The 275,550-nt window shown below is 43.4% G+C and overlaps 1 protein-coding gene across 1 annotated transcript; it reads left to right on the top strand.

The window, feature by feature from the left end:
- Window positions 1-50,994: 50,994 nt before the first annotated feature.
- LOC309569091 (uncharacterized protein) lies at window positions 50,995-170,983 on the top strand (the record flags this gene model as incomplete). The annotated part of the gene is made up of 7 exons (XM_082274855.1): window positions 50,995-51,056; window positions 152,042-152,130; window positions 154,700-155,017; window positions 158,438-158,749; window positions 163,015-163,341; window positions 170,563-170,853; window positions 170,937-170,983. The coding sequence occupies 7 exons, from the start codon at window positions 50,995-50,997 to the stop codon at window positions 170,981-170,983; spliced, it is 1,446 nt and encodes a 481-aa protein (XP_082130981.1).
- Window positions 170,984-275,550: the final 104,567 nt, after the last annotated feature.

The following is a 275,550-nucleotide window of genomic DNA, read 5'->3' on the forward strand; positions in this document are numbered from 1 at the left end:
TCAAATCTTCAGAAGTATGAGATGAACCCCAAAAACTTGGAAAGGTGGATCTCTCTCACACGTACCAACACAGACTATCCCCCAATTTAACTGATCCCCAAAGGTTTTTGATTAAATAGCGGAATAGAAAATATGATCAAAAAAAGTGTATGTATATCACACGTACACAACCACACTGGGCCCCAATTACTATTGTTTGTACCCCTAAAAGGCTGGATGAGGAGTAGGGGGGAGTATGGAACAGGCAGCACCCTCAAATCTTCAGAAGTATGAGATGAACCCCAAAAACTTGGAAAGGTGGATCTCTCTCACACATAGCAACACAGACTATCCCCCAATTTAACTGATCCCCAAAGGTTTTTGATTAAATAGCGGAATAGAAAATATGATCAAAAAAAGTGTATGTATATCACACATACACAACCACACTAGGCCCCAATTACTATTGTTTGTACCCCTAAAAGGCTGGATGAGGAGTTGGGGGGAGTATGGAACAGGCAGCACCCTCAAATCTTCAGAAGTATGAGATGAATCCCAAAAACTTGGAAAGGTGGATCTCTCTCACACGTACCAACACAGACTATTCCCCAATTTAATTGATCCCCAAAGGTTTTTATTGAATAGCGGAATAGGAAATATGATCAAAAAAAGTGTATGTATATCACACGTACACAACCACACTAGGCCCCAATTACTATTGTTTGTACCGCTAAAGGCAGGATGAGGAGTAGGAGGAGTATGGAACAGGCAGCACCCTCAAATCTTCAGAAGTATGAGATGAACCCCAAAAACTTGGAAAGGTGGATCTCTCTCACACGTACCAACACAGACTATCCCGCAATTTAACTGATCCCCAAAGGTTTTTGATTAAATAGCGGAATAGAAAATATGATCAAAAAAAGTGTATGTATATCACACGTACACAACCACACTAGGCCCCAATTACTATTGTTTGTACCCCTAAAAGGCTGGATGAGGAGTAGGGGGGAGTATGGAACAGGCAGCACCCTCAAATCTTCAGAAGTATGAGATGAACCCCAAAAACTTGGAAAGGTGGATCTCTCTCACACGTACCAACACAGACTATCCCCCAATTTAACTGATCCCCAAAGGTTTTTGATTAAATAGCGGAATAGAAAATATGATCAAAAAAAGTGTATGTATATCACACGTACACAACCACACTAGGCCCCAATTACTATTGTTTGTACCCCTAAAAGGCTGGATGAGGAGTAGGGGGGAGTATGGAACAGGCAGCACCCTCAAATCTTCAGAAGTATGAGATGAACCCCAAAAACTTGGAAAGGTGGATCTCTCTCACACATACCAACACAGACTATCCCCCAATTTAACTGATCCCCAAAGGTTTTTGATTAAATAGCGGAATAGAAAATATGATCAAAAAAAGTGTATGTATATCACACATACACAACCACACTAGGCCCCAATTACTATTGTTTGTACCCCTAAAAGGCTGGATGAGGAGTAGGGGGGAGTATGGAACAGGCAGCACCCTCAAATCTTCAGAAGTATGAGATGAATCCCAAAAACTTGGAAAGGTGGATCTCTCTCACACGTACCAACACAGACTATCCCCCAATTTAATTGATCCCCAAAGGTTTTTATCGAATAGCGGAATAGGAAATATGATCAAAAAAAGTGTATGTATCTCACACGTACACAACCACACTAGGCCCCAATTACTATTGTTTGTACCGCTAAAGGCAGGATGAGGAGTAGGAGGAGTATGGAACAGGCAGCACCCTCAAATCTTCAGAAGTATGAGATGAACCCCAAAAACTTGGAAAGGTGGATCTCTCTCACACGTACCAACACAGACTATCCCGCAATTTAACTGATCCCCAAAGGTTTTTGATTAAATAGCGGAATAGAAAATATGATCAAAAAAAGTGTATGTATATCACACGTACACAACCACACTAGGCCCCAATTACTATTGTTTGTACCCCTAAAAGGCTGGATGAGGAGTAGGGGGGAGTATGGAACAGGCAGCACCCTCAAATCTTCAGAAGTATGAGATGAACCCCAAAAACTTGGAAAGGTGGATCTCTCTCACACGTACCAACACAGACTATCCCCCAATTTAACTGATCCCCAAAGGTTTTTGATTAAATAGCGGAATAGAAAATATGATCAAAAAAAGTGTATGTATATCACACGTACACAACCACACTAGGCCCCAATTACTATTGTTTGTACCCCTAAAAGGCTGGATGAGGAGTAGGGGGGAGTATGGAACAGGCAGCACCCTCAAATCTTCAGAAGTATGAGATGAATCCCAAAAACTTGGAAAGGTGGATCTCTCTCACACGTACCAACACAGACTATCCCCCAATTTAATTGATCCCCAAAGGTTTTTATTGAATAGCGGAATAGGAAATATGATCAAAAAAAGTGTATGTATCTCACACGTACACAACCACACTAGGCCCCAATTACTATTGTTTGTACCGCTAAAGGCAGGATGAGGAGTAGGAGGAGTATGGAACAGGCAGCACCCTCAAATCTTCAGAAGTATGAGATGAACCCCAAAAACTTGGAAAGGTGGATCTCTCTCACACGTACCAACACAGACTATCCCGCAATTTAACTGATCCCCAAAGGTTTTTGATTAAATAGCGGAATAGAAAATATGATCAAAAAAAGTGTATGTATATCACACGTACACAACCACACTAGGCCCCAATTACTATTGTTTGTACCCCTAAAAGGCTGGATGAGGAGTAGGGGGGAGTATGGAACAGGCAGCACCCTCAAATCTTCAGAAGTATGAGATGAACCCCAAAAACTTGGAAAGGTGGATCTCTCTCACACGTACCAACACAGACTATCCCCCAATTTAACTGATCCCCAAAGGTTTTTGATTAAATAGCGGAATAGAAAATATGATCAAAAAAAGTGTATGTATATCACACGTACACAACCACACTAGGCCCCAATTACTATTGTTTGTACCCCTAAAAGGCTGGATGAGGAGTAGGGGGGAGTATGGAACAGGCAGCACCCTCAAATCTTCAGAAGTATGAGATGAACCCCAAAAACTTGGAAAGGTGGATCTCTCTCACACATACCAACACAGACTATCCCCCAATTTAACTGATCCCCAAAGGTTTTTGATTAAATAGCGGAATAGAAAATATGATCAAAAAAAGTGTATGTATATCACACATACACAACCACACTAGGCCCCAATTACTATTGTTTGTACCCCTAAAAGGCTGGATGAGGAGTAGGGGGGAGTATGGAACAGGCAGCACCCTCAAATCTTCAGAAGTATGAGATGAATCCCAAAAACTTGGAAAGGTGGATCTCTCTCACACGTACCAACACAGACTATCCCCCAATTTAATTGATCCCCAAAGGTTTTTATCGAATAGCGGAATAGGAAATATGATCAAAAAAAGTGTATGTATCTCACACGTACACAACCACACTAGGCCCCAATTACTATTGTTTGTACCGCTAAAGGCAGGATGAGGAGTAGGAGGAGTATGGAACAGGCAGCACCCTCAAATCTTCAGAAGTATGAGATGAACCCCAAAAACTTGGAAAGGTGGATCTCTCTCACACGTACCAACACAGACTATCCCGCAATTTAACTGATCCCCAAAGGTTTTTGATTAAATAGCGGAATAGAAAATATGATCAAAAAAAGTGTATGTATATCACACGTACACAACCACACTAGGCCCCAATTACTATTGTTTGTACCCCTAAAAGGCTGGATGAGGAGTAGGGGGGAGTATGGAACAGGCAGCACCCTCAAATCTTCAGAAGTATGAGATGAACCCCAAAAACTTGGAAAGGTGGATCTCTCTCACACGTACCAACACAGACTATCCCCCAATTTAACTGATCCCCAAAGGTTTTTGATTAAATAGCGGAATAGAAAATATGATCAAAAAAAGTGTATGTATATCACACGTACACAACCACACTAGGCCCCAATTACTATTGTTTGTACCCCTAAAAGGCTGGATGAGGAGTAGGGGGGAGTATGGAACAGGCAGCACCCTCAAATCTTCAGAAGTATGAGATGAACCCCAAAAACTTGGAAAGGTGGATCTCTCTCACACATACCAACACAGACTATCCCCCAATTTAACTGATCCCCAAAGGTTTTTGATTAAATAGCGGAATAGAAAATATGATCAAAAAAAGTGTATGTATATCACACATACACAACCACACTAGGCCCCAATTACTATTGTTTGTACCCCTAAAAGGCTGGATGAGGAGTAGGGGGGAGTATGGAACAGGCAGCACCCTCAAATCTTCAGAAGTATGAGATGAATCCCAAAAACTTGGAAAGGTGGATCTCTCTCACACGTACCAACACAGACTATCCCCCAATTTAATTGATCCCCAAAGGTTTTTATCGAATAGCGGAATAGGAAATATGATCAAAAAAAGTGTATGTATCTCACACGTACACAACCACACTAGGCCCCAATTACTATTGTTTGTACCGCTAAAGGCAGGATGAGGAGTAGGAGGAGTATGGAACAGGCAGCACCCTCAAATCTTCAGAAGTATGAGATGAACCCCAAAAACTTGGAAAGGTGGATCTCTCTCACACGTACCAACACAGACTATCCCGCAATTTAACTGATCCCCAAAGGTTTTTGATTAAATAGCGGAATAGAAAATATGATCAAAAAAAGTGTATGTATATCACACGTACACAACCACACTAGGCCCCAATTACTATTGTTTGTACCCCTAAAAGGCTGGATGAGGAGTAGGGGGGAGTATGGAACAGGCAGCACCCTCAAATCTTCAGAAGTATGAGATGAACCCCAAAAACTTGGAAAGGTGGATCTCTCTCACACGTACCAACACAGACTATCCCCCAATTTAACTGATCCCCAAAGGTTTTTGATTAAATAGCGGAATAGAAAATATGATCAAAAAAAGTGTATGTATATCACACGTACACAACCACACTAGGCCCCAATTACTATTGTTTGTACCCCTAAAAGGCTGGATGAGGAGTAGGGGGGAGTATGGAACAGGCAGCACCCTCAAATCTTCAGAAGTATGAGATGAATCCCAAAAACTTGGAAAGGTGGATCTCTCTCACACGTACCAACACAGACTATCCCCCAATTTAATTGATCCCCAAAGGTTTTTATTGAATAGCGGAATAGGAAATATGATCAAAAAAAGTGTATGTATCTCACACGTACACAACCACACTAGGCCCCAATTACTATTGTTTGTACCGCTAAAGGCAGGATGAGGAGTAGGAGGAGTATGGAACAGGCAGCACCCTCAAATCTTCAGAAGTATGAGATGAACCCCAAAAACTTGGAAAGGTGGATCTCTCTCACACGTACCAACACAGACTATCCCGCAATTTAACTGATCCCCAAAGGTTTTTGATTAAATAGCGGAATAGAAAATATGATCAAAAAAAGTGTATGTATATCACACGTACACAACCACACTAGGCCCCAATTACTATTGTTTGTACCCCTAAAAGGCTGGATGAGGAGTAGGGGGGAGTATGGAACAGGCAGCACCCTCAAATCTTCAGAAGTATGAGATGAACCCCAAAAACTTGGAAAGGTGGATCTCTCTCACACGTACCAACACAGACTATCCCCCAATTTAACTGATCCCCAAAGGTTTTTGATTAAATAGCGGAATAGAAAATATGATCAAAAAAAGTGTATGTATATCACACGTACACAACCACACTAGGCCCCAATTACTATTGTTTGTACCCCTAAAAGGCTGGATGAGGAGTAGGGGGGAGTATGGAACAGGCAGCACCCTCAAATCTTCAGAAGTATGAGATGAACCCCAAAAACTTGGAAAGGTGGATCTCTCTCACACATACCAACACAGACTATCCCCCAATTTAACTGATCCCCAAAGGTTTTTGATTAAATAGCGGAATAGAAAATATGATCAAAAAAAGTGTATGTATATCACACATACACAACCACACTAGGCCCCAATTACTATTGTTTGTACCCCTAAAAGGCTGGATGAGGAGTAGGGGGGAGTATGGAACAGGCAGCACCCTCAAATCTTCAGAAGTATGAGATGAATCCCAAAAACTTGGAAAGGTGGATCTCTCTCACACGTACCAACACAGACTATCCCCCAATTTAATTGATCCCCAAAGGTTTTTATCGAATAGCGGAATAGGAAATATGATCAAAAAAAGTGTATGTATCTCACACGTACACAACCACACTAGGCCCCAATTACTATTGTTTGTACCGCTAAAGGCAGGATGAGGAGTAGGAGGAGTATGGAACAGGCAGCACCCTCAAATCTTCAGAAGTATGAGATGAACCCCAAAAACTTGGAAAGGTGGATCTCTCTCACACGTACCAACACAGACTATCCCGCAATTTAACTGATCCCCAAAGGTTTTTGATTAAATAGCGGAATAGAAAATATGATCAAAAAAAGTGTATGTATATCACACGTACACAACCACACTAGGCCCCAATTACTATTGTTTGTACCCCTAAAAGGCTGGATGAGGAGTAGGGGGGAGTATGGAACAGGCAGCACCCTCAAATCTTCAGAAGTATGAGATGAACCCCAAAAACTTGGAAAGGTGGATCTCTCTCACACGTACCAACACAGACTATCCCCCAATTTAACTGATCCCCAAAGGTTTTTGATTAAATAGCGGAATAGAAAATATGATCAAAAAAAGTGTATGTATATCACACGTACACAACCACACTAGGCCCCAATTACTATTGTTTGTACCCCTAAAAGGCTGGATGAGGAGTAGGGGGGAGTATGGAACAGGCAGCACCCTCAAATCTTCAGAAGTATGAGATGAATCCCAAAAACTTGGAAAGGTGGATCTCTCTCACACGTACCAACACAGACTATCCCCCAATTTAATTGATCCCCAAAGGTTTTTATTGAATAGCGGAATAGGAAATATGATCAAAAAAAGTGTATGTATCTCACACGTACACAACCACACTAGGCCCCAATTACTATTGTTTGTACCGCTAAAGGCAGGATGAGGAGTAGGAGGAGTATGGAACAGGCAGCACCCTCAAATCTTCAGAAGTATGAGATGAACCCCAAAAACTTGGAAAGGTGGATCTCTCTCACACGTACCAACACAGACTATCCCGCAATTTAACTGATCCCCAAAGGTTTTTGATTAAATAGCGGAATAGAAAATATGATCAAAAAAAGTGTATGTATATCACACGTACACAACCACACTAGGCCTTAATTACTATTGTTTGTACCCCTAAAAGGCTGGATGAGGAGTAGGGGGGAGTATGGAACAGGCAGCACCCTCAAATCTTCAGAAGTATGAGATGAACCCCAAAAACTTGGAAAGGTGGATCTCTCTCACACGTACCAACACAAACTATCCCCCAATTTAACTGATCCCCAAAGGTTTTTGATTAAATAGCGGAATAGAAAATATGATCAAAAAAAGTGTATGTATATCACACGTACACAACCACACTAGGCCCCAATTACTATTGTTTGTACCCCTAAAAGGCTGGATGAAGAGTAGGGGGGAGTATGGAACAGGCAGCACCCTCAAATCTTCAGAAGTATGAGATGAATCCCAAAAACTTGGAAAGGTGGATCTCTCTCACACGTACCAACACAGACTATCCCCCAATTTAATTGATCCCCAAAGGTTTTTATTGAATAGCGGAATAGGAAATATGATCAAAAAAAGTGTATGTATCTCACACGTACACAACCACACTAGGCCCCAATTACTATTGTTTGTACCGCTAAAGGCAGGATGAGGAGTAGGAGGAGTATGGAACAGGCAGCACCCTCAAATCTTCAGAAGTATGAGATGAACCCCAAAAACTTGGAAAGGTGGATCTCTCTCACACGTACCAACACAGACTATCCCCCAATTTAACTGATCCCCAAAGGTTTTTGATTAAATAGCGGAATAGAAAATATGATCAAAAAAAGTGTATGTATATCACACGTACACAACCACACTAGGCCCCAATTACTATTGTTTGTACCCCTAAAAGGCTGGATGAGGAGTAGGGGGGAGAATGGAACAGGCAGCACCCTCAAATCTTCAGAAGTATGAGATGAACCCCAAAAACTTGGAAAGGTGGATCTCTCTCACACGTACCAACACAGACTATCCCCCAATTTAACTGATCCTCAAAGGTTTTTGATTAAATAGCGGAATAGAAAATATGATCAAAAAAAGTGTATGTATATCACACGTACACAACCACACTAGGCCCCAATTACTATTGTTTGTACCCCTAAAAGGCTGGATGAGGAGTAGGGGGGAGTATGGAACAGGCAGCACCCTCAAATCTTCAGAAGTATGAGATGAATCCCAAAAACTTGGAAAGGTGGATCTCTCTCACACGTACCAACACAGACTATCCCCCAATTTAATTGATTCCCCAAAGGTTTTTATTGAATAGCGGAATAGGAAATATGATCAAAAAAAGTGTATGTATCTCACACGTACACAACCACACTAGGCCCCAATTACTATTGTTTGTACCGCTAAAGGCAGGATGAGGAGTAGGAGGAGTATGGAACAGGCAGCACCCTCAAATCTTCAGAAGTATGAGATGAACCCCAAAAACTTGGAAAGGTGGATCTCTCTCACACGTACCAACACAGACTATCCCCCAATTTAACTGATCCCCAAAGGTTTTTGATTAAATAGCGGAATAGAAAATATGATCAAAAAAAGTGTATGTATATCACACGTACACAACCACACTAGGCCCCAATTACTATTGTTTGTACCCCTAAAAGGCTGGATGAGGAGTAGGGGGGAGTATGGAACAGGTAGCACCCTCAAATCTTCAGAAGTATGAGATGAACCCCAAAAACTTGGAAAGGTGGATCTCTCTCACACATACCAACACAGACTATCCCCCAATTTAACTGATCCCCAAAGGTTTTTGATTAAATAGCGGAATAGAAAATATGATCCAAAAAAGTGTATGTATATCACACATACACAACCACACTAGGCCCCAATTACTATTGTTTGTACCCCTAAAAGGCTGGATGAGGAGTAGGGGGGAGTATGGAACAGGCAGCACCCTCAAATCTTCAGAAGTATGAGATGAATCCCAAAAACTTGGAAAGGTGGATCTCTCTCACACGTACCAACACAGACTATCCCCCAATTTAATTGATCCCCAAAGGTTTTTATTGAATAGCGGAATAGGAAATATGATCAAAAAAAGTGTATGTATCTCACACGTACACAACCACACTAGGCCCCAATTACTATTGTTTGTACCGCTAAAGGCAGGATGAGGAGTAGGAGGAGTATGGAACAGGCAGCACCCTCAAATCTTCAGAAGTATGAGATGAACCCCAAAAACTTGGAAAGGTGGATCTCTCTCACACGTACCAACACAGACTATCCCCCAATTTAACTGATCCCCAAAGGTTTTTGATTAAATAGCGGAATAGAAAATATGATCAAAAAAAGTGTATGTATATCACACGTACACAACCACACTAGGCCCCAATTACTATTGTTTGTACCCCTAAAAGGCTGGATGAGGAGTAGGGGGGAGAATGGAACAGGCAGCACCCTCAAATCTTCAGAAGTATGAGATGAACCCCAAAAACTTGGAAAGGTGGATCTCTCTCACACGTACCAACACAGACTATCCCCCAATTTAACTGATCCTCAAAGGTTTTTGATTAAATAGCGGAATAGAAAATATGATCAAAAAAAGTGTATGTATATCACACGTACACAACCACACTAGGCCCCAATTACTATTGTTTGTACCCCTAAAAGGCTGGATGAGGAGTAGGGGGGAGTATGGAACAGGCAGCACCCTCAAATCTTCAGAAGTATGAGATGAATCCCAAAAACTTGGAAAGGTGGATCTCTCTCACACGTACCAACACAGACTATCCCCCAATTTAATTGATTCCCCAAAGGTTTTTATTGAATAGCGGAATAGGAAATATGATCAAAAAAAGTGTATGTATCTCACACGTACACAACCACACTAGGCCCCAATTACTATTGTTTGTACCGCTAAAGGCAGGATGAGGAGTAGGAGGAGTATGGAACAGGCAGCACCCTCAAATCTTCAGAAGTATGAGATGAACCCCAAAAACTTGGAAAGGTGGATCTCTCTCACACGTACCAACACAGACTATCCCCCAATTTAACTGATCCCCAAAGGTTTTTGATTAAATAGCGGAATAGAAAATATGATCAAAAAAAGTGTATGTATATCACACGTACACAACCACACTAGGCCCCAATTACTATTGTTTGTACCCCTAAAAGGCTGGATGAGGAGTAGGGGGGAGTATGGAACAGGCAGCACCCTCAAATCTTCAGAAGTATGAGATGAACCCCAAAAACTTGGAAAGGTGGATCTCTCTCACACGTACCAACACAGACTATCCCCCAATTTAACTGATCCCCAAAGGTTTTTGATTAAATAGCGGAATAGAAAATATGATCAAAAAAAGTGTATGTATATCACACGTACACAACCACACTAGGCCCCAATTACTATTGTTTGTACCCCTAAAAGGCTGGATGAGGAGTAGGGGGGAGTATGGAACAGGCAGCACCCTCAAATCTTCAGAAGTATGAGATGAATCCCAAAAACTTGGAAAGGTGGATCTCTCTCACACGTACCAACACAGACTATCCCCCAATTTAATTGATCCCCAAAGGTTTTTATTGAATAGCGGAATAGGAAATATGATCAAAAAAAGTGTATGTATCTCACACGTACACAACCACACTAGGCCCCAATTACTATTGTTTGTACCGCTAAAGGCAGGATGAGGAGTAGGAGGAGTATGGAACAGGCAGCACCCTCAAATCTTCAGAAGTATGAGATGAACCCCAAAAACTTGGAAAGGTGGATCTCTCTCACACGTACCAACACAGACTATCCCCCAATTTAACTGATCCCCAAAGGTTTTTGATTAAATAGCGGAATAGAAAATATGATCAAAAAAAGTGTATGTATATCACACGTACACAACCACACTAGGCCCCAATTACTATTGTTTGTACCCCTAAAAGGATGGTTGAGCAGTAGGAGGAGGAGTATGGAACAGGCAGCACCCTCAAATCTTCAGAAGTATGAGATGAACCCCAAAAACTTGGAAAGGTGGATCTCTCTCACACGTACCAACACAGACAATCCCGCAATTTAATTGATCCCCAAAGGTTTTTATTGAATAGCGGAATAGGAAATATGATCAAAAAAAGTGTATGTATCTCACACGTACACAACCACACTAGGCCCCAATTACTATTGTTTGTACCCCTAAAGGCAGGATGAGGAGTAGGGGGGGAGTATGGAACAGGCAGCACCCTCAAATCTTCAGAAGTATGACATGAACCCCAAAAACTTGGAAAGGTGGATCTCTCTCACACGTACCAACACAGACTATCCCGCAATTTAATTGATCCCCAAAGGTTTATATTGAATAGCGGAATAGGAAATATGATCAAAAAAAGTGTATGTATCTCACACGTACACAACCACACTAGGCCCCAATTACTATTGTTTGTACCGCTAAAGGCAGGATGAGGAGTAGGAGGAGTATGGAACAGGCAGCACCCTCAAATCTTCAGAAGTATGAGATGAACCCCAAAAACTTGGAAAGGTGGATCTCTCTCACACGTACCAACACAGACTATCCCGCAATTTAACTGATCCCCAAAGGTTTTTGATTAAATAGCGGAATAGAAAATATGATCAAAAAAAGTGTATGTATATCACACGTACACAACCACACTAGGCCCCAATTACTATTGTTTGTACCCCTAAAAGGCTGGATGAGGAGTAGGGGGGAGTATGGAACAGGCAGCACCCTCAAATCTTCAGAAGTATGAGATGAACCCCAAAAACTTGGAAAGGTGGATCTCTCTCACACGTACCAACACAGACTATCCCCCAATTTAACTGATCCCCAAAGGTTTTTGATTAAATAGCGGAATAGAAAATATGATCAAAAAAAGTGTATGTATATCACACGTACACAACCACACTGGGCCCCAATTACTATTGTTTGTACCCCTAAAAGGCTGGATGAGGAGTAGGGGGGAGTATGGAACAGGCAGCACCCTCAAATCTTCAGAAGTATGAGATGAACCCCAAAAACTTGGAAAGGTGGATCTCTCTCACACATAGCAACACAGACTATCCCCCAATTTAACTGATCCCCAAAGGTTTTTGATTAAATAGCGGAATAGAAAATATGATCAAAAAAAGTGTATGTATATCACACATACACAACCACACTAGGCCCCAATTACTATTGTTTGTACCCCTAAAAGGCTGGATGAGGAGTTGGGGGGAGTATGGAACAGGCAGCACCCTCAAATCTTCAGAAGTATGAGATGAACCCCAAAAACTTGGAAAGGTGGATCTCTCTCACACGTACCAACACAGACTATCCCCCAATTTAACTGATCCCCAAAGGTTTTTGATTAAATAGCGGAATAGAAAATATGATCAAAAAAAGTGTATGTATATCACACGTACACAACCACACTAGGCCCCAATTACTATTGTTTGTACCCCTAAAAGGCTGGATGAGGAGTAGGGGGGAGTATGGAACAGGCAGCACCCTCAAATCTTCAGAAGTATGAGATGAACCCCAAAAACTTGGAAAGGTGGATCTCTCTCACACATACCAACACAGACTATCCCCCAATTTAACTGATCCCCAAAGGTTTTTGATTAAATAGCGGAATAGAAAATATGATCCAAAAAAGTGTATGTATATCACACATACACAACCACACTAGGCCCCAATTACTATTGTTTGTACCCCTAAAAGGCTGGATGAGAAGTAGGGGGGAGTATGGAACAGGCAGCACCCTCAAATCTTCAGAAGTATGAGATGAATCCCAAAAACTTGGAAAGGTGGATCTCTCTCACACGTACCAACACAGACTATCCCCCAATTTAATTGATCCCCAAAGGTTTTTATTGAATAGCGGAATAGGAAATATGATCAAAAAAAGTGTATGTATCTCACACGTACACAACCACACTAGGCCCCAATTACTATTGTTTGTACCGCTAAAGGCAGGATGAGGAGTAGGAGGAGTATGGAACAGGCAGCACCCTCAAATCTTCAGAAGTATGAGATGAACCCCAAAAACTTGGAAAGGTGGATCTCTCTCACACGTACCAACACAGACTATCCCCCAATTTAACTGATCCCCAAAGGTTTTTGATTAAATAGCGGAATAGAAAATATGATCAAAAAAAGTGTATGTATATCACACGTACACAACCACACTAGGCCCCAATTACTATTGTTTGTACCCCTAAAAGGCTGGATGAGGAGTAGGGGGGAGAATGGAACAGGCAGCACCCTCAAATCTTCAGAAGTATGAGATGAACCCCAAAAACTTGGAAAGGTGGATCTCTCTCACACGTACCAACACAGACTATCCCCCAATTTAACTGATCCTCAAAGGTTTTTGATTAAATAGCGGAATAGAAAATATGATCAAAAAAAGTGTATGTATATCACACGTACACAACCACACTAGGCCCCAATTACTATTGTTTGTACCCCTAAAAGGCTGGATGAGGAGTAGGGGGGAGTATGGAACAGGCAGCACCCTCAAATCTTCAGAAGTATGAGATGAATCCCAAAAACTTGGAAAGGTGGATCTCTCTCACACGTACCAACACAGACTATCCCCCAATTTAATTGATTCCCCAAAGGTTTTTATTGAATAGCGGAATAGGAAATATGATCAAAAAAAGTGTATGTATCTCACACGTACACAACCACACTAGGCCCCAATTACTATTGTTTGTACCGCTAAAGGCAGGATGAGGAGTAGGAGGAGTATGGAACAGGCAGCACCCTCAAATCTTCAGAAGTATGAGATGAACCCCAAAAACTTGGAAAGGTGGATCTCTCTCACACGTACCAACACAGACTATCCCCCAATTTAACTGATCCCCAAAGGTTTTTGATTAAATAGCGGAATAGAAAATATGATCAAAAAAAGTGTATGTATATCACACGTACACAACCACACTAGGCCCCAATTACTATTGTTTGTACCCCTAAAAGGCTGGATGAGGAGTAGGGGGGAGTATGGAACAGGCAGCACCCTCAAATCTTCAGAAGTATGAGATGAACCCCAAAAACTTGGAAAGGTGGATCTCTCTCACACGTACCAACACAGACTATCCCCCAATTTAACTGATCCCCAAAGGTTTTTGATTAAATAGCGGAATAGAAAATATGATCAAAAAAAGTGTATGTATATCACACGTACACAACCACACTAGGCCCCAATTACTATTGTTTGTACCCCTAAAAGGCTGGATGAGGAGTAGGGGGGAGTATGGAACAGGCAGCACCCTCAAATCTTCAGAAGTATGAGATGAATCCCAAAAACTTGGAAAGGTGGATCTCTCTCACACGTACCAACACAGACTATCCCCCAATTTAATTGATCCCCAAAGGTTTTTATTGAATAGCGGAATAGGAAATATGATCAAAAAAAGTGTATGTATCTCACACGTACACAACCACACTAGGCCCCAATTACTATTGTTTGTACCGCTAAAGGCAGGATGAGGAGTAGGAGGAGTATGGAACAGGCAGCACCCTCAAATCTTCAGAAGTATGAGATGAACCCCAAAAACTTGGAAAGGTGGATCTCTCTCACACGTACCAACACAGACTATCCCCCAATTTAACTGATCCCCAAAGGTTTTTGATTAAATAGCGGAATAGAAAATATGATCAAAAAAAGTGTATGTATATCACACGTACACAACCACACTAGGCCCCAATTACTATTGTTTGTACCCCTAAAAGGATGGTTGAGCAGTAGGAGGAGGAGTATGGAACAGGCAGCACCCTCAAATCTTCAGAAGTATGAGATGAACCCCAAAAACTTGGAAAGGTGGATCTCTCTCACACGTACCAACACAGACAATCCCGCAATTTAATTGATCCCCAAAGGTTTTTATTGAATAGCGGAATAGGAAATATGATCAAAAAAAGTGTATGTATCTCACACGTACACAACCACACTAGGCCCCAATTACTATTGTTTGTACCCCTAAAGGCAGGATGAGGAGTAGGGGGGGAGTATGGAACAGGCAGCACCCTCAAATCTTCAGAAGTATGACATGAACCCCAAAAACTTGGAAAGGTGGATCTCTCTCACACGTACCAACACAGACTATCCCGCAATTTAATTGATCCCCAAAGGTTTATATTGAATAGCGGAATAGGAAATATGATCAAAAAAAGTGTATGTATCTCACACGTACACAACCACACTAGGCCCCAATTACTATTGTTTGTACCGCTAAAGGCAGGATGAGGAGTAGGAGGAGTATGGAACAGGCAGCACCCTCAAATCTTCAGAAGTATGAGATGAACCCCAAAAACTTGGAAAGGTGGATCTCTCTCACACGTACCAACACAGACTATCCCGCAATTTAACTGATCCCCAAAGGTTTTTGATTAAATAGCGGAATAGAAAATATGATCAAAAAAAGTGTATGTATATCACACGTACACAACCACACTAGGCCCCAATTACTATTGTTTGTACCCCTAAAAGGCTGGATGAGGAGTAGGGGGGAGTATGGAACAGGCAGCACCCTCAAATCTTCAGAAGTATGAGATGAACCCCAAAAACTTGGAAAGGTGGATCTCTCTCACACGTACCAACACAGACTATCCCCCAATTTAACTGATCCCCAAAGGTTTTTGATTAAATAGCGGAATAGAAAATATGATCAAAAAAAGTGTATGTATATCACACGTACACAACCACACTGGGCCCCAATTACTATTGTTTGTACCCCTAAAAGGCTGGATGAGGAGTAGGGGGGAGTATGGAACAGGCAGCACCCTCAAATCTTCAGAAGTATGAGATGAACCCCAAAAACTTGGAAAGGTGGATCTCTCTCACACATAGCAACACAGACTATCCCCCAATTTAACTGATCCCCAAAGGTTTTTGATTAAATAGCGGAATAGAAAATATGATCAAAAAAAGTGTATGTATATCACACATACACAACCACACTAGGCCCCAATTACTATTGTTTGTACCCCTAAAAGGCTGGATGAGGAGTTGGGGGGAGTATGGAACAGGCAGCACCCTCAAATCTTCAGAAGTATGAGATGAATCCCAAAAACTTGGAAAGGTGGATCTCTCTCACACGTACCAACACAGACTATTCCCCAATTTAATTGATCCCCAAAGGTTTTTATTGAATAGCGGAATAGGAAATATGATCAAAAAAAGTGTATGTATCTCACACGTACACAACCACACTAGGCCCCAATTACTATTGTTTGTACCGCTAAAGGCAGGATGAGGAGTAGGAGGAGTATGGAACAGGCAGCACCCTCAAATCTTCAGAAGTATGAGATGAACCCCAAAAACTTGGAAAGGTGGATCTCTCTCACACGTACCAACACAGACTATCCCGCAATTTAACTGATCCCCAAAGGTTTTTGATTAAATAGCGGAATAGAAAATATGATCAAAAAAAGTGTATGTATATCACACGTACACAACCACACTAGGCCCCAATTACTATTGTTTGTACCCCTAAAAGGCTGGATGAGGAGTAGGGGGGAGTATGGAACAGGCAGCACCCTCAAATCTTCAGAAGTATGAGATGAACCCCAAAAACTTGGAAAGGTGGATCTCTCTCACACGTACCAACACAGACTATCCCCCAATTTAACTGATCCCCAAAGGTTTTTGATTAAATAGCGGAATAGAAAATATGATCAAAAAAAGTGTATGTATATCACACGTACACAACCACACTAGGCCCCAATTACTATTGTTTGTACCCCTAAAAGGCTGGATGAGGAGTAGGGGGGAGTATGGAACAGGCAGCACCCTCAAATCTTCAGAAGTATGAGATGAACCCCAAAAACTTGGAAAGGTGGATCTCTCTCACACATACCAACACAGACTATCCCCCAATTTAACTGATCCCCAAAGGTTTTTGATTAAATAGCGGAATAGAAAATATGATCAAAAAAAGTGTATGTATATCACACATACACAACCACACTAGGCCCCAATTACTATTGTTTGTACCCCTAAAAGGCTGGATGAGGAGTAGGGGGGAGTATGGAACAGGCAGCACCCTCAAATCTTCAGAAGTATGAGATGAATCCCAAAAACTTGGAAAGGTGGATCTCTCTCACACGTACCAACACAGACTATCCCGCAATTTAACTGATCCCCAAAGGTTTTTGATTAAATAGCGGAATAGAAAATATGATCAAAAAAAGTGTATGTATATCACACGTACACAACCACACTAGGCCCCAATTACTATTGTTTGTACCCCTAAAAGGCTGGATGAGGAGTAGGGGGGAGTATGGAACAGGCAGCACCCTCAAATCTTCAGAAGTATGAGATGAACACCAAAAACTTGGAAAGGTGGATCTCTCTCACACGTACCAACACAGACTATCCCCCAATTTAACTGATCCCCAAAGGTTTTTGATTAAATAGCGGAATAGAAAATATGATCAAAAAAAGTGTATGTATATCACACGTACACAACCACACTAGGCCCCAATTACTATTGTTTGTACCCCTAAAAGGCTGGATGAGGAGTAGGGGGGAGTATGGAACAGGCAGCACCCTCAAATCTTCAGAAGTATGAGATGAATCCCAAAAACTTGGAAAGGTGGATCTCTCTCACACGTACCAACACAGACTATCCCCCAATTTAATTGATCCCCAAAGGTTTTTATTGAATAGCGGAATAGGAAATATGATCAAAAAAAGTGTATGTATCTCACACGTACACAACCACACTAGGCCCCAATTACTATTGTTTGTACCGCTAAAGGCAGGATGAGGAGTAGGAGGAGTATGGAACAGGCAGCACCCTCAAATCTTCAGAAGTATGAGATGAACCCCAAAAACTTGGAAAGGTGGATCTCTCTCACACGTACCAACACAGACTATCCCGCAATTTAACTGATCCCCAAAGGTTTTTGATTAAATAGCGGAATAGAAAATATGATCAAAAAAAGTGTATGTATATCACACGTACACAACCACACTAGGCCCCAATTACTATTGTTTGTACCCCTAAAAGGCTGGATGAGGAGTAGGGGGGAGTATGGAACAGGCAGCACCCTCAAATCTTCAGAAGTATGAGATGAACCCCAAAAACTTGGAAAGGTGGATCTCTCTCACACGTACCAACACAGACTATCCCCCAATTTAACTGATCCCCAAAGGTTTTTGGTTAAATAGCGGAATAGAAAATATGATCAAAAAAAGTGTATGTATATCACACGTACACAACCACACTAGGCCCCAATTACTATTGTTTGTACCCCTAAAAGGCTGGATGAGGAGTAGGGGGGAGTATGGAACAGGCAGCACCCTCAAATCTTCAGAAGTATGAGATGAACCCCAAAAACTTGGAAAGGTGGATCTCTCTCACACATACCAACACAGACTATCCCCCAATTTAACTGATCCCCAAAGGTTTTTGATTAAATAGCGGAATAGAAAATATGATCAAAAAAAGTGTATGTATATCACACATACACAACCACACTAGGCCCCAATTACTATTGTTTGTACCCCTAAAAGGCTGGATGAGGAGTAGGGGGGAGTATGGAACAGGCAGCACCCTCAAATCTTCAGAAGTATGAGATGAACCCCAAAAACTTGGAAAGGTGGATCTCTCTCACACATACCAACACAGACTATCCCCCAATTTAACTGATCCCCAAAGGTTTTTGATTAAATAGCGGAATAGAAAATATGATCCAAAAAAGTGTATGTATATCACACATACACAACCACACTAGGCCCCAATTACTATTGTTTGTACCCCTAAAAGGCTGGATGAGGAGTAGGGGGGAGTATGGAACAGGCAGCACCCTCAAATCTTCAGAAGTATGAGATGAATCCCAAAAACTTGGAAAGGTGGATCTCTCTCACACGTACCAACACAGACTATCCCCCAATTTAATTGATCCCCAAAGGTTTTTATTGAATAGCGGAATAGGAAATATGATCAAAAAAAGTGTATGTATCTCACACGTACACAACCACACTAGGCCCCAATTACTATTGTTTGTACCGCTAAAGGCAGGATGAGGAGTAGGAGGAGTATGGAACAGGCAGCACCCTCAAATCTTCAGAAGTATGAGATGAACCCCAAAAACTTGGAAAGGTGGATCTCTCTCACACGTACCAACACAGACTATCCCCCAATTTAACTGATCCCCAAAGGTTTTTGATTAAATAGCGGAATAGAAAATATGATCAAAAAAAGTGTATGTATATCACACGTACACAACCACACTAGGCCCCAATTACTATTGTTTGTACCCCTAAAAGGCTGGATGAGGAGTAGGGGGGAGAATGGAACAGGCAGCACCCTCAAATCTTCAGAAGTATGAGATGAACCCCAAAAACTTGGAAAGGTGGATCTCTCTCACACGTACCAACACAGACTATCCCCCAATTTAACTGATCCTCAAAGGTTTTTGATTAAATAGCGGAATAGAAAATATGATCAAAAAAAGTGTATGTATATCACACGTACACAACCACACTAGGCCCCAATTACTATTGTTTGTACCCCTAAAAGGCTGGATGAGGAGTAGGGGGGAGTATGGAACAGGCAGCACCCTCAAATCTTCAGAAGTATGAGATGAATCCCAAAAACTTGGAAAGGTGGATCTCTCTCACACGTACCAACACAGACTATCCCCCAATTTAATTGATTCCCCAAAGGTTTTTATTGAATAGCGGAATAGGAAATATGATCAAAAAAAGTGTATGTATCTCACACGTACACAACCACACTAGGCCCCAATTACTATTGTTTGTACCGCTAAAGGCAGGATGAGGAGTAGGAGGAGTATGGAACAGGCAGCACCCTCAAATCTTCAGAAGTATGAGATGAACCCCAAAAACTTGGAAAGGTGGATCTCTCTCACACGTACCAACACAGACTATCCCCCAATTTAACTGATCCCCAAAGGTTTTTGATTAAATAGCGGAATAGAAAATATGATCAAAAAAAGTGTATGTATATCACACGTACACAACCACACTAGGCCCCAATTACTATTGTTTGTACCCCTAAAAGGCTGGATGAGGAGTAGGGGGGAGTATGGAACAGGCAGCACCCTCAAATCTTCAGAAGTATGAGATGAACCCCAAAAACTTGGAAAGGTGGATCTCTCTCACACGTACCAACACAGACTATCCCCCAATTTAACTGATCCCCAAAGGTTTTTGATTAAATAGCGGAATAGAAAATATGATCAAAAAAAGTGTATGTATATCACACGTACACAACCACACTAGGCCCCAATTACTATTGTTTGTACCCCTAAAAGGCTGGATGAGGAGTAGGGGGGAGTATGGAACAGGCAGCACCCTCAAATCTTCAGAAGTATGAGATGAATCCCAAAAACTTGGAAAGGTGGATCTCTCTCACACGTACCAACACAGACTATCCCCCAATTTAATTGATCCCCAAAGGTTTTTATTGAATAGCGGAATAGGAAATATGATCAAAAAAAGTGTATGTATCTCACACGTACACAACCACACTAGGCCCCAATTACTATTGTTTGTACCGCTAAAGGCAGGATGAGGAGTAGGAGGAGTATGGAACAGGCAGCACCCTCAAATCTTCAGAAGTATGAGATGAACCCCAAAAACTTGGAAAGGTGGATCTCTCTCACACGTACCAACACAGACTATCCCCCAATTTAACTGATCCCCAAAGGTTTTTGATTAAATAGCGGAATAGAAAATATGATCAAAAAAAGTGTATGTATATCACACGTACACAACCACACTAGGCCCCAATTACTATTGTTTGTACCCCTAAAAGGATGGTTGAGCAGTAGGAGGAGGAGTATGGAACAGGCAGCACCCTCAAATCTTCAGAAGTATGAGATGAACCCCAAAAACTTGGAAAGGTGGATCTCTCTCACACGTACCAACACAGACAATCCCGCAATTTAATTGATCCCCAAAGGTTTTTATTGAATAGCGGAATAGGAAATATGATCAAAAAAAGTGTATGTATCTCACACGTACACAACCACACTAGGCCCCAATTACTATTGTTTGTACTCCTAAAGGCAGGATGAGGAGTAGGGGGGGAGTATGGAACAGGCAGCACCCTCAAATCTTCAGAAGTATGACATGAACCCCAAAAACTTGGAAAGGTGGATCTCTCTCACACGTACCAACACAGACTATCCCGCAATTTAATTGATCCCCAAAGGTTTATATTGAATAGCGGAATAGGAAATATGATCAAAAAAAGTGTATGTATCTCACACGTACACAACCACACTAGGCCCCAATTACTATTGTTTGTACCGCTAAAGGCAGGATGAGGAGTAGGAGGAGTATGGAACAGGCAGCACCCTCAAATCTTCAGAAGTATGAGATGAACCCCAAAAACTTGGAAAGGTGGATCTCTCTCACACGTACCAACACAGACTATCCCGCAATTTAACTGATCCCCAAAGGTTTTTGATTAAATAGCGGAATAGAAAATATGATCAAAAAAAGTGTATGTATATCACACGTACACAACCACACTAGGCCCCAATTACTATTGTTTGTACCCCTAAAAGGCTGGATGAGGAGTAGGGGGGAGTATGGAACAGGCAGCACCCTCAAATCTTCAGAAGTATGAGATGAACCCCAAAAACTTGGAAAGGTGGATCTCTCTCACACGTACCAACACAGACTATCCCCCAATTTAACTGATCCCCAAAGGTTTTTGATTAAATAGCGGAATAGAAAATATGATCAAAAAAAGTGTATGTATATCACACGTACACAACCACACTGGGCCCCAATTACTATTGTTTGTACCCCTAAAAGGCTGGATGAGGAGTAGGGGGGAGTATGGAACAGGCAGCACCCTCAAATCTTCAGAAGTATGAGATGAACCCCAAAAACTTGGAAAGGTGGATCTCTCTCACACATAGCAACACAGACTATCCCCCAATTTAACTGATCCCCAAAGGTTTTTGATTAAATAGCGGAATAGAAAATATGATCAAAAAAAGTGTATGTATATCACACATACACAACCACACTAGGCCCCAATTACTATTGTTTGTACCCCTAAAAGGCTGGATGAGGAGTTGGGGGGAGTATGGAACAGGCAGCACCCTCAAATCTTCAGAAGTATGAGATGAATCCCAAAAACTTGGAAAGGTGGATCTCTCTCACACGTACCAACACAGACTATTCCCAAATTTAATTGATCCCCAAAGGTTTTTATTGAATAGCGGAATAGGAAATATGATCAAAAAAAGTGTATGTATCTCACACGTACACAACCACACTAGGCCCCAATTACTATTGTTTGTACCGCTAAAGGCAGGATGAGGAGTAGGAGGAGTATGGAACAGGCAGCACCCTCAAATCTTCAGAAGTATGAGATGAACCCCAAAAACTTGGAAAGGTGGATCTCTCTCACACGTACCAACACAGACTATCCCGCAATTTAACTGATCCCCAAAGGTTTTTGATTAAATAGCGGAATAGAAAATATGATCAAAAAAAGTGTATGTATATCACACGTACACAACCACACTAGGCCCCAATTACTATTGTTTGTACCCCTAAAAGGCTGGATGAGGAGTAGGGGGGAGTATGGAACAGGCAGCACCCTCAAATCTTCAGAAGTATGAGATGAACCCCAAAAACTTGGAAAGGTGGATCTCTCTCACACGTACCAACACAGACTATCCCCCAATTTAACTGATCCCCAAAGGTTTTTGATTAAATAGCGGAATAGAAAATATGATCAAAAAAAGTGTATGTATATCACACGTACACAACCACACTAGGCCCCAATTACTATTGTTTGTACCCCTAAAAGGCTGGATGAGGAGTAGGGGGGAGTATGGAACAGGCAGCACCCTCAAATCTTCAGAAGTATGAGATGAACCCCAAAAACTTGGAAAGGTGGATCTCTCTCACACATACCAACACAGACTATCCCCCAATTTAACTGATCCCCAAAGGTTTTTGATTAAATAGCGGAATAGAAAATATGATCAAAAAAAGTGTATGTATATCACACATACACAACCACACTAGGCCCCAATTACTATTGTTTGTACCCCTAAAAGGCTGGATGAGGAGTAGGGGGGAGTATGGAACAGGCAGCACCCTCAAATCTTCAGAAGTATGAGATGAATCCCAAAAACTTGGAAAGGTGGATCTCTCTCACACGTACCAACACAGACTATCCCCCAATTTAATTGATCCCCAAAGGTTTTTATCGAATAGCGGAATAGGAAATATGATCAAAAAAAGTGTATGTATCTCACACGTACACAACCACACTAGGCCCCAATTACTATTGTTTGTACCGCTAAAGGCAGGATGAGGAGTAGGAGGAGTATGGAACAGGCAGCACCCTCAAATCTTCAGAAGTATGAGATGAACCCCAAAAACTTGGAAAGGTGGATCTCTCTCACACGTACCAACACAGACTATCCCGCAATTTAACTGATCCCCAAAGGTTTTTGATTAAATAGCGGAATAGAAAATATGATCAAAAAAAGTGTATGTATATCACACGTACACAACCACACTAGGCCCCAATTACTATTGTTTGTACCCCTAAAAGGCTGGATGAGGAGTAGGGGGGAGTATGGAACAGGCAGCACCCTCAAATCTTCAGAAGTATGAGATGAACCCCAAAAACTTGGAAAGGTGGATCTCTCTCACACGTACCAACACAGACTATCCCCCAATTTAACTGATCCCCAAAGGTTTTTGATTAAATAGCGGAATAGAAAATATGATCAAAAAAAGTGTATGTATATCACACGTACACAACCACACTAGGCCCCAATTACTATTGTTTGTACCCCTAAAAGGGTGGATGAGGAGTAGGGGGGAGTATGGAACAGGCAGCACCCTCAAATCTTCAGAAGTATGAGATGAATCCCAAAAACTTGGAAAGGTGGATCTCTCTCACACGTACCAACACAGACTATCCCCCAATTTAATTGATTCCCAAAGGTTTTTATTGAATAGCGGAATAGGAAATATGATCAAAAAAAGTGTATGTATCTCACACGTACACAACCACACTAGGCCCCAATTACTATTGTTTGTACCGCTAAAGGCAGGATGAGGAGTAGGAGGAGTATGGAACAGGCAGCACCCTCAAATCTTCAGAAGTATGAGATGAACCCCAAAAACTTGGAAAGGTGGATCTCTCTCACACGTACCAACACAGACTATCCCGCAATTTAACTGATCCCCAAAGGTTTTTGATTAAATAGCGGAATAGAAAATATGATCAAAAAAAGTGTATGTATATCACACGTACACAACCACACTAGGCCCCAATTACTATTGTTTGTACCCCTAAAAGGCTGGATGAGGAGTAGGGGGGAGTATGGAACAGGCAGCACCCTCAAATCTTCAGAAGTATGAGATGAACCCCAAAAACTTGGAAAGGTGGATCTCTCTCACACGTACCAACACAGACTATCCCCCAATTTAACTGATCCCCAAAGGTTTTTGGTTAAATAGCGGAATAGAAAATATGATCAAAAAAAGTGTATGTATATCACACGTACACAACCACACTAGGCCCCAATTACTATTGTTTGTACCCCTAAAAGGCTGGATGAGGAGTAGGGGGGAGTATGGAACAGGCAGCACCCTCAAATCTTCAGAAGTATGAGATGAACCCCAAAAACTTGGAAAGGTGGATCTCTCTCACACATACCAACACAGACTATCCCCCAATTTAACTGATCCCCAAAGGTTTTTGATTAAATAGCGGAATAGAAAATATGATCAAAAAAAGTGTATGTATATCACACATACACAACCACACTAGGCCCCAATTACTATTGTTTGTACCCCTAAAAGGCTGGATGAGGAGTAGGGGGGAGTATGGAACAGGCAGCACCCTCAAATCTTCAGAAGTATGAGATGAATCCCAAAAACTTGGAAAGGTGGATCTCTCTCACACGTACCAACACAGACTATCCCCCAATTTAATTGATCCCCAAAGGTTTTTATCGAATAGCGGAATAGGAAATATGATCAAAAAAAGTGTATGTATCTCACACGTACACAACCACACTAGGCCCCAATTACTATTGTTTGTACCGCTAAAGGCAGGATGAGGAGTAGGAGGAGTATGGAACAGGCAGCACCCTCAAATCTTCAGAAGTATGAGATGAACCCCAAAAACTTGGAAAGGTGGATCTCTCTCACACGTACCAACACAGACTATCCCGCAATTTAACTGATCCCCAAAGGTTTTTGATTAAATAGCGGAATAGAAAATATGATCAAAAAAAGTGTATGTATATCACACGTACACAACCACACTAGGCCCCAATTACTATTGTTTGTACCCCTAAAAGGCTGGATGAGGAGTAGGGGGGAGTATGGAACAGGCAGCACCCTCAAATCTTCAGAAGTATGAGATGAACCCCAAAAACTTGGAAAGGTGGATCTCTCTCACACGTACCAACACAGACTATCCCCCAATTTAACTGATCCCCAAAGGTTTTTGATTAAATAGCGGAATAGAAAATATGATCAAAAAAAGTGTATGTATATCACACGTACACAACCACACTAGGCCCCAATTACTATTGTTTGTACCCCTAAAAGGCTGGATGAGGAGTAGGGGGGAGTATGGAACAGGCAGCACCCTCAAATCTTCAGAAGTATGAGATGAATCCCAAAAACTTGGAAAGGTGGATCTCTCTCACACGTACCAACACAGACTATCCCCCAATTTAATTGATCCCCAAAGGTTTTTATTGAATAGCGGAATAGGAAATATGATCAACAAAAGTGTATGTATCTCACACGTACACAACCACACTAGGCCCCAATTACTATTGTTTGTACCGCTAAAGGCAGGATGAGGAGTAGGAGGAGTATGGAACAGGCAGCACCCTCAAATCTTCAGAAGTATGAGATGAACCCCAAAAACTTGGAAAGGTGGATCTCTCTCACACGTACCAACACAGACTATCCCCCAATTTAACTGATCCCCAAAGGTTTTTGATTAAATAGCGGAATAGAAAATATGATCAAAAAAAGTGTATGTATATCACACGTACACAACCACACTAGGCCCCAATTGCTATTGTTTGTACCCCTAAAAGGCTGGATGAGGAGTAGGGGGGAGTATGGAACAGGCAGCACCCTCAAATCTTCAGAAGTATGAGATGAATCCCAAAAACTTGGAAAGGTGGATCTCTCTCACACGTACCAACACAGACTATCCCCCAATTTAATTGATCCCCAAAGGTTTTTATTGAATAGCGGAATAGGAAATATGATCAAAAAAAGTGTATGTATCTCACACGTACACAACCACACTAGGCCCCAATTACTATTGTTTGTACCGCTAAAGGCAGGATGAGGAGTAGGAGGAGTATGGAACAGGCAGCACCCTCAAATCTTCAGAAGTATGAGATGAACCCCAAAAACTTGGAAAGGTGGATCTCTCTCACACGTACCAACACAGACTATCCCGCAATTTAACTGATCCCCAAAGGTTTTTGATTAAATAGCGGAATAGAAAATATGATCAAAAAAAGTGTATGTATATCACACGTACACAACCACACTAGGCCCCAATTACTATTGTTTGTACCCCTAAAAGGCTGGATGAGGAGTAGGGGGGACTATGGAACAGGCAGCACCCTCAAATCTTCAGAAGTATGAGATGAACCCCAAAAACTTGGAAAGGTGGATCTCTCTCACACGTACCAACACAGACTATCCCCCAATTTAACTGATCCCCAAAGGTTTTTGATTAAATAGCGGAATAGAAAATATGATCAAAAAAAGTGTATGTATATCACACGTACACAACCACACTAGGCCCCAATTACTATTGTTTGTACCCCTAAAAGGCTGGATGAGGAGTAGGGGGGAGTATGGAACAGGCAGCACCCTCAAATCTTCAGAAGTATGAGATGAATCCCAAAAACTTGGAAAGGTGGATCTCTCTCACACGTACCAACACAGACTATCCCCCAATTTAACTGATCCCCAAAGGTTTTTGATTAAATAGCGGAATAGAAAATATGTTCAAAAAAAGTGTATGTATATCACACGTACACAACCACACTAGGCCCCAATTACTATTGTTTGTACCCCTAAAAGGCTGGATGAGGAGTAGGGGGGAGTATGGAACAGGCAGCACCCTCAAATCTTCAGAAGTATGAGATGAACCCCAAAAACTTGGAAAGGTGGATCTCTCTCACACGTACCAACACAGACTATCCCGCAATTTAACTAATCCCCAAAGGTTTTTGATTAAATAGCGGAATAGAAAATATGATCAAAAAAAGTGTATGTATATCACATGTACACAACCACACTAGGCCCCAATTACTATTGTTTGTACCCCTAAAAGGCTGGATGAGGAGTAGGGGGGGAGTATGGAACAGGCAGCACCCTTAAATCTTCAGAAGTATGAGATGAACCCCAAAAACTTGGAAAGGTGGATCTCTCTCACACGTACCAACACAGACTATCCCCCAGTTTAACTGATCCCCAAAGGTTTTTGATTAAATAGCGGAATAGAAAATATGATCAAAAAAAGTGTATGTATATCACACGTACACAACCACACTAGGCCCCAATTACTATTGTTTGTACCCCTAAAAGGCTGGATGAGGAGTAGGGGGGAGTATGGAACAGGCAGCACCCTCAAATCTTCAGAAGTATGAGATGAACCCCAAAAACTTGGAAAGGTGGATCTCTCTCACACGTACCAACACAGACTATCCCCCAATTTAACTGATCCCCAAAGGTTTTTGATTAAATAACGGAATAGAAAATATGATCAAAAAAAGTGTATGTATATCACACGTACACAACCACACTAGGCCCCAATTACTATTGTTTGTACCCCTAAAAGGCTGGATGAGGAGTAGGGGGGAGTATGGAACAGGCAGCACCCTCAAATCTTCAGAAGTATGAGATGAATCCCAAAAACTTGGAAAGGTGGATCTCTCTCACACGTACCAACACAGACTATCCCCCAATTTAATTGATCCCCAAAGGTTTTTATTGAATAGCGGAATAGGAAATATGATCAAAAAAAGTGTATGTATCTCACACGTACACAACCACACTAGGCCCCAATTACTATTGTTTGTACCGCTAGAGGCAGGATGAGGAGTAGAAGGAGTATGGAACAGGCAGCACCCTCAAATCTTCAGAAGTATGAGATGAACCCCAAAAACTTGGAAAGGTGGATCTCTCTCACACGTACCAACACAGACTATCCCCCAATTTAACTGATCCCCAAAGGTTTTTGATTAAATAGCGGAATAGAAAATATGATCAAAAAAAGTGTATGTATATCACACGTACACAACCACACTAGGCCCCAATTACTATTGTTTGTACCCCTAAAAGGCTGGATGAGGAGTAGGGGGGAGTATGGAACAGGAAGCACCCTCAAATCTTCAGAAGTATGAGATGAATCCCAAAAACTTGGAAAGGTGGATCTCTCTCACACGTACCAACACAGACTATCCCCCAATTTAATTGATCCCCAAAGGTTTTTATTGAATAGCGGAATAGGAAATATGATCAAAAAAAGTGTATGTATCTCACACGTACACAACCACACTAGGCCCCAATTACTATTGTTTGTACCGCTAAAGGCAGGATGAGGAGTAGGAGGAGTATGGAACAGGCAGCACCCTCAAATCTTCAGAAGTATGAGATGAACCCCAAAAACTTGGAAAGGTGGATCTCTCTCACACGTACCAACACAGACTATCCCGCAATTTAACTGATCCCCAAAGGTTTTTGATTAAATAGCGGAATAGAAAATATGATCAAAAAAAGTGTATGTATATCACACGTACACAACCACACTAGGCCCCAATTACTATTGTTTGTACCGCTAAAGGCAGGATGAGGAGTAGGAGGAGTATGGAACAGGCAGCACCCTCAAATCTTCAGAAGTATGAGATGAACCCCAAAAACTTGGAAAGGTGGATCTCTCTCACACGTACCAACACAGACTATCCCGCAATTTAACTGATCCCCAAAGGTTTTTGATTAAATAGCGGAATAGAAAATATGATCAAAAAAAGTGTATGTATATCACACGTACACAACCACACTAGGCCCCAATTACTATTGTTTGTACCCCTAAAAGGCTGGATGAGGAGTAGGGGGGAGTATGGAACAGGCAGCACCCTCAAATCTTCAGAAGTATGAGATGAACCCCAAAAACTTGGAAAGGTGGATCGCTCTCACACGTACCAACACAGACTATCCCCCAATTTAACTGATCCCCAAAGGTTTTTGATTAAATAGCGGAATAGAAAATATGATCAAAAAAAGTGTATGTATATCACACGTACACAACCACACTAGGCCCCAATTACTATTGTTTGTACCCCTAAAAGGCTGGATGAGGAGTAGGGGGGAGTATGGAACAGGCAGCACCCTCAAATCTTCAGAAGTATGAGATGAACCCCAAAAACTTGGAAAGGTGGATCTCTCTCACACGTACCAACACAGACTATCCCCCAATTTAACTGATCCCCAAAGGTTTTTGATTAAATAGCGGAATAGAAAATATGATCAAAAAAAGTGTATGTATATCACACGTACACAACCACACTAGGCCCCAATTACTATTGTTTGCACCCCTAAAAGGCTGGATGAGGAGTAGGGGGGAGTATGGAACAGGCAGCACCCTCAAATCTTCAGAAGTATGAGATGAATCCCAAAAACTTGGAAAGGTGGATCTCTCTCACACGTACCAACACAGACTATCCCCCAATTTAACTGATCCCCAAAGGTTTTTGATTAAATAGCGGAATAGAAAATATGTTCAAAAAAAGTGTATGTATATCACACGTACACAACCACACTAGGCCCCAATTACTATTGTTTGTACCCCTAAAAGGCTGGATGAGGAGTAGGGGGGAGTATGGAACAGGCAGCACCCTCAAATCTTCAGAAGTATGAGATGAACCCCAAAAACTTGGAAAGGTGGATCTCTCTCACACGTACCAACACAGACTATCCCCCAATTTAACTGATCCCCAACGGTTTTTGATTAAATAGCGGAATAGAAAATATGATCAAAAAAAGTGTATGTATATCACACGTACACAACCACACTAGGCCCCAATTACTATTGTTTGTACCCCTAAAAGGCTGGATGAGGAGTAGGGGGGGGGGGTATGGAACAGGCAGCACCCTTAAATCTTCAGAAGTATGAGATGAACCCCAAAAACTTGGAAAGGTGGATCTCTCTCACACATACCAACACAGACTATCCCCCAATTTAACTGATCCCCAAAGGTTTTTGATTAAATAGCGGAATAGAAAATATGATCAAAAAAAGTGTATGTATATCACACGTACACAACCACACTAGGCCCCAATTACTATTGTTTGTACCCCTAAAAGGCTGGATGAGGAGTAGGGGGGAGTATGGAACAGGCAGCACCCTCAAATCTTCAGAAGTATGAGATGAACCCCAAAAACTTGGAAAGGTGGATCTCTCTCACACGTACCAACACAGACTATCCCCCAATTTAACTGATCCCCAAAGGTTTTTGATTAAATAACGGAATAGAAAATATGATCAAAAAAAGTGTATGTATATCACACGTACACAACCACACTAGGCCCCAATTACTATTGTTTGTACCCCTAAAAGGCTGGATGAGGAGTAGGGGGGAGTATGGAACAGGCAGCACCCTCAAATCTTCAGAAGTATGAGATGAACCCCAAAAACTTGGAAAGGGGGATCTCTCTCACACGTACCAACACAGACTATCCCCCAATTTAACTGATCCCCAAAGGTTTTTGATTAAATAGCGGAATAGAAAATATGATCAAAAAAAGTGTATGTATATTACACGTACACAACCACACTAGGCCCCAATTACTATTGTTTGTACCCCTAAAAGGCTGGATGAGGAGTAGGGGGGGAGTATGGAACAGGCAGCACCCTCAAATCTTCAGAAGTATGAAATGAACCCCAAAAACTTGGAAAGCTGGATCTCTCTCACACGTACCAACACAGACTATCCCCCAATTTAACTGATCCCCAAAGGTTTTTGATTAAATAGCAGAATAGAAAATATGATCAAAAAAAGTGTATGTATATCACACGTACACAACCACACTAGGCCCCAATTACTATTGTTTGTACCCCTAAAAGGCTGGATGAGGAGTAGGGGGGAGTATGGAACAGGCAGCACCCTCAAATCTTCAGAAGTATGAGATGAACCCCAAAAACTTGGAAAGGTGGATCTCTCTCACACGTACCAACACAGACTATCCCCCAATTTAACTGATCCCAAAGGTTTTTGATTAAATAGCGGAATAGAAAATATGATCAAAAAAAGTGTATGTATATCACACGTACACAACCACACTAGGCCCCAATTACTATTGTTTGTACCCCTAAAAGGCTGGATGAGGAGTAGGGGGGAGTATGGAACAGGCAGCACCCTCAAATCTTCAGAAGTATGAGATGAACCCCAAAAACTTGGAAAGGTGGATCTCTCTCACACGTACCAACACAGACTATCCCCCAATTTAACTGATCCCCAAAGGTTTTTGATTAAATAGCGGAATAGAAAATATGATCAAAAAAAGTGTATGTATATCACACGTACACAACCACACTAGGCCCCAATTACTATTGTTTGTACCCCTAAAAGGCTGGATGAGGAGTAGGGGGAGTATGGAACAGTCAGCACCCTCAAATCTTCAGAAGTATGAGATGAACCCCAAAAACCCCAAATATCATTCAGCTCTGCTGCAGGCCACAACTTAATTTTTTTTTTTAACCCAAGGCTGTATATTGAATAGTGGAATAGAAAAAAAGTGTATGATTTTTGAAACCACTCAATATTAGCACATGTGAACTGAACACAGCAGTGTATGATCAGTCACTCAGCACAGCACAGCTGAAGGAAAAAGGCTGCACACAGTGCCTGATAGAAAAATACTTTTCTCCCTCCTCCTCAGTGGGCAAAAAAGATTGTGTTCACTGCACCCCAAAAAGATTGTGTTCACTGTATCCCAAAAAGACTGCGTTCACTGCACCCCAAAAAGATTGTGTTCACTGCACCCCAAAAAGATTGCGTTCACTGCACCCCAAAAAGATTGTGTTCACTGCACCCCAAAAATATTGTGTTCACTGCAGCCCAAAAAGATTGTGTTCTACAGCCCACACAGAGCAAAATGGATGTGGACCACTGACACCTGCCTATCTCCTATCCCACACCACACAGCAATATGGATTGTAGTTTGTAGAACACACTTTCCCTAAAAATCAGCAGACTCTATCCCTAACAGGATTGATAAGATCGTAGATCGGGTGACTGCAAACCCCACCCCACACTGCAATATGGATTGTAGTTTGTAGAACACACTTTCCCTAAAAATCAGCAGACTCTATCCCTAACAGGATTGATAAGATCGTAGATCGGGTGACTGCAAACCCCACCCCACACAGCAATATCGATTGTAGTTTGTAGAACACACTTTCCCTAAAAATCAGCAGACTCTATCCCTAACAGGATTGATAAGATCGTAGATCGGGTGACTGCAAACCCCACCCCACACAGCAATGTCGATTGTAGTTTGTAGAACGCACTGTCCCTAAAATCAGCAGACTCTATCCCTAAAATGCCTACAACTCGCCCTGCCTAACACACTCCGACCTGTCCCTCAATTCTATCCGGACACAAATGGTTTTTTTTTCCTGTCTGTCCCTAATCAGCAGGCAGCACGTTGATGTGTGCTCTCTCCCTGAACTAAACAGCAGAATGACGCCGCTGCGGCGCTGCCTCGAACTCATAAAGACTTGGTCACATGCTTCAGACGGCCAATCACAGCTACTGATACATTTGCAGGCATGGCTGGGATGGCTTAGGCACACCAGTCAAACACTTGTTGATTGGTTGTTGAAAGCCCGCCATGAAAAGCGCGCCAAAGCATGCAAAACCCGGAAATAAAACGACCGAACACGGATTTTTACCCGAATATACAGTAAAGTGTTCGGGTAAAAAAAATCCAATTATTCGGTACGAACACGAATAATACAGTCCGTGTTCGCTCAACCCTACTATGGACACTTTATATTTAGGGTTTGCTTTCTGATAAACCCCACTTTTCTGTTTTTTTTTTTTGTGATTTTTACCTGCACGTATCTGAATTATAATTTTTGAGTGTATTCCTCATTCATATATTTTCATGCACTTTTGCTATGTGGGATGATTTTTCTGTCACTTGACACTATCACTGATTCTCAATTTCTATGCACTTTATTTAGATGTGTTTACTTGTTATTATGCGATTCGTGATTATATACATTTAGACATATCTCAGTTTTTTTATCACGCACTATTTTATTTTGCTTCAATAAATTTTTATTGATTTTCAAGGATAAAATAATATGAGAACAAAAACCTCCAACGTGGAGGATAACATAGAAAGGTTACAATAACAAGGGAAGGGAATACAAGGGTACAAAGGTGTATCCAGTTCAAGTTTCAAAGGCAATAAGGTACAGTTAGTATGTTTGCAAAATTATAGTATTGAAGGTAGAGGTTAGAGGAAGGGACTGCTCTCCCTAACCCAGAACCCGCAGGGATCTATGTCTCCGGGTCAGGGAGAGCTGCCCCCCCCCCCCCCACTCCAACCCTAGTTGTAATTAGGACAATTTAATATCAGGTGTAAGATATGGCCAAGATGCCCATGCAGTTTGGAATTTGTTATAAGATAGGTTGTTAATTGATAGTGCTTTCTCAAGTACAAAGTTCTCGTTTACTAGATGTATAACTTCAGAAAGGTTAGGAATGGTTGTAGATTTCCAGTTCCTGAGTATCAGGTTTCTAGCAGCCAATAGGACATGGGTTATTATTTTTCTATACATGAGGGGATAAGTGTCGATGTTGAGATTAAGGAGGGCTAGTTCAATTCTCGGGTTCCTCAGTATGCCAGTGCAGGCAGCAATGCACTGGAATACTGAATTCCAATAGCTTTTTAAGGATGGACATTCCCATAGTATGTGTGATAGGGTGCCAGTCATCCCACATTCGCGCCAGCAAAGGGGTGAGAAGTTTGAAATCATTTTGGACAATCTGTACGGGGTGTAATACCATCTATTAATAATCTTAGACATCATTTCCCAGTGATTTGTGCAATGGGAGAATCTATATGTGGCTTTGATTGCTTTTTGCCATTGGGTCACCGTGAATGATTGGTTTAGAGATATTTCCCATTTAAGCATGTGCTGTGATTTCTGGGTTAGTGAGTCTGCTGTCAGAGTAGAGTATGCTAGGGATATTCCTTTGTGTTCTGGTTCTTTTGCTGTAATGAAGTTCCACACCTGGGGGTTAGTGTGAGTCTTCTGTAGTGGATGTTTGGACAGTAATAGTAGTATTTTGGAAAAGGAAATTGAAGTTTCTGGAGTCATATTGAATTCTTTTGTAATCTCTTCCTTATTTTTGAGGGTGTGGTTGTTGTAGAATTGTTTTAGGTGGCTAATGCCTAGTTTATCATAAGATCTTATGTCAAGTTTTTGTATTTTGGATGTTAATATTTCTATTGGGAGAGGGTCACTATGTTCTAAGTTTAAGGTGGGTTGGGATTTAGAGATACATCTCCATGCTTGGAGGGATGCTTTGATTGTTGGTGGTAGTTTTTTCCAGTTCCAGGGAATCCATACATCGCTTAAAAGCAACCATTTAAGATTTTTGGTTGGGGTTAGGTATTCTTCTATAGATGCCCACAGTGGGGAGTCGGGTTTGATAACCTAATGTTTAAGTTGGTCTATGCGTGTAGCCCAATAGTAGGCAGGTAGGTTCGGTAAGCCTGTGCCTCCCATAGATTTATGCGTTGTAAGAGTAATATACGCTATTCTTGCTTTTTTTCCGGCCCAGATGTATTTGCGTAGAATAGTCGAGAGGGCTTCGATCTGTGTTTTGGGAATGGGGATTGGTAATGTCCTGAATGTATAAAGTATTTGTGGGAGGATACACATTTTAATTGTTGCCATTCTGGCACCCCATGATAAGTCTACCTTTTCAAATCTTTTAAGATCTTCTGTGATTTTCTTTTTGAGTTGTTTGAAGTTGGATGGGAGTAGTTCGGAGATACGCGTTTCGTCACAATGACGTCAACTGGAGAGGCCGCTCCAGTTGACGTCATTGTGACGAAACACGTAGGGCGGAGTCTCCCACGTCAAACGTCACTTCCAGTTGTCGGCTGTGGAACGCAGAAGCATCCCGGCACGCACTGATTTTTCTGATTCTGATCTTCTGAACGAGTGAGTTTACTACGCCTTTTGTTTATGACTGTATGACTCATTTATTCACCATGGGGCCTTCTTCTTCTCATGTGAGCACTTAGGGCATCCGCCGCCGACTCGTGACTGCTCGCCCACTACGAAGAGGAATCCCCCCATATACCATCATACAGGTTGCACTATCATAAACGCCACCCAGTGGCCACTTGTGGACTTCACTTATCCACATTTCTTCACCATTTTCAACACAGTGTATGTGGCACATATATCAGTTAATCTGCAACTTGTTTACACACTTGTGGTTGCGGGTTAATTTTTTCACGGTATCAGTTTACTTTATTTCCTGGTTTATTGATTTATGTGAATAAACACCTGTTCCCACATTTATATATTTTCATTTCTTCACTTTTTTTGACTACACTGCACTATCCGTGGGTCACCCAACCCATATATCCCCTTTCACGCCACTAGGGGCACCATATATGGTTCTATTTATTTGTTTCATAGGTAGCGCCATCACCAATCGTCACATTTCATTTTAGAGAAGGTGTTTGCTTGGATTTGGCTAAGTGTATTATATTTATTATGCGTCTAGTGGCATCTGAAGTTTGCCTACCGGGGATGAAGCCCATTTGGTCCTTTTTAGGGTTGAGCGGACACCTAGATGTCCGTGTTCGACGGGTTCGGCCGAACTTTAAAAAAAAGTCCGGGTCCGTGTCCCGGACTTTTACCGAACTTTTCCCGGACACCGAACCCCATTGAAGTCAATGGGGACCCGAACTTTAAGGCACTAAAATGGCTCTAAAACACCAAAGGAAAGGGCTAGAGTGCTGCAAATGGCAGCAAAACGTAATTAAGAGCATGGCAAGTGCTCTGCAAACAAATGTGGATAGGGAAATAACTTAAAACAACAAAAAAAAACAGAAAAATAAAACAATGTTCTTCTTCATCTCTGAAGGACGAGGCCCATATGGAGTAGGAGGGAGGTTGAGGTGGTGGTGGATGTGGCGGTGACATAGGCGTGCGCACAGGGTGTGCTGGGTGTGCCTGGGCACACCCTAATCACCTAGGGCACATAGCATTGCCAGTGAGGAGATGGGAAAGATCTCCCTGGGACCTGCTCTGCTCTATTTCTCCTTGCCTACAGGTACATGGCCCCGATACATTACTCTCCCTGCTGGCAAACACATGCATGTGTATTTCAACTTTGGGGTGCACACCTTAATGCAATAGGCTGCGCACACCTATGGGCGGTGTAGGTGGAAGCGGCGGTGGAGGAGGACCAGGGCCGGATTAACAGCATCATGGGCTTGGTGCTGAGGATTTTGAAGGGCCTTAGGGCCGTGCCTTGCCATGCACCCAGAGGAGGAAGGGTGCAGCCATGCATGCCTAATTCAACATGGGATGCTGTCTCTGAAGCCCATAAACACATCCATGCATCGCCAACTGTCCCTCCTTGTCCGGCCTTCACGCTGTGTGGGGAGGTTCTGAGGGTGCTGCCTGGGGAAGCGAGCATAGAAGCCAGACTTCTGTGTTTACAAGTGACAGAAGAGCGGTAACAGTGAATATGGCCAACCCGGGGCCTATATAAAAGGTAGGGGCCTGGAGCTGCAGCTCCAATAGCCCCTACATTAATCTGGCCCTGAGGAGGAGGACGAGGTAGCCAACACTGCTTCTTTTCACAAATTTTAAATGAGGGTACACCCCAAAAGAGTGAGAAAGAGCAAAAATGGAACAATGGGTGGGTAAGGTCGGTATCCATTGCTATTCTGCATAAGGTACGGAAAAGTCCCGTGGGATCCATGCCTGGTTCATTTTAATGAACGTGAGCTTGTCCACATTGTCTCTGGACAGGCGGCTGCGCTTGTCTGTTATAACGCCCCCAGCCGTGCTAAATACCCGTTCAGATAATACACTGGCTGCAGGGCACGCCAGCACCTCCAAGGCGTAAAGGGCAAGCTCAGGCCATGTGCCCAATTTGGAGACCCAGAAGTTGAAGGGGGCAGACCCGTCATTCACTACATGTAGGCGTGTGCACACATACTGCTCCACCATGTTGGTAAAATGCTGCCTCCTGCTAAGACGTTCCATCTGAGCTGCTGGTGCTGCTGTTTGTTGTGGCGTGCTGACAAAGCTTTTCCACATTTCGGCCATGCTAACCCTGCCTTCTGAGGTGCTGGCGGTGCCCTGGTTGCGTTGGCGACCTCCTCCTCCTCCTCCTCTGCCTTGTGCTTCCCCTGTGGCCCCGCTGTCAGATGGGAATGCCAGCAGCATGGCGTCTACCAGCGTGCGCTTGTACTCGCGCATCTTGCGATCGCGCTCCAGTGAGTGAATTAAGGACGGTACGTTGTCCTTGTAACGGGGATCCAGCAGCGTGGCCACCCAGTAATCAGCACAAGTTAGAATGTGGGCAACTCGGCGGTCGTTGTGGAGACACTGCAGCATGTAATCGCTCATGTGTGCCAGGCTGCCCAGAGGCAACGAAAGGCTGTCCTCTGTGGGAGGTGTATGGTCCGTGTCCTCTGTATCCCCCCAGCCACGCACCAGTGATGGCCATGAGCTGGCCTGGGTGCCACCCTGCTGTGAACATGGTTCCATCTCCTCCTCCAGCTCCTCCTCCTCCTCATCCTCCTCATCCTCCAGAACTGTGCCCCTGCTGGACAATTGCGTCCCTGGCGTTTGCGTGTGCAGGAACCCACCCTCGGAGCCCCTTGCGAATGACTGCCCTGAAAGCCTTGGAAATGTTACCTCTTCATCCTCCTCCTCCTCCTCATCCTGTGCCACATCCTCTTCCATCATCGCCCGAATTGTTTTTTCAAGGAGGCATAGAAGTGGGATAGTTAAGCTGAGAACGGCGTCATTGCCACTGGCCATGTTGGTGGAGTACTCAAAACAGCGCAACAAGGCACACAGGTCTCGCATGGAGGCCCAGTTATTGGTGGTGAAGTGGTGCTGTTCCGCAGAGCGACTCACGCGTGCGTGCTGCAGCTGAAACTCCACTATGGCCTGCTGCTGCTCGCACAGTCTTTCCAGCATGTGCAAGGTGGAGTTCCACCTTGTGGGCACGTCACATATGAGGCGGTGAGCGGGAAGGCCGAAGTTACGCTGCAGCGCTGCCAGGCGAGCAGCAGCAGGGTGAGAACGCCGAAAGTGCGCACAAACGGCCCGCACTTTCTGCAGCAGCTCTGACATATCGGGGTAGTTTTTAAGGAACCTCTGCACCACCAAATTCAGCACATGCGCCAGGCAAGGGATGTGCGTCAAACCGGCTAGGCCCAGAGCTGCTATGAGATTTCGCCCGTTATCGCACACCACCAGGCCGGGCTTGAGGCTCGCTGGCAGCAACCACTCATTTGTCTGCTGTTCCATGCTCCTCCACAACTCCTGCGCGGTGTGTGGTTTGTCCCCCAAACAGGCAAGTTGTAAAACTGCCTGCTGTCGTTTACCCCTGGCCGTGCTGAAGTTGGTGGTGAAGGTGTTACGCTGTCCGGATGAGGAGGCGGTAGAGGATGAGGAAGCGGAGTAGGAGGAGTTAGGAACAGGAGGCAAACTGAAGCGCCCTGCAATCCTCGGTGGTGGAAGGACATGCGCCAAATTGCTATCCGCCTCAGGCCCATCCGCCACTGCATTTACCCAGTGTGCCGTTAGGGAGATATAACGCCCCTGACCGTGCTTACTGGTCCACGTATCCGTAGTTAGGTGGACCTTGGCACAGATGGCGTTGCGCAGTGCACACCTGATTTTTTCCCCCACTTGGTTGTGCAGGGAAGGGATGGCTTGCCTGGAAAAGTAGTGGCGGCTGGGCACGACGTACTGTGGGACAGCCACCGACATAAGGTTTTTAAAACTGTGCGTCTCCACCAGACGGAATGACAGCATTTCAAAGGCCAATAATTTTGAAATGCTGGCATTCAGGGCCAGGGATCGCGGGTGGGTAGGGGGGTACTTCCTCTTCCTCTCAAGTGTTTGGGAGATGGAAAGCTGAACGCTTCCACGGGACATTGTGGAGATGGTTGTTGGTGACCCAGGTGGTGGTGTTGCTGACAGATCGTCTGTTTGCGGGGTGGCAGGTGCCGGTATCACTACAGATGTGGCTGGAGCGGCCGAGACTGCAGCAGAAGAGGAAGCAGGATGAGCCAGAGACGTTTCTTGGTTTTGAAGGTGTGTACTCCACTGCAGCTCGTGCTTTGCACTTAGATGCCTGATCATGCAGGTTGTGCTCAGGTTGAGAAGGTTCATGCCTCGCTTCAAGCTCTGATTGCACAGGGTGCAAACCACTCGTGTCCTGTCATCAGCACATTTTCTAAAGAACTTCCACGCTAGAGAACTCCTTTGAGCTGACTTTGGTGCGCTCGTTCCCTTGCTGCGTTGGGCAGTAGCGGGCGTAGTGTCTAGGGCACGGCCGCTCCGCTTCTGCACCCTGCTCCCTCTTCTGCTGTGCTGGTGGCTCTGTGCGACCACCGCCTCTTCCTCCAAACTACTCAGTTCACCTGCATGACGTTCATTCCATGTGGGGTCGAGGACCTCATCGTCCTCCACATCATCTTCCACCCAGTCTTCACCCCTGCCCTCCTTGTCGGTCTCCACAATGCTGAACGCCGCAGCAGTTGGCACCTGCGTTTCGTCATCATCGGAGACGTGCTGCGATGATCCTTGCATGTACTCATCTTGAGAAATAAGTGGTTGGGCATCGCTGCACTCAATCTCTTCCACTTCTGGGGCAGGGCTAGGTGGATGGCCCTGGGAAACCCTGCTGACAGAGTCCTCAAAAAGAATAAGAGACTGCTGTATGGCTTGGGGCTCAGACTGCTGGCCTGATTTGCAAGGGGGTGAGGTGAAAGACGGTTGGACATTGGCTGCAGGTGCCAACTCTGACCTTTCTGCAGTAGACTGGGTGGGAGACAATGTGAAGGAACTGGAGGCACTGTCAGCAGCAAACCAATCTACTATCGCCTCAACTTGTTCTGGCCTCATCACTTCTAGGGGCGTTTGATGCCCTACCAAATACTGATGCAGGTTCTGTCGCCTACTCACACTTGAGGAAGGTGTTTCACTTGTGCGTGTAGCTGGCACAGATCGACCATGTCCTCTCCTTGCAACAGGAGCTCTACCAGCAGCACCACGACCCAGGCCACGGCCCTTATTTGACGGTCTCCTCATATTTCTGTAATTTAAGATCTTGCCCTAGAAAGGTTTTTATTGAATAGCGGAATAGAAAATATGATCCAAAAAAAGTGTATGTATATCACACGTACACAACCACACTAGGCCCCAATTACTATTGTTTGTACCCCTAAAAGGCTGGATGAGGAGTAGGGGGGAGAATGGAACAGGCAGCACCCTCAAACCTTCAGAAGTATGAGATGAACCCCAACAACTTGGAAAGGTGGATCTCTCTCACACGTACCGACACAGACTATCCCGCAATTCAATTGATCCTCAAAGGTTTTTATTGAATAGCGGAATAGGAAATATGATCAAAAAAAGTGTATGTATCTCGCACGTACACAACCACACTAGGCCCCAATTACTATTGTTTGTACCCCTAAAAGGCTAGATGAGGAGTAGGGGGGGTATGGAACAGGCAGCACCCTCAAACCTTCAGAAGTATGAGATGAACCCCAACAACTTGGAAAGGTGGATCTCTCTCACACGTACCGACACAGACTATCCCGCAATTCAATTGATCCTCAAAGGTTTTTATTGAATAGCGGAATAGGAAATATGATCAAAAAAAGTGTATGTATCTCGCACGTACACAACCACACTAGGCCCCAATTACTATTGTTTGTACCCCTAAAAGGCTAGATGAGGAGTAGGGGGGGTATGGAACAGGCAGCACCCTCAAACCTTCAGAAGTATGAGATGAACCCCAACAACTTGGAAAGGTGGATCTCTCTCACACGTACCGACACAGACTATCCCGCAATTCAATTGATCCTCAAAGGTTTTTATTGAATAGCGGAATAGGAAATATGATCAAAAAAAGTGTATGTATCTCGCACGTACACAACCACACTAGGCCCCAATTACTATTGTTTGTACCCCTAAAAGGCTAGATGAGGAGTAGGGGGGGTATGGAACAGGCAGCACCCTCAAACCTTCAGAAGTATGAGATGAACCCCAACAACTTGGAAAGGTGGATCTCTCTCACACGTACCGACACAGACTATCCCGCAATTCAATTGATCCTCAAAGGTTTTTATTGAATAGCGGAATAGGAAATATGATCAAAAAAAGTGTATGTATCTCGCACGTACACAACCACACTAGGCCCCAATTACTATTGTTTGTACCCCTAAAAGGCTAGATGAGGAGTAGGGGGGGTATGGAACAGGCAGCACCCTCAAACCTTCAGAAGTATGAGATGAACCCCAACAACTTGGAAAGGTGGATCTCTCTCACACGTACCGACACAGACTATCCCGCAATTCAATTGATCCTCAAAGGTTTTTATTGAATAGCGGAATAGGAAATATGATCAAAAAAAGTGTATGTATCTCGCACGTACACAACCACACTAGGCCCCAATTACTATTGTTTGTACCCCTAAAAGGCTAGATGAGGAGTAGGGGGGGTATGGAACAGGCAGCACCCTCAAACCTTCAGAAGTATGAGATGAACCCCAACAACTTGGAAAGGTGGATCTCTCTCACACGTACCGACACAGACTATCCCGCAATTCAATTGATCCTCAAAGGTTTTTATTGAATAGCGGAATAGGAAATATGATCAAAAAAAGTGTATGTATCTCGCACGTACACAACCACACTAGGCCCCAATTACTATTGTTTGTACCCCTAAAAGGCTAGATGAGGAGTAGGGGGGGTATGGAACAGGCAGCACCCTCAAACCTTCAGAAGTATGAGATGAACCCCAACAACTTGGAAAGGTGGATCTCTCTCACACGTACCGACACAGACTATCCCGCAATTCAATTGATCCTCAAAGGTTTTTATTGAATAGCGGAATAGGAAATATGATCAAAAAAAGTGTATGTATCTCGCACGTACACAACCACACTAGGCCCCAATTACTATTGTTTGTACCCCTAAAAGGCTAGATGAGGAGTAGGGGGGGTATGGAACAGGCAGCACCCTCAAACCTTCAGAAGTATGAGATGAACCCCAACAACTTGGAAAGGTGGATCTCTCTCACACGTACCGACACAGACTATCCCGCAATTCAATTGATCCTCAAAGGTTTTTATTGAATAGCGGAATAGGAAATATGATCAAAAAAAGTGTATGTATCTCGCACGTACACAACCACACTAGGCCCCAATTACTATTGTTTGTACCCCTAAAAGGCTAGATGAGGAGTAGGGGGGGTATGGAACAGGCAGCACCCTCAAACCTTCAGAAGTATGAGATGAACCCCAACAACTTGGAAAGGTGGATCTCTCTCACACGTACCAACACAGACTATCCCCCAATTTAACTGATCCCCAAAGGTTTTTGATTAAATAGCGGAATAGAAAATATGATCCCAAAAAAGTGTATGTATATCACACGTACACAACCACACTAGGCCCCAATTACTATTGTTTGTACCCCTAAAAGGCTAGGAGTAGGGGGAGTATGGAACAGGCAGCACCCTCAAACCTTCAGAAGTATGAGATGAACCCCAACAACTTGGAAAGGTGGATCTCTCTCACACGTACCAACACAGACTATCCCCCAATTTAACTGATCCCCAAAGGTTTTTGATTAAATAGCGGAATAGAAAATATGATCCCAAAAAAGTGTATGTATATCACACGTACACAACCACACTAGGCCCCAATTACTATTGTTTGTACCCCTAAAAGGCTAGGAGTAGGGGGAGTATGGAACAGGCAGCACCCTCAAACCTTCAGAAGTATGAGATGAACCTCAACAACTTGGAAAGGTGGATCTCTCTCACACGTACCAACACAGACTATCCCCCAATTTAACTGATCCCCAAAGGTTTTTGATTAAATAGCGGAATAGAAAATATGATCCCAAAAAAGTGTATGTATATCACACGTACACAACCACACTAGGCCCCAATTACTATTGTTTGTACCCCTAAAAGGCTAGGAGTAGGGGGAGTATGGAACAGGCAGCACCCTCAAACCTTCAGAAGTATGAGATGAACCTCAACAACTTGGAAAGGTGGATCTCTCTCACACGTACCAACACAGACTATCCCCCAATTTAACTGATCCCCAAAGGTTTTTGATTAAATAGCGGAATAGAAAATATGATCCCAAAAAAGTGTATGTATATCACACGTACACAACCACACTAGGCCCCAATTACTATTGTTTGTACCCCTAAAAGGCTAGGAGTAGGGGGAGTATGGAACAGGCAGCACCCTCAAACCTTCAGAAGTATGAGATGAACCCCAACAACTTGGAAAGGTGGATCTCTCTCACACGTACCAACACAGACTATCCCCCAATTTAACTGATCCCCAAAGGTTTTTGATTAAATAGCGGAATAGAAAATATGATCCCAAAAAAGTGTATGTATATCACACGTACACAACCACACTAGGCCCCAATTACTATTGTTTGTACCCCTAAAAGGCTAGGAGTAGGGGGAGTATGGAACAGGCAGCACCCTCAAACCTTCAGAAGTATGAGATGAACCTCAACAACTTGGAAAGGTGGATCTCTCTCACACGTACCAACACAGACTATCCCCCAATTTAACTGATCCCCAAAGGTTTTTGATTAAATAGCGGAATAGAAAATATGATCCCAAAAAAGTGTATGTATATCACACGTACACAACCACACTAGGCCCCAATTACTATTGTTTGTACCCCTAAAAGGCTAGGAGTAGGGGGAGTATGGAACAGGCAGCACCCTCAAACCTTCAGAAGTATGAGATGAACCCCAACAACTTGGAAAGGTGGATCTCTCTCACACGTACCAACACAGACTATCCCCCAATTTAACTGATCCCCAAAGGTTTTTGATTAAATAGCGGAATAGAAAATATGATCCCAAAAAAGTGTATGTATATCACACGTACACAACCACACTAGGCCCCAATTACTATTGTTTGTACCCCTAAAAGGCTAGGAGTAGGGGGAGTATGGAACAGGCAGCACCCTCAAACCTTCAGAAGTATGAGATGAACCCCAACAACTTGGAAAGGTGGATCTCTCTCACACGTACCAACACAGACTATCCCCCAATTTAACTGATCCCCAAAGGTTTTTGATTAAATAGCGGAATAGAAAATATGATCCCAAAAAAGTGTATGTATATCACACGTACACAACCACACTAGGCCCCAATTACTATTGTTTGTACCCCTAAAAGGCTAGGAGTAGGGGGAGTATGGAACAGGCAGCACCCTCAAACCTTCAGAAGTATGAGATGAACCCCAACAACTTGGAAAGGTGGATCTCTCTCACACGTACCAACACAGACTATCCCCCAATTTAACTGATCCCCAAAGGTTTTTGATTAAATAGCGGAATAGAAAATATGATCCCAAAAAAGTGTATGTATATCACACGTACACAACCACACTAGGCCCCAATTACTATTGTTTGTACCCCTAAAAGGCTAGGAGTAGGGGGAGTATGGAACAGGCAGCACCCTCAAACCTTCAGAAGTATGAGATGAACCTCAACAACTTGGAAAGGTGGATCTCTCTCACACGTACCAACACAGACTATCCCCCAATTTAACTGATCCCCAAAGGTTTTTGATTAAATAGCGGAATAGAAAATATGATCCCAAAAAAGTGTATGTATATCACACGTACACAACCACACTAGGCCCCAATTACTATTGTTTGTACCCCTAAAAGGCTAGGAGTAGGGGGAGTATGGAACAGGCAGCACCCTCAAACCTTCAGAAGTATGAGATGAACCCCAACAACTTGGAAAGGTGGATCTCTCTCACACGTACCAACACAGACTATCCCCCAATTTAACTGATCCCCAAAGGTTTTTGATTAAATAGCGGAATAGAAAATATGATCCCAAAAAAGTGTATGTATATCACACGTACACAACCACACTAGGCCCCAATTACTATTGTTTGTACCCCTAAAAGGCTAGGAGTAGGGGGAGTATGGAACAGGCAGCACCCTCAAACCTTCAGAAGTATGAGATGAACCCCAACAACTTGGAAAGGTGGATCTCTCTCACACGTACCAACACAGACTATCCCCCAATTTAACTGATCCCCAAAGGTTTTTGATTAAATAGCGGAATAGAAAATATGATCCCAAAAAAGTGTATGTATATCACACGTACACAACCACACTAGGCCCCAATTACTATTGTTTGTACCCCTAAAAGGCTAGGAGTAGGGGGAGTATGGAACAGGCAGCACCCTCAAACCTTCAGTATGAGATTGTGTTCACTGTACCCCACAAAGATTGAGTTCACTGCACCCCACAATGATTGTGTTCACTGCACCCCACAAAGATTGTGTTCACTGCACCTCACAAAGATTGTGTTCACTGTACCCCCCAAAGATTGTGTTCACTGCACCCCACAAAGATTCTGTTCACTGTACCCCACAAAGATTGTGTTCACTGCACCCCAAAAAGATTGTGTTCACTGCACCCCAAAAAGGATGTTGTTCACTGCACCCCAAAAAGGATGTTGTTCACTCCACCCCAAAAAGATTGTGTTCACTGCACCCCACAAAGATTGTGTTCACTGCACCCCAAAAAGATTGTGTTCACTGCACCCCAAAAATGATTTTGTTCACTGCACCCCAAAAAGGATGTTGTTCACTCCACCCCAAAAAGATTGTGTTCACTGCACCCCAAAAAGATTGTGTTCACTGCACCCCACAAAGGATTTTGTTCACTGCACCCCAAAAAGATTGTGTTCACTGCACCCCAAAAAGGATGTTGTTCACTGCACCCCAAAAAGGATTTTGTTCACTGCACCCCAAAAAGATTGTGTTCACTGCACCCCACAAAGGATTTTGTTCACTGCACCCCACAAAGATTGTGTTCACTGCACACCAAAAAGGATTGTGTTCACTGCACCCCAAAAAGATTTTGTTCACTGCACCCCAAAAAGATTGTGTTCACTGCAGCCCAAAAAGATTGTGTTCACTGCAGCCCAAAAAGATTGTGTTCACTGCAGCCCAAAAAGATTGTGTTCACTGCAGCCCAAAAAGATTGTGTTCACTGCAGCCCAAAAAGATTGTGTTCACTGCAGCTCACACACAGAAAAATGGATGTGGATCACTGACACCTGCCTATCTCCAATCCCACACCACACAGCAATATCGATTGTAGTTTGTAGAACACAGTTTCCCTAAAATTCAGCAGACTCTGTCCCTAACAGGATTGAGAAGAGATCGTAGATCAGGATTGAGTGCAGACCCCACCCCCCACACAGCAATATCGATTGTAGTTTGTAGAAGACACTGACCCTATATAATTCAGCAGACTCTATCCCTAAAATGCCTACAACTCGCCCTGCCTAAACACTCCGACCTGTCCCTCAATTCTATCCGGACACAAATGTTTTTTTCCTGCCTATCTTTCCCTAATCAGCAGCCAGCACGTTGATGTGTGCTCTGTCCCTGAATCTAAGCAGCATAATGACGCCGCTGCGGCTGCCTCGAACTTATAAAGACTTGGTCACATGCTTCAGACGGCCAATCACAGCTACTGAGACATTTGCAGGCATGGCTGGGATGGCTTAAGGCACACCAGTTAAACGATTGTTGATTGGCTGTTGAAAGCCCGCCATGAAAAGAGCGCCAAAGCATGCAAAACCCGGAAATAAAACGACCGAACACGGATTTTTACCCGAACATACAGTAAAGTGTCCGTGTCCGTGTTCGGGTACAAAAAATCCAATTATTCGGTACGAACACGAATAATACAGTCCGTGTTCGCTCAACACTAGTCCTTTTTTATCAGGGTGTGCATTACTTTCTGAAGCCTTTTTGCTAGTATTTTGGCAAAAATTTTTAAGTCCGTATTTAGTAGTGATATCGGTCGGTAATTGCTAGATAGTGACGTGTCTTTTCCTGGCTTTGGTATTGTGACTACGTATGCTTCTAGCATGTCTTTTGGGAATGATGCTGCGGAGATGGCTTTATTGAATACTTCGGTTAGGTTTGGTGTAAGGAGATGGTGAAAGGTTTGGTAGTATTCACTCGGGAATCCGTCGGGTCCGGGTGATTTCCCGTGGGGGAGTGATAAGATTGTTTTCCGGACTTCGTCTATAGTGATCGGTTCATTAAGTTGTGTTAATTGAGGGTCGGAGAGATGTGGGAGATTGAGTTTATCTAAAAATTGTAAAATAGAGTCTTTAGAGGGTTTGATAGTAGTGGGATCGGTATCCAAGTTATAAAGGGAGTGGTAATAATCTGCAAATTCGTTTGCTATATCGTTAGGATGTGTCAGTTTATGTTGGGAGTTTAGTTTGTTCAAGTGGGTTATTCTGGACTTTGTTTGTTTAGTTTTGAGTCGGTTTGCTAGCATTTTCCCAGCTTTGTTGGTGTGTGCGTAGTAGTTTAGTTTTAATTTTCTTAGTTGGATATCATGTTTTTCTAATAATAGTAACCGGAGTTGGTATCTTAGAGTGTTTAGTTCATTGGACAATTTAGTTTGTGAGTGTTTCTTATTTTCTATTTCTAGGTTGTGAATTTGTTTAAGGATGTCTGTTAGTTTTTGGTTGTATTTTTTCCTTATTCTGGAATTTTGTTGTATGCATATACCCCTCATATATGATTTATGTGCCCCCCATAGCGTCCAGGGATCTGACACTGATGGGGAGTTGATTTGCATAAACTCTTGTAGGTGTTGAGATATGTGTGCATTACTTGTTTTGGATTGCAGGTTTCTAATGTTGCATCTCCACACTCGTCCCACTCCTCTGGGAAGTCCCTCGTCAACCGTTATCTCAATCACCGCGTGGTCAGACCACGTGATGTCTTTGACAACAGCCGAGGAGGTCCTTCCCAGTATGTGCCAGTCTCCAATAAACATGTCAATTCTTGAATATGTTTCGTGTCTAGCCGAGTAAAAAGTATAGTCTCTTTCTGTGGCGTGGAGGCATCTCCACGCGTCATACAGACCTTCTTTGTGGAATATACCTTGAAGGGAGATTTTCCTTCCTTTTGTTGGTGTTGAGGAGTCTATAGTTGGGTCTGTAGTCGAGTTGAAGTCTCCGCAAAGTAACAGGTTGCCATGCTTGACCTCGTTGATCTTCTTCATCAGTCGTCGCAGGAACCGTAGTTGATGTGTGTTGGGTGCATACAGAGCTACTAAGGTTAAAGGGAGGTTGTTAAATGTTCCGGTTAAAATGATGTATCTTCCATCTGGATCCGTGATGAGGTCTTTAACTTGTGTTGAAATGGTATTTTTAATTGCCAATAGCACTCCATTTTTCTTAGCGGGTGAGTTGGCGAGGAAGATGTGGGGGAAGTCCTTATGAGTGCATTTAGGGTGATTCTGTTCTTGGAAGTGGGTCTCTTGGACTGCTACTATGTCCGCTTTAGATGTTTGGGCTTCGTTCCAAAGTGCAAATCTCTTAGCAGGGTGGTTTAGTCCATTGGCATTTATGGAAATGCATTTAAAGGGCATAATAAGTCTTTAAAAAGATTGTGGTGGGTAGTTGCTGGTGTTGAGGTAGAGATGTTATGGCATTGTCCTTATCGTCTATGCAGATGGAGTTTGGTGCTCTTGAGACTGGATAACACAAAACAGGGGAGTTTGTTTGAACATTAGAACGTTTGTAGTAAAAAGGGGACCAGGGTTTTGGTCCGAGATCAACTCGTGAGGTTGATAAAGGGTTTGTAAAGAGGGCCATGAGGAGAATCAGCATTCCTTTGGCCTGGGACCTTGTTACTGGTACGAAGATGTTGAGGCAGATGCAGGACCTCCATGTTTATACTTCTGTTTTTCTTTTTTTTTCCTTGTTGCCAGCTGCCATTCCTCCTCCATGGGTAGGTGTTGTTGATGGCGATGTTGTGAGGCGTCAGGAGGTGGTAGTATGCCCCATTTCTGGAGCAATGCAAGTCCTTCATTCAGGTTTGATATGGTGGTAGTAGTTCCATTGTGTGTGATTGATAGCAGTGCAGGGTGCTTCCATTTGTGCAGAATATTGTGATTCCGCAATGCTTTTGTAATGGTAGACAAGTTTTTCCTTTTCTGCAGTGTATGACGAGACAGATCGGGGAGAATTTGTAATTTAGTAAATTCCGGTGGAAGTTCGGGGTTCTTTCGGAATGCCGTCATTATTTTCTCCTTTGTTTGGTAGAAATGTACCCGTAAGAGTACATCCCTTGGTATGTCAGGAGATAGAAATGCAGGTTTAGGTATTCTGTGGATTCTATCGATTGATTTCTCCATTGCGGACATGGTCGGTTCCAGTGTGGAGAATAGTTTAGTTGCATGTTGTTCAAGTTGCTGTGGCAGGATTGTTTCTGGGATCCCTCTTAATTTTAAATTGTTCCTTCTGGATCTATCCTCCAAGTCTGCCACTTTATCCTTGAGCCAGTCTAATTCCTCGGAGTGCTTGTTATGTGCGTCAACCATGGCATTATGGGAAAGAGCGTGTTTACTGACAGAGTTCTCCACCATGTTAAGTCTGTTTCCCATGTGTTGCATTTCATTTTTAAATTCCTGCATATATCCCATTACATCAGCGTGCAGAGATGTCCTGAATGTGTGCATAAAAGAATGCAGCATGTCCTTAAGCATGACATCTGACATTGGGTTCCCAGTGGTAGGATAGGAAGCAAAGGGATCAGTGATATGTGTGCTACGATCCATGCTGGGGAACTGTGGCTGTGCTGGGTATGTTGCACCAGGGGCTTGTGTCTGCCCTTGTTTAGCTGGTGATATAAATCTTGCTTTGTTCCTGACAGGGCTTCTGGATGTGGGTGAGCCTGGTGAGGACGATCCTGAGGACCCCCCACTGTCAGGGTTTCCTACCTTATAGTTCATTTGGTGGGTAGATGCCGCTCTGTGCTGGGCTGGAAGCTGTGTCTGTGCTTGTGGGAGGCGGCCGCCGCCGCCATCTTGCAGAATACAGGGGTCATGCTGTCCGGCAATAAACTCAATTTTCTGGAGTTTTGTGCTATCCTTGCGGCGTCTGGTCATCCTTAGTTGGTCTCTGGGGTGTCAGCTGTCCGGTGAGCCGAAGGAGGCGGCTATGGAGGTCCTGTGTGATGATCGGTCCCTTTATGGCTATCGGAGCTCCCGGTCTAAGCGGCCATCAGCAGCTCCGGTCGCCACGCCCTCTATCACGCACTATTTTTAAAACCCATTTAGAATAGCGCCTGTTCACTATCCTTTTTTCTATCTAGCTATAAGGGGGTAACACATAAGGATTGGCTGCTGTTCACTTGTTGGGTCATTTTTGAAGATTTGGACTTGCAGTTTCTCCTGCCTATATCATTTGCTTTGTGGTAGCGCATTGGTTTTAATATACTCACTCATGAGTTGTGACAAGGTCAGGAGGTATTAAACCACTTGTCCACCACACCATAACCGTATGACCGCTACAGGCAGCACGGACGGCCAGTTCTGGGAGGCCGTCATATGATGTCCATGACCGCACCCACCATGCTCTGTGACCGCAGTGCCCTCCTGATACTGCTGATCACAGACTGACTTAAAGAGCCAATCAGCACTTTTATCACATGATCAGCTGTGGCTAATCACAGCTGACCACGATGTATTGTAAACAGAATACATCGTGGTTGGTTGTTGCCTTTTCTTTTCTCATGCTAACAGAGTAAGAGAAAGGAAAAGAGAACTGATAAGCAACTTTTGTAAAAGGGACATCTACACTGATAATCAAGGCATTGATCATCAGTGAAGCCCCAACAGTGCCCACCAGTGCTTGCATTCTGTGCCATTTACCAGTGTTTATCATTGCCTCCACTTCAGTGTCCATCAGTGCAGCCTATCAGTGTAGCCTCATCAGCGCACATCAGTGAAGGAGGAAAAATTACCTGTTTGTTAAATTTTTTAACAAAATATGAAAACGTTTTTTTTTTCCTTTGCTTTTTGGTCTCTTTTCATTTATTTAGCAATAAATAAAAAACCCCAGTAGTAATTAAATACCAATAAAACAAAGCTCTATTTGTGTGAAAAAAAAATGATAAAAGATTTGTTTGGGTCAGTGTTAATTTCGTCGACTAAAACGTTTTCGTCGACTAAACTAACACAATTTTAGTCGACTAAAATACGACTAAAACTAAAACAATTCAGATGACTAAAATACGACTAAAACTAAAATGGCATTTTAGTCTTAAGACTAAAATACGACTAAAACTAAAATGGCATTTTAGTCAAAAGACTATAACTAAAACTAAATCGAAATTTGCTGCCAAAATTAACACTGGTGCATGCTCAAAGCTTAATACCATAAATAATAACATATTAGATTTTTCACTCCAGGACCAGCAGTAGTATATAATGAGTTTGGAAATTGTAGAGAAATGCTTAAATAATGCATTACAAATTACAATTGAACTACACCCATTCGATTATAGATGACTAAAATGAGTTTTAGTCGACTAAAATGTACTGGAGTTTTAGTAGACTAAATACGACTAAAACTAAAACACTTGCAGAAGACTAAAATGGGACTAAAACTAAAATGCCATTTTAGTCCTAAGACTAAGACTAAAACTAAATTGCTGCCAAAATTAACACTGGTTTGGGTACAATGTTGGATGAGCAAGCAATTGTCATTCAAAGTTCAACAGCACTGAAAGCTGAGAATTGGGCTCGGCAAGATGGGGGTACGTGCACAGTAGGCAAGTGGTAAAATTGGGGCACCCTGGAGGAGCAGAACATAAGGGGCACTCTGAAGAAGGATGTAAGGGGGCACTCTGAAGGTACTAACTCCTCCAGAGTGCCCCTTGGTGCTTCTAGAGTGCCCCCTTATTTCCTCCAGAGTACCTCCTTAGTACAGTATTAAGTCGACACTTTGGAGGATGTAAGGAGGCACTCTGGAGGATGTAAGGGGGATTCTGTAGGTTATAACCTCCAGAATGCCCTCTCCTTTCCTCTCCCGTTGGCAGCAACTGCAGATAATTGTGTTTCCTATGCTTCAGTTCATGAATGGGCAGGAGCCTCTGTCGCCTTTTTTTTTTTTCTGCAGTGCAGTTAAGGCTACAGAGAAAGGGACTGGGGATTTGTCCTTAGTGATGTCGCAAACATAAAATTTGCCGTTCGCGAACGGCGAACGCGAACATCTGCGAATGTTCGCGTACCGGCGAACATTGCGAACCGCCATAGACTTTAATAGGCAGGCGAATTTTAAAACCCACAGTGACTCTTTCTGGCCACAATAGTAATGGAAAAGTTGTTTCAAGGGGACAAACACCTGAACTGTGGCATGCCGGAGGGGGATCCATGGCAAAACTCCCATGGAAAATTAAGTAGTTGACGCAGAGTCAGGTTTTATTCCATAAAGGGCATAAATCGCCTAACATTCCTAAATTGTTTGGAATAACGTGCTTTAAAACATCCAGTGTGTGTATACGATCAGGTATGATGTTGTATCGATCAGGTAGTGTAAGGGTTACGCCCGCTTCACAGTGACAGACCAAACTCCCCGTTTAACGCACCGCAAACAGACCAGAACCGACCAAAATGGGACAGGAACTGGGCTTTAAGGGTTAGGGTTAGGGTTAGGTTTAGTGTTAGGGGCTAGGGTTAGGGTTACGGTGAGATACTTAGGGTTAGAGTTAGTAACCCTACCCCTACGCCTCTAACCCTAACCTTCTAACCCTAAGCACTAAAAATAACCCTAACCCTAGCCCTAACCCTAACCCTAGCCCTAACCCTAATTCTAATTTTTTTTCTGGTTCTGGACATGCTACAGAGCTGAAACTTCACAGGTACACTTTTTAGACCCCCAAACACTGAATCACACAAAAAAAGTTCTTAAAAATTGTAATTGTTTGTTAGAGAGCCAATTATTGGAAAAATTAAAAAAAAATTAAAATAAAAAATGTCTTTGGATTTAGCATCTGGGGGTCTAAAAAGTGTACCTGTGAAGTTTCAGCTCTGTAGCATGTCCAGAACAAGAAAGAAATACGAATTAGGGTTAGGGCTAGGGTTAGGCTTAGGGCTAGGGTTAGGGCTAGGGTTAGGGTTAGGGTTAGGGCTAGGGTTAGGGTTAGGGTTAGGTTTAGTGTTAGGGGCTAGGGTTAGGGTTACGGTGAGATACTTAGGGTTAGAGTTAGTAACCCTACCCCTACGCCTCTAACCCTAACCGTCTAACCCTAAGCACTAAAAATAACCCTAACCCTAGCCCTAACCCTAATTCTAATTTTTTTTCTGGTTCTGGACATGCTACAGAGCTGAAACTTCACAGGTACACTTTTTAGACCCCCAGACACTGAATCCCACAAAAAAAGTTCTTAAAAATTGTAATTTTTTGTTAGAGAGCCAATTATTGGAAAAATTAAAAAAAAATAAAAATAAAAAATTTCTTTGGATTTAGCATCCGGGGGGTCTAAAAGGTGTACCTGTGAAGTTTCAGCTCTGTAGCATGTCCAGAACAAGAAAACAATACGAATTAGGGTTAGGGCTAGGGTTAGGCTTAGGGCTAGGGTTAGGGTTATTTTTATGGCTAGGCTTAGAGGGTTAGGGTTAAGGTTAGAGGGTTAGGGTTATGGTTAGAGGGTTAGGGTTAGGTTTAGTGTTAGGGGCTAGGGTTAGGGTTACGGTGAGATACTTAGGGTTAGAGTTAGTAGCCCTACCCCTACCCCTCTAACTCTAACCCTCTAACCCTAAGCACTAAAAATAACCCTAACCTTAGCCCTGACCCTAACCCTAGCCCTAACCCTAGCCCTAACCCTAATTCTATTTTTTTTCTGGTTCTGGACATGCTACAGAGCTGAAACTTCACAGGTACACTTTTTAGACCCCCCAGACACTAAACCACACAAAAAAAGTTATTAAAAATTGTCCTTTTTGATAGAGAGCCAATTATTGGAAAAATAAAAAAAAATAAAAATAAAAAATTTCTTTGGATTTAGCATCTGGGGGGTCTAAAAGGTGTACCTGTGAAGTTTCAGCTCTGTAGCATGTCCGGAACCAGAAAAAATTACGAATTAGGGTTAGGGCTAGGGCTAGGCTTAGGGCTAGGGCTAGGGTTAGGGTTAGGGCTAGGGCTAGGGTTAGGGTTAGGGTTATTTTTATGGCTAGGCTTAGAGGGTTAGGGTTAAGGTTAGAGGGTTAGGGTTATGGTTAGAGGGTTAGGGTTAGGTTTAGTGTTAGGGGCTAGGGTTAGGGTTACGGTGAGATACTTAGGGTTAGAGTTAGTAACCCTACCCCTACACCTCTAACTCTAACCCTCTAACCCTAAGCACTAAAAATAACCCTAACCTTAGCCCTGACCCTAACCCTAGCCCTAACCTTAACCCTAACCCTAGCCCTAACCCTAATTCTATTTTTTTCTGGTTCTGAACATGCTACAGAGATGAAACTTCACAGGTACACTTTTTAGACCCCCCCCCCCCCAGACAATAAATCCAAAGAATTTTTTTTTTTTTTTTTAAGTTTTTTTTTTTTTTTTTTTAAGTTTTCCAATAATTGTCTCTCTATCAAAAATGACAATTTTTAAGAACTTTTTTGCGTGATTTAGTGTCTAGGGGGTCTAAAAAGTGTACCTGTGAAGTTTCAGCTCTGTAGCATGTCCAGAACCAGAAAAAAAGATAATTTTTCAGTAGAGCAGGGATGGTGGGAACCCCTTTTACACCTATATGATCTTTTTTTCTGGTTCTGGACATGCTACAGAGCTGAAACTTCACAGGTACGCTTTTTAGACCCCCCAGACAATAAATATAAAGAATTTTTTTTTTTAAGTTTTTTTTTTTTTTTTAATTTTTCCAATAATTGGCTCTCTATCAAAAATGACAATTTTTAAGGACTTTTTTGTGTGATTTAGTGTCTAGGGGGTCTAAAAAGTGTACCTGTGAAGAGTGTACCTGTGAAGTTTCAGCTCTGTAGCATGTCCAGAACCAGAAAAAAAGATCATTTTTCAGTAGAGCAGGGATGGTGGGAACCCCTTTTACACCTATATGATCTTTTTTTCTGGTTCTGGACATGCTACAGAGCTGAAACTTCACAGGTACGCTTTTTAGACCCCCCCAGACACTAATCCAAAAAAAGTCTTGCCTGCCACCGTATATATCAGTGGTGGGTGGACAGTGGCACTGCAGTGGGCACAGTACACTCTGTGGACCTGACAGTCACTGGCACCCAGGCAACTGCAATTATAAAAAAAATACAATAAAAACCAAAAAGTGCAGCGCTGAAATCAGTATACAATTATATAGCTGAAAAGCTCATATAAAGAAAACAAAAAAGGAGAGGGGATAATGTCCAAATGAATAGTCCCAATATTAAGTGCAGAGATGTGAATCCACGTGCAAAATAACTTTCTTCCAGTGACACCAGGGAAAAGTGTAGGAAGGGGACACCCTTGTGCTCAGGTATAACAAGCAGCTTACCGAAATTCCGTGGCTGCTCAATTTAATGAGACAGCCTCTCCCAGCTAGTAGTAAACCAGTAGGTCAACCGATATCAATCTCAGGTGCTTCGAAAGACTCCAAAAGCCGAAAGCCGTTTCCGGTGTGTTGTTAAACCGATCACATTAATATGTGGCACACTTGGAACTTCTCATATACTCCATTGAACGTAAAGCCATATGTAGAAAGAAACAGAGGCCCATAGCGTAATCCCGTAAACCAATAGGTAAATTTATTTAAAAAACTACTTACAATTTAAAAGACAAAAACAGGCATGTAGTATGTGCCGGTCATGGATCTAACCGCGGCGTCCCGCAAGTCTCCAGATCAGCATATGGATAAACAGCCGGCTTCGTTGGGGGGCGTGTGGACGTTTATGTCTGGGATCGCCAACGTTTCGTCATAAGAAAGACTTCTTCTGGGCGTGACCCCAGACTTTTTTCACTGTTTTCACCAACAGTGTTTTTTCACATAATTAATTTTTATCCTTTTTGATTTTTATCTCCTTCAGTGGTGTCACACTTATTTGGCCACTAGATGGCGTTTTATATCAATGGAATGAAATATCACAATGGCCAATTATTAAATATGTAAAAGAAATTTTTCATTACATAGAAGGAATTGGACATCAACTCCTTTGCCTGTTTCAACGATTATCTAGCATTCCACCACATCCTTAATAATTTTTAATTCCGTTATAGACCTTGGTATATATGTATTTTGGTTTTAACCATATTATGTTGTTGGAGGTTGCACTCTGTACACAGGGGCGCCTGAATACCGACGGTGTTGTTTGACAAACTCTGCTGACACCATTTTTGAACAGTGAGGATCTTCACTTCCTGTTTCAAGGGTTTGACATACTCTGCTGACACCATTCTTGAACAGTGAGGATCATCACTTCCTGTTACAAGGGTTTGACACACTCTGCTGACACCATTCTTGAACAGTGAGGATCGTCACTTCCTGTTTCAAGGGTTTGACATACTCTGCTGACACCACTCTTGAATAGTGAGGATCATCACTTCCTGTTTCAAGGGTTTGACATACTCTGCTGACACCATTCTTGAGGATCATCACTTCCTGTTACAAGGGATGTGTCTGGAGTGACGACCGCACCTCCGCCTCCGCCCTCTTACCCTGTCAGCTATGGGCGTGAGCGTGTCACTTCCGCCCGGATGACGATGAGTCATCGGAGGATACTGATCATCACTTCCTGTTCATCATGTGATGTGCATCACGTGACGACCGTCTCCCTGCCCCTTTGCCTTTTGAACGAATGGGCATTAAGGAAGACGGATCATCACTTCCTATTAGCGTTTTGTACCACCTATCTCCAGACGGTTTCCTTTGGTCTTTTAACCTATTGGAATCAAGTTATTAACATATTACTCCCGCCCCCCTGGGATTGAACACCCATTGGCAGAGGTGACCGTCATGTGACATAGGTGTGGGGGTACATAGGCGTGTGTGTTGCGTCTGGGGTCACGCCCAGAAGAAGTCTTTCTTATGACGAAACGTTGGCGATCCCAGACATAAACGTCCACACGCCCCCCAACGAAGCCGGCCGTTTATCCATATGCTGATCTGGAGACTTGCGGGACGCCGCGGTTAGATCCATGACCGGCACATACTACATGCCTGTTTTTGTCTTTTAAATTGTAAGTAGTTTTTTAAATAAATTTACCTATTGGTTTACGGGATTACGCTATGGGCCTCTGTTTCTTTCTACATATGGCTTTACGTTCAATGGAGTATATGAGAAGTTCCAAGTGTGCCACATATTAATGTGATCGGTTTAACAACACACCGGAAACGGCTTTCGGCTTTTGGAGTCTTTCGAAGCACCTGAGATTGATATCGGTTGACCTACTGGTTTACTACTAGCTGGGAGAGGCTGTCTCATTAAATTGAGCAGCCACGGAATTTCGGTAAGCTGCTTGTTATACCTGAGCACAAGGGTGTCCCCTTCCTACACTTTTCCCTGGTGTCACTGGAAGAAAGTTATTTTGCACGTGGATTCACATCTCTGCACTTAATATTGGGACTATTCATTTGGACATTATCCCCTCTCCTTTTTTGTTTTCTTTATATGAGCTTTTCAGCTATATAATTGTATACTGATTTCAGCGCTGCACTTTTTGGTTTTTATTGTATTTTTTGAATCACTGTTAGTTGATTTTGTGCCAGCTGCTCACTATTGTTCTTAATCATTTGGTTTTCTGTCACATCTAGCGCGGAAATTTTTCTTCTATTTATATTAAAAAAAATATATATATTTTTACTTTGCAAGCTGCTGTGCCACCGTATATATATCAGTGGTGGGTGGGCACGCAGTGGCACTACAGTGGCACAGTACATTCTGTGGACCTGACAGTCACTGGCAGCCCAGGCAACTGCAATAATAAAAAATGTTTTTTTTTTTTCAATTTGCAACAAGATGCTATGCCACCGTATATATATCAGTGGTGGGCAGTGCATTGCAGTGGGTACAGTACACTCTGTGGACCTGACACAGCACTCACTGCAATTATGACAGAGGAAAAAAAAAATATTTTTTAAAATGCAAGGTACTGTGCCTGTGCCACCCGAAATGAGTGTGGTGTGCACACAGTACAGTCTGTGGTGGGTCTGTGGCCTCTCACACACAGCGGGCAGGCAACTGCAGTGTACAATAGATATATATATATAAAAAGAAAAAACTCAATTACCAGCCCTTAAAAGGGCTTTTGGGGACACTAGATAGATATATATATATATATATATATATATATATATATATATATATATATATATATATATATATATATATATATATAAAGAAAAAACTCAATTACCAGCCCTTAAAAGGGCTTTTGGGGACACTAGATATATATATATATATATATATATATATATATATATATATAAAAAGAAAAAACTCAATTACCAGCCCTCAAAAGGGCTTTTGGGGACACTAGATATATATATATATATATATATATATATATATATATATATATATATAAATAAAAAAAAATCCTCAATTACCAGCCCTTAAAAGGGCTTTTGGGGACACTAGATATATATATATATATATATATATATTGTGACAGGAAGTCAGGTAAATCTGGGAATGTAGTCACTGAGAGGAGACACATTCCCACCTGCTTTGAAAGTTCACTGATACTATAGGGTGTTGGCTGCAGAGAGAGCCAGCAGGAAGTTGAAAACCATTCAGCTGTTCAGCATGAGGAGATCAAGGACTCTATAATTTGTCCAGAGAAAATCTATTGAGTGCTGCCTCCTGTCGCCGTGTAGGCTGGGAGAGGAGGACAGACATACGTGTACCTCCCGACGCCGTGTGGGCATGGGAGAAGGACTGCTGCCGCCTGTCGCCGTGTGGGCTGGGAGAGGGGGACAGTCGGATGTGTGCCTCCCGACAAGCTGGTGAGCATGGGAGAAGACCCCCTACAGCGATGTGAAGCTAAGGAGGGTAACCACGAGTGAAGACGTCTCAAAGGTGAGAAGACAAAGTGTTCCATGTGAAGAGTGTGAAGAGTAAAGGGACCTGTTAAATGAACTGTGTTCAATGTGAAGAATCTGAAGAGTAAAGGATCCTGTTATAAATGAACATGTGTTGATGTGAAAGAAACAAAGGGACATGTTCAATGGACAATGTTTGTGCTGTGTGAAAAGCAAACAAATGGACATTTGAGTGTCTGCTGTAGGATCAGCAGTGTCGGCCCAACAGTAGGTTGGAAAGACTTCTTAGGTAGGTTCCAGCTGTGAGAAGGTAGCCGCCCACAGAGGCAAGGATTTATTTTGTGTTTTATTTTATTTTGGATGTTTTGCTGCATACAGCCTGGTGAAGAAAACACCATTTAATAAACCACACTGTTTGTTTGCAAGCACTTGTCGGCTATCTCTCTGTGAAAACGCACCCCCAAAGGGGTCATCCACGCCTACCACCGAGCTAATCCCTCACATATGGTGGAGGTATGCAGTGGGCATAAGCAGAGATCCCTGCAAGGAAGTGCAAATGTTTGATGAACTTTATCTGGTGCATGAGATTGCACAATCTATGTGTGCAGGAGAGAAGATCCTGACAGAAAAAAAAAAAAAAAAAGTGTTTTAAAGAGACAGCGGTCTCAAAATTATTTGATGAACTTTGTTGTGTCTGGTGCAAGTGACTGCACAAACTGTGTGTGCAGGAAAAGAGATCTTGCAAGAGAGAGAAAAACTACATGTGTTAAAGAGACAGTGGTCTGAAAATTTTTTGCTGGACTGTGAAAAATTTGTTTGTGGAGTTATTGAAGATGGGGCGTTCAAAACGCCTGAAGAATGCAAAGATAGATGAAATGAGAGACCGGATTCTATGGATGGAGGGGATGCTACCGTCTGAACCAGCCCCATCCATGCCTAAAGAGAGTCTACTAAAGAGGAAGGTTGTTGTCCCTAGCAACACTGATGAAACTGCTATGGAGACGCAGTGTGCTCAGATGAAAAGTAAACCCAAAATGGGGGAGATGCTGAAACAACGGAGCTTTGCAGCTCAACAAAAGGCTCATCAAGAGAGCATGGCAGGCTGGAAACAGAGACGCCAGCAGCCAATGGAGGCCATCGGTTTGGAGGAAACAGAGTATGTGTGCAGGGCTGAGTTGGATGCCTTGCAACGGAAAATGGAAGAAAAGGAACAAGCCTTGGAATTGCTTAAAATGGAGCATAGAAACTTGCAGGAAATGAATGAACTACTCAAGTCTCATGTGTTACAGTGGGAAGAATCCACTGCTCTTCTTTTGGTCGAGTTGCAAAAACGCAGAGAGACTATAATGGAGAAAGATACCATCCTCATGGAAAAGGAAAGTGAAATTCAGACTTTGCAGAAGCAAAGTATGGCTGATATGTTGGAGTTGCGTAATCAGCTGGAAAAAAGTCTTCAGTCTTTGGGAGCTACAAAAATAGACCTGCAGGAGTCGCAGGAACAGAATGTTGCTCTGAAAGCGACATTGTCTCTCAGCGACAAAGAGAAAAGTGAAAGAGAGGCTAAATTACTGAGTACTGTGTATGAGCTCACCACTTTGAGCAATGTGGTAGATGAATTACGTGCAGACTGTGAAAGTTGGAAAGGTGAAGCCCAACGTTTCCAGCAGCAGTTAAAGGAGAAAGAAGCCTGTGTGGCAGAATTACATTCTTATTCCCAGATGCTAGCCAATGAGGTGAAGGCTCTTATGCAGGGAAAAGAAGATTGTGAACATAAGAGGGAAAAAGTAGAGGCACAGCTTCTGGAATCGCAAGTCAAGGTGTCAGAAGGTGACCGATTGTGTGCTAAGCTGTCAGAGAAGGCAAACCGACTGCAGGTTGAGTTGGACAATGTTACAAATCAGCTTTCTCAAGCAGACAGCAAATCTAGAGAAATTGCGGAAGATTTTTCTATCTTGGAATCGCAGCTGCAAGACACGCAGGAACTCTTACAGGAAGAGAGGTGTCAAAGGCTGAGTTTTAGCACAAAGCTCAAACAAATGGAAGATGAGAAAAATGGCTTCCTGGAACAATTAAAAGAGGAGGCGGAAGCAAAGAAAAACCTATCAGAGCAAGTCGCAACATTGCAAGCTCAGATAGCGGATATGAAAAAACGCATGGAAGAAAGCGTTGGTTCATTACAGTGTGTTGAAGATGTGAAAAAGAAGTTTGATCAGATGCTTGGTGAAGAGAAGACTGTGTCTGCAAAATATGCAGAAGAACGCGCACGTGCAGAAACGGAGGCGCGTGATAACGAGAGCAAAGCCCTGTTCTTGGCTCGCTCTTTGGAGGAAGCTCTAGAGTGTAAGGCTGAACTAGAAAGTGTTAAACAGCTGCGTACAGAAATGGAAGAATTGGTCAGCTCCAAGGATGATGTTGTGAAAAGCGTTCAGGAGCTAGAAAAGTCTAAGCGAGCCTTAGAACAGCAACTAGAAGAGATGAAGATTCCGTTGCAGGAACTGGAAGAGGAATTCCAGGCAACAGAGGATCTGTCCCAAAGAGGGGATAGTGTGCCTGATGCAGTTTTTAAAAGGATCAGTGTTTTGGGGTCTGTCCTGAGTGAGCCTCAGAAATGTGACGACATGTGGCTTGAATCACCCCTTTGGAATAAACCGTTCCTTCAAAAACTTCAAGCATTGGAAAATGTATCATTAGAGCTTCAGCAAACAAAGGAGCTGAGTAAGAAATGTGGTGATTTCTCAGTTCAGGCTGAAAACCTAGTGGAGAAAACTAAGGCTGTTGGTGAAAACGTGAAGCAAATGAATAAGTACCTTTCAGGGAGTATTTCCAAAATGGAACTGGTGAAAGACGGGTGGCAGAAGTTTGATCGTGATCTTGAGATGCATTCCATGTGGAATTCAGATAGAGAAAAAGAACTAGGTGACCTTGAGCGGTCAAATAGTTCAGCAGAAAGTGCATTGAAGAAACCTGTAAAAGAATGTGTTGCAGTTCCATGCTTCTTCACTCATGCAGAGAGGAGGTCTATAATGGATACCACCCAGATCGCTGGGTTCAACTGTGTTGTTGCCTTTAACCCCGATGTTGGTGGAAGGAAAGTTGATGATGTTCTGGTTGGCTACTTCTGTGAAGAGTTTGGCAAGAAATATAAACTGAAATTCAAATCAAATAGTAGGCCTTTACTGCGACTCGCTCAGGAGGGCGAAAAGTTTAAGAAGTTGATGAGTGCAAATGCTTCAGATCTGCCTATGAATATGAAATGTTTGAATGATATTGATATCTCTGGGAAAAGGAACAGGGGTCACGTTGAAGAAATGTGTGACAGCCTGTTGTCTCAATTGGAAAATCCTCTGCACAGCATCTTAGAGCAAGCAAAGCTCAAGAAGGAAGATCATTCCCTTTTACAACAAAAAGTCAATGATTGTGTACAGATGTATGGAGAGGCAACTCAAGTCACAGAGGGATGTCAAGAGTCCCTACTTGGAACAAAGCTTAGTGAAGCAAAGGTTCTCAAAGTTTTGTGGAAAACATTTATGGATTGCAGAGAGAGGCGTCTTAAGAATGTTGAAGACATTAAGACTAGCCCAATTGAGTTGCCTATGGATCACGGTCCTCCATGGTGGATTGGACAGACGGTTATGAGGGACAAGCTGTCTGACATTTATGAGAAAGCTGTCAATGAAGATGACAGAAACGAGAAGGAGCAAAATGATGCCAAAAATGCAGTTGAAGAATGTGTATATGAGATGAGAGACAAACTGTGTGGCATTTATGAGAAATCTGTCAATGAAGATGACAAAACAGTTTCATCCGGAAGCTTGAGGATAATAGGAGGCTTATCAGTGAGTCAGCAGTGCCTGACACATGCGTGCCTGGAAATATGTGTCCCAACCCTAGGGTTGAAACAAGAGGGGGGGGTATGTGACAGGAAGTCAGGTAAATCTGGGAATGTAGTCACTGAGAGGAGACACATTCCCACCTGCTTTGAAAGTTCACTGATACTATAGGGTGTTGGCTGCAGAGAGAGCCAGCAGGAAGTTGAAAACCATTCAGCTGTTCAGCATGAGGAGATCAAGGACTCTATAATTTGTCCAGAGAAAATCTATTGAGTGCTGCCTCCTGTCGCCGTGTAGGCTGGGAGAGGAGGACAGACATACGTGTACCTCCCGACGCCGTGTGGGCATGGGAGAAGGACTGCTGCCGCCTGTCGCCGTGTGGGCTGGGAGAGGGGGACAGTCGGATGTGTGCCTCCCGACAAGCTGGTGAGCATGGGAGAAGACCCCCTACAGCGATGTGAAGCTAAGGAGGGTAACCACGAGTGAAGACGTCTCAAAGGTGAGAAGACAAAGTGTTCCATGTGAAGAGTGTGAAGAGTAAAGGGACCTGTTAAATGAACTGTGTTCAATGTGAAGAATCTGAAGAGTAAAGGATCCTGTTATAAATGAACATGTGTTGATGTGAAAGAAACAAAGGGACATGTTCAATGGACAATGTTTGTGCTGTGTGAAAAGCAAACAAATGGACATTTGAGTGTCTGCTGTAGGATCAGCAGTGTCGGCCCAACAGTAGGTTGGAAAGACTTCTTAGGTAGGTTCCAGCTGTGAGAAGGTAGCCGCCCACAGAGGCAAGGATTTATTTTGTGTTTTATTTTATTTTGGATGTTTTGCTGCATACAGCCTGGTGAAGAAAACACCATTTAATAAACCACACTGTTTGTTTGCAAGCACTTGTCGGCTATCTCTCTGTGAAAACGCACCCCCAAAGGGGTCATCCACGCCTACCACCGAGCTAATCCCTCACAATATATATATATATATATATATATATATATATATATATATATATATATATATAAAAAGAAAAAACTAAATTACCAGCATTTAAAAGGGCTTTTGGGGACACTAGATATATATATATATAAAAAAATTACACAAATACCAGCCCTTAGAAGGGCTTTTTGGGATGCTGTCCTTAGAGCAGTAGTGGACCAAGAACACTGACTAGCAAGACCAGGAACACGGACTAACAACTGTCCCTAGCTATTAACAGCAGCAGCAGCTCTCCCTGCTCTCACTAACACACTGCTTCAGAATGATCTAAGATGGATGCTGCCCTTGCTTATTTATAGGAGGTGGGAGGGTGTGGGAGGGAGGTATGCTGATTGGCTGGAAATGTGCCTGCTGACTGTGAAGTTCAGGGTCAAAGTTTGCCTCAATGATGTATTATAGGGGGCGGACCGAACATCGCATATGTTCGCCCGCAGCGGCGAACGCGAACATGCTAAGTTCGCCGGGAACTGTCCGCCGGCGAACAGTTCGGTACACCTCTATTTGTCCTTAGTCCCTTTCTCTGTCTCAAAAATTAGACTTCAGGGGTCTATGTAGACCCATGATACTTAATCAAAAATCTTATATTAAAAAAAATTGGACATTAAAATAAAAATGTAAAAAAAAAAAAAAAAAAACGTGCAAAAAATGAAACGAAAATTTGTATCTAGTTTAAAAAAACACACACAATATGCAGCATAATTTAGCCACACCCACTGTGTGCCGTGGCTCATTACACACACCACAGATCACCATCCCCTTGGTAGGGGCCCCAGTGCATTACTTTGCCCAGGGGCCCATGATGCTGTTAAGGTGGCACTTCCCATAAGAGGCTCCTGGTGCCTTTATTGGATCGCCAGCTTTAAGCCTCCTGCCACTCTGCATGTCACGGAGCTTTATGCCCCTCCACACGGCCCTGCCACATTATCATTGCATCATTAAGATTGCTGCTGCGTGGTGGCCATCTTTAAACCTGGGGGCCCCATGATCTCCGATTGCCTGGGGGCCCCATGAGTTGTTAGTCTGCCCTTGCCCAGCACACCATTGTTCGTCTCATTAGGAGCATGCCCCGACGTTGTCAGGCATGCATACAAGCACGTGGGGGCCATACAAACTACTGAGGACCATTCTGAGTTGCTGCAATTATATTTCAGCAAAATGGGCTCGCCTGCTGCATCATTTTTACATTTTGATTTTTGGGGTGTCTTTGAATTCAGCCCTCTGTAGGGTGATAACTTTCATTTCCATCAAATGATGTGACATCCTTTCCTTCCTAACACATTACCCAGTCCATACCAGTATAGATCCTAACACATTACCCAGTCCATACCAGTATAGATCCTAACACATTACCCAGTCCATACCAGTATAGATCCTAACACATTACCCAGTCCATACCAGTATAGATCCTAACACATTACCCAGTCCATACCAGTGTAGATCCTAACACATTACCCAGTCCATACCAGTATAGATCCTAACACATTACCCAGTCCAAAACAGTATAGATCCTAACACATTACCCAGTCCATACCAGTATAGATCCTAACACATTACCCAGTCCATACCATTATAGATCCTAACCCATTACCCAGTCCATACCGCTATAGATCCTAACACATTACCCATTCCACACCAGTATAGATCCTAACACATTACCCAGTCCATACCAGTATAGATCCTAACACATTACTCAGTCCATACCAGTATAGATCCTAACACATTACCCAGTCCATACCAGTATAGATCCTAACACATTACCCAGTCCATACCAGTATAGATCCTAACACATTACCCATTCCATATAAGTATAGCTATCTAGCATGACATTTTTCCCCATTCAGATATGATGTATTTTTAAAGTTTTCCCCTTAATTTTTGAGCAGTGTATTTATGTATATACTGCCATGTGCATTGTGTATGCCCAGGGACATTGCCATTTGTGATTGTAGCACTGCCCCCTAGAGGACTGCTGGATTTCACACTTTAAGGATTCCCCTGGGTTACCCGTAGCAACTGCTTGCAGAAATCTTAATACTTTACATTCTTGGCTCAGTCAATGATCAGTCCAGAGGTTGTTGTTTTTGTTGTTTTATTTATATTGGGATAGGAGAAGGGATGAGTGGGATACTTCAACTGCTGAACTATTCCCATTTCAGAGGACTTCTAACTTGAGAATGCGGCAAGGCTGCTACTTCATCCTTCCACTTGAATAAAGATGAGGTAAGTGTTCCTATTAGGGTTTCTCCCCCAGTACCCCCTCTCTCTGTACTAGCTGACACCCGTCTACTGACTCTACACTCCGGAGTGGTCCCCTTCCTAGGCAGACCCCTGGGCAAGATCCTCTGTACTCACGATACTGTTTTTCCAGATTCTCACAGTGCCCCAACTCCTCCAGTCAGCTCTCCTGGACCTATGGGTTCAGCCTCACACCAATGGCTCACCAGTCCAACTGCCTGTGACCATCACCAACTGCTGAAGAAGAGGAGGCAGCCGCCACCCTCCTTCTGGGACTCTGCTTCCAGCCAAAAGACCCCTACCTCATGTGCCCCTGGCTTTTTATACCCTGCCCCATAATGTACCATGACCAACTGTCTGTGCCAATCCCTGGGACAGTACCAAAAGCCTATGTGTCATTGGCCAGGTTTTCTCCAGTATCCAATGTGCCTCCCCATTGGATCAGCTAGGGACACTCCCTGAGACCAGATGAATCAGATGAATCACACACTGGGCACACAGAGCAGACCTAACTCACAGGTCCTGCTCCCTGATAAGCAGAGTGCAATATAGATTTTGACTGCTGCTCCTCTGATAGGCAGACAGATTTAAAACTATACTCACTACCTAGCACCTGACTAGGAGGGTGCTAAACGATATATGTCTTGTTATACCGAACATTCTCAGCCACTTAGCCATTTAGGATATACCTCTTGTTACACTGAGCATGCTCAGAGACTTTGCTGTTTGTCATTTGATAAGTAAATAGTAGATAATGCCCTTGTTGTTCTCCATCTCTCATAAATCTAAACCAAAACTCCCACAGCTGTCTTCACAAACCACACACAATACCTTTGCTACTGATGGGCTGAACACCCTGCTGTTGGGTTTGCACCAGAAAACCGCGAACGGCGGTTTTCAAACTCCATTGAAGTCTATGGGACTGGAACCTGAAAACTCAAAAGTCCTCATTTTAAAGGCTTAAATGCAAGCTATTGCCAGACTAAATAATTTTTTTACAGGAGCAGTGAGACTTAAAGTGAAACAATAAAAATGTAAAATTGCTTTAAATATCGTGCCGGGTGGTCCCCTTAATGTGCCTGTAAAGTTGCGCATATCTACGATGTATGTAGCCTGTTGAAGCAATACTGAATTTTGTAAAGGAAAAATGTAATTTAAACTTGCTCGCGGCTGTAATGTATTGTCGGCTCCCGGCAATACAGATAAAAAAAAATGGAAAAAAAAATGGCATAGTGTCCCCCCCAGTCCCTTCAGGTCTGTATGGATTTGGACTTGGTACGCCAAAATTAAAAAAAAAAAAAACATGCAGGGCACAGGAAAAAGGCCTGCTGTTAAAAATTAGATACAAAATTGAAATTGCATGTACTTGTCATACAGGTGCAGAAGAATTGGGTCTTGGAACAGGCCTGCTGTTAAAAATTAGATACAAAATTGGAATTGCATGTAAATTTGAATGCAGGTGCAGAAAAATTGGGCCTTGAGTGTTGGCGGTGCCTGACCACCACGACCCATCGCAGTTACTCTTGCTGGGCGCAGGAACGGGCCCTGCTTTTAAAAATTAGATACAAAATTGAAATCGCATTTACTTGTCACACAGATGCAGAAAGAATTGGGCCTTGGTTGCAGGTGGTACCCTTAACTAAAAACATTGTTGGAAGCTAGCATAATCAAGATTCAGGAATAGGATAGGCAGCATATGCAGTCTTCAAGGGATGCCAGAGCCCTAGCAAATTCAATCAGTTATATCAGCATCAAAGGCTTGATAGCTGCTGTTAATACAGGACTGATTCATTTTGATAAATGTCAGCTGGTCAACAGAGTCTGTGGACAGATGCACTCTTTTATCTGTCACAAAACCTCCAGCAGCACTGAATGTCCGTTCGGAAAGCACATTGGAAGCAGGACAGGCCAGTAGCTCCATTGCATATTGAGCAAGTTCTGGCCAGTGGTCCATCGTCAAGACCCAGTAACTCAGTGGATGCTCAGTTGGAAAGGTCTCCAAGCCTGTCCTTGCCCCTAGATAATCCTGCACCATATGATGGAGACGCTGCAAATGGTTGCTTAAACCTAACAGCCCTGGGCGCTGAGGACTAAAGAATTGGTTAAATGCATCAATTGGCCGGCCACCTTCTCCACCGCTCCTCCTTTGGCTGAACAATGCCTCACAAACACGTCCAGAGGATGTTAACCTTCCAGTGTCTGGAAAGGTGTTACACAAAGTTTTCTTCAAGGCCTCCTCAAGATGTTTCATCCTCTGCTCCCTTTGTGAAGTTAGGATGAGCTCTGCAACTTTACCCTTGTAACGTAGATCAAGAAGGGTTGCCAACCAGTAATAATCCCTCTCCTTAATACCACAAATCCTCTGGTCCTTTTGCAGGCTTTGCAGAATCAGGGAGCCTATGCAACGTAAGTTTGAGGAGGCATGGGATTCTGAGTTACTAAGGATGACATTGTCAGAAGCAAACTCTCCCCAGCCACGTACAACTCCTGGGGTTGTCTTGGGAATGACAACCATCCCTTGAAGACTGCTGTATGATATCCTGTACATCCATGCTTCCACAATCCTCCTCTTCTACCTCCTCTTGCTCCTGGGTATTTTGCGGCCCCGCAGGAATGACATCTGCATAAAGGGGGCCTTGTGAGGAAAGGAAGTCCTCCTCTTTCTCCCGCTGTTTTGCCTCAAGTGCCCTGTCCATGATTCCACGAAACATGTGCTCCAGAAGGAAGACTAGAGGGATAGTGTCACTGATGCATGCATTGTCGTGACTCACCATCCTTGTGGCCTCTTCAAATGGTGACAGGACAGTGCATGCATCCTTTATCAGCAGCCACTGGCATGGCGAAAAGAAGCCAAGCTCCCCCGAACCTGTCCTTGTGCCATACTCACACAGGTACTCATTGATGGTCCTCTGCTGCATGTTCAGCCACTGCAGCATTGCCAGCATTGAGTTCCACCTGCTGGGCATGTCACAAATAAAGCGGTTGTTGGGCAGGTTGAATTCCCATTGAATGTCAGATAGCTGAGCACTGGCATTGTACGAACGGCAGAAATGTCCACAGACTTTTCTGGCCTGCCTCAGATGATCTTGTATGCCTGGGTACCTGTTCAAGGAATGCTGCACCACCCAATTCAGGACATGTGCCAAGCATAGAACATGTGTCAAGTGTCCCTGTCGGAGGGCAGAGAAAAGGTTGGTGCCATTATCGTATACAACCATTCCTTGCTCAAGCTGCCATGGCGTCAACCACCTCTCAGCCTGCCCCTGTAGAGCTGACAGAATCTGTGGCCCGGTGTGACTCCTGTCCCCTAGACAGACCAAGTGAAGCACTGCATGGCATCTTTTAGCCTGACTGCTTGCATAGCCCCTTGACCTCTTAGAGAGCACTGCTGGTTCAGAGGACAATTCAGCAGAAGAGGACATAGAGGAAGAAGAGGAGGAGGGGGGGAGTAGACAGATGTGGCAGAATCAGCACCAGCTTTTTGGAGGCGTGGTGGCAGAACAAGCACTGAACCCTGTCCTACATCCTTCCCAGCTGCCAGCAGAGTTACCCAGTGCGCCGTGAAAGGAATGTAATGTCCCTGTCCATGCCTGCTGGACCAAGAGTCAGCAGTAATATGAACCTTCCTGCTGACTGCTCTGTCCAACGAAGCCAAAACACTACCTTCCACATGATAGTAGAGGGCTGGAATAGCCTTACGTGAAAATAAATGTTTTTTTGGAATCTGTCACTGGGGTACAGCATATTCCGCAAACTCACATAAGGGGGCAGAGCCTACCAGATGAAAAAGCAGCAGTTGTAGTGCTAGCAATTTGGCCAAGCTAGCATTTAGACGTTGAGCATGTGGATGGCTGGGACAGTATTTTTTTTACTGGGGTAGCGAAATTTGCCTGCTGGTCAAATCTACAGGTGGTGTACTGCTAGCAGATTGGGTGCAAGTATCTGTGGCACTCATTGCTATACCATCATCCCTCTCAGTAAAGGTTTTTGAGAAGACATGAGGTATAGTAGGGGCAGAGATCTCAGATGAGGCGCAAGGTGAAGTATGCTTTTTTTTATGATGTAAGGCTTTCACGTGCTGTTGCCAACTAACTGCATGGCAGGTTGTCATATGTCTTGTCAAGCATGTGGTGCCCAAGGGGCTGGTGTTCTGGCCAAGCTTGATCTGCTTCAGACAGAGATTGCAAACTGCAATGCTGCGGTCTACTGCACATGTCCTGAAAAAAGCCCACACCAATGAACTTTTGGAAGTCAGCGGGGATTTAGCAGTGACCTGCACCTGGGGAGCTCTGTGTGTGATGCAATAGGGTGGCTGTCCTTAAGGCGGCTCCTGAAACACATCCTGGAGTTGTTATACCTCCTCCTCTTCACTTTCTTCCTCTATTCTCTCAGGCACCCAATTACAGTCAGTGACCTCATCATCCCTCCCTCCTCGTCACTGGAGCAAACTCCGCAGTATGCTACAGCTGTGGGAACATGACTGCTAGTTATTTCTCCGTCATTGTCACCCCCGCTCTCTAGGCTCACGTTATCCCCTTCCTCAACCTGGGAACCAACATCACAGCTTTCAAATTGCTGTGCATCCTCCAGAATCATGTAACTGACACTATGATCAAATAGTTCAGGTGACTCCTGAACATGATGGTGAGGCTACAGAAGGAGTAGATGTGGACAAGGAGCCTGTGGAACGGGCCGCTTTGGCAGCTGCGGTGGAAGGCAAACTAGTATGAGCCTGGGTGTCAGAGGACGAGGAGGATGAGTATGGCTTAGTTATCCACTCCACCAACTCTTCTGCATGTTATGGTTCAATAACATGGCCAGCACCAGGAAAAAAAGAACAAATGTGCCCCACCTGCAGAGGATGCACCATGTCCATGGCCACCACTTTTCACTGTGGCCACAGAGGCTGCTTGCCCTCTTTTAGTGGCCTGTGAGCGTCTGCTTTTCCTTGTCGGCCTTTCAGACATGATATGGATTTTGGGGGAGTTTTATAACTGTTTATTATAGAACGTGGGATGGAAATATGATGCTTGGGTGCAATACTTTTGTGCTTAGTGCACTATAAACCGTTTTATTATTGTGTTTTATTTTTTGGGGGGGGGGGGATTTTTATAACTTTTTATTATAGAGTGTGGGAAGGGAATATGGTGCTTGGGTGCAATACTTTTGTGCTTGTTGCACTATAAACTGTTTTAATCGTTTTGTTTTTTTTTAATAAAGAAACAATTAATAAAACCAACAAAAAGAAAACCCCTGCTGAGGCAGAAGGAATAGCACCTGAGATGCACAAGGGAAAAGGCAATTATGTTCTAAATACAATTAGTGCTTGTGCGCCACCAAAAAAAAAAAAACACCCACTTCTGGAGGAGAAGGAAAACTGGCCGCACTGGCTGATATCTACACTGCACAGGCGGATATATACACTGGACTTGGCTGATATATACTGTATACTGCATTGGCTAATATATCTATACTGCACTGGCTGATATATCTATACTGCACTGGCTGATATACTGTATACTGCACTGGCTGATATATCTACTGTATAGTGCACTGGCTGATATATACGGCATTGGCTGAAATATTTATACTGCATGGGCTGATATATCAATACTGCACGGGCTGATATACAGTGGTGATCGAAAGTTTGGGCACACCAGGTGAACATTTGTATTAAGCCAAGGAAAGATGGAAGAATCTCCAAAATTACAGATTAGACACTCTTATAATATGTCAACAAAAGTTAGATTTTATTTCCATCATTTATACTTTCAAAATAACAGAAAACAAAAAAATGGCGTCTGCAAAAGTTTGGGCATCCTGCAGAGTTAATATCTTGTACTGCCCCCTTTGGCAAGTATCACAGCTTGTAAATGCTTTTTGTAGCCAGCCAAGAGTCTTTCAATTCATGTTTGAGGTATCTTTGCCCATTCTTCATTACAAAAGTCTTCTAGTTTTTCTAGAGATTTCTGGGCTGTCTGTCACGCACTGCTCTTTTAAGGTCCATCCATAGATTTTCAATTATGTTGAGGTCAGGAGATTGTGAAGGCCATGGCAAAACCTTCAGTTTATGCCTCTTGATGTAATCCCCCGTGGATTTCGAGGTGTGTTTAGGATCATTATCCATTTGTAGAAGCCATCCTCTCTTTAACTTCAGCTTTTTCACAGATGGCATCAAGTTACCATCCAAAATTTGCTTAAATTTTATTGAATCCATTTTTCCTTCTACTCGTGAGATGTTCCCTGTGCCACTGGCTGCAATACAACCCCAAAGCATGATTGATCCACCCCCATGCTTAACAGTTGGACAGAGGTTCTTTTCATTAAATTCTGTGCCCCTTCTTCTCCAAACATACCTTTGCTCATTTGGCCAAAAAGTTCAATTTTAACCTCATCGGTCCACAGAACTTGTTTCCAAAATGCATCAGGTTTGTCTATATGTTCTAATAAGTCAAAACGTGATGCGCCAGATGTGCACAAAATAAATAAATGACCATAGAAAACAATGAAGTGTCCAAATAGAATGCGTGCTTAAAAGCAATTAATAATGTGTCCAAGTGTCCAAATATCATAGATAAAGCCTTGATCCCATGAGAAGTGATAAGGAAACACCAGGTGTGTCAAATCCCTTCACCAGTAAGATTGGCCTCTCACCTTAATATAGGACCCAAACGGGCCAGCATTGGCTTATATGGGGATATTAGACTCCAAAGATGACTCTCTAGCCTTCAACCTCCGGAGGTCGCCGGGACCTTAATTAGAAACCATGCTTAGATCACAAAAATAACATCTAGACATCAACAAGCAGCCTTTGTCATTTTCAAGCTGACCAGTTACCCCACTGCAGCAGACCGATACAACCCTTGAGCGCCTGTGGCGCAAGACTAAGTCCCTGGAAGACTTCAACCAATATAAATCTGCCCTTCTAAAATACTATTCCTGCCTCCTCACTGCCAAGCAAACCTATTTTATCACGCTCATCCAAACATTCTCTTCTAGTCCCCGTCATCTCTTCTCTACCTTTTTTTTTTTTGTAAATACATTTTTATTGAAGAAATTGAATATATTAACAGTACCAGAAAGCATGTGAAAATTAAATGTGCACTTACATGTCCATCATTGAACAAGCAGAAAACTGTACAATTATTCAAGTAATACATTCATGCCCAAACAGTTATAAAAGCATAAAAACATATGTCGTGCACGCGCCCGAAATTGGGCTCAAAGTAGGGGTTAGTGCAACTTTTGTGGGATCCGGACCCTCACCCCAATTTGGTGCATACTGTGAGGGTGCCACCACCACCCAATTAAATTCTCATAACACAGGTGTCGCCACTACCTGTGCATGTCTCCCAACTTGAGTCTTTCAGAAGTGCTAAGTAGGGGTAGCGATAAAGAAAGAAAAAAACAAACCAGAAACATGGAATGGGGTAAGAGATAGGGAAGGGCAGGGGGGGGGTGAGTTGCCACCAGAGCAATATGACATGCAGATGGAAATAGTGTGCTAATGTATTATATCAAGAAGGGTAAATTTACATCAGGTCAGGGGATTGAGCAATCCAGGATTGCCACTGTTTCTTGAATGCATCTGCTTTCCTGAGATTGAAAGCGAGCATCTTTTCCATTTCATACTGGTTGGCTACTCTGTGCTTGATAGCTGATAAGAGCGGAGGATCAGTAGTCCTCCACTTGGCTGCTATCGCGATTCTCGTGGCAAATAATATATGCGCCAAATCAATCTATATGAGGCAGGTGGGGGTGGATGTAAAAATATATACATATATAAAAGAAAGACTAAAATGAAATCTTATATTTAGCATGTATACTAGCAAAGAGCATGTGCAAATGCTCCTATAGGCAAAGGTGACCAAAAATGGAAAAGTGGTAAGTGCAACAGGTGTGTTCGCTCAGGGTTTATATGTGTATTAATAAAAAATATATGGGTCCGTGATTAAACATAAATATGCGCAAGCTGCAAAATAGGCTAAAATATAAGTGAATATATATGTGACAATAGATGCCTAATAAAATATCGTGCGATGTGAAATAATAAATTAATAAATAATTGATGAAGTACACAAATATACGTATAAATCTAGTGTACAAATCTAAATATACCCCACATATAAATAAAAGTATATTTTAAAAGATGCAATTCAGCACTGAAAATATGCAAATCCAAAAAACAAATAAATATGTGCAAATTCAACATGCAAATCCAGCGATATAAATAAATATATGTATATATAAATGTGTAAAAGTCCGATAATAAATATGTGCCGATCCAACAGGCAGTGAGATGTGCAATCCAAAATTAGTGCAGAAAGTGTCCAGCCACTCTTAGTAGTGCAAAGTCCATACATAAATATTAAGGTGCTCTTTATAATAGCCCGGAGTGCCGTGAGTGGGCGAAAAAGTAAGGTGCTCCCCCTCTCCTGGGGTTCTGCGCTTACCAGAATCAAATACCCCTACAGGGGTGGATCGTGGATCGATATTGGGGATCGCTCCCATACACCAGCAATCCTATCTCTATTCCTGTTTGACCTCTCCCAGTCCGCTCGGTCATTCCAGAGCACTATGCAGTCGCTTCCAGCCTCGATACCATAGGAAATAGCCAGAACACATAACATCTCAAAGAATCGCATGCCCGTATGGCATAGGAGCCGCAACCTCCTCTCTTGCGGTGCGCGCTTAGAGTCAGCGTGCGTCCCAACCGCCGGATGTGCATTCCAAGCCTTCGGGTCAATAGACGGAAGTGATGTAATTACGCTCTCGACGCGTTTCGTCACACTGACGTCATCTGGAGTATCGTCAACCACATCCATTCCGTCTATCTATATACCAAGTGGTTACCAGGCAACCCGGCCTGGGCGTACACAATTGACCGCCCAACAGCCAATCCTAAAAACGATGTTCAATGCATCATATGTTGCCGGGTAGATTGCCAGGGTAGGAGGAAAAGATAATAAATAAAAAGGAAGATATAGAGGGAAGGTATAATTGGCAACAATCGTTCACAATGGGAACGTATGGTCAGAACAAGAAGTCATATTAACATAGCTATCCTTAAAAGCCAATAAAATTATGATTATATCAATTTAAGGGCCAGCAGTCTGGTAATCATTTGATATCTGTTCTGTTCTTACTAGTAGCGCACTAGACATTAATGTACATTGCTAAAACCTTAATAATTATGTATTTACTACAATGTGCATCTAATCGTCAATATGTTAGCCAAAAAAATATAATAATAATAAGTGCATTTCCATCCTTCAAATTCATATATAACTATCCTTTAAAAAATACACAAGTCCTTTTAAAATAAATAAAAACTATATAAAAAACCAACCCAATAATTAATATTCCCATTGTCCATATAAAAATGAAACCAGTCTCTATGTTGGAGAGAGAAGCGTGAACAGCATATATATATCACTAAAATACTGTTATGTAGATATTACTCTGTGTTCTTTGGTAAGCAGTGTTGGATCAATATAATTGGGTATTTTGAGGTGGAAGGTGTATACACCCAAATTAACATGTGGGTATGTATTATATGGGAACAATGGATCGTGCTTTAAAAAATCTTCATAAAACATAATGACTATATATGAGATAACGATAAATTATGGAGGGTATAGAAACAATAAATTATGGTGGTCAATTGTGTACGCCCAGGCCGGGTTGCCTGGTAACCACTTGGTATATAGATGGATGTGGTTGACGATACTCCAGATGACGTCAGTGTGACGAAACGCGTCGAGAGCGTAATTACATCACTTCCGTCGATTGACCCGAAGGCTTGGAACGCACATTCGGTGGTTGGGACGCACGCTGACTCTAAGCGCGCACCGCAAGAGAGGAGGTTGCGGCTCCTATGCCATACGGGCATGCGATTCTTTGAGATGTTATGTGAGTACTTGTCTACACTTATTTAATAAAGGATTTTAAGCGATACTTCACTATTGGAGGCATTTTTTCTTCTATATATGCCCTGGGGAGTTTCTGGCTATTTACTATGGTATCGAGGCTGGAAGCCACTGCATAGTGCTCTGGAATGACCGAGCGGACTGGGAGAGGTCGAACAGGAATAGAGATAGGATTGCTGGTGTATGGGAGCGATCCCCAATATCGATCCACGATCCACCCCTGTAGGGGTATTTGATTCTGGTAAGCGCAGAACCCCAGGAGAGGGGGAGCACCTTACTTTTTCGCCCACTCACGGCACTCCGGGCTATTATAAAGAGCACCTTAATATTTATGTATGGACTTTGCACTACTAAGAGTGGCTGGACACTTTCTGCACTAATTTTGGATTGCACATCTCACTGCCTGTTGGATCGGCACATATTTATTATCGGACTTTTACACATTTATATATACATATATTTATTTATATCACTGGATTTGCATGTTGAATTTGCACATAGGGATTTGCATATTTTCAGTGCTGAATTGAATCTTTTGATATATACTTTTATTTATATGTGGGGTATATTTAGATTTGTACACTAGATTTATAAGTATATTTGTGTACTTCATCAATTATATATTAATTTATTATTTCACATCGCACGATATTTTATTAGGCATCTATTGTCACATATATATTCACTTATATTTTAGCCTATTTTGCAGCTTGCGCATATTTATGTTTAATCACGGACCCATATATTTTTTATTAATACACATAAAAACCCTGAGCGAACACACCTGTTGCACTTAGCACTTTTCCATTTTTGGTCACCTTTGCCTATAGGAGCATTTGCACATAGGCACGGTACATGCTCTTTGCTAGTATACATGCTAAATATAAGATTTCATTTTAGTCTTTCTTTTATATATGTATATATTTTGACATCCACCCCCACCTGCCTCATATAGATTGATTTTACACACCAACAGGGACCTATTATCAATAGAGAGGACACTCTATTTATCCACCCCATATCCTACATCTGGCAGCGCCAATCACTTCCCCTTTTCTCTTTCTATACATTTGATACACCCTTTACAGGGTTGTATTTTTGAAGTGGGCTGCAGCCAATTTTTATCTTAGTGTCTATCCTAAGCGCAGATTTTTTGGTTTCTATTTAATATATGTGCCAACACCTTCCGGGGGCAAGGTGGAAAGGAATCCAGGCTTAGCCCCAGCAAGGCTAATGCTGGTGAGGGTTCGCAGGGTGATCCAAATAGTTGAGAAGCCCAATTAAAAAAGTCCCTCCAAAGTGATTGGACCCCCGGACAACCCCAGAACACATGTAATATATTACCTGGCTCTTGGCACTCCCTCCAGCAGAGGGGGGAGCATTTCTTATCTATAGCATGGAGTCTAGCTGGGGTCATATAATATCTATGAAACAGCTTCTGGGAGTTGTCCCAGTGGTCCACACACGCCGAGGATGATCGGCTGGACTGGAATGCTCTCATCCACTGAGAAACAGGGAAGGACTGGCCTAGCTCGTCCTCCCACTTAAGAATAGTCGGGGACTTGCATAGCAGAGGGTGATAGTTGTAAAATTTATAGCAAAGTGAGATACCTTTAATATTAGAACGGGTCTTTGCAATGAGGAATTCCCAAAGCTTTTTTGTGATAGAGGGAATCACTGAAGCATGAGCTTTATTATAATCTGCAATCTGGAATTTAGTTAACATGTCAAGGGCAGAGTGGGGTTGGAATGAGTGATCGGAGTAGTGAGTCGAGACTTCTGGAATTAGCATATCATATACTGCTAGAGGGGTAGCGAGAGTAACACATTCCTCGTCCTGGAAAGTCCACGCCTGCAATGTTGCTTGAATGGTGGGGTAAGAGGGAATTTTTAGTTTATGGAGCAAAGTAGCTGCAAAGGTTAAGGCACAGGTGTCAAACACAAGGCCCGCGGGCCGAAACCGGCCCTCCAGGGCATTTTATGTGGCCCTTGCACCTCTCCTGTAGGTGCAGGAGAGCTCCAGTCCTCCTCCAGACCTTATACTTTCTGCTTTCCAGCAATGCCTCCAGCTTCTTCCCAGCATCACCACAAGGTAAGGGAGGTGCACTGTGATGTAAGGGAGGGTGGGGGACTCAACTTTTGATGGTTGAGAGGCTCTTGACGTCTTATGTAATGGTAAGGGATGCTCTTGACATCTAGTCTTACAGATACAACCGGCCCTTTTGAGGGCAATCATAATGCTGATGCAGCCCACAATTAAATTGAGTTTGACACCCCTGGGTTAAGGCATGCAGGTTTTGTCCAGGGGAGACTTGTCTCTCAATCTGATTCCACAAGTTATCTTCTTGGCGTACAAACCAATAGCGAGCTTGTGATAGGACTGCTGCTCGGTAGTAAGCTTGAGCATTAGGGAGACCTACTCCTCCTAAATTGTGGGGTTTATTGAGAGTGGACAGTGCTATTCTAGGGGGTCTCCCATCCCAGATACATTTTCTCAGCTGGGAAGCCAGTTTATTGAAGAATAACTGGGGGATGGGGATGGGGAGCGTCCTAAAAAAGTACAATAGTTTCGGAAGGACTTGCATTCTGTATGCTGAAATTCTGCCCAACCAGGAAAGGTGAACCTTCCTGATTTGGGAGAATTCTTCCTCAATACGATCCAATAATGGCAACATATTACATTCATATAGCTTTGCAACCGTTGAGGTGAGTTGGATACCCAGGTAGGTTATCGAGGGGGCCTTGCATGAAAACAAAGCTTTAAGGGTGGTTATGTCAGCAGATGGAACAGAGATAGGAAGAGCATAGCACTTGGAGGTGTTAACCTTATAGTACGATATTTGACCGAACAATTGAATAACGGATTGCAGTTCACGTAATGACACAGTCGGGTTAGTCAGGGTCAAAATGATGTCGTCGGCAAAAAGACCTAATTTGAGCTCAGTTTGGCCAACTTGTATACCCCTAATTTGAGCGTTGGATCTAATAGCTTCCACAAGTGGTTTTATTTCTAAGGAAAAAACGATTGGGGAAAGGGGGCACCCCTGGCGTGTGCCATTTGTTAGGGCAAAGGCGTCCGACAGGATTCCATCCGTGAGGACTCTCGCCGAGGGTTTAGTATAGAGGGCCATAACAGCCTCTTCTCTACCTTTAACTCTCTACTCTGTCCTCCACCAACTCCTCCAACTCTAACTCGCTCGCTGCCCAGGAGATCGCCAATCACTTCAAAAATAAGATCGATACAATTCACGAGGAGATCTCCAATGTGCAGAAACCTCCCCTACTTAACAACCCATATCCACAGGTACAATCATTACTTCCCTCGTTCCACCCTACTAGTATTAACGAGGTTGCTGTGCTTTTATCTAACACCCATCTAACCACCTGCCCCCTGGATCCTGCTCCCTCGCACATGCTACACTCACCCACTGACTCTATTCTACTCTCTCTAACTCACATCTTCAACCTCTCCCTTTCTTCTGGCATCTTCCCTAATTCTCTAAAACACGCGCTAGTCACTCCCATCCTTAAAAAGCCCTCACTGGACCCCACCAACCTTCACAATCTACGCCCCATCTCCTTACTTCCCTTCTCCTTCAAACTCCTTGAACGATTGGTCTACAACCAACTGAGCGACCATCTGAACAATCTTCTTGATCCCCTTCAGTCTGGATTTTGCCCTCGACATTCCACTGAAACTGCTCTCCTTAAACTCACAAACGACGTACTAACAGCAAACACCAATGGACACTATTCTGTACTTCTCCTCCTGGATCTCTCTGCTGCCTTTGACACAGTAGACCACCCCCTCCTCCTCAAAAAACTCCACTTCTTTGGCCTCCGTGACTGTACTCTTCACTGGTTAACATCCTACCTATCCCAACGCACCTTCAGTGCTACTTACAACTCTACTACCTCCTCTCCTCTTCCTTTCTCTGTCGGGGTCCCCCAAGGTTCTGTCTTTGGACCACTCCTTTTCTCAATCTACAGTAGTAGATCTTACTTCCTGATGATGCCATATCCGGGCGAAATGCATTGAGGGTCCAGTACATCCAGTACGTCACTTCCGGTTTGCGATAGTCTGGAGCGTGGAACGCAAAGCCGAACATAGTTAGCGGTTCCTGCTTATCTGCACGTTTGTTCATGCTGTCTGCAAGTTTCATGCGAGGTACTTTTAAATATACTGTGAATTGATGTCCCCTTGAGCCATACACATAGGAGATATATTGTCTAGAGCTATCCCTGTGCCTTCACCTAGGAAGAGGTGGTCGCTTTTAAAGACAAAGGAGTTCAACGAGCACTACAGGTCCCCAGAGGCCTAAGTGCTTCTGGTAAGTGGCCACAACTCACTGGGTGGAGAATCAGTTGTCCCACATCATCACTGAATCTCACCAAGTGAAGAAGCACAGCACAAGCACAAGATTTGTCATCACACTACTTGTTAATCTATGGACACTCTTCCTATTTTCGTGTCAGTACCCACTTAATATTTATTTTTCTGGCACTTAATATTTTTTGATGGCTCTACATAGGAATTTCTATGTATTAATTCTTTATTTATTTTTATTATATATATATTTTTACATTGCACTGAGCCCTTTACTTTGCTGTCCTTGTTTGTATACCCTAGTTCACATACTTCACTTACAACACGTATTCAATTCTCCACTGGATGATTATTGCACCTTTGATATTATTGTCCTATGGTAATATATTTTTTTGTGAAAAGGTTGTAACAAATGAAAAACATCAATTACAAAGTGCGCTAAAAATTATGGAACACAAATGTTCACAAAAAATGGTGATTGCTGATGTTCAGCTAAAAACAAAGTCTATATTCCAAATGGTGAAACTGTGCAAAGGTCTTGAAAATCCAAAGAATATAGTGGGGTTGGGGAGTGATGGAGGGTAAGGGTAGCCTCTTCCCAAACGGTGATCCAGACAGTGCTCTAATGTACACGTGATGCACCCAGTGTTAAGAAGGGACTTTTACCAGATGATGGAGAGATGCAAACATATAATGTATAACCCTGGAGTCCGTTAAGGTCAGCTTGTAGAAGAGAATTCACAAGAGGAATGAAGCGACCATCTGCTTCCAAAATGTGGGGATCTAGAGGCTTCCACTCAAGGGGATATCGCCACCAAGAACATGCCCAAGGAAGAGAAGGGGACTATAGTGCATTACCTCACTTTATTGAACCAATAAGATAGAGTAACACTTACATTTTCAGGAGAAAAAACAGCATATGTATATATTGGATCGAGGACCTCTGCAGTAAGTCCGGGATCAATGGCAACACGGCTAGCTCCCCCCGACGCATTTCCACTAACAAGTCGGCTTCTGGGACTGGAGCTGTGGCCGTGCTGCTCGCATCTCTCATGTAAATAATGTGGCTGAAGGACACTTCCGGTGTGGCCGTGGCGGGGACCCGGAAGTGTTATGACGCACTTCCGGTTCAAATGTTAGCCAATCAGGGTGTGTTGAGATGAAGACCCGGAAGTTCTAAAAAGCACTTTCTGTCCTTATCGGTGCCAGAAATGTTAGAATTGTATATGAAGGCAAGCAATTTCATCTGTCATTATAAATATCAAAAAGGAATCCATTTGAAATAAAAGGCAGACAGAATTCTCTTATTAGAAATATATGACAGATGTAAAAACTATTCGGTTTTAATTAAAAAGGGTTTAAAATTAACACATTAAATTCCCTAAAAATACCACGGTCTTTGTCTAGGGACCCAGAAGTGGCTTTGATAATAATTTTGGCTAAAACATCTGGGTCCCTAGACAAAGACCGTGGTATTTTTAACTTTTTAAATTACTGCAGAGGTCCTCGATCCAATATATACATATGCTGTTTTTTCTCCTGAAAATGTAAGTGTTACTCTATCTTATTGGTTCAATAAAGTGAGGTAATGCACTATAGTCCCCTTCTCTTCCTTGGGCATGTTCTTGGTGGCGATATCCCCTTAAGTGGAAGCCTCTAGATCCCCACATTTTGGAAGCAGATGGTCGCTTCATTCCTCTTGTGAATTGTCTCCTACAAGCTGACCTTAACGGACTCCAGGGTTATACATTATATGTTTGCATCTCTCCATCATCTGGTAAGAGTCCCTTCTTAACACTGGGTGCATCACGTGCACATTAGAGCACTGTCTGGATCACCGTTTGGGAAGAGGCTACCCTTACCCTCCATCACTCCCCAACCCCACTATATTCTTTGGATTTTCAAGACCTTTGCACAGTCTCACCATTTGGAATATAGACTTTGTTTTTAGCTGAACATCAGCAATCACCATTTTTTGTGAACATTTGTGTTCCATAATTTTTAGCGCACTTTGTAATTGATGTTTTTCATTTGTTACAACCTTTTCACATATTTATATTATTTCAGTGCTGCTTTTTCCCACTTTCTTTCTCATTTAAGGTTCGCGCACCTATTTTTCTTTTCACAATATATTTTTTTGTAGTGCACCCATTCATCAGTGTTCATTGCCGCCACTTCACTCTTTGTAGCACTGTAATATTTTATTCATTGTACTTTCAGTTTATATTTATTATACGTTGATCCCCCCATGCCTCACGTCACAGCTGGTAAAATTTACAGTTTATATTGCATTTCAGTGCTGGTCTGCTGTATTATATTTTGTTGGTCTATTTATGCCCATGGTATAGTGGCAGCGCCTCATTATATCCACCGTCCAAAGCTCGCCGACTCAACCTCTCTAACATCTCCAAGATACGCCCCTTCCTAACCAATGATACCACAAAGCTTCAAATCCACTCCCTGGTCATCTCTCGTCTCGATTACTGCAACTCCATTCTCATTGGCTTACCTTTAAAAAGACTATCTCCCCTTCAATCCATCATGAACGCTGCTGCCAGGCTCATCCACCTTGCAAACCGCTCAGTATCTGCTACCCCTTTTTGCCAATCCCTCTATTGGCTGCCACTCAACCAACGAATCAAAGTCAAGTTACTAACCATAACTTACAAAGCCATCTATAACTTAGCGCCCAGCTACATCACTAATCTGGTCTCAAAATACAGACCAACTCGTTCTCTTCGTTCCTCCCAGGACCTCCTGCTCTCTAGCTTCCTTGTAACCACTTCCCATGCTCACCTCCAGGACTTCTCCTGAGCTTCTCCCATCCTTCTGGAATGCTCTACCCCCATCTGTCCGACTATCTCCTACCTTGTCTACTTTCAGACGATCCCTGCAAACACATCTCTTCAGAGAAACCTATCTGGCATCCACCTAACAACTGTACTTTTATTTTCTCCATTAGCCCACCCCCCACAGTTATTACCTCTTGTACCTCTTGATCCTCCCTCTTAGATTGTAAGCTCTAACGAGCAGGACCCTCTGATTCCTACTGTATTAAAGTGTATTGTAGTTGTACTGTCTACCCTCAAGTTGTAAATCGCTGCGTAAACTGTCGACGTTATATAAATCCTATATAATAATAATAAAATAATAATAATATCAGATAGGTCAGTATATATATATTTATCAGCTATTGGAGGATATATCAGCTTGTGCAGTATATATATTAATCAGCTATTGCAAGATATATATCAACCAGTGCAGTATATATATATATCAGGCAAGTCCAGTGTATGTATCCACCAGTGCAGTATATATACAATATCTCACAAAAATCAGTACACCCCACACATTTTGTAAATATTTTATTCTATCTTTTCATGTGACAACACTGAAGAAATGACACTTTGCTACAATGTAAAGTAGTGAGTGTACAGCTTGTATAACAGTGTAAATTTGCTGTCCCCTCAAAATAACTCAACACACAGCCATTAATTTGTGTAACAAAAACCACAGCGCTAAAAATAATGGTGTACTCAATTTTGTTGCCAGTGGTTCAGACATTAAAAACTTGTGTAATAAAAACCACACCGCTAAAGACAGTGCATAACCTTACATTATGTGACCAAAAAAAGGAACTCTGTCCAGTGTATAAATAATCCAAACAATGTGCCTCATCACTGGACACTTGTTTTTTTAATATGTTGAATTGTTTATTTATACCCATTTATTTTTTGCCACTGGGACTTTATATCATTTATTTATTGAAGTGTATATTTATATCCACTCATTTTTTACCACTGGGATTTTATATATTTGCACTTATCCACGTGAAATAAGGCACATTGCTTGGATTATTTCTACACTGGACAGAGTTCCTTTTTTTGGTCACATAATACAAGGTTATGGACTGTCTTTAGTGGTGTGGTTTTTAATACACAAGTTTTTCACTGAGTGATGAGCAGCAGCGACAGTACTTTAATTTCTTTTTGAATATATGCTATTTGTTGCTTAGCGCAGGGGGGACTCTGAATATAGAGTCATTTATCACACAGCCATTAATGTCTAAACCGCTGGCAACAAAAGTGAGTACACACCTAAGTTAAAATGTCCAAATTGGACCCAGGGTGTCAATATTTTGTGTGGTCACCATTATTTTCCAGCACTGCCTTAACCCTCTTGGGCATGGAGTTCACCAGAGCTTCACAGGTTGCCACTGGAGTCATCTTCCCCTCCCCCATGATAAAATCACAGAGCTGGTGGATGTTAGAGACCTTGCGCTCCTCCACCTTCCGTTTGAGGATGCCCCACAGATGCTCAATAGGGTTTAGGTCTGGAGACATGCTTGGCCAGTCCATAACCTTTACCTTCAGCTACTTTAGTAAGGCAGTGGTTGTCTTGGAGGTGTTTGGGGTTATCATGTTGGAATACTGCCCTGTGGCCCAGTCTCTGAAGGGAGGGGATCATGCTCTGCTTCAGTATGTCACAGTACATGTTGGCATTCATGGTTCCCTCAATGAACTGTAGCTCCCCAGTGCCAGTGTTCTGTCAGATTGCTATATGTAATGTTCTGGTACCTCTGGTACCCTTATTTCCACATTTCTCTCTTAATATTGCGTCCCATCTTGCTATCCAAATGGAACGCATACACCTTTAAGGGCAATGACGTCATCGCCGGGCGCCGCTATGAGCGGCTATTTCAATCGCCGGCTTTCTCTCACTCATTGCTCGTTCAAACCGCATGTTGCCTTGTCTTGTCCAATGCTGCCGGAGCTTCAAGCTATTCCCCTTGCCTGAACAAGACCGGAACCTCGCTACCGATCCAGTATCTCGCTACCGGATTACTCCATTACTCTTGGACCTTGCTACTACTAACCCATCTAGTGATAAGTACCCCGCAGGGGATTCCTTCCTCAACCTAACTTTCACTATCTACTACTGCATACTAAAGGGACTATTACTATCTAAGCTATTTCTATCATCTGCATAGATTGCTAGCTCTTGGGACTACCATCACCTATCATTGCACTAGGTTACTCTCTCTTGCATACTTCATCTGCTGTCCCCTACCACCTGTTACTATACATGATTGCTAAAACCTATCTGCATACTATCATCACCTACCACTCTCCTGAATACTACTACTAAGTGCTCACCATTCTATTGCCTGTCTCTCACCTCTATTCTATCATATACATTCTATCACTCCAGGAACATCATATTGAGTGTATGTATATTTGCATAACAGGCTGTACACAGTGATGAAGTCCTGAGAGTTGGATATGTTGTTCAACACATTCTCTACATGACTACTGAGTGTAATAATTCTGCAGCTGCAAATCCATTCACTAACAAAAAACGCATGAGCGATACAGATTGAACGAGCCTGAAAAAATATGGATTCAGCAGAATTACCCACTCAAGTAATGCAATTAAAACAACAAGTAGATGCATTGATACTTGCTCTTACAGAGGTAAAAAAACGAAAATCAGGCTTTAAGACAGCAGGTTGGCCGTCTTGCGCAGCTCTCTGCTGCTCAGCCCCGTGAGCCTAAGATAAACCCTCCTCTAGTGTTTACTGGTGATCGGAGTAAATTTCGTGAATTTAAAAACGCATGTCGATTGCTATTCTTGTTGAAACCTCATACCTACCCCACTGACCAAATCAAAGTCTGTACCACTATTTCCTATCAGACGGGTGATCCCCGGGCCTGGGCAGACTCTCTCTTTGAGAAAGATGACCCACTTCTTAACTCATATCCTTTATTCCTAGCGCAACTCGCTAGTTTATATGAAGACCCCAATAGGCAGAGTACTGCTGATACCCAATTGAGGGCTTTAAAACAAGGAAGGAGACCTGTTGAGGACTTCGTGGCAGATTTCAAAAGATGGTCCCTTGATTCAGGGTGGAATGACACATCCTTGCGAACGCAGTTCAGACTCGGCCTATCAGAAGCCGTTAAAGACAAGCTCGCCCGAGCGGATTTACCTGACACCTTGGATGGCCTGATACAGACCAGTATCAATATTGACAGACGACTGCGAGAAAGAAAGGCTGAGAAGATGGGATTGCCATTGTCCAGTCCTTCTCGGATGTCGCCTGTTGACCCTACTCCTATGGAGGTAGGAATGATACGCCCACCTTTGACCTTTTCCGAACGTGCCAGGAGGAAAACCGAACATCTCTGCATGTACTGCGCATCCCCGGAACATTTGATAAACGGCTGTCCCCTTGTCCGCAAAAAAGAGGGTGAGTGTTCAAATGTCTTGCTAGGGGGACTAACAACTTCATTTTCTAATCCTTATCTTTTTATTCATTTGACATTACAGTGGGACCAAACTAGGATCACCACCAAGGCTATGATCGACACAGGATCTTGTGAGAACTACATTGATACTTGTTTTGTTACCTTAAATAAAATACCTATTATTTCAAAACTTAAACCTGTCTCTGTTAGTTTCATTAACGGTATTCCGTTATCCTCTGGTCCCATCACTAATCAGACACAGGCACTCCTTGTCACTGCTGACAGGTCTCATGTGGAGACCACCACTTTTGATGTACTGACCTCACCACATTTTCCCATTATTTTGGGACTTCCCTGGTTACACATACATCAACCAATCATCGATTGGAAAACAAGAACTCTAACCTTCTCTTCTCACTACTGCGAAACCACGTGTAATCTCTCATCACATGGAAGGATCCTGTCTGTGGTGTCGGATGAGATTATACCAATATGTTATCAGGATTTGTCGGAAGTCTTCCTTGAGAAAAACGCTCAAGTGTTGCCTCCCCATAGGGACTATGATTGTTGTATCGATCTACTCCCTAATAGCAAATTGCCTTTCGGTCACGTTTATCCTCTTTCACAAGATGAACTCTCTCATCTCAAGGAATACTTGGATGAAAATTTAGCGAAAGGATTCATCAGACCTTCTACTTCCTCCACTGCTGCAGGACTCTTCTTTGTCCGCAATAAAGATTCAATTCTCAGGCCTATTATTGATTTCAGACAATTAAATACCATTACAATAAAGGATCGTTATCCTTTACCTCTTATTCCTGAACTTATAGAACAGATGCGCAGAGCTTCCTACTTTTCGAAATTGGACCTAAAAGGGGCATACAACTTAATTTGAATCCGTGACGGGGATGAATGGAAGACAGCATTCAGAACCAGATACGGACTGTTTGAGTACATCGTGATGCCATTTGGGTTGTGTAATGCTCCCGCAGCCTTCCAACGATTTATAAATGACATATTCAGAGACTTGCTTGATGTTTGTGTTGTAGTATATCTGGACGATATACTTATTTATTCTCATTCCTTATCTGAACACATAAAACATGTGAGACTTGTGTTGTCAAGACTACTTGCACATAGTTTATATGTTAATTCAAAAAAATGTTTATTTCATAAAGAGGAAGTACTATTCCTAGGATACATTATATCCAAAAATGGAATCAAAATGGACATGAGCAAAATATCCTGTATTCTAGATTGGCCTGTGCCAACAACTCGCAAAGCATTACAAAGATTCCTCGGATTCTCTAACTACTATAGAAAGTTCATCAAGAACTTCTCTGCTATTGTGAGACCTCTCACACAACTCACAAGTACAAAAAAACTATTCAAATGGTCAGAAGAAGCAAATGGAGCTTTCTGCTTGTTGAAATCAAGCTTTACTTCTGCTCCCATACTACGCCATCCAGACCCATCCCTTCAATATATTTTGGAGGTAGATGCGTCAAATATGGCAGTAGGAGCAGTTCTCTCACAACGACCAACAAACACTTCACCACTTCACCCAGTTGCTTTCTTCTCAAAGTCACTAAGCAGCCCCGAGGTGAATTACCCAGTGGGTGAAAAAGAGTTACTAGCCATAAAACTGGCATTAGAGAATTGGCGACACCTACTTGAGGGTACTCGATTGCCAATCCTTATATACACAGATCACAAAAACCTTCAATACCTTCAGACTAATAGAACTCTTTCCCACCGGCAGGTACGATGGTCATTATTCTTTTGGTGATTTAATTTTCTAGTGACCTATACACCTGCAGACAAAAATAAAAAAGCGGATGCGCTTTCACGATTAACCGAAGATAGCTACACCGAGGTTCCCTCAGTTCCTATAATACCCTATGAACGTATTGTCGGTGTTGTCGTTCCCTGAAGGAAGAGATTTTGCACAGCATAGGACTGGATTCACCTCCACCACAACTAAATGCTGATGCAGAAGGCTTCCTCTATTACAACGATAAACTATACATACCCCCTACTATGCGAACCAAGAACTTGGAATTGTCGCATATTGTACCTATGGCAGGACATATGGGTATGACTAAAACATTCAATTTACTTACTAGGCAATTTTGGTGGCCTGACATGAAGACGACCGTACAAAAGTTCGTTTCATCTTGTGACATCTGTGCAAGGTCCAAAATTGACACTACAAAACCATCGGGTCTACTTTGTAGTTTACCAATACCCCAGGTTCCATGGGAAGTGGTGTCCTTAGACTTTATAGTAGAACTACCACCTTCCAAAGGATTCAATACCATTTTAGTGTCAGTGGACCATCTGACCAAGATGGCACATTTCATTCCTATCCGAAGACTACCTTCATCCAAGCAAACAGCGGAATTACTTGTGAAACATGTCTTTAAGTTACATGGTATTCCAAAAACACTTCTGTCTGACCGTGGTTCACAGTTTATCTCAAAGTTTTGGCAAGCTCTATGTCAGATTCTACGAATAGAGCGAAAACTTACTTCTCCTTACCACCCTCAGACCAACGGACAGACAGAAAGAGTCAACCAGTGCATTGAGCAATATCTACGTTGCTATACTTCATATCTACAGGACGATTGGGTGGACCTCCTCCCGCTGGTGGAATTCGCCTATAACAACGCGACCCACAGTACTACTAAACAAAGTCCATTCTACTTAAACTATGGGTTTCATCCCACACTTCTTCCACCACGTATCTTGCCATCAAGTAATCCAGTGGCCTCTGATTATCTTACCCAAATAAAGGATTCCCTGGGTTTAGTCAACACCACCATCTCACATGCCCATAGCCAACAAAAGAGGTACTACGACCTTCGTAGAAAACCCTCTCCCCAATATGCCATTGGGGGTCTTGTTTGGCTTTCTACAAAAAATTTGAGATTAAAGATCCCTAGTAAAAAACTTGGACCTTTATTCCTGGGACCTTTCCCAATAAAGAAGCTTATTGGAAAAGCTGCAGTACAACTCACATTACCAACAGACCTCAAGATACATCCCATCTTCCATGTGTCTCTACTAAAGCCCCATGTTCCTAACCAAGGAATAAGGCCTACCATCTCACCTCCACCTCCTGTACAAGTTGAAGGCGGAGAAGAATTTGAGATAAAGGAGATTCTGGATTCTCGTATCCATAGAAGAAGGTTCCAATATCTAGTACGATGGAAGAACTATGGGCCCCAAGACGACACCTGGCTGGATACCTCCGATATACATGCCCCTAGACTGATTCGCAATTTCCACTCGAAATACCTGGAAAAACCAGTTCTAGAGGCCTTCCGGAGCCGGCCTTAAGGGGGGGGGGTACTGTAATGTTCTGGTACCTCTGGTACCCTTATTCCACATTTCTCTCAATATTGCGTCCCATCTTGCTATCCAAATGGAAGGCATACACCTTTAAGGGCAATGACGTCATCGCCGGGCGCCGCTATGAGCGGCTATTTCAATCGCCGGCTTTCTCTCACTCATTGCTCGTTCAAGCCGCATGTTGCCTTGTCTTGTCCAATGCTGCCGGAGCTTCAAGCTATTCCCCTTGCCTGAACAAGACCGGAACCTCGCTACCGATCCAGTATCTCGCTACCGGATTTTACCGCGATTTTTACCGCGATTTTTGTGCAGGCGTTTTTAGATTGAATAGAGATCAATGGAAAACGCCTGTAATCTGCCCAAAAAGAAGCTCATGTACTTTTTTGAGCGTTGGGCGTTTTGTATACAGCGTCAAAACGCTCAGATGTGAACAGGGGCCATTGAAATTAATAGGATTTCATAACATTTAGTATTTCTATAATACAAAATAAGAAATACTAAATGTAATGAAATCCTAAGGATAAATAATACAATAATTACTAAAGATAATAAAACATAAGGAGTCGCTTAAGCCCTGCATTTATTACACGGCCGCACCTCCGTCCCGCCTCCTCTATTCAGCTCAGCAGATGACGCGGCGGTGTCTTCCGTCCCACCTCAGCCCCGCCTCCTCTCAGTCAACTGCCCGCTGTCTGTTATAATTTTGCCAAACCTCGAAAAATATCTTCTTCGCATGCGGACGGACGACTCCCATCAGCTGTTTTGTGATGCTCTGTCACCGGAAGTAACGAGGTCCCATTTTTTTCACGAGTCCGACAAAATTTTACAACATCGGCCATCACATGTGCAATGTCAGTGATTAAATCACGATCCCACAGCCTGCTGAAGTTTTAGTGTGTGCTGGCATTGCTGATCTATCAGTGTTGCTGGTGATTGTGGGGGAGCGATCAGTGACAGGAACTGATGACATCCTCTGAGCTGTGTATCTGTCACTGTGTGATCGCTAAGTTCGGGTGTCCTCTGTGTGTGTGAGTTGGCTGCTGTCAGTGTTTTATCTTCCCCCACTGCCTGAGAAATTCAAGCATGGTCAGAGTGTGAATCCTCCCCTCCCCCACTGCAACGGTCACCCTGTCAACCACAGATAAAGTTTGTGACACTGATTAGCAGAGCCTGGGAGGGAGGCAGACTTTACCAGGGGACATATCTCAGTCCCACACTGACAGCTGAATTAAAGTGCCTGCCTGTGTATGGGCTGATCACAGTGTGATAAGTTACAGTCAGACCATGTAGTGTACACTACACATACACTTCCAAAACATGATGGTGATGTCACATTACCATTATGGAAGTGTATGTGTACTAATAATGCGCATTGTGCCGCACATTCACGAGCATATGGGGGGAGGGGGGGTTTTGGCAATTTTAATTTTGCCTAGGGCGCCAAAAATCCTTGCACCAGCCCTGGAGAGGAGGAGCCATACAGAGGAAGCAGTGGCTTTGCTCTCTACTGCAGCCGCCTGCTTTCTATGTACGGCTCCTCCTCTCACAGGCGGAGTGCATTTGGTATCACTCCGTCTGTGAGCCGGGACTATTGAGGCGCCGTTCTCACAGTGACAGCCGCAGCCCCGCTGAGATATCGCACAAGAGCCCAGCACCACAGAGCCCAGCACCACCGAGCCCAGCACCACCGAGCCCAGCACCACCAAGCCCAGCACCACCGAGCCCAGCACCACCAAGCACCAGCACCACAGAGCACCAGCACCACAGAGCACCAGCACCACAGAGTCAGCCCTACAGATCTCAGCACCACAGAGCCCAACATACCACAGAGCCCATCAGCCCTACAGAGCTCAGCACCACAGAGCCCAGCATACCACAGAGCCCAGCATACCACAGAGCCCAGCATACCACAGAGCCCAACATACCACAGAGCCCAGCATACCACAGAGCCCAACATACCACAGAGCCCAGCATACCACAGAGCCCAGCATACCACAGAGCCCAACATACCACAGAGCCCAACATACCACAGAGCCCAGCATACCACAGAGCCCAACATACCACAGAGTCCAGCACCACCAAGCCCAGCACCACAGAGCCCAGCACCACCAAGCACCAGCACCACCAAGCACCAGCACCACAGAGCCCAGCACCACCGAGCCCAGCACCACAGAGCCCAGCACCACAGAGCCCAGCACTACAGAGTCAGCCCTACAGAGCTCAGCACCACAGAGTCAGCCCTACAGAGCTCAGCACCACAGAGCCCAACATACCACAGAGCCCAACATACCACAGAGCCCAACATACCACAGAGCCCAGCATACCACAGAGCCCAACATACCACAGAGCCCGGCACCACAGAGCCCAGCATCACCAGCACCACAGAGCCCAGCACCACAGTGCCAGCATACCACAGAGACTGGCACCACAGCCCAGCATACCACAGAGACCGGCACTCCACAGAAGAGCCAGGAATCAGGACAGGCAGCCAAGAATCAGGACCAGAAGCCAGCCCCAATGCCCCAGCAGCCAGACCCCAGGACCAGCAGCCAGACCCCAGGACCAGCAGCCGGAATACAGGACCAGCAGGCCAGCCCCAGCAGCCAGACCTTAGGACCAGCAGCAAAGCCCCAGAAGCCAGGACCCAGTCCCAGAAGCCAGGACCCAGTCCCAGAAGCCAGGCCCCAGGACCAGCAGCCAGCCCCAGTACCCATTATTTAAGGTAAGTGAAGTCTTCTAGTCTTGGGCCTGGGCATCAAAGTGCTATTAATTAATATAATATTGTTTATTTTTCTATTGTTCAGTGACACTCTAATGTAGTCTCTCATAGGGGATGGAGGGGACTCTTTCTATCAGAGACTCTCCAATAGGCACAGAGAGGGCCTCTGTAAGATAAACCCCCCTCCAGGTCCCATTAGACTCTGTTGTAGTCTCTAATGGGGCCTGGTGGGGAGTCTTTCTAACATAGACTTTAAAATGCACACAGAGATGACCTCTGTTCGAGAGACCCCCCCCCCCCCCCTCCAGGTCCCATGATACAACCCCATTGTAGTCTCTAATGGGGCCTGGTGGGGGCTCTTTCTAACAGACTCTCTAACAGAGGCCCTCTCTGTGTTCCTTGGAGAGACCCCCTCCAGGTCCCATTAGGAAAGGGGAGGGGTTAGTAAGATGATAACGCCCACACAGGGGCGCCATAAATATTTCTGCACCCAGGCGTCTGTTACCCTAGGATCGGCCCTGCGTGGGACGTCTGGTGACAGCAGCCGCTCGTCCTCCCTTCTCCTCGGCCCAGCCCGCCCCCTCTGCCTCAGCGCTGTCCGTCTTTTTTTTTTCAAATATATTGCCGCTCTGTGCAATGGCGTGTATATGTATTTTGCAATGGTGCTGGCAAGGCTTCTTTGGGGGCACTGCACTGGCGAGGCTGCATTGAGGACACTGCGCTGGCGAGGCTGCATTGGTGGACACTGCACTGGTGAGGCTGCATTGGTGGACACTGCGCTGGTGAGGCTCATTGATGGACACTGCGCTGGTGAGGCTGCATTGGTGGACACTGCGCTGGTGAGACTCATTGATGGACACTGCGCTGGTGAGGCTGCATTGATAGACACTGCGCTGGCGAGGCTGCTTTGGGGACACTGCGCTGGCGAGGCTGCATTGGTGGACACTGCGCTGGTGAGGCTGCATTGGTGGACACTGCGCTGATGAGGCTGCATTGGTGGACACTGCGCTGGTGAAGCTGCATTGGTGGACACTGCGCTGGTGAGGCTCATTGATGGACACTGCGCTGGCGAGGCTGCTTTGGGGACACTGCGCTGGCGAGGCTGCATTGGTGGACACTGCGCTGGTGAGGCTCATTGATGGACACTGAGCTGGTGAGGCTGCATTGATGGACACTGCCCTGGTGAGGCTCATTGATAGACACTGTGCTGGTGAGGCTGCATTGATGGAGACTGCGCTGGTGAGGCTCATTGATGGACACTGCGCTGGTGAGGCTCATTGATAGACACTGTGCTGGTGAGGCTGCATTGATGGACACTGCGCTGGTGAGGCTCATTGATAGACACTGCGCTGGTGAGGCTGCATTGATGGACACTGCGCTGGTGAGGCTCATTGATGGACACTGCGCTGGTGAGGCTCATTGATGGACACTGTGCTGGTGAGGCTGCATTGATGGAGACTGCGCTGGTGAGGCTCATTGATGGACACTGTGCTGGTGAGGCTCATTGATGGACACTGCACTGGTGAGGCTCATTGATGGACACTGCGCTGGTGAGGCTCATTGATGGACACTGCACTGGTGAGGCTCATTGATGGACACTGCGCTGGTGAGGCTCATTGATGGACACTGCGCTGGTGAGGCTCATTGATGGACACTGCGCTGGTGAGGCTCATTGATGGACACTGCGCTGGTGAGGAGGTTGCATTGATGGACACTGCACTGGTGAGGCTCATTGATGGACACTGCACTGGCGAGGCTCATTGATGGACACTGCACTGGCGAGGCTGCATTCACGAGCACTGGTAAGACTGCATTTGATTTTTAAAAAAAATTCTGAGTTTAATGCTGTTTATTAAAAATTTAAGCTTTTTTCCTAAAATTTCACTCCTAAATTTGAGGTGCGTGTTATACGCTGATAAAGACGGTATTTATTTCATACACACTTACCACAAGGGGAGTGAATAGTGCAGGCATTGTGAATAGTGCATTTCAAATAGTAGCTCGTAGTATCAAGGGTTGAAAAAAAAAAAAAAGCACTGGTGAGCTACGTAGGCTAGGCAAAACTGAAAGTAAACCATGAAGCACGAAAATAACATCTTTAAGGCAGTGTCACAGAAAGAGGATTGTTATTAACCTCTGAGCATGTAAGTATTATCTGCTTCAGTATCGGCATACTTTTTAAAATATTTATTTTGGACAGGAGAAAAGAAAGCTCTAACAGGCAGCTCGTTAATCTTTTTTCATCTTCCATCTCCACAGATACACTAAGTAAAGCTGAAACGAGGACCCTGGTAATAAATTTAAGGTTTCACAATTCAAATTTTTGTTTTTTTTAGATCGTGAAAGATTTCGGTTTTCAACGTTTTAATTTCTATGAGCGTTATGAGCTATATAAGAACCCATATTCGGTTGACGGAGGGAGCCGGTAAAAGGTGAGACTGATTTTTTTCTTTCAAGAATTGTTCTAGGCTGTACCTTAAACTAATGGACTAAATTTAAAAGATGGTGCAAGGTCTCTTTCGTACGAGTGGCAAAAACAGGTGGTTGAGCCGCGGGCGGCAAACACTACCACCTGTGTGAAAGATCCCCAAGGGTCAGTCCTCTGAGGCTGACCATACACTATGTACTCTGATTGTACAATCTTCTACCATCAATTAGGTAGTGCCTGATTTAATACAAATTAAATGGACTGTTTAGGTTGTCCTATTACAAAGTTTAGGTAAAGCTAAAGGAGATGGTACAGAGATTGCAGATCATATTGTATAGTGTATGGCCAGCCTAAGCTGTATAAGTTATTTTAGCCATTTTTATTATCTCAGGGTCATTTTCGCATTTAAACATTTAAAGTAAAATTTGTATCCCCATAGGGTGGATTTTATTTTTCTTCCTGTCCCATAGCCAAAGGAGTAAGTAAGAAGAAATCCCACCAAATGGAGGGAATCCCTGTTTGACACCAGAACTAGTGCCCCCCCCCCCCCCATTGGAAGATTTCCCCTCTATTCCTGTGCTGGTGACAATCCAAATTTTGCTTTCAGTTATTCTTAAGGATCCCTTTCCCTCTTTTAGTTTAAACTCTGCTGTACAGATACTGCAAAAGGCTGAGAAAATTCTTATGCAATGCGAGAACCTTTGATGTATAGACAGAACTCTAATGTGAAGTGGGCTCTGATCTGATGGGGAAGACTCTGAAGTGAAAGGAGGACCTCTGATGTGATAGGGGGGATTCTTATGTGATGAGGGGACTTTGATGGGAAAGGAGGACCGCTGATGTGATTGTGTGTGTGGGGGGGTGTTCTGATGTAAAAGGAGGACCTCTGATGTGAAGCAGAGGCCTCTGATGTGAAGGGGGTTACCTCTGATGTGAAAGGGGACTTCTACTAAATGTGATGGAGGGAACCTCAGACATGATGGGGAACTTATAATGTGAGAGGGACCTCTAATGTGATTGGAGAACCTCTGACGTGAAGGGGGCACTCTGAGTTGAAGGGGGCTTTTATGTGATGGTGGAACCACTGATGTAATGGAGGGACATCTGATGTGAGGGAAAAACCTGTTATTCTGTGATTTGAAGAAGGACCTCTGATGTGATGGGGGAACTTCTGATGTGATGGGGGAACTTCAGATGTGATGGGGGAACCTCTGATGTGTTGGGGAACTTCTGATGTGATGGGGGAACTTGTGATGTGAAGGGGGACTCTGATGTGAAGGGGTACTCTGATGTGAAAAGGAACCTCTTATGTTATAGGGCAGTGGTCCTCAACCCTGGTCCTCAGGGCCCACTAACAGGCCAGGTTTGCAAGATAACTGAAATACAGCCCAGGTGATATAATTTGCTGCTCAGTGATTGCAGTATTCTAGTCTGCATCTCCCCAAGGTAATACTTAAAATCTGGCCTGTTAGTGGGCCCTGAGGACCGGAGTTGAGGACCACTGTTATAGGGGACCTCTGATTTTATGGGGGGGACCTGTGAAAGTGATAGGGGGGACTTCTGGTGTTATGGGGGGACCTCTGACATGATGGGGGACTCTGGTGTGTAGTGGAACCTCTGATGGGAAGGAGGGACCTTTCATGTAAAGGGGGACCTCTGACATGATGGGGAAGTTCTAACATGATGGGTATCTGGATGTGTGTATATACAACCCAGTGATCTGACCAGTTTTCAAACAAGTACCTTTATGACCATGTCAGCAGCAGCTACACGCCCCTAAAGAAGCATTGACGAAACATGTTGGGCGCTGTTTTGTGGATAATAGCCGGTGTACCATCCAGACAAGTCATTTAAAGCTACCTATGACAAAATATGTTCATGGTCTACTGTATATGCACTTATGAATACCCCCATTTAATATATTTATGTCCTCTTTTCTTCTTTTTTTCCTTTTTTGTTCTGTTTGATTTTTACATTTATATTGAATAAAATTTAATGATTTTACATATTTCTGACAATAATTGATCTTTATTCGATATCCGTAAAGTCCCATTTGGTTCCTATAGCCCTCTTCAATCCTCACCACGGTGAGAGGTTTCAGAGCAATGTCATCTTAGATATATAAATAAATATAGTCTTAAAAAAGCATGGATTCCATGGGGAATTCCTCCATGCATTTCAGGCACTTTACAACAACCCACAAATAAGAATTTGACTACCAGTTTACAACTCAGAGTTTTTCAAAACTGGTAGAGGAACAAGGCAGGGTTGCCCTTTATCTCCCCTGTTATTCGCTCTAGCTATAGAACCTTTAGCCATAGCCATTTTATCACACCCAGACACTAGAGGATGAGCTTCATCTAATAATTTAACAATTAATTGTGTTGGGTATGATATATATTTAAAGATACCTTCATCCCAAATCAGAAATGATACAAATGTCTGGAAATGGACAAATGCAGAAAAATTATGAGGGTTAGGGAGGGACTTTAATGGTATCGTACTACTAAATTATGACACCAGTTATAAAATTAACAAAATTTTATTATTCACATATAACATATCAAAAACATCCAAAAACAGAAAAAAAAGAACATGGGTAATAAAAAGATAATGAAATAGCAGTGATAGAGATATTGTTGTTATCATATTGTGCCAGGTGGGCTGATTAGCTACCACCTATCTTTCTGCCCGACATGTTTCGCTATTTGCTTCTTCAGGGGCAAACGATAGATGAAAATATCCTATATGTTCTACAATAAATATAGAATATCGTTAGTCGCTTCAAATACATACATTCCTACTAGACCAGTTCTACAGAATAAATCACCCGTGTTGACAACGCCCTCCGCCACACCAAACATCCTCCTAAAGCCCTGGTGGAAGGGCCATGCAGGCCAGAAGAGATCCACCGGAAAGAGTGCAGGGGGGGTAAAGGTGCTTCAAGATTGAAAAGGTACTCAAAAAGATATAAATATAGTATTAGCAATCAGAAGTGCGTTGTTAAGTACACAGGGGATATAAAAATCTCAATAATTGAAATATATATCCTTAATAGGCCATAAGGATGACAAAGACAGACTTACATACCTTGTCATTACTACAGAAACGCATACAATATGCTAAACAGGGGGTAGATGTGGACAAAGTCTATTTGAAGGCCATATAACTATAGGCACAGTGTCAGATATGTGCAGTGGCTGATACTGGAACAATAAGATAAGAAATATATGTAAGTATATCTATAATGGCTATGCGAATAAGGCCAATTATAGTCTTAATAATGTGAGATGTGACAATTACTTCACAAACAGGGTGAATTGTTAAAATAGCTGCCTACCTTTTGTATTACTCATCAAATCACCCGTTAATATTGCAGTATGGGTATATAACTTAGATAGTTAGCTATATAGCGCAGCAGACACTGGGTAACCGCCTTACATGCATCATACCATACAAATTCTGGGATGGAATAGGTTGTATGCAGTATTCACTTGCATGTAACCTGCAGAAAAATAATAGAATAATAAGCCATATATTCTCCAGAAGTACCGCGTAACCTACTAAGTGCGGTTCCAATAGGATCCATAGCCTCCACTGACATACACATACCTGTCTTAGACCGTCAGAAAACATCCCCCTGCAGCTGCCATTAGCCTGGCATCTTTCGCGGTTTAAATAGTGTGGCAGGAACCCCCAACCCGGCTCGACACATCTGGCTAGACATGACGTAAGGCCGGGTCCGGTCTCTAACTGCGCAGACGCTAATCAAGCGCCTGCGCAGTGCGAAAATAGGAAGCTTGTTCGCGGTGGCCTCCCAACAGCCGCAGGACATGATGGAGGTGTGGACCGCACTGCCTCCGCCCACCTGCCCAGAGATCGTACAGTCATCCCTAGGAGACATCACCTCACCGCCCCCTAGAAGCTGAAGTGAGGTGTTGATAGATGCGGCAAGCGACCAATGCTCAACACCAAAGAGAACCTAGTGAATTTATCATACAGAGCTGGCATTATACATACAAAAAATATCCACAAAAAAGACAAACAATCTTCCCATATTATTTTATCAAGATATACCAACATATCGTGATCTATTAAACATGCATAACGTTTTAATATCGTTATACAGCCATTACTTTTATTAAACTAACAAAAGAAATAATATATTAATACATGAATACCTAGATTTATCTTTACGTCTAGACCAAAAACCATCATTTATATTCGCAGGCAGCATGGGAAAATTGATCAATTGCTTGATAGTGTCATTATACCTTTTCCCCACTGTCAAATAAAAACAGAAATGGTTTATATGTAAGGACCTCATTTAAGCCTGGAGGCACAGTGGCTCTGAGGTATTCTATCCAATAGGATTCTTTTTGTAATATTCGTTTGTCCCAGTCCCCTCCCCAGGGATCTGGGGGTACTACTTCTAAAACAAAGAAGCGAACAACAGAATTATTGTATCTTTAATGGATTCCGATGTGTCGGGTAACTGTAGTTTGTATTTTTCCACCTTCTGATTCATAGAGGTGGTCCCTGATCCTTTGGTTAAGTTGCCTAATTGTTTTGCCTACAAAAAAGGCATTGCAGGTACATTGCATCAAATATACAAACCCTTGTGTATTGCAGTCAGCGTAGTGTTTGGCATGGTGCCAACTGCCACTGGGGAGGGAAACTCCTCTCCCCTCCATAATCCACGGGCAGTGTGCACAATGGCCACATTCAAAGGTTCCTTTAAGGTTTGTGTGAGTATTGGTTTGGACCGTATAGTGGCTAGTTATCAGACTGTCCCTGAGAGAGGGGGCACATCTGAACACCATCTCAGGATACAGTTTGATGTGTTTGGCAAGGGTATGGTAATTGGTTAATAGATGCCAGTGCTTGGCCATGATTCTGCGTAGTTCTTTCTCATGCATGGAGTACCTGGTGATGAATCTCACTGTATCCCCTTGCCTCTTTGGTGTAGACCCATATATTTATCCATATCTGGGGAGCGCCTTGGCTCTATTAAAAGCCTTCCTCAACAAAGTCCTAGAGTAACCTCTTTCTAATAGTCTATCCCGCAGCTTATCTGCCTGTAACTGAAAGTTAGACTCCGAAGAGCAATTCCTTCGAAGTCGAAGAAATTGGGCATACGGGATGCTCCTTATCAGGGGGATGGGATGGGCACTCGCTGCGCAGAATACCGCATTTCCCGCACTAGGTTTTCTATATAAATCAGTTTCTAATTCCCCATTGGGGAGGATGTAATTTGGAGGTCCAGAAAAGAAAGGCCCTCCCGACTGATGGTATGGGTAAATCTGAGGTTAAAATCATTAATGTTAAGAGCTTCTAAAAAAAGCTCCAACTCAGCACGTGTACCTGTCCAAATTATTAGTAGATCATCTATAAAACGATGCCAGCCTAATATATGTGGTACCCATCTCTCTATGGACTTGTTTGAGAAGATCATGCTCTCCCAGCCTCCTAGATAAAGATTTGCGTAAGACGGTGCGCAGCAAGTGCCCATCGCCACCCCCTGAGTCTGCAAACAATATTGTTCCTTAAAAACAAAATAGTTACGGTAAGTACAAACCGGAGTCACTCCAGAACAAATCTCATAAGGGGCAACTGGGTGCGTCCCCATTCCCGAAGAAAGGATTCAGCCGTCCGGATGCCCTGCTTGTGCGGGATACTCGAGTACAAATCCTTTATATCAACGGCTACGAGCAGGGCATCCGGAGGGATCTGAATCCCCTCTAGATGGCTTAATAAATCTGTTGTATCTTGTATATAAGAAGGGAGTCCCAAAACATGGGGCATTAGAAGAGAGTCTATGTAGCGACTTGCCCTTTCAGTGAGTGGCCCTATGCCCGAAACAATAGGCTTACCCGGGGGGGGGGTTAATAAGGTTCTTATGTACTTTCGGGATCATATAGAATGTAGATGTCCTTGGATGTTTAGGGATTAAATAATCCATTGTATCTTTAACTATAAATCCCCCTACAAATGCCTCCACCACTAGAAAACGCAATTCATCGGGAAACGTGAGTATTTCTGTAGTGTCAATCGGGGCATACCATTCAGGTTTGCACAAGACATCAAAACACATGGTCTCATATTGCTGGGTGGTCATTACCACAATTTTAATAATTTTATAACTGGTGTCATAATTTAGTAGTACAATACCATTAAAGTCCCTCCCTAGCCCTCATCATTTTTCTGCATTTGGACTCTTGTCCATTTCCAGACATTTGTATCACTTCATCTAATAATACGTATAAACTCAGCATGTATGCTGATAACATGTTATTATTCTTTACCCAATCCATTATTTCTCTTCCAAATTTACTTAAATCTTTAAAACAATTTTCATCTCTCTCGGGACTATCAGTTTACATCTCAAAATCTATTGGAATGCCAATAAATATACCAACTTCACAATTTAGTGCCCTTACCCTCCCTGGCGGTCTGATTATGTCAGAATTTTTGTGCTAAAAGCGGTACATTGTTTTGCATGGAAATATGTTGTTTTATATTTTAGGCCTGAAAATCTTAGGAATAACTCACTTAAATCTGTCCAAACAAGAGTCTAGTAGACATCCCGGGTATGATAAACTTTGAAACACAAAATCATAAATTATAATATAATAATAATACATTTTATTTAGTAATATAATCAAACCAAAAACACTGAAATGTGTACAAACAAGGGGTGCGATATTACTAGTCACTGTAATAAAGGTTTAGTAAACATCTCGGGTATGAAATATTTTAAAACATGGGACTGCCCAAGGTCCGACGTCACAATCGGGACAATAGAACCTGGTTTGCTTTCTTATTTTCCTTTCATTGTCATCTCTCTTCGAGCAACAAACCATGCACATCCTTGTAGGTGCTGGCTTTTTCTCAATTGGTGGGAAGTAGTCCATGAAGTGATAACCAGTCAGGCGTTCCAGGTTGACAACGCCAACAGCACGATGTCCAGATCTATTCACAGCAATTGATGGTGTTTGGTGACTCAGAAAGATTTGTTCGACAAATAAAGTCAGCATGAATCACAAGCTTGTCACTCTTTATTTTTTTTTTAGCAGAATGTATGCATTCCACAAGCATTGCTCAAGAAGATGTCTGAAGATCTTCTTATCATATTTTTTTTTCTGCTTCCTCATAGCTATGTAGAATGCTTGGTCGGCTCTGTCGACACCTCCCATGGTGTTGTTGTAGTCTATCACTACTTGTGGCTTTATGACTTCTTTCCCACCTTTCATGCGTACCATAACAGGGGAGGTGTTGTGCACTGTACTCATTAGGCACACATCTTTCTTGTCGTTCCATCGCAGTGCCATCATTTTGCCTTTCTGCCATGCAACCATTTCTCCTGTCTTGAGCTTCTCTTTGCCAAACTTTGGCGGCATATTGCGCCGGTTAGTCCATAGGCATCGGTTTTGTTGTGCAGTAAAAAAACCTCATAAAGTTCAGGAGACGTATAAAAGTTGTCCATTGTTACACAATAGCCCTGATTTAGCAATGGCTCAAGTAGTGAAAGAACAGAAGATGTTTTCATTCCATAATTACTGTATTTTTCATCAAATTTTGTTCCTTTTCCAGTGTATATCACTGAATTCCAAATGTAGCCAGTTGACGATTCTCATAGCATGTAGGATTTTACGCCAAATCGTGCCCTCTTTGATGCAATGTATTACACCCATCTGAGCCTTCCCTTGTAGGCCATTAGACTTTCATCTATGCTGATGTCTCTTTCTGGCACATAGCTCCGTTGGAAATTCTGAAGAAGAATTTGATATACTTCCCAAATTGTTTTTAGTTTTTGTGAAGGATGAGTAGTTTCATTAAATTCTTCATTATTTTTGAAAGTGGAGATATTTCATTATGAGGGAAAAATCTGTATTCTGACATGACAGTGCCAAGGAATGGAGTGGCAAGTAATGTATTGGTTGTCCAATACCACTTCTGTAGGGGCTTCCCCACCACTCCCTGAAGAATTATTAGGCCCAGAAATTTCCAAATGTCATCTTTGGTCACTGGTTCCCACTTTCTGCATCTTGCAAACCTCCCATGCGTAGCGCATTGTTGCTCTTTGTACCGGTTTGTCTCTGTAACTATTTTTTCAATAACCTCATCGGTCAAAAATAATTGTAGGTATGCCAAGGGGTTGTCAAAGTCAACGTCAACCTTCATACCAGGTGCTCCTGTAAATGGGAATCTTGGGGGTGCTGCCTGATCCGTACCACAGTCAATAGAGCACCAAGTCCGCACATCGCTGAGCTCAGTCGCAGAATAGTCGCTCTCGTCACTTTCCGTACCTGATGACGAATTTGCCCACGAATCGCTATCGCTCAGTTCTTCAAGTAACTCAGTTTTGCTGTTGCTGTTTTCTAGTTTGTCTAAAAGCGATTTTGCGCAAAAAGAACGCTTGTTGGAAGCAATGGATGTTCTCAATTTTCTAGGCACAAAGAACTGGAAAAGCACAGGCAGGGCACTGGAAAAGCCACCAGGTGCATTGCTGTGGTAAAAAAGCTTGATACAGTGTAATCCTGTTAGGATCACAACTTTGTATCATGTCATTTGATTTATTTACGTTTTTGAAATTGCTGCCACTTCCACCCCCCTGCGTCGTGGCGCTCGCAGGGAAGGGAAATGGAAGACAGGTGCCGGCATCGGCCGAGCACATGTTGGGAGGACAGCGTGAGGATGCCTGGTGGACAGGGAAAGGACGGCGGGGGATCGCAGGGGAAGGTGAGTTTTATTGTGGGGTAATCCTGAGTGTGGCTCGTGGTTACCGCTTTTGGTACACTATATTAATCCCGAGTCACACTCAGGAATACCGCTAGGGAGGTTAAAAACCTCTTTTACTTTTACATGGTCTATGGAATATAGTCCATATTTAGGGATTTGTCCCACCCCAAGTCTTAAATCTTTATTCTCCAAAAACTATATCCCACTTTTACTCAAATTAAGAAGAATGCTTAGGCTTTAGATATCCTATCATATCTCATTATTGGGTAGAATTACAACCATTAAAATGACTATCCTCCCAAAATTATTATATTTATTTATATTTAGAGAACTTCCCATTAGGATAAACAAAACTTATAAAACCAAATTTCAGAATGAAATTAATGAATTTGTGTGGTCAGACTCTCATCCTCATTCCTCACTTCTCCAAAATGGTACTATATACAGTATATCACAACCCAAAGGAGGCTTCGGCCTCCCTGATTTTTGGCTTTACTACCTAGCCTCACGATTTTCACAAATCGCTCAATGGCATATTCCTAACTCAAGAGCTCCCTGGGTCAAATTTTAGAGACTCGATTATCGCATTCTCCCTCTCTGGGCTTTTATGGTCTAATGGAGTCCTACCAAATAGAATTACCTAAAAAAACCAACTGTTTTTCCAATCTCTACAACTCTGGAGATTATATAAAATGAAATATAGGTTGACCTCAGAAACACCACCCCAAGCATCATTCTTTGGGGACCCAAAATTTCCTCTGGGAATGTACAGAACAGATACATTTTTCTGGTGGATAAAAAAAAAACGACCTCACTTTTCTATATAAATTCAGCAATAACTCCACGTTCACTATTTTCACCTCAATTCAAACAAAATATCTTATCCTGCATAATGAACACTGTATATTTCTACAAATCCAACACTTTTACAATACTCTTTTGCAAATAGTTGATATAGAACTTCCTACATTATATGAAAATTTTGTTTAAAAAATCCTAGGGGGAAAGGACTAACATCAGAGATCTATTGTAATCTGGTAAATATAAACTCTCAGGAAAAACTTCCTTACATGTTAAAATGGGAAACAGAATGTAACATAACTTTCTCTATGGAAGAATGGATCGAAAATATTATCAACCTTCGTAAATGCACTAGATCTCTTGCAATAAGAGATACAACTGTCAAGCTCTTTACAAGATGGTACTACACTCCTACCAAATTACATGCCATATTCCGATCGGTTCCCTTAACATGTTTCAGGAGGTGCACACTAGGCTCCTTTTCCCACATCGCTGGCAGCAAAAGTGAGTACACCCCTAAGTGAAAATGTCCAAATTGGGCCATTTTCCCTCCCTGGTGTCATGTGACTCATTAGTGTTGCAAGGTCTCAGGTGGGAATGGGGAACAGGTGTGTTTAAGTTTGGTGTTATCGCTCTCACTCTCTCACACTGGCCACTGGAAGTTCAACATGGCACCTCATGGCAAAAAACTCTCTGAGGATCTAAAAAATAATAATTGTTGCTCTACATAAAGATGGCCTAGGCTATAAGAAGATTGCCAAGACCCTGAAACTGAACTGCAGCATGGTGGCCAAGACCAAATAGCAGTTTAACAGGACAGGTTCCACTCAAAACAGGTTTTGCCATGGTCGACCAAAGAAGTTGAGTGCACATGCTCAGCATCATATCCAGAAGTTGTCTTTGGGAAATCGATGTATGAGTGCTGCCAGCATTGTTGCAGAGGTTGAAGGGGTGGGGGGTCAGCCTGTCAGTGCTCAGACCATACGCCTCACACTGCATCAAATTGGTCTGCATGGCTGTCATCCCAGAAGGAAAACTTCTGAAGACAATCAGACTAAGGACATGGATTAATGGAACCATGTCCTGTGGTCTGATGAGACCAAGATAAACCTTTTTGGTTCAGATAGTGTCAAGCGTGTGTGGCGGCAACCAGGTGAGGAGTACAAAGACAAGTGTGTCTTGCCTACAGTCAAGCATGGTGGTGGGAGTGCCATGGTCTGGGGCTGCATGAGTGCTGCCAGCACTGGGGTGCTACAGTTCATTGAGGGAACCATTAATGCCAACATGTACTGTGACACACTGAAGCAAAGCATGATCCACTCCCTTTCAGAGACTGGGCAGACGGGCAGTATTCCAACATGATAACTACCCCAAACACACCTCCAAGACAACCACTGCCTTGCTAAAGAAGCTGAAGGTAAAGGTGATGGACTGGCCAAGCATGTCTCCAGACCTAAACTCTATTGGCCATCTCTGGGGCATCCTCAAATGGAAGATGGGGGAGCACAAGGTCTCTAACATCCACCAGCTCCGTGATGTCGTCATAGAGGCGTGGAAAAGGACTCCAGTGGCAACCTGTGAAGCTCTGCTGAACTCCATACCCAAGAGGCAATGCTGGAAAATAATGGTGGCCATACAAAGAAAATGACACTTTGGGCCCAAGTTGGACATTTTCACTTAGGGGTGTACTCACTTTTGTTGCCAGCGGTTTAGACATTAATGGCTGTGTGTTGAATTATTTTGAGGGGACAGCAAGTTTACACTGTTATACAAGCTGTACACTCACTACTTTACATTTTAGCAAAGTGCCATTTCTTCAGTGTTGTCACATGAAAAGATAGATTAAAATATTTACAAAAATGTGAGGGGTGTACTCACTTTTGTGAGCTACTATATGTTTATTTTTTCCTGTCATTTAATGGAATTATAAGACCTCATAAATGTCCTTGTCTTTTAATAATATATAGTTTCTGGTAATATACACATACGTCAACCCTTTATTACAGACTTGCTGTATTACATTGATAATGTATTATATCTTATCAATCCGCATTGTTATTTTACATTATATTACTTTTACTATGTTGCATTTACTTGTACCACCTTTTTTACCCTGAATAAAAAGTTTGTAAACAAAAAGGTGAATGTATTTTATTGGGATTTTACGTGATAGACCAACACAAAGTGGCCATAATTGTGAAGTGGAAGGAAAATGATAAATGGTTTTCAAAAAGTTTTACAAATAAATACGTGAAAAGTGTGGTGTGCATTTTTATTCAGCCCTTCTGAGTCAATACTTTGTAGAACCGCCTTTCGCTGCAATTACAGCTGCAAGTCTTTTTGGGGATGTCTCTACCAGCTTTGCACATCTAGAGAGGGACATTTTTGCCCATTCTTCTTTGCAAAGGAGCTCAAGCTCTGTCAGATTGGATGGAGAGCATCTGTGAACAGCAATTTTCAAGTCTTGCCCCCAGGGGGGCTGACTGGCAACTTTTGGCCCAGGGGGCAAGTACAACCTAGAGGCCCATGGTGCAGCAACGCTCTCCCTCTTCTCTGCCTCTTTCCAACCCCCACCCCATGCTGAAGCTATTGTGGGAGGTTTCCCCGCTGTTAGAATACAATGATCACTGTTGGAAGCTATAGTCGACAGTGATTGCATTGAAAAAAACAACAGGCCATCTCCTGCTGAACTGGCTGAATTTAAATCTGTCCCTGCCTAGCCTTATGAATAAATGAAATGAAAGGAGAAAACGAGGGATGGAGAGAGAGAGAAAGTAAGAGAAAAAGAGGGATGAAGAAAGAAAGAAAGAAAGAAAGAAAGAAAGAAAGAGGGATGGAGGGAGAGAGAAAGAAAGATGGATTTAGGGAGAGGGATGGAGGGAGAGAGAAAGAAAGAGGGATCTAGGGAGAGGAATGGAGGGAGAGAGAAAAAAGAGGGATTTAGGGAGAGAAAAAGAAATAGGGATGGAGGGAAAGAGAGAGAAAGAGGGATGGAGGGAGGGAGGGAGAGAGAACGAGGGATGGAGGGAGGTGGAGAGAAAGAGGAATGGAGGGAGGGAGAGAGAAGGAGGGGTGGAGGAAGGGAGGGAGGGACGGAGAGAGGAATAAAGAGGGATGGAGGGAGGGAGGGAGATAAAAAGAAAGAGGGATGGAGGGAGGGAGAGAGAAAGAAAGAGGGATGGAGGGAGAGAGAAATAAAGAGGGATGAAGGGAGGAAGAGAAAAAGAAAGAAAGAAAGAAAGAAAGAAAGAAAGAAAGAAAGAAAGAAAGAAAGAAAGAAAGAAAGAAAGAAAGAAAGAAAGAGAGGTATTAAGGGAGAGGGATGGAGGAAGAGAGAAAGAAAAAGGGATGGAGGGAGAGAGAAAGAAAGAGGGATGGAGGGAGAGGGAAAGATAAAGGAATAAAGGGCAAAAGTAAGAAAGAGGGATGGATGGAGAGGGAAATAAAAATGGATGGGGGGAGAAAGAAATAAAGAGGGATTTAGAGAGATGGATGGGGGAGAGAGAAATTAAGAGGGATTTAAAGAGAGAGAAAAAAAAAGAGGGAGAGAAAGAGGGGTGGAGGAAGAGAGAAAGAAAGAGGGATGGAGGGAGGGAGAAAGAAATAAGGAGGGAGGGGGAGAGAAAGAGGGATGGAGGGAGGGAGAGAGAAAGAGTTATGGATGGAGGGAGAGAGAAAGAAAGAGGGATGGAGGGAGGGAAAGAGAAATGAAGAGTGGTGTAGGGAGGGAGGGAGGGAGGGAGGGAGGGAAGGTGACTTCTGAAGGCAATTGATTCCAGGGCCACTGATAGGGCGGGGACCGCTGGTCCTCTTGTAGGGGGCCCAAGCACACAGGGAGGCCCACACAGGGAGAGGGATTAGAGACAGACAACAATTGTGTCTCTCTTCTGCCAGCAGATAAAAGCTTTTCTCTCCCCCTCTCCCTGCTGCCAGCTTTTAGCTTTTTTATATGTTTTTCATCTCTCTCCCCCTTTGCTCTGTCTTCCTGACACAGTCACAGCTGATCAGCTGAATTCTCTTGGGGTGAAGAATTTACTGTTACACCAATCCCATAGCTGCCTGTTATCTTGTCCCAGTGCAGTTTAGTGTGCTTTATGTAGCTGGGCTTCCCACTCCTCTCCCCCAGACTGCTTCCTGACCTGTGCAACTTTGCTTCTTCTCCCCTATACCGTCAGTTCCCTCTGCAAATCCATGTATCAACTCCTTCTATTTACCTATTTACTAAGTGATCTGGCAGTAGTAAACTGCATTTTTTTTTTATCTTGTATCTACAGGTAAGCCTATAATAGAGCTTACATGTAGGTTCAGTGAATATCTCCTGAACAAAGCAGCCGGTGATAGCACCGGCACATGTGCACTGCGCTGTCCATTGTGAGAGCCGTGCTGTGACCATGACTCCCGCACGCATGCGTGTGAGTTACATCATCGCAGTTTGGCCAAAGGACTGGAGCCCAAGAAGAGAAAAGACCAGATGAAGATGGAATTCCTCTTAATAGTGACAGCACACCACTGGAGAGACCTGTATTTTAGGTAAGTCAGTCATAATATTATTTCACCAAAGCCCGCCCCCCCCCTCTCCTTTACAACAGCGTTATTAAAAAAAATAAATAAATTAGAAAAATATAATCAAGAGCTCATTCCCACAGGTCCCTTATCTTCAGCAGAATATGATTTCCTCCTATCTTGGTCCTGAGGAGGCTACGCATTAATCACTTCTGGACCGGAATGATTTGTCTCCTTAATGACCAGGCCATTTTTTGCGATTTGGCACTGCGTTACTTTAATGGACAATTGCGCAGTTGTGCGATGCTGTACCCAAATAAAATTGATGTCCTTTTTTTCAACAAATAGAGATTTCTATCAGCAGTCTTGATTGGTTTCACTAGATTTTAATTAGGGGTATTAGAGTAAAGGGGGATGAATACAAATACACGCCACGCTTTTCACATATTTATTTGTAACAATTTGGTCAAACCATTCATCATTTTCCTTCCACTTCACAATTATGCGCCACTTTGTGTTGGTGTATCTCATAAAATCCCAATAAAATACATTTACGTTTTTGGTTGTAACATGACAAAATGTGGGAAATTTTAAGGGTTATGAATAGGGTTGAGCGAACACCTAGATGTCCGTGTTCGACGGGTTCGGCCGAACTTTAAAAAAAAGTCCGGGTCCGTGTCCCGGACTTTTACCGAACTTTTCCCGGACACCGAACCCCATTGAAGTCAATGGGGACCCGAACTTTAAGGCACTAAAATGGCTCTAAAACACCAAAGGAAAGGGCTAGAGTGCTGCAAATGGCAGCAAAATGTAATTAAGAGCATGGCAAGTGCTCTGCAAACAAATGTGGATAGGGAAATAACTTAAAACAACAAAAAAAAAACAGAAAAATAAAACAATGTTCTTCTTCATCTCTGAAGGACGAGGCCCATATGGAGTAGGAGGGAGGTTGAGGTGGTGGTGGATGTGGCGGTGACATAGGCGTGCGCACAGGGTGTGCTGGGTGTGCCTGGGCACACCCTAATCACCTAGGGCACATAGCATTGCCAGTGAGGAGATGGGAAAGATCTCCCTGGGACCTGCTCTGCTCTATTTCTCCTTGCCTACAGGTACATGGCCCCGATACATTACTCTCCCTGCTGGCAAACACATGCATGTGTATTTCAACTTTGGGGTGCACACCTTAATGCAATAGGCTGCGCACACCTATGGGCGGTGTAGGTGGAAGCGGCGGTGGAGGAGGACCAGGGCCGGATTAACAGCATCATGGGCTTGGTGCTGAGGATTTTGAAGGGCCTTAAGGGCCGTGCCTTGCCATGCACCCAGAGGAGGAAGGGTGCAGCCATGCATGCCTAATTCAACATGGGATGCTGTCTCTGAAGCCCATAAACACATCCATGCATCGCCAACTGTCCCTCCTTGTCCGGCCTTCACGCTGTGTGGGGAGGTTCTGAGGGTGCTGCCTGGGGAAGCGAGCATAGAAGCCAGACTTCTGTGTTTACAAGTGACAGAAGAGCGGTAACAGTGAATATGGCCAACCCGGGGCCTATATAAAAGGTAGGGGCCTGGAGCTGCAGCTCCAATAGCCCCTACATTAATCTGGCCCTGAGGAGGAGGACGAGGTAGCCAACACTGCTTCTTTTCAAAAATTTTAAATGAGGGTACACCCCAAAAGAGTGAGAAAGAGCAAAAATGGAACAATGGGTGGGTAAGGTCGGTATCCATTGCTATTCTGCATAAGGTACGGAAAAGTCCCGTGGGATCCATGCCTGGTTCATTTTAATGAACGTGAGCTTGTCCACATTGTCTCTGGACAGGCGGCTGCGCTTGTCTGTTATAACGCCCCCAGCCGTGCTAAATACCCGTTCAGATAATACACTGGCTGCAGGGCACGCCAGCACCTCCAAGGCGTAAAGGGCAAGCTCAAGCCATGTGCCCAATTTGGAGACCCAGAAGTTGAAGGGGGCAGACCCGTCATTCACTACATGTAGGCGTGTGCACACATACTGCTCCACCATGTTGGTAAAATGCTGCCTCCTGCTAAGACGTTCCATCTGAGCTGCTGGTGCTGCTGTTTGTTGTGGCGTGCTGACAAAGCTTTTCCACATTTCGGCCATGCTAACCCTGCCTTCTGAGGTGCTGGCGGTGCCCTGGTTGCGTTGGCGACCTCCTCCTCCTCCTCCTCTGCCTTGTGCTTCCACTGTGGCCCCGCTGTCAGATGGGAATGCCAGCAGCATGGCGTCTACCAGCGTGCGCTTGTACTCGCGCATCTTGCGATCGCGCTCCAGTGAGTGAATTAAGGACGGTACGTTGTCCTTGTAACGGGGATCCAGCAGCGTGGCCACCCAGTAATCAGCACAAGTTAGAATGTGGGCAACTCGGCGGTCGTTGTGGAGACACTGCAGCATGTAATCGCTCATGTGTGCCAGGCTGCCCAGAGGCAACGAAAGGCTGTCCTCTGTGGGAGGTGTATCGTCCGTGTCCTCTGTATCCCCCCAGCCACGCACCAGTGATGGCCATGAGCTGGCCTGGGTGCCACCCTGCTGTGAACATGGTTCCATCTCCTCCTCCAGCTCCTCCTCCTCCTCATCCTCCTCATCCTCCAGAACTGTGCCCCTGCTGGACAATTGCGTCCCTGGCGTTTGCGTGTGCAGGAACCCACCCTCGGAGCCCCTTGCGAATGACTGCCCTGAAAGCCTTGGAAATGTTACCTCTTCATCCTCCTCCTCCTCCTCATCCTGTGCCACATCCTCTTCCATCATCGCCCGAATTGTTTTTTCAAGGAGGCATAGAAGTGGGATAGTTAAGCTGAGAACGGCGTCATTGCCACTGGCCATGTTGGTGGAGTACTCAAAACAGCGCAACAAGGCACACAGGTCTCGCATGGAGGCCCAGTTAAATTAAATAGCGGAATAGAAAATATGATCCAAAAAAAGTGTATGTATATCACACGTACACAACCACACTGGGCCCCAATTACTATTGTTTGTACCCCTAAAAGGCTAGATGAGGAGTAGGGGGAGTATGGAACAGGCAGCACCCTCAAACCTTCAGAAGTATGAGATGAACCCCAACAACTTGGAAAGGTGGATCTCTCTCACACGTACCGACACAGACTATCCCGCAATTCAATTGATCCTCAAAGGTTTTTATTGAATAGCGGAATAGGAAATATGATCAAAAAAAGTGTATGTATCTCGCACGTACACAACCACACTAGGCCCCAATTACTATTGTTTGTACCCCTAAAAGGCTAGATGAGGAGTAGGGGGGGTATGGAACAGGCAGCACCCTCAAACCTTCAGAAGTATGAGATGAACCCCAACAACTTGGAAAGGTGGATCTCTCTCACACGTACCGACACAGACTATCCCCCAATTTAACTGATCCCCAAAGGTTTTTGATTAAATAGCGGAATAGAAAATATGATCCAAAAAAAGTGTATGTATATCACACGTACACAACCACACTAGGCCCCAATTACTATTGTTTGTACCCCTAAAAGGCTAGATGAGGAGTAGGGGGGGTATGGAACAGGCAGCACCCTCAAACCTTCAGAAGTATGAGATGAACCCCAACAACTTGGAAAGGTGGATCTCTCTCACACGTACCGACACAGACTATCCCCCAATTTAACTGATCCCCAAAGGTTTTTGATTAAATAGCGGAATAGAAAATATGATCCCAAAAAAGTGTATGTATATCACACGTACACAACCACACTGGGCCCCAATTACTATTGTTTGTACCCCTAAAAGGCTAGATGAGGAGTAGGGGGAGTATGGAACAGGCAGCACCCTCAAACCTTCAGAAGTATGAGATGAACCCCAACAACTTGGAAAGGTGGATCTCTCTCACACGTACCAACACAGACTATCCCCCAATTTAACTGATCCCCAAAGGTTTTTGATTAAATAGCGGAATAGAAAATATGATCCAAAAAAAGTGTATGTATATCACACGTACACAACCACACTAGGCCCCAATTACTATTGTTTGTACCCCTAAAAGGCTAGATGAGGAGTAGGGGGAGTATGGAACAGGCAGCACCCTCAAACCTTCAGAAGTATGAGATGAACCCCAACAACTTGGAAAGGTGGATCTCTCTCACACGTACCGACACAGACTATCCCGCAATTCAATTGATCCTCAAAGGTTTTTATTGAATAGCGGAATAGGAAATATGATCAAAAAAAGTGTATGTATCTCGCACGTACACAACCACACTAGGCCCCAATTACTATTGTTTGTACCCCTAAAAGGCTAGATGAGGAGTAGGGGGGGTATGGAACAGGCAGCACCCTCAAACCTTCAGAAGTATGAGATGAACCCCAACAACTTGGAAAGGTGGATCTCTCTCACACGTACCGACACAGACTATCCCCCAATTTAACTGATCCCCAAAGGTTTTTGATTAAATAGCGGAATAGAAAATATGATCCCAAAAAAGTGTATGTATATCACACGTACACAACCACACTGGGCCCCAATTACTATTGTTTGTACCCCTAAAAGGCTAGATGAGGAGTAGGGGGAGTATGGAACAGGCAGCACCCTCAAACCTTCAGAAGTATGAGATGAACCCCAACAACTTGGAAAGGTGGATCTCTCTCACACGTACCAACACAGACTATCCCCCAATTTAACTGATCCCCAAAGGTTTTTGATTAAATAGCGGAATAGAAAATATGATCCAAAAAAAGTGTATGTATATCACACGTACACAACCACACTAGGCCCCAATTACTATTGTTTGTACCCCTAAAAGGCTAGATGAGGAGTAGGGGGAGTATGGAACAGGCAGCACCCTCAAACCTTCAGAAGTATGAGATGAACCCCAACAACTTGGAAAGGTGGATCTCTCTCACACGTACCGACACAGACTATCCCGCAATTCAATTGATCCTCAAAGGTTTTTATTGAATAGCGGAATAGGAAATATGATCAAAAAAAGTGTATGTATCTCGCACGTACACAACCACACTAGGCCCCAATTACTATTGTTTGTACCCCTAAAAGGCTAGATGAGGAGTAGGGGGGGTATGGAACAGGCAGCACCCTCAAACCTTCAGAAGTATGAGATGAACCCCAACAACTTGGAAAGGTGGATCTCTCTCACACGTACCGACACAGACTATCCCCCAATTTAACTGATCCCCAAAGGTTTTTGATTAAATAGCGGAATAGAAAATATGATCCAAAAAAAGTGTATGTATATCACACGTACACAACCACACTGGGCCCCAATTACTATTGTTTGTACCCCTAAAAGGCTAGATGAGGAGTAGGGGGAGTATGGAACAGGCAGCACCCTCAAACCTTCAGAAGTATGAGATGAACCCCAACAACTTGGAAAGGTGGATCTCTCTCACACGTACCGACACAGACTATCCCGCAATTCAATTGATCCTCAAAGGTTTTTATTGAATAGCGGAATAGGAAATATGATCAAAAAAAGTGTATGTATCTCGCACGTACACAACCACACTTGGCCCCAATTACTATTGTTTGTACCCCTAAAAGGCTAGATGAGGAGTAGGGGGGGTATGGAACAGGCAGCACCCTCAAACCTTCAGAAGTATGAGATGAACCCCAACAACTTGGAAAGGTGGATCTCTCTCACACGTACCGACACAGACTATCCCCCAATTTAACTGATCCCCAAAGGTTTTTGATTAAATAGCGGAATAGAAAATATGATCCAAAAAAAGTGTATGTATATCACACGTACACAACCACACTGGGCCCCAATTACTATTGTTTGTACCCCTAAAAGGCTAGATGAGGAGTAGGGGGAGTATGGAACAGGCAGCACCCTCAAACCTTCAGAAGTATGAGATGAACCCCAACAACTTGGAAAGGTGGATCTCTCTCACACGTACCAACACAGACTATCCCCCAATTTAACTGATCCCCAAAGGTTTTTGATTAAATAGCGGAATAGAAAATATGATCCAAAAAAAGTGTATGTATATCACACGTACACAACCACACTAGGCCCCAATTACTATTGTTTGTACCCCTAAAAGGCTAGATGAGGAGTAGGGGGAGTATGGAACAGGCAGCACCCTCAAACCTTCAGAAGTATGAGATGAACCCCAACAACTTGGAAAGGTGGATCTCTCTCACACGTACCGACACAGACTATCCCGCAATTCAATTGATCCTCAAAGGTTTTTATTGAATAGCGGAATAGGAAATATGATCAAAAAAAGTGTATGTATCTCGCACGTACACAACCACACTAGGCCCCAATTACTATTGTTTGTACCCCTAAAAGGCTAGATGAGGAGTAGGGGGGGTATGGAACAGGCAGCACCCTCAAACCTTCAGAAGTATGAGATGAACCCCAACAACTTGGAAAGGTGGATCTCTCTCACACGTACCGACACAGACTATCCCCCAATTTAACTGATCCCCAAAGGTTTTTGATTAAATAGCGGAATAGAAAATATGATCCAAAAAAAGTGTATGTATATCACACGTACACAACCACACTGGGCCCCAATTACTATTGTTTGTACCCCTAAAAGGCTAGATGAGGAGTAGGGGGAGTATGGAACAGGCAGCACCCTCAAACCTTCAGAAGTATGAGATGAACCCCAACAACTTGGAAAGGTGGATCTCTCTCACACGTACCGACACAGACTATCCCGCAATTCAATTGATCCTCAAAGGTTTTTATTGAATAGCGGAATAGGAAATATGATCAAAAAAAGTGTATGTATCTCGCACGTACACAACCACACTAGGCCCCAATTACTATTGTTTGTACCCCTAAAAGGCTAGATGAGGAGTAGGGGGGGTATGGAACAGGCAGCACCCTCAAACCTTCAGAAGTATGAGATGAACCCCAACAACTTGGAAAGGTGGATCTCTCTCACACGTACCGACACAGACTATCCCCCAATTTAACTGATCCCCAAAGGTTTTTGATTAAATAGCGGAATAGAAAATATGATCCAAAAAAAGTGTATGTATATCACACGTACACAACCACACTAGGCCCCAATTACTATTGTTTGTACCCCTAAAAGGCTAGATGAGGAGTAGGGGGGGTATGGAACAGGCAGCACCCTCAAACCTTCAGAAGTATGAGATGAACCCCAACAACTTGGAAAGGTGGATCTCTCTCACACGTACCAACACAGACTATCCCCCAATTTAACTGATCCCCAAAGGTTTTTGATTAAATAGCGGAATAGAAAATATGATCCCAAAAAAGTGTATGTATATCACACGTACACAACCACACTAGGCCCCAATTACTATTGTTTGTACCCCTAAAAGGCTAGGAGTAGGGGGAGTATGGAACAGGCAGCACCCTCAAACCTTCAGAAGTATGAGATGAACCCCAACAACTTGGAAAGGTGGATCTCTCTCACACGTACCAACACAGACTATCCCCCAATTTAACTGATCCCCAAAGGTTTTTGATTAAATAGCGGAATAGAAAATATGATCCAAAAAAAGTGTATGTATATCACACGTACACAACCACACTAGGCCCCAATTACTATTGTTTGTACCCCTAAAAGGCTAGGAGTAGGGGGAGTATGGAACAGGCAGCACCCTCAAACCTTCAGAAGTATGAGATGAACCCCAACAACTTGGAAAGGTGGATCTCTCTCACACGTACCAACACAGACTATCCCCCAATTTAACTGATCCCCAAAGGTTTTTGATTAAATAGCGGAATAGAAAATATGATCCCAAAAAAGTGTATGTATATCACACGTACACAACCACACTAGGCCCCAATTACTATTGTTTGTACCCCTAAAAGGCTAGGAGTAGGGGGAGTATGGAACAGGCAGCACCCTCAAACCTTCAGAAGTATGAGATGAACCCCAACAACTTGGAAAGGTGGATCTCTCTCACACGTACCAACACAGACTATCCCCCAATTTAACTGATCCCCAAAGGTTTTTGATTAAATAGCGGAATAGAAAATATGATCCCAAAAAAGTGTATGTATATCACACGTACACAACCACACTAGGCCCCAATTACTATTGTTTGTACCCCTAAAAGGCTAGGAGTAGGGGGAGTATGGAACAGGCAGCACCCTCAAACCTTCAGAAGTATGAGATGAACCCCAACAACTTGGAAAGGTGGATCTCTCTCACACGTACCAACACAGACTATCCCCCAATTTAACTGATCCCCAAAGGTTTTTGATTAAATAGCGGAATAGAAAATATGATCCCAAAAAAGTGTATGTATATCACACGTACACAACCACACTAGGCCCCAATTACTATTGTTTGTACCCCTAAAAGGCTAGGAGTAGGGGGAGTATGGAACAGGCAGCACCCTCAAACCTTCAGAAGTATGAGATGAACCCCAACAACTTGGAAAGGTGGATCTCTCTCACACGTACCAACACAGACTATCCCCCAATTTAACTGATCCCCAAAGGTTTTTGATTAAATAGCGGAATAGAAAATATGATCCAAAAAAAGTGTATGTATATCACACGTACACAACCACACTAGGCCCCAATTACTATTGTTTGTACCCCTAAAAGGCTAGGAGTAGGGGGAGTATGGAACAGGCAGCACCCTCAAACCTTCAGAAGTATGAGATGAACCCCAACAACTTGGAAAGGTGGATCTCTCTCACACGTACCAACACAGACTATCCCCCAATTTAACTGATCCCCAAAGGTTTTTGATTAAATAGCGGAATAGAAAATATGATCCCAAAAAAGTGTATGTATATCACACGTACACAACCACACTAGGCCCCAATTACTATTGTTTGTACCCCTAAAAGGCTAGGAGTAGGGGGAGTATGGAACAGGCAGCACCCTCAAACCTTCAGAAGTATGAGATGAACCCCAACAACTTGGAAAGGTGGATCTCTCTCACACGTACCAACACAGACTATCCCCCAATTTAACTGATCCCCAAAGGTTTTTGATTAAATAGCGGAATAGAACATATGATCCCAAAAAAGTGTATGTATATCACACGTACACAACCACACTGGGCCCCAATTACTATTGTTTGTACCCCTAAAAGGCTAGGAGTAGGGGGAGTATGGAACAGGCAGCACCCTCAAACCTTCAGAAGTATGAGATGAACCCCAACAACTTGGAAAGGTGGATCTCTCTCACACGTACCAACACAGACTATCCCCCAATTTAACTGATCCCCAAAGGTTTTTGATTAAATAGCGGAATAGAAAATATGATCCCAAAAAAGTGTATGTATATCACACGTACACAACCACACTAGGCCCCAATTACTATTGTTTGTACCCCTAAAAGGCTAGGAGTAGGGGGAGTATGGAACAGGCAGCACCCTCAAACCTTCAGAAGTATGAGATGAACCCCAACAACTTGGAAAGGTGGATCTCTCTCACACGTACCAACACAGACTATCCCCCAATTTAACTGATCCCCAAAGGTTTTTGATTAAATAGCGGAATAGAAAATATGATCCCAAAAAAGTGTATGTATATCACACGTACACAACCACACTAGGCCCCAATTACTATTGTTTGTACCCCTAAAAGGCTAGGAGTAGGGGGGAGTATGGAACAGGCAGCACCCTCAAACCTTCAGAAGTATGAGATGAACCCCAACAACTTGGAAAGGTGGATCTCTCTCACACGTACCAACACAGACTATCCCCCAATTTAACTGATCCCCAAAGGTTTTTGATTAAATAGCGGAATAGAAAATATGATCCCAAAAAAGTGTATGTATATCACACGTACACAACCACACTAGGCCCCAATTACTATTGTTTGTACCCCTAAAAGGCTAGGAGTAGGGGGAGTATGGAACAGGCAGCACCCTCAAACCTTCAGAAGTATGAGATGAACCCCAACAACTTGGAAAGGTGGATCTCTCTCACACGTACCAACACAGACTATCCCCCAATTTAACTGATCCCCAAAGGTTTTTGATTAAATAGCGGAATAGAAAATATGATCCCAAAAAAGTGTATGTATATCACACGTACACAACCACACTAGGCCCCAATTACTATTGTTTGTACCCCTAAAAGGCTAGGAGTAGGGGGAGTATGGAACAGGCAGCACCCTCAAACCTTCAGAAGTATGAGATGAACCCCAACAACTTGGAAAGGTGGATCTCTCTCACATGTACCAACACAGACTATCCCCCAATTTAACTGATCCCCAAAGGTTTTTGATTAAATAGCGGAATAGAAAATATGATCCCAAAAAAGTGTATGTATATCACACGTACACAACCACACTAGGCCCCAATTACTATTGTTTGTACCCCTAAAAGGCTAGATGAGGAGTAGGGGGAGTATGGAACAGGCAGCACCCTCAAACCTTCAGAAGTATGAGATTGTGTTCACTGTACCCCACAAAGATTGAGTTCACTGCACCCCACAATGATTGTGTTCACTGCACCCCACAAAGATTGTGTTCACTGCACCTCACAAAGATTGTGTTCACTGTACCCCCCAAAGATTGTGTTCACTGCACCCCACAAAGATTCTGTTCACTGTACCCCACAAAGATTGTGTTCACTGCACCCCAAAAAGATTGTGTTCACTGCACCCCAAAAAGGATGTTGTTCACTGCACCCCAAAAAGGATGTTGTTCACTCCACCCCAAAAAGATTGTGTTCACTGCACCCCACAAAGATTGTGTTCACTGCACCCCAAAAAGATTGTGTTCACTGCACCCCAAAAATGATTTTGTTCACTGCACCCCTAAAAGGATTTTGTTCACTGCACCCCAAAAAGGATGTTGTTCACTCCACCCCAAAAAGATTGTGTTCACTGCACCCCACAAAGGATTTTGTTCACTGCACCCCAAAAAGATTGTGTTCACTGCACCCCAAAAAGGATGTTGTTCACTGCACCCCAAAAAGGATTTTGTTCACTGCACCCCAAAAAGATTGTGTTCACTGCACCCCACAAAGGATTTTGTTCACTGCACCCCACAAAGATTGTGTTCACTGCACACCAAAAAGGATTGTGTTCACTGCACCCCAAAAAGATTTTGTTCACTGCACCCCAAAAAGATTGTGTTCACTGCAGCCCAAAAAGATTGTGTTCACTGCAGCCCAAAAAGATTGTGTTCACTGCAGCCCAAAAAGATTGTGTTCACTGCAGCCCAAAAAGATTGTGTTCACTGCAGCTCACACACAGAAAAATGGATGTGGATCACTGACACCTGCCTATCTCCAATCCCACACCACACAGCAATATCGATTGTAGTTTGTAGAACACAGTTTCCCTAAAATTCAGCAGACTCTGTCCCTAACAGGATTGAGAAGAGATCGTAGATCAGGAGTGCAGATTCACCCCACCCCCCACACAGCAATATCGATTGTAGTTTGTAGAAGACACTGACCCTATAATTCAGCAGACTCTATCCCTAAAATGCCTACAACTCGCCCTGCCTAAACACTCCGACCTGTCCCTCAATTCTATCCGGACACAAATGGTTTTTTCCTGCCTATCTTTCCCTAATCAGCAGCCAGCACGTTGATGTGTGCTCTGTCCCTGAATCTAAGCAGCATAATGACGCCGCTGCGGCTGCCTCGAACTTATAAAGACTTGGTCACATGCTTCAGACGGCCAATCACAGCTACTGAGACATTTGCAGGCATGGCTGGGATGGCTTAAGGCACACCAGTTAAACGATTGTTGATTGGCTGTTGAAAGCCCGCCATGAAAAGAGCGCCAAAGCATGCAAAACCCGGAAATAAAACGACCGAACACGGATTTTTACCCGAACATACAGTAAAGTGTCCGTGTCCGTGTTCGGGTACAAAAAATCCAATTATTCGGTACGAACACGAATAATACAGTCCGTGTTCGCTCAACACTAGTTATGAATACTTTTTCAAGGCACTGTGTGTGTAAATAGTTGACAGTAATAGGGATCCTGTTGGAGCAATTTTCCCCCGGATCTTATTGTTTACTTTTAAAAAAAGAAAAAAAAAAAAAAACATTGACAGAGTTTTAGGCCCCTTTCACACATACGGTCCGTTTGTGCATTTTGCATCCCTCTGTTGACGGATGAAAAATGGACATCAATGCATCTCTATTAGGGTTGAGCGGACACCTAGATGTCCGTGTTCGACGGGTTCGGCCGAACTTTAAAAAAAAGTCCGGGTCCGTGTCCCGGACTTTTACCGAACTTTTCCCGGACACCGAACCCCATTGAAGTCAATGGGGACCCGAACTTTAAGGCACTAAAATGGCTCTAAAACACCAAAGGAAAGGGCTAGAGTGCTGCAAATGGCAGCAAAACGTAATTAAGAGCATGGCAAGTGATCTGCAAAAAAATGTGGATAGGGAAATAACTTAAAACAACAAAAAAAAACAGAAAAATAAAACAATGTTCTTCTTCATCTCTGAAGGACGAGGCCCATATGGAGTAGGAGGGAGGTTGAGGTGGTGGTGGATGTGGCGGTGACATAGGCATGCGCACAGGGTGTGCCGGGTGTGCCTGGGCACACCCTAATCACCTAGGGCACATAGCATTGCCAGTGAGGAGATGGGAAAGATCTCCCTCGGACCTGCTCTGCTCTATTTCTTTTTGCCTACAGGTACATGGCCCCGATACATTACTCTCCCTGCTGGCAAACACATGCATGAGTATTTCAACTTTGGGGTGCACACCTTAATGCAATAGGCTGCGCACACCTATGGGCGGTGTAGGTGGAAGCGGCGGTGGAGGAGGACCAGGGCCGGATTAAGAGCATTATGGGCTTGGTGCTGAGGATTTTGAAGGGCCTTAAGGGCCGTGCCTTGCCATGCACCCAGAGGAGGAAGGGTGCAGCCATGCATGCCTAATTCAACATGGGATGCTGTCTCTGAAGCCCATAAACACATCCATGCATCGGCAACTGTCCCTCCTTGTCCGGCCTTCGCGCTGTGTGGGGAGGTTCTGAGGGTGCTGCCTGGGGAAGCGAGCATAGAAGCCAGACTTCTGTGTTTACAAGTGACAGAAGAGCGGTAACAGTGAATATGGCCAACCCGGGGCCTATATAAAAGGTAGGGGCCTGGAGCTGCAGCTCCAATAGCCCCTACGTTAATCTGGCCCTGAGGAGGAGGACGAGGTAGCCAACACTGCTTCTTTTCACAAATTTTAAATGAGGGTACACCCCAAAAGAGTGAGAAAGAGCAAAAATGGAACAATGGGTGGGTAAGGTCGGTATCCATTGCTATTCTGCATAAGGTACGGAAAAGTCCCGTGGGATCCATGCCTGGTTCATTTTAATGAACGTGAGCTTGTCCACATTGTCTCTGGACAGGCGGCTGCGCTTGTCTGTTATAACGCCCCCAGCCGTGCTAAATACCCGTTCAGATAATACACTGGCTGCAGGGCACGCCAGCACCTCCAAGGCGTAAAGGGCAAGCTCAGGCCATGTGCCCAATTTGGAGACCCAGAAGTTGAAGGGGGCAGACCCCTCATTCACTACATGTAGGCGTGTGCACACATACTGCTCCACCATGTTGGTAAAATGCTGCCTCCTGCTAAGACGTTCCATCTGAGCTGCTGGTGCTGCTGTTTGTTGTGGCGTGCTGACAAAGCTTTTCCACATTTCGGCCATGCTAACCCTGCCTTCTGAGGTGCTGGCGGTGCCCTGGTTGCGTTGGCGACCTCCTCCTCCTCCTCCTCCTCCTCTGCCTTGTGCTTCCACTGCGGCCCCGCTGTCAGATGGGAATGCCAGCAGCATGGCGTCTACCAGCGTGCGCTTGTACTCGCGCATCTTGCGATCGCGCTCCAGTGAGTGAATTAAGGACGGTACGTTGTCCTTGTAACGGGGATCCAGCAGCGTGGCCATCCAGTAATCAGCACAAGTTAGAATGTGGGCAACTCGGCGGTCATTGTGGAGACACTGCAGCATGTAATCGCTCATGTGTGCCAGGCTGCCCAGAGGCAACGAAAGGCTGTCCTCTGTGGGAGGTGTATCGTCCGTGTCCTCTGTATCCCCCCAGCCACGCACCAGTGATGGCCATGAGCTGGCCTGGGTGCCACCCTGCTGTGAACATGGTTCCATCTCCTCCTCCAGCTCCTCCTCCTCCTCATCCTCCTCATCCTCCAGAACTGTGCCCCTGCTGGACAATTGTGTCCCTGGCGTTTGTGTGTGCAGGAACCCACCCTCGGAGCCCCTTGCGAATGACTGCCCTGAAAGCCTTGGAAATGTTACCTCTTCATCCTCCTCCTCCTCCTCATCCTGTGCCACATCCTCTTCCATCATCGCCCGAATTGTTTTTTCAAGGAGGCATAGAAGTGGGATAGTTAAGCTGAGAACGGCGTCATTGCCACTGGACATGCTGGTGGAGTACTCAAAACAGCGCAACAAGGCACACAGGTCTCGCATGGAGGCCCAGTTATTGGTGGTGAAGTGGTGCTGTTCCGCAGAGCGACTCACGCGTGCGTGCTGCAGCTGAAACTCCACTATGGCCTGCTGCTGCTCGCACAGTCTTTCCAGCATGTGCAAGGTGGAGTTCCACCTTGTGGGCACGTCACATATGAGGCGGTGAGCGGGAAGGCCGAAGTTACGCTGCAGCGCTGCCAGGCGAGCAGCAGCAGGGTGAGAACGCCGAAAGTGCGCACAAACGGCCCGCACTTTCTGCAGCAGCTCTGACATATCGGGGTAGTTTTTAAGGAACCTCTGCACCACCAAATTCAGCACATGCGCCAGGCAAGAGATGTGCGTCAAACCGGCTAGGCCCAGAGCTGCTATGAGATTTCGCCCAGGCCGGGCTTGAGGCTCGCTGGCAGCAACCACTCATTTGTCTGCTGTTCCATGCTCCTCCACAACTCCTGCGCGGTGTGTGGTTTGTCCCCCAAACAGGCAAGTTGTAAAACTGCCTGCTGTCATTTACCCCTGGCCGTGCTGAATGCTGAAGTTGGTGGTGAAGGTGTTACGCTGTCCGGATGAGGAGGCGGTAGAGGATGAGGAAGCGGAGTAGGAGGAGTTAGGAACAGGAGGCAAACTGAAGCGCCCTGCAATCCTCGGTGGTGGAAGGACATGCGCCAAATTGCTATCCGCCTCAGGCCCATCCGCCACTGCATTTACCCAGTGTGCCGTTAGGGAGATATAACGCCCCTGACGGTGCTTACTGGTCCACGTATCGGTAGTTAGGTGGACCTTGGCACAGATGGCGTTGCGCAGTGCACACCTGATTTTTTTCCCCCACTTGGTTGTGCAGGGAAGGGATGGCTTGCCTGGAAAAGTAGTGGCGACTGGGCACGACGTACTGTGGGACAGCCACCGACATAAGGTTTTTAAAACTGTGCGTCTCCACCAGACGGAATGACAGCATTTCAAAGGCCAATAATTTTGAAATGCTGGCATTCAGGGCCAGGGATCGCGGGTGGGTAGGGGGGTACTTCCTCTTCCTCTCAAGTGTTTGGGAGATGGAAAGCTGAACGCTTCCACGGGACATTGTGGAGATGGTTGTTGGTGACCCAGGTGGTGGTGTTGCTGACAGATCGTCTGTTTGCGGGGTGGCAGGTGCCGGTATCACTACAGATGTGGCTGGAGCGGCCGAGACTGCAGCAGAAGAGGAAGCAGGATGAGCCAGAGACGTTTCTTGGTTTTGAAGGTGTGTACTCCACTGCAGCTCGTGCTTTGCACTTAGATGCCTGATCATGCAGGTTGTGCTCAGGTTGAGAAGGTTTATGCCTCGCTTCAAGCTCTGATTGCACAGGGTGCAAACCACTCGTGTCCTGTCATCAGCACATTTTCTAAAGAACTTCCACGCTAGAGAACTCCTTTGAGCTGACTTTGGTGCGCTCGTTCCCTTGCTGCGTTGGGCAGTAGCGGGCGTAGTGTCTAGGGCACGGCCGCTCCGTTTCTGCACCCTGCTACCTCTTCTGCTGTGCTGGTGGCTCTGTGCGACCACCGCCTCTTCCTCCAAACTACTCAGGTCACCTGCATGACGTTCATTCCATGTGGGGTCGAGGACCTCATCGTCCTCCACATCATCTTCCACCCAGTCTTCACCCCTACCCTCCTTGTCGGTCTCCACAATGCTGAACGCCGCAGCATTTGGCACCTGCGTTTCGTCATCATCGGAGACGTGCTGCGATGATCCTTGCATGTACTCATCTTGAGAAATAAGTGGTTGGGCATCACTGCACTCAATCTCTTCCACTTCTGGGGCAGGGCTAGGTGGATGGCCCTGGGAAACCCTGCTGACAGAGTCATCAAAAAGAAGAAGAGACTGCTGTATGGCTTGGGGCTCAGACTGCTTGCCTGATTTGCAAGGGGGTGAGGTGAAAGACGGTTGGACATCGGCTGCAGGTGCCAACTGTGACCTTTCTGCAGTAGACTGGGTGGGAGACAATGTGAAGGAACTGGAGGCACTGTCAGCAGCAAACCAATCTACTATCGCCTCCACTTGTTCTGGCCTCATCACTTCTAGGGGAGTATGATGCCCTACCAAATACTGATGCAGGTTCTGTCGCCTACTCACACTTGAGGAAGGTGTTTCACTTGAGCGTGTAGCTGGCACAGATCGACCACGTCCTCTCCTTGCAACAGGAGCTCTACCAGCAGCACCACGACCCAGGCCATGGCCCTTATTTTACGGTCTCCTCATATTTCTGTAATTTAAGATCTTGCCCTAGAAAGGTTTTTATTGAATAGCGGAATAGGAAATATGATCCAAAAAAGTGTATGTATCTCGCACGTACAAAACCACACTAGGCCCCAATTACTATTGTTTCTACCCCTAAAAGGATGGATGAGGAGTAGGAGGAGTATGGAACAGACAGCACCCTCAAATCTTCAGAAGTATGAGATGAACCTCAAAAACTTGGAAAGGTGGATCTCACACGTACCGACACAGACTATCACGCAATTTAATTGATCCCCAAAGGTTTTAATTGAATAGCGGAATAGAAAATATGATCAAAAAGAAAGTGTATGTATCTCACACGTACACCACCACACTAGGCCCCATTTACTATTGTTTGTACCCCTAAAAGGATGGTTGAGGAGTAGGAGGAGGAGTATGGAACAGGCAGCACCCTCAAATCTTCAGAAGTATGAGATGAACCCCAAAAACTTGGAAAGGTGGATCTCACACGTACCGACACAGACTATCACGCAATTTAATTGATCCCCAAAGGTTTTAATTGAATAGCGGAATAGAAAATATGATCAAAAAGAAAGTGTATGTATCTCACACGTACACCACCACACTAGGCCCCAATTACTATTGTTTGTAACCCTAAAAGAATGGTTGAGCAGTAGGAGGAGGAGTATGGAACAGGCAGCACCCTCAAATCTTCAGAAGTATGAGATGAACCCCAAAAACTTGGAAAGGTGGATCTCACACGTACCGACACAGACTATCACGCAATTTAATTGATCCCCAAAGGTTTTAATTGAATAGCGGAATAGAAAATATGATCAAAAAGAAAGTGTATGTATCTCACACGTACACCACCACACTAGGCCCCAATTACTATTGTTTGTACCCCTAAAAGGATGGTTGAGCAGTAGGAGGAGGAGTATGGAACAGGCAGCACCCTCAAATCTTCAGAAGTATGAGATGAACCCCAAAAACTTGGAAAGGTGGATCTCACACGTACCGACACAGACTATCACGCAATTTAATTGATCCCCAAAGGTTTTAATTGAATAGCGGAATAGAAAATATGATCAAAAAGAAAGTGTATGTATCTCACACGTACACCACCACACTAGGCCCCAATTACTATTGTTTGTACCCCTAAAAGGATGGTTGAGGAGTAGGAGGAGGAGTATGGAACAGGCAGCACCCTCAAATCTTCAGAAGTATGAGATGAACCCCAAAAACTTGGAAAGGTGGATCTCACACGTACCGACACAGACTATCACGCAATTTAATTGATCCCCAAAGGTTTTAATTGAATAGCGGAATAGAAAATATGATCAAAAAGAAAGTGTATGTATCTCACACGTACACCACCACACTAGGCCCCAATTACTATTGTTTGTACCCCTAAAAGGATGGTTGAGCAGTAGGAGGAGGAGTATGGAACAGGCAGCACCCTCAAATCTTCAGAAGTATGAGATGAACCCCAAAAACTTGGAAAGGTGGATCTCACACGTACCGACACAGACTATCACGCAATTTAATTGATCCCCAAAGGTTTTAATTGAATAGCGGAATAGAAAATATGATCAAATAGAAAGTGTATGTATCTCACACATACACCACCACACTAGGCCCCAATTACTATTGTTTGTACCCCTAAAAGGATGGTTGAGCAGTAGGAGGAGGAGTATGGAACAGGCAGCACCCTCAAATCTTCAGAAGTATGAGATGAACCCCAAAAACTTGGAAAGGTGGATCTCACACGTACCGACACAGACTATCACGCAATTTAATTGATCCCCAAAGGGTTTTATTGAATAGCGGAATAGAAAATATGATCAAAAAGAAAGTGTATGTATCTCACACGTACACCACCACACTAGGCCCCAATTACTATTGTTTGTACCCCTAAAAGGATGGTTGAGCAGTAGGAGGAGGAGTATGGAACAGGCAGCACCCTCAAATCTTCAGAAGTATGAGATGAACCCCAAAAACTTGGAAAGGTGGATCTCACACGTACCGACACAGACTATCACGCAATTTAATTGATCCCCAAAGGTTTTAATTGAATAGCGGAATAGAAAATATGATCAAAAAGAAAGTGTATGTATCTCACACGTACACCACCACACTAGGCCCCAATTACTATTGTTTGTACCCCTAAAAGGATGGTTGAGCAGTAGGAGGAGGAGTATGGAACAGGCAGCACCCTCAAATGTTCAGAAGTATGAGATTGTGTTCACTGTACCCCACAAAGATTGTGTTCACTGCACCCCACAAAGATTGTGTTCACTGCACCTCAAAAAGGATTTTGTTCACTGCACCCCACAAAGATTGTGTTCACTGCACCCCACAAAGGATTTTGTTCACTGCACCCCAAAAAGATTGTGTTCACTGTACCCCCCAAAGATTGTGTTCACTGCACCCCACAAAGATTCTGTTCACTGTACCCCACAAAGATTGTGTTCACTGCACCCCACAAAGGATTTTGTTCACTGCACCCCAAAAAGATTGTGTTCACTGCACCCCAAAAAGGATTTTGTTCACTGCACCCCAAAAAGGATGTTGTTCACTGCACCCCAAAAAGGATTTTGTTCACTGCACCCCAAAAAGATTGTGTTCACTGCACCCCACAAAGATTGTGTTCACTGCACCCCACAAAGGATTTTGTTCACTGCACCCCAAAAAGATTGTGTTCACTGCACCCCAAAAAGGATTTTGTTCACTGTACCCCAAAAAGGATGTTGTTCACTGCACCCCAAAAAGGATTTTGTTCACTCCACCCCAAAAAGATTGTGTTCACTGCACCCCACAAAGATTGTGTTCACTGCACCCCAAAAAGGATTTTGTTCACTGCACCCCAAAAAGATTGTGTTCACTGCACCCCACAAAGATTGTGTTCACTGCACCCCACAAAGGATTTTGTTCACTGCACCCCAAAAAGATTGTGTTCACTGCACCCCACAAAGATTGTGTTCACTGCACCCCACAAAGGATTTTGTTCACTGCACCCCAAAAAGATTGTGTTCACTGTACCCCCCAAAGATTGTGTTCACTGCACCCCACAAAGATTCTGTTCACTGTACACCACAAAGATTGTGTTCACTGCACCCTAAAAGGATTTTGTTCACTGCACCCCAAAAAGGATGTTGTTCACTGCACCCCAAAAAGGATTTTGTTCACTGCACCCCAAAAAGGATTTTGTTCACTGCACCCCAAAAAGATTGTGTTCACTGCACCCCACAAAGATTGTGTTCACTGCACCCCACAAAGGATTTTGTTCACTGCACCCCAAAAAGATTGTGTTCACTGCACCCCAAAAAGGATTTTGTTCACTGCACCCCAAAAAGGATGTTGTTCACTGCACCCCACAAAGATTGTGTTCACTGCACCCCACAAAGGATTTTGTTCACTGCACCCCAAAAAGATTGTGTTCACTGCACCCCAAAAAGGATGTTGTTCACTGCACCCCAAAAAGGATTTTGTTCACTGCACCCCAAAAAGGATGTTGTTCACTGCACCCCACAAAGATTGTGTTCACTGCACCCCACAAAGGATTTTGTTCACTGCACCCCAAAAAGATTGTGTTCACTGCACCCCAAAAAGGATGTTGTTCACTGCACCCCAAAAAGATGTTGTTCACTGCACCCCAAAAAGGACGTTGTTCACTGCACCCCAAAAAGATTGTGTTCACTGCACCCCAAAAAGATTGTGTTCACTGCAGCTCACACACAGAAAAATGGATGTGGATCACTGACACCTGCCTATCTCCTATCCCACACCACACAGCAATATCGATTGTAGTTCGTAGAACACAGTTTCCCTAAAATTCAGCAGCAGCAGCCTCTCCCTAACAGGATTGAGAAGAGATCGTAGATCAGGATTGAGTGCAGAGTCACCCCACCCCCCACACAGCAATATCGATTGTACTTTGTAGAAGACACTGACCCTATAATTCAGCAGACTCTATCCCTAAAATGCCTACAACTCGCCCTGCCTAAACACTCCGACCTGTCCCTCAATTCTATCCGGACACAAATGGTTTTTTCCTGCCTGTCTTTCCCTAATCAGCAGCCAGCACGTTGATGTGTGCTCTGTCCCTGATCTAAGCAGCAGAATGAAGACGCTGCGGCTGCCTGGAACTTATAAAGACTTGGTCACATGCTTCAGACGGCCAATCACAGCTACTGAGACATTTGCAGGCATGGCTGGGATGGCTTAAGGCACACCAGTTAAACGATTGTTGATTGGCTGTTGAAAGCCCGCCATGAAAAGAGCGCCAAAGCATGCAAAACCCGGAAATAAAACGACCGAACACGGATTTTTACCCGAACATACAGTAAAGTGTCCGTGTCCGTGTTCGGGTACAAAAAATCCAATTATTCGGTACGAACACGAATAATACAGTCCGTGTTCGCTCAACACTAATCTCTATGTAAAAACGGATGACAACGGATGATCATCCGTTAACATCTGTTTTCATCCGCTTCCGTCAATGTCCATTTTTTGGAACGGATGAATGTTCTATTTTTCATCCGTCCAAAAAATGGTTTGGACGAAAAACAGATGATACCGGACAAACGGCCTGTTTTTGCATTGGTAGTGGATGTAAAAAAAACGGATGAAAAACTGACAAAAAAGGGATGAAAAACGGATTAAAAAAGGGATGAAAAATGGATGAAAAACAGATGAAAAATGGATGACAAACGGACAAAAAACAATTGAAAAACGGACAAAAAATGGATGAAAAACAGATGAAAAATGGATGAAAAACAGACGAAAAACGGACAAAAAACAGATGAAAAACTGATGAAAAACTGATACATTTTGACGTGACTGAACTGATGAACTGAATGGACCATATATGTGAAAGGAGCCCTAAAGCCCCGTACACACGATCAGATTATCAAACGATCTGTCGTCCGTTTTTTGTGAAGAGGTGAAGAGGTTATTTTCATACGAATTTTCCCGTACGACAGAATTCTACTTCAGAAGTGATGTCATGTGTTGGATTGCTTTGTTTGTGTTCTTTCGTCTCTGAGCACGCCTAGTCTTGCTCCTAAGATTTTTTTCAGACGAAAGCTGTACTAATTGAACCAAAATCGGACGTTGTATTGACATACGATAAAAATGTTATAGCCTGCCCATCCAGTTTTTGTCGTCAGAAAATCCGTAATCGGCTGTCGAAAGCACCATACTAACAATCCGAAAATCGGCAGATCGTTCGTCGGATGAAATTTCCCTTCAGATTTTCTTATCGTGTGTACGGGCCTTTAGTCTATGGACCTGTGCCAAAACATGCTGGATATTATTATAGGAAAGGATCCTTTTTGGCAAAGTCCATGTGTGAAAGAAAATTTGCTGTGCGAATGTCTCAGAATTGGCACACCATTTGCAAATAATCCCCATTATGTGTGTAATAGGGCATTTTAAATTAATTACCTAAAACTGTGTGGGGTCCTTCATTTGGGGGAGCTCGGTCCCGGGCTTGGCTAAATCCATGCTGTGGCTGCCACCTGTCATGGGGGGTCTGGCCCTCCCTAACTTCCAAATTTATTATTGGGCGGCAGTTTTAGTTACTGTACACTGGTGGTTTCAGGGCTCTACCATGAATGCTGCTACATGTTTGGAAGCGACTCATCTAGGCTCCCTCACTGATTTGCGTAATTTTGTCTATAGAGGCCCAAGGGCATATAAATCTGTGCCTGGCCCATCCCGTACTACCTGGTGTGTCTGGGTTGCGGCCCGTAAAAAATGTATTCAAACCAACCAATGGTCCCCAAACCACCCCCTTTGGGGGAATCCCTCCTTGCCCCATTTGTGTATGCTCCCAGATCCGCAGGTCTGGGCGCGTTATGGGGTGAAATCCTTGGCGGATGTCATGACACCAGGTGGGGTTCTGCAGTTCTCGCAGTTGAGGGACAGGTTTAGATTGCCTCTGTGGATGAGATTTAGATACTTTCAGCTGCGCCATGCCCTCCGGACACAATTCCGGGTGCCTCCTCTTCTCCAGTTTGATCCCATCGAACAGCTCCTGGCCCACGGGAACTTACAAAAGCCTTTATCCACACTATATGCCTCACTCCTGGGTACTGATTCTCCTAAAATTGAGCGTCTTTGGACGCAGTGGCAGTCTGATCTCCCATTGTTGGATTGGGAGGGCTGGGAGGAGTGTTTAGAAGCGGGTCCCAAGTTGGTTATCCCCTCTCGGGACAAGTTGATTCAGGTGAAATTCCTTCATAGGGTCTATTACACTCCAGAGAGGTTGCACCGTATCTACCCCGACAGGGATGCTACTTGCCATCGTTGTCACTCCCACCCAGGGTCTTACTTCCATATGTTCTGGGACTGCCTGGTGATAGCTGGTTATTGGGCGGCAGTGTTTGGGGCTATCAACGCTAAGTTGGGGCTCTCTCTTCAGACCTCCCCCGTGTTGGTACTATTGGGTATACATGAGGACGACCATCGTTCCCATCACTCCAAGCTCCTGCTCTCATACCTTCTGTACTACGCAAAAAAGGGCATACTTCTCAAGTGGTCGGCTCCGTCTCCTCCGGATGTGCCATCTTGGCTTAAGCTGGTGGATGCGGACCTACCTATGTATAAACTTACATACATGAATAGGGGTTGCCCTTGGAAGTACGACAAGGTCTGGGCGCCTTGGACCATGGATTGATGTTGATCTATATGCCCCCTTCCCACCGCCCCATCTACCCCCCCCTCCTCTCTCTTCTCCCCCTATCTTTCCCCCCTGGCACGGCTTTGTCCTGGTTTAGCTGCTGTGTATTTATGTCAATTGTGTTCTCGCCCTCAGACCTTGTTTACTTGGCTGCTGTGTACTACTGTTATTATGTGGTATTGCTCTTGACACCTGTTTAATGCTGATTGTATATTCTCATTTTCTGAGTATGTATTTACGATTTTTCTCAATAAAGCACTCCTTGTTAAAAAAAGAAAATTACCTAAAACTGACAGCTTTAGGTAGTGGTCATTTCCTTACGTGACTGTGGTATTTCCTTACGTGAAGAATTCCACAATCAGTTCATATATCAAAAGGTGTATGTATCTCACACATACCGACACAGACTATCCCGCAATTTAATTGTTTTTACCCAAAGGTGTAGATTGAATAGCGGAATAGAAAATATGATATCAAAAGGTGTATGTATCTCACACATACCGACACAGACTATCCCGCAATTTAATTGTTTTTACCCAAAGGTGTAGATTAAATAGCGAAATAGAAAATATTATCAAAAAAAAGGTGTATGTATCTCACACGTACAGAACCAGACTAGGCCCCGATTACTATTTTTTGTACCCCCAAAGGCAGGGTGAGGAGTAGGTGGAGTTCGGAACAGGCAGCACCCTCAATTCCTCGGAAGTATGAGATGCGCCCCAAAAATTGGGAAGGTGTATCTCACACGTACCGACACAGACTATCCCGCAATTTAATTGTTTATACCCAAAGGTTTAGATTGAATAGCGGAATAGAAAATATGATATCAAAAGGTGTATGTATCTCACACGTAGAGACTCAGACTAGGCCCAAATTACTGTTTTTTGTACCCTCAAAGGCAGGATGAGGAGTAGGAGGAGTTCAGAACAGGCAGCACCCTCAAATCCTCGGCAGTATGAGATGCGCCCCAAAAATTGGAAAGGTGTATTTCACACGTACCGACACAGACTATCCCGCAATTTAATTGTTTATACCCAAAGATGTTGATTGAATAGCGGAATAGAAAATATGATATCAAAAGGTGTATGTATCTCACACGTAGAGACCCAGACTAGGCCCAAATTACTGTTTTTTGTACCCCCAAAGGCAGGATGAGGAGTAGGAGGAGTTCGGAACAGGCAGCACCCTCAAATCCTCGTAAGTATGAGATGCGCCCCAAAAATTGGAAAGGTGTATCTCACACCTACCGACACAGACTATCCCGCAATTTAATTGTTTATACCCAAAGGTGTAGATTGAATAGCGGAATAGAAAATATGATATCAAAAGGTGTATGTATCTCACACAAAGAGACCCAGACTAGGCCCAAATTACTATTTTTTGTACCCCCAAAGGCAGGATGAGGAGTAGGAGGAGTTCGGAACAGGCAGCACCCTCAAATCCTTGGCAGTATGAGATGCGCCCCAAAAATTGGAAAGGTGTATCTCACACGTACCGACACAGACTATCCCGCAATTTAATTGTTTATACCCAAAGGTTTAGATTGAATAGCGGAATAGAAAATATGATATCAAAAGGTGTATGTATCTCACACGTAGAGACCCAGACTAGGCCCAAATTACTATTTTTTGTACCCCCAAAGGCAGGATGAGGAGTAGGAGGAGTTCGGAACAGGCAGCACCCTCAAATCCTCGGAAGTATGAGATGCGCCCCAAAAATTGGAAAGGTGTATCTCACACCTACCGACACAGACTATCCCGCAATTTAATTGTTTATACCCAAAGGTGTAGATTGAATAGCGGAATAGAAAATATGATATCAAAAGGTGTATGTATCTCACACATAGAGACCCAGACTAGGCCCAAATTACTATTTTTTGTACCCCCAAAGGCAGGATGAGGAGTAGGAGGAGTTCGGAACAGGCAGCACCATCAAATCCTCGGAAGTATGAGATGCGCCCCAAAAATTGGAAAGGTGTATCTCACACCTACCGACACAGACTATCCCGCAATTTAATTGTATATACCCAAAGGTGTAGATTGAATAGCGGAATAGAAAATATGATATCAAAAGGTGAATGTATCTCACACGTAGAGACCCAGACTAGGCCCAAATTACTATTTTTTGTACCCCCAAAGGCAGGATGAGGAGTAGGAGGAGTTCGGAACAGGCAGCACCCTCAAATCCTCGGCAGTATGAGATGCGCCCCAAAAATTGGAAAGGTGTATCTCACACGTACCGACACAGACTATCCCGCAATTTAATTGTTTATACCCAAAGGTTTAGATTGAATAGCGGAATAGAAAATATGATATCAAAAGGTGTATGTATCTCACACGTAGAGACCCAGACTAGGCCCAAATTACTATTTTTTGGACCCCCAAAGGCAGGATGAGGAGTAGGAGGATTTCGGAACAGGCAGCACCCTCAAATCCTCGGAAGTATGAGATGCGCCCCAAAAATTGGAAAGGTGTATCTCACACCTACCGACACAGACTATCCCGCAATTTAATTGTTTATACCCAAAGGTGTAGATTGAATAGCGCAATAGAAAATATGATATCAAAAGGTGTTTTGTATCTCACACATAGAGACCCAGACTAGGCCCAAATTACTATTTTTTGTACCCCCATAGGCAGGATGAGGAGTAGGAGGAGTTCGGAACAGGCAGCACCCTCAAATCCTCGGAAGTATGAGATGCACCCCAAAAATTGGAAAGGTGTATCTCACACGTACCGACACAGACTATCCCGCAATTTAATTGTTTATACCCAAAGGTTTAGATTGAATAGCGGAATAGAAAATATGATATCAAAAGGTTTATGTATCTCACACGTAGAGACCCAGACTAGGCCCAAATTACTATTTTTTGTACCCCCAAAGGCAGGATGAGGAGTAGGAAGAGTTCGGAACAGGCAGCACCCTCAAATCCTCGGCAGTATGAGATGCGCCCCAAAAATTGGAAAGGTGTATCTCACACGTACCGACACAGACTATCCCGCAATTTAATTGTTTATACCCAAAGGTTTAGATTGAATAGCAGAAAAGAAAATATGATATCAAAAGGTGTATGTATCTCACACGTAGAGACCCAGACTAGGCCCAAATTATTATTTTTTGTACCCCCAAAGGCAGGATGAGGAGTAGGAGGAGTTCGGAACAGGCAGCACCCTCAAATCCTCGGAAGTATGAGATGCGCCCCAAAAATTGGAAAGGTGTATCTCACACCTACCGACACAGACTATCCCGCAATTTAATTGTTTATACCCAAAGGTGTAGATTGAATAGCGGAATAGAAAATATGATATCAAAAGGTGTATGTATCTCACACGTAGAGACCCAGACTAGGCCCAAATTACTATTTTTTGTACCCCCAAAGGCAGGATGAGGAGTAGGAGGAGTTCGGAACAGGCAGCACCCTCAAATCCTCGGCAGTATGAGATGCGCCCCAAAAATTGGAAAGGTGTATCTCACACGTACCGACACAGACTATCCCGCAATTTAATTGTTTATACCCAAAGGTTTAGATTGAATAGCGGAATAGAAAATATGATATCAAAAGGTGTATGTATCTCACACATAGAGACCCAGACTAGGCCCAAATTACTATTTTTTGTACCCCCATAGGCAGGATGAGGAGTAGGAGGAGTTCGGAACAGGCAGCACCCTCAAATCCTCGGAAGTATGAGATGCACCCCAAAAATTGGAAAGGTGTATCTCACACCTACCGACACAGACTATCCCGCAATTTAATTGTTTATACCCAAAGGTTTAGATTGAATAGCGGAATAGAAAATATGATATCAAAAGGTGTATGTATCTCACACGTAGAGACCCAGACTAGGCCCAAATTACTATTTTTTGTACCCCCAAAGGCAGGATGAGGAGTAGGAGGAGTTCGGAACAGGCAGCACCCTCAAATCCTCGGCAGTATGAGATGCACCCCAAAAATTGGAAAGGTGTATCTCACACGTACCGACACAGACTATCCCGCAATTTAATTGTTTATACCCAAAGCTTTAGATTGAATAGCGGAATAGAAAATATGATATCAAAAGGTGTATGTATCTCACACGTAGAGACCCAGACTAGGCCCAAATTACTATTTTTTGTACCCCCAAAGGCAGGATGAGGAGTAGGAGGAGTTCGGAACAGGCAGCACCCTCAAATCCTCGGCAGTATGAGATGCGCCCCAAAAATTGGAAAGGTGTATCTCACACGTACCGACACAGACTATCCCGCAATTTAATTGTTTATACCCAAAGGTTTAGATTGAATAGCGGAATAGAAAATATGATATCAAAAGGTGTATGTATCTCACACGTAGAGACCCAGACTAGGCCCAAATTACTATTTTTTGTACCCCCAAAGGCAGGATGAGGAGTAGGAGGAGTTCGGAACAGGCAGCACCCTCAAATCCTCGGCAGTATGAGATGCGCCCCAAAAATTGGAAAGGTGTATCTCACACGTACCGACACAGACTATCCCGCAATTTAATTGTTTATACCCAAAGGTTTAGATTGAATAGCGGAATAGAAAATATGATATCAAAAGGTGTATGTATCTCACACGTAGAGACCCAGACTAGGCCCAAATTACTATTTTTTGTACCCCCAAAGGCAGGATGAGGAGTAGGAGGAGTTCGGAACAGGCAGCACCCTCAAATCCTCGGAAGTATGAGATGCGCCCCAAAAATTGGAAAGGTGTATCTCACACCTACCGACACAGACTATCCCGCAATTTAATTGTTTATACCCAAAGGTGTAGATTGAATAGCGGAATAGAAAATATGATATCAAAAGGTGTATGTATCTCACACATAGAGACCCGGACTAGGCCCAAATTACTATTTTTTGTACCCCCATAGGCAGGATGAGGAGTAGGAGGAGTTCGGAACAGGCAGCACCCTCAAATCCTCGGAAGTATGAGATGCACCCCAAAAATTGGAAAGGTGTATCTCACACGTACCGACACAGACTATCCCGCAATTTAATTGTTTATACCCAAAGGTTTAGATTGAATAGCGGAATAGAAAATATGATATCAAAAGGTTTATGTATCTCACACGTAGAGACCCAGACTAGGCCCAAATTACTATTTTTTGTACCCCCAAAGGCAGGATGAGGAGTAGGAAGAGTTCGGAACAGGCAGCACCCTCAAATCCTCGGCAGTATGAGATGCGCCCCAAAAATTGGAAAGGTGTATCTCACACGTACCGACACAGACTATCCCGCAATTTAATTGTTTATACCCAAAGGTTTAGATTGAATAGCAGAAAAGAAAATATGATATCAAAAGGTGTATGTATCTCACACGTAGAGACCCAGACTAGGCCCAAATTACTATTTTTTGTACCCCCAAAGGCAGGATGAGGAGTAGGAGGAGTTCGGAACAGGCAGCACCCTCAAATCCTCGGAAGTATGAGATGCGCCCCAAAAATTGGAAAGGTGTATCTCACACCTACCGACACAGACTATCCCGCAATTTAATTGTTTATACCCAAAGGTGTAGATTGAATAGCGGAATAGAAAATATGATATCAAAAGGTGTATGTATCTCACACGTAGAGACCCAGACTAGGCCCAAATTACTATTTTTTGTACCCCCAAAGGCAGGATGAGGAGTAGGAGGAGTTCGGAACAGGCAGCACCCTCAAATCCTCGGCAGTATGAGATGCGCCCCAAAAATTGGAAAGGTGTATCTCACACGTACCGACACAGACTATCCCGCAATTTAATTGTTTATACCCAAAGGTTTAGATTGAATAGCGCAATAGAAAATATGATATCAAAAGGTGTATGTATCTCACACGTAGAGACCCAGACTAGGCCCAAATTACTATTTTTTGTACCCCCAAAGGCAGGATGAGGAGTAGGAGGAGTTCGGAACAGGCAGCACCCTCAAATCCTCGGAAGTATGAGATGCGCCCCAAAAATTGGAAAGGTGTATCTCACACCTACCGACACAGACTATCCCGCAATTTAATTGTTTATACCCAAAGGTGTAGATTGAATAGCGGAATAGAAAATATGATATCAAAAGGTGTATGTATCTCACACGTAGAGACCCAGACTAGGCCCAAATTACTATTTTTTGTACCCCCAAAGGCAGGATGAGGAGTAGGAGGAGTTCGGAACAGGCAGCACCCTCAAATCCTCGGCAGTATGAGATGCGCCCCAAGAATTGGAAAGGTGTATCTCACACGTACCGACACAGACTATCCTGCAATTTAATTGTTTATACCCAAAGGTTTAGATTGAATAGCGGAATAGAAAATATGATATCAAAAGGTGTATGTATCTCACACATAGAGACCCAGACTAGGCCCAAATTACTATTTTTTGTACCCCCATAGGCAGGATGAGGAGTAGGAGGAGTTCGGAACAGGCAGCACCCTCAAATCCTCGGAAGTATGAGATGCACCCCAAAAATTGGAAAGGTGTATCTCACACGTACCGACACAGACTATCCCGCAATTTAATTGTTTATACCCAAAGGTTTAGATTAAATAGCGGAATAGAAAATATGATATCAAAAGGTGTATGTATCTCACACGTAGAGACCCAGACTAGGCCCAAATTACTATTTTTTGTACCCCCAAAGGCAGGATGAGGAGTAGGAGGAGTTCGGAACAGGCAGCAACCTCAAATCCTCGGCAGTATGAGATGCGCCCCAAGAATTGGAAAGGTGTATCTCACACGTACCGACACAGACTATCCTGCAATTTAATTGTTTATACCCAAAGGTTTAGATTGAATAGCGGAATACAAAATATGATATCAAAAGGTGTATGTATCTCACACATAGAGACCCAGACTAGGCCCAAATTACTATTTTTTGTACCCCCATAGGCAGGATGAGGAGTAGGAGGATTTCGGAACAGGCAGCACCCTCAAATCCTCGGAAGTATGAGATGCACCCCAAAAATTGGAAAGGTGTATCTCACACCTACCGACACAGACTATCCCGCAATTTAATTGTTTATACCCAAAGGTTTAGATTGAATAGCGGAATAGAAAATATGATATCAAAAGGTGTATATATCTCACATGTAGAGGCCCAGACTAGGCCCAAATTACTATTTTTTGTACCCCCAAAGGCAGGATGAGGAGTAGGAGGAGTTCGGAACAGGCAGCACCCTCAAATCCTCGGCAGTATGAGATTCACCCCAAAAATTGGAAAGGTGTATCTCACACGTACCGACACAGACTATCCCGCAATTTAATTGTTTATACCCAAAGGTTTAGATTAAATAGCGGAATAGAAAATATGATATCAAAAGGTGTATGTATCTCACACGTAGAGACCCAGACTAGGCCCAAATTACTATTTTTTGTACCCCCAAAGGCAGGATGAGGAGTAGGAGGAGTTCGGAACAGGCAGCACCCTCAAATCCTCGGCAGTATGAGATGCGCCCCAAAAATTGGAAAGGTGTATCTCACACGTACCGACACAGACTATCCCGCAATTTAATTGTTTATACCCAAAGGTTTAAATTGAATAGCGGAATAGAAAATATGATATCAAAAGGTGTATGTATCTCACGTAGAGACCCAGACTAGGCCCAAATTACTATTTTTTGTACCCCCAAAGGCAGGATGAGGAGTAGGAGGAGTTCAGAACAGGCAGCACCCTCAAATCCTCGGAAGTATGAGATGCGCCCCAAAAATTGGAAAGGTGTATCTTCCACGTACCGACACAGACTATCCCGCAATTTAATTGTTTATACCCAAAGGTGTAGATTGAATAGCGGAATAGAAAATATGATATCAAAAGGTGTATGTATCTCACACGTAGAGACCCAGACTAGCCCCAAATTACTATTTTTTGTACCCCCAAAGGCAGGATGAAGAGTAGGAGGAGTTCGGAACAGGCAGCACCCTCAAATCCTCGGCAGTATGAGATGCACCCCAAAAATTGGAAAGGTGTATCTCACACGTACCGACACAGACTATCCCGCAATTTAATTGTTTATACCCAAAGGTTTAGATTGAATAGCGGAATCGAAAATATGATATCAAAAGGTGTATGTATCTCACACGTAGAGACCCAGACTAGGCCCAAATTACTATTTTTTTTTTACCCCCAAAGGCAGGATGAGGAGTAGGAGGAGTTCGGAACAGGCAGCACCCTCAAATCCTCGGAAGTATGAGATGCACTCCAAAAATTGGAAAGGTGTATCTCACACGTACCGACACAGACTATCCCGCAATTTAATTGTTTTTACCCAAAGGTGTAGATTGAATAGCGGAATAGAAAATATGATATAAAATTGGTGATTTATCAATAGCACACGTGAACAGCAGTGTCTTATATCAGTCAGCTCTGCTGCAGGCTATGGAGGGAAAAAAAAAAATTCCCCTTTTAAGTTTGTAATTTTTAACTAGATTAGTACAGACTATGCCACAATTTAATTTTTTTAACCCAAGGTTGTATATTGAATAGTGGAATAGAAAAAATTGTATAACTTTTGAAATCACTCAATAATAGCACATGTGAACACAGCAGTGTATTATCACAGTCAGCACAGCAGCACTGAAGGAAAAACGCTGCGCACAACTGACTGATAAAAAATACTTTTCTCCCTCCTCCTCAGTGGGCAAAAAGATTGTGTTCACACAACCCCACACACAGCAAAATCGATGTGGACCACTGACACCTGCCTATCTCCAGACTCTCCCTAAAAGGATTGATAAGATCGGTCACTGCCGGCACTGCAAACCCCCCCCCCCCCCACACTGCAAAATCGATTGTAGTAGAACACTGACCCTAAATATCTCCAGCCTCTCCCTAAAAGGATTGATAAGATCGGTCACTGCCGGCACTGCAAACCCCCCCCCCCCCCCACACAGCAAAATCGATTGTAGAACACTGACCCTAAATATCTCCAGCCTCGCCCTAAAATGCCTATATCTCGCCCTGCCTGCAGCACTCCGACCTGTCCCTCAATTCTATTTCGGACACAATATGATTTTTGCCTGTCTGTCCCTAATCAACAGCCAGCATGTATGATGTGTGCTCTGTCCCTGTACTACAGCATAATGACGCAGCGGCGCTCGGTCTCGAACTTATAAAGACTTGGTCACATGCTTCAGATGGCCAATCACAACTACTAATACATTTGTAGGCATGGCTGGGATGGCTTAAGGCACACCAGTTAAACGCTTGTTGATTGGCTGTTGAAAGCCCGCCATGAAAAGCGCGCCAATACATACAAAACCCGGAAATAAAACAACCGAACACGGATTTTTACCCGAACATACAGTAAAGTTTTCGGGTCCGTGTTCGAGTAACAAAAATCCAATTATTCGGTACGAACACGAATAATACAGTCCGTGTTCGCTCAACCCTATTCATAATCATATAATCAGTTCATAATCATATAAATTCCACAATACAGTTCATAATCGTATAAACAAGAGAGAATGTTTAAACCAACAACAGATTAGAATGAACTAAGTTCAACCCTGTATAGAGGTGACTTCGGAAATCTTTATGCTCTTTATCATGTGGTATGTTAGATTTTGTTGCTAGATCACAGGGGTGACTGATAGGCAACTTTGTTCTTTGTTAACCACTTGCCGACTGCCTAACGCCGATCTACGTCGGCAGTCAGCCCCTCACAGGCAAAGTGACGTAGGGCTACGTCACTAGCTTGTGAGGGTCTAGGGAGCGAGCGCGCGCCCCCGGAGGCGCGCTCCCGCTCCCGCGTGGTCACGGACCCCCCCGCGCGTGTGACCGGCGGACCCGATGTCCGCCGGTCACTCGGCGATCGGCGGGGGAGAGGGAGAATGTCAGGCAGCTTGTGTAAACAAGCCACCTGTCATTCTCCTTGCTGTTAGGATACTGATCACTCAGATCTAGTATGTAGATCCGTTGATCAGTGTCCATACAGCTCAAGCCCCAGCCAATCACAGTAGAAAGCACGCCCCTAGGGATACACACAGCCCCTCCCTCCCAAATAAAGTTAACCCCTTCACTACCAGTGTATTTTTACAGTAACAGTGCATATATATAGCACTGATTACTGTAGAAATGTCACTGGTAACCCCAAAAGTGTCAAAAATGTCAGTCAAGGGTCCGATCTGTCCGCCCCAATGTCGCAGTACCGCAAAAAAAATCGCAGATCGCCGCCATTACACGTTAAAAAAAAAAAACAACAAAAATGACAGAAATCTTTCCCTTTGTTAGTAAACGCGATAACTTTTGCGAAAACCAATCAAAATACGCTTTTTGCGATTTTTTTTACCAAACATAGGTAGCATAAAACAAATTGGCCGAAAAAGTAAAAAAATTTTGATTTTTAAATTTTTTTTTTGGGGAATTTCATATAAAAAAATGTGAAAAATATTGCTATTTTTGCAAAATTGACGCTCTTTTTTTGTTTATAGCGCGTGATCAAAAAATCGCACAGGTGATCAAATACCACCAAAAGAAAGCTCTGTTTGTGGGGAAAAAAGGACGCCAAATTCGTTTAGGTACAGCGTCGCACGACCGCGCAATTGTCCGTTAAAGTCACGCAGTGCCGAATCGCAAAATACCCCCTTGTCGGAATGGGGGTAAAATCTTCCGGGGCTTAAGTGGTTAACAAGGTTGTTAACAGGTTAGACAGGTTAATTCGGTTTTTTAGCAAACTGGTCAGTGAGTATAATTTACTAAGGGCTGGTTGTTCTCACGCACCTCATTTAAGGTCCCAAATCCTTTTTCCTTATTTTCCATACAGGGATGGAGATACAGAGCCTTACCGGGCTTGTGTCTCATTTAAAGTCCCAAAACTGCCTTTATTCTACCGGCAAACAAATAGTGGCCTTCCTAGATGATTAACCTTCCCCAGAGCAGGCTCAGTCAGTGGGGCATCAGATGGGGTCACAGGGTAGCCTACAGACATAAGAGCCTTGAGACCTGAAGAAGGAGGCCACGCCTCCAAAACGTTGTCTTTAGCAACCCCATGAATGTCATGTCCTGGGTCCTGATCGGGGATCTCCCCTCTGTGTAACCGCACTGTCGGCTACAGTATCCGGCTCTTGCAGAGCGTGCAGCGAGCGGCTGGACTGTGCGCAGGCGCACCGCATTGAGCTACCTTGAGTCATCCGAGGTGGTTGCCTTAGCTGGACGTTATCCACGTACTACTGCGGGAACGAACAGCTAAGCCGCCGGCCAGGAGGAGAGTACCCTACACACATCAGATCGGGGGGATATCATTTCCATGCATGACACTATATTTGTTTGTGAGTACCTGTTTTTTATGGCTTCTATTATTTTCATTAAATGGTGTTACACTAGGGCAGTGTGCGCTCTCTTTCTTTTGTTTTCTGCCTAGTTTCTCTGCCTCATATCCCATAGAGGGTTAAGAGAGCTGCCACGCTTTTACTCATGTGTTTCACCACTGGCCAAACTACAAGGTTCCCCAGCTTGAGAATTAATCTCCAGGATCTGCGCAGGGACTGGTAATGTGTTTCTCTTTTGTGAAGCTCCCTTCCTCAGACTGTCTGAGGAAGGGAGCTTGACTGCCAAAACACGTTAGCGGTCCTATCTACAGGGACATGTTCCTTTCCACGTGTGGTGGATTCACGTAATGCGATTTTACTCTTCATGTCTGTGAGTACATTTTTGGCATTTTATTAAAACATTTTTAAGGTGATCACGGGTAATGCATTACGTGTTTGCGTCCCCTTTTTTTCTTTCATGCGCTTATATAGGAGTTCCCTGCCGGAGGAGAGCGGCACACCAGTCATCCCCTTTGGAGTGAGCGCTTGGCTGAATTGTGTGATAAAACTGTGCATATAGAGTCTCAAATGCTTTTTAATAACATTTCAGTACTGGGGTGCAAAAATCACTTATCCTGTACACTAGAAACATATACCTGTATTCATGCAAAGCTTGTTCTCATTTTACCCTGTGGCAGCATTTAAGTGTAAAGTGATTGTCCGAAGGACACAGCAGTCACAGAGCATGGTGGATGCGTGCCCCAGGGGGCACATGGGAGGCAGAATTCTGGGAGGATTTCCATGGACGCCCTCCCAGAACTGGTGCTCAAATGGAAGAGGGAGGGGTCAGGGGGGCCCTTCATGGTTTCTTGCCCTGGGGCCCTGAAGGTTCTAGTTACACCTTTGCACTACTAGATGATTTTAGTGCTAGTTATTGCCCTGAATTTGATATTTCTTACCTGCAAGACAAATGGGACATACATTACCCTGGGGGAACAGGGTGTAACTAAAGGAAGTTCCCATCAGGAACATGTTACTGCATTTTCCTTTCCACCTGCTGTGCAGGCAGTATTCTCGGAAATGCATCCCCTTTTCAGAGCAGGTTCTAGGCTGCTGCTGAACATATCATATAAACTACGTAATGTAAACCTTATTTTTGAGGGGTGTCTATTTTTATACATCCTTTACACAAACATTCATTATATTGCAGCTTACCCATTCTTAGATGTGATGGCTGCATTCGTTTTCTTTTTTTAGGCTTTCTTTCTTCTATTTTCACCTGTTGATCTGGCCAGTAAGTCTGTTGTTTTTCAAAAGAACAAACTCTCCAGCAGAATGCATTAGTTACAGAGATGAGACAAACCATTTACCACTGACAGGGGTGCTTATAATAATCGGCTATTTTTTTTTTTTTTTTTAGCCCAAAAGAAAAGAAAATTGATTTTAACTGTAACTGATTTTAAAAGGATTTGCTGGAGTTTGGTTTCACTTTGTTAGAGTATTTAATTAGTCCATCTAACACTCATCTCCCCCTAGACTGGGGGGGGGGCTGTCCAAAGGCGCTCCCTGTGCTCATTCATCCAGAGTGGGGGCGCTCTAACACAGGAGGTGTGTTACTGGACAGACCACCAGGTGAAAATAGAGGGGGAGAAAACTAATGCAGCCGCCACATCTAATAATAGGTAAGCTGCAATTATTTTGGTGGAAACATTGGAAAAGTTTTGTCCTGCAGTGAAAAGGTTCAGAATGTTGTTTATGCATAACTTGTCAGAGATCAATGATCATATTTCATTTGCAGTTATGACTAGCTCTAACATTCCAGAGATAACGCCTTATCATGACCTTCAGTAGAAGTTGTAAAAAAACAAGTTTTAAACTTTCGTAACCAGGGAATTTTTTTGCTATACAACACTGCGCTAATTTAACTGGCAATTGCGCTGTCATGCAATGCTATACCCAAATTAAATTTATATAGTTTTGTTTACGCAAATAGAGCTTTCTATGGGTGGTATTTAATCACCACTGGGTTTTTTAGTTTTCATTATATAAACGAGAAAAGACTGAAATTTTGAAAATAAAAAAACTTTATTTTCTACTTTCTGGTAATAAAACATATCGTGTAAAATTCAATTTCTTCATAAATTTAGGCCAAAATGTATTCTGCTTACATGTATTTAGAAAAAAACATTACAATAAGTGTATAATAATTGGAGATTATGTGGAGAGGAATGGTCTAATTATCAACAGGCCAGGGGCGTAACTACAGGGTTTGCAGGGGTTGCAATTGCTACCGGCCCCATGCTCCAGGGGGCCCGGTAGCAAACCAGTGGGTGAACTTCCAGGATCTCAAAGGTCACACTTGCGACCGGGCCCTGGCATTGCACCACTGTGGGGAGGCCCCAAGATTGCAGGAAGGGGGCCCACTGCAGAACTTGTGAAAGGATCCTGCTGCGGGACCATAATAAATGGCCATGCAACGAGAGTAAAGAGCCCCAGGATCAGTGGGAAGAGCCCCGGGCTTGAAGGGAAGGGCCCCGGCCAGGGGTCTGGGGGGCCCTTCATGGTTTCTTGCATCGGGGCCCTGAAGGTTCTAGTTACGCCTCTGCAACAGGCACCGTCCCCTGGGATACATTTGGAAAATAGGTGTGACCAGGTTGGTAGACAAGGGTCTACCATATCCTGGAAATGGGGATTTAATTGTGCCTACATATATCAACCATAGGAGCCATAAATTGAAAAAAGAAATAGCATTTATTAAAACACAAACAGTACAATATACACAAAATCCATAAACAAAATCTGCTAGTGGACCGACGCGTTTCGCTGCATTAGCTTCCTCAGGATCTACGCAATATATATATATATATATATATATATATATATATATATATATATGTATATATATATATATATATATATATATATATATATGTATATATATGTCAGTCAGATTTGCAAACCATAAAATCTAAAATAAACAACGATACAAATCAATATACATTACATATTATATTTCAAATAAGCATAAATACTATCAGGTATAAAATATATCTATACATCATAAAAGACTAGGAAAAGAAAAAATAAATAAATAAATAAATAAAATTGGATAAAAAATATAAGGGTTTGTGTGAAAGTTATATCATCTAAAAACTATAATATAGACTTGAATTTACACAGCTATAGATTATTATTATTATTATTATACAGGATTTATATAGCGCCAACAGTTAGCGCAGTGCTTTACAATATGGGGGAAGACAATACAGTTACAATACAATTCAATACAGGAGGAATCAGAGGGCCCTGCTCGTTAGAGCTTACAATCTAGTTACAAGTGAAACAAAAGGCAGTATAGATGCTATACTGTAATGGTGATGATCAGTGACTTGTAGTGGGGCTGTGATAGTGTAGCGGACAATATGGCACTAACAGACACTGGCTGGAAAGGAAACTAAGTGACTGACACTGATTTCACTAATGCCACTAATACACTGATCAGTGATAATACTATACATTGTGCTAATGACACCGGCTGGGAAGGGGTTATCATCAAGGGGCAATCAAGGGGTTCTGTGTGCCTAACAATGTGTATATAGACATGTGCACAACGCAAAATTTTGTTTAATTTCTGATGCATTTGTTAGGCTGATAATTTTGCTTATTTGTCTTTGCTGTGTTGGTCTGGTTCGTTTTCGGGGGTTCGTTTAATTTCTTTGGGATTTTTGAGCTTATTCTGTATTTTGGGTAGATTTGAAAAGTTCTCTAATCCACCCGGTATAACTTTGGACAGATTTAAATTCATTGTGAATAGCTGTGGTTGTTAAGGAGCGGGCGGCTGCCGTGCTCTTAACAATTATGACTCATCTGCTGTCAGCGGTGTTCCCCGCTGACAGCAGAATGTAAATAAATGAAGTGCCGGCTTAAAAACAAAAAGATTAAACAAATGGCATGGGGTCTCCCCCCAAAATCCATACCAGAACCTTATCCGAGCATGCAGTCCGGCTGGCCAGGAAAGAGGAGGAACGAGTAAGCACCCCCCTCTTCTGAACCATAGCAGCCCACATGCCCTCAACATGGGGGGAGTGCTTTAATGGAGGGGGCTCCCAGATCCTGGCCCCCTCCATGTGAATGAGTATGGGGTACATAGTAAAAATTTCAAAAGCGAATAAAAACATAAAAACCGTGTTTGACAAAAAACAAATGTCCCCCGTAGTAGATGCAACATCAATCGCAATGAACATTGACCCGCTCAAAAAAAAAAAAAAAACCCCACCTACCAAACTAGAGATTGTAAGGCCCAGGGAAAAAAATGGAAAAAAAACTGTTTCTTTTCCAACCTTTATTTTTTTGTTTTTTTTTCTGGAAAAAGTAAAACAAAAAAAGTGCGGAATATGTTCTTTTACACTGATAAATAACATATCTATGACATGGTATTAAAACTATATATCATGAAGACCTTAATGAAAGATTTGAGACATTATGTAAAGTCAGCTGAAGACAAGCAAATCCTGGAATACAGTTCAAGTAACACTGTACTTCTCAATGCAGTTCTCAAACAAGAGAAATATGCATTTCTGCCACTAGGGGACACTGCAGGGGAAGGGCGCCAGTTTAGTTTGCTTGTTTCATGTCAGGTTCAAAAAACCAGTGGTGAGATGATTGGAGCTTTGTGACATGGTTCATTATCCTGCTGGAAGGAGCCATCAGAAGATGGGGACACTGTAGTCATAAAGGGATGGACATGGTCAGCAACAATACTCAGGTAGGCCGCCTGTGGCATTGAAACCATGCTCAATTGGTACTAAGGAGCCCAAATTATGCCAAGAAAATGTCCCCTCCACTATTACACCAACAGCCTGAACTATTGATACAAGGCAGGATGGATCCATGCTTTTATGCTGTTTATATCAAATTCTGACCCAACCATCTGAATGTCGCAGCTGAAATCGAGACTCCTCAGACCAGGCAACTTTTTTCCCATCTTCTATTGTCCAATTTTATATATTCCAGGAACATCGTGATTCTGATCCCCAAGGCCTCATTCTCCTTTGACATTCAGGCCAGGTCCCTAGGATACCCCATACTGCAGTTGGACCCAAATTCTTCCTCTTGTAATATTTCCCCCATTATGTATTCTGTATTCTGTGATACACTGTGCATTCACCACTAGCTACTTCTTAAATGACTCCAGACCATGCAAAGATTCCTCATCAACAGAATTCTTTACTAAAAAAAAACTCTTGGCATAGAGCATCTCCACACCGGTGCAATACTCCCTGTGCCTCTGGTACCCCATTATTCAACCCATACCATAGTTAAATAAGTAGTATAATCTGCTAGCTAAAGTCCAGTACAAAGAAAAAAAGAGAGAGCGCACAGCCGCCTTATTATAACAGCGTTTATTAAAATTAAAGCAAAGCCGTGAAAAATTACACTCACATAGGCAGATGAATGTCACACATTTCTACTCGGTTCAATGTATCCCCAGGGAGAAACCAACTCTCTCCTGAGAGTCCCACATACCCACTCGTACTCCAATCGCTTAGAGCCTCCTCCAGACCGAGACTTCCGGAGATGGTAATATCCGTCTCTGGGTGAGCTGGCCGAAGTGCGCCTGCGCCCGGACCAACCGGCGCCGCACAAGCATTATATGAAGTGAATGGAGACCTCACAGAGAGCACGGGCAGACCGGATTGGGAAAGAACCTCCTGACGTGACACCTGAGCTGGTTGCTATAAATACGCGTTTCGGAGGTGGGGCCTCCTTCTTCAGGTCAGCTACAGTCCAGTTCCTGGAACCATGACCAAGTTCCCGCCAAGGGGCTCTTAAAGAACAAGTCCTTTTTACATAGTGACAAGGATTATCCTCAGACTTCCCAAAGACAGACTGATTTCCGTAAGCAGACTTCCCTGATATTTATATGCCATTGCAAGGGTGAAGGGGGAACATGAGTACCAGGGAGTCAGCTGCCCCAATTACTTAACTCCCCCTGACCAGAGGCACCATAATACAACCCAGTACAATATACAGTACAAGCAGTAGAACACAATGTAAGAAAAATATAACTATAAGTGAAGTAGGCCAAATGGTAAGCACCTACCTACAAACTGAATCCCCTGTGGCTATATTGTGTCTTATGAGTGGAAAAACCCCACAGCCCTGGTGGAATTTCCTTATGTTGCATTACTCCCGCTCCACCCTAGGGGCACATTGAGTAAAATCTGAAAAAAATCAAGTGGTTTTTCAAGTCTGCTTTAATGTTTTTTTTGTTTTTTTTTTTTATTAACCTTGTTGTGTGAGTGTACTGTACTTTGTCAATCTATATTTGTCCCAAGCATGTTCAAATTCACTGCTGCAGCAAATTTAACTGGGCTTGCAGAGTTGGACAGGCAGCACCACGTATCAAACTCGTCCATTGAGGTCAATGGTTATAAAGGAATCCCAAAATCTTTTTTTTATGAGCTGGAATCAGAAGCAGAACCCTTTCATTGAGCTTGGAGAAGATACAATGTTGTTTTTGGATCAATTATGCTTTACGTTCCATCAAATCAGGGACAGCTAATCCCTTGTGCGTGGTTATGGAGTCAATACCTTACAGTAAAACAAAAAAATAATTGTCTTATTTTTTTTTATATTTTCAATCACTTTAGAGTTTAAAGTGTTCATATGATTGCATTCAAATGATCTCTTTTTTTTTTAGAAGAGTGTTTGACCTCTGGAACTTGCACGGTTAGAGGAATTACAGGGATGAGATGCTTAACTAGTACATTCAAGTAAATAACTTTTGGCAAACATCATGCTGCGCAAATCTGTGCATTCAATGATATTGTTCCATGGAAACAAATGTATCTACATGAAGTGAGTATGACTTTACATTTTTTTTTTTAAATACATATGGTTAGTGAAAGATTAAAGTCTATCCCATGGCAAAAATTTGAAAAAAAATGTGCAATACATCTACACAATTAAAAAAGATTCCCATGGTATGTCTATTTATAAACACGGCAAGTATAGACACATTTCCATTCATTTGCCAGAAATCCAGTGTGCTCCTAATTTGTTTTTGGGCAACACAATGTCATTTCTGCACTGTCAACCCTACCAGTAGGGCCACAGAAAACACCCATTTCCATTCCTCCTCACATGCATACACTGAGTTCTTTTCCAGCAAATCAAGAGCCTGCCCATAATCTAGTTGATTAACTAAAGGTAAATAGGCTGCGCAATTTGAATGGGAATTTTCTCTTTGCAGGAGAATTTTCCCTTAGCTTAGTGAATGGGGTGAAACTCTAATGACTTTCAGCCTCCAATCATGTGCAGGACTGCTTTTCCAAGAGTTGTAAAGAATGGACTTCCAACTAGTCGTTACTGACTGCTATAGCTGCAGGCACCATGGAGTAATTTAAACAGAACTCCAGTTAGAAAGCTTTTTGACATCTTTTCAGTGTTAAAACAGGTGGGGAAGAGGTGACTTATCGCCTTCCAGCCTCCTGTCCACTGTGGACCACATTTAAGAAGAGAAGCAAGGAACAGGCATCCAACTAGCCGTTACTGACTGCTGTAGCTGCAAGCACCAATGAGTAATTCAAACAGAACTCCAGTTAGTCATCTTTCCAGTGTTAAAATAGATAGTGAGGTGGCAATGTATCGCTTCCCAGCCACCTGTCATCTGTCCTCTAAAAATAAACCCTCCCCCTTCTCGGCAAGAATGGCCAGGGAAAGGACACCTTTAGGGTGAACAAGCCCTAAATGTATCCCTCTTTCTCATCTTAGAAATGTTGGTGGTACATTATTGGAGGTCTAGATAGTTAAAGAGACTCTGTCATCAAAAACCAAAACATAAACTGCCGCAGCTCCCACAACCTGCCAGGGGCTCCCCTGCTATGTACACCTTCAGTACTCTTCATCCTTTTAGCAGTTTTGCCCCTCTTCCTCCAAGTGACAGGGTCTCTTTACCCTTGAAGAAACATCAATAGATATAAAAGGAGGATATGGCAGTTACATTATAACAAAGCTGTTTCATTTTCTATATGTGAAGTGGTGATGAAAGGTCAGCTGCTCACACAAATAACGTCAATAACAAAGTGGTATATACATACAGTATATTCCCTGCCATCCTCCTCTACTTCCTGACATAATGACATGTTAACACCCTAACTGAGTCATGGTGAATTTAATGCACTTTTGTATGTTTTGTTTTCCTTAATTTTACCTAGTTCCATCAAAAAAAATTTGGCGGTTTTTAAGGATTTGGTTTTATCCCGCTTCATCTTCCTGTTAGCATTCCTGCTAGCAATTACAAAAGGTAAGTTGATAATGTTAAAGCAATAGATCACAGGCTGGCTGGTGGGAGAGTGTGTATAATGACCTTTTCACAATGTTGAATGCGTTAATGCACCTAGTTTTGTATGTTGAGGAGTTACATTAAAACGGTCTGTTTGTTTTGAAGGAGAACTCAACAAGTCTCAATACACCTGGGCTATTTTTTTGGGCAATGGAGTTTACAGGTCTGTTATAGTGCGTTTTCTTTTTTAGCTCTATTATGTGTTTTCAGGTGCCGTTCAGAACACGTTTTACCATGCAAAGCACAAAGGAGAATGCAACCTAATTTGGGTGTATTTACATAATTACTTTTGAAAAAGACTCACTGTCCATTGAGTTCGACCAAAATAAAAAAAAAAATAAATACAGGCTCTCCTCACTTAACCTCCCTGGCGGTATGATTCTTTCGGATTTTAGGTGCTGAAAGAGGTACAATTATTTTGCATGTAATTCTTAAGGACGAGCAGCCCAAACCAACTATTTACATATGATTTCTTTTTTACTGGACGTTCTTCTTTATAACATCTTGGGTATGATAAAGTTTGAAACACAAAATCAAAAATTATAATATAATAAATAACTATAAATAAGTTAAAGTATATATATATACGTATATATATATATATATATATATATTATATGTATACGTATATATATATATATATATATATATATATATATATATATATATATATACGTATACATATATATATATATATATATATATATATATAGATATGCATATATATATATATATATATATATATATATATATATATGTGTGTGTATACATATATATATATATATATATATATATATATATATGCAAATACACACACACATATATATATATATATATATATATATATATATATATATATATATATATAAAAAGTATAGTAAAACTGCAGGAAAGGGCACTGGGGGGCAAACTAATATCAATTTATTTTATTTTGTAATGAAATCAGTGTGTTTGTGTTTTTTACTTTTCAAATTTGCCACCCCCCTTCGAGCGTCACGTCGCAGGAGACGGAAGACGGGGCTCACAAGCATCGGGCGGAAGATCCGGCCGCCGTATGTGGAAGGGGCACATCGCTGGATCCCGGCGACAAGGTAAGTAACCTCTTCCAGGATCCAGCGATGCTCCCTGGCGATACCCCAAGTGTGGCTCGGGGTTACCGCTTATGGCAGTGAAATCCCACCCCGAGCCACACTTGGGAATACCGCCAGGGAGGTTAATAACCAGGTTCCGTTCCTGCGACCAGGATGTTAAACTAAATTGGTTGTTTAAAGAGGAACCACAAGTAACCAATATTTTAAGCATTCCTAACTACTGTACTGTATTCTGAAAAAAAAAAAAAACGTCTAAACCCAAAACTCCAACTCAATAACATTGTTTTAATTTGGATAAGTACAGAAAATAAAAATATAAACTACAAAAATCCTGTACTGTACTGTACAATACAATGATGTACAGTGGCCAAAAAGCTGGTCGTAAGTCTGAGCAGTCATTAAACAGGTAAGTCGTTAAACGAGGAGTGTCTGTATATACGTGATAAAACTGCAGAGGGCTTATGCACATGGGCATGTTCCCTTGTATAACACTAACAAAAGGCCACCTGAAGCCATCAATGGTTGAAGGCAACTGTATGCAGATGTGTACCACTACTTCAGTAAAGTTGTGTTTGTGCAAAGACTTCCTAAATGCTGACTACCTGTGTTCGGGACATTACTTCTGTGTGCATATGCCACTTTACGGAAGAAGCAGCACATATACAGTAGCTGTGTACGTTACATAGTTACATAGTAGGTGAGGTTTAATAAAGACAATAGTCCATCCAGTTCAACCTGTGTAGGTGTGTGTGGATGTAATCATTTCCCATACCCCTGAATATTTTGATCCTTGAGATGTACATCCAAGAGTCTTTTAAAGTAGCCATAGTCCCTGCAGTTACTACCATTTGTGGTAGAGAATTCCACAGTCTTGTAGCCCTTACTGTAAAAAACCCCCTGCATAACCTAAGGTTAAATCTCTTCTCCTCTAATCGCATTGTATGGCCTCGTGTCCTCATGCATTCGTTGCGACTGAACAGTTTTTTATCTATGCTGAGATCACCGTTGAGGTATTTGTATATTGCTATCATGTCCCCTCTCAGGCGTCTCCTTTCCAAGGAGAATAAATCAAGCGCTTGTAAACGCTCTTCATAATTAAGGTCCTCCAATCCCCTTATCAATTTAGTTGCCCTTCTCTGGACTCTCTCCAGCTCCATCACATCCCTTCTGAGGGTTAAAGTTGCCTTTAACCACTCAGGTCTATAGACGGCTGTACATAGCAGCAGGGGCTCCCAGGTACTAAATTATGCCCAATTGTTTTTGCGAACATGCGCGTGTTCATGAGCCCTCAGAATTCATGTGGCCACATTTTGTCAATGATTCCATGAGAAACCCCCATCCTTCATGTACATTCCACTGCAGGATGAGAAATCTATCTAATAAAATCTATACTATAATATATTTATAATAACTTCTTTATATTTTATTCTATATATAAGCTGGAGCTTTGTGTGGGGAGAAGACATCCCTATCTGCTAAAGAAGGAAGACATGTGGTTTTTAATGCACTGGTGGCTGAAACAGAAGAAGTATCAAGTATTCTTTGGATGAGAGGCCTTACTAAAATTGCAACAATTCAATATCTCAACAACAATACCGATATACAATATAACCTATATGATGAAAAAGTAAACATCTCTCTGGATGGTTCTTTAACTGTGAATAATTTCAGTGTGGAAGATGAAGTAACCTACACTGTGGTCATAAAGCGACTCAATCAATCAGACTGCAATCAAACATATTATGTCAGCATGTCTGGTAAGTACATTTAGATAATGCTATTTGAGGGTACGCTATGAGCTTAACTCACATTTAGAACTTTTGTGGAGCATAGTCATCTAGTCACCACTTCTTCAACTTGTTATAATACAAAGATCAATTCATTGTGATGAGTCCTTGTCTGAGAGGTGTTCGAAGTCACAGATTATCAATTTCACTAACAAGTGGAGTTGACATTGTTCTGATGTGAGTTTTTGAAGTTTACAGAGTCTCGAAAAAGTATTCATACCCCTTGAAATTTTCCAAATTTTGTCATAGCTACAGTGCATTGTGAAAGTATTCAGCCCCCTTGAACTTTTTTCGACCTTTTGCCACATTTCAGGTTTCAAACATAAAGATATAAAGCTGTAAATTTTTTTTTTGAAGAATCAACAACAATTGGGACACAATCATGAAGTGGAACCAAATTTATTGGATATTTCAAACTTTTTTAACAAATAAAAAACTGAAAAATTGGGCGTGCAAAATTATTTAGCCCCCTTAAGTTAATACTTTGTAGCGCCACCTTTTGCTGCGATTGGACAGAGTCTCCCACCTCAGCTGTAGATCTCTGCAGTTCATCCAGAGTGATCATGGGCCTCTTGGCTGCATCTCTGATCAGTCTTCTCCTTGTATGAGCTGAAAGTTTAGAGGGACGGCCAGGTCTTCGTAGATTTGCAGTGGTCTGATACTCCTTCCATTTCAATATTATCGCTTGCACAGTGCTCCTTGGGATGTTTAAAGCTTGGGAAATCTTTTTGTATCCAAATCCGGCTTTAAACTTCTCCACAACAGTATCTCAGACCTGCCTGGTGTGTTCCTTGTTCTTCATGATGCTCTCTGTGCTTTAAACAGACCTCTGAGACTATCACAGTGCAGGTGCATTTATACGGAGACTTGATTACACACAGGTGGATTCTATTTATCATCATTAGTCATTTAGGTCAACATTGGATCATTCGGAGATCCTCACTGAACTTCTGGAGAGAGTTTTCTGCACTGAAAGCAAAGGGGCTGAATAATTTTGCACGCCCAATTTTTCAGTTTTTTATTTGTTAACAAAGTTTGAAATATCCAATAAATTTCGTTCCACTTCATGACTGTGTCCCACTTGTTGTTGATTCTTCACAAAAAATTACAGTTTCTATATCTTTATGTTTGAAGCCTGAAATGTGGCAAAAGGTCAAAAAGTTCAAGAGGGCCGAATACTTTCGCAATGCACTGTACATAGTAACATAGCAGTTGAGGTTGAATAAAGACAATAGTCCACCCAGTTGAACCTGTGTAGGTGTGTGTGGATGTAATTATTTCCCATACCCCTGAATGTTTTGATACTTGAGATGTATGTCTAAGAGTCTTTTAAAAGTAACCATACTCCCCGCAGTTACTACCACTTGTGGTAGAGAATTCCACAATCTTATTTATAGTCCTTACTGTAAAAAAAAAAACATGCGTAGCCTGAGGTTAAATCTCTTCTCATGTTACAACCAAAAACATAAATTTATTTTTTGTGGGATTTTATGTGATAGACCGGTTGTAGAACCGCCTTTCTCTGAAATTACAGCTGCAAGTCTTTTTGGGGATGTCTCTACACACACACACACCTTGCACATCTAGAGAGTGAAATTTTTACCCATTCTTCCTTGAAAATAGCTCAAGCTCTGTCAGATTGGATGGAGAGCATCGGTGAACAGCAATTTTCAAGTCTTGCCACAGATTCTCAATTAGATTTAGGTCTGGGCTTTGACTGGGCCATTCTAACACATGAGCTAAAAGAGTACCTTTAAATCCTACTTGTCAAGTTCCTTCAACTTTAAGAAACCCTCTGACAATTTGTACCATGGAAGGTAGAACTTAATTGCTCATTTTCAATAAGGTAATATTCCTGACTGCTCAGAAGATTGCTTCTTTCGGTCATATGTATTCTCATGGCACAAAGTTTCAAATGCATACCTTTTTTTATCTGCAGTGATGCCTGCTGATAACATTTTTCATTGCAGGACAATTTGTAGACACATTTTTTTGGCATCTCCTTCCTAGGCTGCAGAAGTGTAATGTATCTTAGCAACATTTCTGCGATTGGTCTGGTGCACCTTAATGTACTGTATCTATGGAGAAGCAGCTTTGTTACCTCTCATCTCCATAGCATAAGAGGATGTGTTCTGTAGCCCTCAGAAGTAGTTGGAAACAATGTACCGTATATACTCGAGTATAAGCCGAGTTTTTCAGAATGTTTTTTCATGCTGAAAATGCCCCCCTCGGCTTATACTCGAGTCACTGGCTAGAGTGTCTTTTTAAAAATGGCGCCACTCGGCGCCGACGTGTCACTGCGCATGTGCCGCATGCCCGGAAATAGCCGAACGTTTTCGGCCTTTCCCGAGCATCGGCGGGGTATTTGCGGTGACGTATAGGCGGCGCTTGGTGGCGCAATTTTTAAATCGAAGACTCCTCACCGACAGGTAAGTGAGACTCCTCCGCAGCCCCTGCATTTCCTCATGCAGTGCTGCGGGCATGGTACAGGACATTCTCCTGTACCATGCCCACAGCACTGCATCTCCTGTGCCATGCCTGTACATACTGTGCCATGCCTATACCTACTGTGCCATGCCTGTACATACTGTGCCATGCCTGTACTTACTGTGCCATGCCTATACCATCACCTGTGCTATGCCTATACCATCACCTGTGCCATGCCTATACCATCTCCTGTACCATGCCTGTACCATGACCTGTGCCATGCCTGTACCATGACCTGTGCCATGCCTGTACCATGACCTGTGACATGCCTGTACCATGACCTGTGCCATGCCTTTACCATCATCTGTGCCCTGACCTGTGCCATGCCCTTACCATGACCTGTGCAATGCCTATACTATGACCTGCGCCATCTCCCGTACCATGCCCGCAGCCCCTGTTTTGGGTCTCGTGGTGGTCCAGTTGGGTCCAGTAGCTGCTGCATTTCCCACCCTAGGCTTATACTCGAGTCAATACGTTTTCCCACTTTTTTGTGGTAAAATTAGGGGTGTCGGCTTATATTCGGGTCGGCTTAACTCGAGTATATACGGTAATGGATAAGAGTGCAGTAGAGGTAGAGCACAGGATGTTATCAGGTGATAAGACTTCTTGAAGGAGCAACAGGTGACTTATTAGTGATTTAGCAAATTATTTCAATGGTATATTTAACAGACCAACAGGGACCAGATAGGTTCATTGTTGGGGTTGACAAACACTTTGAAAAATTGCATTTTTGTGATTGGATTTAAGTCTGCATGGAATGGGGTTCCACTGTTTGGCACTCTTAATACCCTTTCATACTGTAGGACAAGCTCCCTGGAAGGAAAAAACTTATAATGACACTAAATTGATGACCTAAAGGCCTTGGGTATATTTGACTAAACCATTTTTAACTGTGTTTGTTAGAAAAATCACCATGTGGAGACATAAGAAATGTGTCAGGAACAGAGGATGAAGAGATAACATTTCCATTTGACGCGGACGGAGTACATATTAAAATTGTGTACTGGTTCTCCCCCGGAGGGGATCTCCTTGCCAAAACAAAACCAGGTGGATACATCCAACCTCAAATGAAAAATGGCAGGAGGCTGAAAACTCTTGCGGATGGTTCTCTAACCATATCAAAATTAACTATGAAAGATCAAGGAATCTACAGTGCAAATGTACATATGTACAGTGGAATAAGTTGCTCACAGAAATATAATGTCTCTATTTCTGGTAAGTAGTCACCTTTTCACAATCCTTGTGTCTTATAAATCAGAAATTAAAAAAAGAAAAATCCTACCGGATCTGCCAGGTTTTATACACACTGCTAACGTCATTAGTTTCAAATTTGTTTTATGCTTTTACAACCCTCCTTAGACCTATTCTGTGCATCCAATATGGTCACCTGTTGACTTTGCACTATCCACAGGCTACTTAGCTCTTCAATAAGATACAGATATTGAATCCAATGCAACTTTACTTCTCAAGAGTGCAGTACGGAGGAGAATGTTCTGATCTACAACCTTTTAAGAGGGCATTGAGGGTTATTTACTAAATCTGCATTGCGCAAGATCTGGTGCAGCTCTGTATACAAATCAATTAGCTTCCAGGTTTTTTTGTCAAAGATTAATTGAACAAGCTGAAATTAGAAACTGGTTGGCTACCATGCACAGCTGTACCAGATTCTGAGTGCTCCAGTTTTAAGCCCCGTACACACGATCAGATTATCGAGCGATCTGCCGTCCGTTTTTTGTGGCACGCTAGTCTGATGTGGAAAGTGAAGAGGTTTTTTTCATACGAATTTTCCCGTACGACAGAATTCTACTTCAGAAGTGATGTCATGTGTTGTATTGTTTTCTATGTGTTCTTTCGTCTCTGAGCATGCCTAGTTTTGCTCTTAAGAGTTTTTTTCTGTACTGTACTAAATCTGTACTAATGAGATGAAAATCGGACGTTGTGTTGACGGAGGACAAAAATTTTATAGCCTGCACATCAGGATTTTGTCAGCCGAAAAGTCGGAGTCGACTGTCGAAAGCACCATACTAGCAATCCGAAAAATCGGCAGATCGGTCGTCGGACGAAATTTCCCTATAGATTTTCTTATCGTGTGTACGGGGCTTTAGTTAATCTCCCCCATTAACTTTGTAAGCCCTATCCAACACTGACTGAATGAACATGAAAGAAACACGAAGGCCCTTTTCACACATGCGAACTGTTAATTTCATCAGTTCAGTTATATTTTTTAAAAGATCTGGGACCTAACTAACTAGCATTAAATGGCAGTGGACAATAGAAGGAACTACTAAAACACATTGTAGTGGCCCTAAACCACCACTAGATAAATACATCAAAGCAATAGAAACTTGATGTACAGTGCATCTAGAAAGTATTCACAGCGCTTCACTTTTTCCACATTTAGTTATGTTAAAGCCTTATTCCAAAGTGGATTAAATTCATTATTTTCCCATAATGACAATGTAATAGATGTTTGTTTGAAATCTTTGCAAATTTATAAAAAAAATTAAAATGAAAAAAAAATCCCATGTATATAAGTATTTACAGACTTTGCTCAATACTTTGTTGAAGAACATGTGGCACCAATTACAGCCTCAAGTCTTTTTGAGTATGATGCTACAAGCTTGGCACACCTATTTTTGGGCAGTTTCTCCCATTCTTCTTTGCAGGACCTCTCAAGCTCCATCAGGTTGGATGGGGAGCGTCGGAGCACAGCCATTTTCAGATCTGGCTGGGCCACTCAAGGATATTCTCAGAGTTGTCCAGTAGCCACTCCTTTGTTATCTTGTGTGCTTAGGGTTGTTGTCCTGTTGGAAGATGAACCTTCGCCCCAGTCTGAGGTCCAGTGCGCTCTGGAGCAGGTTTTCATCAAGGATGTCTCTGTACATTGCTGCATTCATCTTCCCCCTTGATCCTGACCAGTCTCCCTGTTCCTGCCACTGAAAAACATCCCCACAGCATGATGCTGCCACCACCATGCTTCACAGTAGGGATGGTATAGGCCAGGTGATGAGTGGTGCCTGGTTTCCTTCAGACAAAATGCTTATAATTCAAGCCAAAGAGTCCATACTTTGTTTCATCAGACCAGAGAATTTTGTGTTTCATGGTCTGAGAGTCCCTCAGGGCTTCTATCTGGCCACTCCACTATCCAGGCCTGATTGGTGGAGTGCTGCAGAGATGGTTGTTCTTCTGGAAGGTTCTCCTCTCTCCACAGAGAAACACTGGAGCTCTGTCAGAGTGACATTCGGGTTGTTGGTCGACTCCCTGACTAAGACCCTTTTCCCCCTATTGCTCAGTTGGGCTGGATGGCCCCCACTAGGAAGAGTCCTGGTGGTTCCAAACTTCTTCCATTTATGGATGACGGAGGCCACTGTGCTCATTGGGACCTTCAATGCTGCAGATATTTTTATGTACCCTTCCCCAGATCTGGGCCTCCATACAATCCTGTCTCAGAGGTCTACAGACAATTCCAAAACAATAAGGTGTAAACACCCTTCTCCTGCGCTTGGAATCCAAGCCCCCCGACCACACTCCCCACGGGACTCACAACTGGCGTCTCAGATGGCTAAGGTCTTGCTGCCCAAAACGGACTGGGGTAGTCCACCGATACTAGAGGCACTTTCTTTGTTTTTCTGTGCGTCTACAGACAATTCCTTGGACTTCATGGCTTGGTTTGTGCTCTGACATGCACTGTTAACTGTGGGACCTTATATAGACAGGCGTGTGCCTTTCCAAATCATGTCCAATCAACTGAATTTACCACAGGTGGAGTCCAATCAAGTTGTAGAAACATCTCAAGAATGATCAGTGGAAACAGGATGTACCTGAGCTCAATTTTAAGTGTCATGGCAAAGGCTGTGAATACTTGTGTACATGGGATTTTTTTTCGTTTTTTTATTTTTAATAAATTTGCAAAGATTTCAGACAAACTTCTTTCACATTGTCATTATGGGGGATAGTTTGGTGAATTGTGAGGGAAATAATGAGTTTAATCAATTATGGAATAAGGCTGTAATATAACAAAATGTGAAAAAAGTGAAGCGATGTGAATACTTTCCAGATGCACTGTAGTTAAATTCAACACAGAAAAATAAATGTAGATGAGACAGAACAATAAAAAATGGCTAGCTTTTAAAAAGGACCTAGCTTCAGATATAGTTTTTATTTTGAGTACATACATACTAAGTGATGTGTAAGGGTAGTATTTTTGCCCATGCAAGACAAACAAACAGCTTATACTTGCCTTTCATTTTCTTCCCCGTCATTCAGACTCTAAAGCCCCGTACACACGCGTCGAAATTCGGCAGGGAATTTTCGTCCGACGACCGATCTGCCGATTTTCGGCTTGTTAGTATGATGCTTCCGACAACCGACTTCGACTTTTCGGCCGAAAAAATTCTGGTGTGCAGGCTATAAAATTTTTGTCCGCCGTCAAAACACGTCCGATTTTCGTGCAGTCAGTACAGATTTTGACAGGGAAAAATCTAATGAGCAAGTCTGGGCATGCTCAGAGAAGAAAGAACACAAAGAAAGCAAACCAACACATGACATCACTTCTGAAGTAGAATTTTGTCGTGCGGGAAAATTTCGTGTGCAGTCTAGGCACATTCCAAGCAACAAAACACAACTCTGGACAAAAGACGGACGATCGGTCGGCGGAAATTCGTTGCGTGTGTACGAGGCTTAAGAATTAGGAAACACAGCATTCTGTGAGCATTTAAAATTGAACTTCCCTAGGGCTGAGGAATATCTCCCCCCCATGTGACAGTGCAGGGCCAAGCACCAACAATGTCACATGGGAGTGAGTCAAATGCTCTTCCATACCTGGATGTATCAGGTTTGTTTTTGCTCCCAGTGGCTGAACTGAACACTGGAGGAGCCAATGGAAAATGTAGAATGTGCTCCTGGGAAAGGGGCCAGTGACTTGAACATGCCTCTTTGCCTTACATGGGTTAAACACAGATATATTTTAAATGAACACATTAAGAGAGAAAGTTAAAGTGACTTTGGGCTTCTAATGACTGTGACATTGGATCGATTAGTCAAAAGTTCTCATCCTTCTGCCATACGTTGCTTCATTAGCAACCCAAAAAGGTGGTAAAAATACTTCCTTTTTGGGCCAATAACTCAAATCATGGCAGGGGGTGAGGAATCTTGCACTGTAATGCTCCATACCCAGTGGAATAGTCACTGACCTCATCAGTCATCAGCTAGCCCAGGAACCCATCAATGTCCTAACTTTGAATTTTGTCTCTCCAGTTGTATAAGTCAACTAAGAAAGGGCCTAAAGGACCCCATCACTAGGGTTAGTTTCCTCAGCAGGGCATGTCCTCTGCCAAGGACTTCTACTAACCATGGATCTGTCTGATGTTGCTCAGTTCTTATATCTTACAGACATATCCTCTCCCCTCTAATAAGCTGAAAACTTAATGTTTCAACCTATACCCACCTACCCCAAAATAAAGGTTTCCATTGTTAACTAGGTGTGATTTCTGAAAGCGCAAATATGAAGACAGTCTATGTACAATCCTATGAGGAGCAGGAGGTGACTCTACCATTGCCTGAACATCTAATGTACCTAGTGGAAGACATTTTCTGGATGAATGACTATGGTAAACATATCGCCACAACATTTACAAACGGATCTCTGCATGTTCAAGAGTTCAGGTATCAAGAAAGATTGAATAGTACTAGTACCGGCTCACTGATTATCTTTGATCTACGTATAGAAGACAGAGGAAAATACTCAGCCGATATACATCTGATCAATAAAGAACTCTATACAGAAATGTATCATCTCAGCATTTACAGTAAGTTAATCATGTTTATAATTCTGAAAAGAGGAAAAATTTGTAAAAAATGTAGGTCATGTGGGAGATCGAAAATAAAATTTAAAAAATTGGCGTTAATCGCCAACAGTACCTGCGCGAATGGAAGAACTAAATGATCAACACTCAAAATGGAAGAACTAAATGATCAACATTCAAAATGGAAGAACTAAATGATCAACACTCAAAAGTAAATATTAAATCTGTGCAGTGCAATATATATGTGTAACACAATTATAAGATGGTATAATACCAAAAAAGGGGGCTGCAACAAAACCGTGAAAACGTATAAATGAAATAAAACTATTCCTAAAGTATACAATGCTGCGCTCCCCTATAGTGCACTAAATAAACATAATGTAATGCGAGTCCATAAATAACATAATCAAATAACTGAGTACAGTGTGCATCCACAAATCTAGTGAGGGTAGTAGTAGGATAGTGAATAAAGTCCCATACACCAACAAAGAACTTGAAATGGTGCAGTCTCTAAAGGATGACTTCTCCTCATATGTATAGACTCTTCAATCCCTTCACCACATGGACACCCGGTGTGTGAGAACGCTTACCAGAAGGCACCGACCCCTTAGTTATAGGGGGTCAATGCAAGGTCAATGCAAGCGGAGTTGTACACAATGTAGAGATTCAGAATCCAGAGTGTGTCTGAGCCCTCCAGACAGATCCACCTTACAACCGCCTGTTACATAAGTATGCTCCGCACTCCTCTGCCAACCCAACGCTCCTCAGAGGTTAAATAAATGAAAGGAAGGCCAATATAGCGGAGTACGTTCAGGTAGTTTAATAAAATAAGGTAGATGCACTTACATTCGGTAAAAAACAACGGGCATTCAATCAGACAAAATCCGGGGATAACGCAGGCAAGTATCGCTTCCGCTTCGCTCTTTGCGTGTCACCTGGAAGTGGCGTAACAGCGTGATTGCGAACCAGAAGTCCCGACCGGTTTCGTCAGCACGTAGGCTGTCGTTGTCATATGACCCTTGACAACGACAGCCTACGTGCTGACGAAACCGGTCGGGACTTCTGGATCGCAACCACGCTGTTACGCCAATTCTGACTTCACTGGCTTCCCCGGGGACGAGCAGTGGCGGGAGCGCACCGCTGGCGGCACGCACTTGCCCTCTAGTGGCCTCCCAGGCAGATGACGCCTATGCACGTGATTTTGCCTGGGAGTGCCACACTGCCGACGTAAATATGCAGTGCAGCGATGGGAAGTGGTTAAAGATCTGACAAATCCTGAAGATTTCTTTGTCGTTGCTAATTGGGCAAACTGAATTTGGTGATAAATGCAGGACAAAAATGAATGACATGATTGCACAAGTGACATCTTTTTATAAAGACTGCAGGGGTCAGTCCTTGGTTTGTCACCTGGCTTGTATTATACTGCCCTGGCTTGTTCCTAGCATAATTAATAGGTTGTGGAGCATAAGGCCGGTCATTTTTACCAGACCTTGGTCAGATCAATGGAAGCAGCCTTTTCCCCAATGGCAGCTCTATCAATTTCTAACATAAAAAAACTGGCGCAACAGGACTCAAAAATGAACCTCAATAACCTCCTAGGAAAATATTAATGGGAAGATGCACGGACCTGGATGTTGTGTGGCAAAGTCCAAAAAGTCCATAGGAAGCACCGGTCTGTGCACTCCAGAAGGCTGCTGATTCTCAAGACGAGAAGGAACTTGCAATATACTGGAAGATAAGAACAGCGCCACTCTAAGTGCAGTAAAACCAATACTTTATTTGACATCTAATAATGCTGGGTACTCACAAGATAAACGATTAAAAAGCATGGTAAACGTATGTAGAAAGATCCATTAATCCAGTAACTGGGCGAGGAGGGGCTGATGTGCTCCAAATAGATCCGTCCGACTGCGGGAGTGAGCAGTATCCGGACCCCGAGGACACCTGCAACGCCTCCGGCGGCGGACTTCCGGGTTGGGCGTAGAGCGTGGGCGTGATGACGTAGGCGACGCGTTGTCGGAGCATGCGCTCCTTCCTCAGGCCTATGAACCTGCCATCTTGGAGAAGGGCATTATATAGGGGAGGAATGCTCGACTGCCGCAGGGTCCTAAGAGGAGTCCTATGCGGCAAATACCCTCACTGAGGACACCTGGACGGCAGTTCTAACCTAAGAGCTAAGCGGATATGGTAGAATATATGGACACAGGGTATACATCAATAGATAAAAGTGGTCATATAATACAAACTACAGGAAGGAAATAACAGACATGATGAATAAAAACCTAATAATAGGAAATATTATATCTGGAACCGATCCTAATGGCAGCAACAAATAATAATGATAATAATAAATAATAAATAATGATAAATAAAATTTGAATAAAAAATGTTTTTTATATATAATAAAATAAAATAAATGAATAATAATAAAAAAATATATATATATAATTATGAAATAATAATAATTAAATGAAAATTAAATTAAAAAATTAAATTAAAAAATACTAATTAATAAAAATGAAAAAAAAAAAAAAAATTAAACAAACAAACTAAATGAAACCTGATGGAATAACTTTGAATGGATGGAGCTAGTGACAATTTAGATAAAAAGAAGGGGAGTAGTAGGCTATAGCATACACTCTCGCAACCTACTTTTAGATGTGAAGGAGGGGAACTGTGTGCACATGCATACAGTGTCACAACCTTCATTCACTATCAAGTTTAAAATACCAACTAGACTTGTATAAAAACTATAGCCTACTACTCCCCTTCTTTTTATCTAAATTGTCACTAGCTCCATCCATTAAAAGTTATTCCATCAGGTTTCATTTAGTTTGTTTGTTAAATTTTTTTTATTTTATTTTATTTTTTTTTTTCATTCTTATTAATTAGTATTTTTTAATTTAATTTTCATTTAATTATTATTATTTCATAATTATATATATTTTTTTTTATTATTATTCATTTATTTTATTTTATTATATATAAAAAAATTTTTTTATTCAATTTTTATTTATCATTATTTATTATTTATTATTATCATTATTATTTGTTGCTGCCATTAGGATCGGTTCCAGATATAATATTTCCTATTATTAGGTTTTTATTCATCATGTCTGTTATTTTCTTCCTGTAGTTTGTATTATATGACCACTTTTATCTATTGATGTATACCCTGTGTCCATATATTCTACCATATCCGCTTAGCTCTTAGGTTAGAACTGCCGTCCAGGTGTCCTCAGTGAGGGTATTTGCCGCATAGGACTCCTCTTAGGACCCTGCGGCAGTCGAGCATTCCTCCCCTATATAATGCCCTTCTCCAAGATGACAGGTTCATAGGCCTGAGGAAGGAGCGCATGCTCCGACAACGCGTCGCCTACGTCATCACGCCCACGCTCTACGCCCAACCCGGAAGTCCGCCGCCGGAGGCGTTGCAGGTGTCCTCGGGGTCCGGATACTGCTCACTCCCGCAGTCGGACGGATCTATTTGGAGCACATCAGCCCCTCCTCGCCCAGTTACTGGATTAATGGATCTTTCTACATACGTTTACCATGCTTTTTAATCGTTTATCTTGTGAGTACCCAGCATTATTAGATGTCAAATAAAGTATTGGTTTTACTGCACTTAGAGTGGCGCTGTTCTTATCTTCCAGTCTATCAATTTCTGGGTGAACGATGACCAGCATTATCTAGCTATTTTCTCACCAAAGAGCCAACACCCGTCTCTCCTCCCAACCCCACCCCCCTGTGTACTGGGCGGGACAATATACAACAACAAGTAGCAAATTAGCTAACAAAAGGGGAATGAGGAAAAAAATAATATCTATATACCTTTCTTTTTATGGGTGTCGGGTATCGGCTCCCATGGCATGTCCAGTATAAATCTAAACCTTGCTGAAAGATGGACTAGCTCTGAGGAAGGGAGCGTGTCTCCCGAAACGCGTCAGCGGTCAAACGATAGGGACATCTACCTCCACATGTGGTGGACTCCTTCTATGCATTATATGTTCTTCATGTCTGTGAGTATGTTTTTGGCTTTTTTAATAAAAGTTTTAAAGTGTCCAAAGGGTAATGGACCAGATGTTTGTGCCTCCTTTTCTCTCTTTTGTATGCACTTCTGATTGGGGTTCCCCGCCCAGGGAGAGTGGTGCACCTGTTATTCCCATTGGAGTGAGCGCTTGGGTGATAAAGTTGTAAAGAAAAAATGTAATAAAGGTAATCTTAGCTCTGATTATCAATAAATAAAACATGTTAGAAAATTCACATTGCCTTTACATTGCCCACTCAATTGAAATCTACATTTAAAGTGTCTGGCGTTTCACTATAAAGAATCTTGATTGTGCTTTAGTTATTAGCAAAGTTTAACAATCATTGGCATACCTATTCAGAGTATCCTCTACATCACATGTGTCAAACACAAAGCCTGTGAGCCAAAACTGGACCTCCAGCAGCTGCAACACCCCCCCCCCCCCTTGTCTCCATCCTCACCTTGTCTCTGCAGACACCAGCAGAGAGGAGGATAGAACTCCCCCAAATCCTGCACTTCTCTGTGCACCCTCCAAGAGGCTCGTTTCTGCCTCCCTCCATCCCCATCTCAGCAGTCGGCAGCGGAGAGGAGGACACCACTCCTCCTACAGATCCTGCACCTCTCTGTGCAGCCGCAGCACCCCCTTGTCTCTACTTCCTCTGGTCTCAGCCTTTAGTAGACTCTGGTCTGGTCCTCCTCCAGACCCTGTACCTTCTGCTTCCCAGCATTGCCCCCAACTTCTTCCTGACGGCAGCACAGTGATGTAAGGGAGAGTGGGGGACTCTTGGCTTGATGGGGGGGGGGGGGTCTTTTGACATCCAATTCTGTGACAAAATTCATTTTTTAATTAATTTTAAAATTGATAAAATTAATTTTTAAATTTTTTAAAATTTTAATTAATTTTTAAAATGTACACTAGTTGTATACTTGAATATCTGCTTGCCATTGTTTTTACTAGACTTCTACTTTTAGAATGAGCTATTATTTAAACCAATATTAATCAAAAGCAGAGGCAGAGGAAATTATTTAATATGATAACGAGTAAATGCATTTACTGCATATAGTATTACAGATACAACCGGCTCTTTGAAAGTAACCATGATGCTAATGCAGCCCGTGATAAAAGTGAGTTTAACACCTCTGGTCTACATCTTGGAGGCCACTGTTGTCAGGACAAATTTAACTTTAATTTTATATGATTTGTTGACAAACTGGTGAACTTTTTCTTTTTTTTTTTTTCTGTGCAGAAAAAACATACTTCATTTCACTTGGTAAGTGTTTACTGTATTTATTCAAGTACCTTTAGTTTTTTTTTTTTGTTTTTTTTTTTTTTAGTAAAATAGAATAATAAAATATCTACTACTTTAGGTATCTCAGAATTCTGACTTTTAAACTCAGAATTCTGACTTTTAATCTAAGAATTCTGACTTTTAATCTCAGAATTCTGACTTTTAATCTCAGAATTGTGTTTAATAAATTTTAGCATGGTTAAACTTGTAATCTCAGAATTCTGACTTTTAGGGCTCTTTCACACGGCCGCTCCGCTTGTCCGCAAATCATCCTATTTTTTTGCGGATGATTTGCGGACATAATGTAAGTCAATGGCATTGCGGATGTCAGCGGAATACCATCCGCTGACATCCGATTTTCCTCCTTTCAGTTCTGTTCCGTTTTTTGGAACGGAACAGAACCCTATTTTTCCTCCGTTCAAAAAACGGAAAGGAAGGAAAATCGGATGTCAGCGGTGTCATCCGCTGACATCCGCAATGCCATTGACTTACATTATGTCCGCATATCATCCGTAAACGGATGGGATGATATGCGGACACACGGAGCGAATGACACAAGTGTCATCCGCTCCGTGAAAAAAAAAAAAAAGTCCCGCAGCGGATAAGAACAGCGGAGCAGCCGTGTGAAAGAGCCCTTAATCTCAGAATTCTGACTTTTAATCTTAGAATTGTGTTTAATAAATTTTAGCATGGTCAAATTTGTAATCTCAGAATTCTGACATGCAAAGTCAGAATTCTGACTTTTAATCTCAGAATTCTGACTTTCAAACTCGGAATTCTGTAAAAAAAAAAAAAAAAAATGTTCAAACTCAGAAATCTTTGAATTTTTTTAAATGATGGCCCCCAGGGCTCTTCCATATACACACCCTTAGGGGTCTATTTATATATATATAAAAAAAAAAAAACAATGTTGTGTGAATGCTGAGGCATTCACACAACCATCGCCATAATACAGTATTTGCCAGATTGCAGTATTTCAGGAAAATACTGCATTTTAGCCAATAGATGAAGCTGATAGTCATAGATGATACATTTGGTAGACATATTGCAAGGTTTATTTGCAATGGCTGTATGAATACTGAGGCATTTTTGCAGTATTTTTTAAAAATAGATACTTTCGGCTAAGGTTTCTCAACTAGGATTCCTCCAGAGGTTGCTAGGGGTTCCCTGAGCAATGAGCAATTTCTGCCTCTCTGGTAAGTTCCCACTGACCCCATTGATCTTTTTAGCTATCTGGAAGGCCCCTTTCACACGGGCGATCCGATCCAATCCGATCTGCCTGTCAGTTTTTCAGGCGGACCGGATCAGATGCTCCTTCCTTTGGAATCGCAAGGCAGGCATCAGCATCAGCAGGCAGGAGCTCCAGTGAGGTTACCCTGGCTAGCTGTATCACGGCCGGTGGAGGCGGCGCATGACAACGTCACAATGTGACGTCAGTATGCGACGCTGACACGCCCCGCTCACAGGACGGTGGACATCTTGGAAACCCAGTGCCGGGCACCTCCCCTCCTCCCGGAGCGGTAATGGCGCTGGCCGCCAGGCTCCGATAGCCCGATGTTGTCTCAGAGACAACATCGGGTGAATTAATTCTACTGGGCGGCAGGTGTTCCCTTACCAACGGGCCCCCCTTCCTGGACGGGCCCTCGGACCAAGTCCGAAGTGCCCGACCGCTCAGTCCGCCCCTGATTACACCCTTAATTGTGCCTTCTTTGTTGTCCCCAACGAATTTTGACAAAACGGTAACATTTTACATTTTTCCCCTGAAATTTCACAGAAATGAATATTCTCGATTTTGGTTATTCACGCTGATAATATACTATAGTTTCCTTTTTGAAAGAAATCTTTTTTTGGATGCCATGATTTTACAAACAAATTAACTAAACATGTCTTACTGATTGTCTTTTAAAGGGACAAGGAACATTAGTGTGACAGAAGGGAAAGACCTGATTTTGCAAAATGATGTAAAAGAAATCAGATCGATTGACTGGCTCACACCAAGGTCGATTCGATTTGCTGTAACTAAGCCAGGTGGAGATTTTTGTGTTTTCAACCAGAATTATTTGGACAGACTGTCCAGCCTAAGTGATGGCTCCATAACCATAAAAAGTGTAACAAAGAAAGATAAAGGAATCTACAGAGCTCATATGTTTTCACATAATGGAACGCCGCTGGAGCAGCAGTACAGTGTCAGCATTGATGGTATGTGTAGTAACAGTCCAAAAATAATTTTACTAATATTAACATGTTTTCGTTTTATTATCACATTTTCTTGTAATTCTTAGAATATACATATGATAAATGGTTGGCATGTAAAATGAAGTTTCATTGAATGCAGGATCTTGATGTGATTCCTAAGGGACTCAAGGGCATTACATTACAGTACAACAATGTAATGGTATTTTAGTAGGCTTCTTTGGCCTGTGAGCGATTTATATAAGGTTCCCAACACTGCACCGCATTCACCTATTGATTTAAAGCAGATATTGTCATTAGGAATGAACTAAGGTTTGGACATTATTCAGTTTGGCGTGAACCCATGGGAAACCGTGACGTAATATCGGCCAGACCAGCTATGGCCATGGAATTCCCCAACCCAGGGAAAAGGATGATGGTGACATCATTGATCTAATATGGCCATATTAGATAAATGTTTCTGTGGTGGACTCACCTGGGACAGAGGCTTTTGGAGGGGACTGCAGGCTAGCCTCTTGCCTACTGACTATGGGACCTGGCTTTTAAGGGAACACTACTCTTTGTGGGGTGTATGCTGTGTTAACTCTTGGAGCAGGGCTTTATTTAAGCTGGAACTTGGTGGAACTCAGTTCCACCACCTTTGGCTCAGACCCTCTGCTCCCTGCTGACTTGTAAACACAGAGGTCTGGCTTCCTGTGTTTTCCAAGTGCAGTATGAGGACTAAGGAGATGCCGGTGCCTGGGGTGCAGTGTGAATGCTGACACCCACACTGGATGATGTCCCTGCAAGTGAAAGAGGCAAAGCCATCTACAGTGTGAGGGGAGGTACTAGAGAAGAAGAGGGGTAAAAGTGAGATGTGGATGGGGATGCAGAGCTAAGCAGCTGTGGAAGAAGGCTGAACTCTGCACTCTGTGTGTAGCGCACCTCTGAACTGTATATGTAGCACACTCCTGAACTCTGCACTCTGTGCGTAAACCCACTGAACTCTGTACATAATGCACTCCTGGTATTTGATGCCCCTTTAAGACCTTCTCACTGTTAGTAACATTTTGACCAGTTTGGGGAGGGGGTTTAAGAGGGGTCGTAGTTGAGTTCCTGCACCTTTTTTCTGAGAAAAAAAGCCCTGCCTTGGAGTAATGTTACTTTGTATTCAAGTCCGTGTCTCCCCAGTACTTCATTCATTGAGAGCTCTGGTGATTTCATGCTGCTTGCCCGCAGCTAGCTGGTAAGCGGGTATTGCCTTAATCATTCACTGTATTGGAACTTTAGCTGTCAATCTTTTATTCATCTTTGGGAGCTGCTTATGATCTTCACTTCAATTCAACCCTTTATATTCGGAAGGAACATTTTTTTAATCGCCATATACAGAGTATACAGGACTTGGACTATTCATTCATATATACTGTCTCCCACGGACAATACATTCACTTTAGTGGAATATTGCATTTTGTATATGCTAGTACTCATATACAGTACCATCGGGTTCTTGTGTGTTTTTCAAATATCTAGTGATTTTTGTGATCACATACTCCCATAGGATAGCACACTTATTTTTATTTTTCCATGTCTCCCCAAGACACAGACTCTGGGACTCTAGGCCCGGGATCCCTGTTGGGGCCTAGCTGCCCATTACCAATAGGGACTGCTCCACACAGTCAGACTCATAGCAGATGCTGATATCATCAGCTCAACCACCTGTCTTCCACACATTGTTAATTGTGCTAATTAACTGAAAGGGGAGAAGGTGGGGGGAGATTCTGTTTTAAAAAGAGGGGGTAAGTGATTGGCGCTACCAGATAGGGATAAGGTAATAAAAAATAAAGACTGTATTACTTAATGGTGGTCGGTCACTCCTCAGATATGTTGCCAGGTGATTTTAAAATTGCACGTCTTAGGGAATAAAATGTAATTAGGTGGTAATTGGATTATATGGAAAGTAGTGATTGAAAGGTTAAAATTTAAAATTTAAAATGTATGTGCATCTGTATTAGGTAAAAACATAAACACTCCAAAGAATATAGATGTGGTATAAGTAATCCAATGTATAGTAGAAAATGTAGAGGTGGTGCAAAGGTAGCTGTGTACGTATTGCTATAAAAAATGTATAAATAAGAGTGTGTGCAAAACCAGCAATAAACCTGTGCAAATCTAGCGGTATAAATAAATGTACTTCCAAATAAGTGCAAATAAGCTAACAAATAAATATCTATGTGCTAAACCAGCAATAGACCTGTGCAACTCTAGCAAGATAAATGAATATATTACCAAATATGTGCAAATCCGCTGACCATTATATATGTGGAAAACCCGCAGTAAAATCGTGCAGGTCCAACAAAATAAATAAATAAATAGGTGTATCTCCAAGTGTGTGCAAATCCGCTGACTAAGTGCATATGGTCATATGTGTAAGCAGCATGTAGTAATAAGTGTGCATGTGCATATAAATACCAAAGTTAAGGAATAAAATGCAGTAATAGGTACAGGTAAATGGAAAATGTGCCTTATTTGTAAACAAGGAAAAAATATATATATATACTCATACACTTGAGGTGTATATAGCTCTAATAGTAAAAATACAGTAGAATTTATGTGCAAGCTCAGCAAAAAATATAAATATAGCTGCCCGTATGCGGATGTAGCAGTGCAACTTTAGAAGGTGAAAAAAGTGCAGGCTCAGCAAAATAAATAAATGTAACTATATATAGGCACATCCAATAAATCCAGGTGTCATGCGATCAAAGTTGGTGAATAAATCCAAAAAGTCCTAAAAATATATAGTCCATAGACAGATTGTTAAGGTGCTCTTTTCTCTATGGCCCGGAGTGCAGTGAGTGGGCGGAAGGTAGGGTGCTCCCCTTTTCCTAAGGTCCCGTGCTTACCAGATTCAAGTACCCCTGCGGGGGTGAGTAGCGGGTCGATCTTGGGGATCGCTCCCATACACCGGCAATCTGGTCACTTCTCCTATCCTTCCTCCCATAACTCGATTCCACTCCACAATAAATAGGTATTTGGCTTACAGCATCAGTAAATCAGGAAATGTCCAGAGCAATCCCCGGGTATAAGAAAGGGAAAGAAGCCTCCGATAGTGAAGAATCGCTTAAAATCTTTATTTCAATAAAAGTAGACAAGTACTCACATAAAATGTCAACAGATAGCGCGTCCGTCTGGCATAGGAACCGCAACTTCCTCTCTCGCGGTACACGCCTGGGATCAGCGTGCGTGCCAACCGCCGGATGTGCGTTCCGAGCCTCGGGATCGATAGACGGAGGTGATGTGTAATACGTACACAGCTACCTTTGCCCCACCTCTACATTTTCTACTATACATTGGATTACTTATACCACATCTATATTCTTTTGACTGTTTATGTTTTTATCTAATACGGATGCACATACATTTTAAATTTTAAATTTTAACCTTTCAATCACTACTTTCCATATAATCCAATTACCACCTAATTACATTTTATTCCCTAAGACGTGCAATTTTAAAATCACCTGGCAACATATCTGAGGAGTGACCGACCACCATTAAGTAATACAGTCTTCATTTTTTATTACCTTATCCCTATCTGGCAGCGCCAATCACTTCCCACCTCTTTTTTCACACATTTGATGCTTCCCTTTTAGGGTTGCATTTTTTGAAGTGGGCAGCAGCCTTAGTTGATAACTTTCTAGCCTTCTATCCTAAGCGCGGATTTTCCTACCTCTTTAGATTATGTTTTAACACCTTATCAGAAAAAAAATCATAATTACATGTCAAGGCCCTATCCCTCAAAAAGTAAAGTAGGAAGAAGGGGAGGATATTCCAACCCCTTTCTCTCCCTTTGGGGAAAAAGAGGTGTCATGAACCTTGGAATGCGGAAGTGTTCCTCCTTGAAATCTGTTACACAGTGGGGGGTCTTCTGCCCTGTCTTAAGGCTCCAGATGGCTCCATTGTTCTGTGTCTGGCTATTGTGTACATTGATTGCCCCCTGGGGCTTCTGTCTCATTACACATAACAGTCCTTCTAATCAAGCTATCGGACCAATCCCTGCTGACTCATTTTCAAGTCCTCATTTGCATGGCTAAGGAGGACCTGAAGAAGGACTACATGTACTTTACAATTGACCAATAGGAAACCGGTTGTTGGGGGCGGGATGTTCCAAATTCTGTATAAAAGTGTGTTGTGTACTTCCAATAAAGGTCTTTCCTGTTTGAACTTACATACAGCCTGCCTGGTGTTTGTTCTAATGGATTCTGAACGGTACATAGCTGTAGTTCGGATCCCGGAGCCTTGGTTGAGCGAACCATCAGATGTTGCGATCTGCAAGCTGACTCACTAGTAGCAGAGGAGTGTCGGGAGAGCGGAAGCGAGCGAGCAAGGGCCTCGTTACAAGAGGGATGGAAACACTAAGAGGGATTTAAGAGGCGCCCGGCATAAATACACATGTAGACAATAATTATAAAAACAATACAGTTTATTATTATGTCATCATTAAAAGTCATTAACATATATAAGTACAATAACAATACATGATGTGCCTCGCTGGGCAAAAAAATAGTAGTTGGAGCACATGTGGGTAATTCCGGATCTACGCGTTTTGCCCAGAACTAGGGGTTTCCTCAGGATCCAAGATATGAATTAACACAACTAAAGATGTAAAAATATAATTATGAGAAACATCATACAGTTAAATATATGAATTCCAGTTTTAGTCTACACAGATCATAATATAACATCCATCACATTATAAAAAATAAAAAAAAATATCAGATAAATACAATGGTGGAAACTGGGAACAACCAGCACTAAATAAATAAACAAATAAATAAATTATAAATAAATCATGTGCGTGTTTGCCCATGCAAGCACAGAGAAAAAATTGTACATACAGCCACCGGCACCCATGCACATTGGGGAACAATGATACAGGTACAGGTAAAGATATCCATGGCTGGGGGAGCAGGAGAGAGAAGGAGGCCCTATACAAGGACACAAATGTCTACAGGAATAACATAATATCATAGCTTGTTAAATATGCAAAAAGGGGAAAGAGTTAATCCTATTATCTATCTTCAGTTGTAGGCAAAAAATGCCGGAAAATACAGCAGGTGGAGACAGCCAGAACTGTAGCTGGCTCATGTGGAAAACACCATGGATAAAATATAAAGTCAATATCATCAATTGCTGCATATGTGCTAATTAACTCACCTATTGTCTGCTAAGGGATCTGTTTACACTTGTAATAATGTGTATTGTACTTCATGAACTTGATCTCGGCAAGTCTGCTGGAATGAGACCTCTGAGTGTCCAGGTGGCTAGTTAATTAGCTCAAGTTAATTAAATCACTGTCAGCTATGAATTGCTAGTGGGAAAGTAGCATACTGTTTGTGTTGTTATTCTATTTCTGTATACAATTTTGTCTGCATATGTTAATGTAATCAGGCACCTGCCCTGATGGGGTATATATTCTGTGTGAGTTTGTTCAATAAACAGTTCCAAATTTGCGGCTAAAACGAGTTCTGCCTAGTTCTTGGTTGCAATAGGCAGCTATAATATGTGATATCTATGTTCACGACTGGAGGAAGCGGCGTTCTGACGGAAGCACTCAAGCACAGTGTGGGTCAGTTCCATCACAGTCTCTATGAATCAGTGCTACCAATTGTGTACCAGCCTTTAGACCAGAAGTCTTAGCAATTAATTTAAAAAGTGAATTGTGTTATATCACTTTCTAACCAAAGACACAACAAAGCTTCTAGTTCACTCCCTGGTCATCTCGCGCCTCGACTACTGCAATTCCCTTCTCATTGGCTTACCTCTACACAGGCTATCCCCCCTTCAATAAATCATGAATGCTGCCGCCAGACTCATCCATCTTACCAATCGCTCAGTGTCCGCCGCTCCTCTCTGTCAAGCCCTCCACTGGCTTCCGCTCACCCAACGAATCAAATTCAAAATACTAACAACATCTTACAAAGCCATCCACAACTTAACCCCCAGCTACATCACCAGCCTCATCTCAAAATACCAACCTAATCGCTCTCTTCGTTCATCTCAGAACCTCCTGCTCTCTAGCTCCCTCGTCACCTCCTCCCATGCTCGCCTCCAGGACTTTACCAGAGCCTCTCCAATCCTATGGAACTCCTTACCCTTATCTGTCAGTTTATCTCCTACTCTATTAGCTTTTAGGCGATCTCTGAAAACCCTCCTCTTCAGAGAAGCCTTTCCTACCCACACCTAACAACTCTACCTCCATTTTATCCACCTGCCTTCCCCCTCGGTTATTGTCTTTTGTTTCACTTGACCCTCCCTTCTAGATTGTAAGCTCTAACGAGCAGGGCCCTCTAGTTCCTCCTGTATTGAATTGTATTGTAACTGTATTGTCTTCCCTCACATTGTAAAGCGCTGCACAAACTGTTGGCGCTATATAAATCATGTATAATAATAATAATAATAATATCACAACACCCAATTTTGCAATACAATGCATAGAAGTAATGAAAAAAAATGTAGAACACCCCTTATAAGAGCTGCTGAGTTGGGGGTTCCCCACTGCTTGCACAGCCAGTCACTTAGCATTTCCTTCATTTACTCCAACACAGAAAGATCAGTCCTTGGCTTGTTTTTGTTGTTTTTATTAGGGGTTGATAACTTGGATGGGGTGGGGAATTTATGGGATGCTCAACTTGAAAAATGTCCAAACACAAACCAGAGGGACAACTTCCTCCCTATTTACAAAGAATCCTCTTCTTTCTTCTCTCTGCACAATAGTGGTTCCTGCTGCTCACTTCTGGTGGAACTAGCAGTATATTGTTAGTTCAGCAAAGACCCATTACAAGCAGGAACTCTCAGTCAGTTGGCAAAAGTAGCACTAATAGAGTGAACATCTCTCCGGCTTCCCTGTGGCCACTGATCCCAGTTTCACTTGCTTACAGAAATGCTAGCCCACCTGGCTGCCTCCAGCCAGGCCTGGCTGCTCTTCCTCCTAGTCCTCCCAACTGACTCTCTGCACCAGTTCTGCCCAACTGACACACACTCATGGAGATTTACCAAGGCAAGGCAAATGAAGACGTGGCACACCGCTGTCTTTAAGAGAGCACTGCTACAGCTGACAATCTCTCCCCTTGTCTTGTCCCTGCACTGCGCTGATCTACTCACTGTCTCTGATTGCTCCTTTCTGCTGCCTCTCCCAGCATGAATCCCTCCAACTGTCTCCTGTGGTGGGATCCTTCCAGGCCAGCTCTCCTGAGCTCCCAGCCCGAGGTAAGATCCCTCACCGGCAGGGGTTCCTTAAGGGCTATTGACAGCCTCTCCTCAGCACTCCATCTACATCTTCTGTCCAACTCCCCTCCTAGCATGGCCCATTTCTATTTATGGGTTATCCCAGTTCCCTTCCAGGCCCACTCCTGGGGAATGACTGAGAGTCCAAAAATATACAAGACAACTCCTCCTCACCTACACCCACTACTTCTAGAATGTTCTCCATCTTTCCAGACACCAGTGGTAGGCACCAGAGTGCTGTCAGGATGAGTCTCTTTGGCTAACACATAGTGTTCTGGGAATCCTTTATTTTGTAAAAGTGGCAAAATGGTTGGCAAGGACATTAGAGTAGAACTTGTACCTGCTGTCATTAATACAGTAGCTTAATTTTTATTGTAGCTGGCTGGAGAAGTATTTAAGATGTATTTACGTGTGTATTTTCATTAGGATATTATTAAATTCTATAAAATTCTCTTCTTAATAATTCTAATTTCAGAAGATCCTACGGAATTATTTGTATTAGCCATTGTTGTTGGGCTCCTCCTGATACTAATCACAGCTTTGCTAGTAAGATTTCTACTTAAGGTAAGTTAATTTCTTTTTTTTTTCTAATAAGAAATATATTCTTTCCTGCTATGGCTATACATTTAATTTATTTATTATTTGTATGTTACAGAAAAATATTCGTAACATGTTAATATTTTTTTTTTTTTTGATCTCTTGTCTTGCCTTTGTAGAAAAGCAATCTGACCAGTTTTTGATAAGTACACTGAATGATTTTACATTGTAGATTTAAAGTAGAACTAAAGGCAAGACTTTTTTCCGTTTTAGATAGCATAATGGAGGGTTATACCTTCTCAGATGTTTTTTTTGTTTTGTTTTTTTGCCATCTGTGTCCCATTGCGGAGATTTCCCTTCACTTTCTGCCCCATAGGCAAACGGGAAGTGAGAGGAAATCCCTGCAAATTCTTTAGGAACCCCCAGATCACTAGAACTAGTGTCCCCATTGGAAGAATTCCCTTCTATTACTTTTCTGGGGACAACCCAAGATGTGGGATTTTATTTTACTTTCACTTTCAATGATAATGGTTACCAGGACAAATAGAGAGGGTGAATCTCCCTAACGGGGGCACAGACAGCAATAAAAACTGACAAGGGTTATAATCCTTCTCCAATCTATCCAATGCTGTAAATTTACTGAGCGCTCTACACTCACATCAGTCCCTGCCCTCAAGGAGCTTACAATCTAAGTTCCCTAACACACATTCATACATACACATACTAGGGCCAATTTCAACAGGATCCAATTAACCTACCAGCATGTCTTTGGAGTGTGGGAGGAATCCGGAGTACCCAGGGGAAACCCACACAGGCACAGGGTGAACAAGCAAACTCCAGGCAGGTAGTGCCGTGGTTGGGGTTCAAACAGACAACCCTAGTGCTGCCAGGTGGAAGTGCTAACCACTTAGCCGTTGTGCTTCTCCTGCCTGATAACCTAAATATCTCTCTGCCCATCCCAATGGACCCTCAGCTCCCCATATTATAACATATTGGGTGTGCTGAGCCTATTGCTGCATTGCTGCATTGCTGCATTGCTGCATTGCTGCAGATGCTACAGCTCTCAGGACTGATCCTAAATTCCAGGAACAGTGTCAGCTCTTAGAGAGCTATGTCCCACAAATTCTCCTGATCCCCTTCCCATTATCAATATTTTTCTGAATATAGTCCAGGAAATGCTACCATCATCACTTTTGTCATGATTCAATAATATATTGCTCGAAAAAATTAAAGGAACACTTTTTAATCAGTTTCAGTTGCTTTGGTGTTAAAAAAAAATTAACAGCAGATGCACTAGATGGGCAACAATGAGATAACCTCTAAAACAGGAATGGTTTTATAAGTGGAGGAAACTGACATTTTTTCCCTACTCCTCTTTTCTGACTGTTTTTCACTAGTTTTCCATTTGGCTCGGCTCAGTGTCACTACTGGTAGCATGAGGCCATACCTGGACCCTATAGAGGTTGCACAGGCAGTCCAACTCCTCCAGGATGGCACATCAATACGTCCCATTGCCAGAAGGTTTGCTGTGTCTCCCACCACAGTCTTAGGAGTATGGAGGAGATTCCAGGAGACATGCAGTTACTCTAGGAGAGCTGAACAGGGCCGTAGAAGGTCCTTAACCCATCAGCAGGACCGGTATCTGCTCCTTTGTGCAAGGAGGAACAGGATGAGTCCTACAAAATGACCTCCAGCAGGACACTGGTGTGAATGTCTCTGACCAAGCAATCAGAAACAGACTTCATGAGGGTGGTCTGAGGGCCTGACATCCTCTAGTGGGCCCTGCGCTCACTGCCCGGCACCGTGGAGCTCGATTGGCATTTGCCATTGAACACCAGAATTGGTAGGTCCACCAGTGGCACCCTGTGCTTTTCACAGATGAGAGCAGGTTCACCCTGAACACATGTGACAGACGTGAAAGGGTCTGGAGAAGCCATGGAGAACGTTATGCTGCCTGTAACATTGTTCGGCACGACCGGTTGGGGGTGGGTCAGTGATGGCCTGGGGAGGCAAATCCATGGAGGGACGCACAGACCTCTACAGGTTAGACAATGGCACCCTGACTGCCATTAGGTATCAGGATGAAATCTTTGGACCCATTGTCAGACCCTACGCTGGTGCAGTGGGTCCTGGGTTCCTCCTTGTGCAGGACAATACCCGGCCTCATGTGGGGAGAGTATGCAGCCAGTTCCTGGAGGATGAAGGAATTGATACCATTGAATGGCCCAAACGCTTGCCTGACCTAAATCCAATAGAACACCTCTGGGACATTATGTTTCGGTCCATCCGACATCGCCAGGTTGCACCTCAGTCTGTTCAGGAGCTCAGTGATGCCCTGGTCCATATCTGGGAAATAATACCCCAGGACACCATCCGTCGCTTCATTAGGAGCTTGCCCCAACATTGTCAGGCATGCATACAAGCACGTGGGGGCCATACAAACTACTGAGGACCATTCTGAGTTGCTGCAATGAAATTTCAGCAAAATGGACTCCCCTGCTGCATAATTGTTTCACTTTGATTTTTGGGGTGTGTTTGAATTCAGCCCTCTGTAGGGTGATAATTTTCATTTCCATCAAACAATGTGGCATCCTTTTATTCCTAACACATTACCCAGTCCATACCAGTATAGATCCTAACACATGACCCAGTCCATACCAGTATAGATCCTAAAACATTACCCAGTCCATACCAGTATAGATTCTAACACATTACCCAGTCCATACCAGTGTAGATCCTAACACATCACCCAATCCATACCAGTATAGATCCTAACACATTACCCAGTCCATACCGGTATAGATCCTAACACATTACCCAGTCCATAGCAGTATAGATCCAAACACATTACCCAGTCCATACCAGTATAGATTCTAACACATTACCCAGTCCATACCAGTATAGATCCAAACATATTACCCAGTCCATACCAGTATAGATCCTAACACATTACCCAGTCCATACCGGTATAGATCCTAACACATTACCCAGTCCATACCAGTATAGATCCAAACACATTACCCAGTCCATACCAGTATAGATCCTAACACATTACTCAGTCCATACCAGTATAGATCCTAACACATTACCCAGTCCATACCAGTATAGATCCTAACACATTACCCAGTCCATTCCAGTATAGATCCTAACACATTACCCAGTCCATACCAGTATAGATCCTAACACATTACCCAGCCCATACCAGTATAGATCCTAACACATTACCCAGTCCATACCAGTATAGATCCTAACACAGCACTCAATCCATACCAGTATAGATCCTAACACATTACCTAGCCCATACCAGTATAGATCCTAACACATTACCCAGTCCATACCAGTATAGATCCTAACATATCACTCAATCCATACCAGTATAGATCCTAACACATTACCCAGCCCATACCAGTATAGATCCTAACACATTACCCAGTCCATACCAGTATAGATCCAAACACATCACCCAATCCATACCAGTATAGATCCTAACACATTACCCACTCCATACCAGTATAGATCCTAACACATTACCCAGTCCATACCATTATAGATATCCAGCATGATATTTTTCCCCATTGAGATCTGATGTGTTTTCAAAGTGTTTATTTCATTTTTTTGAGCAGTGTATCTGATCATACATAAGATAGGGCATATTTCTAAACCCGTGAATGTGACATTTACCAAACATTAATGGCAGGCAAAAGGTCCATTTGTTTTAAATGGTTGTGATTGTGAATATTTAGTGAAAGTTACATTCAATGCTTAAGAAATATGCCCCGTAGTGTTTGTAAAATGTGCACTGTTGGTCGTGGGCCCCACCAACTGGTACAAACACCAAATAACACACACTTTTTACAGTAGGAGAATTTATTTTGGGTTATTTTTGGTGGATCATGATAATGGCAAGAATTATACAACTAAGGTTTTAAAAAATTATATTAAATGGCTGTAATGCCATTGCACATATTACCTGACTATATTACCAGTATTAAATATTAAGAAAAAAAAAATACAAAAAGCCGTTTCTTATTTTTTCCAGCAGCTTAGTAGATCCCCGCTACTTATACTTACAGGTCCTTCTCAAAAAATTAGCATATTGTGATAAAGTTCATTATTTTCTGTAATGTACTGATAAACATTAGACTTTCATATATTTTAGATTCATTACACACAATTGAAGTAGTGCAAGCCTTTTATTGTTTTAATATTGATGATTTTGGCATACAGCTCATGAAAAACCAAAATTCCTATCTCAAAAAATTAGCATATCATGAAAAGGTTCTCTAAATGAGCTATTAACCTAATCATCTGAATCAACTAATTAACTCTAAACACCTGCAAAAGATTCCTGAGGCTTTTAAAAACTCCCAGCCTGGTTCAGTACTCAAAACCGCAATCATGGGTAAGACTGCCGACCTGACTGCTGTCCAGAAGGCCATCATTGACACCCTCAAGCAAGAGGGTAAGACACAGAAAGAAATTTCTGAACGAATAGGCTGTTCCCAGAGTGCTGTATCAAGGCACCTCAGTGGGAAGTCTGTGAGAAGGAAAAAGTGTGGCAGAAAACGCAGCACAACGAGAAGAGATGACCGGACCCTGAGGAAGATTGTGGAGAAGGACCGATTCCAGACCTTGGGGGACCTGCAAAAGCAGTGGACTGAGTCTGGAGTAGAAACATCTAGAGCCACCGTGTACAGGCGTGTGCAGGAAATGGGCTACAGGTGCCGCATTCCCCAGGTCAAGCCACTTTTGAACCAGAAACAGCGGCAGAAGCGCCTGACCTGGGCTACAGAGAAGCAGCACTGGACTGTTGCTCAGTGGTCCAAAGTACTTTTTTGGATGAAAGCAAATTTTGCATGTGGTTCGGAAATCAAGGTGCCAGAGTCTGGAGGAAGACTGGGGAGAGGGAAATGCCAAAATGCCTGAACTCCAGTGTCAAGTACCCACAGTCAGTGATGGTCTGGGGTGCCATGTCAGCTGCTGGTGTTGGTCCACTGTGTTTTATCAAGGGCAGGGTCAATGCAGCTAGCTATCAGGAGATTTTGGAGCACTTCATGCTTCCATCTGCTGAAAAGCTTTATGGAGATGAAGATTTCATTTTTCAGCACGACCTGGCACCTGCTCACAGTGCCAAAACCACTGGTAAATGATTTACTGACCATGGTATTACTGTGCTCAATTGGCCTGCCAACTCTCCTGACCTGAACCCCATAGAGAATCTGTGGGATGTTGTGAAGAGAAAGTTGAGAGACGCAATACCCAACACTCTGGATGAGCTGAAGGCCGCTATCGAAGCATCCTGGGCCTCCATAACACCTCAGCAGTGCCACAAGCTGATCGCCTCCATGCCACGCCGCATTGAAGCAGTCATTTCTGCAAAAGGATTCCCGACCAAGTATTGAGTGCATAACTGAACATAATTATTTGAAGGTTGACTATTTTTGTATTAAAAACACTTTTCTTTTATTGGTCGGATGAAATATGCTAATTTTTTGAGATAGGAATTTTGGTTTTTCATGAGCTGTATGCCAAAATCATCAATATTAAAACAATAAAAGGCTTGCACTACTTCAGTTGTGTGTAATGAATCTAAAATATATGAAAGTCTAATGTTTATCAGTACATTACAGAAAATAATGAACTTTATCACAATATGCTCATTTTTTGAGAAGGACCTGTATATGGTAGTGCAGTGCTAATGTTAACGTAAAATTTCAGTTTAGTTTTAGTCATAGTCTTTTGACTAAAATGCCATTTTAGTTTGAGTCGTATTTTATACATCTGAATTTTTTAGCTTAACCTCCTTAGCGGTAATCCCGAGCGTGACTCGGGGTTGGTTTTTCATATCAGGAGCGGTAACCCCGAGTCACGCTCGGGGTGGATTGCAGAGAGCGCAGCGGTGTCTCTTACCTTATCCTGGCGATCCAGCGATGATCTCTCATTGCTGTGACCGCCAGCCGAGAGTCCCGCCGCTCCTCCGTCGGTCTCCGTCGCTCTGATCACTTCCTAGTTCCGTTCCCTGCAGCAGCAATGCTTCATGGGAGCGGAACTAGGGAGGGAAATTAAAAAAAAAAAAAAAAAAAAAAACATTGCACAAAACACAAAACACATTTTATATTATATATATATATATATATATATATATATATATATATGCATATATATTGCATATATATATATATATATATATATGCATGCATATATATATATATATATATATATATATGCATGCATATATATATATACACCGGTATATATATATATATATGCATATATATATATTTATATGTATGCATATATATATATATATATATATATATATATATGTATATATATATATATATATATATATATATATATATATATGCACACACACATATATCTATATATAATGCATGAATTATAATCTAATCAATAATATAATTTTATTATATATATTATATATTAAATAATAAAATAATATTATTGATTCGATTATAATTCACGTGTTTGTGTTTCAAATTTATCACATCTGGGATGTCTACTAGAGTCTTGTTTTGGTCAGGTTTAAGTCAGTAATTACTAAGAATTGTAGGCCTATAATACATAACGCCAAATTTCCATGAAAAGAATTGTACCGCTTTTGGTATGTAATTCCTGACATAATCATACCGCCAGGGAGGTTAAGTCGACTAAAATAGTGTTTATTTAGTTGTCGAAAGTATTTTCGTAGACAAAATTAACACTGTTAGCAACAAAAACTGACAGGGGTTCTAATTCTTCTCCAATGTATCCATCCCATTGGATATCGCATGAGATAAAATATTGCATGGTTTCATGAGATAAATAGTGATACTTTAGAAGTGTTTTTTTGTGAATGCCAAAAAAGCTTTTTGAAAAAGCGAAGCTGTATTTTAACGCATTTCTGAAAGCGTGAATGGAGCCTATTGTCTGCACATACCCCCCCCCTTCCCATGGCAGGTTATACTTACAAAGCCAACCCATACCTCCCTGCTTTCCTGCATCAGCAAAGCCCAGGATCTACAGGGTATGAGGGAGTACATGACCCCTACTACAATGACAGTGGTCAGGCCTGAACAACCAATCACCAGCTCTAGGCACTGCCACATGGGGGGGCTATGTGCAGACACTGTCACTTTACCCTAAATAGGTAAGTTCCCCATATGTAAAGAAACATATTCTCTACACTGAGAACCGAGCAAACGAACAACGCCTATCACTTGGTTCTCACAGCTCCGTGAGCAGATAGCTGCTGACTATCAGTCACTGCTCTCTGCTCTGCTCCCTCCTCACTGAGCTGTGGAGGGGGCGGAGCAGCCATCTCAGCTTCTCAGCGGCTCGCTGAGAGGTTGAAGCGGGTGTCAGTCTGGGGATCTGGTGGATCCCAGCTCCGTGGTCATGATGACTTGGAGCCTGGACCAACTTCTGGGACGTCAGCAGGACTGAAAACGGGTCACAAGAGTGCATAACAAACTGCACTCCTGTGATCAATAGAAGAAGTACAGCCAACCGAGCTTTGGCTGTACTTCTCCTTTAAGCTTTGTATTTCTAATTTCCCGTACACATGATTGGGGTTTTTAAAGTAAACCAAACTTTAACTTAAACTCAGTCTGCTCTGCTCATTTAGTAAATAATCTCCAGTCTCTTCTTATTTGGAAGACCTCTGCTTGCATCCGTATATTTCTGTTTAGCGAGAATTGTACATCTAACCCTATATTTTTTTTGTTTTCAGGGGAAAATTAAAAACAAATGTTATAAGGTAAAATATATTTTAGTACCTGCCTTGTTTCACTTTTCGTTTTCTTTTCGTTTTCTTCAACATGCATATTCCTTGATCAATGACTTAAAGTTAATCTCCAGCTTTTAGTGAAGTTTAAATAGTTAGTTTGGACGAAACCGGTCAAAACGAACAATTTATTTCACTAAGACATACATCAACTCTCAGCCCCGTATGGACTGTCTGTAGTGGAATGGAGATTTCCCATCCCGCTCCTGGAACAATATTGTGTCGGACTGAGTACTGCTCAGCCATTCACATGAAGCTTGGTATTTTCTGAATGAATACAAAGCTTCCTCAGATTGGCCGAGTTGAAGAGGTGGACCATCTGTAGCCTCAGCTGCGTACAGTATATAGCTCTGTGTTCCAAAAGTAGGATGGAGATTTCCCATCCCACTCCCGGAACAATATTGGGTGAGACTGAGCACTGGGAGCTATATATTTTTTAAATGAATACAAAGCTTCCTCTGATTGGCCAAGTTAAAGAAGTGGCCTATATAAACTTCACCAAAAGCTAGAGATCATCTTTACCTTGGTATTCGATTCCTAATAATTCAGAGCAACCAATCCAAATTCTCCTTCCGTTGTCCTGACCTTTCCAATGTGATGTGATTAGTACATCTGGTTACTTTATATGAATTAACACCCAACACAGTTGGATTCCAGATGCCATTTTGCCAGGAATTCACCTGAATGGTTGCTGTGGGTAGAACATTTTTTTATTCTGTTTTTGAATATGAAGCTCGGGGTCTGTACCACTGACCTAATCAGTTCACAATATCAACACCATACTTGAATATGTTGACATCCATCTGCAGCTCATCCACCCAATCCTGGGCTGCCAAATAACAATAATAGTTCTCCAAAAGCTGTGCTTTCAATTATATACAAATACTCACTGGTAATGTCAGAGCTGCTTTTCCGATGGTCTATACACACTTGTGCTACAGCTTCCCGATCATCAGGTCTCAGGTAGTCCCTATAACAAGAGCAACTGCCCCGTGATGTTCCTAGTCCTCCTTGCTTTTTAATCACTCTCGAGCTTCACAGGAGTGCAGCTTCAGATCACCTTGGACCAAACCCCAGCTCTAGGATGCCTGACATGTTTCATCCATTGTCTTTATCTGATGGTGAATCATCACCATAATGTGTATAATATGTTTATTTCCTATGATTACCAGTTCTATTTAGTGGCCATCATGCTGCGGTGTAGTGAAACACACTCACAAAACTTAACACCCCGTGTATAAAAAAAGGAGTTAGCACACAACAATGTCCAAGGGGTGTACACATAGTCCTCCTCCAAAGAGCAAGGACCCTAGCCCTAAACCCCCGAGCCACAAGACTCCTGATAGGGATTGGGGTACTCACTGGTCCACCCCGCCAAAACCAAGAGGACCCCTTTCTTCGGGAGGCCTGCCAAAGAAAGGCAAGTTCATGCATTAGGTGGGACTCCCCTGAAGGAGGACCCTATGGAAGGGGAGAATCTGACCAAAAGGCCACATGCCCTCCCCTACAAAACTTTCAGTGCATTCATGCTGTGCAAAAATTGTGACACACAAAATAAAAAGGGGAATTGGAAGTGGATAAGTGCATCAAAGTGCCAATGTGCTGGACAATGACAGACCTTTTGGCTATAAACCATATTTTCCTGACTGAGGTATTTTAGGAAAATGCCATAATATGGCCATTAGATTTTACTGAGGGTCATAGACAATAATCATATTAGGCAAATGATGGTGATTATTTGTGATGGGTGTACAAATGCTTGAGGTAGTCATACAGCTCTAAATAAATGCAAAGGTATGTAAAGTTTTACAACCACATGCAAAAGTTGCAAAACTGGGCTCAGGTGTCAAGGTTTGTGTTTTCCTTCGGAATTAGGAGGTTAAAGAAATGTTGTCCCTTTTACAATTCAGGGAAAAGGGACAGTGTCTGCACATATTTAATGAGCCAACCCATACCCCACCTCCTCCCTGCACCTGAAAAGTCCTTAACTGCCAAGAGCTACTGGGTATCAGGAAGCACATGACCACTACTAAGGTGACAGTAGCCGGGCCTGAATGGACAATCACCAGGTCTAGACACTGCCGTATGGGTGGAGCTATGTACAGACACTGTACCATTACCCCAACTAGGCAAGTTCTCATTATGCAAACAAGCATATCAAGCTTTATATTTCTAACTTCCCTTACACATGAGTGGGTTTTTAAAGTAAACCAAACTTTAACTAATGCCAACCAAATCTTCTCTGCTCCTTTACTAAATGAACTCCAGTCTCTTCTCTCTTGCGTCAATATATTTCTGTTTAGTGAGAATTTTACAGCTAACCCTTTATTATTTTTGTTTATAGATAAAGAAATTTAAAAAAAGAAGCTTATTATGATGTAAAAAAAAAAAAAAAACATTTTAGTACCTATCCTGTTTTACTGTTCATTTTCAACAGGCATTTTCCTTGATCAATTATTTAGCATGTAGTGTAGAGTAGTGTAGGGTGGTAAGATAAAGTGTGGTATTCAGTTCTTAATAATTCAGTGCAACCAATCAAAATTCACCTTTTCTTATTCTGACCTCTCTAATGTGATGAAGAAATCTGGTTGGTTTATATGAACTACCAGGAATTCACCTGATTGGTTGCTGTGGTTGAATATGAATATGATGATCGGGATCTGTACCACCAACTCCATGAGTTCACATTATCAGCACCATGCTTGCATATATTACTTCAATTGTGTTCTGCAAACTGATTCACTAAACTGAGTTCTTGTTTAAAGATGAAGTTGCTTTGTGCTGTTTACCTGAGGTGGGAAGAGCAAAAACAAGCCCACTGTGGTACAGAACCCTCCTATGTATTCAAGCAACACAGGGAAAGCCGCTCAGGTGAGGCACAGATATCCAGGTGCTGGTCGGATCCGCCATCCAGTGATCAAACTTCCAAAGAGAAAAAGAGAAAAAGTGACCGCACTCAGAGATGAATGAACTTGAAGTGTTTATTCCCATTGATAAAAGACAACGGTGCATCGAACAGACATGGACACGGTTGACATGTTTCACGACTCTGTAGGTCGCTTACTCATAACCATATGAGTAAGCGACCTACAGAGTCGTGAAACATGTCAACCGTGTCCATGTCTGTTCGATGCACCGTAGTCTTTTATGAATGGGAATAAACACTTCAAGTTCATTCATCTCTGAGTGCGGTCACTTTTTCTCTTTGGAAGTTTAACCCTCCTATGTACCCAGCCTGTAAGCCATGATGTGCATGGCCTTGCAAAGTAAGGTATGAAGGCGTTGTGGTGCCTATAAGCAGAATATAATAAAGGTGCAGTGTGTGAGTCAAGACAAGCTAGTGGAGTTATGTGTGTGCTCTGTGCCACTTTCTCTAAATTACTTTAAACTAATTTGTTGGGGCAGGTAAAAAAGACCATGCCACCAGCTGAAGGGGAGACGCAGTGCTTCTATTGTGTGTGGGGGCTCCGGAGTGTAATATTGCCTCCAACATTAGAGTATTGCTATATATGGATGATCGAACTTTTGAAAAGTTCGGTTTGACCAGAACACCCAAACTTCCCGAAAGTTCGGGTCCGGATTCTGGAACCCCATTGAAATCAATAGGACCCGAACTTCGGTAATCAAAAAACACAATTTTGAAGCCCTAAAACCCAATAAATGCCCCTAAAAGATGCCTAGGGTTCTGGGTCATGCCCCAGGGACTATTAATCACACAAAAAAAAGTTCTTAAAAATTGTCGTTTTTGATAGAGAGTCAATTATTGAAAAAATGATTGAAAAAAAAAGAGATTTCTTTGGATTTCCTGTCTGGGGGGTCTAAAAAGTGTACCTGTGAAGTTTCAGCTCTGTAGCATGTCCAGAACCAGAAAAAAATATATAATTTTTCTTAGAATTTTTATTAGCGCAGGGATAGGGTTCCGCTACTTTCACACCTGGGTGTTTTTGTTTCAGGCGTTTATTGGGCATTTTTGGGCGTCTTTGGAGGCAGGCATGACATCTGAACTTCTGTATAGGGGTTTATATACACACACACACATATATGTATATATACACATACACACATATAGGTGTAAAAGTAGCGGAACCCCATCCCTGCGCTAATGAAATTATTTGCAGGGATAGGGTTCCGCTCCTATCACACCTGTATGTGTGTATGTGTATATATACATATATGTGTGTGTGTGTATATATATATATATATATACACCTATACAGAAGTTCAGATGTCATGCCTGCCTCCAAAGACGCCCAAAAATGCCCAATAAACGCCACATACACATTACACACATACAGGTGTGATAGGAGCGGAACCCTATCCCTGCAAATAATTTCATTAGCACAGGCATGGGGTTCCACTACTTTTACACCTATATGTGTGTATGTGTATATATACATATATGTGTGTGTGTATATATCCCTCTACACAGAAGTTCAGATGTCATGCCTGCCTCCAAAGATGTCCACAAAAAAGCCCAATAAACGCCTGAAACAAAAACGCCCAGGTGTGAAAGTAGCGGAGCCCTATCCCTGCTCTACTGCAATTCTAAGACAAACAATCTTTTTTCTATGGTGGTCACCCTGACATGGAAGAGTTTGGTCACCCTGGCATAGCAGTCAGAGTCAGTTCACTCTACACTACACTACGGTCACCCTGACACTTAACACTTTCCCTACAGAAACTAGATTTTTGAATCTAACTATAGTGGTATATAGTACCCTAACTACACTAGATATCCCTTTCCTCACACTAATAATTGCTAAATGACACTTTTGCAGCAGGAGTAACAGAACTGCTTCCACTCTCTTCCACAGCCCTGTATTACAGTGCTAGAGATTTGGCGGGGCTATGTTATATACTGGGGTATGTATTCACTACTGATTGGCCTCTGGTCACCCTAGTCACTCCAATCACATTCCTAGCATCCTCCTGCCCCCTCAATTGGCTTTTACTGATGTTTCTGGTCCAATCACGGGCTTTTAAAGCCCTGTTCCTGTCCCATTGCATTTTAGTTGGTTCTGGTTGCCGAATTCCAAACTTTTTCCGCAAAAAGTTCGGAATTCGGCCGAATTTCGAACAGTCAATGTTCGGGTCGAACTGATAGTCGACCCGAACCATTCGATCATCCCTAATTGCTAACCCACACAAAGTAAGTGAAATGGTCTACTGCAATGTCTTGTAATACTTCACTGTAGCCCTTAGAGAGTGACCTGATAACAAACATATTTATTTTTATTAAGACTTCTACAGATAACCCTTTATTATTTTTATTTTTAGACAAAGAAACCCATAGAAGAAATTTGTGAGGTAAACAATATTTTAGTAACTATCCTGTTCGCTTTCTTCAATGTGCATGTTATTTCCAAAATTGAGTCGAACTGAGCACTTCTCAGCCATTCACAGGGAGCTTTGTATTTTCTGAATGAATACAAAGTTTCCTCTGATTGCCTAAGGTGGAGAGGTAGGCTATTGTTAGCTCAATTCTCGTCAGGAGGCAATCACGATGATATACAGCCCTTCAGTTGCCAACCCCCCTAGATAGTGAATTCCCTCTCGTCCGGCCGGGAGTTATGATGACACATAGCACTCAAACTTAACGCAGTCACAACTGATTTTATTGCAAGTGTAGCTCTTATTTAAGGCACGTTTAAGCGGTAAAAAACTGCTTTAACTGGTTTACAATTTACTGGTCAATTTGACAATAGAACATGTCTCACAGAAACTGTACATGAATGGCTTTGGTTTCCCTATGCATTTGTGTCAATTGAGGTGTCTTTGTATCTGAATCTGTGTCCTGTGGCAGAGTCGCCCCATCTGCATTCAGTTGTCATGTGTTAATGTAAGCCATTGTCAATTGTTTATGGGTGGTGTCAGTAATCTCTTATGCAAAATGTCTTGTAATCTAAATGCTAAATATCCAACTGTCAAGTGTTCAAATGAATGAATGGAGAGGTGGTTTAACATGTCGTCTAAATGCAAAATACAGCTGGCTGCTGTCCAAGGTGGATGAATGGGTGTCAGTCTAGCTCGTTACTATGTAAATGCAAGGGCCCATATTTCATCATAGAATGGGCATAAGTTGAAATATATATGAAATGTAATAAGGCATGTTAATACAATCTTTCAACCCAACCTTTGATCCCAACTTTATTCATAACGGTGGAATCACTTAGAGTCTCTGAATAGCACTATGTGCCCTCCTGGGATATATGTCCAACTATGAATGAGCTGGACATTCTTGACATACCTGGGTTGTGGGTTTGTATGAGTGCATGTCATATTATTGGTAACTGATTAGCACAAAACAGGTGACATTATATTCCAAGGTGTATGTAGGCTGGTGACTTGGTTGTGTGCACATAGGGATATAACTTCTTAGAATTCTATCAAATCAAAACAGACATGTTCAATGGGGAGGGTCATAGCTTGCAAGAATCCATGGCCTGAAAAATCCAACTCCATTATTATTGCAATAAAGTCACTACAAATAGACCATGGCAGCACATACCACCTGTTGATTATGGCATGTGATTTTTCAACATGTCCTAAAGCCTTTGCCAGGAAAGGGCAAAATAAACCTCCCGTTCAATGAGAGGAAAAAATTCCCTTTCAACCCTCGTCATCAGAGCGGTTAGACTAAGTCCCTGGTGGCTACAACGTAAAAACAATGTCCTTTGTGTCCAATCGGCTTGACTTCGACTGTAAAGTGGAGACATGAATGTCTCGTGTCTCTCTCTTTTCCTGGGGTGAGCAAGGGCAAAATGAGGAGAGGTTCACCGGGTGGTGAGCACATGTTGCAAGTAACCAGACAGTGGCTACTAGTGCTCAGCTTGCTACAAAGCGTACCACTGTCGCACGAATGCGAAGTCTTCCAGGAGTAGGGGTGTCCGTTGGCATTGTACTAATGCGTCTGTCTAGATCCAGCTGGAATTTGTCTGGTGCTCCTCACAATCTCCAATAATTCGGCTGGTGCTCGTCACAATCTCCGGTAAGTTGTCGTGGGGTCCAGGGGTGGGGCTTCCTTCAGTCGCGATGCGTGGATCCAAACCGGGGAGTCGTCTGTCAATACCGCTGTTCTGGTCACTGCTTGAACTATTGCAGGAGGTCCATAGGGTGGGTCTAGTAACGTCAGCTTATGGAGGGGGGGCCTTCACCAGGACTCTGTCTCCAGGCTTGAATGGGTGGGTTGGTGTACCTGTTGGCAAAGGAAACGAGAGCGAGTGTAACGCTCCTGCGTTTTTGTTATAGTGAGCTGGATTTGCAGCTGCAGAATCTCCACTCAGTAGTCATGTAGAGATGTGTTGAATTACCAGATCCAACTCTCCAGACTCATCACTGTGGACCCGCCTGCTTCAGCATACAAATATAAATACACTCAATAAGATGTTCCTGGAGTGATAGGATGTATATGACAGTATAGAGGTGATGTGCTGAAGGGACAGGCGTGAGCAGTGATAGCAATGATAAGCACTTGATAGTAATGTTCAGGAGAGTAGTAGATGGTAATAGGTAGAATGCAGATAGGTTAGTAATCATGTATAGTAACAGGTGGTAAGGACAGCAGATGACATATACAGGAGAGACTAACCCAGTGCAAGGATAGATGGTAGTAGACTCAAGAGCTAGCAATCTATGTAACAGTGCAGATGATAGGATTAGTAATGCATAGATAGTAACAGACCTTAATGTGCAGAAGTAGATAGTGTAAGTTTGTTATGAAGGAATCCCCTGTGGGGTACTTATCACTAGTGAGGTTAGTAAGTAGGAGGGTCCGGTAGTAAGGGAGTGATCCGGTAGCGAGATACGGGATCAGTAGCGAGGTTCCGGTCTGTTCCAGGTAAAGAGAATAGCTGGAGGCTCCGGCAGCATAAGACAAGGCTGTTAAGCATGCGGTTTGAACGAACAACCTGTGAGAGAAAGCCGGCGATTGAAATAGCCGCTCAGAGCGGCGCTCAGTGATGATGTCATGCGGCTTAAAGGTATATGCGTTCCACCTAACTGAAAAGGTGGGACGCAATATGCAACGAAAAATGGGCAATAAGGGTACCAAAGGTACCAGAATCTTACAGCGAGATATCACCATAATCACTGTTTAATTTTTTCAATTAATTAATTCTGCCACATATTCCTCTTGCAAAATCTCTAGACATGAGAATAAATGGACTCATGGGGTTGAGACGGGTCTGGAGTCATTCTAACTTTAGCAAGAATAGCAGGTAAGTACAGAGACAAGAATACAAGTTTTACAAGAATGGCAGGAGTATTTTGCGCCACTGGGCTTCTGGCCTACAGGCAGGCAGCAAAAATAAATGCTAGTGAAACTACTCGCAGCACTGGGGTTTAGGGCCTACAGGAAGGCAGGTAATTTTCAGACAGGAAGGATACCTAATGGCACTGTTTTGGGAGAACACAGCATGTCTACGCATGCAACAATGGTGAGGGCCCTTGGAGGGGTTGAACTGCCTTGTATTCCTCCAAAGGTGGAGATGGGTTAAATTGCAGTCCTCTGACTCACCCAAGCAGGCAGCTACCTAGAACTGAGAATCCCTTGCATGGCTAAGATGCTGTGATCACTGAACAGCAGGGAGTGAAATTCAAGCTGTCTTGTGTACATGGACACATAGAGACACACAAAACAGCTAGAAGTAAGTACTCATGCAAACATAAATTTATAAGAGATTGCACAGTTTGCTCAGTGACACAGAGCAGGAAATTGAAAACAAATAGCCTTGGAGACACAGGATCTGACTTCAAGGACCATTTATATGCAAAGCCTGGGCAATGAGTCACCTTTAGAATGAAAAGAGATCAACGAATTGAATTCACCACAGGAGGTTACCTTAAAATTTTAAATCTTTAACAATATCAAGGTAGTAACATCTCAAAGTAGTAACGCTGGCATAAATTCATTATAATTCTTAGCACACTATCAACAAGCCATCCACTGTAATGTTCTGGTACCTTTGGGTACCCTAGTTACTCTTTCATAAGTGTATGCGCCCCACCATTCTCTTTTGGTAAGGTGCGCATACACCTTTAAGACTGATGCTGTCATCACTGAGCGCCGGACTGGATGGCTATTTAGATTGCCGGCTCTCACTCACATGTGTTCGTTCAAACTGCTTTGTGCCTTGATGCTAACCTGTCTTGAAGCTCTCATGCTTGCAAGCATACCTCGCTGTCGGAACCACGCTGCGCTGATCCCTGTATCCCGCTACCGGATCATCCGCTCTTGCCGAACCTCTCCTCTGCTACATTGCTATTAGTGATAAGTACCCCACAGGGGAAACCTCTATAACCTTTATACTAAAGCTTACACTATCTAGCTCTGCATACTAAGGACTATTACTACATCTGCATTATCTAAGATTGCTAGCTCTTGAGCCTACTACCACCTGTTCTTGCACTGGGTTGATCTCTCTTGTATGTCCACCTGCTACTCTGTCATCTGCTACCATACATGATTGCTAAACCTATCTGCATCCCATCTGCTACTATCTTACTTTCAAGAACATTTCCTTTCAAGTGTCTGTCATCTACCATCTCTACCCAACCTGTCTCTTCAGCCTATCATCACTGTGTTACTATATACATAAGTCACTCTAGGAAACATCTTATTGAGTGTGTGTATTTACTTGCTGAATTGAGATCATCCACACATGATGAGTCATTGAGAGTTGGGATTGGTGTCTCAGCGTTTCTCTACATGACTACTGAAGTGGAATATTTCTGCAGCTGAAAATCCACATCATACGTAAAACGCAGGAGCGTTACAGATTGAACGAACCACAAATGGATTCAGCAGAAATAACCACTCAGATGACACAATTAAAACAGCAAGTACCTGCGTTAATACACGCACTTGCTGAATAAAAGAAGACAATCAGGCTCTGTCGCAGCAGGTAATTAGACTGACACAACTTACCACTGCTCAGTCCCCTGAACCCAAAATAAATCCTCCTTTGGTATTTACAGGCGATCGCAAAAAATTTCGCGAATTTAAAAACGCATGTGAGTTACTTTTCTTGCTAAAACCCCGTACCTACCTTACTGATCACATTAAGGTTTGTACTATTATTTCTTACCTAACAGGCGATCCTCGGGCCTGGGCAGACTCTCTTTTTGAGAAAAGCGACCAGCTTCTCAACTCCTATGCCTTGTTCCTAGCAGAACTCACTAGCCTATATGATGATCCCAATAGGCAGAGTACTGCCGATCTTCAATTAAGATCCTTGAAACAAGGTGGGAGACCTGTAGAAGACTTTGTCGCAGAATTCAAGAGATGGACCCTTGATTCAGAATGGAATGATGCATCTCTGAAATCCCAATTTAGGCTTGGCCTATCAGAGGCCGTTAAAGACGAGCTCGCCCGAGCGGATCTGCCAAAAACCCTGGATGCATTGATACAACTCAGTATCACCATAGATAGAAGACTACGAGAAAGAAAGGCTGAGAAAATGGGAATGCCATTATCCAGTTCTTCTCGGATTTCGGCCGTTGACCCCGTTCCTATGGAGGTAGGAACCATACGCCCACCTCTATCAACTATGGAAAGAGCCAGAAGACGATCTGGTAATCTCTGCTTGTACTGTGCATCCCCGGATCACAAGATAAACGTCTGTCCCCTAGTCTACAAAAAGAAGGGTGAGTGTTCACATATCCTCCTAGGGGGATTGACAACTTCAATCACTAACCCTTACCTTTCTGTTTGCTTAACATTACAGTGGGACCAGAACAGGATTACTACTAAGGCCATGATTGACACAGGATCTTGTGGAAATTATATTGACATACGTTTTGCTGCTTTAAATAAAGTTCCTATTATTTCTAAACTTAAACCTGTCTCAGTGAGTCTTATTAACGGTGTTCCTTTATCCTCTGGTCCGATCACTGATCAGACACAGGCACTCCTAGTCACTACTAACGGGTCTCATATGGAGACCACTACCTTCGATCTAATACCTTCACCCCACTTTCCCATTGTTTTGGGACTTCCCTGGTTGCACACACATCAACCAACCATAGATTGGAAGGAACGGACCCTGACCTTCCTCTCTTGCTATTGTGAGGGTACGTGTATCCTCCCGTCTTTCGGGAAGATCCTGTCTGTGGTGACAGATGAGATTGCACCACTATGTTATCAGGATCTCTCTGAGGTTTTTCTTGAGAAAAATGCTCAAGCACTACCTCCCCATCGAGACTATGATTGTAGCATTGATCTACTCCCAAATAGCAAATTGCCATTCGGTCATGTTTATCCTCTTTCACAGGATGAACTTTCCTATCTCAAAGACTATTTGGATGAGAATTTGGAAAAAGGTTTTATTAGACCTTCCACTTCTTCCACAGCAGCAGGACTCTTTTTTGTCCGCAAAAAGGACTCAAGTCTCAGGCCTATCATCGACTATAGGCAATTGAATGCTATTACAATAAAAGATCGCTATCCTCTACCGCTTATCCCTGAGCTCATTGAGCAGGTGCGTGGAGCTACCTATTTTTCAAAATTGGACCTGAAAGGAGCATACAATCTCATTCGAATCCGTGATGGACACGAGTGGAAGACTGCATTCAGAACCAGATACGGATTGTTCGAATATCTTGTAATGCCATTCGGGCTATGCAACGCCCCTGCAGTTTTTCAACGATTTATAAACGATATTTTCAGAGACTTACTAGATGTCTGTGTTGTGGTATATCTGGACGATATACTTATATATTCACGATCCCTGTCTGAACACATAAGACATGTAAGACTAGTATTATCGAGATTGCTTGCACACAACCTTTATGTGAAACTGAAAAAATGCTTGTTTCATAAAGAAGAGGTACTGTTTCTAGGCTACATCATATCCAAAACAGGAATCGAGATGGACATGAGTAAGATATCCTGCATTCAGGATTGGCCTACACCAACCACACGCAAGGCGCTACAGCGATTCCTTGGATTTTGGAATTTCTACAGGAAGTTCATTAGAAACTTCTCTGCCATTGTGAGACCCTTCACACAGCTCACTAGCATTAAAAAAACATTGAAATGGTCAGATGAAGCAAATAAAGCTTTTCACCTGTTAAAGACAAGGTTTAGTTCTGCTCCCATACTACGCCATCCAGACCCATCCCTCCAATACATTCTGGAAGTAGATGCGTCAAACATGGCAGTAGGAGCAATACTCTCCCAACGACCAACTCACACTTCACCACTTCATCCAGTCGCCTTTTTTTCTAAATCCCTAAGCAGTCCAGAGATAAATTACCCCGTGGGTGAAAAGGAACTGCTTGCTATAAAATTGGCTCTGGAGAATTGGCGACATCTACTCGAAGGCACCCAATTACCAATACTTATATACACGGACCATAAAAATCTCCAATATCTTCAGACTAACAAAACTCTCTCGCACCGACAGGTACGATGGTCACTATTCTTTCTAAGGTTTAACTTCCTAGTGACCTACACACCTGCAGATAAGAACAAAAAGGCGGATGCACTATCACGACTAACTGAAGAAAACTACTTCGAAATCCCTTCCGTTCCTATAATACCTCACAAACGCATTATTGGAGTTATCCGTTCCTTGAAGGAAGAGGTTTTGCATGGTATAAGTTTGGATTCACCCCCACCACAACTAAATACTGATGCAGAAGGCTTCCTCTACTACAACGACAAACTTTACATACCACCTACCATACGCACCAAGATCTTGGAATTATCGCATGATGTGCCTATGGCAGGACATATGGGTATGACAAAGACTCTTAATCTGATTACCAGGCAATTCTGGTGGCCTGACATGAAAACATCTATACAAAAATTCGTCTCTTCATGCAATGTCTGTGCCAGGTCCAAAATTGACACTACGAGACCATCCGGTCTACTATGCAGTCTACCAATACCCCAAACTCCATGGGAAGTTGTGTCCTTGGACTTTATAGTGGAATTGCCTCCTTCCAAAGGATTTAATACCATCTTAGTGTCAGTGGACCATCTGACAAAAATGGCACATTTCATTGCTATTCGCAGACTACCTTCGTCCAAACAAACGGCAGAACTCCTGATGAAACATGTCTTTAAGTTACATGGTATCCCAAAAACTCTTCTGTCTGACCGTGGATCACAATTTATTTCCAAGTTCTGGCAAGAACTATGTCACATACTACGGATCGAGCGGAAGCTCACTTCTCCTTACCATCCGCAGACCAACGGACAGACTGAAAGAGTCAACCAATGCATCGAGCAATATTTACGTTGTTACACTTCTTACCAACAGGATGATTGGGTGGATCTTCTCCCTCTGGCAGAATTTGCCTACAACAACGCAACCCACAGTACGACCAAGCAGAGTCCGTTCTACTTGAACTATGGGTTTCATCCCTCTATTCTTCCACCACGCATCCTTCCTTCAAATAACCCAGTAGCTTCAGACTATCTTACCCAAATAAAGGACTCTCTGGGTTTGCTTAATACTACCATTGCACACGCTCACAGTCAACAAAAGAAGTACTATGATCTTCGCAGAAGACCTTCTCCTCAGTACGCTATCGGGGACCTCGTTTGGCTCTCAACAAAAAATTTAAGACTGAAAATCCCTAGCAAAAAGCTTGGACCTCTGTTCTTGGGACCTTTCCCAATCAAGAAACTTATTGGAAAAGCTGCAGTACAGCTTACATTGCCAATAGACCTCAAAATACATCCCATTTTCCATGTGTCGCTACTGAAGCCCCATGTTCCTGACCAAGGAATAAGGCCTACTATCCCACCTCCTCCTCCTGTACAAGTTGAAGGTGGAGAAGAATATGAGATAAAAGAGATTCTGGATTCTCGTATCCACAGAGGAAGACTTCAGTACTTGGTTCGATGGAAGAACTATGGGCCCCAAGACGACACCTGGCTAAACACCTCTGACATACATGCCTCTAGATTAATCCGCAATTTTCATGCGAAGTACCCAGACAAACCAGCTCCAGAGGCCTTCAGGAGCCGGCCTTAAGGGGGGGGTACTGTAATGTTCTGGTACCTTTGGGTACCCTAGTTACTCTTTCATAAGTGTATGCGCCCCACCATTCTCTTTTGGTAAGGTGCGCATACACCTTTAAGACTGATGCTGTCATCACTGAGCGCCGGACTGGATGGCTATTTAGATCGCCGGCTCTCACTCACATGTGTTCATTCAAACTGCTTTGTGCCTTGATGCTAACCTGTCTTGAAGCTCTCATGCTTGCAAGCATACCTCGCTGTCGGAACCACGCTGCGCTGATCCCTGTATCCCGCTACCGGATCATCCGCTCTTGCCGAACCTCTCCTCTGCTACATTGCTATTAGTGATAAGTACCCCACAGGGGAAACCTCTATAACCTTTATACTAAAGCTTACACTATCTAGCTCTGCATACTAAGGACTATTACTACATCTGCATTATCTAAGATTGCTAGCTCTTGAGCCTACTACCACCTGTTCTTGCACTGGGTTGATCTCTCTTGTATGTCCACCTGCTACTCTGTCATCTGCTACCATACATGATTGCTAAACCTATCTGCATCCCATCTGCTACTATCTTACTTTCAAGAACATTTCCTTTCAAGTGTCTGTCATCTACCATCTCTACCCAACCTGTCTCTTCAGCCTATCATCACTGTGTTACTATATACATAAGTCACTCTAGGAAACATCTTATTGAGTGTGTGTATTTACTTGCTGAATTGAGATCATCCACACATGATGAGTCATTGAGAGTTGGGATTGGTGTCTCAGCGTTTCTCTACATGACTACTGAAGTGGAATATTTCTGCAGCTGAAAATCCACATCATACGTAAAACGCAGGAGCGTTAGATCCACTTCCATCCTATTTTTTTTTTTTTTTTCTAAGACCAATATACTAAAAGAAAACTTTAAAAAGACCAGAGATGCTTAATTATCTAAAGCATAGCACCTTATTTATGCCAGAGCTCATATATGTCAAATTAGAACACATCAAATATCTGACACCCAATAAATAAAAACTTTCTAACACCCATAAAAACAGTCTAATCAATCAGAAAAAAAAACAATTTGGAAACAATACTCCCATAAGGTTGAGTTGTCGTTGAAGGCTGCGATTGTTCGTTCTGAAAGTCTCAAATTACACTTATCTGAGGAATAAGCATCAAGAAAGGTTTAGTAACAAAACATTTTACTTTTCCTCCTAAAAATAATCCAACGGTTAGAGGAATTTAGCATACGGTAAGCATGTCAAACATTTTCCTTCCTAACAGTGCACTTCTCTAATACCAAAATTTGTTGACTTCAGATTAATTATTACCACGTGGATTTCTATTTTTTTTTTTTTTTATATATATATTATGGTATACCATAAACTTAAAGAAAAAAAATTATTATTGTTCACCATGGTTAAAAAATGAGCAGCTCAAAAATAAACATTTGCAATTTCCCATTTATACAAGAACCCATACGTCACCATCACCATTCTTCTCATCCATTCGGAACATTCCTCAAAACTCTACAAAGCAAAACTGATAGTTAAATTTGTATGATAATACAACTATTTCCAGTCCCTCTTGCTATTACCTGTGTCACAGACAGAAAGAGGGGGGAGGGGGGGGTTTGTTTGCTAAAAAGGCACCAGCAAATATATATATTTTTTTAAAAAGTCAGTGATAAAGAAAGAAAAGTTGGTGACACAAAACCTTAATGATAAAAGTTCAAAATTGCTTACGATTTTTAAGGATAGAAATACAATTTTAGTCCTTAAGGTCACACTTTACACACCAAATATATATTTCCTTGCTTTTAAAAGCTGCCATGACCAGCATAGTACGGATTTGTTACCTTTTCCGTGGCAAAATCACATCACTTTAAAACATAAGTAATAAACACAAAACAAATTATTATGCAACCAATATTCATTCAGTGTTATGAAATGCTTTGCTGATACAGCACCTTTAGGAACAGTGTTAAAACGAACACAACATAACGATTCATGGATCTAAGGTTGCCCATACACGATACAATTTTCATACGATTTCCCAAACGTAAATTTCATCATTTTTTTTTTTTGAGATTCCCCTTACCTTGAGAATTTCCCATTATCTAAGCTCAGAATACAAAGTGAGATCAGCTGAGTTTGAAGGTTGATATATATATATATATATATATATATATATATATATATATATATATATATATATATAGGGGTGGTGAGGTCAGTATTTTGACTCTATTGGAAAACCTAGTTTCCCAACTTATGTGGTTTCCTGCTACTTTCTAATCAGATTTATATACACCCGACTCATGGTTTTCTAACTATCCTTGGTGGGCAAGTGTATACCTTCAAGCTCAGCTTAATATCACATACAATCTCCACATACATCTATACAATGGCATGCAATCTTATATCGACTAAAAATTCAGTTAAATGTCTATACAGCAATATATACAAGTTTTGGAGGGAGAATTCACTATCACACACAGTACTGCTTTGTAAACGGGTTCCAAACCCTGGGATATCAGACCCCATCTTATCTTTGGAGCTTCAGGCCCTGGAGTATCAGACCCCATCTTTAGGAATATCAGATTCCCGGGAGGTGCTAAAATTAGCGGTTAACTGGGTACCGTTTATCTGCTCTGACAGTATAGGGTAGTAATAATAATAATAATAAAAAATATAATTACTTACCCCATACTGTTTTTTTGGCAGATCCCACTTTTCTGACACCAAAACTGTTAGCTCAATTCTCGTCAGGAGGCAATCACGATGATTTTTATTTTTAGACAAAGAAACCCATAGAAGAAATTTGTGAGGTAAACAATATTTTAGTAACTATCCTGTTCGCTTTCTTCAATGTGCATGTTATTTCCAAAATTGAGTCGAACTGAGCACTTCTCAGCCATTCACAGGGAGCTTTGTATTTTCTGAATGAATACAAAGTTTCCTCTGATTGCCTAAGGTGGAGAGGTAGGCTATTGTTAGCTCAATTCTCGTCAGGAGGCAATCACGATGATATACAGCCCTTCAGTTGCCAACCCCCCTAGATAGTGAATTCCCTCTCGTCCGGCCGGGAGTTATGACGACACATAGCACTCAAACTTAACGCAGTCACAACTGATTTTATTGAAAGTGTAGCTCTTATTTAAGGCACGTTTAAGCGGTAAAAAACTGCTTTAACTGGTTTACAATTTACTGGTCAATTTGACAATAGAACATGTCTCACAGAAACTGTACATGAATGGCTTTGGTTTCCCTATGCATTTGTGTCAATTGAGGTGTCTTTGTATCTGAATCTGTGTCCTGTGGCAGAGTCGCCCCATCTGCATTCAGTTGTCATGTGTTAATGTAAGCCATTGTCAATTGTTTATGGGTGGTGTCAGTAATCTCTTATGCAAAATGTCTTGTAATCTAAATGCTAAATATCCAACTGTCAAGTGTTCAAATGAATGAATGGAGAGGTGGTTTAACATGTCGTCTAAATGCAAAATACAGCTGGCTGCTGTCCAAGGTGGATGAATGGGTGTCAGTCTAGCTCGTTACTATGTGAATGGAAGGGCCCATATTTCATCATAGAATGGGCATAAGTTGAAATATATATGAAATGTAATAAGGCATGTTAATACAATCTTTCAGCTATCTAAACAGCATATGCTGCTATGACAAAGTGAGGTATTCGATTCCTAAAAATTCAGAGCAACCAAACAAAATTCCCCTTTCGTAGTCCTGACCTCTCCTCTGTGGTGAGGTGAAGAAGTCTGGTTGGTCAATGTGAATTACCGCCCTTTTTAGTTGGAATCTAGGTGGCATTTTGCCAGGAATTCACCTGATTTTTTGTTGTGGGTAGAGCATATATTATTTCCTATTTTTGAAAATGATGCTCAGAAATCTGTACCACCTACTTTATCGGTTCACAATATTAACATCGCACATTTATATGTTGATGTTGAGCCGCAGCTCATCCACCCATTCCTGGGTTTGCCAAATAACAATAATAGTATTCCAACAGCCATGCTTTCAATTATAAATACTCACTGGTAATGTCAGAACCGTATATCTGATGGTCTATGAACACTTGTGCTACAGCACTCCTCCTACCTAAAGCTAAGAGGAGGAGGAACAGCACAGGGTGGTTGCTCTTGTTATAGGTCATCAGGCCAACATAGGCCATCAGAAAATGGTCTCAAGTAACCCCCTATAACAAGAGAAACCGCCTCGTGCTGCTCCTCTTCCTCCTATCTCTTTGATCACTTACAAGCTCCGCAGCAGAAACAATACATGGGATTACAGCTTCAGATCACATGGGACATGTCCGGGTGCCAGGAAACCATACCACATGGGCATGCAGGTAAAATAAAATAGTTTATTGGAGCAAACAACAATAAACGCACAGCAAGAGTAAGGAAGTGAGAACAGGAACAAACCGTGGTCAAGTCCAGAAGCGGGCAGTCATCCAACCCGGGGTCGAGTCCAGAAGCTGGTCATCTGCTGATGCCAGGTCGTCTGCTGATGCCAGGTCGAGAGCCAGGAGAGTCATTAGCCAAGCCAGGTCATACACAGAGGAACACGGAGAACAGAAGACTTCTAGCAGAGATGTACCTTGGAGCACAAACACAAGGGCAAGGACTGCAACCAATCAGGTGATAGATATAGTCGGGTGTGCAGCATCATCACTGTGCGACACCCAGGCAGCAGGCAAGTGATTATGCAATCAGAGTTTATGAGTGGCAGCAGACTGCACATGTCCAAGATGGCTGCCAACAGGAGGGCAAGGTAAGATCTCAACAGTACCCTCCCCAAAAATGGCCACCTTTTCTCCAGTATATGGGGCAGAGACTTGCTACACAGTCACAGATTTTAAAACAAAAATAAAACCAGCATAGCAAAACACAGATTACTTTAACAGCCTATTCAGAATAGCGCGACACGACTTTGGGGGGCGACCTGTGAAGTCGCATGCACCGCGACTTCGGCGCGACTTGCAGAGACTTCACATAATGGAAGTCTATGCAAGTCACTCCGAGGTCGCCCCAAAGTAGTACAGGACCCTTTTTCTAAGTCGGAGCAACTTGTGTCGCTCCTATTAGAACGGGTCCTGTACTACTCAATGGACCGCGACCGAGCACGACTTGTCAGGCTGACAAGTCACCTGACAAGTCGCGCTAGTCTGAATGGGCTCTAAAACAAAGTAAGAACTATTTCAAACCCCAGCTTTATCATGCCCAGTGCCAAATTTATAAGGGGGCAAAAGGGTCAACTGCATTGTGCCCCCGCCTGCCAGAGGAGGCCCCACACTTCCTTCATAAAAAAAAATGTAATAATTATAAAATTACACAGATGAGGGCTTATGGCAGATGCTTCACATTTCAACTTCTCATATTATTTTACTAGTCGAAATGCTTGTTTTAAGATGACTGTGTCACAGAATATATTGCCTTGTTTACAAGTTACATAGTTACATAGTAGGTGAGGTTGAATAAAGACAATAGTCCATCCAGTTCAACCTGTGTAGGTGTGTGTGGCCGTAATCATCTCACATAGCCCTTAATGTCCTGATCCTTGAGATGTAAGTCTAAGAGTCTTTTGAAAGCCACCATACTACCCGCAGAAACCACCTCTTGTGGTAGACAATTCCACAATCTTGTAGCCCTAACAGTAAGGAACCCTCCTCGTTGCCTGAGGTTAAAACGCTTCTCCTCTAATCGCATTGTATGTCCTCGAGTCCTCATGCAATCCCTTCGAATGAACAGCAATTTTTCTAAGCTGAGATCCCCATTAAGATATTTATAAATTGCTATCATGTCCCCCCTCAGACGTCTCTTCTCCAGGGAGAATAAATCGAGCGATTGCAGCCGCTCCTCATAGTTCAGGTCCTCCAGCCCCCTAATCAGTTTAGTTGCCCTTCTCTGGACTCTCTCCAGCTCCAACACATCCCTCCTGAGGACTGGTGACCAGAACTGGACAGAATACTCCAAATGCGGTCGGACCAGAGTTTTATAAAGTGGAGGGATTATAGACTTATCTCTGGAATACATCCCTTTCTTTATGCATGCTAATATTCTGCAGGCTTTGGCAGCTGCCGCTTGACATTGCATGCTATTGCTTAGTTTATCCTCTACCAAGACTCCCAGGTCTTTCTCCATTTTTGATTCCCCCAAAGGTTCCCCCCCTAAAGTGTATTGTGTTTTTATGTTTTTGGTCCCCAAGTGTAAAACCTTCTCCACGTTAAACCTCATTTGCCATGTCATTGCCCACTCCGTTATTTTGTCCAGGTCATTCTGTAGGATATCTGCTTCATGCTGTGCAGTTATTGCCCTACCCAATTTTGTATCATCTGCAAAAAACTGACTACTGATCCCGTCCTCAATGCTGTTTATGAATAAATTGAACAAGGTTGAGTGGGACAAGGGGAAAATTTGAAAAATGATGTAAAGTGCCAGGCAAGAGGCTCAACCCCATCATGAAATTAATGACATGTATCAATTTATAGCAGTGGGAAAAATGATAGAGAAGTTCACTACCCCTCTTGACCCTGATAGTGAATCCAACACTCTGCAATCTAAAATTGGGTAAAACTTTGTTGGAAAATTTTACCTATTATTATAAGATTGGTTGAATTCAAGACAGGAGTGGCCCTGGATCAAAATTTGGCCAGAATGACAAAGCAGAGTGTCAGACAAAATCAACAGAGAGTAGAGGGGCCCCCGAACTTAAAGTGCCCCAGGCCCCCAAGGTCTAAATCCGGCATTGAGCATGCCTCGTATTTTTTGTCCATTGACTTCATCTGATGGCGAATCATCGCCATAGCGTGTATAATGTGTTACATTTCTATGATTGCCAGCTTCATTTAGTGGCCATGAAGCCATATTTTCCTGACTATGAGGTATTTCAGGAAACTGCCATATTATGGACAATAGATTTTACTGATGATCATAGGCAATAAACACATTAGGCAAATTAGAGGGATTGTTTGTGATGGGTGTGTAAATGCTTGAGGTAGTCATACAGCAATTTTTCTTTATAAATAGAGCCCTAAAAAATTGCAAAGGTATGTCGTTTTACAAACACATGCAAAAGTAGCAATACTGGGTTCAGGTGTCAAGGATTGTTTTTACCTCGAAATTAGAAGGTTAAGGAGATGTTGTAGTTTTGCCAAATCAGAGCAAAGTGACAGGGGTTTATTTACTTAAGGCAAATAGACTGTGCTCTTTGCAAAGTGCAGTTGCACTCTGGAAGTGCAGGTTCTCCAGAGCTTACTAAATAAGCAGAAGCTCTGTTGACTTCTATCATCCAATCATGTGCAAGCAAAAATGCATTTTTTTTTCCTGGCACATGATTTGGTATTCTTTGCAAAGTGGAGCTTTACCTGATTTACTACATTCTGGAGCAACTGCACTTTGCAAAGTGCATAATCTATTTGGCTTTAGTAAGCCAACCCCAGAGTGTCTGCACATAGCCTACCCCTCAGGGGGTAATATTTAATGAGTCAACCTATGTCTCAACACCTTCCTGCACCATAAAAGCCCTTAACTGCCAGGGGCTACTGGGTATGTGGAAGCACATGGCCACTACTAAGGTGCCTAAATGGCCAATCACCAGGCCTGTACACTGCCATGTGGGGGGAGCTAAGTGCAGACACCTTCACTTTACGCTGACTAGATAAGTTCTCAATATTCAAGCAAGCATATCTAGCTTTGTATTTCCAATTTCCCCTTACACATGATTGGGTTTTTAAAGTAAACCAAACTTTAACTAATACTAATCAACCTTCTCTGCTCCTTTAGTAAATTAACTTCAGTCTCTTCTCACTTGGAAAAGCTCTACCTGCGTCCATATATTTCTGTTTAGTTAGAATTCTGCAGCTAACCCCTATTATTTCTGTTTTTAGATGGAGAAATTTAAAAAAGAAAATAATGAGGTAAAAACATATTTTAGTATTTATCCTGTTTCACTGTTCATTTTCCTCACGATTCCATGACAAACTATTTATTGTGTAGGCTGGTAAGAAAAAGTAAAATAAAATACAGGAACCCAATACAGGAACCCACACAAATCAATAACCAAAAAACAAATAAACTACAATAAAGAGCTGCGTGTTGTTAAGTGAAAAAACACCTATACCGTGAAAAGAAACAAAGAAATTGCGCTCTTACAACATAAAATACATATCACCACAGTGAATAAACAATAGTGAACAGACAAATAAATAAATAAATGCATCTTCAATTAAATTATAGAAAATACATAAAAATTGTGTCCATATATAATCCCACACGTGAATAGCGTCCTCAGTGAGTATAGGAAAGTTGCCTCTCCACCAGCATGCAGATGCACTAAACACTCACCAGACTTAATTGACCCCTTTTACAGGGAGTCAAATTGTGCATATGGGAAATTCCAAGGATGTCATACATGAGGTCACAGGAATGATTTCAACCTGCTGCTGTCATCCATTCAATATGTATATAAATATTGTATTCAAAGCTCCGGTGTTGCAATGTAGAGAGGGAGAGGAAGATACACTCTCATGGTGCAGTATATATAATTTTTTATTTAAAAAAAGAAGGTTGCATTGCACTTACATCAAAGAAGACAGGGATCAGCTGTACTGTATAGGAATCGTCGATTTGCGCTCCACCTGCTTAACAGCTGACCAGAAATTACGTATCTCAAACACCACCCAATGCTGTTTCGTCAGTCTGAGTCTGACCTCCTCAGGGGTTACGTGCGTGTATAAATCTGACCACTTTTATATAGTTCATAACTAGCCTGGGCCAATCTGATTGAATCCTCAGTTTTACTTAATTATTATGCAGCCATAATCATGCATATTAATTCTAAATTACTTATCTATCATAAAATATTTCTGTTTATATATTAATTGCCATCTAACGCTTATAAAATATAACATCAAGTTTAAAATGGCATTGAGTGGTGTCTAAGATATGTAATTTCTGGTCAGGTGGAATGCAGGTGGAGCGCAAACCGGCTATTTCTATACAATACAGGCTGATCCCTATCTTCTTTGATGTAAGTGCAATACAACCTTCTTGATATACTGCACCATGAGAGTGTTTCTTCCTCTCCCTATCTATTTGGCAACACTGAAGCTTTGAATACGGTATTTATATACATATTGAATGGATGACAGCAGTGGTTTGAAATCGTTCCTGTGACCTCATGTATGACATCCTTGGATTCTCCCATATACGCAATTTGATGCCCTGTTATAGGGGTCAATTAAGTCTTGTGAGCTTATAGTTCATCTGAAGGGTGGTGGAGAGGAACCTTTCCTATACCCTCTGAGGATGCTATTCACGTGTGGGATCATATATGGGCTTCACAATTGTTATGTATTTTCTATACCCTAAATTATTTATTTATTTGTCTTTTCACTATTGTTTATTTACTATGGTGATATGCATTTTTTGATGTAAGAGCACAGTTTCTTTGTTTCTTTTCATAGTAAGGCATAGTGCAATATTCAATGCTTAATAATTGAGAGCCAACAATCAAAGTTCACCTCTCCTCGTCCTGACTAGGGATGAGCTTCGAGTTCGAGTCGAAGCCAAGTTAGACTCAAACATCGGCCGTTTGATACGGTCGTCGAATGACGAACAAATGTGCTTCTTCGTGGGAAATTAGAGTTTCCCATACTGTACTGCATGCGCGCAGCGCGTGCAGCGCGTTATGTCATTGGCCAAAGCATGCACCCTGACCTCATGCTTTGGCCAATCAAATGATCTGGGTACACGATTGAGGCAGGGAGAGAGTAGTTTTTTGGAGTTTGTCAGACAGTGCAGAGACATTGCTAGCAGTGTAGGGAGGGCCAGGTACAGGTGTGAGGTAGGGAGAGATTTCTTTCTTTACATCATTTCAGACAGTGCAGCGATAGTGAGTGAGTAGCAGTGTAGGGAGGGCCACGTACGCGTGTGAGGTAGGGAGAGATTTCTTTTTTACATCAGATACCAGTCAGAGTATTGTTCATCGGACAGTTGTGGAACATTCTATAATCATCACAGACCTCAACACATGGCGTTGTTCGCAGTGGCCATATTAGTTTACATTGGGGAGAACTTTGACCCATGACACATCCATCAGGTGGAACAGGACAGCCAATTGAGACATTTCAGCACATGGACATACCCCCTACCTTATAAATAGACCTGACCTGGCTGCCATTTTTCATTCTGCCTTTTTCCAGTGTAGGGAAAGGTTTGCTGTGTGCAGCAGGGACAGATGGCTCGGTTATGTCCACAAAAGTCCTTTTAAGGACTGGTATTTGGTATAGGTATACTCTATCTATATTGTCTCTTTTGTCAGTGTAGGGAGAGGTTTGCTGTGGGGAGCAGGGACAGATTGTTAGTCACACAAATCGCTCTGTTAAAGGTCCACAAAAGTCCTTTTAAGGACTGGTATTTGGTATAGGTGTACTATCTATATTGTCTTTTGTCAGTGTAGGGAGAGGTTTGCTGTGGGGAGCAGGGACAGATTGTCAGTGACACATTTCGCTCTGTTAAGGTCCACAAAAGTCCTTTCAAGGACTGGTATTTAGTATAGGTGTACTATTCTTTGGTGTGCAGTGCACTATATAGGGGTGTAATACACTTATAATATACTTTCTAATATAGAAAGCATATTATAGTGGATGTGCATTATGCACTGTGCAGCATTGTGACTGGTGTGGTGAGCGTTTCTGCAGCGATACTACAACTACAAAGAGTGACAAAAGCACTTTTAAAAAAGTATTATAACTGGTGTGATAGACCAGTGGCCTTCCTAAACGACAGATTAAAGCACAGTGTTATCCAACAGTATACTTTTATAACAGCGTATTTGTGTCCTGCAAAAATATTGCCTCTTTTGCTGCGTTAACTCTGCTACACACAGTGCCAAACTTACTGGCCAATTTTTTGTATAACTAGTGTGATAGACCAGTGGCCCCCCAATACCACAGATTGAAGTGGGCTGTTATCTAACAGTATACTTTTATAACAGTGTATTTTTGTCCTGCAAAAATGTTGCCTCTTTTGCTGCGTTACATAGTTACATAGTAGGTGTGGTTGAATAAAGACAATAGTCCATCCAGTTCAACCTGTGTAGGTGTGTGTGGACGTATTCATTTCTCATACCCCTGAATGTTTTGATCCTTGAGATGTACGTCCAAGAGTCTTTTAAAAATAGCCATACTCCCCGCAGTTACTACTCATGCATTCCTTGCAACTGAATATTTTTTTTTCTATGCTTTGATCACCGTTGAGGTATTTGTAAATCGCTATCATGTCCCCTCTCACCCGTCTCTTCTCCAGGGAGAAAAAATCTAGTGCTTCTAAACGCTCTTCATAATTAAGGTTCTCTAATCCCCTAATAAGTTTTGTTTCCCTTCTCTGTACTCTCTCCAGCTCCAATACATCCCTTCTGAGGACTGGCACGTGGCGATCAGAACTGAACAGAATACTCAAGATGTCGACGGACCAGAGTTTTATAAAGTGGTAGGATTATAGTTTTATCTTTGGAATACATCCCCTTCCTTATACATGCCAAAATTCTGCAAGCTTTGGCAGCTGCAGCTTGACATTGCATGCTATTGCCTAATCTATCGACTCCCAGATCTTTCTCCATTTTTGATACCCCCAGAGGTCCCCCCCCCCAGCTTGTATATTGCTTTTATGTAATTGGTCCCTAAGTTCAATACCTTGCACTTATCCACATTAAATCTCATTTGCCATGTAGTTGCCCACTCTGTTATTTTGTTCAGGTCATTCTGCAAGATTTCTGCGTTATTACCCTGCTCAATTTTGTGTCATCTGCAAAAACTGAGATTGAGCTACTGATCCCGTCCTCAATGCTACTTATGAATAAATTGAACAAAATTGGTCCCAGAACTGAGCCTTGGGGGACCCCACTTACCACCCCAGACCAGTCTGAGTATGCGTTGTTTATTACCACCCTTTGGATACGCCCCTTTTAACCAGTTTCGTATCCAAGAGCAAACCTTGCGGTCAATGCCTGTCGTCCTTAATTTATAAATCAAGCGTTTGTGGGGGACTGTATCAAACGCCTTAGCAAAATCCAGGTACACCACATCCACAGGTCTCCCACTGTCTAGCTCACAACTAACCTCCTCGTAGAATGTTAACAGATTGGTTTGACAAGAATGCCCCTTTGTAAACCCATGCTGATTACTGCTGATGATGTTGTTTTCATTAGCAAACTCTTGGATATAGTCACTTATCATCCCCTCCAGAAGTTTACATACGATTGACGTCAGGCTCACCGGCCTATAATTTCCCGGGACATGCCTCTGCCTTTTTTTGAATATCGGTATCACGTTAGCTTTTCTCCAGTCCCTTGGTACATTTCCTGTCAAAATACTGTCAGCAAAGATCAGGAACAGTGGTCTAGATATAACCTTACTAAGTTCTTTAAGTACTCTCGGATGTACACCATCTGGGCCTGGTGATTTACTTGTGTTAATTTTATCTAGCCTTTCTCTTATTTCACCCTCTGATAGCCATAGTGGCAAGTCCTGTGAAGTACTGCTAACCAAACCGTTATGGTCAGTGTACCCCTCCTTTTTTTGTGTAAAGACTGAATAGAAGAAAGCATTAATGTCATGGTCTTACCTCCTTGCTGTTCTCCTTCGTTTGACATGTGCTGGCGGCCATCTTGGTTTCTGGGTTTCTTGTAGCCTCCCACCCTGCGGCTCCTCCTTCCCACTGGGAGGAGCTGGATGCCTAGCTCATATATATAGGAGGTCTGTGGCTCAGTTCCCTGCTTGGTCCTCCTGTGTTCACATGCTACTAAGACTGCTGCTACTTCTGGTTCCTGTTCCTGGCTTCGTCTGACTACCCTGTTGGTTCCTGATCCTGGCTTCGTCTGACTACCCTGTTGGTTCCTGATCCTGGCTTCGTCTGACTACCCTGTTGGTTCCTGATCCTGGCTTCGTCTGACTACCCTGCTGGTTCCAGACCCCTGGCTTCGCAAAGACTCTGCATCGGTTTCGCCATCCGTTTGGACTTTTGCTTTATAGCTTGTTTTTCAATAAAGCTGTCTTATTTTCACTTATCTGTTGTTGTACGTCTGGTTCATGGTTCCGTGACATTAGGACCAAGCCATGAATTCTGACGGTACAGGGCCATCCTCGCTACCCACGCTGGTTGCCAGACTTGATCAGCAGGATCACCTGTTGGGTCGGGTCGCCGTGGCGTTGCAAACCCTGCTTGAACGCACGGTACCACAGGCCATGAATTCTGACGGTACAGGGCCATCCTCACTACCCACGTTGGTTGCCAGACTTGATCAGCAGGATCACCTGTTGGGTCAGTTCGCCGTGGCGTTGCAATCCCTGCTTGAACGCACGGCTCATTTCGCTCCCGTTGCCGATGGGTCGGTTGTCGCTCCTGGGTCCGCTCCGGTTGTTGCGCCAGAGTCTACCCCGACACCTGTTGTTGCGCCTGCGGTGTTTCGGGGTATGTCCGGTTCTGCCCCCCTTCCACAGCGCTTTGGGGGAGAGCCAACTCAGTGCCGAGGTTTCCTTAACCAGGTGGGCATTTATTTCGAGTTGCTGCCACATGCCTTTCCTACTGAGAGATCAAAGGTGGGCTTCCTGATCTCGCTGCTCTCGGACAAGGCCTTGGCCTGGGCCAGCCCTTTATGGGAGAACAACAATCCGGTGGTTGCCGAGTTTTCCGGTTTTGTTGCTTCTCTTCGGAAGGTATTCGATGTGCCGGCTCGTGCTGCCTCTGCTGCGAAGCTCCTTATGTCCATCAGACAGGGTTCACGATCCGTAGCTGAATACGCCATTGAGTTTCGTACCCTGGCAGCAGAGGTGGGCTGGAATAATGAGGCTCTGGTCGCTGCTTTCTCTCATGGTCTCTCGGATGCCTTGAAGGATGAGGTTGCAGCTAAGGACCTACCAGTGGAGCTCGAGTCCCTTATTTCTTTCCTGATTTTGATTGACACCAGACTCAGGGAGAGACCTTCCTTTAAGGAGAGTCTGCGGAGGCCTCCTAACAGATTGGCGCCTACGTTTGCTGTCCCACCCGTGCCTCCCTCTCCTCCCACGCCTCCTGGGGATGACTTGTCTGGGGGTGAACCCATGCAGCTGGGGTTTGCTCGCCTGTCCGAGGGGGAGAGGGTACTCCGGAGACGCGAGGGCCGATGCATGTACTGTGGTCTCGGTGGGCATTTTCGGTTGGCATGTCCGAACCGTCCGGGAAAACGCTCGCACCTGAGATCCTGTCAGGGGCAGATCTTGGGTGGAGTCTCCTCGTCCCCGGTTTCCCGTGTTGACAAACCACTGATCACTGTTGTCCTCTCCTGGGTCGGGGGCTCGGTGACGACCCAGGCGTTGGTGGACTCTGGTGCTGGTGGTTTGTTCATTGATAGTGTGTTCGCTGCCACCAATTCCATTCCTCGGCAGGCTCGGGGTTCACCTCTGGCTCTTGAGGCGATAGACGGCAGACCCCTTCTGCCGCCACACGTGACTCATGAGACCCTTCCAGTGGGGTTAGCCATTGGTGCCGTTCACAGAGAGTCGGTCTGCTTCCAGGTTATTTCGTCTCCACACTACTCGGTGGTCTTGGGGTACCCCTGGCTCCAGAAGCATAATCCGATTTTCGATTGGAGATCGGCCGAGATCCTCTCGTGGTCACCGCAGTGTGGGGCTAGTTGCATCCATGGGCCTGTCAAGTTGCTGTGTACTTCCTCGGACTCTCTGTTGCCCCCTGAATACGAGGAGTACCGGGATGTATTCGATAAGGTGCGCGCGGTTGCCCTACCTCCGCACCGCCCATACGATTGTGCCATCGAGTTACAATCTGGTGCCGTTCCTCCTCGTGGCAAAGTCTATCCACTGTCGGTAGCAGAGAATGAGGCCATGGAGGAGTACGTGAGGGAGGCGCTTTCACGCGGTCACATTCGCAAATCCTCGTCCCCGGCAGGGGCTGGATTTTTCTTTGTGAAAAAGAAGGGCGGTGAGTTGAGGCCTTGCATCGATTACAGGGGTCTCAATCGCATCACGATCAAGAACGCTTACCCGATACCCTTGATTTCCGAGCTGTTCGACCGTCTTAAAGGGGCTACGGTCTTTACCAAACTCGACCTGAGGGCGGCATATAACCTCGTAAGGATCAAGGCGGGCGATGAGTGGAAGACCGCGTTTAACACCAGGACCGGTCATTATGAATCCTTGGTTATGCCCTTTGGGCTGTGCAATGCGCCCGCAGTCTTTCAGGAATTCATCAACGATGTTTTCCGTGACCTGTTGCAGCAGTGTGTGGTGGTCTATTTGGATGACATCCTGGTATATTCTGAGTCCATGGAGACCCACATTCTGGATGTCAGACGAGTGTTGCAACGGTTACGAGAGAACAAGCTGTTCGGTAAGCTTGAGAAATGCGAATTTTACCGATCCCAGGTAACCTTCTTAGGTTACATCATTTCCGCTGAAGGGTTCTCCATGGATCCTGAGAAGGTTTCGGCTGTCTTACAGTGGCCCCAGCCCAGTGGTCTTCGTTCCCTGCAGCGCTTTTTGGGCTTCGCCAATTATTATCGGAAGTTCATCAGGGACTTTTCCATGCTAGCCAAACCTCTCACGGATCTGACCAGGAAGGGCAGTAATTCCCAGGTCTGGCCGCCCGAGGCCATCCGAGCTTTTGAGGCTCTAAAGTCCGCCTTTGTGTCGGCTCCGATTCTGTCGCATCCCAACCCTGGGTTGCCCTTTGTCCTCGAGGTGGACGCGTCTGAGACGGGAGTAGGCGCCCTTCTGTCTCAGCGTAGAACACCAGAGGGTCCTCTGCTTCCTTGTGGGTTTTACTCCCGGAAACTGTCTTCTGCTGAGTGCAACTACCAGATTGGTGACAGGGAGTTATTGGCCATCGTGCAGGCTCTTAAAGAATGGAGGCACTTGCTCGAGGGTTCGGTGGTTCCGGTCCTCATCCTGACGGACCACAAGAATCTGACCTACCTTTCTGAGGCCAAGAGATTGACACCACGTCAGGCCAGATGGGCTCTGTTCTTGTCACGTTTTAATTACGTGGTCTCCTACCTACCCGGTTCCAAGAACATCAGGGCGGATGCCTTATCACGGCAGTACTCCGACCTGTCCAGGGAGGAGTCGATTCCGACTTCGGTCATACCTCCGAATCAGATCCTGGCCGCCATTCGCACCAGCCTGACCTCTCCCCTGGGTGAGCAGATTTTGGCGGCTCAAGCCGGTGCTCCCTCTGGGAGACCCAACGGCAGATGTTTTGTGCCTGAGGTGTTGCGCACTCGGTTGTTGCGAACCTACCATAACTCCAAGACCGCGGGGCATCCTGGAAAGAATCAGCTGTCCTGGGCTGTTTCACGTCTGTTCTGGTGGCCTTCCCTACGTTCCGACATCGCCGCGTATGTAGCGGCATGCTCCGTTTGTGCCCAGAGTAAGTCCCCTCGGCACCTTCCGGTGGGTCTTCTGCAACCCTTAGCCACCGGGGAGCGCCCATGGTCACACCTGGGGATGGATTTCATTGTGGACCTCCCTGCATCCCGAGGCCATACGGTCATTCTCATGATTGTGGATCGGTTTTCCAAAATGTGCCACTGTGTTCCTCTCAAGAAGTTACCCTCTGCACAGGAGTTGGCCACGATTTTTGCCAGGGAGGTCTTCCGGTTGCACGGTTTGCCCAAGGAGATTGTGTCGGATCGGGGGAGTCAGTTTGTGTCCAGGTTCTGGCGCGCCTTTTGCTCCCAGTTGGGGATTCTTCTCTCCTTCTCCTCGGCCTACCACCCTCAGTCCAATGGGGCCGCAGAACGATCCAATCAGGCCTTGGAGCAATTCCTTCGTTGCTATGTCTCCGATCACCAAGACAATTGGGTTGACCTCCTGCCTTGGGCTGAGTTTGCCAGGAACACGGCGGTGAACTCTTCCTCTGGGACGTCTCCCTTCTTGGCCAACTATGGGTTCCAACCTGCCGTGTTACCGGAGGTATTCTCTCCCCAGGATATTCCGGCTGTGGAGGATCACCTTTCCGTTCTACGTGCTTCTTGGGTACAGATCCAGAAGTCCCTTGAGGTCTCTGCGCAGCGCCAGAGACTCCAGGCTGATCGCAGACGAGCGCCTGCTCCTTCCTACCAGGCCGGAGACCGTGTATGGTTGTCCACCCGCAACCTCAACCTTCGAGTGCCCACTCCCAAGCTGGCGCCTCGCTTTGTTGGTCCCTTCCGAGTGCTTCGCAGGGTAAATCCGGTAGCCTATGCCCTTGCGCTTCCTCCTGGCATGCGGATCTCCAACGTGTTTCATGTCTCCCTGTTGAAGCCACTGGTGTGTAATCGTTTCACTTCCTCGGTTCCTCGGCCTCGTCCGGTCCAAGTGGGCAATCGTGAGGAGTATGAGGTGAGCAATATCCTGGACTCTCGCCTGGTCCGCGGTCGGGTGCAGTTTTTGGTTCATTGGCGTGGTTATGGTCCTGAGGAGCGTTCCTGGGTTCCCTCCGCAGATGTCCATGCTCCTGCCTTGCTCCGAGCCTTCCTTGCACGCTTCCCTCAAAAACCGTTCTTTACTCCGCGGAGGAGGGGCCCTTGAGGGGGAGGTACTGTCATGGTCTTACCTCCTTGCTGTTCTCCTTCGTTTGACATGTGCTGGCGGCCATCTTGGTTTCTGGGTTTCTTGTAGCCTCCCACCCTGCGGCTCCTCCTTCCCACTGGGAGGAGCTGGATGCCTAGCTCATATATATAGGAGGTCTGTGGCTCAGTTCCCTGCTTGGTCCTCCTGTGTTCACATGCTACTAAGACTGCTGCTACTTCTGGTTCCTGTTCCTGGCTTCGTCTGACTACCCTGTTGGTTCCTGATCCTGGCTTCGTCTGACTACCCTGTTGGTTCCTGATCCTGGCTTCGTCTGACTACCCTGTTGGTTCCTGATCCTGGCTTCGTCTGACTACCCTGCTGGTTCCAGACCCCTGGCTTCGCAAAGACTCTGCATCGGTTTCGCCATCCGTTTGGACTTTTGCTTTATAGCTTGTTTTTCAATAAAGCTGTCTTATTTTCACTTATCTGTTGTTGTACGTCTGGTTCATGGTTCCGTGACAATTAAGCACAGTTGCCTTATCCATGTCCTCTGTAACCATCCTCCCCTCATCGTTAATTATGTGTGCAACATATTCTGACCTCGTTTTTTTGCTGTTGATATATTTAAAGAATTTCTTAGGGTTCTTTTTACTATCCTATTTGTCTCTCCAAGTTGATTTTAGCCATTTTGATTTCAGATTTACATTTCTTATTTAATTCCTTGTATAGCTGGAAAGCCGATAACGTCCCCTCCCATTTATATTTTTTAAAGGTCATTTTTTTTTCCCTAATAAGTTTATTTACATTACGGCTAAACCAGGCAGGTTTGGCTTAGACTCTTTTAAATTTATTTCCCGCTGGAATGCACTGCAAGATGCATTTGTTTAATATATTCCTAAAACAATCCAATTTTTCCTCTGTGGTCAGTGTTCCTAGGGTTTTGTCCCAGTTTATTTCCTCTATCATTGAGCTTACTTTGGGAAAGTATGCCCTTCTGAAGTTTACGGTTCTTATGTTCCCCTCATGCCTTGCTATGTTGTGATTTACGCTAAATGTGATCAACCTGTGATCGCTAGAACCCAGGTTGTCGCGGAATCCTACATCTGAGATTAGATCTGGGTCATTAGTAATTAATAGATCCAACACTGCATTCATTCTAGTAGAAGAATCCACCAACTGAGACATGTAGTTGTCCTGTAAGGTTTCCATAAAGAGACGGGTCTTTAGTGATTGTGCAGTCCCCTCTTCCCAGTTAATGTCGGGATAGTTGAAGTCCCCTAATATGATGACTGGCCCCAGCTTTGCCACGCTACTCAACATTGACATAAATTCCAACTCTACCTCCTCCCTTTGGTTTGGTGGCCTATAACAAACCCCCACCATTACTTTCCCCTTTTCACCTTCCCTACGGAGCTCTACCCACACGGATTTTAACTCCGTACTCATCCTTTCCATAATATCACTCCTTTCCACCACCCTTACATTATTCCTGACATAGAGACCCCTCCCCCTCTTTTTCCTTCCCTGTCCTTCCGATACACAGAATACCCTTGGATATTGGCCAGGCAGTCGTGTGAGGAGTCAAACCAAGTTTCTGTTATTCCCACAAGGTCTATGTCCTCCTCATGTACTAACATTTCCAACTCATCCATTTTAATAGCTAGGCTCCTGACACGTGCATATATCTCTCTTAGTTTAGTGGAAGTTGATATTGCATAGTGCTTAATTTTATTTCTGTTTGGTCTGAGGCCCCCCAATTTTAGACACTACGGACCTGCTTTCACTTCTGCCCTCAATAATACTCTCTGTCCTTAGCTCCCTCCTAACTGACTCTACCACTGGGCCCTCCCCCCTCCTCCTAGTTTAAAAGCCCCTCCAACCTGGTGGCCATCTTTCTCCCCAAAAGAGCTGTACCATCCCCATTAATGTGCAGCCCGTCCTTACTAAAGAGCCGGTAGCCGACTGAGAAGTCAGCCCAGTTCTCCAGGAACCCGAACCCCCTCCTTCCATCACCAGTTCCTCAGTCACTTGTTAAGTTCCCTAAGCCCCTTCTGCCTCTCTGGTGTGGCTCAAGGTAAAGGCAGTATTTCAGAGAAAACCATCTTGGAGGTCCTATTCCTCAATCTAGTCCCTAAATCCCTGAAATCATTCTTTAGGATCCTCCACCTTTCCTGAGTCACGACCCCCCTTCTTCCTGGAGCCGCCGCTCCCCTGGCAGCTGGGGGAGGGCGCCTGCTTCAGCACTGCCACCCCTGAGCTGACATCCCCATCATCATCCAACTTGGCATATTTGTTGGGGTGAATCAACTCCGGACTGGCCTCCCTGTCGCTCTTAACTGTCACCCAACTGCCTACCTCTGTTGCCTGTGTCTCCACCCTCCTCTATGCCGGACCCTAACAGCACCTGATGGGTAATGTCCAAGCTCCTTTCCAGGTTGTTGATGCTAGGCAGTGTTGCCACTTTGTTCTCTAGATCCAGGATCTGGGCTTCCAGAGAAACAAGTCGCTCACATCTTGCACAGCGGTATTCGCCCTCGATTGGTTTATCAAGGAACGCATACATGCAGCAAGAAGTGCACTGAGTGGCATTGCCAATCCTGCTGGACATTATTACCCTCTATTCTATGGGGATAAATAGGATACCTGCTGTTCCTTACCTACACTACCACTATCTCCCCTGGTACTAAACCTGGGGTACTCACCAGTCGCCTACGGTACTCACCAGTCGCCTACCGTACTCACCAGTCACTTACGGTACTCACCAGTCGCCTACGGCAATAACCAGTCGCTTACGGTACTCACCAGTCGCCTACGGTCGCTAGGTCCTCCTAGTCACTAGGGTTATCCACCAGTCATTAAAGGTACTCCCAGTCGCAAGGTATACCAGGTCCCAGTCGTTACAGTATCTTCCCAGGCACTGGGGTTGCTACCAGACGCTAAATTACTCCTTAGTTGCTAAGGTTTACACCCAGTCGCTAACCTCCAGTTGCTAAGGCTACACTCCTTGTCCCTAAATATTCACCCAGTCGCTAACCCCCAGTCGCTAACACCCAGTCGCTAACACCCCGTTGCTAAGTATACAAGCCTTGTCACTAAATATTCACCCAGATGCTAACATCCAGTCGCTAAGGCTACACGCCTTGTCACTAAATTAATAAATATTCATCCAGTCGCTAACCCCCAGTCGCTACCCCCCAGTCGCTAAGGCTACGCGCCTTGTCACTAAATAGTCACCCAGTCGCTAACACCCAGTTGCTAACCCCAAGCTGCTAGGGCTACACAACTTGTTACTAAATATTCACCCAGTCGCTAACCCCCAGTCGCTAACCCCCAGTCGCTATCCCTCTGTGCTACACACAGTGACAACAGTTACTGGCCAATTTTTTGTAGAACTGGTGTGATAGACCAGTGCCCCTCCCCAATACCACATATTGAAGCGGGGTGTTATTACCTTCTTCCACATATACTGCGCTTCTCTAGACACTTTTGTTACAGGGTAATTTTAAAAATGACAGGCAGAGGAAGAGGCAGGCCCTTACGCAGGGGTGGTAGGGGTAGGGCAGGAGCAGTAGGCCGGAGCCAAAGTGTGAAGTTTCAGAAAATGTGTTCGATTACATCAAAGGACGCACCAGACTTGGTTGAGTGGCTCACTCAGCCTTCCTCTTTTGCACCCTCCTCATCCTCTCTATCTTCACCCTCTTCACTCTCTGCTGTGTGCACCCCCAAAGACACCAACACCACCACCACCATATACCCTCCGCTTGAGTCACTGGAATTATTTTCCGATCCATCACAAGACATTTGTGATGCGCAGCCATTCTTGGCATCGGATCAGGAAGAGGAGGTAGCAACAGCCGCCACTCAGCAGTCTGACGACAGCACCCAGATCAGCCCGAGGAGGTTGGTCCCCACTGTCGCTGCCTACTCCGAGATCTCAAATGTTAGTGGTGGGGAAGGTGACGTCGATGATGACATGTCTATGGAAGTCACGTGGGTGTTCACAAGAGAGGAAGAGGAGGGGAGTTCAGAGGGAGAGATGGACCAGCAGATAGGGAGGAGAAGCAAGCGGAACTTACATTGCACAGGAGGGACAAAGCAGACTGCTAATGTATCAGGAGTGAGCCATCAACCATGTACAGTCACATCTGGCGCTCCCAGGACACCGACACATGGCTCCGCAGTGTGGACTTTTTTTAATGTGTCCACTGCTGACAATAGTGTTGCCATCTGCAGCCTTTGCAGTCAACGCATAAGTCGCTGGAAGCCCAACACTGACCTAGGGACGACCACCTTAAGAAGGCACCTGGACTCCCATCACCGAGCCCAGTGGGAGCAACACCTTCAGAACCCACAAAGCCACACTCCAGGCTCTCACCATCCAGCCTCTTCTCCTTCTCCTCTCTCCTAACAATTGTCCTCCACTCCACCTTCCATCATGCCGTCCTCACGTTGTTCTGGAAAAAGGCATGTTTCCGTTGCCCAAATGTTGGAGCGTAAAAAAAATGATGACGCCCCGGATAACCCTCTTGCCCAACGGTTGACTGCTGGCTTGTTGGAACTGACAGCCTGCCAACTACTGCCATATCAACTGGTGGACTCGGAGGCTTTTCGGAAATTTGTGGCCATTGGAACACCACAATGGAAGGTCACAGGAAGTAAATATTTCTCGCAGAAGGGCATTCCAGAGCTGTATGGCCATGTTCAGCGGCAAGTGAATGTATCTCTGGCACACAGTGTCGGTGCCAATATACATCTGACCAAAGACACATGTTCTAGCAAACACGGGAAGGTATATAACTTTTACTGCCCACTGGGTGAACCTTCTGACGGTCGTCAAGCATGTAACCCGTGGCCCTGTGTAGATTTGGTTTTACCACCACGGATTGCATGCAGGCCTGCCTCTTCTTCTCCTCCTCCTACTCCATCCTCCCTCTCCTCCTCGGCTGACTCCTCCTTTTCCGCTGCTACCGTCTCTTCCGCTGCACCGCCAAGATCCCCAGAACCTATTCCACATGCCAGGTGAGACGTTACCATGCTGTGCTGCATCTGTTGTGCCTGGAAGCCAAGAGCCACACTGGTCCTGCACTCCTTTCAGCTTTGCGTTCACAGTCAGATCAGTGGCTGACACCGCTCAATTTGACAGTTGGTAAAGTGGTGTGCGACAACGGTGCCAATCTGCTGAGCGCGCTGAAACAGGGCAAAATTACACACGTGCCATGCATGGCACACGTCCTGAACTTGGACGTTCAGCGATTCGTTGCCAAATACCCTGGGGTCCAGGACGTCTTTCGGCAGGCCAGGAAAATCTCGGGCCATTTCAGAAGATCTTACACAGCCATGGCTCACCTTGCTGACATTCAGCGGCGACACAACCTGCCTGTCAGGCGTCTTATTTGTGACTGCCCGACGCGATGGAACTCAACTTTGTATATGCTTGATAGGCTGCTCCAGCAGAAATGTGCAGTTAACGACTACCTGTATGAACTCTGCAGCAGGACAGGTTCTGGGGAGCTTGGGTTTTTTTCACCGCGCCAGTGGCTGCTCATGTGCAACGCATGCAGAGTTCTGCAGCCATTTGTTGAGATCACCAAACTGGTCAGTCACGGCCAGGGCGCCATCAGTTACATTGTACCTTTCAGGAGCGTGCATTTCGTCGTGTCATTGATCAAACCGTCGAGGAGCAGAAGCAGGAAGATGAGGAAGTCGCAATGTTGGATGAATTCCCAGGGGGTGCTACTCCATTTGGGACAAGTCAACAACAGGAGTCTGAAGAGGAGTCAGCGGAGGATGGTGTCAGGGCAGATGAGGAGGAGCAAGAAGAGCATGCTTTAAACCTTTCTGGGATTCCTGGTGTTGTCCGTGGATGGGGGGAGGAGAACGAGGACGACATTATCCTGGATGATGAGCTGGAGCCAGGCCACTACACCGCTTCCAGTTTAGTGCAAATGGGGGCCTTCATGCTCCAGTGTTTTAAGGGGAACCCCCGTATAAAAAGCATAAAGGGCAAGGACCAGTACTGGGTGGCAACGTACTTAGACCCCCGGTACAAACAAAAAATGGCAGAAATATTACCACCATTACAGAGGGCGGTCAGAATGCAGCACTTCCAGGCCTTGTTTCGAGAAATGCTGCATTCTGCTTTTGCGTGCGCTGGCAGAGGAATTTCCACTCACAGAGAAACAGTTGCGGGTAGCAATCCAACAGCGCCTGCAAGAAGAGGGCGTTTTGAAGATGTGTTGGTCACTTCAGATATGAGATCATTCTTTCAGCTTGTTATATTCTCCGTGTTGTGAGAGACACAGGACTCTGGTCTGGAACAACAGTTGTTTATTCAGGACTCTCTGTACACTACAACATGCATTACAGGACAGCTCTGTATATCAATACATCTCTTACATGTCTCTAAGATGGCCACTCTGCCCCTTGACCCTTGTCATCACTCCTGGGTGGAGCCAGTCTTAAAGTGACAGTACATGTAAAACCCTTCAGGTATAACACCTTCCATCCATCCCTAAACTTGTGTTTGATGTTGTGGGCAGTCAGGAAACTCTGAAACTCCTGGCTTGTGAATTGTGCACCGTTGTCTGTGACAATTTCTCTGGGGTATCCAAACGTAGCAGCGAGATGTATTATGGACAATAGATTTTACTGATGATCGTAGGCAATAAACACATTAGGCAAATTAGAGGGATTGTTTGTGATGGGTGTGTAAATGCTTGAGGTAGTCATACAGCAATTTTTCTTTATAAATAGAGCCCTAAAAAAATTGCAAAGGTATTTCGTTTTACAAACACATGCAAAAGTAGCAATACTGGGTTCAGGTGTCAAGGTTTGTTTTTACCTCGAAATTAGAAGGTTAAGGAGATGTTGTAATATTGGCAAATCAGAGCAAAGTGACAGGGGTTGATTTACTTAAGGCAAATAGACTGTGCGCTTTGCAAAGTGCAGTTGCACTCTGGAAGTGCAGGTTCTCCAGAGCTTACTAAATAAGCAGAAGCTCTGTTGACTTCTATCATCCAATCATGTGCAAGTAAAAATGCATTTTTTTTCCTGGCACATGATTTGGTATTCTTTGCAAAGTGGAGCTTTACCTGATTTACTACATTCGGGAGCAACTGCACTTTGCAAAGTGCATAGTCAATTTGGCTTTAGTAAGCCAACCCCAGAGTGTCTGCACATAGCCTACCCCTCAGGGGGTAGTATTTAATGAGTCAACCTATGTCTCAACACCTTCCTGCACCAGAAAACCCTTAACTGCCAGGAGCTACTGGGTATGTGGAAGCACATGGCCACTACTAAGGTGCCTAAATGGCCAATCACCAGGCCTGTACACTGCCATGTGGGGAGAGCTAAGTGTAGACACTTTCACTTTACGCTGACTAGATAAGTTCTCGATATTCAAGCAAGCATATCTAGCTTTGTATTTCCAATTTCCCCTTACACATGATTGGGTTTTTAAAGTAAACCAAACTTTAACTAATACTAATCAACCTTCTCTGCTCCTTTAGTAAATTAACTTCAGTCTCTTCTCACTTAGAAAATCTCTACTTGCGTCCATATATTTCTGTTTAGTGAGAATTCTGCGGCTAACCCCTATTATTTTTGTTTTTAGGTGGAGAAATTTAAAAAAGAAAATCTTGAGGTAAAAACATATTTTAGTATTTATCCTGCTTCACTGTTCATTTTCCTCACGATTCCATGACAAACTATTTATTGTGTAGGCTGGTAAGAAAAAGTAAAAGAAAATGCAGGAACCCAATACAGGAACCCACACAAATCAATAAGCAAAAAACAAATAAACTACAATAAAGAGCTGTGTGTTGTAAAGTGAAAAAAACACCTATACCGTGAAAAGAAACAGAGAAATTGCGCTCTTACAACATAAAATACATATCACCACAGTGAATAAACAATAGTGAACAGATAAATAAATAAATAAATGCATCTTCAATTAAATTATAGAAAATACATAAAAATTGTGAAGTCCATATATAATCCTACACGTGAATAGCGTCCTCAGTGAGTATAGGAAAGGTGCCTCTCCACCAGCATGCAGATGCACTAAACACTCACCAAACTTAATTGACCCCTTTTACAGGGAGTCAAATTACGCATATGGGAAAATCCAAGGATTTCATACATGAAGTCACAGGAATGATTTCAACCTGCTGCTGTCATCCATTCAATATGTATATAAATATTGTATTCAAAGCTCCAGTGTTGCAATGAGGAGAGGGAGAGGAAGATACACTCTCATGGTGCAGTATATCAAATTATTTATTAAAAAAGAAGGTTGCATTGCACTTACATCAAAGAAGACAGGGATCAGCATGTACTGTATAGGAATCGCCGATTTGCGCTCCACCTGCGTAACAGCTGACCAGAAATTACGTATCTCAAACACCACCCAATGCTGTTTCGTCAGTCTGAGTCTGACCTCCTCAGGGGTTACGTGCATGTGTAAGTCTGGCCACTTTTATATAGTTCATAACTAGCCTGGGCCATTCTGATTGAATCCTCAGTAATCCTTAATTATTATGCAGCCATAATCATGCATATAAATTCTAAAATACTTATCTATCATAAAATATTTCTGTTTATATATTTATTGCCATCTAACACTTATAAAATATAACATCAAGTTTAAAATGGCATTGAGTGGTGTCTGTACGTCATTTCTGTTCAGATGGAATGCAGGTGGAGCGCAAACCGGCTATTTCTATACAATACAGGCTGATCCCTGTCTTCTTTGATGTAAGTGCAATACAACCTTCTTGATATACTGCACCATGAGAGTGTTTCTTCCTCTCCCTATCTATTTGGCAACACTGAAGCTTTGAATACGGTATTCATATACATATTGAATGGATAACAGCAGTGATTTGAAATCGTTCCTGGGACCTCATGTATGACATCCTTGGATTTTCCCATATACGCAATTTGATGCCCTATAATAGGGGTCAATTAAGTCTTGTGAGCTTATAGTGCATCTGAATGGTGGTGGAGAGGAACCTTTCTTATATCCTCTGAGGATGCTATTCACGTGTGGGATTATATATGGGCTTCACAATTGGTATGTATTTTCTATACCCTAAATTAATTATTTATTTGTCTTTTCACTATTGTTTATTCACTAGGGTGATATGTATTTTATGATGTAAGAGCACAGTTTCTTTGTTTCTTTTCATAGTAAGACAATGTGCAATATTCAATGCTTCATAATTGAGAGCCAACAATCAAAATTCACCTCTCCTCGTCCTGACTAGGGATGAGCTTCGAGTTCAAGTCAAAGCTAAGTTCAACTCAAACATCGGCCGTTCGATCGGTTGTTGAATGACGAACAAATGTGCTTCTTCGCGGGAAATTAGAGTTTGCCATCCTGTACTGCATGCGCGACGCACGTGCAGCGCGTTATGTGATTGGCCAAAGCATGCACCCTGACCTCATGCTTTGGCCAATCAAATGATCTCGGCACCCGATTGAGGCAGGGAGAGAGTAGTTTTTTTGGAGTTTGTCAGACAGTGCAGAGACATTGCTAGCAGTGTAGGGAGGGCCAGGTACAGGTGTGAGGTAGGGAGAGATTTCTTTCTTTACATCATTTCAGACAGTGCAGTGATAGTGAGTGAGTAGCAGTGTAGGGAGGGCCACGTACGTGTGTGAGGTAGGGAGAGATTTCTTTTTTTTACATCAGATACCAGTCAGAGTATTGTTCATCGGTCAGTTGTGGAACATTCTATAATCATCACAGACCTCTAGGATTATAGATCACTTCAGATATCAGCCAGAGTATTCATTGGTCAGTTGTGGAACATTCTATAATCATCATTAGGGATGGCCTTGCGGTTCGCCCGGCGGTCAATTCGCCCGGCGGTCAGTTCGCTGTGAATTTTGCTTGTTCGCAGTCCTCCGATATTGCGAACACATGGCGTTGTTCGCGGTGGCCATATTAGTTTACATTGGGGAGGACTTTGACCCATGACACATCCATCAGGTGGAACAGGACAGCCAATTGAGACACATGGACATACCCCCTACCTTATAAATAGACCTGACCTGGCTGCCATTTTACATTCTGCTTTTTTCCAGTGTAGGGAAAGGTTTGCTGTGTGCAGCAGGGACAGATTGCCAGTGACACAGATGGCTCGGTTATGTCCACAAAAGTCCTTTTAAGGACTGGTATTTGGTATAGGTGTACTCTATCTATATTGTCTCTTTTGTCAGTGTAGGGAGAGGTTTGCTGTGGGGAGCAGGGACAGATTGTTAGTCACACAAATCGCTCTGTTAAAGGTCCACAAAAGTCCTTTTAAGGACTGGTATTTGGTATAGGTGTACTATCTATATTGTCTTTTGTCAGTGTAGGGAGAGGTTTGCTGTGGGGAGCAGGGACAGATTGTCAGTGACACATTTCGCTCTGTTAAGGTCCACAAAAGTCCTTTCAAGGACTGGTATTTGGTATAGGTGTACTATTCTTTGGTGTGCAGTGCACTATATAGGGGTGTAATACACTTATAATATACTTTCTAATATAGAAAGCATATTATAGTGGATGTGCATTATGCACTGTGCAGCATTGTGACTGGTGTGGTGAGCGTTTCTGCAGCGATACTACAACTACAAAGAGTGACAAAAGCACTTTTAAAAAAGTATTATAACTGGTGTGATAGATCAGTGGCCTTCCTAAACGACAGATTAAAGCAGAGTGTTATCCAACAGTATACTTTTATAACAGCGTATTTGTTTCCTGCAAAAATATTGCCTCTTTTGCTGCGTTAACTCTGCTACACACAGTGCCAAACTTACTGGCCAATTTTTTGTATAACTAGTGTGATAGACCAGTGGCCCCCCAATACCCCAGATTGAAGTGGGCTGTTATCTAACAGTATACTTTTATAACAGTGTATTTTTGTCCTGCAAAAATGTTGCCTCTTTTGCTGCATTACATAGTTACATAGTAGGTGTGGTTGAATAAAGACAATAGTCCATCCAGTTCAACCTGTGTAGGTGTGTGTGGATGTATTCATTTCTCATACCCCTGAATGTTTTGATCCTTGAGATGTACGTCCAAGAGTCTTTTAAAAATAGCCATACTCCCCGCAGTTACTACTCATGCATTCCTTGCAACTGAATAGTTTTTTTTCTATGCTCTGATCACCGTTGAGGTATTTGTAAATCGCTATCATGTCCCCTCTCACCCGTCTCTTCTCCAGGGAGAAAAAATCTAGTGCTTCTAAATGCTCTTCATAATTAAGGTCCTCTAATCCCCTAATAAGTTTTGTTTCCCTTCTCTGTACTCTCTCCAGCTCCAATACATCCCTTCTGAGGACTGGCACGTGGCGATCAGAACTGAACAGAATACTCAAGATGTCGACGGACCAGAGTTTTATAAAGTGGTAGGATTATAGTTTTATCTTTGGAATACATCCCCTTCCTTATACATGCCAAAATACTGCAAGCTTTGGCAGCTGCAGCTTGACATTGCATGCTATTGCCTAATCTATCGACTCCCAGATCTTTCTCCATTTTTGATACCCCCAGAGGTCCCCCCCCCCCAGCTTGTATATTGCTTTTATGTAATTGGTCCCTAAGTTCAATACCTTGCACTTATCCACATTAAATCTCATTTGCCATGTAGTTGCCCACTCTGTTATTTTGTTCAGGTCATTCTGCAAGATTTCTGCCTCACGATGTGAAGTTATTACCCTGCTCAATTTTGTGTCATCTTCAAAAACTGAGATTGAGCTACTGATCCCGTCTTCAATGCTACTTATGAATAAATTGAACAAAATTGGTCCCAGAACTGAGCCTTGGGGGACCCCACTTACCACCCCAGACCAGTCTGAGTATGCGTTGTTTATTACCACCCTTTGGACACGCCCCTTTAACCAGTTTCGTATCCAAGAGCAAACCTTGCGGTCAATGCCTGTCGTCCTTAATTTATAAATCAAGCGTTTGTGGGGAACTGTATCAAACGCCTTAGCAAAATCCAGGTACACCACATCCACAGGTCTCCCACTGTCTAGCTCACAACTAACCTCCTCGTAGAATGTTAACAGATTGGTTTGACAAGAATGCCCCTTTGAAAACACATGCCGATTACTGCTGATGATGTTGTTTTCATTAGCAAACTCTTGGATATAGTCACTTATCATCCCCTCCAGAAGTTTGCATACGATTGACGTCAGGCTCACCAGCTTATAATTTCCCGGGACATGCCTCTGCCCTTTTTTTGAATATCGGTATTACGTTAGCTTTCCTCCAGTCCCTTGATACATTTCCTGTCAAAATACTGTCAGCAAAGATCAGGAACAGTGGTCTAGATATAACCTTACTGAGTTCTTTAAGTACTCTCGGATGTACACCATCTGGGCCTGGTGATTTACTTGTGTTAATTTTATTTAGCCTTTCCCTTATTTCACCCTCTGATAGCCATAGTGGCAAGTCCTGTGAAGTACTGCTAACCAAACCGTTATGGTCAGTGAACCCCTCCTTTTTTTTGTGTAAAGACTGAATAGAAGAAAGCATTAAGCACAGTTGCCTTATCCGTGTCCTCTGTAACCATCCTCCCCTCATCGTTAATTATGTGTGCAACATATTCTGACCTCGTTTTTTTGCTGTTGATATATTTAAAGAATTTCTTAGGGTTCTTTTTACTATTCTATTTGTCTCTCCAAGTTGATTTTAGCCATTTTGATTTCGGATTTACATTTCTTATTTAATTCCTTGTATAGCTGGAAAGCCGATAACGTCCCCTCCCATTTATTTTTCCCTAATAAGTTTATTTACATTACGGCTAAACCAGGCAGGTTTGGCTTAGACTCTTTTAAATTTATTTCCCACTGGAATGCACTGCGAGATGCATTTGTTTAATATATTCCTAAAACAATCCCATTTTTCCTCTGTGGTCAGTGTTCCTAGGGTTTTGTCCCAGTTTATTTCCTCTATCATTGAGCATACTTTGGGAAAGTATGCCCTTCTGAAGTTTACGGTTCTTATGTACCCCTCATGCCTTGCTATGTTGTGATTTACGCTAAATGTGATCAACCTGTGATCGCTAGAACCCAGGTTGTCGCGGAATCCTACATCTGAGATTAGATCTGGGTCATTAGTAATTAATAGATCCAACACTGCATTCATTCTAGTAGAAGAATCCACCAACTGAGACATGTAGTTGTCCTGTAAGGTTTCCATAAAGAGACGGGTCTTTAGTGATTGTGCAGTCCCCTCTTCCCAGTTAATGTCGGGATAGTTGAAGTCACCTAATATGATGACTGGCCCCAGCTTTGCCACTCTACTCAACATTGACATAAATTCCAACTCTACCTCCTCCCTTTGGTTTGGTGGCCTATAACAAACCCCCACCATTACTTTCCCCTTTTCACCTTCCCTATGGAGCTCTACCCACACGGATTCTAACTCCATACTCATCCCATAATATCACTCCTTTCCACCACCCTTACATTATTCCTTACATAGAGACATACCCCTCCCCCTCTTTTTCCTTCCCTGTCTTTCCGATATACAGAATACCCTTGGATATTGGCCAGGCAGTCGTGTGAGGAGTCAAACCAAGTTTCTCTTATTCCCACAAGGTCTATGTCCTCCTCATGTACTAACATTTCCAACTCATCCATTTTATTAGCTAGGCTCCTGGCATGTGCATATATCTCTCTTAGTTTAGTGGAAGTTGATATTGCATAGTGCTTAATTTTATTTCTGTTTGGTCTGAGGCCCCCCAATTTTAGACACTACGGACGTGCTTTCACTTCTGCCCTCAATAATACTCTCTGTCCTTAGCTCCCTCCTAACTGACTCTACCACTGGGCCCTCCCCCCTCCTCCTAGTTTAAAAGCCCCTCCAACCTGGTGGCCATCTTTCTCCCCAAAAGAGCTGTACCATCCCCATTAATGTGCAGCCCGTCCTTACTAAAGAGCTGGTAGCCGACTTAGAAGTCAGCCCAGTTCTCCAGGAACCCGAACCCCTCCTTCCTACACCAGTTCCTCAGTCACTTGTTAAGTTCCCTAAGCTCCTTCTGCCTCTCTGGTGTGGCTCAAGGAAAAGGCAGTATTTCAGAGAAAACCATCTTGGAGGTCCTATTTCTCAATCTAGTCCCTAAATCCCTGAAATCATTCTTTAGGATCCTCCACCTTTCCTGAGTCACGGCCCCCCTTCTTCCTGGAGCCGCCGCTCCCCTGGCAGCTGAAGGAGGGCGCCTGCTTCAGCACTGCCACCCCTGAGCTGACATCCCCATCATCATCCAACTTGGCATATTTGTTGGGGTGAATCAACTCCGGACTGGCCTCCCTGGCGCTCTTAACTGTCACCCAACTGCCTACCTCTGTTGCCTGCGTCTCCACCCTCCTCTATGCCGGACCCTAACAGCATCTGATGGGTAATGTCCAAGCTCCTTTCCAGGTTGTTGATGCTAGGCAGTGTTGCCACTTTGTTTTCTAGATCCAGGATCTGGGCTTCCAGAGAAACAAGTCGCTCACATCTTGCACAGCAGTATTCACCCTCGATTGGTTTATCAAGGAACGCATACATGCAGCAAGAAGTGCACTGAGTGGCATTGCCAATCCTGCCGGACATTATTACCCTCTATTCTATGGGGATAAATAGGATACCTTCTGTTCCTTACCTACACTACCACTATCTCCCCTGGTACTAAACCTGGGGTACTCACCAGTCGCCTACGGTACTCACCAGTCGCCTACCGTACTCACCAGTCACTTAAGGTACTCACCAGTCGCCTACGGCAATAACCAGTCGCTTACGGTACTCACCAGTCGCCTATGGTCGCTAGGTCCTCCTAGTCACTAGGGTTATCCACCAGTCATTAAAGGTACTCCCAGTCGCAAGGTATACCCGGTCCCAGTCGTTACAGTATCTTCCCAGGCACTGGGGTTGCTACCAGACGCTAAATTACTCCTTAGTTTCTAAGGTTTACACCCAGTCGCTAACCCTCAGTCGCTAAGGCTACACTCCTTGTCCCTAAATATTCACCCAGTCGCTAACCCCCAGTCGCTAACACCCAGTCGCTAACACCCCGTTGCTAACCCCAAACTGCTAGGGCTACACAACTTGTTACTAAATATTCACCCTGTCGCTAACACCCAGTCGCTAACCCCCAGTCGCTATCCCTCTGTGCTACACACAGTGACAACAGTTACTGGCCAATTTTTTGTAGAACTGGTGTGATAGACCAGTGCCCCTCCCCAATACCACATATTGAAGCGGGGTGTTATTACCTTCTTCCACATATACTGCGCTTCTCTAGACACTTTTGTTACAGGGTAATTTTAAAAATGACAGGCAGAGGAAGAGGCAGGCCCTTACGCAGGGGTGGTAGGGGTAGGGCAGGAGCAGTAGGCCGGAGCCAAAGTGTGAAGTTTCAGAAAATGCGTTCGATTACGTCAAAGGACGCACCAGACTTGGTTGAGTGGCTCACTCAGCCTTCCTCTTCTGCACCCTCCTCATCCTCTCTATCTTCACCCTCTTCACTCTCTGCTGTGTGCACCCCCAAAGACACCAACACCACCACCACCACATACCCTCCGCTTGAGTCACTGGAATTATTTTCCGATCCATCACAAGACATTTGTGATGCGCAACCATTCTTGGCATCTGATCAGGAAGAGGAGGTAGCAACAGCCGCCACTCAGCAGTCTGACGACAGCACCCAGATCAGCCCGAGGAGGTTGGTCCCCGCTGTCGCTGCCTACTCCGAGATCTCAAATGTTAGTGGTGGGGAAGGTGACGTCGATGATGACATGTCTATGGAAGTCACGTGTGTGGCCACAAGGGAGGAAGAGGAGGGGAGTTCAGAGGGAGAGATGGACCAGCAGATAGGGAGGAGAAGCAAGCGGAACTTACATTGCACAGGAGGGACAAAGCAGACAGCTAATGTATCAGGAGCGAGCCATCAACCATGTACAGTCACATCTGGCGCTCCCAGGACGCCGACACATGGCTCCGCAGTGTGGACTTTTTTTAATGTGTCCACTGCTGACAATAGTGTTGCCATCTGCAGCCTTTGCAGTCAACGCATAAGTCGCTGGAAGTCCAACACTCACCTAGGGACGACCGCCTTAAGAAGGCACCTGGACTCCCATCACCGAGCCCAGTGGGAGCAATGCCTTCAGAACCCACAAAGCCACACTCCAGGCTCTCACCATCCAGCCTCTTCTCCTTCTCCTCTATCCTAACAATTGTCCTCCACTCCACCTGCCATCATGCCGTCCTCACGTTGTTCTGGAAAAAGGCATGTTTCCGTTGCCCAAATGTTGGAGCGTAAAAAAATGATGACGCCCCGGATAACCCTCTTGCCCAACGGTTGACTGCTGGCTTGTCGGAACTGACAGCCTGCCAACTACTGCCATATCAACTGGTGGACTCGGAGGCTTTTCGGAAATTTGTGGCCATTGGAACACCACAATGGAAGGTCACAGGAAGTAAATATTTCTCGCAGAAGGGCATTCCAGAGCTGTATGGCCATGTTCAGCGGCAAGTGAATGTATCTCTGGCACACAGTGTCGGTGCCAATATACATCTGACCAAAGACACATGTTCTAGCAAACACGGGGAAGGTATATAACTTTTACTGCCCACTGGGTGAACCTTCTGACGGTCGTCAAGCATGTAACCCGTGGCCCTGTGTAGATTTGGTTTAACCACCACGGATTGCATGCAGGCCTGCCTCTTCTTCTCCTCCTCCTACTCCATCCTCCCTCTCCTCCTCGGCTGACTCCTCCATTTCCGCTGCTACCGTCTCTTCCGCTGCGCCGCCAAGATCCCCAGAACCTATTCCACATGCCAGGTGAGACGTTGCCATGCTGTGCTGCATCTGTTGTGCCTGGAAGCCAAGAGCCACACTGGTCCTGCACTCCTTTCAGCTTTGCGTTCACAGTCAGATCAGTGGCTGACACCGCTCAATTTGACAGTTGGTAAAGTGGTGTGCGACAACGGTGCCAATCTGCTGAGCGCGCTGAAACAGAGCAAAATTACACATGTGCCATGCATGGCACACGTCCTGAACTTGGACGTTCAGCGATTCGTTGCCAAATACCCTGGGGTCCAGGACGTCTTGCGGCAGGCCAGGAAAATCTCGGACCATTTCAGAAGATCTTACACAGCCATGGCTCGCCTTGCTGACATTCAGCGGCGACACAACCTGCCCGTCAGGCGTCTTTTTTGTGACTGCCCGACGCAATGGAACTCAACCTTGTATATGCTTGATAGGCTGCTCCAGCAGAAACGTGCAGTTAAGAACTACCTGTACGAACTCTGCAGCAGGACAGGTTCTGGGGAGCTTGGATTTTTTTCACCGCGCCAGTGACTGCTCATGCGCGACTCATGCAGAGTTCTGTGGCCATTTCATGAGATCACTAAACTGGTCAGTCATGGCCAGGGCGCCATCAGTGACATCGTACCTTACGCCTTCTTTCTGGAGCGTGCATTTTATGTCGAACTGCACACAAAAGAAATACCCCATAAAAGACTTGATAACATGTAGTACTGTAGGAGTAGTCTACATGTTAGAATGTGGTTGCGGACTCCAGTACATTGGACACACATCCAGAAGTCTAAGTGTGAGAATTGGGGAACATGTGAAAAATATCAAAAAAGGTTCCATATCACACAATGTATCGAAACATTTCCGACTAGTCCATAAGCGCAACCCCAGTTCTCTCAAATTTTGGGGGGTTGAGCGTCTTATCAGACACTGGCGAGGTGTGAATTTTATTAGGCAATTAAGTAAAAGAGAGTCGTATTGGATATACAAGACTAAGGTTCTTGTGCCTAGGGGTTTGAACGTTGAGTTCGACCTCAACTGCTTTATTAGTGATAAATAAATTGTTTTTTTCTGTCTTTTTTTAACATTTTAAAAATATAATTAATTTTAATCTTATTTAGGCATAATAAATAATTAATTATGCAACATAATATCATTTATTTATAGAGATTATAATTTTACATGTTTTAAATAGTTTAATTAAACATGAATTGTATTGAATAGTATATTATTAGTTTTAATATTAATATGAATATGATTAATAAAATAAACTTTAATATTAGGTAATGTTTATAATATTTATAATATTTGGATTATACCTCCTCAGCTCTACTTTTTAGATATAAAGCCGTATGTAAGTTTTATTGAATAAACTACTTGGTTTTTATTATAGGTTAGAAGATATGAGTTTTATAATATCTGTTGTTTGGATTAACTATGGGGTTGTTTATATCAGCTGCCCCTTTATCGAATGCAGTTTCTTACTGTAAAAATACCGTATGAGTTATTATAGAAACTGGGTTCCCTTGAAATGAATGTGTGGCAGCACTCATCATTATTTATTATGTGTGTTTTTGCCAATAAAATACCATGAAAGGGTTAATGTTAAACCTCCAGGGATGTGATGCGAGCAGGCTCCTGTTTAATGAAAATTGAACACAGTGGATTCACACAGAGGGTCTCCTAGGATAGCTAAGTGGCCGCATTGCCTGATAATGTGGAATCAGTTTGTGTATAGTGTGCTATGCCGACTTACTACTGACGTGCAGAGTGCTGGCAGAGTAAAGGAATGGCGCCGCACAGCGCAACATCCGTGCCAATAGTTGGGCAGGTAAGTGGCGGCAATAGCACTATATAGGATGGACGAACACGATTGGCTCCACCCCGCTGACGAAGTCTCTGACGTAACGCGTACGGGGGCGGAGCCTGCTCAGAGTACGTCGATTCCTGGGGGTTCACAGGGAGCTGTTCTAATGCTAGAAGCCCGCACTGCTTAAGTGCATATCAATGTAAGTGGATTTTCATCTGTTAGAAGAAATAAAAGCTTTTGCAAACAGAGAGCATTAGATCCTTTCTTCCTTTATCTACACCAGGTTCCTTTTCCATGTGGATCGGTAGCTGGAAGCGGTGAAAGAGGGGATTCCAGGCTGTTATCCATACATATATCTAATACATCCCAAAGCTTGTATGACTCTTATGAGTTTAGTCCTAAGGTGAGCTGCTTATCTTGCACTAAGCCACTGGGAGCACTGGAGTGAAGCATGCAGCACTTTATTTTGTGATCACAGATGAAGATTGATTACTTCATGTTATCTAGTGTTCACTTTTTGGGGCTGCAATTATCACTGAATATCACTGCTATTAGAGTTGATTTATTAGCATTGAGTTGCTATTTGATTTAAGCTATTTAAGCACATTTATTTATACAATTTTTGTCACTTGGCACAGCAATATTGTTTATTGACATTTCAGAAGATCTTACCCAGCCATGGCTCGCCTTGCTGACATTCAGCGGTGACACAACCTGCCCGTCAGGCGTCTTATTTGTGCCTGCCGACGCAATGGAACTCAACCTTGTATATGCTTGATAGGCTGCTCCAGCAGAAACGTGCAGTTAAGGAATACCTGTACGAACTCCGCGGTAGGACAGGTTCTGGGGAGCTTGGATTTTTTTCACCGCGCCAGTGACTGCTCATGCGCGACTCATGCAGAGTTCTGTGGCCATTTCATGAGATCACTAAACTGGTCAGTCATGGCCAGGGCGCCATCAGTGACATCGTACCTTACGCCTTCTTTCTGGAGCGTGCATTTTATGTCGAACTGCACACAAAAGAAATACCCCATAAAAGACTTGATAACATGTAGTACTGTAGGAGTAGTCTACATGTTAGAATGTGGTTGTGGACTCCAGGACATTGGACGCACATCCAGAAGTCTAAGTGTGAGAATTGGGGAACATGTGAAAAATATCAAAAAAGGTTCCATATCACACAATGTATCGAAACATTTCCGACTAGTCCATAAGCGCAACCCCAGTTCTCTCAAATTTTGGGGGGTTGAGCGTCTTATCAGACACTGGCGAGGTGGGAATTTTATTAGGCAATTGAGTAAAAGAGAGTCGTATTGGATATACAAGACTAAGGTTCTTGTGCCTAGGGGTTTGAACTTTGAGTTCGACCTCAACTGCTTTATTAGTGATAAATAAATTGTTTTTTTTCTGTCTTTTTATAAACATTTTAAAAATATAATTAATTTTAATCTTATTTAGGCATAATAAATAATTAATTATGCAACATAATATACATTTTTAGAGATTATAATTTTACATGTTTTAAATAGTTTAATTAAAAATGAATTTTATTGAATAGTATAATATTAGTTTTAACATTAATATGAATATGAATAATAAAATAAACTTTAATATTCAGGTAATGTTTATAATATTTGGATTATACCTCCTCAGCTCTACTTTTTAGATATAAAGCCATATGTAAGTTTTATTGAATAAACTACTTGGTTTTTATTATAGGTTAGAAGATATGAGTTTTATAATATCTGTTGTTTGGATTAACTATGGCGTTGTTTATACCAGCTGCCCCTTTATCGAATGCAGTTTCTTACTGTAAAAATACCGTATGAGTTATTATAGAAACTGGATTCCCTTGAAATGAATGTGTGGCAGCACTCATCATTATTTATTATGTGTGTTTTTGCCAATAAAATATCATGAAAGGGTTAATGTTAAACCTCCAGGGATGTGATGCGAGCAGGCTCCTGTTTAATGAAATTTGCACACAGTGGATTCACACAGAGGGTCTCCTAGGATAGCTAAGTGGCCGCATTGCCTGATAATGTGGAATCAGTTTGTGTATAGTGTGCTATGCCGACTTACTACTCACGTGCAGAGTGCTGGCAGAGTAAGGGAATGGCGCTGCACAGCGCGACATCCGTGCCAATAGTTGGGCGGGTAAGCGGCGGCAATAGCACTATATAGGATGCACGAACACGATTGGCTCCACCCCGCTGATGAAGTCTCTGACGTAACACGTACGGGGGAGGAGCCTGCTCGGAGTAGGTCGATTCCTGGAGGTTCACAGGGAGCTGTTCTAACGCTAGAAGCCCGCACTGCTTAAGTGCATATCAATGTAAGTGGATTTTCATCTGTTAGAAGAAATAAAAGCTTTTGCAAACAGAGGTCATTAGATCCTTTCTTCCTTTATTTACACCAGGTTCCTTTTCCATGTGGATCGGTAGCTGGAAGCGGTGAAAGAGGGGATTCCAGGCTGTTATCCATACATCTACCTAATACATCCCAAAGCTTGTATGACTCTTATGAGTTTAGTCCTAAGGTGAGCTGCTTATCTTGCACTAAGCCACTGGGAGCAGGGCCGGCGCCAGCGATAGGCAGGTTACGCGGCTGCCTAGAGCGCCAGGGTAGGGAGGGCGGCAAAATCAGTTTTTTTCCAGCAGTGGCGTGGCGTGGCAGTCTTCCGCGACTTGCGGGAGTCTCCCGCCTTTGGCCGGCGGCTCGCAGACACCCGCAAGTAGCGTGTAATCTCCCGGCTGCCGCGGGAATCTTATGATATCTGCCGGAGGGGAGACTGAAGGCGATGGAGCCGAATGCTGTAGCCAGAGGATTACATCACCGCTGTGAGCCGACTGACACTCCGATGCTATGGGACTGCTTGTCCAAGCACCACACAGTGCGTGCCTTCAGTAGCGGTGTGCGCCCCGTCCCACTGCCATACCAATACCATCGGAGTGTCGGTCGGCTCACAGCGATGACGTCATCCTTCGGCTGGACATATTCAATAGAGCTCTTGTGGAGTTCAGTCCCGAAGAGGCGCGCAGAAGCATCTGTGGAGTCCCAAAGCCTGGACTCGGTCCCCTCCAACCTCCTCTCTGCTCCAGCAACAGCAGTAAGGCCCGAAAGGACAAGGACGAACGGGAGGCACAAGCTGTCAGGGAGCTGCTGGAAGGAGCAGCAGAGCACCTTCAATATCAACAAGGTATTGAGCATCATACACTGAAACAGACCTAACTGCAGATACAGACTGGGATGAGGGGGCAGAGGAGGGACTGTGGTTAGGGAGAGGGTTTGAGGTCTCTCTCTCTCTCATCTTCCCACCCTCTCTGTCACCCCCGCAATCTTTGTCAGCCCCCCCATCTCTGTCAACATCCTCTCTCTCTCTCTCTCTCAGCCCATCTCTCTATCCACCACCCTCCATCTGTGCCCCCCAGTGTCTCTCTCAGCCGCCCTCTCTGTCATCCACCCTCTTTCTCAGTCCCACCCTCTGTCCACCACCCTCTCTCTAAGCCCCTCTGTCTCTCTCTCTCTCTAGGCCTCCCCCTCTGTCCACCACTCTTTCTCTGAGCCCCCTGTCTCTCTCTCTCAGCCCCTCTCTGTGTCCGCCACCCTCTCTCTGAGGCCCCTCTCTCTCAACCCCCCTTTCTGTCCGCCACCCTTTCTCTGAGCCCCCTGTCTCTCTCTCTCAGCCCCCCTCTGTGTCCACCACCCTCTCTCTCAACCCCCCTTTCTGTCCGCCACCCTTTCTCTGAGCCCCCTGTCTCTCTCTCTCAGCCCCCCTCTGTGTCCGCCACCCTCTCTCTGAGCCCCCTGTCTCTCTCTCTCAGCCCCCCTCTGTGTCCGCCACCCTCTCTCTGAGGCCCCCTGTGTCTCTCTCAGCTCCCCTCTCCATCCACCACCCTCTCCATGAGCCCCCCCCTCTATCCACCCCTCTCTCTCAACCCCTCTCTCTGTCTGCTACCCTCTCTCTGAGCCCCTCTGTCTCTCCCAGCCCCCCTCTCTGTCTGCTACCCTCTCTCTGAGCCCCTCTGTCTCTCCCAGCCCCCCTCTCTGTCTGCCACCCTCTCTCTGAGCCCCTCTGTCTCTCCCAGCCCCCCTCTCTGTCTGCTACCCTCTCTCTGAGCCCCTCTGTCTCTCCCAGCCCCCCTCTCTGTCTGCCACCCTCTCTCTGAGGCCCCCTGTGTCTCAGCCACCCTCTCCATCCGCCACCCTCTCTCTGAGGCCCCTCTCTCTCAACCCCCCTTTCTGTCCGCCACCCTTTCTCTGAGCCCCTTGTCTCTCTCTCTCAGCCCCCCTCTGAGTCCACCACCCTCTCTCTGAGGCCCTTCTCTCTCAACCCCCCTTTCTGTCCGCCACCCTTTCTCTGAGCCCCCTGTCTCTCTCTCTCAGCCCCTCTCTGTGTCCGCCACCCTCTCTCAGAGGCCCCCTGTGTCTCTCTCAGCTCCCCTCTCCATCTACCACCCTCTCCATGAGCCCCCCCTCTCTCTCAGCCCCATCCTCTATCCACCCCTCTCTCTCAACCCCCCTCTCTGTCTGCTACCCTCTCTCTGAGCCCCTCTGTCTCTCCCAGCCCCCCTCTCTGTCTGCCACCCTCTCTCTGAGGCCCCCTGTGTCTCAGCCACCCTCTCCATCCGCCACCCTCTCTCTGAGGCCCCTCTCTCTCAACCCCCCTTTCTGTCCGCCACCCTTTCTCTGAGCGCCCCTGTATTTCTCTTAGCCCCCCTCTCTTTCTGCCACCCTCTCTCTGGGGCCCCCTGTGTCTCTCTCAGCTCCCCTCTCCATCCACCACCCTCTCTATGAGCCCCCCTCTCTCTCAGCCCCATCCTCTGTCCACCCCTCTCTCTCAACCCCCCCTCTCTGTCTGCTACCCTCTCTCTGAGCCCCTCTGTCTCTCCCAGCCCCCCTCTCTGTCTGCCACCCTCTCTCTGAGGCCCCCTGCGTCTCAGCCACCTTCTCCATCCGCCACCCTATCTCTGAGCCCCCTTCTCTCTCAGCCCCACTCTCTGTTCATCACCCTCCCTCTGTGCCCCCCTCTCTCTCAGTCTCCCTCTCTCTCAGTCTCCCTCTCTCTCAGTCTCCCTCTCTCTCTGTCTCCCTCTCTCTCTGTCTCCCTCTCTCTCAGTCTCCCTCTCTCTCAGTCCCCCCTTCTCTCTCAGTCCCCCCTTCTCTCTCATGCCCTTTATTTAAACACAGCCCCCCTCTCTGTCAGTCACCCCTCTCTGTTAGCCACCCTTCTCTCTCAGCCACTCTCTCTCCAGTAGAGATGTAGTGCTCTTCAGTGTGTAGAGAGGTATCTAGAGGTGTAATCAGGATAGGGGTATCTAGGGAGATGTAATCAGGGTGGGGTGGGTAATCTAGGGGTGTGATCAGAGTGGGGGGTATCTGGGGGTGTAACCAGGGTAGGGGTATCTGGGAAGGTGTGATCAAAGTGGGAGTATCTGGGGGGGGGAGGTGATCTGGGAGTTTGCTTATGGGGGGAACCCAGCCATTGGAAGTTTAGTTGACCTCAGCTGCAGTTAGAGGAACTGAGGAATGCATAACCCCACCCCCTCATTACACATTGCCATTTGGTGGAAGTTCAGCACAGCTCCATTTTCAATGGTATGTGGCCTCCTTCACATCGCGCCCCATCACATTACAGCGGCGATGTGAAGGAGATACCAGCTTGGTTTTAGACAGGGAGTAGCAAAATGAATCTTCGCCTATGTAGTCAAAAATCCTTGCAATGGCCCCGTCATACTATGCCTCCTTTTCTTCATGCCTTGTTTCCTTCTTATTATAAATATACTGGTTTTCATATACATATACATGTGAAACTGGTCTACTGCTTTTCCGGGGAGGTGGGGGGGCAAAGGAGGTGGAGTCAGGGGCGGAGCTACAATGGGGCGGCAAAATGAGGTTTCGCCTAGGGTGTCAAAAATCCTTGCACCGGCCCTGACTGGGAGCACTGGAGTGAAGCATGCAGCACTTTATTTTGTGATCACAGAAGAAGATTGATTACTTCATGTTATCTAGTGTTCACTTTTTGGGGCTGCAATTATCACTGAATATCACTGCTATTAGAGTTGATTTATTAGCATTGAGTTGCTATTTGATTTAAGCTATTTAAGCACATTTATTTATATAATTTTTGTCACTTGGCACAGCAATATTGTTTATTGACATTTCAGAAGATCTTACACAGCCATGGCTCGTCTTGCTGACATTCAGCGGCGACACAACCTGCCCGTCAGGCGTCCTATTTGTGACTGCCCGACGCAATGGAACTCAACCTTGTATATGCTTGATAGGCTGCTCCAGCAGAAACGTGCAGTTAAGGACTACCTGTACGAACTCTGCGGCAGGACAGGTTCTGGGGAGCTTGGATTTTTTTCACTGCGCCAGTGGCTGCTCATGCGCGACTCATGCAGAGTTCTTCGGCCATTTGATGAGATCACTAAACTGGTCAGACATGGCCAGGGCGCCATCAGTGACATCGTACCTTACGCCTTCTTTCTGGAGCGTGCATTTTATGTCGAACAGCACACAAAAGAAATACCCCATAAAAGACTTGATAACATGTAGTACTGTAGGAGTAGTCTACATGTTAGAATGTGGTTGTGGACTCCAGTACATTGGACGCACATCCATAAGTCTAAGTGTGAGAATTGGGGAACATGTGAAAAATATCAAAAAAGGTTCCATATCACACAATGTATCGAAACATTTCCGACTAGTCCATAAGCGCAACCCCAGTTCTCTCAAATTTTGGGGGGTTGAGCATGTTATCAGACACTGGCGAGGTGGGAATTTTATTAGGCAATTGAGTAAAAGAGAGTCGTATTGGATATACAAGACTAAGGTTCTTGTGCCTAGGGGTTTGAACGTTGAGTTCGACCTCAACTGCTTTATTAGTGATAAATAAATTGTTTTTTTTCTGTCTTTTTATAAACATTTTAAAAATATAATTCATTTTAATCTTATTTAGGCATAATAAATAATTAATTATGCAACATAATATAAATTTATAGAGATTATAATTTTACATGTTTTAAATAGTTTAATTAAACATGAATTTTATTGAATAGTATATTATTAGTTTTAATATTAATATGAATATGATTAATAAAATAAACTTTAATATTAGGTAATGTTTATAATATTTATAATATTTGGATTATACCTCCTCAGCTCTATTTTTAGATATAAAGCCGTATGTAAGTTTTATTGAATAAACTACTTGGTTTTTATTATAGGTTAGAAGATATGAGTTTTATAATATCTGTTGTTTGGATTAACTATGGCGTTGTTTATACCAGCTGCCCCTTTATCGAATGCAGTTTCTTACTGTAAAAATACCGTATGAGTTATTATAGAAACTGGATTCCCTTGAAATGAATGTGTGGCAGCACTCATCATTATTTATTATGTGTGTTTTTGCCAATAAAATACCATGAAAGGGTTAATGTTAAACCTCCAGGGATGTGATGCGAGCAGGCTCCTGTTTAATGAAAATTGAACACAGTGGATTCACACAGAGGGTCTCCTAGGATAGCTAAGTGGCTGCATTGCCTGATAATGTGGAATCAGTTTGTGTATAGTGTGCTATGCCGACTTACTACTGACGTGCAGACTGCTGGCAGAGTAAAGGAATGGCGCCGCACAGCGCAACATCCGTGCCAATAGTTGGGCAGGTAAGTGGCGGCAATAGCACTATATAGGATGGACGAACACGATTGGCTCCACCCCGCTGACGAAGTCTCTGACGTAACGTGTACGGGGGAGGAGCCTGCTCGGAGTACGTTGATTCCTGGAGGTTCACAGGGAGCTGTTCAAACGCTAGAAGCCCGCACTGCTTAAGTGTATATCAATGTAAGTGGATTTTCATCTGTTAGACGGAATAAAAGCTTTTGCAAACAGAGAGCATTAGATCCTTTCTTCCTTTATCTACACCAGGTTCCTTTTCCATGTGGATCGGTAGCTGGAAGCGGTGAAAGAGGGGATTCCAGGCTGTTATCCGTACATCTATCTAATACATCCCAAAGCTTGTATGACTCTTATGAGTTTAGTCCTAAGGTGAGCTGCTTATCTTGCACTAAGCCACTGGGAGCACTGGAGTGAAGCATGCAGCACTTTATTTTGTGATCACAGATGAAGATTGATTACTTCATGTTATCTAGTGTTCACTTTTTGGGGCTGCAATTATCACTGAATATCGCTGCTATTAGAGTTGATTTATTAGCATTGAGTTGCTATTTGATTTAAGCTATTTAAGCACATTTATTTATATAATTTTGTCACTTGGCACAGCAATATTGTTTATTGACATTTCAGAAGATCTTACACAGCCATGGCTCGCCTTGCTGACATTCAGCGGCGACACAACCTGCCCGTCAGGCGTCTTATTTGTGACTGCCCGACGCAATGGAACTCAACCTTGTATATGCTTGATAGGCTGCTCCAGCAGAAACGTGCAGTTAAGGACTACCTGTACGAACTCTGCGGTAGGACAGGTTCTGGGGAGCTTGGATTTTTTTCACCGCGCCAGTGACTGCTCATGCGCGACTCATGCAGAGTTCTGTGGCCATTTAATGAGATCACTAAACTGGTCAGTCATGGCCAGGGTGCCATCAGTGACATCGTACCTTACGCCTTCTTTCTGGAGCGTGCATTTTATGTCGAACTGCACACAAAAGAAATACCCCATAAAAGACTTGATAACATGTAGTACTGTAGGAGTAGTCTACATGTTAGAATGTGGTTGCGGACTCCAGTACATTGGACGCACATCCAGAAGTCTAAGTGTGAGAATTGGGGAACATGTGAAAAATATCAAAAAAGGTTCCATATCACACAATGTATCGAAACATTTCCGACTAGTCCATAAGCGCAACCCCAGTTCCCTCAAATTTTGGGGGGTTGAGCATGTTATCAGACACTGGCGAGGTGGGAATTTTATTAGGCAATTGAGTAAAAGAGTCGTATTGGATATACGAGACTAAGGTTCTTGTGCCTAGGGGTTTGAACTTTGAGTTCGACCTCAACTGCTTTATTAGTGATAAATAAATTGTTTTTTTCTGTCTTTTTATAAACATTTTAAAAATATAATTAATTTTAATCTTATTTAGGCATAATAAATAATTAATTATGCAACATAATATAAATTTATAGAGATTATAATTTTACATGTTTTAAATAGTTTAATTAAAAATGAATTTTATTGAATAGTATAATATTAGTTTTAATATTAATATGAATATGATTAATAAAATAAACTTTAATATTAGGTAATGTTTATAATATTTATAATATTTGGATTATACCTCCTCAGCTCTATTTTTAGATATAAAGCCGTATGTAAGTTTTATTGAATAAACTACTTGGTTTTTATTATAGGTTAGAAGATATGAGTTTTATAATATCTGTTGTTTGGATTAACTATGGCGTTGTTTATATCAGCTGCCCCTTTATCGAATGTAGTTTCTTACTGTAAAAATACCGTATGAGTTATTATAGAAACTGGATTCCCTTGAAATGAATGTGTGGCAGCACTCATCATTATTTATTATGTGTGTTTTTGCCAATAAAATACCATGAAAGGGTTAATGTTAAACCTCCAGGGATGTGATGCGAGCAGGCTCCTGTTTAATGAAAATTGAACACAGTGGATTCACACAGAGGGTCTCCTAGGATAGCTAAGTGGCTGCATTGCCTGATAATGTGGAATCAGTTTGTGTATAGTGTGCTATGCCGACTTACTACTGACGTGCAGAGTGCTGGCAGAGTAAAGGAATGGCGCCGCACAGCGCAACATCCGTGCCAATAGTTGGGCAGGTAAGTGGCGGCAATAGCACTATATAGGATGGACGAACACGATTGGCTCCACCCCGCTGACGAAGTCTCTGACGTAACGTGTACGGGGGAGGAGCCTGCTCGGAGTACGTTGATTCCTGGAGGTTCACAGGGAGCTGTTCAAACGCTAGAAGCCCGCACTGCTTAAGTGTATATCAATGTAAGTGGATTTTCATCTGTTAGACGGAATAAAAGCTTTTGCAAACAGAGAGCATTAGATCCTTTCTTCCTTTATCTACACCAGGTTCCTTTTCCATGTGGATCGGTAGCTGGAAGCGGTGAAAGAGGGGATTCCAGGCTGTTATCCGTACATCTATCTAATACATCCCAAAGCTTGTATGACTCTTATGAGTTTAGTCCTAAGGTGAGCTGCTTATCTTGCACTAAGCCACTGGGAGCACTGGAGTGAAGCATGCAGCACTTTATTTTGTGATCACAGATGAAGATTGATTACTTCATGTTATCTAGTGTTCACTTTTTGGGGCTGCAATTATCACTGAATATCGCTGCTATTAGAGTTGATTTATTAGCATTGAGTTGCTATTTGATTTAAGCTATTTAAGCACATTTATTTATATAATTTTGTCACTTGGCATAGCAATATTGTTTATTGACATTTCAGAAGATCTTACACAGCCATGGCTCGCCTTGCTGACATTCAGCGGCGACACAACCTGCCCGTCAGGCGTCTTATTTGTGACTGCCCGACGCAATGGAACTCAACCTTGTATATGCTTGATAGGCTGCTCCAGCAGAAACGTGCAGTTAAGGACTACCTGTACGAACTCTGCGGTAGGACAGGTTCTGGGGAGCTTGGATTTTTTTCACCGCGCCAGTGACTGCTCATGCGCGACTCATGCAGAGTTCTGTGGCCATTTAATGAGATCACTAAACTGGTCAGTCATGGCCAGGGTGCCATCAGTGACATCGTACCTTACGCCTTCTTTCTGGAGCGTGCATTTTATGTCGAACTGCACACAAAAGAAATACCCCATAAAAGACTTGATAACATGTAGTACTGTAGGAGTAGTCTACATGTTAGAATGTGGTTGCGGACTCCAGTACATTGGACGCACATCCAGAAGTCTAAGTGTGAGAATTGGGGAACATGTGAAAAATATCAAAAAAGGTTCCATATCACACAATGTATCGAAACATTTCCGACTAGTCCATAAGCGCAACCCCAGTTCTCTCAAATTTTGGGGGGTTGAGCATGTTATCAGACACTGGCGAGGTGGGAATTTTATTAGGCAATTGAGTAAAAGAGTCGTATTGGATATACGAGACTAAGGTTCTTGTGCCTAGGGGTTTGAACTTTGAGTTCGACCTCAACTGCTTTATTAGTGATAAATAAATTGTTTTTTTCTGTCTTTTTATAAACATTTTAAAAATATAATTAATTTTAATCTTATTTAGGCATAATAAATAATTAATTATGCAACATAATATAAATTTATAGAGATTATAATTTTACATGTTTTAAATAGTTTAATTAAAAATGAATTTTATTGAATAGTATAATATTAGTTTTAATATTAATATGAATATGATTAATAAAATAAACTTTAATATTAGGTAATGTTTATAATATTTGGATTATACCTCCTCAGCTCTACTTTTTAGATATAAAGCCGTATGTAAGTTTTATTGAATAAACTACTTGGTTTTTATTATAGGTTAGAAGATATGAGTTTTATAATATCTGTTGTTTGGATTAACTATGGCGTTGTTTATATCAGCTGCCCCTTTATCGAATGCAGTTTCTTACTGTAAAAATACCGTATGAGTTATTATAGAAACTGGATTCCCTTGAAATGAATGTGTGGCAGCACTCATCATTATTTATTATGTGTGTTTTTGCCAATAAAATACCATGAAAGGGTTAATGTTAAACCTCCAGGGATGTGATGCGAGCAGGCTCTTGTTTAATGAAATTTGCACACAGTGGATTCACACAGAGGGTCTCCTAGGATAGGTAAGTGGCCGCATTGCCTGATAATGTGGAATCAGTTTGTGTATAGTGTGCTATGCCGACTTACTACTGACGTGCAGAGTGCTGGCAGAGTAAAGGAATGGCGCCGCACAGCGCAACATCCGTGCCAATAGTTGGGCAGGTAAGTGGCGGCAATAGCACTATATAGGATGGACGAACACGATTGGCTCCACCCCGCTGATGAAGTCTCTGACGTAACGTGTACGGGGGGAGGAGCCTGCTCGGAGTACGTCGATTCCTGGAGGTTCACAGGGAGCTGTTCTAACGCTAGAAGCCCGCACTGCTTAAATGTATATCAATGTAAGTGGATTTTCATCTGTTAGACGGAATAAAAGCTTTTGCAAACAGAGAGCATTAGATCCTTTCTTCCTTTATCTACACCAGGTTCCTTTTCCATGTGGATCGGTAGCTGGAAGCGGTGAAAGAGGGGATTCCAGGCTGTTATCCGTACATCTATCTAATACATCCCAAAGCTTGTATGACTCTTATGAGTTTAGTCCTAAGGTGAGCTGCTTATCTTGCACTAAGCCACTGGGAGCACTGGAGTGAAGCATGCAGCACTTTATTTTGTGATCACAGATGAAGATTGATTACTTCATGTTATCTAGTGTTCACTTTTTGGGGCTGCAATTATCACTAAATATCACTGCTATTAGAGTTGATTTATTAGCATTGAGTTGCTATTTTATTTAAGCACATTTATTTATATAATTTTGTCACTTGGCACAGCAATATTGTTTATTGACATTTCAGAAGATCTTACACAGCCATGGCTCGCCTTGCTGACATTCAGCGGCGACACAACCTGCCCGTCAGGCGTCTTATTTGTGACTGCCCGACGCAATGGAACTCAACCTTGTATATGCTTGATAGGCTGCTCCAGCAGAAACGTGCAGTTAAGGACTACCTGTACGAACTCTGCGGTAGGACAGGTTCTGGGGAGCTTGGATTTTTTTCACCGCGCCAGTGACTGCTCATGCGCGACTCATGCAGAGTTCTGTGGCCATTTAATGAGATCACTAAACTGGTCAGTCATGGCCAGGGTGCCATCAGTGACATCGTACCTTACGCCTTCTTTCTGGAGCGTGCATTTTATGTCGAACTGCACACAAAAGAAATACCCCATAAAAGACTTGATAACATGTAGTACTGTAGGAGTAGTCTACATGTTAGAATGTGGTTGCGGACTCCAGTACATTGGACGCACATCCAGAAGTCTAAGTGTGAGAATTGGGGAACATGTGAAAAATATCAAAAAAGGTTCCATATCACACAATGTATCGAAACATTTCCGACTAGTCCATAAGCGCAACCCCAGTTCTCTCAAATTTTGGGGGGTTGAGCATGTTATCAGACACTGGCGAGGTGGGAATTTTATTAGGCAATTGAGTAAAAGAGAGTCGTATTGGATATACGAGACTAAGGTTCTTGTGCCTAGGGGTTTGAACTTTGAGTTCGACCTCAACTGCTTTATTAGTGATAAATAAATTGTTTTTTTCTGTCTTTTTATAAACATTTTAAAAATATAATTAATTTTAATCTTATTTAGGCATAATAAATAATTAATTATGCAACATAATATAAATTTATAGAGATTATAATTTTACATGTTTTAAATAGTTTAATTAAAAATGAATTTTATTGAATAGTATAATATTAGTTTTAATATTAATATGAATATGATTAATAAAATAAACTTTAATATTAGGTAATGTTTATAATATTTGGATTGTACCTCCTCAGCTCTACTTTTTAGATATAAAGCCGTATGTAAGTTTTATTGAATAAACTACTTGGTTTTTATTATAGGTTAGAAGATATGAGTTTTATAATATCTGTTGTTTGGATTAACTATGGGGTTGTTTATACCAGCTGCCCCTTTATCGAATGGAGTTTCTTACTGTAAAAATACCGTATGAGTTATTATAGAAACTGGGTTCCCTTGAAATGAATGTGTGGCAGCACTCATCATTATTTATTATGTGTGTTTTTGCCAATAAAATACCATGAAAGGGTTAATGTTAAACCTCCAGGGATGTGATGCGAGCAGGCTCTTGTTTAATGAAATTTGCACACAGTGGATTCACACAGAGGGTCTCCTAGGATAGGTAAGTGGCCGCATTGCCTGATAATGTGGAATCAGTTTGTGTATAGTGTGCTATGCCGACTTACTACTGACGTGCAGAGTGCTGGCAGAGTAAGGGAATGGCGCTGCACAGCTGCCAATAGTTGGGCGGGTAAGCGGCGGCAATAGCACTAAATAGGATGGACGAACACGATTGGCTCCACCCCGCTGACGAAGTCTCTGACGTAACGCGAACGGGGGCGGAGCCTGCTCAGAGTACGTTAATTCCTGGAGGTTCACAGGGAGCTGTTCTAACGCTAGAAGCCCGCACTGCTTAAGTGCATATCAATGTAAGTGGATTTTCATCTGTTAGAAGAAATAAAAGCTTTTGCAAACAGAGAGCATTAGATCCTTTCTTCCTTTATCTACACCAGGTTCCTTGTCCATGTGGATCGGTAGCTGGAAGCGGTGAAAGAGGGGATTCCAGGCTGTTATCCATACATCTATCTAATACATCCCAAAGCTTGTATGACTCTTATGAGTTTAGTCCTAAGGTGAGCTGCTTATCTTGCACTAAGCCACTGGGAGCAGGGCCGGCGCCAGCGATAGGCAGGTTAGGCGGCTGCCTAGAGCGCCAGGGTAGGGAGGGCAGCAAAATAATTTTTTTTCCAGCAGTGGCGTGGCGTGGCAGTCTTCCGCGACTTGCGGGAGTCTCCCGCCTTTGGCCGGCGGCTCGCAGACACCCGCAAGTAGCATGTAATCTCCCGGCTGCCCCGGGAATCTTATGATATCTGCTGGAGGGGAGACTGAAGGCGATGGAGCCGAATGCTGTAGCCGGAGGATTACGTCACCGCTGTGAGCCGACTGACACTCCGATGCTATGGGACAGCTTGTCCAAGCACCACACAGTGCGTGCCTTCAGTAGCGGTGTGCGCCCCGTCCCACTGCCATACCAATACCATCGGAGTGTCGGTCGGCTCACAGCGATGACGTCATCCTTCGGCTGGACATATTCAATAGAGCTCTTGTGGAGTTCAGTCCCGAAGAGGCGCGCAGAAGCATCTGTGGAGTCCCAAAGCCTGGACTCGGTCCCCTCCAACCTCCTCTCTGCTCCAGCAACAGCAGTAAGGCCCGGAAGGACAAGGACGAACGGGAGGCACAAGCTGTCAGGGAGCTGCTGGAAGGAGCAGCAGAGCACCTTCAATATCAACAAGGTATTGAGCATCATACACTGAAACAGACCTAACTGCAGATACAGACTGGGATGAGGGGGCAGAGGAGGGACTGTGGTTAGGGACAGGGTTTGAGGTCTCTCTCTCTCTCATCTTCCCACCCTCTCTGTCACCCCCGCAATCTTTGTCAGCCCCCCCATCTCTGTCAACATCCTTTCTCTCTCTCTCAGCCCATCTCTCTATCCACCACCCTCCATCTGTGCCGCCCAGTGTCTCTCTCAGTGTAATGTTCTGGTACCTTTGGGTACCCTAATTACTCTTTCATAAATGTATGCGCCCCACCATTCTCTTTTGGTAAGGTGCGCATACACCTTTAAGACTGATGCTGTCATCACTGAGCGCCGGACTGGATGGCTATTTAGATCGCCGGCTCTCACTCACATGTGTTCATTCAAACTGCTTTGTGCCTTGATGCTAACCTGTCTTGAAGCTCTCATGCTTGCAAGCATACCTCGCTGTCGGAACCACGCTGCGCTGATCCCTGTATCCCACTACCGGATCATCCGCTCTTGCCGAACCTCTCCTCTGCTACATTGCTATTAGTGATAAGTACCCCACAGGGGAAACCTCTATAACCTTTATACTAACACTATCTAGCTCTGCATACTAAGGACTATTACTACATCTGCATTATCTAAGATTGCTAGCTCTTGAGCCTACTACCACCTGTTCTTGCACTGGGTTGATCTCTCTTGTATGTCCACCTGCTGCTCTGTCATCTGCTACCATACATGATTGCTAAACCTATCTGCATCCCATCTGCTACTATCTTACTTTCAAGAACATTTCCTTTCAAGTGTCTGTCATCTACCATCTCTACCCAACCTGTCTCTTCAGCCTATCATCACTGTGTTACTATATACATAAGTCACTCTAGGAAACATCTTATTGAGTGTGTGTATTTACTTGCTGAATTGAGAACATCCACACATGATGAGTCATTGAGAGTTGGGATTGGTGTCTCAGCGTTTCTCTACATGACTACTGAAGTGGAATATTTCTGCAGCTGAAAATCCACATCATACGTAAAACGCAGGAGCGTTACAGATTGAACGAACCACAAATGGATTCAGCAGAAATAACCACTCAGATGACACAATTAAAACAGCAAGTAACTGCGTTAATACACGCACTTGCTGAATTAAAAGAAGACAATCAGGCTCTGTCGCAGCAGGTAATTAGACTGACACAACTTACCACTGCTCAGTCCCCTGAACCCAAAATAAATCCTCCTTTGGTATTTACAGGCGATCGCAAAAAATTTCGCGAATTTAAAAACGCATGTGAGTTACTTTTCTTGCTAAAACCCCGTACCTACCTTACTGATCACATTAAGGTTTGTACTATTATTTCTTACCTAACAGGCGATCCTCGGGCCTGGGCAGACTCTCTTTTTGAGAAAAGCGACCAGCTTCTCAACTCCTATGCCTTGTTCCTAGAAGAACTCACTAGCCTATATGATGATCCCAATAGGCAGAGTACTGCCGATCTTCAATTAAGATCCTTGAAACAAGGTGGGAGACCTGTAGAAGACTTTCAAGAGATGGACCCTTGATTCAGAATGGAATGATGCATCTCTGAAATCCCAATTTAGGCTTGGCCTATCAGAGGCCGTTAAAGACGAGCTCGCCCGAGCGGATCTGCCAAAAACCCTGGATGCATTGATACAACTCAGTATCACCATAGATAGAAGACTACGAGAAAGAAAGGCTGAGAAAATGGGAATGCCATTATCCAGTTCTTCTCGGATCTCGGCCGTTGACCCCGTTCCTATGGAGGTAGGAACCATACGCCCACCTCTATCAACTATGGAAAGAGCCAGAAGACGATCTGGTAATCTCTGCTTGTACTGTGCATCCCCGGATCACAAGATAAACGTCTGTCCCCTAGTCTACAAAAAGAAGGGTGAGTGTTCACATGTCCTCCTAGGGGGGTTGACAACTTCAATCACTAACCCTTACCTTTCTGTTTGCTTAACATTACAGTGGGACCAGAACAGGATTACTACTAAGGCCATGATTGACACAGGATCTTGTGGAAATTATATTGACATAAGTTTTGCTGCTTTAAATAAAGTTCCTATTATTTCTAAACTTAAACCTGTCTCAGTAAGTCTTATTAATGGTGTTCCTTTATCCTCTGGTCCGATCACTGATCAGACACAGGCACTCCTAGTCACTACTAACGGGTCTCATATGGAGACCACTACCTTCGATCTAATACCTTCACCCCACTTTCCCATTGTTTTGGGACTTCCCTGGTTGCACACACATCAACCAACCATAGATTGGAAGGAACGGACCCTGACCTTCCTCTCTTGCTATTGCGAGGGTACGTGTAACCTCCCGTCTTTCGGGAAGATCCTGTCTGTGGTGACAGATGAGATTGCACCACTATGTTATCAGGATCTCTCTGAGGTTTTTCTTGAGAAAAATGCTCAAGCACTACCTCCCCATCGAGACTATGATTGTAGCATTGATCTACTCCCAATTAGCAAATTGCCGTTCGGTCATGTTTATCCTCTTTCACAGGATGAACTTTCCCATCTCAAAGACTATTTGGATGAGAATTTGGAAAAAGGTTTTATTAGACCTTCCACTTCTTCCACAGCAGCAGGACTCTTTTTTGTCCACAATAAGGACTCAAGTCTCAGGCCTATCTTCGACTATAGGCAATTGAATGCTATTACAATAAAAGATCGCTATCCTCTACCGCTTATCCCTGAGCTCATTGAGCAGGTGCGTGGAGCTACCTATTTTTCAAAATTGGACCTGAAAGGAGCATACAATCTCATTCGAATCCGTGATGGACACGAGTGGAAGACTGCATTCAGAACCAGATACGGATTGTTCGAATATCTTGTAATGCCATTCGGGCTATGCAACGCCCCTGCAGTTTTTCAACGATTTATAAACGATATTTTCAGAGACTTACTAGATGTCTGTGTTGTGGTATATCTGGACGATATACTTATATATTCACGATCCCTGTCTGAACACATAAAACATGTAAGACTAGTATTATCGAGATTGCTTGCACACAACCTTTATGTGAAACTGAAAAAATGCTTGTTTCATAAAGAAGAGGTACTGTTTCTAGGCTACATCATATCCAAAACAGGAATCGAGATGGACATGAGTAAGATATCCTGCATTCAGGATTGGCCTACACCAACCACACGCAAGGCGCTACAGCGATTCCTTGGATTTTCGAATTTCTACAGGAAGTTCATTAGAAACTTCTCTGCCATTGTGAGACCCCTCACACAGCTCACTAGCATTAAAAAAACATTCAAATGGTCAGATGAAGCAAATAAAGCTTTTCACCTGTTAAAGACAAGGTTTAGTTCTGCTCCCATACTACGCCATCCAGACCCATCCCTCCAATACATTCTGGAAGTAGATGCGTCAAACATGGCAGTAGGAGCAATACTCTCCCAACGACCAACTCACACTTCACCACTTCATCCAGTCGCCTTTTTTTCTAAATCCCTAAGCAGTCCAGAGATAAATTACCCCGTGGGTGAAAAGGAACTGCTTGCTATAAAATTGGCTCTGGAGAATTGGCGACATCTACTCGAAGGCACCCAATTACCAATACTTATATACACGGACCATAAAAATCTCCAATATCTTCAGACTAACAAAACTCTCTCGCACCGACAGGTACGATGGTCACTATTCTTTCTAAGGTTTAACTTCCTAGTGACCTACACACCTGCAGATAAGAACAAAAAGGCGGATGCACTATCACGACTAACTGAAGAAAACTACTTCGAAATCCCTTCCGTTCCTATAATACCTCACAAACGCATTATTGGAGTTGTCTGTTCCTTGAAGGAAGAGGTTTTGCATGGTATAAGTTTGGATACACCCCCACCACAACTAAATACTGATGCAGAAGGCTTCCTCTACTACAACGACAAAATTTACATACCACCTACCATACGCACCAAGATCTTGGAATTATCGCATGATGTGCCTATGGCAGGACATATGGGTATGACAAAGACTCTTAATCTGATTACCAGGCAATTCTGGTGGCCTGACATGAAAACATCTATACAAAAATTCGTATCTTCATGCAATATCTGTGCCAGGTCCAAAATTGACACTACGAGACCATCCGGTCTACTATGCAGTCTACCAATACCCCAAACTTCATGGGAAGTTGTGTCCTTGGACTTTATAGTGGAATTGCCTCTTTCCAAAGGATTTAATACCATCTTAGTGTCAGTGGACCATCTGACAAAAATGGCACATTTCATTGCTATTCGCAGACTACCTTTGTCCAAACAAACGGCAGAACTCCTGATGAAACATGTCTTTAAGTTACATGGTATCCCAAAAACTCTTCTGTCTGACCGTGGATCACAATTTATTTCCAAGTTCTGGCAAGAACTATGTCACATACTACGGATCGAGCGGAAGCTCACTTCTCCTTACCATCCGCAGACCAACGGACAGACTGAAAGAGTCAACCAATGCATCGAGCAATATTTACGTTGTTACACTTCTTACCAACAGGATGATTGGGTGGATCTTCTACCTCTGGCAGAATTTGCCTACAACAACGCAACCCACAGTACGACCAAGCAGAGTCCGTTCTACTTGAACTATGGGTTTCATCCCTCTATTCTTCCACCACACATCCTTCCTTCAAATAACCCAGTAGCTTCAGACTATCTTACCCAAATAAAGGACTCTCTGGGTTTGCTTAATACTACCATTGCACACGCTCATAGTCAACAAAAGAAGTACTATGATCTTCGCAGAAGACCTTCTCCTCAGTACGCTATCGGGGACCTCGTTTGGCTCTCAACAAAAAATTTAAGACTGAAAATCCCTAGCAAAAAGCTTGGACCTCTGTTCTTGGGACCTTTCCCAATCAAGAAACTTATTGGAAAAGCTGCAGTACAGCTTACATTGCCAATAGACCTCAAAATACATCCCATTTTCCATGTGTCGCTACTGAAGCCCCATGTTCCTGACCAAGGAATAAGGCCTACTATCCCACCTCCTCCTCTTGTACAAGTTGAAGGTGGAGAAGAATACGAGATAAAAGAGATTCTGGAGTCTCGTATCCACAGAGGAAGACTTCAGTACTTGGTTCGATGGAAGAACTATGGGCCCCAAGACGACACCTGGCTAAACACCTCTGACATACATGCCTCTAGATTAATCCGCAATTTTCATGCGAAGTACCCAGACAAACCAGCTCCAGAGGCCTTCAGGAGCCGGCCTTAAGGGGGGGGTACTGTAATGTTCTGGTACCTTTGGGTACCCTAATTACTCTTTCATAAATGTATGCGCCCCACCATTCTCTTTTGGTAAGGTGCGCATACAGCTTTAAGACTGATGCTGTCATCACTGAGCGCCGGACTGGATGGCTATTTAGATCGCCGGCTCTCACTCACATGTGTTCGTTCAAACTGCTTTGTGCCTTGATGCTAACCTGTCTTGAAGCTCTCATGCTTGCAAGCATACCTCGCTGTCGGAACCACGCTGCGCTGATCCCTGTATCCCACTACCGGATCATCCGCTCTTGCCGAACCTCTCCTCTGCTACATTGCTATTAGTGATAAGTACCCCACAGGGGAAACCTCTATAACCTTTATACTAAAGCTTACACTATCTAGCTCTGCACACTAAGGACTATTACTACATCTGCATTATCTAAGATTGCTAGCTCTTGAGCCTACTACCACCTGTTCTTGCACTGGGTTGATCTCTCTTGTATGTCCACCTGCTGCTCTGTCATCTGCTACCATACATGATAGCTAAACCTATCTGCATCCCATCTGCTACTATCTTACTTTCAAGAACATTTCCTTTCAAGTGTCTGTCATCTACCATCTCTACCCAACCTGTCTCTTCAGCCTATCATCACTGTGTTACTATATACATAAGTCACTCTAGGAAACATCTTATTGAGTGTGTGTATTTACTTGCTGAATTGAGATCATCCACACATGATGAGTCATTGAGAGTTGGGATTGGTGTCTCAGCGTTTCTCTACATGACTACTGAAGTGGAATATTTCTGCAGCTGAAAATCCACATCATACCTAAAACGCAGGAGCGTTACACTCAGCCGCCCTCTCTGTCATCCACCCTCTTTCTCAGTCCCACCCTCTGTCCACCACCCTCTCTCTAAGCCCCTCTGTCTCTCTCTCTCTCTAGGCCTCCCCCTCTGTCCACCACTCTTTCTCTGATCCCCCTGTCTCTCTCTCTCAGCCCCTCTCTGTGTCCGCCACCCTCTCTCTGAGGCCCCTCTCTCTCAACCCCCCTTTCTGTCCGCCACCCTTTCTCTGAGCCCCCTGTCTCTCTCTCTCTCTCTCAGCCCCCCTCTGTGTCCACCACCCTCTCTCTCAACCCCCCTTTCTGTCCGCCACCCTTTCTCTGAGCCCCCTGTCTCTCTCAGCCCCCCTCTGTGTCCTCCACCCTCTCTCTGAGCCCCCTGTCTTTCTCTCTCAGCCCCCCTCTGTGTCCGCCACCCTCTCTCTGAGGCCCCCTGTGTCTCTCTCAGCTCCCCTCTCCATCCACCACCCTCTCCATGAGCCCCTCCTCTATCCACCACTCTCTCTCAACCCCTCTCTCTGTCTGCTACCCTCTCTCTGAGCCCCTCTGTCTCTCCCAGCCCCCCTCTCTGTCTGCTACCCTCTCTCTGAGCCCCTCTGTCTCTCCCAGCCCCCCTCTCTGTCTGCCACCCTCTCTCTGAGCCCCTCTGTCTCTCCCAGCCCCCCTCTCTGTCTGCCACCCTCTCTCTGAGGCCCCCTGTGTCTCAGCCACCCTCTCCATCCGCCACCCTCTCTCTGAGGCCCCTCTCTCTCAGCCCCCCTTTCTGTCCGCCACCCTTTCTCTGAGCCCCCTGTCTCTCTCTCTCAGCCCCCCTCTGTGTCCGCCACCCTCTCTCTGAGGCCCCTCTCTCTCAACCCCCCTTTCTGTCCGCCACCCTTTCTCTGAGCCCCCTGTCTCTCTCTCAGCCCCTCTCTGTGTCCGCCACCCTCTCTCTGAGGCCCCCTGTGTCTCTCTCAGCTCCCCTCTCCATCTACCACCCTCTCCATGAGCCCCCCCTCTCTCTCAGCCCCATCCTCTATCCACCCCTCTCTCTCAACCCCCCTCTCTGTCTGCTACCCTCTCTCTGAGCCCCTCTGTCTCTCCCAGCCCCCCTCTCTGTCTGCCACCCTCTCTCTGAGGCCCCCTGTGTCTCAGCCACCCTCTCCATCCGCCACCCTCTCTCTGAGGCCCCTCTCTCTCAACCCCCCTTTCTGTCCGCCACCCTTTCTCTGAGCGCCCCTGTATTCCTCTTAGCCCCCCTCTCTTTCTGCCACCCTCTCTCTGAGGCCCCCTGTGTCTCTCTCAGCTCCCCTCTCCATCCACCACCCTCTCTATGAGCCCCCCTCTCTCTCAGCCCCATCCTCTGTCCACCCCTCTCTCAACCCCCCCTCTCTGTCTGCTACCCTCTCTCTGAGCCCCTCTGTCTCTCCCACCCCCCCTCTCTGTCTGCCACCCTCTCTCTAAAGCCCCCTGTGTCTCAGCCACCCTCTCCATCCGCCACCCTATCTCTGAGCCCCCTTCTCTCTCAGCCCCACCCTCTGTTCATCACCCTCCCTCTGTGCCCCCTCTCTCTCAGTCTCCCTCTCTCTCAGTCTCCCTCTCTCTCTGTCTCCCTCTCTCTCAGTCTCCCTCTCTCTCAGTCCCCCCTTCTCTCTCAGTCCCCCCTTCTCTCTCAGTCCCCCCTTCTCTCTCATGCCCTTTATTTAAACACAGCCCCCCTCTCTGTCAGTCACCCCTCTCTGTTAGCCACCCTTCTCTCTCAGCCACTCTCTCCAGTAGAGATGTAGTGCTCTTCAGTGTGTAGAGAGGTATCTAGAGGTGTAATCAGGGTAGGGGTATCTAGGGAGATGTAATCAGGGTGGGGTGGGTAATCTAGGGGTGTGATCAGAGTGGGGGGTATCTGGGGGTGTAACCAGGGTAGGGGTATCTGGGAAGGTGTGATCAAAGTGGGAGTATCTGGGGGGGGGTGATCTGGGAGTTTGCTTATGGGGGGAAACCCAGCCATTGGAAGTTTAGTTGACCTCAGCTGCAGTTAGGGAAACTGAGGAATTACACATTGCCATTTGGTGGAAGTTCAGCACAGCTCCATTTTCAATGGTATGTGACCTCCTTCACATCGCGCCCCATCACATTACAGCGGAGATATGAAGGAGATACCAGCTTGGTTTTAGACAGGGAGTAGCAAGAGGATGGTGTGGATGGGTTGGGGGGGGGCAAAATGAATCTTCGCCTATGTAGTCAAAAATCCTTGCAATGGCCCCGTCATACTATGCCTCCTTTTCTTCATGCATTGTTTCCTTCTTATTATAAATATACTGGTTTTCATATACATATACATGTGAAACTGGCCTACTTCTTTTCCGGGGAGGTGGGGGGGGCAAAGGAGGTGGAGTCAGGGGCGGAGCCACAATGGCGGTGAAAGAGGGGATTCCAGGCTGTTATCCATACATATATCTAATACATCCCTAAGCTTGTATGACTCTTATGAGTTTAGTCCTAAGATGAGCTGCTTATCTTGCACTAAGCCACTGGGAGCACTGGAGTGAAGCATGCAGCATTTTATTTTGTGATCACAGAAGAAGATTGATTACTTCAAGTTATCTAGTGTTCACTTTTTGGGGCTGCAATTATCACTGAATATCACTGCTATTAGAGTTGATTTATTAGCATTGAGTTGCTATTTGATTTAAGCTATTTAAGCACATTTATTTATACAATTTTTGTCACTTGGCACAGCAATATTATTTATTGACATTTCAGAAGATCTTACACAGCCATGGCTCGCCTTGCTGACATTCAGCGGCGACACAACCTGCCCGTCAGGCGTCTTATTTGTGACTGCCCGACGCAATGGAACTCAACCTTGTATATGCTTGATAGGCTGCTCCAGCAGAAACGTGCAGTTAAGGACTACCTGTACGAACTCTGCGGTAGGACAGGTTCTGGGGAGCTTGGATTTTTTTCACCGCGCCAGTGACTGCTCATGCGCGACTCATGCAGAGTTCTGCGGCCATTTGATGAGATCACTAAACTGGTCAGTCATGGCCAGGGCGCCATCAGTGACATCGTACCTTACGCCTTCTTTCTGGAGCGTGCATTTTATGTCGAACAGCACACAAAAGAAATACCCCAAAAAAGACTCGATAACATGTAGTACTGTAGGAGTAGTCTACATGTTAGAATGTGGTTGTGGACTCCAGTACATTGGACGCACATACAGAAGTCTAAGTGTGAGAATTGGGGAACATGTGAAAAATATCAAAAAAGGTTCCATATCACACAATGTATCGAAACATTTCCGACTAGTCCATAAGCGCAACCCCAGTTCTCTCAAATTTTGGGGGGTTGAGCGTCTTATCAGACACTGGCGAGGTGGGAATTTTATTAGGCAATTGAGTAAAAGAGAGTCGTATTGGATATACAAGACTAAGGTTCTTGTGCCTAGGGGTTTGAACGTTGAGTTCAACCTCAACTGCTTTATTAGTGATAAATAAATTGTTTTTTTCTGTCTTTTTATAAACATTTTAAAAATATAATTAATTTTAATCTTATTTAGGCATAATAAATAATTAATTATGCAACATAATATAATTTATTTATAGAGATTATAATTTTACATGTTTTAAATAGTTTAATTAAACATGAATTTTATTGAATAGTATATTATTAGTTTTAATATTAATATGAATATGATTAATAAAATAAACTTTAATATTAGGTAATGTTTATAATATTTATAATATTTGGATTATACCTCCTCAGCTCTACTTTTTAGATATAAAGCTGTATGTAAGTTTTATTGAATAAACTACTTGGTTTTTATTATAGGTTAGAAGATATGAGTTTTATAATATCTGTTGTTTGGATTAACTATGGGGTTGTTTATATCAGCTGCCCCTTTATCGAATGCAGTTTCTTACTGTAAAAATATTGTATGAGTTATTATAGAAACTGGGTTCCCTTGAAATGAATGTGTGACAGCACTCATCATTATTTATTACGTGCAGCCATTTGATAAGATCACCAAACTGGTCAGTCATGGCCAGGGCGCCATCAGTGACATTGTACCTTACGCCTTCTTTCTGGAGCGTGCATTTTGTCATGTCATTGATCAAACCGTCGAGGAGCAGGAGCAGTAAGATGAGGAAGCCGCAATGTTGGATGAATTCCCAGGGGGTGCTACTCCATCTGAGACAAGTCAACAACAGGAGTCTGAAGAGGAGTCAGAGGAGGATGGTGCCAGGGCAGATGAGGAGGAAGAAGAGCATGCTTTAAACCTTTCTGGGATCCCTGGTGTTGTCCATGGATGGGGGGAGGAGAACGAGGACGACATTATCCTGGATGATGAGCTGGAGCCAGGCCACTACACCGTTTCCAGTTTAGTGCAAATGGGGGCCTTCATGCTCCAGTGTTTTAAGGGGAACCCCTGTATAAAAAGCATAAAGGGCAAGGACCAGTACTGGGTGGCAACGTACTTAGACCCCCGGTACAAACAAAAAATGGCGGAAATGTTACCACCATCACAGAGGGCGGTCAGAATGCAGCACTACTAGGCCTTGCTGTGAGAAATGATGCATTCTGCTTTTGCGTTTGCTGGCAGAGGAATTTCCAATCACAGAGAAACAGTTGCGGGTAGCAATCCAACAGAGCCTGCAAGAAGAGGGCGTTTTGAAGATGTGTTGGTCACTTCAGATATGAGATCGTTCTTTCAGCCGACCCATCGACAGCTGTACTCCGGATCCAGCATCAGGGAACGCCTAGACCGACATGTGTCCGAATACATCGGGTTAACGGCCAATGTGAACGCTCTGAGGAGTGATGAACCCCTGGACTACTGGTTGGGCAGGCTTGACCTCTCGCCAGAGCTTGCACAATTTGCAATGGAACTGTTGGCTTGCCCCCCGTCCAGTGTCCTGTCCGAAAGGACGTTCAGCGCAGCAGGGGGGATCATGACCGATAAGCGCACTCGCCTAGCTCATGACAGTGTTGACTACCTCACATTTATAAAAATGAATGAGGCATGGATCTCAGAGGAATTCAACACATGTGACCAGTAGACCATGTTTGATTAAAATTCCTCATGACAGGCCACAAATATCCACCAGACCGCCATCCACCCACAACAATTCATGGTCCTTGTCTTCGGTAAATACAACGGCATAAAAGGCATTTCATGTCCATTGAATGTCTAATTTTTAGGGCCTTTCTTGGCCGACAATTATTTTTCCTGTCACTGTCTAATATACCTCCAGCCACAGAATACAACGTTCTTAGCTGTCAGATAAACGCATGTGGGCTAATTTTTGGTGCCTGGAATGGCCGACACTTACTTCTGTATCCTGTGAATGCCTAATGTACCTTCAGCCACAGAATACAACATCCTTAGCTGTCAGGTAAATGCATGTGGGCTAATTTTTGGGGCCTGCAATGGCCGACACTTACTTATTTATCCTTTGAATGCCTAATGTAGCTTCAGCCACAGAAAACAACGTCCTTAGCTGTCAGGTAAATGCATGTGGGCTAATTTTTGGGGCCTGCAATGGCCGACACTTACTTCTGTATCCTGTGAATGCCTAATGTACCTTCAGCCACAGAATACAACGTTCTTAGCTGTCAGGTAAACGCTTGTGGGTTAATTTTTGGGGCCTGGAATGGGCTACCCTTTCCCCCTGATGAAGAAATCATCTTAGGATTTCGAAACATGTTGGGACTACTTGGTTTGAATCACTATTCGATAGGCCATTACCGTGCAGTTTAGTCGATTTGGTAACTGCGTTGCACAGACATTTGTACACTTGAAATTATATGTCATTTTATGAGGTTTTGAGTACTGTTTGATTTACTCAGCCTCCTTTCCTTCCTTTTTAAATGTTTAATAAATATTTACAATTTTTATATGAATATTATTTATTGTCTAATACTCCCATATATGCAAATGCCTCGCTAAAACCCCACTGGGACCATTTTTTTCCTTTTTGTATTACTATTTCTTGGGGGGATGGCATGACATATATCTAGTATCACCCCTACACATATTCCCTTCCTGTATTCATTTAGTGGGTATGTGCTCTCCTCCACCTGCACCACATGCACAGCCCACTTACCAGATAACCTTTAGGTTATAGCGATTGATCATATATCCCGCAGTAATCCATTCAATGCCAGATATAAATTCAGGACCCAAATATATGCAAAGAAAGCATGGAGAGGCTCATAATGTAGTAGGCTTGAATATATATTTATTAAAAGTAGCAACTAACATTTAAAATCATGTAAACCGGCCAGAGTATTCTGAATCCGGAACGCTGTTCCGCGTTCCAACTGCGCTCCGAAGACTGGAAGTGACGTATTTGGGACTCGAGTCCCAAGTACACGACTGCATCATTTCCGGTCTTAAGAGTGCAGTTGATCTATTGTGTATAGATCAACTATTGTGTATTGATATTTTGATCCATTGTGTATAGTCTGAGCACGGTCTCTTTTATCTCATTAGTTATTTGACTAATGCTCACTAAACCACCTCTACTCCTTTAGTAAATGAAATCCAGTTTCTTCTCTCTTGCTCTGCTTGCATCAATATATATCTGTTTAATGAGTAATTCTACATCTAACCTTTATTATTTCTGTTTTAGATTAATGAACTTAAGTAATGCTGAGTTTTTTAAGGTAAGAATCATTTTTAACAACTTTCCTGTTTCTCTGTTCATTTTCTTCAACGTCCATATTCCATGGTGAATTTTTTCACTGCTTAACCACTTTAAGACCGGAAGGATTTTCCCCCTTAATGACCAGGCCCTATTTTGCGATTCGGCACTGCGTTATTTTAACGGACAATTGTTGTGCGACGGTGTACACAAACAAAATTTTTTCCCATAAATAGAGCTTTCTTTTGGTGGTATTTGATCACCTCTGCAATTTTTATTTTTTGCGCCATAAACGAAAAAAGAGCGACAATTTTGAAAAAAAAAAAAATGTTTTCACATTCTGCTATATGACATTTTAAAAAAAAATTTAAAAATCTAATTTTTTTAACATTTTAGGCCAGTTTGTTTTCTGCTACATATTTTTGGTAAAAAAAAATCGCAATAAAACTATTTTGATTGGTTTGCGCAAAAGTTATCGTGTCTACAAACTATGGGAGCGATTTATGTTATTTTTATTGTTTTTTTTTTTTTACTAGTAATGGCGGCGATCTGCGATTTTTAGCAGGACTGCGACATTGCGGCGGACAGATCGGACCCCTAACTGACATTTTTGGCACTTTTGGTGGTACCAGTGACATTACTACAGTAATCAGTGCTACAAATATGCACTGTTACTGTAATAATGACACTGGCTAGGAAGGGGTTAACCCTGTGGGTGATCAAGGGGTTAAGTGTGAGCTTAAGGGGTGTTTTCTAGCTGTGGGGGGCGTGGCTTGTGAAGTGATCACAGAGACATGCGATCCTATATAGAAGGATCACATGAACTCTGTGATCATCCCAGGGAGAAGGACGGTCAGATGTGTTTACAACAGGCGACCGTTCTTCTCTCTCAGCGGGGAGCGATCGCGGGTGTCAGGCAGCAATCAGAGCCATCTGACACCAGCATCGGCTTCCCTGTTGATGATCAGGGGCAGGAGCATGCCATCGGCGGCGTGCGCTTGCCCCCTAGCTGCCCCCAGGCGAGCAACCTAGACCTACTTTGTTTTGCCTGTAGTAGCCAGCCTGCCGCAGTAAATATAACATAAGTGGTCCGGAAGTGGTTAAAGCAGGGCTCCAACCAAAAGGCGAAGTTCCGCTTTAAGGACTTGTACCCCGCTCCTCTTAAACAATTGGCACTTTTGAGGAGCGGGGTGGGGGAGGAGGGGGGGGGAGCAAGTACCCGATATTGACAGGGTACACACTAGAAGTGAGATTTCCGTGCTAACACAAGTGAAGTTAGTGCCCCGATATCCTCTGCTGTGCGATTGCATTCTGACAGGGGGGCTCCCCATTGGCTGCCAGCGCTACTCGGATGCCGATTCAGATGCTGGTTTTTTAGCATGAACAGTTCAACAGAAGCTGGTCATAAGGCCAAATTCTGTAGAACAGATCGCTGTACACACAGGACTAAAGTCTGCCCTTGTGTACCCAGCTTTAGGCTGGTAAGATATAGCACAGTATTCAGATCCCTAATAATATAGAGCATTCAGTTGAAATTCACCTTTCCTTGTCCTGACCTCACCAGTGTGGTGTGGTGAAGAAATCTGGTTGGTAATATGAGTTATCAGCCATACTTCATTAGTTTACAAATATCAACATCATGCTCATACAGTATATTTTATGACATCCAGCCACAGTTCATTCACCCAATCCTGGGCTGTCAAATAACAATAATAAATAGACATTTTCAATTTGTTATTCAGAGATTCGAATGTATCTCAATCTCCGAATAAAATAATAATAACGGATAGTAACAAATTTGATTGAAATCTGTTAAAATGTGTTAAGTTTATTAGGTTTCAAACGAATTCCAACTTTTCAGAAGGATTAGAATTCGGATCGGTTGAAAACCAATCGACAAATTTGAATTCTGTGTGAAGAATAGCTGGTTGTTAAGCAGCAGGCCAGGAAGCTGGCTGCCTGCATCCTTAAAAAGGAAGTAAAGCTTGGGGGAAAAAATAATATTTGGTTACCTGCAAAGTAAATGCATAATGTGCTAGTAGGCAATGCACACTAGCACATTATGTGACACTTACCTGCAAACAAAGCCCGCGTTTTCCCAGCTGGAAGTCACATCCACCTTCACCAGTCTTCCTTCCGGGTCTGTGGACTCCGGCTGTGCTACTGTACTACAGCCAGAGCCGCATGATGTCACTCCTGCGTATGCGTGTGGGAGCCGCCGATCACGGCACAGGGCTCTGAAGGAACGGCACAGGCGGCCGTTCTTTCAAAGCATGTGCGCCGATGATGTCATCAGCTGCATGCAATGTAAATATCTCCTAAACGGTGCAAGTTTAGGAGATATTTGCAGTATTTATAGGTAAGCCTTATTGTAGGCTTACCTATAGGTACAAACAGTACTCGGGGGTTTACAACCTCTTTAAAAACCAATTACTTCCCCACTGACAGATGAATGTAAAAAAAAGAATGCCGGCAATAGAAAACTGAAAAAAAAAAAATGGTGTGGGGTGGGGGGGACAGAGCCCCCCTGTTTCAAAGCACCCACTCCCCCATGTTGAGAGTGGCCTGGTATGGTCTCGGGGGGGGGGGGGTTGCTTGCTTGTCCCCCACTTTCCTGACCTGCTGGGCTGCATGCTCATAGAAGAGTATTTTATTCATTTTGGGGGGACCCGTTTTTTTAAATTTTTTTCTATTGCCGGTGTTCCGTGAAAAAACCCTACCCGTGAAAATTCCCTACCCTCGTCACTTCCTGTGCACATACGTCATTCAACAGCTGAGCCGCTTCCCACTGTGCATGCTCACAGCTAGGGAGGGAATTTTCACGGGGGTAGTGTTTTTTAACGTTACACCGCATCAGCTGTTGCCGCGCATACATTAAATTATCTCCGCTCCAACATGAAATCATCTCCGCTCCAACCCGTCAGACTTCCGTGATTTCGGCTCCAAAATGTGAAAGCGGCGGCGGGTCTATGAAAATATAAATCACGGAGCCGAGATCAGGGAAGTCGGAGTGGTTGGAGCAGAGATGATTTCATGTTGGAGCGGAGATGATTTCACGTTAGAGCGGCAACAGCTGATGCTGTAACGTTAAAAACCACTACCCCGTGAAAATTCCCTACCCTCCGCAGCTGTGAGCATGCGCAGTGGGAAGCGGCTCAGCTGTTTAATGATGTACGTGCACAGGAAGTGACGAGGGTAGGGAATTTTCACAGGGTAGGGTTTTTTTTAACATTACACCGGCGTTCTTTTCTTTACATTTATCTGTCAGTGGGGAAGCCAGCAGACAGATGATGTCATCGGTTGTTAAGGACGCGAGTGGCCGGCTTCCTGGCTCGCTGCTTAACAACCAGCTATTCGGAGAGGGGTTTGGTTCCTCAGGCCAAAAGGGAAAAAGTGGGATTTTGTAGGCAAATTGATAATATAAAATATATAATTTATTAGAAAATTGTATACATCAAACAAAAAATAGAAATTAAGAAAGAAAATAAGTATGATACATGATCATATAGGTACTATGCATAATTGAGGCAATCAACATTATGAACCATTTTACTTAAGACTTGGAGTGGTGATTCCCGGTTGTAGAAACTGGGGTTCCGACGCTTTTCGGCATTTATGTAATAGCCTTTATCAAGGAAAAATCACCATACTCTATCAAGTGAAAAAGTGAAGAAAATTGCAAAAAATTTGTGACTATTGTGCTGAACAAATATAATGCAGAGGTGATTGTCCCCATAAAATAGTGGGAGGGGTTTGTAGTCCGCAGTTCCCGAGGTTGCTACTGGATCCTGAGCAGGTCAGTCTGGAAGCAGTAAATGAATTGTTAAGGCAAGCAAATTGCCAATTGTTTGTAATAATTAAAAAAATGAAGGATCAAGTACTGTAACCCACGAATAGTGTGTCCAGATAGGTGGGGATCGGTGCTGTGAGGTATATATATATATATATATATATATATATATCACCCTCATGCCCCAGATTTCCGGTCTTCTGAAAAATAGAAGAAGGAGTATATATGTGTGACCAAGGTGGTAATAAACCATGGGGAGGGTCATGTTTGTAAAAGAAAAAGGACTTACATAAGGTTTGCTGGAGATTGGACCGGAGCAAAAACCTCCTTTGGGTTGAACTGGATGAGCCCAGTACACAAGTGTATATAAATTCATTATATATAATCACTCTATTATCTTCTCTTTTTTTGTACTTGTATAGTAATCCATTGATCTATTTTAGATGCTTTTAAAACTCCAAATGAGGACTTGTACCAACAACAGTATCTTATGAACCATTATAATGTGAAGTAACATATGTGGAATATTGTATAGGGTAAAAAACATGCCCTAAGATGGCTACACAGTCATGGAGCAGGAACCGCCTACCTCAAGAGCACTACCAACGAGAGACCTTGAACTTCATTTTAGACTAGGATGTGGATCATGATGTGATGTCTTACAAAAAGTATACCAATATATGCTTCTTTGATTTTTTTGTATAAAGGACATTCATGCACCAGAATCAAATCCATGGCTTGATAGGGCACCTGGTATAGATTTGAACTCTCTCTAAAGGTATTTTTGTTCTCTGAGTTGTGGATTATGTTAAAGCAGAACTATAGTCAAAACTTATTCTTTCATGTTTGATAGAGTAAAGCCTCGTACACACGCATCGATAATTAGCCGTGAATTTTAGGCCAACGTCCGATCGGCCGATTTTCGGCTTGTTAGTATGATGCTTCCGACAACCGACTCCGACTTTTTGCCCGAAAAAAATCTGGTGTGCAGGCTATAAAATTTTTGTTGGCCGTCAACACAACGGCCGATTTTTCGTCAGTCAGTACAGATTACGGCAGACAAAAATCTGATGAGCAAGACTGGGCATGCTCAGAGAAGAAAAAACACACGGAAAGTAAACCAGCACATGACATCACTTCTGAAGTAGAATTTTGTTGGCTGAGAAAATTCGTGTGCAGTCTAGAGCACATTCCAACCAGCACAACACCACTCTGGACAAAAGTTGGACGATCGGTCGGCCGATAATCGTTGCGTGTGTACGAGGCATTAGAGGGGATTTAACATCCTGTCAGTTTATTTTTAGCCATCTGTATCCAATTGGGGAGATTTTTCATCACTTCCTGCCCCATTGGAAGATTTCCTCTGTATTCCTGTTTTGGTGGCAACCCAAAATTTGGGTTGGTTTCACTTTTCTGCTCCCTCTGATGGATGGGTTATGAGGGCAGTACCTGCATAAAAATAAACTCTCAGCCAGTAGGGCAGTCAGGAATTGTTTACACACCACTGGTTTTCTTGTAGAAGTGGTTTGGGTGGAATCTACATATCAAAGGCCTAAAAACTCCCCTTGTATCCCTGGCTCACCTGTCCCTCCTGAATGCATGGGACCTCTATGGTGGGTATCAGGATAGAGATGATGAAAAGCAGCTTAAGAACTCCCCTGGGTAGTGTGAACCCAGGGGTGGTCAACTTGGAGCACTTTAAGGTCCAGAGCTTTCAAGCCCCTGGATGGGTAAGAAGCCCATTGAGCACAGTTTGTGCTTGATCAACTTCAACAGACCCTTAATACCTTGTTAACCACTTCCCCTTAGGTGAATGTCATATGACGTCCCGGGCTTTAAGTGGGGATATCTGAATGATGCCTGCAGCTGCAGGCATCATTCAAATATAATTTTTCCCTCAGGCGATTCCCTTCACCATAAGAACAATCATAGCAGCTGAACAGCCGCTTGATCGCTCTTACAGGCGGCCGGAGGGGACATCCCCCCTCCCGCCGCCCTCCGGTGCTTCTACCGGCTCACCAGTACGATCGGCGAGCCGGAGATAGAATCGGCCACCGGCGGAAGTGTACCATAGAGACTGCGAGGACCAGATGGTCCCCGGCAGTCTCTATGACTCTCGGAGGCCCAGGCACGACGTGATAACGTGATGATGTCATGCCCGGCCTGGCAGTTTCAATACTGTCGAGATTTCGGCATTCAGCTGAGATCGTGTTTTTTATTTTTTTTATTATATTATATTAGGCTTTCTAACCTGTAGGAGAGATGTGAGGTCTTATTGACCCCAGGTTTCTCCATAATGAGGACATGTCAGTCACTATTCCTATTACAAGGGATGTTTACATTCCTTGTAATAGGAATAAAAGTGATCAAAAAAAAAAAAATGAAAGGGAAAGTGTTAAAATAAAAAAATTTTAATAAAATAAACAAAAAATAAAAAATAAGAGAAAGTGTAAAAATAAAAAAAATAAATAAAATAAACAAAAAAAAAATTAAAGTGCCCCCATCCCCGCTTGCTTACGTGTCAGTTAGTGCAGTAAGATTTTCATGATATATGCATATATAAATGTTTGTCAGCTATAGCCCTATGAGACAACCTGACATTTGCACAACTTGGTGGTATTTTAGATACTGCAGTCACGTGGTATCGTAACTTTTGCAGACATGTACTTATGCATGCAAATTCAGGAGAGACAAAATTGACCCTTTAATTTTTTTCTATAGATATATATAGTAAATATTTATTAGAAACAATAAGTAACTTACATAACCGTAAAGATAAATGGATGTGGACATAGACAGCTGGGTCCCCCGCAGTAAGCTGTGTACAAATCTCCGAACTTCCGGTCACGGCCGTAGACGGGAAGTGACGTCACCCGGCTCCTTCCGACGCGTTGCGTCACAATAACGCGTGACTTTATCAAGTGTATGGATGCGCAGTGACACTCGCCGGGACTATATAGCAGGCGGTTGTCATGGAAACCGCATAGCAAGCATCAAGTGCTTGTTAACTATTTGGAGAGCAATATAATTGGATAATTTTCAATGATCAACACATATATATAAAATAAACCAAATTATTGATAAAAATATAAATCCTATAACAGAATAAAGCTAGCAAACTGAGGTATATTGACTCATAAATATATACAATTAATAAATTAATGACTGTCAATGTAATTATTCTCATATAAATAAGTATTTTGGTCATGCATCCAAATCAATGCTTGTCAGTCATTTGGAGAGCAATAAATGGATATTTTCAACTGTCATAATAATAAATGAAGGTATTAATAAAGATATTAATCCAATAACGCTTAAAACAAATAGGGGGCGGGGCATGATATTCATGAATAAATACAATTAATAAATAAATACTAATGCAAATATTCTCATATAAACTCAGATAAAATCACCATTGGAAAGGTTCCAACTTGGCAAGAGAACTATCAAAGTTGGAAATTGTGTGGATTTACAACACTGCTACTCTTAAACCTGGTGTAATGAATATAGAGTTAGATTGTTTTTTTTTTAGTGATTTTTAATGATTATATTGATACAGATGTGTTTTTTTATAGAAATGCAAACATATAATTATCTATGGATGAATGTATATATATTTTACTGTTATTTTATGTGTATGTTGTAAATAATTCAAATTGAATTGAATTCATATGCCGCAGAATGATTTTAGAGTATAGCTTGATTAATACAGTATATGTATATATATATATATATACCCCACAAGTGCTATTTTTACCACTACTATTCCTTTATACTGGCATTTGAAATGTAAAAATACAGCAACTTAGAAATTGGATGGGAAACACTTTTTGAAAGCTAAAAAGCTAAAAAGTGCGTTTTATATCCCACTATATAGATCAGACCAAAATGAGGGACAAATGAGGAGGAAAGAGGGACAGATGGACTTTGTTCCAATTCCAAATCAGGGACAGTCCCTCAAAGTAAGGGACAGTTGGGAGCTATACACCCTTAACCACTTGATTACCCTGAGATATTAACCTGTTCCCAGCCAGTGTCATTAGTACAGTAACAGTGTATATTATTAGCACTGATCACTGTATTAGTGTCACAGGTAATATCAGTGTCAGTCAGTTCCCCCCCCCCCCCCCAGCATCAGTTAGTGTCCGATTTCCCGCCGTAATATCACAGTCCCACTAGAAGTTGCTGATCAAAAATAATACAAAATACAAAAAAAATATATACAAATTCCAGTATATGGTACTATACTATAGTAGTATATAGTTTGTAGACGCTATAACTTTCACACAAACCAATCAATATACAATTCTTGGGATTTATTTTTTTTTATTTTTTTTTATCAAAGACATGTAGTAGAATATACTTTGGCCTAAATGTATGAAAAAAAAATTTTTTTTTTACACTTTTTTATTGAATATGTTTAACCACTTACCCACTGGGTACTTAAACCCCCCTCCTAACCAAACCAATTTTCAGCTTTCAGTGCTCTCACATTTTGAAGGACAATTACTCAGTTATGAAACACTGTACCCATATGAAACTTTCATCCTTTTTTTGCACACAAACAGAGCTTTCTTTTGGTTGTATTTAATCATAATTGGGTTTTTTATTTTTTGCGCTATAAATGAAAAAAAAACGAAAATTTTGTAGATAAATGCATTTTTCTTCATTTCGGTTTTAAAATATTGCAAATTTATTCATAAATTTTGGCCAAAATTTATACTGCTATATATCTTTAGTAAAAATAACCCAAATAAGGGTACATTTTTGGTCTTTGTAAAGGTTTTAGAGTCTACAAGCTATGGTGCCAATCATTGAAAATCGATCACACCTGATGTACTGACGGCCGATCTCATTTCATGGCATGGATATGGCACAGATGAGCACTGATGTGGCATGGATGAGCACTGATGTGGCATGGATGTGGCACGGATGAGCACTGACGTGGCATGGATGTGGCACAGATGAGCACTGACGTGGCATTGATGAGCAATCTGGCACGGATGGGCACTAATGTGGCATGTATGAGCACTGATGTAGCATTTATGAGCACTGATGTGGTATGGATGAGCACGGATGTGGCATGGATGAGCACTGAGGTGGCATGGGTGGGCACAGATGTGGCATGGATGAGGCATGGATGAGGCATGGATGTTGCACGGATGAGGCATGGATGTGGCACGGATGAGGCATAGATGTGGCATGGATGAGCACTGAGGTGGCATGGGTGGGCACAGATGTGGCATTGATGAGGCACAGATGGAGCGATCACGTGGTAAAGGGCAGCTGTCTTTGGCCCTTTACCACTATCCGTGATGCACCGGGTCCCCGGGACCCGGCGGGCATGGACAGCTCCGTGTGCCCGCACCAGGGGGCGCGCAGGAGCGCCGTTCTGGGAGGACGTCATCCCAGTATAAGCCAACTGTGCTGTAGCCGTCATTCGGCTATGTCCCGATCAGCAAGTGGAGCTACTTTACATTGTAGCAAAGTGTAATTTCTTCAGTGTTGTCACATGAAAAGATAGAATAAAATATTTACAAAAATGGAGGGGTGTAGTCATTTTTGTGAGATACTGTATATACATCTTTTATAATTAGAGATATTTAATTTTAAACAGGACTTTACAGATAAGTAGTGACATTCTGACACACAATAGGTGACATTAATCAATGTATTATTAATAACAGTTACATTTATCATTAGTATTATGTACACATTTCCCATTGTGGTTCTTGTGGGGAAAATATTTACAGGTTAAAAGTTCAATTTTCTGTGAATATGTTTCAGCTGAATAATCCCTGTAATTTGCCTAATGTTTTTATTGCCTTCTATCCTGAGCTCCATCTAGTGGCCATATAAAGGTATTTTCCTGAAATAAATATATATCAAGAAAATACTGCATTCTGGCCACTAGATGGAGCTGACAATGGAGCAAAATACAGGAATTACTTGTGACACCAAATTATATCTAGCCCCCAAAACAAAAATATTACATCTTCCTAGTCTTAAGATGTGCTCGGTGTATTGGTTCCTTTTTTCCAACTTTTCTTCCTTTAGTTTCACCTAGTGAGCATGCTAGTAACACTTCCTGCTCAAGGGTGACAACACCCTCCCACCGTACTATAATGATGGAGAGCCAGTGTTGTCACCTAATTTGGACTACAAGCACTGCTCCCCTCCCCATTTCCATTACATAAGGGGGAGGTGTTTTATAGTTCACAGAACGTATCTGGGAAAACTGATAACATTGTTTGAGATTTCAGTGTAAAGGATATTGCACAAGATTTCTACCAGGATCAACACTCATTTTTCTGTACGTTTATAAAATGTTCCTAGCTTTTAAAAATAGTCATCAAAGGAGTTTATTTTCCACTGTTTTCACCCAAGATTCATCCATATTTCTAATAGAATCCTATATGAGAAATGGATGAATGTTGAGTGAAACCAATCATATATAGTAGTGATCGACCGATATCGTTTTTTCGTTGCCAATACCGATACTGATATTTTGCCGATCACATATCGATATCGGCAGATATATTCACACATGTAAAAATTACCCCAAAAAAACACAAAAATCGACAGAAATCTCTTAATAAACATGTTAATCTTTATTTATTAACATTTTTAACATGAAGTACTCGTTCTTCACACCTTAACTGCATAAAAACTGATATGAAAACTTCAATTCCAGGGACATTTGCTTTGCATTTCACATCCTGATTGTGCATTAATTCATAAAACTGACTGCGCTGCAGTAACATATTGCAGTGTGTGAGTCCACTACTGCAGCACTGTTATGATAAAAGTGCTGCAATAGTGGACTCACACACTGCAATATGTTACTGCAGCGCAGTCAGTGCAAAACAGCTAGGCAACAACAACAGTTACACAAAATACACATACAGTGGATTGGATGGACTGGAGTCAGTGGAGGACTAACTCTGCAGTAAGGCACTGACTGAAACTAATGCAGTTCAGTCAGTGCAAAACTGCTAGAAAAAAGCTAGGCAATACCTAGACAGTGGATTGGATTGGACTCTTAGCAGTAGGGCACTCACTGCAACTACAGCAGTCAGTGCAAAACTGCTAGAAAAAAGGTAGGCAACAGCTAGACAGTCGATTGGAGTGGAGTGGAGTGGAGTGGACTGGACACTACTCTTTTCAATACTCCCAGTTAAGTAGAACAATATTATAATGCAGAAAGCGGAACATTTCATCATGTCCATGGTCACCTGTTAAAGGTCTTCTGTTTTGTTCATACAATGCTGCCACTTCATAAACATGCTCAGGAGTGGAGGAGCAGAGAGAGAGAGAGGTATCTTCTAGCATGGGAAGCAAGTCTTTTGTAGCATGCCTCATTTTCTCTCCACCACTGAAGAG

Source organism: Pelophylax lessonae (assembly GCF_965119305.1).
Source record: "Pelophylax lessonae genome assembly, chromosome: 13".
Taxonomy (NCBI): domain Eukaryota; kingdom Metazoa; phylum Chordata; class Amphibia; order Anura; family Ranidae; genus Pelophylax; species Pelophylax lessonae.